Source organism: Scardinius erythrophthalmus (assembly GCF_964197995.2).
Source record: "Scardinius erythrophthalmus genome assembly, chromosome: 21".
Classification (NCBI taxonomy): domain Eukaryota; kingdom Metazoa; phylum Chordata; class Actinopteri; order Cypriniformes; family Leuciscidae; genus Scardinius; species Scardinius erythrophthalmus.
The window spans coordinates 11,812,382-12,100,739 of record NC_138241.1 but is presented as its reverse complement, the minus strand read 5'-3'; the positions used below and the strand labels follow the sequence as shown (position 1 = coordinate 12,100,739).

The 288,358-nt window shown below is 38.3% G+C and overlaps 8 protein-coding genes across 11 annotated transcripts in view; 4 read left to right on the top strand and 4 right to left on the bottom strand.

The window, feature by feature from the left end:
* The window catches only part of ttc7a (tetratricopeptide repeat domain 7A), a gene marked incomplete at its 5' end in the record, with an annotated part of 62,559 nt that extends 32,880 nt beyond the window's left edge, over positions 1-29,679 (top strand). The window contains 5 exons of the mRNA XM_081351592.1: positions 4,269-4,385; positions 6,296-6,399; positions 6,469-6,603; positions 10,949-11,151; positions 29,428-29,679. Of these exons, the coding sequence (XP_081207718.1) occupies positions 4,269-4,385; positions 6,296-6,399; positions 6,469-6,603; positions 10,949-11,151; positions 29,428-29,646 (778 nt within the window). The 3' untranslated portion in view covers positions 29,647-29,679. The remainder of the gene's footprint in view (positions 1-4,268; positions 4,386-6,295; positions 6,400-6,468; positions 6,604-10,948; positions 11,152-29,427) is intronic.
* Positions 29,680-43,173: 13,494 nt separating this feature from the next.
* Positions 43,174-56,531, bottom strand: stpg4 (sperm-tail PG-rich repeat containing 4). The gene is made up of 6 exons (XM_081350767.1): positions 55,663-56,531; positions 54,853-55,110; positions 52,927-52,991; positions 47,434-47,479; positions 43,784-43,888; positions 43,174-43,581 (listed from the first exon to the last, which is right to left on the bottom strand). The coding sequence occupies exons 1-6, from the start codon at positions 55,702-55,704 to the stop codon at positions 43,471-43,473; spliced, it is 627 nt and encodes a 208-aa protein (XP_081206893.1). The 5' UTR covers positions 55,705-56,531; the 3' UTR covers positions 43,174-43,470.
* A 916-nt stretch (positions 56,532-57,447) lies between these two features.
* Positions 57,448-61,903, bottom strand: calm2a (calmodulin 2a (phosphorylase kinase, delta)). The gene is made up of 6 exons (XM_081351867.1): positions 61,787-61,903; positions 60,807-60,837; positions 58,873-59,016; positions 58,685-58,791; positions 58,473-58,608; positions 57,448-58,239 (listed from the first exon to the last, which is right to left on the bottom strand). The coding sequence occupies exons 1-6, from the start codon at positions 61,787-61,789 to the stop codon at positions 58,211-58,213; spliced, it is 450 nt and encodes a 149-aa protein (XP_081207993.1). The 5' UTR covers positions 61,790-61,903; the 3' UTR covers positions 57,448-58,210.
* A 9,545-nt stretch (positions 61,904-71,448) lies between these two features.
* LOC308682102 (mucin-like protein) lies at positions 71,449-93,322 on the bottom strand (the record flags this gene model as incomplete). The annotated part of the gene is made up of 17 exons (XM_081351591.1): positions 71,449-71,593; positions 72,689-72,860; positions 74,987-75,179; positions 75,274-75,338; positions 77,872-77,991; positions 78,071-78,190; positions 78,342-78,534; positions 79,339-79,517; positions 80,042-80,194; positions 81,375-81,611; positions 82,499-82,786; positions 84,917-84,992; positions 85,086-85,300; positions 86,881-87,481; positions 88,792-88,971; positions 90,334-90,501; positions 93,023-93,322. 17 exons carry the CDS (start codon positions 93,320-93,322, stop codon positions 71,449-71,451), a joined length of 3,405 nt encoding a protein of 1,134 aa, XP_081207717.1.
* Positions 93,323-123,218: 29,896 nt separating this feature from the next.
* epcam (epithelial cell adhesion molecule) lies at positions 123,219-125,825 on the top strand. Its single transcript, XM_081351645.1, has 10 exons — positions 123,219-123,406; positions 123,528-123,603; positions 123,885-123,986; positions 124,253-124,511; positions 124,654-124,722; positions 124,810-124,873; positions 124,951-125,049; positions 125,131-125,328; positions 125,406-125,450; positions 125,544-125,825. The coding sequence occupies exons 2-10, from the start codon at positions 123,537-123,539 to the stop codon at positions 125,568-125,570; spliced, it is 930 nt and encodes a 309-aa protein (XP_081207771.1). The 5' UTR covers positions 123,219-123,406; positions 123,528-123,536; the 3' UTR covers positions 125,571-125,825.
* Positions 125,826-130,628: 4,803 nt separating this feature from the next.
* Positions 130,629-174,809, bottom strand: plekhh2 (pleckstrin homology domain containing, family H (with MyTH4 domain) member 2). Of its 2 annotated transcripts, none has more exons than XM_081350547.1 (30): positions 174,649-174,809; positions 171,400-171,537; positions 155,508-155,570; positions 154,619-154,768; positions 154,448-154,531; positions 154,269-154,350; positions 152,086-152,289; positions 150,316-151,088; positions 150,154-150,229; positions 149,072-149,166; positions 148,722-148,890; positions 146,194-146,330; positions 145,996-146,109; positions 145,609-145,695; positions 145,345-145,503; positions 144,098-144,178; positions 143,862-144,014; positions 141,783-141,891; positions 140,671-140,783; positions 140,361-140,540; positions 140,130-140,227; positions 139,874-140,051; positions 137,674-137,829; positions 137,490-137,587; positions 136,065-136,206; positions 135,023-135,168; positions 134,808-134,937; positions 134,387-134,473; positions 134,132-134,281; positions 130,629-132,291 (listed from the first exon to the last, which is right to left on the bottom strand). In XM_081350547.1, exons 2-30 carry the CDS (start codon positions 171,517-171,519, stop codon positions 132,106-132,108), a joined length of 4,320 nt encoding a protein of 1,439 aa, XP_081206673.1. In that variant the 5' UTR covers positions 171,520-171,537; positions 174,649-174,809; the 3' UTR covers positions 130,629-132,105. The 2 variants fall into 2 exon arrangements, 1 of the variants encoding a protein (XP_081206673.1); XR_014029037.1 differs by having other exon boundaries at positions 132,152-132,291; positions 134,132-134,277.
* A 184-nt stretch (positions 174,810-174,993) lies between these two features.
* thada (THADA armadillo repeat containing) lies at positions 174,994-282,082 on the top strand. Of its 2 annotated transcripts, none has more exons than XM_081351949.1 (38): positions 174,994-175,098; positions 175,328-175,408; positions 175,493-175,599; positions 175,686-175,819; positions 175,929-176,077; positions 177,548-177,580; positions 177,673-177,721; positions 177,849-178,045; positions 178,179-178,273; positions 178,404-178,627; positions 179,622-180,325; positions 181,490-181,641; positions 181,766-181,921; positions 182,010-182,105; positions 183,009-183,132; positions 184,142-184,287; positions 184,367-184,598; positions 185,320-185,455; positions 185,554-185,690; positions 186,372-186,533; positions 186,834-187,000; positions 195,885-195,994; positions 205,025-205,157; positions 207,630-207,752; positions 207,848-207,970; positions 211,334-211,425; positions 220,237-220,326; positions 224,168-224,299; positions 240,499-240,667; positions 250,826-250,938; positions 253,551-253,633; positions 261,549-261,946; positions 265,635-265,759; positions 269,192-269,264; positions 270,134-270,293; positions 270,372-270,494; positions 278,050-278,219; positions 280,916-282,082. In XM_081351949.1, exons 2-38 carry the CDS (start codon positions 175,336-175,338, stop codon positions 281,213-281,215), a joined length of 5,790 nt encoding a protein of 1,929 aa, XP_081208075.1. In that variant the 5' UTR covers positions 174,994-175,098; positions 175,328-175,335; the 3' UTR covers positions 281,216-282,082. The 2 variants fall into 2 exon arrangements, with proteins under 2 accessions (XP_081208075.1, XP_081208076.1); XM_081351950.1 differs by having other exon boundaries at positions 175,015-175,098; positions 270,137-270,293.
* Positions 282,083-282,716: 634 nt separating this feature from the next.
* LOC308681602 (mRNA decay activator protein ZFP36L2-A-like) lies at positions 282,717-286,116 on the top strand. Of its 2 annotated transcripts, none has more exons than XM_081350651.1 (2): positions 282,717-283,070; positions 283,263-286,116. In XM_081350651.1, exons 1-2 carry the CDS (start codon positions 282,978-282,980, stop codon positions 284,421-284,423), a joined length of 1,254 nt encoding a protein of 417 aa, XP_081206777.1. In that variant the 5' UTR covers positions 282,717-282,977; the 3' UTR covers positions 284,424-286,116. The 2 variants fall into 2 exon arrangements, with proteins under 2 accessions (XP_081206777.1, XP_081206778.1); XM_081350652.1 differs by having other exon boundaries at positions 282,986-283,070; positions 283,266-286,116.
* The last annotated feature ends 2,242 nt before the right edge of the window (positions 286,117-288,358 follow it).

The window sequence follows — 288,358 nt, the reverse complement described above, 5'->3', positions numbered from 1 at the left end:
TTTTTTCTTTGTTTTCATATCTATAAATATTTTTGTTTTGCGATGTACACAAGCTCTTTTTAGCTGATTTCTGTATAGATCCTTTGAAACAAAATCCTTTGATACTTTGAAACGTTTCACCAGTTAGAATTTTAATTTTGAAAAAGTTAAAACTTCAGATGACACTGATTAATAATTTAACCATAACTAAAACAATTAAAATTCAGTTCTACTGTCAACAGAAGAAACTAAATAAATAAAGTTATAATTATACTTTTCAATAAATCATGCTTTAATCTTATGTTGTTTATCCTTTACATCACTGTGTTAAAAATAGAAATTTGCTAGCAAAAACAGTGCTTGTCCCCAAACACTGTTTACGTACAGACAACTGGCCTACTCACACTCACACTCACCCCACAAGACCATGCTGGTGAACCAGCTTCACCACTTCTGTTTTGCTTGAGAACAGCATGACTATTTCTTTGTCCACCAGTTAGACCAGCTCTATACCAGCATAAACCAGCCCAGATCAGCTTGGAAATCATGCTGGTTTATGATGGATTTTTCAGAAGGTCTGGTAAGAGAATACAGGCTTGACTCCCATTGCACGTTCATACAGATGCTACTGTAAGTTACTGTGTGAACGGGGCATTTCAAGTCTCCCACCTGTAAGTAAATGTGGTTGTCAATCCCAAAAACTGACAGTGTGAACGTAGCCTATGTTTACTTCATCACTACACTACTGCTGCTCCAGCACAACAGCACACCGCAGCATGAGCGTCTGCCAGTCAGAGCGTCTCGCTGCATCTCGTTCTCACTGGTGTGAATGCTCTGCTGCCCCTGTTTACACACGTATTCTTAATAGCACACATCCGCACACACACCTTCACATTCATCTCGCTTCACCCCTCCACCCTCCAGCTCACACAGACGTCCACCCACTCGCTGTACCTTGCTTAAAAGACAGACAGTTCAGGGGAAGAAGAATGTCCCCAGACAGGCTGCCAAATTGCTATTTTCTGTCCGAAGCAACTGAAGCATTGCCCACTGATGGAGAACTAGGGTTGATAGTGGTTGAACCAAGGAGGTCTGTAATACCCAGTGAAAATTATCTGTTACCATTCACACATCTCATTGGCAGTTGGTCTTCTGTGCATTCAGCTCTGGAAGGGACATCCAATTCCAGAAACATTTATTGACACTGTAAAAGTCTGACTGACGACTTTGGATCAGGAAAATTACGTCCTATGCTGATTGGCTGATGGAAGCATATTTACTTGTTCCAGACTATTACGTCAAAGGCAGTAGACTAAAGATGATTAGTTATCTCTGAACACAGCCACATACCCAATGATAAAAGTGTGTTCACAAATATGCAGTTAGTTATTCTGAGTTTTTCTTCTGAAATGTGTAACTTTGGTTTCAGTGGCATTGCATAAGTTGTAATTTTTACTTTAAACGTGCAAACGTTCTGATATGAATATCTTTCTTTTCTCTTTTTACATCACAAAAAACAGCTGTTTCTTCAGGGGTGTGTAGACTTTTTATATCCACTGTATACTTTATATTATTTAATCTTGAATAAAATTATAATATTTTGTTCCTCCTCTAAAACAAAAATTTTTCATGAACCAATCAATTCCTAGATTATTCCCTTGTTTTTCTAGGTCTAGAGTACATATGTGTTGACTTTAATTTTGTTATCTGCAAAAATCTTGTGAATATTTGATATATCACCCAGTCCTATGTTTAATATTTTTATGTTATACATTACAGTTCATAAATTTGGGGTTCATATGATTTTTTTTTATGCTTTTGAAAAAAATATGCTTACCAAGGTTGCATTTATTTGGTCCAAAATCCAGCAAAAACGTTGTGAAGTATAATTGAAATTCACTGTTTTCTATTTTAATATATTTTAAGATTTAACTTATTTCTGTGATGCAAAACGCTCCGGTTACTAACGTAACCTCAGTTCCCTGAGATACGGGAACGAGCATTGCGTCAGTTTCTCTGAATACTGAAGCCTGATTGGTTTATGTCTTGCACTTTTTCTTGACTGAACCGCAGTAACGTCGCTTATGCGCAGTAGCACGGCAGAATACACAGTGCTAGTTTCCATATCTCAGGGAACCAAGGTTAAGTTAGTAACCTCAGCATTCCCTTTTCAATACAGTTCACTTCGCATTGCTTCTGTCTCTGACGCGTTTGGGGAATGCACTGCAAAATGCTGTGCTACTACTGAGAACAGAAGCTCAGTTAGGAGGCAGGCTACTAAAGTCAAGGACTTAGAATGCCCAAAAATGGCAGGCTGGGGTACAGAACTGAACCGATTTAGGCAGACAGAACCCGCACCTGAAGGGCCGGGGCATCCAAGTTGTAGAACCTGATAAAGGTGGACGGCGAAGACCAGCCGGCCACCGCACAAATGTCAGCCATGGATATTCCCCTAGACCAGGGGTCTCCAACACGTCGCTCGCGAGCTACCAGTAGCTCGTGGCCTGATTGGAGGTAGCTCGCCAAGGGCCGTTCACATATCGCGTCTTTTGCACGCTCAAGGTCGTTATTTCAAATAATTGAAGCGACACGCTCATTTTTTCCAGGCGCAGCGAGTCAGCATGAAGGATGGGAGTGCACCCAAACACTACGGGTGTTTTTTTCTTCTCCGTAAATAAATCTAGTAGCAGAGCTACAACAAGCGTTTTTTGGTGGTGGAAATCCATTAGCTATTAAAACTTCTTTGTCGAATTGAGGTGAATTGATTTTATTGTGTAGTATTAGTACTTTTTGAACAGGATTCTGTGATAACCATGAACATTTTGGTCACTATAATCATGAAATTACATTTTCATACCATTTCATCTCTAGTTATGATGCACTATAAAATTAACAATAATTAATAATATTTTTTTTTATCTCTGACAATTAAGGGTGACACATATAGGCCTACAATAACTATTTTAGGTCAAAAATAGTTTGCATAGTTGTTAATATTAGAGTTATGAGACATTATTTAAGAGATTTAAGTATTGCATTACATGAGTAGCTCTCGGCCACTTTCATTTTTAAAAAGTAGCTCTCAAATGAAAAAAGGTTGGAGACCCCTGCCCTAGACCATGCCCAAGAGGAAGCCATCCCTCTGGTGGAGTGGGCCCTCACTCCAAAGGGGCACTGCAAGTCCAGGGACTTGTAGGCTAGTGCTGCTATTGTGTCCACTATCCAGTGGGGCAGTCTCTGCTTCATGACTGGCAGCCCTTTAGAGCGTCCTCCGAAGCACACAAACAGCTGCTCCGATTGCCTGAATTGGCTAGAGCGCTCAGTGTACACCCTAAGGGCCCGCACTGGGCGGATTGGGTGTGGTGTCCGTTCACCCTCAGCAGTGAGGAGAGCAGAAAGTGAGATAACCTGAGCCTTGAAGGGTGTGGAGAGCACCTTAGCCTGGAAGCCCGGAATGGCTTCTCAAGCCTGGCTTCAGGCGGCGAGGTTGGAGAGCCGCTGCTGAGGGCTGACCCTTCATGATTTGTGAAGGTGTTTGTTTTTAATTTGGCTCGCTTTAACAGCGGAAGGAGGTCTGGTCGGGCCTGACTGGTATGGCGGACACAGTACCAACAAACACAGCGCCTCCTTGCAGAACCGAATAGGCCAGAGGAAGAGACAGGGGAGTCAAGAAGGGCTGTCTTGTCAGCTTCCTTGATCTGCAAGTTTACAGTGCACAGACATGAACCAATCAGGCTTCAGTGTTCTGAGAAAATGCGGGAGACTGATGCAATGCGAAGTGAACCGTATTGAAAGGGAACTGAATTTTCAGCAACCTTTAGTGTCCGCTGGGTTCTTTAGTGTCACATGAGCTTTCAGAAATCATTTTAATATACTGATTTGGTGCTCAAGAAACATTTATTAATATTATCAATGTTGAAAACAATTGTGCCGCTTAATATTTTTGTGGAAAGCGTGATAAAAAAAAAAATTTCAGACTTTTTTGATGAATAGAAAGTTCAAAAGACTTTAAAATAGCAATCTTTTGTAACATTATACATATCGCTACTATCACTTTTGATCAATTTAATGCATCCTGGCTAATTAGAAGTATTCATATCTTAAAAAAGAAACTTACACCAAACTTTCGAAGTGTACATTTTTATAACGTATTGTTAGGTTTTGACTACAGTACTTAGCAGAAGCACTTCCTGCTTTTGTAGGAGCCAGAACATTCTTATTCTGTCTCTTTTTTGGTGCTCTTTGCAGCACTGTAGTTTATTAATTGTTCTTGTCTTTGCGTGTTTTAGTCTTCTCTTTACCAAAGTGAAGCTGGAGGAAGTTTTGTTCGGACCTGCTGCAGCTTTACAGACCTGTGCAGAAATGCTGCAGTTGTGGCAAAGTCGCTATGATTTTACCCGACTCAGGTAATGTGTGTGTATATGACACGTCTCTGTTCTAAAAAAAACTCTGATTTTAATATTCATTTTGCCCCGTTGTACCTCTCTTCTTGTTACTTGTGCTAATTTCCTGTTTCCTTGGTTTCTCTATGGGTGCTTCTCAAACAAAAGGCTGTGTCTTGGTAAGGCTGCATATCTCGGCTGCCACGTCATCAAGCGCCGCTGAAGGCATTCTCAATTTGTAGCCTTCATTTCGCGTCCTTCATTCAGCCCATTTTGAAGGATGCATCAAGTGTATCCTTCGCGCTCTTCAATCACCCACAATCCATTGCACACTTTCCAATTCATGAAAAAGAACTGACGGAAAATGAGTCGGCGCTGAGCTTGATTTCTGAGTTCATTATGAAATGTAAGACAAAAATAATGTTTTCAGAGATGTTATCTTTTGTTTTGGTGTAAATTAATCACTTAACACTAAACTGCCAATACTGTAAGCCAGTTAATTTTCCATTAGTCAGTTAAGATTTTTTTATTCAAAGTATTTTTTCAAAATTAACCAAATTTACTAAATTAGTTGTAATAGTATTTTTGTGCTGTGACCGTGGGGGTGGAAACACACGTGACGTGGCCATGTGCGCTTACTAGACCGTCTCCTTCTAGCGTTTAATACTGAGGTAGGGCTTTAACGTAGATAACAATGATAAGCTCTGGACATTTTTACTCAGTATGGATTAATTTAACAGCCTATCACACACCAGAAATAAAGCGTCAACAGTGCATGTCGCTAATAAGTGATTTCTGCGTGTCTGTGTGTGAATGAATCATCTGATGATACACAAACTCACACGCATGTGACGCTTACGGTGTTTTCATCATCTGCTTATTATTATTTCTAAGGGATATCATGCAACCAAGATATTTTTTCATTCATATTTTAAATGTATACAGTTCTGTTGTGCAGCATCTTATTTGAAATTTTTTTTTAATGTTTTGTTTTGTTTGATCATTTGATTAAATTATTAAAGTTTATATAAATTTGTATTAAAAAAAAAACAGAATTTAGAGAAAAACAAAAAGGATTTAATGGGGCCCCAAATTAAAGGGTAGCTACTCTGCTGAGTTTAATTTGGAACAAACAAGTTTATATGTTTACATTCATTCTCAAGGTCTAACAATGAGAATGAATGTAAATGGTAGGTACTGTAGATGTATATTGGGATGAATATCAATATCAAATGAAAAAATATACGCTAAGGAGGACTCCAGCCTACAAGCCTCCAAAGAACTAGACTAGGAAGGATACAGTCTCACTAGGATGCAGCCTTCCATTTGTGAAGCACCCTATGGCCGTGTGTCCACCAAAGTGTTTTAGCAAGCTAATAACGCCAGCGCTCTTCTGAAAACATCTTCCTGAGTTCGCTTCAGCGGCGCAGCATTGTTTTTCAGTTGAGACAGTATATGTGCTATATGATATGGAATATCCGCAGAATTGTTACTAATATCTGATTTCCCAGATAGTATGTTTCTGAATATGAAAAATGTTGATACAATGTAAAGTATTTGCTTTGGTTTTTGTTTTCAATGGTTTTGTTCCTTTGTTCTCATCTGTTGCCATTTTCCCAGCAGGACGTGGTCGCTGTGGTATTTGTCCCGCCCCTCCTCCACTGTGATTGGACGGCTGGGTAAAAAGTGACAGTTATGAGTGCTTCGTTTTACCAAATTAAAAAAAAAAAAAAAAAACGACGATCGCTCAGCTCCCATTGAAAACAATTGAAAAATTAAACTAGCCTCAGGAAAAAAATGTTTGGTGGACACACGGCCTACATGTCCTGATTTGTTTCTGTAGCTAGTTGCTTTGTTTATTTCCTCATTTAGTCTGTGAATTTATAGCCCAGTATTTCCATGTGATAGAGATGATGTGATTTCATGTGTTCCAGTGAGGAGGATGACACTAGTAGCATTCCCCCTGATCCAGGCCCACTGAGCAGGAAACCCAGCGGCCTCCATCTTACCCTCCCAGACTTCCAGGAGACAGAGACCGGTGTGTATTATGAGCATGTGTGATTGCATGTGTGTTTATGTTACTGAGATGTGTGTCATGTTGTGTCAGGGTCTCAGAGCGCTCCGTCTATCGCGGTGTCCCGTCTGGAACAGGCCATGTCGGAGGTGTCGGCCCTCAGCTCCACCCACAGACACGGCCCTGCCTACATTTGGACCACCCTGGAGCGCATCTGGCTGCAAGCAGGTATGTCGTAAGTGTAGAAATTACACTTCTTTTTTGAATATCATTATTTCTTATATCTCTACATTTTATTAACGTTAACCAGAATTAAATTACCGCTTTGATGTTTGCAGTAACAGGGTTTCTGCAGGTATCTTCCAATTAAATGTAATGCTTTTATATATATATATATATATATATATATATATATATATATTTGTGCGTTCAATCGATTAAAAAAAAATTAACTCAGTTAATCACAATTTTTTTCTGTGATTAATCGTGATTAATCACAATTAAAAAGACTTACATTTTTGTAGGTTTATATCTAGTTTATATATTTTATAATGTAATAATTTCACCATTAATTTCCAAATTAATGTAGAAACAACATAAAGACAGTATATTTCAAATATTTGTTTAATGGCATCTTTTTTATGAATGAAAGTCAGTCTCACTGGTACTTATACAGCTATTGATGTATGGTTAAAAATGATGTTCTGTTCTTTGAACTTTGATCAAAACTGTTATTTGATTAACTTTACTGTCAGACAGAATTAGTGTCTGCTGTCCCTTTAAGACCAGCCGCTGCTGACAGAGACGTGGATCTCACACGAGCCTCATTCTCTCACAACTCTTCACGTTCATTTAAGACTTTATTTAACTCAAGAATGCTCTTATGTTTTGAAGATACTCAACAAAACGGACATTTTGGCATAATTGTGTGTGTTACTGTTTGTTCAAGCCAAGTTCAGGTTCAAAGTATTTGCATGAATTAGAGCGGGATCATAAAGCTTGCCAAAGGATGACAAAAATGAACAGATGCTGCGTTAATTGCGTTAAATATCCACTTCTAATGGAATTTGCACTTTCCCATTTTTCTGGTCTAGTTTTATTCCTGTCCACCGCTGTACAAAATGCCTGCGTCACCTCCGCATCACGGCAATTTTGCTCCGGACGGAAGCAATTACCAAACCGGTTCCGCATGTTTATCGCACTAACATACATATTTTCCTAGATGACGTCATCTGAAAGTAAAGTGTTTCATATGCAGATCTTCTTACATTTTAATGAAATATCAAGTTTGTAATTGTTTTTTGAGGGTTTTTTTCTGTACTCATGTTGACTTTAATACATTTGGGAAGTCATTGACGTACTATGACATTATTTGGATGTTATTTTTGCGTTATTTATATGCTACTCTGCATGAAATGCGTTTCCCATGGATCTTATACTGGGTGTTTGTGCCCTCTTGTTCCCATTCCCAGCATTCCTCTGGCATGGGTTCATTTCCTGTCTAAAATGGGACGTATCCTAGTTCTGTACAAATGAGTAAATGTGAGAGCACAAGAGCGGCCCATTGAAAGAATGGGCGTGATGTCACACTCAGTTCAAAATAGTACTGAGCACAAGGGCCCACTGAACACAGTCCACCATGTAGCACATATTTTTTACATCAGCTGTCATTTGTAATCTGTCTGTGTTTTTATGTGCTTTGTTTCAGAATAACATAATAATATAATAAATAATTCAAATGTTTAAAATAAATGTATTTTTAACATTTAAATGTTTAATTTCATTGTTATGCCACTCAGCATGTGTTGTCTGTGAAGAAACAACATAGAACAAAACTGTGTTTGCAGTGCAAAGACAGCTATTGATGGTAATGGATGCAAGAAAGGCCTATCACAACTAAGTATGCAAATAATTACCAGAAAGAAGACCAGTTACTCTTCAGTATGCAAATATTACAACAACGCCAGCACTGTTACATTTTTAAATGTTGAGCATTTCAACAAAATCAGTGGGAGATCTTTTATTTTAAAACCAAAACATTCGCAAAATTTTGCTGTGGGAAAAAGGACCATTGTCTATAATCAATAGTGTAGCGATGTATGAAATGCAGCTCACGCAAAGGTCACTTTCAGACCAGTGTTATTTTATTATTAATGTATTTAATAATATTTTGAATTAGCTTTTATTTTTACATTTACTGTTTTTATATTAAAGGTGCAATAGGTGATTCTCTACAGAAACAATTTTTGTTATCCTGTTTGAAAGTCTCATCCTGATAGCAGTCACTATGTTAAACGGTCTAAATGCATTTTTATAAATATATATATCGTCTGTAGAAGGTGTAGGACCATAAAATGTTTGTTCAATTATTGCATTCGGTCCGAATGAAATGCTACTATGTGTTCCCTGTCAGTCGACGTGCGTTTTGTATACCACTGCACAGCCTGTTCACACAGACATCATACTGTACGTCATCAGCGTGTTTGGACGCCGATTTGCAGTGAGGGTGGGATCGTATGCTTTTAATTCTAGCAGGCTAAAGTTAGCATTTCCCAGATCAACTATTGCACCTTTAAGTTTTGGTAATTTTGTTGTGTTTTGACATTTTTATTAGTTTCTGGTTTATATATATATATATATATATATATATATATATATATATATATATACAGTACCAGTCAAAAGTTTGGAAACGTTACTATTTTTTATGTTTTTGAAAGAAGTCTCTTATGCTCATCAAGCCTGCAGTTAAAAAAAAAAAAAAACAGTAATATTATGAAATATTATTACAATTTAAAATAATGGTTCTCTTTTTTAATATATTTTAAAATGTAATTTATTTTTGTGATGCAAAGCTGAATTTTCATCAGCAAGTACTCCAGTCTTTGGTGTCTTATGATCCTTATGATGATTTGATACTCAGTTATTATCAATGATGGAAACAGTTGTGCTGTTTAATATATATTTTTTGGAATACTTTTTTTCAGGATTCATTGATGAGTAAAACGTTAACAGCATTTATTCATAAAAACAGCATTTATTCAAAATAAAAACATTTCTAACAATATAAATCGTTACCATCACCTTTTATCAATTTAACGCATCCTTGTTGAATTAAAGTACTAATTTCTTAAAAAAAAAAAAAGTTATTGTTCCCAAACTTTTGAACGGTAGTGTATATTATTACAAAAGATTTCTATTCTAAATAAATACAGTTCTTTTTTAACTTTTTATTCATCAAATAATCCTGATAAAAGTATCTCAGGTTATAAAAAAAATATTAAGCAGCACAACTGTTTCCAACATTGATCATAAATCAGCATATTAGAATGATTTCTGAAGGATCATAAGACACCAAAGACTGGAGTACTTGCTGATGAAAATTCAGCTTTGCATCACAAAAATAAATTACATTTTAAAGTATATTAAAAAAGAGAACCATTATTTTAAATTGTAATAATATTTCATAATATTACTGTTGTTGTTGTTGTTGTTGTTGTTGTTTTGCAGGCTGGATGAGCAAAAGAGACTTCTTTCAAAAATATAAAAAATAGTAATGTTTCCAAACTTTTGACTGGTACTGTATATATTTATATATATATATTTCTATTTAGCTTTAATTTACTTGTATTTCAGTGCTGAATCTGCGTAGGGAAATCTTTTGCCCTCTCTCAAACTTCCGATTGCTTGAATTCCTATTAACATGACTGGCCTGTAACAATTCAGGAACAGCAATAAATGTGACCACACCTTAAGGCTGCATTTATCTACAAAACATAGTTTGAATAAGCAGTTCAGTATGAATTAATTGCAGATAGGTGTGAATAAAAATGTAAATACACTGCTGCTATCTTGGAAGCACTATACATGTATGCAATTTTCAAAACTCCTTTTTTTGTGTGTTTGTGTGTAATAGCTGCCTAAATTCTCCTACCAGTGATTCTGTTTGAACAAATACACAACAGGCAGCAGTTGATAAGAACTGTTTATTTGCTGTGGTGACTCCTAAATGCTAGAGTAGAGCTGCAGATGCTTGTACAGCACTCAACACATGGCCTTATTTAGACATGAGCATGAATATCCCTCTATGAGCCTGAGTGTGAGATTTAAGGGTAGAAAGGGGAGAAGGTCATCATGCATTTGCGATTGCAAATATGTTGCCTAAGCTGCATTTTAAATCATCTAGACAGAACAAAATGCGGCATTCGTGCGATTCTCCTGGTTGAACCACAGCTTGTCTGAAATGAAGCATGTTGGTATTCACTCCTTTACTCTGAGAGAGTTGTAATGCTGTGGCAGCAGATCCGTCTTTGAGAGTGTTGATGTTCCAGATGGCTGTGTCACGGCCGTGAAGTCAGAGACGTTTCATAAAGATGAATCATCATGCACTCGATTAGAGATAATCTCACAATAAGAGAATCTCACGATATGACAAAGCTGTCACTGAAACAAGAGAGTTGTAACTGTAATAATATCATTTTAGTGTAATGTCACAAAAACAATTATGCCATCAGAATGGTTTATTATTTCTCTCATTGATCTCTTGTATGTTTTGTGATGCCGTGCCGACCAGGGGAGCTGTTCGCCGCTGACGGACGGATGAAGGAAGCTCAGTTCTGTGTGCAGGAGGCAGGAACTCTCTTCCCCACCTCACACTCAGTGCTGCTGCTCAAGGGCCGTGTGGCTGAGCTTAGGGGCAACGACACCGAGGCCAAGAGCCTGTACGATGAAGCTCTCGCCATCAACCCCAGAGGACACCATATACTGCTGCACCTGGTGAGTGACACACATCCACAGACACATGCTGTGCATCACACTCACTCACTTTAACATCTTTAACCTTAAAACGAATAGATATTAAGTTCCACTTTGATGCCCCTGAATCTGACCCAATACCATCTCGCCCCCCTCCCTTTATATATATATATACAGTGAGGAAAATAAGTATTTGAACACCCTGCTATTTTGCAAGTTCTCCCACTTAGAAATCATGGAGGGGTCTGAAATTGTCATCGTAGGTGCATGTCCACTGTGAGAGACATAATCTAAAAAAAAATCCAGAAATCACAATGTATGATTTTTTAACTATTTATTTGTATGATACAGTTGCAAATAAGTATTTGAACACCTGAGAAAATCAATGTTAATATTTGGTACAGTAGCCTTTGTTTGCAATTACAGAGGTCAAACGTTTCCTGTAGTTTTTCACCAGGTTTGCACACACTGCAGGAGGGATTTTGGCCCACTCCAGATCTTGTCCAGATCTTCTCTAGATCAGTCAGGTTTCTGGGCTGTCGCTGAGAAACACGGAGTTTGAGCTCCCTCCAAAGATTCTCTATTGGGTTTAGGTCTGGAGACTGGCTAGGCCACGCCAGAACCTTGATATGCTTCTTACAGAGCCACCCCTTGGTTATCCTGGCTGTGTGCTTCGGGTCATTGTCATGTTGGAAGACCCAGCCTCGACCCATCTTCAATCCTCTAACTGAGGGAAGGAGGTTGTTCCCCAAAATCTCGCAATACATGGCCCCGGTCATCCTCTCCTTAATACAGTGCAGTCGCCCTGTCCCATGTGCAGAAAAACACCCCCAAAGCATGATGCTACCACCCCCATGCTTCACAGTAGGGATGGTGTTCTTGGGATGGTACTCATCATTCTTCTTCCTCCAAACACGTTTAGTGGAATTATGACCAAAAAGTTCTATTTTGGTCTCATCTGACAACATGACTTTCTCCCATGACTCCTCTGGATCATCCAAATGGTCATTGGCAAACTTAAGATGGGCCTGACATGTGTTGGTTTAAGCAGGGGAACCTTCCGTGCCATGCATGATTTCAAACCATGACGTCTTAGTGTATTACCAACAGTAACCTTGGAAACGGTGGTCCCAGCTCTTTTCAGGTCATTGACCAGCTCCTCCCGTATAGTTCTGGGCTGATTTCTCACCTTTCTTAGGATCATTGAGACCCCACGAGGTGAGACCTTGCATGGAGCCCCAGTCCGAGGAAGATTGACAGTCATGTTTAGCTTCTTCCATTTTCTAATGATTGCTCCAACAGTGGACCTTTTTTCACCAAGCTGCTTGGCAATTTCCCCGTAGCCCTTTCCAGCCTTGTGGAGGTTTACAATTTTGTCTCTAGTGTCTTTGGACAGCTCTTTGGTCTTGGCCATGTTAGTAGTTGGATTCTTACTGATTGTATGGGGTGGACCGGTGTCTTTATGCAGCTAACGACCTCAAACAGGTGCATCTAATTTAGGATAATAAATGGAGTGGAGGTGGACATTTTAAAGGCAGACTAACAGGTCTGTATATATATAATTTTTGTATATATATATTTGTTCTTTTGCAATTTATGTACATATGTATGTGTGTGTGTGTGTGTGTGTGTGTGTGTGTGTGTGTATATATATATATATATATATATATATATAATTTTGTATATATATATATATATATATATATATATATTTGTTCTTTTGCAATTTATGTACATATGTATGTGTGTGTGTGTGTGTGTGTGTGTGTGTGTGTATATATATATATATATATATATATAAAATTTTTGTATATATATATATATTTGTTCTTTTGCAATTTATGTACATATGTGTGTGTGTGTGTGTGTGTGTGTGTGTGTATATATATATATAATTTTTGTATATATATATATATTTGTTCTTTTCCAATTTATGTACATATGTATGTATGTATATATATATATATATAATGTATATATATATATATATATATATATATATATATATATATATATATATAATGTATATATGTATATTCTTTTTTTATTCTTTTCACTTCACATAATTGCACGTACATGCTACTTTCTGTTGTATGTGCTTTGTATTGATGGTGTTGTCTAACTGTGTTTTGTTCTATGTTCTGCTTTAATAACAAAGAAAAAAATGTTACATTATTAGTATCACTTATCCTATTGTGTCTTGCCTTAAAAATCATTTTTAATTGAAGTACTAAATACTAAAAATAAATAAACAAAAAGCTAAATAAAAATGTAGAACAAAATCACATAACAAAATTACAAAAACTAAATATAAAATAACATAACTAAAATTAAAATAACATAAAATCTAAAAATAAAAGTTAATTTATAATATTAATAAATACTATAATTGTATATAAATAAACACTAAAAGAATACATACTAAAATAATCCGCTGGTATGAGACCACATTGAAAGTCTGCCATTTTAGTCATTTAATAATAATCATGTCACTCTTTATACAGACGGTCAGACGGTCAGACGTTCTTGCTTCCATAGAAGATCATGATGCTCTTCTGATCATTTTCAAATCATGTTAGAGAACAGGATCTTGTGAAACTTGTGGAGTGAAACTTCAGTGCTGCTTTTAAAAGCAAAAGAGAAAAAACAAATATTAAAAGAATATAAATTCATATTAATGCATTTTTCATAACATATAAAGCTCTGAAGGTGACTTGGGATATTTTGATTAAGTCGTTGCATATGCAACTTACTGTACATACAGTACAGTATGTGCATCTTTACAACCCACAGTGATGTGTGCTAACATTAGCTCTGCCTCCACTCTCTGCTCTCATTGTGACTGCATAATGTCAGGCCCTTCATTACTCATCTTCACTGGAGTAACCGAAGTGAAGCTAGGCCATTTTCTTCCTACTGTATATCTAGCCAATCAGAGTACGCGTCCCCACTATTTTTGGACAAAAGACGTAAAATATAAATTCCCTGAGCTGATGAGAACTAATTCTGTGCTTGCTGGTGATGCCCTGCATAGTTCACGCACACACACACACACACACACACACACACACACACACACACACACACACACACACACACACACACACACACACACACACATACATACATACATACATACATACATACAGACAGCCTGTCTTCATCAGAATGTCACACCACTGATTTCTCTGACTTGAGCTGCTATGATTGAACTGAAGTGGGGTTTTGAGGGAATTCTTCAAATGGATCTAATCGGGAGAAGTTAAACATTTCTGTTCATAACGACTAGAAAGATCAGCGCTCTCGTTACGCCCGCCAATCCTCTGAGAGACAATGTATTTCAGAGCCTATTTTTTCACCTACTTCTAAAAGTAGAATATTATGACACAATTTACTCACATGTTGTTCCAAAACCAGGTAAATCTAATGGAAATATTTCCAATTCACACAAGTCAATGTAACGGAAATAGCAACAGATTTTTTTCTTTTGAATTATGACATACATGTGAGTGAAAAAGATTATGGAAAAATATATAATTGTTGGGTGGGACTTAGTTGTCCATCGGTTGTTGATTGGATCGAGGTAGATCTGAATGTTGTCAATTATGTTTAGTATCATTGTGTTTTTGATCATGTATTTAGGTTTCTGGTATATTTTTTCAGTGAAGTGTTCTCCATACCCTTGATAGTTTCCTTGGTTACTCATTAGTTAATAATTATGTTCACATCTCTCCCATTTAGTTCCCTTGTTAACTCATATATACTCCCTGTTCTGTTTAGTTCCTTGTCAGCTCTCATCCTTGCGTTATGTGGTAATAATTATCTGTGTATTCTCCAAGTGTAAAACCTTTGTTTGTTAATTCCGCATCATGCATCTCCTTGAGACCACGATATACATTACAAATGTGAGCTTGCAATCTATTATAAGAAAGGGGTGAGGTTTAACTTTACTAAATGAAGAAGTCTGGAATACATCACCAGAATCATTTCATTGGAAGATCGAGTTATTACACCCCAACTCCACCCCAAAGATCCGTGCACTGGTATCTTTCATGCGGTGAAGCCACTGCAGGGCCGCGTGGTCTGAACAGAGAGTGAATTCCCATTCCATGAGATAATAGTGGAGGGTGAGAATGGCCCATCTAATCGCCAGACACTTTTTTTCAATGGTGCTGTACTACGTCTCTCGCTTAGAGAGCTTACGACTCCTCTCCCTCTATCTCCTGGGACAGGACCACTCCAAGCCTCCTGTCCGACGTGTCAGTCTGCATCAAAAAAGGGAGAGATAAGTCAGGAGAGTCTAATTGCAGCCCACCACACAGAGCAGCCTTTTCCTGGGAGAAAGCCTGCTGACACAGCTCCGTCCACTGGACCAGATCTGATGCTTTGTTTTTAGTTAGGTCAGTCAGCCGGCTGGTGAGGTCCGATTAATTTGGCACAAACCTTCTGTAATATCCCGGAGAATCTGAGAAAATTGGCCAGCGCCCCAAACAACCTGAAAGGAATCGTAACAAATTGGTGCAATCAAAACGTCATTGTGAAGGCTTTTTTTTCTTTGGAAATAGGCGATAAGGAGATATGCCAATACCTTTCAGTTAACTCCAGTGTTGAATAAAAACGAGCTGTACCAAGCCGATCAAGCAATTCGTCAACCTGCAGCATTGGATATGCGTAAAATTTCAACACAGCATTCGCCGTGCAATAATCCACACAGAATTGTACAGAGCCGTTGGTTTTAGGCATAGGTTTTAGTTATATTACTCCCGTTTCTAGCACCGCCTCCAATTCTGTCTGAACCTCCTTTTTTTGTGTTTAGGTAAATGATACGGCTGGCTGTGCACCACCACGCCCTGCTCGGTCTCAATATGGTGGTGAATGAGATTTGTTTGACGTCCCAATTTTTGCCATCTTCGTGAACAAACTTCCAAATCATTTAATCGTTCGACCAGGCCTGTTGTTTGTGGGTGATAGACGCTGGTGCGAATCAATTTAATGCCCAATAATCTGTAAAGTTTGTTTAATGTTCATGTTATAAATGCCATGCCCTGATCAGTGAGAATCTCTTTCGGGATTCCCACTCGGGAGATTAAATGAAACAGTGCGTCTGCTACACTTTTTGCGGAAATGCTGCAGAGCGCAACTGGTATTGTGTTGCATAGTCCACCAGCCCTAATGCAAAGCGATGCCCAGGTGAATGGTGGATTCACCAATTAACATTCACGTAAAAGCCGCGCACCATCTGTGCACATTGTCACAAATGCCTGGCCAATAGAATCGGGTCAAGAGACGATTTACTGTCGTTGCTTGTCCTAAATGTCCTGTCATAGGATTACAGTGAGCCGCCTGGAAAAGCATATCCTGCTTTTTGGTTCTAATAATTGGGTTATGTCTTGATTTGTCTGCGTGGGTCACTCAATACAACCTATCTTTTAAAATAGCTAAATATGAATAGGAGAGTGGTCGAGCTGGTTGAAGCTGACCGTCGACAGAACAGACATGTTCAAAAGCATGTTTTAATGTTTCATCCTGAGACTGTTTGAGGGGAAAGTCATCATGCTCTGTGAGGATTAGCCTCTCAATAGCGCTCTGTTCCCCTGGCTGCACGACCTCACCCCTTTCATGCTCTCTCTTACCACAAGAGACATCCGCACACAAATACCCAAATAATTGGCTAAAAGCTGGCCAATTTGTTCCTAATATTAGCGGATGTCAGAAGCGTGGGTTTACTGTGACCAATACACTATGCTAAATTGAATAACAGCAGGCATTACTGGATATTTCACCACATCCCCATGTACACACTCATGTACACACCTGAACCATGCAGCTCTTATCCAATGCCTCGGGCTGAATCAGGCTTTGATGAATCGAGGTTTGGTTACATCCTGAATCCACCAAAGCCTGATAAGCACCCCCCTTAAAACTCACAGGTATTTGTTACAAGCCAGCTTGATCTGGGACAGCCTGCAGTGCATCCGAAACCCAGATCAGTGTCCCCACCTCCATCACCGGACACCTGTCAACAAAGTGTCCCAGGTCCCTGCAATGTCAACAGGCCAGCCCAGACTTCCCCGCTGCCCTAGTGGCTGGAAGTGGGTCAAGGAATTGACGTGAAGAGAGCGGAGGAATGGGAGCTAACACTGCACCTGCACTCTGGACAGTCCTCTCTGGCCAGCTGGAGGTTCAGGAGCCGAACCACCCCTCCATCGGGGTTGGGTTCGAGGAGGGAGATTTACACGGGAACTAGGGAAGGGGACCTGTTTAGAGGAAGAGAGAGTGGGGGAAACCATTGGGGAGGGGAGAGAGAAAGCGACAGATGGCAGGGATTCACCGATCCCGGGGCACGCCACCATCTGGTCCTCCGCCAGTTGAATGGCCAGGTCCAGCGATATCGGGCGGTGGCACTGGACTCACTGCACGCTTCTCCCAGAAAACAGCCATCTGTGGCACGCATCCCAGAGCTGATGAGCCATTATGAAGGACTGGCCACTCTTGCCCAGGTCCAGTGATCAGAAGCGCTGGCGCTTTTACTCTTGGCTGAGGCCGACCCACTGTAGGATGGCTCGCTTCAGGTCTTCATAGAGCAGGAGGTTCTGGACCAGCAGCTGCTGGCCTGCCACTTGCGCCTCTCCCTAAAGCGGCTGGATGAGTCGCACCGGCCAGTGGGCTTGTGGCCACTCACATGTAGGGGTGGGGGAAAAAATAGATTCTTAGATGCATCGCGATGCGAACGTGAGCGATTCTGAATTGATTCACAAAGATCAAAAATCGATTTTCTAAAAAATACATATTTTCTAATAACGTAATATTGATGAAACTCTGAAGCGCGGAAGTGCAGTGCCTGGAAATCGCGCGAAATCCGAACGGCACCCTCTTTAAGCTAACGTATGGAAAATTGCCATAATTTCATTGTGACCCATTTTTATTTTTGTATGAGAGCTGCTTTCTTTTTTGTTTAGTTTTCACATCAGTATGCTGTAAAAATATCTCTTATACGTAGGTTTACTGTACTGGCCTTCACAGTCACAGTGTGTATCAGTGCAATGCCAGTCACAAAAAGTTACATTTTGACGGTGCTCTCTACAGTGCAACAGTTGTTGTTACGGTATTGTAGTATAACGTTTATCGACCAGTATTACGTTCAGTAAGTTATACTAGTGTCGCTGCTCACTAGTAAACATTGTGGATTTGTATGTGTCTTGTACAGATTCCGCCGACTCAAGCGGCTGTTTACTTACCAGTTTTCTATCGCTTGGGGATTCCCGTATCTGTTCATCACTGCCTGTTACCGTGAGGCTTTCACCCAAAGTCACTGCCTATGATCGCGAGGTATCCACCCAAAGTCACAGTTATTTACTTACTGTGTCTGTTGGCTTTCCTCTGTGCATCACAGGCATGGCTAACGGCTAACAGACCACTCTCCACGACTGGCATGATGCTGAACTATTCCGCCATTCAACTGAAGAAATTCAACAACTATACCACTCCATCGTGTATATCAGTCATTAAACAACTTGGACTCCTTCGCCGGCCCAGTTACATTCACCGAAGTTGCCATCGAAAGTTTGTTTTCTCCCGGTTTGATCACAACATCTCATCCATCTGGTCTGGCGTGCGCACCGTCGCATCTCGAACACGTCATCAGGGCGCCGTCACTCCTAGGACTAGTAATGCTGGAGTTTCCATGACAACACTACGTACTGACTGGGATGGAAACCGTAGAAAACGTGGAGTGGACCTCAGTCTACTTCGGCCAATACAGAGACTCACTTCTGCATCAAATATCAAGATTGAACTTTTTAATGCACAATCCATCACAAACAAATCTTGCCTCATACATGACCATATTCTAGAAAAGTGTTTGGATATGATGTGCCTTACAGAAGCCTGGCATCAACCAGATGTGTATTCTTTTTTAAATGAGACCTGTCCCTCTGGCTACTGCTACTTACAGAAAGCCCGCAGCACAGGGCGTGGTGGTGGTCTGGCTGTCATCCACCAAAGTGATCTGATCTTGTCCCCTATAACCCTGCCTGAGCTGTCTTCGTTTGAATGCCTTGCATTTAAATGTAAGCACCCTCTCTCCACGACGATACTTCTTATTTACCGGCCACCCAAACCAAACTCATCTTTCATCCCAGAGATGTCCAATCTTCTTTCAACTTTCTGTACAATGTCTGCCAATATCATCGCTCTTGGATATATGAATATTCATGTCAACTCTTCCACCAGCCGTTTCACAGCAGAATTCCTCCAATTACTCGACTGTTTTAATTTGACACAACTTGTCGATGCCCCCACTCATACCTGGGGCACACTCTGGACCTAGTCATTACAAACTCTGTTTATCTCAGCAATCTTCTGGTGCATGATCTGGGAGTTTCTGACCATAAGGCCATCTCCATGAAGATGTCTTCACCGTCCACCCTCATCAAGCCCAAATGCCAAATCTACTTCAGAAATCTGAAAAACATCAACCTAGAGACTATGGCATCCGACCTCGAGCATCTCCTTTCTGTAAACTGTCTACCACCCATGGACTCAGTGGACTATTATAATAACACCCTCAGAAGCATTCTGGATCTCCATGCCCTGGTCAAAACCAGAACGGTCACTTTCTCCCAATCAGCCCCCTGGTATAGGCTACCGGTGAGCTACGAAAAATGAAGGCAGCTGGGCGTGCCATTGAGAGGAGATTCAAAGCCACAGGTCTCACTGTGCACAAGCTCGCTTTTCGGGAACACCGAAAGGACTACTCAAAGTCACTTACAGAGGCACGGTCACATTTCTACTCAAATGTCATCAGAAATAGTCTCGGAAACTCCAAACAGCTGTTCTCCACCATAAATCATCTACTCAAACCACAAACCCCCTCACTTACAGAAACTACAGAAGAGCACTGTAATAATTTCCTGGCCTTTTTCAAAACAAAAATAGACTCAATTCATTCTACCTCTCCTGGATCCTCACCACGATCCACCCTGACTATCCACTCACAGCCTGCAATTTCCGAGCCCCTACACCGCTTCCCAGAAATCTCACAGCAAGAGGTTGAGAAGATAATCAAAAGGATGAAACCCACCACCTGTGCCCTCGACCCTTTTCCTACAGTTCTAGTGAAAGTAAACACCTCTGTCCTAAGTCCTCTGATTACCTTTGTAATAAACCACTCCCTCCAGTCCGGCAATGTTCCATCTGCCCTAAAAACTGCCATTATCAGACCACTTCTCAAAAAACCCACCCTTGATCCAGATGTATTTGCAAATTACAGGCCCATTTCCAATCTCCCATTCCTCTCCAAAGTACTGGAAAAAGTTGTCGCCTCCCACCTCCAGGATCATCTCAAACACAACAATCTTTTCGAAAGATTTCAGTCTGGTTTCCACTCTTCCCACAGCACGGAAACAGCCCTGGTTAGAGTCACAAACGACCTACGGATGACAGCTTATGCTGGTTCACCATCCCTCCTCATACTCCTCGATCTTTCTGCTGCTTTCGATACAGTGGATCATGGCATACTCCTTAACCGGCTACATCAAACCACTGGACTCACTGACACTTCTTGTAACTGGTTAAAATCGTACCTCACTAACAGAACAGAGTACATTTCACTTGGAAGTGCAAGGTCCCGGCAACACACAGTTACCTGCGGAGTCCCTCAGGGGTCAGTCCTTGGCCCCATTCTCTTCATCATTTACATCATCCCCCTCGGCCATGTCATTAGCCGCTATGGAGTCTCATTTCACTGCTATGTTGATGACACACAACTGTACATGAAATCGGAAACACACACCTCTGCAATTTCACCAACATCATCTCCGTCTTCAACACTCGCTGCCTGTCTGGAGGAGATAAAGGTGTGGATGAAACACAACTTCCTCCAGTTAAACAGCTCCAAAACTGAGGCAATTCTTGTTGTGACACCACATCAAACCCAGTCTTCCTCCATAACTGGTATAATTAATAATTTGCCAGCAGCCATATCACCCTGCAGCCCAAGACTGGTTGCCCACTGAAGCTAAGCAGGGCTGAGCCTGGTTAGTACCTGGATGGGAGACCTCCTGAGAAAACCAGGTTGCTGCTGGAAGAGGTGTTAGTGAGGCCAGCAGGGGGTGCTCACCCTGTGGTCTGTGTGGGTCCTAATGCCCCAGTATAGTGACGGGGAAACTATACTGCCAAAAGAGCACCGTCCTTCGGATGAGACGTTAAACCGAGGTCCTGACTCTCTGTGGTCATTAAAAATCCCAGGATGTCTTTCGAAAGAGTAGGGGTGTAACCCTGGCATCCTGGCCAAATTTGCCCAGTGGCCTCTGTCCATCATGGCCTCCTAATCCTCCCCATATACTGATTGGCTTCATCACTGTCTCCTCCCCACCAGTAAGCTGGTGTGTGGTGGGCGTTCTGGCGCAATATGGCTGCCGTCGCATCATCCAGGTGGATGCTGCACATTGGTGGTGGTTGAGGAGATTCCCCCCTTCTATGTAAAGCGCTTTGAGTGTCGAGAAAAGCGCTATATAAATGTAATGAATTATTATTATTATTATTATAAATATCTCTGGTCATGACATTCCCCTCTCCACAACTGTTACCAATCTTGGTGTAAGATTTGACCCACTACTCGGCTTCGAAGCCCATATCAAAAACCTCTGCAAGATTTCTTTCTACCATCTCAGAAAAATTGCAAAACTCCATCCCACACTCACCTTAGCAGATGCTGAAAAACTGGTCCACGCCTTTGTCTCCTCCAGACTGGATTACTGTAACGCACTTCTCATCGGGATCCCTAACAAAAGCGTGCAAAGACTGAAGTATGTTCAGAATAGTGCTGCAAGGATCCTAATGAGAGTGCGAAAATACGACCACATCACACCCATTCTCCATTCACTTCACTGGCTTCCTGTTTCCGCCAAGATTGAATATAAGGTCTCCCTTCTTACCCACCAGTGCACAATCTTTTTTTTTGTATAAGCTGTTTTTGATTGTGGTATACAGCAACAATTTCAAGTCATAAGTCTTAGACTCATTATTTATTGGGCAGCTTTGTATGTCACTAATTATTCAGAATATACATAACTCCAAAGTATTATTTTTGTATGAGAGCTGCTGGTTCATAATTCTGTATTTTTGTATGAAAGCTGTTTGTGATTTTATTCTTGTGATTCTATTAATTTATTTATTATACAAAGGTAACCTTACAGTTGACTTGCCAAATCACTTACATTTGTTTTATTAATAAAAGATATTGGAAGTAAATTCTTTATAGGTCATTATAAATACTTTGCCTTAAAAGTACCAAATAGTCACATACACACACACAAGGATGCATCGATAATCGTTTTAGCATCACATCGCAGCCCTCTGAATCATAATCGAATCGAATCGTGAGGTGCCTAGAGATTCCCACCCCTACTCACATGCCTCCACGGTTCTCTCAAAGAGATCAGTTAAAGCCTCCGGGTTGTCCTCACGTGCCCCATCTTTGTTAAGGGCATGTGAGTGGGCGGGGCATGGTCATGGCGGTGGCGGCTTTTCTTCCTTCCCGGGTTTCTGTACCAGTGTGATAATGTTCAGAGTAAGGAAGGAGGAAGACAGGGTCAGCTTACTGAGACTTGTGTGTTTATTTGACTCTTTCGATTAAACAAAAACAAACGCATCAACAGTATTTACTTTAGATTAAAGCAATCAGCATCTCCGTTTGCAACAGCAGTTAGTCTCCATACATTCGCACAAGTCTCCAGTCCAGTCTCTCTCTGCCAGATTCCCGTTTCCCGATGGCTTTATCCGGTCTCTCCACGCCAATTACTGCAACAAGACACAGGTGTTTGTCATTTTGCACTGGACCTACTTATGCACTGCTTGTGTCCTGTCTCTCTCTCCCGCTGCAGACCTCGCTGAACCATACCCCCCCTCGCCACAAATACTCATTTAGAAAATAAAGTGAATTTCCGAATTCAAAATCAAAAGAAATTGAAAATGAATTCATTTTAGGACCAAATTTCCATTGCTGTAATGCCTCTGGGTGTCCTACCTTTTTTGTAATTTCCATTTATTGTAATAAATGGAAAAAATATTTCTGTTTTAAATAAATGCTGTTTAACTTTCTATTCATCAAAGAATCATGAAAAATACACTTTTCGTGTCACTTGAAAGTGTGAATCACTATTTTTTACAGAAATATAAATCAGCACAACAATTTTCAACATTAATTATAATAAGAACTGTTTGAGCACAAAATCAGCACAATACAATGATATATCGCAACTCTGTCGCATCTCTCTGCTGCTCTGCCGCCCGCTCACACACACTGCCGCCCTTCCTTCCACTCACGTAACTTTTTTTAAATCCCCTACAGCGCGAAACATGAGTCCCGCAAACGCGGGGCCGAGGAGCTTGTATGTAAGCGGAGGACAAATGGCTCCTTAGTTTCGAAATGGTTTGGGTACAAGGTGATCGCGTTGAAAATAAAGGCGTTTGTCTAGCGTTAGAAGCTCATTTGAAACATTGCCGCGACTCATTTAAGAAAATGACAGCTCCGAAGAGACGCCGCTTTAGTTTTAGGTAGTGCTGCTAACAATAATAAAGAAAGATGATGATCATCATCACCTTACATCATAGATGATGTGCTACTACTGTATTTAAGCACTGTATCACACAAGTTGCAACTTACATCTGTGTCATTCTTTTTGGTGAAATGGTCCCACACACTACTTTTCTTTGCACGCTTCATCCTGTCGTCTGCCCTGGCTCTAACCTTGAGTGTTTTAGCCTGTAGCCTTTACTTTTCGCAAACCTTGTGAGCGCACGAACCCAATTAAACGATGTGACCTCGCGCCAAATGTTTTTATTGGTTTATTAAGTACAAACAGGCGAGTTATGATAAATTGAGTGTGAGGGATTTGTTCACTTCACACAAAAAGATCTTGGAATGAGATGGCTAACTGTAGTAGCGTTTAGTCCACTGTCTATAATAGCCTAATTTAGAGAGAACTTTTCTTTTTTTTTTACCGACTACCGGCAACTTTGATCGGTTAACGTTGATACGGTCAACCATCGGTCAAACGGTCATCGGTTAACATTCCTAATTTATATAGCGCTTTTTACAATACAATACAGCATATATTAATCTGTTTCTGTGGGGGACATATGAACGTGTATATGAGTCAGGGCATCTGGATGGGTATTTTTTCATTTAGGAATATCAGCTGATTTGAGTCAAATGTCTCTGAAGTCTCTGTTCTCGTGTTATATGAGTTTAAGCACACTGAGCGCTGTGACTCAGCACCTCATAATTTTCTCTTTCTGCCTATACATCTGCCTTCTTTGAATCTCTGGGTCCTTTCTCTGTGTCTATTGCTTTCTCCCTCCCTCTTTCTCTCTCTGTCTTCTTTCTGGCTCTCTACCATTGCCCTGTCAGTTGATTAGATAATGCAAATACATTATTTATAACACTTCACTCCTTCTCAGGCCTTTATGGGATGCCTAGCAACCAGGCAATTGTATCATACGGTGCAAGAGATCTGATAATGAGACATAGAACCCGTGTTAATGCTGTTTCACACGAGATGTGGCATGCATTATAATCAGTCGAGGCAGAGTGAGCTTTACGGTTTCACGAGCTGATGTTGCTTTGCTCATTAAGTACATTCAAGTCACCAATGTAACATGTTGAAATTGGCCTGCCTGGATGCTTTTTATTGTATTGTATATGTTGAGAACCACTTGGTAAAGCTTCTTATTCACTCACAAACTCAAGCCAGGGCTACAAAAAAATTCCAAGGCATTAGATATACCATGGAACACAGTCAACAACTGTAGAAAGTACAGGGCATCCCTTCATCCAAGCCTGGCTAAAGTTTGCAAAAACGTATATCTTTATATTTGGTTTTATTTGACTTTAAAATTACAGTAATAAAATGTATGTTTTAATTTCTTCATTTTCAAACATTCAATCATCTAGCTTTTATTTTGGCGAAAAACTGTAGAGAGCTCCTTCTTCGTTGACAACAGATTTATATATGTTTTCATTACAAATTTGATAATGGGCGGAGCATATTGCATTCCCAAATGCAAGTTATAAGCGACCCAAACTGGGAGCAATTGGGAGTTAGGTGCTTCGCTCAAGGGCATCCTCAGTCGTTCAATACTCTGCCGGTATTGAGAATCAAACCTGCGACCTTCTGGGTTACAAATCAGAGTCTCTAAGCATTAGGCCACAACCGCCACATCTACAAGATGGTACTCCAGTAAAAAAATGCATGCAATCTAATGGTCTAATAAAGTAGCACAACCTATTCACTGCTTAAAGAAATTTGTATTCAATTAATTATATTTAGTACACAGAATTGGTAGTGTGTTGTATCACTCGAGTTTTTTTTATAAAGAACATTATCCTCCAATATCACTGCAAATAGGCTTTACTTTGAACATAAACCAATGTACCATGTACATAATATGCTGCACAGTGGCTCAGTGGGTAGCACTGTTGCCTCACAGCAAGCAGGTCCCTGGTTCTTTTCTGGAGTCTTTTCTGTGTGGAGTTTGCATGTCCTCCCTTTGTCTGCCTGTGCTCCGGTTTCACTTTCCCCCAAAATCCTAAAACACACAGTATACTGAAGGTGAATTGGCTATACTCGAGTGACCATAGGTGTGAATGTGTGTGAGTCCCAATCCATGGAATGAAGAGGGTTGGGGACAGACCTGGCAACCTACCCCATTGCCAAGAAAATTCATGGTATGGCAAGAGATGGGCATAGAATCACCAAGAGTCAGATAATGGTCAGATAATGACTGAAACTGTTAATGAGAGAGATTAAATCAAATGAATATAACAATAATAAGTTATTGCTCTACCACATGTCCCACATTGTCCTGCAAAATCAAGTCTGCTGACCTGCAACAAAGCAATAATCAGGTCATCCTCAGAGCAGATGCAGAGATGAGTTTGTGTGGAGCAAACACTGGATCAAGAGCTGTGGAAACACAGTGCCTCGCTTCGCTCTGAAATGCGCGACTCATTTTTTTAATTATTTTTTTAGCATTAAAGTTTTGATAATTATGCTAAACCATATCACGATTTCAATTTTATTTTGATAAATTGATCAGCCTTACAAGAGGAACAGCAAGAAAGTCACTGCATGTGTAAACGTTCTGGCTTTGTGTTTTTCTGTAATTCTAGTTGTGTTTGTACATGAATCAATGGTTTGTCTATGTTAGGGTTGTCTGCTTGCAAACACATGCATTGTTTGTACACTGTGTGTGTATTGTCTGCCTAGTAGCTGACACTTGTAATCGTTGCTGGTCCCAGCTGGATCGGATCAGCATCCTGTTGGATTAGCAGAGTTCAGATGCAGGGCCGTGACCCTACAGCAGTTCTTCAAGTGCCACCTAAGCTACATCCATATGAAAATTAGGCAATTTATGCCCAAATGTGCTAGCCTCAAATCTGTTTATATTTTAAACCCCCTTCTTGTGCTCTGCTGTACAGTCCTCCAGCTATAAGACTAATAAACACCTGAATCGCCAGAACAGCCTCTTACTGAGCTATGATTGGTCCACAGGCTTGTCAGTCTGTGTATTCCTGCAGCTGTGTATTCCCACATGCCCTGCTGCCTGTGGCTGCTTCTTTCACTCGTGTCTGTGAGAGCCTCATTTCCTGCCTCGCTTTTCTCTCTCCCCAGCGGAGTCATTCTCTCTGATGTGCTTTTGAAGTGCCTGCATAATCAGCAGTCATGTGCCGCAACCCAGAAATACAACTGCATATGTGCTGAAAGAGGGGACGATGAAATGTAATTGCAATGGGTAAATCATGGTGTTATTGGCGGGATTGGGGAAAGTAACACTCTAGTCTAATTTAACTCTAGGCATAACCACCAATTCACTGTGCACATTCACTGTTGTTCTAAACCCACTTTTCATCTCATACCATTGATTTACAATGTATATTACATTGATATTTCAGATTTAAGAAGCTTTGTTGGCATGGCGAACTATCTTCACGGTGCCAAAGCATTAGTAAATATACAATACATACTGTACATACACATTTACAAAACAAGTCTTATTTATCATCAATATTTCTGGTTCATTTTCCAGGAAATGAAGACTGTGCATTATGTAAGGGTTAATGCCCGACGAGGTGTCCATTATCAGGTATTAATGGACGACGGCGAGGCGTGAACCGTCCGACGCGCAGCGGATCCTCCGCCGAAGTCCATTAATACCTGACAATGGTCACTTGCCACTTGCTTATACCATGGTCACTTGCCAAATAACACATTAGTGAACACATTTTTAAAACATTAGTTTATATTTTAATTAGTTTTACAATCAAAATCTAAAGTTACAAGTTACAAACAATAACTTGGTTTCCTTGGTTACGCCTGACGGTTTATTTAGGTGTACATTATCACTTTTTAACGGACACACTGCAGCCAATCAGAATCGAGTATTCACCCAGACCATGGTATAAAAATGTGTAATATGATGCTGCAAATTAGGTAATTGTAAGTAGGACTTGCCATTTACTTATGTATTTGGCAGACACTTTTAACCCCAAAATAAAAAGTTTCACAAATGTTTAGTTCATGCATTCACTGGGAATTGGACCCATGACCTTGCTTTACTGTTTGAACTGTAGTATTGTCCTGAAAATTCAGAAAAATATATTTTAACTTTTATGCATCAAAATAACATATGGTGTTACACAGCAATGCTTACCTATATATACACTGAAGTTTTTTATTTAATATTTACTTAAGACATTTTAATACCTGGCATGGGAAATCCATTTTTCAGTGATAACATAAATATTGTCATATTTCACCCATAATGCCCCCCTGGCCAAAAAAAAAAAAAAAAAAAGGTGTATATTTTTTAATTATCCAGTATTTATACTGTAGGTCTTGATATTAAATATATTGAGTACTGTAGAGTACAGATGATTGTTTTTTCAGTAATGAGAGTTTAATGAACATCATCAATGAGAATAGTGGGAATAACAAAATGGGATATTGGGAATTACACAAAATTAAAATACAGGCCCAGCTCCACAGGCGGGCTTTTCCCACCCTGCCCCCACTTCAAAAAACGACATATTGTCGTTTTAGGGCTCCTCACACCATCAGTGCTCGGGCCCTAATTGGGCTACATCAAAACGCCTGTTTTGGCAAGTATCCTCGTAAAGTGACAGTAGCTTAATATACATGCTGCTGTCTTGTGTCATTAATCTTAATTAAAGAACAAGATAAAAAAAAAACTGTTTAAATCTTCAACTTTTTTAACATCTATGTAATTTATTTATTTGTATCTTTTTTTTATTTCTTTTTTTATTATTATTGTTTTTTGGGTCTACATTATATGTTTGTATTTGATTTTTATTTTCTTGAAGTCTACCAGGGGTGGGATGGGGGGGGGTTCTAGATTTGTATAGTTGCTTTTTGCTTTGTATTTTTGTTTTTCTTGACTTTAAAAAAGAAAACTCAATAAAAAGTTGTTAACAAAAAAAACAAAAAAACAGTTCAAATCTGATCTTGACCAATCGGCAAGATCCAAGCTTCCTGTCTCTCTTTTGAAACCAACATGGAAGTGACTTAAACTGCAATTCATCGACTGGCCTCTAGAGACAGGCTGCAAAAGAGTGTCATTCCCATAGGGCGGCGACGGCAGGCTCCGCCCACTTTGGGCTTCAAAAATGCCCTTCAGAAACCGACGGGTGACGTCACGGACACTACGTCCATATTTTTTACAGTCTATGATCTTGACTGAATAACTTATTTAGCTTTAATAGGATTAATATATTTAATTTATATATTGTAGTCTCTCTCTCTCTCTCTCTCTCTCTCTCTCTCTCTCTCTCTCTCTCTCTCTCTCTCTCTCTCTCTCTCTCTCTCTCTCTGTTCTATTGTATTTATTTGTGCTATTGTTTGTAATTTGTAAAGTTACAAAATCTGTAATGGGGAAACAATTAAATAATGTATGAACTCCGGCTCACCAGGAATCTCAAAATTGGAGCCTGGCCTGTTTTTAAATCATTTGAGTCTACTCAACTATTTTGTACTGATTCCAAGTTGACCCTTTTCCACTTTACCCATACCCTTCCCTTAGAAATAAACTCTTTTATTTATAGAGCAATGTATAACAGCAGCACACCATCACAAACTCCCTACACTCATATTTTTCTTGCCCACAAGCATTTTAATTTTTAATCTAGAATATATAAAAAAATGAACAGTTCTGCAAAAATACATCACGCATCAGAACAAAAAAACAGTGTAACTCTCCCTCGCTTCCTGTCCACAGGGGAAGTTGTTGGTGCGCACAGGCCGCGTGGGTCTCGGGGAGAAGATGCTGAGGGACGCGATACAAGTGCATAACACGGCACACGAGGCCTGGGGTGCCCTAGGGGAGGCGCTACAGAGCAGGAGCTGCTCACAGGCTCCCGACTGCTTCCTCACCGCACTGGAGCTGGAGTCCAGCTGCCCTATCCGGCCCTTCACCATCATCCCACGAGAACTCTGACACATCTATGGCACTCATATATATGGAGGGAATGCTGGCTTTCAATCACTTTAATGACACATACTGTATAACAAAAACTTTGCACTTTTGGCTCTTGATTGAAAGGGAGCGTGATCGCATTAGTGAAATTTCACAAGCAAACAAGGTCCGTCGTGAATAGAGTAGCGACGCATGAAGCACCGCTCACCCAGCTTTCTGTTGATCAATGTGGCAAATGAAAATATATGACAAAATTCAATGTGGGACTTTTTTGTTGTGGGAGAATTCCCATTGAAGCGTCTGCGCTATTTCACAGAGCAACAGAAAATGTGACCTTAAAGGATTAGTTCACTTTTAAAAAAAACTTTTGCTGATAATTTACTCACCCCCATGTCATCCAAAATGTCCATGTCTTTCTTTCTTCAGTCGAAAAGAAATGAAGGTTTTTGATGAAAACATTCCAGGATTTTTCTCCATATAATGGACTTCAATGGGCCCCAAACTGTTTCATTGCAGCTTCAAAGGGCTTTAAACGATACCAGACGATGAATAAGGGTCTTATCTAGCGAAACGATCGTCATTTAAAAAATAAATAAAAAAGTTTAAGTTTTATAAGCACAAATGCTCGCCTTGCTCTGTTCTGTGATGCGCGTTCGTGACGTCACGGAATACGCAATTACGTTAAAAAGGTCGCGCTTGACGTAGGCGGAAGTACCGAGTCAGTGTTTACAAATGTGCGGAAGGAGGACCATATACACATATTCAAATGTCAGTTTATCGTTTAAAATGCCCATTTCGTGTGCGTATCCTGGGTGTTTTAATATTAAAAAGCATAAAAGAAAATTTTCGTCAGGACAGAAAAGCGTGACCTTTTCAACATAATTGCGTATTACGTCACGTCACGAACGCGCATCACAGAACAGAGCAAGGCGAGCATTTGTGCTTATAAAACTTCAACTTTTTTATTTATTTTTTAAATGACCGATCGTTTCGCTAGATAAGACCATTATTCATCGACTGGTATCGTTTAAAGCCCTTTGAAGCTGCACTGAAACTGTCATTTGGACCTTGAACCATTTGGGGCCCATTGCAGTCCATTATATGGAGAAATGTTTTCATCAAAAACCTTAATTTCTTTTCGACTGAAGAAAGAAAGACATGGACATCTTGGATGACATTGGGGTGAGTAAATTATCAGCAAAAGTTTTTTTTAAAAGTGAACTACTCCTTTAAAGGGATAGTTGAAAAATTTAAATTAGCCCATGATATACTCACCCTCAAGTCATCCGAGGTGTATATGACATTCTTCTTTCAGACGAATACAATCGGAGTTATATTACCCAATGTCCTGGCTCTTCCAAGCTTTATAATGGCAGTGAATGGCTGTTTCTGTTTTGAAGTCCATAAAACTGCATCCATCCATCATCAAAGTGCTCCGCACGGCTCCGGGGGTTAATAAAGGCCTTCTGGAGCGAATTGATGCATTTGTGTAAGAAAAATATTAATATTTAACACGTTACAAAGTAAAGTTCTAGCTTCCGGCCAAACGGCCATACGCTGTCTACTTGCACCTAAAGTGCAACTTACACAACTTGTGACGTCGGAAGTAGCGTAGCGTAAATATCAGCAGTACGTCGCATTACTCGCATAAGTTGCGTATGAAATCTGTATGTTCCATAAAATCGTCATGTTCGTTTGGCCGGAAGCTAGTTATTTTACTTCATAAAGTTTTAAATATGGATATTTTTCTTACACAAACGCATTTATTAACCCCCCAGAGCAGTGTGGAGTTTGTTTATGATGGATAGATGAACTTTTATGGACTTCAAAACAGAAACAGCCATTTACTGCCATTGTAAAGCTTGGAAGAGCCAGGACTTTTTTTATATAACTCTGATTGTATTCGTCTGAAAGAAGATTGTCATATACTCCTAGGATGACGTGAGGGTGAGTATATCATGGGCTAATTTTCATTTTTATTATAAGAGCACTCTACAATTTTTGTCGACTGCAACTTTAAATGCTTGGACTCTTTTTAGTCTTAGTCTTTTTAGTCACATATGCAGTCAACTGTCAATTTATCTTGACAGTTGTGGTGTGGACTTCCATATTCTCAAATAACTACAACATATCTGACAGAATGACTGAACACATGAAACATTTTCTTTCTATCTGCAATATTTTTTTGCACATGCTGCAACATGTTCAGATACTGAGTCTTGTTTTTCAGGGACAAAATTATTGAATTCTTTAGTTCATTTTAAATTCTTTTAGTATTTATATCCCTGGTAATCATCTGTACTGTATGTTGGTTAAAGATTGTTCTTCTTATAAAGAGTGATTTTTGCAGTCCCAGTGTCATTGTTTTCTGTTGTTTTCATTCCTTATCAGTTTCGGTCCTGTAGCTCCACAGCACTTAAATATCTTATGTAACGTTTCCAGTGCTGTTTGTGGAGAAACCCTTGGTCTTCTTTCTCTGGGGCGGCTGTGGTTGCCTAGCAGCCGAGCCTTGTTTGAGTTTCTGGGGAGGCTGTTGGATCTTCAGCACGTGGGTCTAAAGCCTCATGGAAAACAGCGCTGTGCTATTTTAGCCAGTTCTGTTTGATGACGGGATCAAGATGTTAATTAGGGAGAGCATTGAACAAATGCATAGACTATTGAGTTGGGTTATGTAAGTGTTATAAGTGGGATTCTTGTTTACTTGCACACATCTACAGTATACATGCCCACTGTTTCTCCTGGCACAGTTTAACAAGTGCTCTTGAAATTGCATCTCTATTATCCTCCCATTTCTATTGTTTGAAACCGGTCTTTCTGGCCTCTCTGCATGTTTTGGCATAGTATTGTTTTGAATCACTTCCACATAATATTTTATAGAGCTGTCTCTGTTTTAACTATTGCTGATGCATAATTCAAATGCTTGAATAAGAAGGTCTTACTAAATGGGGCAATGACATACTTTTTATGTTCTAAAATACATTAATATGTAATTCAAACCGATATAAATACACATTCACGTTGAATCTGCTTGCAAAAGTTTGTAAAAGTTTTTCATGGCATGGCTGGGTTATTGCGGGTTGTCAAATATAAACGTAATATTACTTAATATTATTTTAAAAATCTTAAATGTGTTCATGCTGCATGGTAATATTCAATTTAATATTTGACCGTTATAGCAGCTGTTTTTTTTATATATATAAAATAAGCATTTTCATACGGAAGGAAAAAAATTGTTAGAAAAAATCGAGTTTAAAAAAATATTTAACCTTCGAGATTAAAGTCAAAACATTAGGAGAATAATGCTCACAAGATTATGTTGTTTAATGGTAGTCATATGGTCATATTTCAACCATAGTGAAAAACAAATAACGATATATATACACTGCGTGCAGAATTATTAGGCACATTGATTTTCTGATCATATTTTTTTTCCATGCACATTTTACCAATTCCAAACCACATTAATCTTAATAACTACTATTCATTTGTATTTAATCATTTATAAGTGATATATAATTGTTCATGAAGGTTGGAAATGAAAAACGCCTTATATTCAGGTGTGCATAGTTATTAGGCACGTTTTCTTTTACAGATAAAATAAGCCCAAAAAGATACAACTCAGACTGAAAAGTCAAAATTATTAAATGCCCATGAGAAGGATGCAATACTTGAAATTGCAGTTAAGGCATGACCATTGGACAGTGAAATGCTCATTGGGTCAGCAGGGTCAGACAAAAACAGGTGGAGAAGAAAAGACACGTGTTAACTGCAAAAGAATTAAGAATTATGGTGAAGAATTAAGTGTGAAACCATCAGGAACCCTTTAGTCTTCAGCGCCACCATTTTCCAGAACTACAACCTACCTGGAGTCTCCAGAAGAGCAAGGTATCAGGATCTCAGAGACTTGGGTTAGGTAAAGAATCCTAAAAAATGACCCACACTTAATAAGAATCACAAGCTGAAGTGTAGTAAATACATGAAGACTGTTTTTTTTTATAGGCTTTATCGACAGACAGATTGAGAGTGACTCTTGAAGGACCAGCACTGTTTGAAGAATTCATCTTCCAGAATCTGGCAGTAAGTTTTGGGAGTTCATTTTTAGTCCATTTCCTACCCTGAAGTCTGTTTTGCAGAGATGGACTAAACATGAATAATTCTAATATGCTGATTTGATGCTCAAGAAACATTTCTCATTATTATCAATGTTGAAAACAGTTACTTGCATTTTTATTTCAGGCTTCTTTGATTAATAGAAAGTTCAAAAGAACAGCATTTATCTGAAATAGAAAGCTTTTATAACATTAAACACTACCGTTCAAAAGTTTGGGCTCAGTAAGAATTTTTATTTTATTCAAATCAATAAATCAATACTTTTATTCATCAAGGATGAATTAAATTGATCAAATGTTACAGTAAAGACATTTATGTTACAAAAGATTCTATTTCAAATAAATGCTGTTCTTTTGAACTTTCTATTCATCAAAGAATCCTGAAAAAAAATTGTACACAACTGTTTTCAAGATGGATAATAATAATGAATGTTTTTTGAGCAGCAAATCATAATATTAGAGTGATTTTTGAAGGATCATGTGACACTGAAGACTGGAGTAATGATGCTGAAAATTCAGCTTTGATCACAGGAATAAATTACATTTTAACATTAAAATAGAAAACAGTTATTTTAAATTATCACAATATTTAACAATATTACTGTTTTTTTTTTTTTTTTTTTTTTTTTTATGCAGCCTTGGTGAGCAGAAGAGACTTCTTTTAAAAACATAAAAAAAATTACAGATCCAAAACTTTTCACTGGTAGCGTCAAACTACTAAATTCTAGCAATTTCTCCTTCTCTCACTCCCCTCGCCAGTCTGGGAGGGGTGGGGGTACAGGACTTCTCATTTCTAACAATTGGAAATACTCAGCGCTCTCTTCTCTATGCAACAACAACTCGTTTGAATATCACGCTATTACACTTACAACTCCCAATAAGATCCATATTGTAGTCATCTATCGCCCCCCAGGTCAGCTGGGAAACTTTGCAGACGAGCTGGATGTGCTGCTGTCCTCTTTCCCTGAGGACGGCACCCCACTTGTAGTCTTTGGTGACTTCAACATTCATCTCGAAAAGCCATATGCAACAGACTTCGTCTCTCTACTAGCCTCTTTCGATCTCAAACGACTCATCACCACAGGTACTCACAAATCAGGCAACCAACTGGACCTGGTTTACACACACAACTGCATCACACACAACATTCTGGTGAGACCTTTCCATGTTTCATATCATTTCCTCATTAATTTCAGTCTACAACTTCCTACCCGTGCACCACCAATCCCCACCACCAGTCACTTTCAGACGAAACCTGCGTTCACTTTCTCCCTCCCATCTTTCCTCTGCCGTGTCATCTTCTCTTCCCTCACCCTCACAATTCTCATCTCTGGATGTGAATACCGCAACGGACACCTTATGCTCCACTCTATCTTCTTCTCTAGACAATATCTGCCCTCTCTCCTCCAGGCCTGCATGCGTGAAATGGCACAAATCAAAAGACACATCTGACCTGAGTTTGTATAAATCTCTCATCTCTTCCTTTTCTGTTGATGTTCATGCTGCAAAATCTTCATACTTCCACAACAGCTCCTCCAACACACGATCACTCTTCAAGACATTCAACTCTCTCCTTCTCTCAAAACAACATCTATCAGCAGTCAGTTCTCAGCTCCACACACACAGGAACCCAGACCGACCCCTTCCATAGCCAATAACCCTCTCTCCTCCTTCTCTCCGCTAACCGAGGAAGAAGTATCTAAACTTCTCCTCTCCAGTCATCCTACCACCTGCCCTCTAGACCCCATCCCCTCACACCTTCTACAAGCCATCTCTCCCACACTTCTACCAGAACTCACACACATCATCAACTCATCCCTCCATACTGGCATTTTCCCTACTGCATTCAAGCAGGCTCGGGTAACTCCACTGCTTAAAAAACAACACTAAACACATAATTTGCAGAGAATTACAGACCTATCTCTCTCCTACCATTCATTGCGAAAACACTTGAAAGAGCTGTTTTCAACCAAGTAACATCTTTCTTGTCTCTGAACAACCAGCTGGATGTCAACCAATCTGGCTTCAAGAAAGGGCATTCAACTGAGACTGCATTACTGTCGGTCACAGAAGCCCTGCTGATCGCAAAAGCTGCTTCCAAATCTTCAGTCCTCATTCTCCTGGATCTGTCTGCTGCCTTCGACACTGAGAATCATCAGATCCTTATGTCCAGCCTCTCAGCACTGGGCATCACAGGAACTTCCCTTCACTGGTTTGAGTCCTATCTCACAGGTAGGTCCTTCAGGGTCGCATGGAGAGGCGAGGTATCCAAAGCACATCAGCTGACCACAGGGGTTCCTCAGGGTTCAGTTCTTGGACCCTTGCTCTTCTCCATCTACACCACATCACTGGGACACATCATACAGACACATGGTTTCTCCTACCACTGCTATGCTGATGACACACAGCTCTTCCTCTCATTTCAACCAGATGATCCCACAGTAACTGCACGGATCTCAAGCTGTCTGGTGGACATCTCGACATGGATGAAGGAACATCACCTGCAGCTCCACCTGGCAAAGACTGAGCTTCTCGTCCTCCCTGCCAATCCATCTCTACAACACGACTTCACTATCCAGCTAGATTCATCATCAATCACCCCATCAAGGTCGGTCAGAAATCTTGGAGTGATATTGGATGACCAGCTGACCTTCACAGATCACATTTCAAAGACAGCTCGATCATGCAGGTTTGCACTGCACAACATCAGGAAGATCAGGCCTTTCCTAACAGCATTCAACACAACTTCTCGTCCAGGCCCTGGTCATCTCTAGGCTTGACTACTGCAATGTTCTTCTGGCTGGACTTCCATCATGTGCAACTAAACCTCTACAAATGATTCAGAATTCTGCAGCTCGTCTTGTCTTCAACGAGCCCAAAAGGGCCCATGTCACTCCTCTGTTCATCTCTCTGCACTGGCTACCACTCGCTGCTCGCATCAAGTTCAAGGCATTGACGCTTGCTTACAGATCTATCACAGGCTCAGCTCCCTCCTACTTTCACTCACTCCTACGAGTCTAAATCCCTATCAGAAGCCTACGATCGGTCAGCGAGCGACGTCTCGTGGTTCCATCACAGAGAGCCACAAAATCACTTTCCAGAACATTCTCATTCACAGTTCCATGCTGGTGGAATGCTCTCCCCACCCTCATGCGGAATGCAGAATCCCTGGCAACATTCAAAAGACAACTGAAAACCTTTCTCTTCTGTGAGCACTTAACCGCATAAATTATTATTTTTTTTTTTAAACTTCCCTTTTCCTTTATATCCTCGCTTACTGAGCTTATGCTACTCTGAACAATGCCTGAACTTCGTACTTTGAGCACTTCTTGCGTTGTTTTTTGCCTCTTCACAATGACTCGCCTAATTTAGTACTAATTTGTAAGTCGCTTTAGCGTCTGCTAAATGACTAAATGTAAATGTAAATAATATCAAGATAAATAATTACTGCATTATCATATATTTATATATATATGATAATGCAGTAATTATTTATCTTGATATTAATTATTTAGTAGTGTACAGTTAATGAGAATCACCATTGAGGATGATGGGAATAACAAAATGCGATATTGGAATTTAGACAAAATTTGTCAAAAACACAAAGTTACAATGATATATACAGTATATATATATATATATATATATATATATATATATATATATATATATATACTGTATATATCATTATATATATATATATATATATATATATATATACTGTATATATCATTGTAACTTTGTGTTTTTGACAAATTTTGTCTAAATTCCAATATCACATTTTGTTGTCCAATATTGCATACTGTATATATATATATATATATATATATATATATATATATATATATATATATATATATATATATATATGTGCCTAATTGTCACAAATATGTTCTGAGATTTATTCAAATAATGATTCCTTTTATTTTTTAAATATTTCATCAAGTATTGATTTTTTTCTGTCTCTCTGTTAGCGGTTGTCACGGTATAGGAGCAGTAGTGGTGATTTATGGGATTATTTGGAGAGGTTGTGACTGATAAAGAATGCTATTCATCACCTAGCATCAGCCTGAATGATTATCCTGAGCAGGGATGCATTTCCCAAAAGCATTGTTAGCCAACTATGGTCACAACGATAGAACTTACAACAAAAGTTACTTTTGGGAAATGCACCCCAGGCCAGCCGAGCCCAGTGTCCCAACATAAAGTTCCCGTATGGCACACACAGGAGAACTGGGCTCATTATGTTTCACAAATTTTGAAAGGAAAGGGAATGAATTGATGGAGGCCTTTGAAGTGGAAGCTTGTCCTTTGGGATTTTTTTAGTTAATCACTTAATGAAGCACAACAACAGGGTTCTGGAAGTAAACCTCTCCATAGAGAAATATATTACTATGCACAAACCTTTTAAGATGGAACTACTGTACCATGAGCTTTGATATTGTTAAAGGAATATTTGTCATAATAACAGGGCTTGGACACAATGACGATGGTAGAGTCAGATGAACAGTGAACAGGTACGTTTATTTATAGAAGCAGCAAGAACACAATTCAATGCAGGTAAGTAATGACGAGCAGGAATAGAAACAGCAATAGAGTCTATGAAAGATGATTACTGGTTTTGTCTTACAGGTTTCCAGACATACACTCACACAAATGGATGACTAGGTTTCAACATGGAACAGGAAAAACCAAGGTAAGTTTGCAGGCAATGAGTCTGTGTTCTTCAGACAAGGCCAGACAACTACTGGTGGTGTGTATGCGTGCTTTTTATAGTGCAGATAATGAGGGCTGATGAGTGACATGTGTGCGTGATCAGTACTCAGACTGTGAAGGCTGATGGGCCATTTACAGGACAAAAGTTTTTATGCGTTTTGGCCATTCATTTACACGAAAATGGCGGTTTTGGGGCCTGAAAAAGCAATTTTTAAAAACGATACCATAAGTGTCCCCATGTAAACTACAAAAACGCGAATTTGTGAAAACGGTGACATCATGCGTATGAGTATTACGTGTTTAGTCTATAGGCGCGTAGTTTTTCTTTACAACATGATGACATCACCAACTACTGGCCTGGCAGCATAATACAGCATTTTCGCGGATCCGTGTGAATGGGTATCGTTTTGACAATGTTGTCATCTGTACGTGAAAAATGCAAAGGAAAAACTTTTCCCTTTTTAGTAACTTGTTGTTGTGTAAGCTTGGCGTGATTGTGACAAGTTCACCCAAAAATAAAAAATTCTGTCATCATTTACTCATGTCATTCCAAACATCTTATTTTGTGTTCCCCTAAAAAAGAAAGCCATACCAGTTCGGAACTACATGAGGGTGATTAAATCATGACAGAAATCAAGCATAGATTTAGTTCTGGCAGGTCACGTCAGTCAAGCTTGCATAAGCTGACGCTTAGCTGATCCACATCTACCTATAGTAATACGACGTCTATTACAACATCCCTATATAAGGTCCATTCAGTATTATCGGCAGCTTTATCTTGTTGCTCAGGAGCTAGTTACCCTCCTCCATCCCCAGCTCCTCCTCTTGTCCAGTCAGGACTTGGCCTTCTGATATTCCTCTTCAAATCAGACAATTTTTTCTCGAATTGTGTTGTACATTTAATTCTTGAACATTAAATATATTTGCAATACATCTATGTTGGTTTTGTTCTGTTTACCCTGCTGCTTTCCCTGCTCTTATCCATGCTAGGCTTCATGGATGCACATGGAGTTCTTGCCCAGAACAGAACCTTACCGCCAATCCAAGCTGTATGCTAATTGCCAGTCATCTTTGACGATAGTGGTCCTGGCAGAATTTTAATTTTTGGGTCAATTTAGTAACAAAAAAGTATCTGTCAAATTTAGAGTTAAAAACTAAACTACCTGTAATCCTTAACAGAGATCCACCAATAAAAGAAAATGCTTTTACCAAATAAATTTTACATAGCTCAGCAGCAACCACCCCCTCCAATTTTTTTAACTAGATCTATTTTTTTTCTTTCTGTTTATAGTAGGTGAGGCAGAATTATGACGGACAAAGTTTTTAGGATCTAAATCAAATTCATTTCATGATTAACAAAATTGAAATCAAGATCAAAATCAGACTGATGTCTGAAATGTTGCCGCTCTGCATATCTTCCGGAAAGTTGTTTAGCAATGTCTAAAATCATATCAGTCTGACTCTGATCCATTGTGTAAAATTACTGGGTTATGAGAAGTCAGAACATGCAGGTCATCGCTAATGAGCATGTTTGTAATGTTCCTGCTCATTTGTTTATTCAAGTGGATTGATTATGTGCTAATGAAAAAAAGTGATCACCGTCCTGAGAAAACCTCTCTCGGGTTTCACTCTTCACTGTGTGCGTGTGTGTGTGTGTGAGAGAGAGAGAGAGAGAGAGAGAGAGAGAGAGAGAGAGAGAGAGAGAGAGAGAGAGAGAGAGAGAGAGAGAGAGAGAGAGAGAGAGAGAGAGAGAGAGAGAGAGAGAGAGTCCCTGGCTCTCTGGTTACTCACAGGTGGCTCACAGACTGAGTTACAGCCCTGACAGCTGGCTGCCCATAGATTGATGGGTTTCTTTTTTGATGAAGAAAGTATGAATGTATGATAATGCAAAATTACACTAAATGGGGCAGTTAAAAAACATTTTAATCCCAACACCATAGCCACAGATCATATTATAGCAGAGAAAAGGGAGAGGATGAAAAACGGCCATTAAAAACACTGGTTTGGTTGGGGGGAAAATCTTAAAAATTAATAACTAACTTTAAAAAAAAAATACAATGTGACCACTTTAAATGTATTATTAGCCACTGAATTAGCTTCAGCAACCACAACATGAGTTTTCAAGGTCGCCTTGCATTCACCCTCACATTAGGTGTGCTCAATCAGTTGATGTTCTCTGGAAGGAAAAGTTTGTACTGTTCATATTTCATAAACAATTGTAGCCTACATCAACCACTGTCCTGATCACGAACCCAAACCACTAATACCAGTCATATAATTGACCTGTGATGTAGTACCAGCACCTGTCCATTGCAATGTAAAATGATACTAGGCCTCCAGCCACTTTTGTCTAGCAAGATATTGACTCTGAACATGACCCTGTTAGAAAAGACTTGTGTGATTGCACAAAGCCCTATAGCGTCACCTGACTGCACACTAGTCTCACTCGTTCATAATCTATTTTGGGGAAAATGGAAATGGTCACCATTTTTTCATTACTCACTTATCTTGGGTGTGTGCACACTAATTTTGTACTGACTTTGTGCAGTTGTTGATTTGTCACCAATAGTTTCCCTTTTATAAAACGACAGCACCATCAATATAACATTTTTTAAATAAATCCAATAAAGAGTGTGACGCAGAATGAACGAGGAATACAGAGAAGAGCACCGAACAGAGAACTTAGAAAACTGAGGGCCTATGTACAGAGATGACAATCAACAGAACAAGAAACAGGTGTGAAACTAAACAGAAACTATAGTAACAAACAATGAAATGAGAACGCGGGCAAAACATTAGCCATGCTTACATGGACACAAAACTTTCCAGTTTCGGTTTTCAATCCGATCAAGTGTTTATGTCCTATCAAACGGATTAGAAAAGGTTTATCCCATGGGTTTATCCAAGGAAAATGAAACTAAACAGGACATGATCTTTAAAATTACAACATGTTCATTTAATCATTTTTATTTTCAAATTGCTATGCGAACAATATAATTCGTTATTAAAGGTAAATTCAGTAGTTCTTTAGCTAGCGTTTTTTGTTTATTTTAAAGTCATGAAATCAAAATTGAAAGTTCCTAATTTTAATGGAATTTTGCAGTATTTATTAAAGTGATTTATCTGTGCACAAGATTTTCTCTTTTTTTAAAATCTATGTGATTTTAAAATTTTGATTAATCTTTAATCAGAATAAATGACTGAGTCTTGCAACAGTGTGTTTACTAGTGTGAGGGCAGGACAACCTGTCACTCATATGAGATCGACCAATAGCCAACAACAACAGTCCAATAAATTCCTGATAGACAAAATCAAGTCCCACCCTAATTTTTTTCTTTTTTGAGAAGCCGTTTCACTCAGGTATACGTCACAATAGGGAAGAAAGGACTATCGCAACTTCCGACTTCAAGTACCAATACCACAAGGTGTTAGGCAGTGCTGACATCTATCGCTGTCAAGTCACATTTATTTATATGGTGCTTTTTACATTACAGATTGTTTCAAAGCAGCTTTAGAGAGATAACAGGAAAATAGTGCAAACCCCCCCCCCAGAAAATAGCATCACAGTCCAGCTTAAGTAAGTGCATTGATGTTTCATTTTTGTTTTAAAAAGTTATTTTATATATATATATATATATAGGTCAGAAGTCAGATTGGTTTGGAACAATCACAATATTATCCAGTTCCATCTGGTTGAAGATCGGAGTCACGCCGGTATGGAGATGAGTTCAGGATCAGTGCTGATGATGCTGTCGTGTTGATGAGGCCTTCGCAGGGGAGAGTCTAGTTGACACAATCTCTGCTGACACTTCACGGATGCGTTGTGGTCGTATCTATGAGCAGGTTCACCATCTGACCTGGATACAGCTGATTACAGTAAACCTCGGAATAAGACTGTTCCAGAGTTTAGGTTCTAAATAGGAGAAGGATCTACCGCCAGCAGTCGATTTTGATATTCTAGGTATTATCAACTGGCCAGAGTTTTGAGATTGCAATAGACGTGAAGGACTATAATGCGTTATATTATATTATTAATAAAGCAATCTGTAGTGGCAGAAGTGATAGTTCTAACATATTTGTAACACGGAGTCGGCTTTGCAGCCTTGGCTAAATGGAGTTTACACAAGACTAGATAATGATCTGAGATGTCATCGCTCTGCTGTAGAATTTCAATGCCATCAACATTGATTCCATGTGATAACATTAGATCTGACAATGAGTGGGTCCTGACACGTGTTGTCTAACTGCAATGGAGTTCAGAATGTCTCTAAATGCCAATCCCAATGTGTCTTTTTCATTATCTACATGTATATTAAAATCACCATCAATTAGGACTTTATCTGCAACCAGTACTAACTCTGATAGAAAATCTGCAAATTCTTTGATAAATTCAAAAAATAGGAAATAGATGCATTTTTTACTAAGACTTTGGGACCACACAGTAGCTACAGTATATACTGTAGATTAAATGTATTTATTAGATATAGACATAAATATAGGCCTACACAACCCACATGTACATTCTTGTTGTTTGATTGAATTATTCAGGACCTCAACAACAGGGTTAATCTAGCTATTGTGTGTGAGTGTTGTAAACAACAGTTTTATTGTGTGACACTGATCTCTTTGTTCTGGCTGAATGAGTTATGTGAATGTGAGAGTCATCCCAAAGATTTGTTCATTACATGAGCAGCCACACAGTCAGTCCATGACATAACAGAGATTGCAGAGATAGATTTTTTTTATTAAAATTGAATCAATGTTAATATTACAATGTTGTTTCAATGTCAAATCTTACAAATCTTGTTAAAATTTATACATATTTTCTTTACCTTTTCACAAAAATTCAGCATGAAACGTTGTTTTGAACATACTTCAATGTGAAAACAACAACTGACATTATTTCAACCACATTTCAGCAAGGTCAGTCGCATACCAGCTGGCAACACCCTACTTTCAAAAGAATGGGAAATATTACTAGAAGGAATGTGGGAAAGTCAGACAAAAGAGAGGGCAAAGTTCATGGTGTGTTGCGAAAAAGGAGGTCATAGGCCCAGTCCACTTTGCCCTTAGTCCTGAGCCTTTGACCTTTGTGCCATGTGGGCTCATGCACACCTGGGCCGGGAGTTCCCTGACAAAAAAAGGCAAAATAGCAAAGGTTTGAGACTTTTAGCCCCATTTTACTTAATAACATGCACATTCATCCCATTTATGATAATCAATACACAATTGTAGTGTTATAAATTGATGGCCCTGAGACTAGTTTTGCTGTTGTAAGACTTAATGTAGGGTTGTAGAGCTTGTTATCGAACAGGGATAGAAATGAAGCTCACCGAATGCACACTGTACAGCCGTGGTACTGTAGACCGAAAGCAGGAAGTGACTGCAATGCCCGTGCTCGGCGTTGGATTGTAATGTCCAGGCGCTGGTCCTTCCTTCTAAATCCATTAATGGAAGTCAGGTCAACAAAAGTAAAATTCAAGTTTAATTTAATTAACCAGTTGATGGAATAGTTCACCCCAAAATTGTCATGTGAACTATTTTCATGAATCTTTCATGGAGCTTTTTTGGACCTTATTCATTTAAATCGAAATCCTCTTCCATTATATGCTAAAAAAGCAGCAGGGACAATCTGATAAACTTGCCCTTTTGTGTTCCACAGCCTGAAATATTCCTTTAGATTGGAAGATCAAAAAATCTAATTAGTGTTCTCCAAAAAAAGCACTTCATCAACCTGTGCTTGACTCTATAATCACAGATATAGGTCTATTGATGTGCTTTCAAAAGCATAGCTGAGAAGAAGAGCTTTCACTGCTCAGCGCCTGTGCTACAGTAGCTGTCTGCTATCATTACGTGCCATTTGATTCCACCGGCAGCCTCACTTAATCCAGCTGGCCTGTGCAGTGGTGTGTGTGTGGCGGGTTGAACTGTGCCGGAGGTGTTAATTCTGGCTGCAGTGGAACTCACTTCCCTCTGCCTGCTTGCCCATGAGGTCAACTTCCGTTGGTTTTAAAGGCATCAGGCCGTTGCACCCTTCTTCCAAAGGACAGCCAGCCAGCTCGGCATTCCCCTGGACAAGAGCGGATAGCTGTGCCATACTACACATGTCTGAAGAGGCACTGAGCTATTATTTCATTAGGGGCCTCCTGTCCAGAAAAGCCATATTCAACACCTTCCAAAACAAGCCACTCACATCTCAATAAAGAAAATATCAATATCAAAAAAAGCTTTCTCTGTATTTTCAAATGCCTTAAGGTGAACCTGTGAAAACTACCCAGTAATGAAAGATCTCAAATGTCTCTTCTTGAGTTTCAGAGAAAAGATATCAAACTGTGCTCACTGCTCAGAATTGCCAAGATACCAGAGATATTAATATGACCCCAAAAATTTCTCATCAAATAATCTGAACTATGTGATCCACATTCATTTTATAGCTTTATATGCTTTACAGGTGAGTGAGTCATTGAATCATTAAATCAAGTGTTTGTTCAAAAACGCACATTTATCCACAAACAAAAGAGATATGGGCCACTTTATTAGATACACCTTACTAGTAACGGGTTGAACCCCTTTTTGCTTTAAGAACTGCTTTCATTCTTTATAGCATAGACTAAACAAGGTGCTGGAAATTATTTTGGTCAAATTGACATAATAGCATCACGCTGCAGATTTGTCGGCTGCACATCCATGATGTGAATCTCCCGTTCCACCACATCCCAAAGGTGCTCTATCTATTGAATTGAGATCTGGAGAATGAAGAGGCCATTTGATTATAGTACTAAGGGGCCCAAAGTGTGCCAAGAAAATATACTTCACACCATTACATCAGCACAGCCTGAACCATTGATACAAGGCAGGATGGATCCATGCTTTCATGTTGTTTATGCCAAATTCTGATCCTAACATCTGAATGTTGCAACAGGAATCGAGACTCATGAGACCAGGCAACATTTTTCCAATCTTCTATTGTCCAATTTTGGTGAACCTGTGTGAATTATAGCCTGTTCTTACCCGTACGAATGATAAGTATACTTCAAGTTCATTTTATTAAGTATACTTTATGTTGTAAAGTTTAAGTATACTAATATCAATGTACTAGAAGTTCTAGTACACTGATATTAATAGAAGTAAACTTGTAAGTGTAGCCTACTTCTTCAATACTACTTGGTACTAAACTGGCCAACTTTTTAGCATGTACAGTAAAACCCAGTGTGTTCTTCTGCTGCTGTAGCACATCTGCTTCAAGGTTTGATGAGTTGTGCTGTTCTGCGTACCTCTGTTGTAACGAGTGGTTGTGTGAGTTACTGTTGCCACTCTATCAGCTCGAACCAGTCTGGAAATTCTCCTCTGACCTCTGGCATCAACAAGGCATTTTCACCCACAGATCTGACGCTCACTGGGTATTTCCTCTTTTTTGGACCATCCTCTGTAAACCCTAGAGATGGTTGTGCGTAAAAATATCAGCAGTTTCTAAAATACTCTGAAAATGGCATGGTTGTTGGTGCCAGATGGGGTGGTCAAAGTTACTTGCTCAGTTTGAACTGCAGCAGATCGTCTTGACCATGCCTAAATGTATTGAGTTGCTGCCATTTGTTTAGCTGATTAGATATTTGCATTAAAGAGCAATTGAACAGGTGTACCTAATAAGTGGCTGGTGCGTCGGGTCAGAAGTCACTCTTCCACCAGAACTCGACTCGCGTACGGCTGTTGCCAGAAGCCAGTGATTAAAGTTTAAAAAGTTATAAATATGGATATTTTTCTTTACAAAAACGCATAGCTTCGCTTCAGAAGGCCTTTATTAACCCTCTGGAGCCGAATGGATTACTTTTATAATGGATGGATGCGCTTTTTGGAGCTTCAAAATCACAGGCTCTATTCACTCCCATTATAAAGCTTGGAAGAGCCAGGATTTTTTTTTTTATATTCCTCCGATTGTGTTTGGCTGAAAAAAGAAAGTCATATACACCTAGGATGGCTTGAAGGTGAGTAAATTATGGGATCATTTTAATTTTTGGGTGAACTAACCAAAAGTGTTAGTGTTAAGTGTCACCAATTACTCATTAATAACTAATTCTCTCTAACTATTGCATAAAAGAAATATCACACTTTATACAAGTGGAAATTGGAACCAGGCTGGCCCATTTGTCCTCATGGTTCCACCCACACAACATGTTGGATATTTACAATTTGAGATTGGTGTTCTTCCGAGCAGATTCAATGACTCTTAACACAGATAACACCACAGGAAAATCTGATAAGATAATCTGTAGATCCATCAAGATAGTCGGGACTTTATCTGGGATTGTCGGAAGGGGAGTATTGGGACCAAAATCGTCCTGATTATCTTGTAGTGTGTGGGTGCCTTTACCGTTCTTAGAGTCGTTCAGCCAGACGGTGAAAAAGCAGCTTTTGTTGTGTTCTGAACAACTTTAAAGTCTGGTAGTGTGTTATCCTCAGTCATTTAGCGTATGATGCCCAGTGTTTCTCTATAACCATTTAAGTTGACAAGTATGATGCCATAGTTTTCTAAAATCTGTTCAGTCTTTTTTTGTATTCCAGCCTTAAACTATGGAAGTTCAGCCTCTGAGTAATATAATTTGCCTGTTTGCTGTTGATCTGTCATCTTAAGAATAAGCTTGAGGTTTCTTTGCTACTTAACCTTTGACAAAACACTTGTCTGACATGAAACGACACCCTTCTACAACCACACAAAGCCCTAATGTTCACCCTAATGAGACCCAGAGGATGATTTAGCATCCTCACTTTTCCGTCAACACTAGACAGCTGCCAGCACAGCTCGAATAACCAGCCAACACTGCCACTGAAGCCACGGTGCATGAGGTGCAACACTGACGCGCATCAGTGAAACTCTCTCACAGGAATCTACATGATTTACAAACTATTCTGGGGGAAAACAGGCAAAGCATTTAATATACAAATAATAGGTTAGACTATATTATTCACAATGAAACTGGACACTTACCGGAAGAAAGCTGACCCTTTGTACAGCTGATCGGAACATCACGTGTCTGCAATAAGAGACGAGTGTCATGAGAGAAGACAATAAAATGGTTCAAACAGGGTGGAGGAGAGAAAAGAGTCAACAAACACAGGTGAAACACTACAGGCCTCAACAATAAGGATTCTTCTATTTGTTCAATCAGGTTGGTGCTTCAGATTTGTACTTGCTCTAGGCTACTAATACTTTCATTGGCCCCCACTACAAAAATATTGCATTTTGTTTTTCATTTGTGTTAGAAAGAATAATTCACAATCGTGTAACAAACTTTTCACAAACTTTCGCTCAGGTGTTTTGGCTGGATATGTTGATGTTCAATTGATTAATTGTACACAACAATTGAAATAATACTGTACTAACTAAAATGATTATAACGCAACTAAAACAATTATAACTAAATAATTAAAGGGGTCGTCATGACATTGATTTATGTTGATATTTGAATTTAACATGTTTCATGAGATTCACTTATAATGTTAATAATGGTTTTGCTAAAAAACAAAAACAAAAAAAAAACATTTTATATGTACTGTGTGTACAGTCATGGCCAAAAGTGTTGGCACCCGTGAAGTATTTCTCACACAAAAGTATTGCAATTACACATGTTTTGCTATAAACATGTTTATTTCCTTTGTGTGTATTGGGACAACACACAAAAAAACAGAGGAAAAAAAGCTAATTTTACATATTTTCACACAAAACTCCAAAAATGGGCCGGACAAAATTATTGGCACCCTTAACTTAATATTTGGTTGCACACCCTTTGGAAAAAATAACTGAAATCAATCGCTTCCTATAACCGTCAATAAGCTTCTTACACCTCTCACCCCGAATTTTTGACCTCTCTTCTTTTGCAAACTGCTCCAGGTCTTTCATATTGGAAGGGCGCCTTTTCCCAACAGCAGTTTTAAGATCTCTCCACAGGTATTCGATGGGATTTAGAACTTGGCTCATTGCTGGCCACTTCAGAACTCTCCAGCACTTTGTTGCCATCCATTTCTGGGTGCTTTTTGAAGTATGTTTGGGGGTCATTGTCCTGCTGGAAGACCCATGATCTCGGACGCAAACCCAGCTTTCTGACACTGGGCCCTACATTGTGACCCAAAATCCTTTGGTAATCCTCAGATTTCATGATGCCTTGCACACAGTCAAGGCACCCAGTGCCAGAGGCAGCAAAACAACCCCAAAACATCTTTGAACCTCCACCATATTTGACTGTAGGTACTGTGTTCTTTTCTCTGGCTTCTATCCGTTTTCAATAAACAGTACTGTAGAATGATGAATGCTTTACCAAAAAGCTCTATCTTGGTCTCATCCATCCACAAGACGTTTTCCCGGAAGGATTTTGGCTTACTCACGTACATTTTGGCAAACTGTAGTCTTGCTTTTTTTATGTCTCTGTGTCAGCAGTGGGGTCCTCCTGGGTCTCCTGCCATAGCGTTTCATTTCATTCAAATATCGACGTATAGTTCACGCTGACACTAATGCACCCTGAGCCTGCAGGACAGCTTGAATTTCTTTGGAACTTGTTTGGGGCTGCTTATCCACCATCCGGACTATCCTGCGTTGCAACCTTTCATACATTTTTTCTTCCGTCCACGTCCAGGGAGACTAGCTACAGTGCCATGGGTTGCAGACTTCTTGATCATGTTGCGCACTGTGGACAAAGGAACATCTAGATCTCTGGAGATGGACTTGTAATCTTGTTGATATTTTTCCACAATTTTGGTTCTCAAGTCCTCAGACAGTTCTCTTCTCCTCTTTCTGTTCTCCATGCTTAGTGTGGCACAGACAGAAACACAATGCAAAGTCAACTTCTCTCCTTTTTATCTGCTTTCAGGTGTGATTTTTATATTGCCCACACCTGTTACTTGCCCCAGGTGAGTTTAAAGGAGCATCACATGCTTGAAACAAAATTATTTATCCACAATTTTGAAAGAGTGCCAATAATTGTGTCCGGCCCATTTTTGGAGTTTTGTGTGATATTACCTTACCTTTAATTTTTTACTTTCCTCGTTTTTTTTTTTTTTTTTTTTTTTAATACACACAAAGGAAATAAACATGTGTATAGCAAAACATGTAATTTCAATACTTTTCTGTGAGAAATACTTCAGAGGTGCCAACACTTTTGGTCATGACTGTATGTATATGTATATGCCATTTGGCCACTGATTGGGTAAGATCATTGCAAACATGAATTGGGGCTCAGGTCAGGAAGCAGACAGACTGGCTATACCGACCGTCTGCTATCTGTCTCTCAGATAAATCCCATGACATGAGACTCTTTCACCTAGATATCATCTGTGACTGTGATATAGAGACCGTGTCTGTTCCCCGAATTAGGAAATACAAAAAACTCCCGAACCCATTTAAGGGTTAAAATTTTATTGATGTTCAACAAATAAAAAACAGATATAATACAGATGAACAAATGATAAAGCTCGGGTTGCTGGATATTCAATCCCTTACTTCAAAAGCACTTATTGTTAATGATATGATTATAGACTATAACCTAGATGTGCTTTTCATATACATGTAGATAATGAAAAAGAGTTATCTTGGAGGTATAACTTGGAGTTAGACAACACGACGTGTCAGGACCTACTCATTGTCATAATACTCTAGATTTTATATTATCACATGGAATCAATGTTGATGCCATTGAAATTCTACAGCAGAGCGATGACATCTCAGATCATTATCTTGTCTCATGTATACTCCATCTAGCCAAAGCTACAAAGCCGACTCCGTGTTACAAGATTGCTTTATTAATAATATTCCTGATCAGTTTCATCTGCTCACCATCCCAGATAGCTTAGAAGCACTCGATATTGCGACAGAAACTTTTGACTCTCTCTTTTCCAGCACTTTAGACACAGTTGCTCCTTTGCGCTTAAAGAAGATTAAAGGAAATAGTCCAACGCCGTGGTACAACGAGCACACTCAGGCCCTTAAGAGAGCAGCCAGAAAAAATGGAGCGCAACTGGAAGAAAACAAAACTAGAATTTTGTTGTACGATTGCATACAGAGAGGCCTTAAAAGCTCCTAGATCTGCTTATTTTTCAACCCTATTAGAAGAAAATAAACAAAACCCAAGGTATTTATTTGAAACAGTGGCTAAACTAACGAAAACTAAAGCTTCAAGCCCAGATGTTTCCAAGCAGCACAGCAGTAATGACTTTATGAATTTTTTTACTTACAAAATTGATGATATCAGGGAGAAAATTATGACTATGCAACCATCTACTACAGTATCACATCAGGAAGTGCATTGTAGTCTCCATGAGGAAAAATTCGATTCATTCATTGCTATAGGAGAGGAAGAATTTTCTAAACTCGTTAAATCATCTAAATCTACAACATGTATGTTAGACCCTATACCAACTAAGCTACTGAAAGAGATGCTTCTAGTGGTCATAGATCCTCTTCTTAATATCATTAATTCGTCTTTGTCATTAGGATACATACCAAAAACTTTTAAGCTGGCTATGATTAAACCGCTTGTTAAAAAAACGCAACTTGATCCTTCAGAATTAGTCAATTACAGGCCGATCTCGAATCTACCTTTTCTGTCAAAGATACTAGAAAAGGCGGTTTCCTCACAACTATGTTCCTTTTTAGAAAGAAATGATATCTGCAAGGATTTTCAGTCCGGATTTAGACCGTACCATAGTACCGAGACAGAGTCACAAATGATTTGCTCTTATCATCCAATCGTGGTTGTGTCTCTCTATTAGTGTTACTCGATCTTAGTGCTGCATTTGACACTATCGACCACAACATTCTTTTAAATAGACTCAAAAATTATGTTTGCATTAGTGGAATTGCATTAGCATGGTTTAAATCATACTTATCTGACCGTTATCAGTTTATAAGTAAATGAAGAGATGTCTTATAGATCAAAAGTTCAGTATGGCGTACCACAAGGCTCAGTACTAGGACTGTTGCTGTTCACTCTGTATGCTACCCTTGGGAGATATCATTAGGAAGCATGACATTAGTTTTCACTGTTATGCCGATGATATTTTCGCTCTATATTTCTTCACACCCTAACGAAACTTACCAATTCACAAAATTAACGGAATGCATAGCTGATATAAAAAACTGGATGGCTAGCAACTTCCTACTACTTAATTCTGAAAAAACAGAAATTCTAATTATTGGACAAAAAACTTCCTCACATAATAACCTAGAATACTGTCTAACACTTGATGGCTGCTCTGTCGAGTCTTCATCGTCGGTTAGGAACCTGGGTGTGCTCTTTGATACCAATCTTTCATTTGAAAGTCACGTGTCTAGTATCTGTAAAACCGCATTTTTTCATCTAAAAATATATATCTAAATTATGTCATTATGCTCTCAATGAAAAATGCAGAACAATTAGTTCATGCGTTCATGACATCAAGGCTAGATTATTATAATGTTCTTATGGGTGGTTGCCCTGCACGCTTAATAAACAAACTACAGCTGGTCCAAAACGCAGCAGCTCGAGTTTTTACCAGAACCAGGAAGTATGACCATATTAGCCCGGTTCTGTCAACAATGCATTGGCTCCCTATTAAAAATTGTATACATTTTTAAATATTGCTGATCACTTACAAAGTACTAAATGGTTTAGCTCCCCAGTACTTGAGCGAGCTCTTAACGCATTATAGTCCTTCACGTCTATTGCGATCTCAAAATTCCGGCCATTTGGCCATAAAACTGAAGAATATGTATGCTTGAATAAATTTGTCACGAAGACAAGTGTTTATGAAAACTACCTTATGTTAACATTTCAGTTTTTATTTGCGTGTAATTATTATATCTGAAAATAAATAAGAGTTGAATATAATAGTTCTGTTGTTCATTTAACCTCTTATATTTTAGTAATGTACCAAATGAGAGGGTTCCCTGTATAGTTTGCAGCATTATTTGGGAGAGATTTATTTTTTATTTTTCTTAAGAAAATCAAACTATCCGCAGCGGCAGATATCATTCTGAATAATGGGCTATCGGTACCGGCTAAACTTTTACTGGAGGACAATGACCCCTTCTAATTGATGCTTCAATCTCTACATTCATTGTCACAAGTTCAAAAAAACTCATCTATATCAACCATCCAGATAAATTCACATTGATTAGGTTTTAAATCAGCAGAATTTGCAAGAACAGTGTTCAGTTAAGTACAGTGCATCACAGAAAGACAAATGTTAAGTCTGTTTTAAAACACATGTATTTGAGCAACAAGTACCCAGTAAAGGCAAGGGAAAGTCACAAACTCTCTGACACTGACCCTGGTCTTTGGACCATCCTTATTGTTGAGACAGTATTAAAGCATCTGAGAGCTGTTCTGTGAACTGCAGAACAGGTAAAGGAAGAATCTGAGAATGAGATCGTGAGCATCACTGAGCTGCAGTGTGTGACGTTCTCTGACTTGCAGTGTGTGAAAGCGTGCTGAGCATGAGGCCTACTCACTTGCAGGGTGATTTAGGGACAGGCTTCTCCGTAACATCATAATGACCGGGAGAGAGGTTAATATCCTGCGTTAAACACACACACACACACACACACACACACACAAAAACTCATCAAACAATTGTTTTGACATACACATTCATATACTCAAAGGTGAAAGCTTAACTCCAGCCACTGATATCAGATAAATTGTTTGCTTTTGTTTTTAGTATCAGTCACAAAAAAAAAAAAAACTCATCGTGTGGCATGCTACATTAAACTGATTTGTAGGTGTGAACGTGGCACAACCTAATGTAGGGCTAGTTGTAACACATTGGGCTCTATTTTAACGATCTGAAACGCAAGTATCAAGCGCAAAGCGCAAGTAACTTTGTGGGCGGGTCTTGGCGCTGTTGCTATTTTCCCGGCGGGATAAATGACTCTTGCGCCCGACGCAAATCTAAAATGGGTTGGTCTGAAGTAGCTTCATTATTCATAGGTGTGGTTTGGGCGTAACGTGAAATAAACCAATCAGAGCGTCATCTCACATTCCCTTTAAAAGCAGACGCGCTTTTTCCATGGCGGATTGCTATTGTAACGGCGGATTTGCCAGGCGCGTGTCAGGAGCGGTTCACAGCCGAGGAGAGCAACGCTTTCGTCAGGGACGTAAAAGAGAGAAGTTACATTGAAATGGAGAAACACACCCAAATTATCTTTGGTTAAACAGGCGTATGATCATTTGGGTAAATGTGTAAGCTAGATGTATGCTTTTATAATAAACTGTCGGTCTATCTATCTATCTATCTATCTATCTATCTATCTATCTATCTATCTATCTATCTATCTATCTATCTATCTATCTATCTATCTATCTATCTATCTATCTATCTATCTATCTATCTATCTATCTATCTATCTATCTATCTATCTATCTATCTATTGTAATAATGTATGATTTGCAAAAATGAAAACTGCTGCTTCTGTGTAGATGAGAGAATTAAAGTGTATGCGCGTTCTGCACACGCCACATTGATTATGGCCAAGAATGCGCCCTTAAAATAGCATATGAATAACATGCGCAACGCTCCACTGACTTTAAACTATTTTGTTCCTGGTCAGTGGCGCAATTGTTTTCTAAACCTGCAAAATAGCATGAAGGAAGCGCCAGAACACGCCTCCTCTTTGCGCTGAACCGCCCAGGGAGCGCAAGTGTATTTCCTAACTTACCGACGTGCGTCTGTGGAGGGAAAAGCGCGCTTTGCGCGGGTGCAAAATAGGAATGATACATGCGTCGGTGTACAAAGTCAATTGCGCTGGGTGCAAGATAGGGCCCATGATGTTTTATTAACAAAGTTCGGGATGAGCACGTTAAGATAATTAAACCTAATTAAACACATGTGGAGCACATTCAGACAATCAAACCTAATTAGACACGAGTGGACCACACTCTGTTAATCAACCCAATCAATGAGGTAAGAGGTGTATATATATACTGCAAACTTACCTCCGTTCGTTGACAGCATAACACAACATAAAATAACTGACAAGGAATAAGACAGAACATAAATAGACAGAACTAAAGAGGCAAATTAACAAGACACACCTGAACTGAACTAACCAATCAATAAGTAACTATAGAAACAAACAGGCAGGGGCGGAGGAAGACTAAACTGAACTAATAGACAGAACACAGACAAAGACAGAAATCAAAACAGACTGACATTGTAACAACACTGTATTAATTAAACAAAACCGCATAATTGTACTAGACGTGGGAAATTAATGTGGGAAAAAAATCAATTCTCTGAACCCTAAGTGGATTTACACAAACTGAGAAAGTCAAAAAGTGTAAGGTTGTGCCCCGCTCTCCCCTACATCATCAGAATGTTGAACTGACCTCAAGGCACCATGCATTTGTATGCCTATATATCATTGTGATGAACTGACCTTATCCCTGAGGCCTAAAGTGAGGTTGTCAGGTCTGGGGCAGTTTTTGAAAGAGTAAGTTGCCTGGCGCCGCAGAGCCTCATTGGTTGAGTCAGTAAAGTTATACGCCCCGGGCAATAGCAGATCCCCGCCTCGACGCACAGTCCACGTGAGGGTGTTTCGCGCGGGGCCTTTGAAGCTGTACGTTCTCGGCACCGGGTTGAGTCCTGTCTCCTCTATGAAGTCTCGGATGTGGTAACTGCCTGGAATGGGATAGTTCTGATGGTAGAAAGAAGAGACCTCTTTTACGCCTGTTTCACATCTTACATAATTTCTGGCTTACTACACTGAGGATGTCCTTTAGTAACAGCCAAAGTATAAAATGGTTACTGAGTGAAGTCATTGTTTATTACAACACACTTAAACATTGTGAAATCATCCAAATGGCTATTAATCATTATAAAACGGAGCCCAAAGTGTAATAAACTGCTTATATCATCTGGACTAAAAGCATAATGACGAATAGGTTTAAAGTGCATTTTCATAATGCATATTTTTTCATTACAAAAATAGGTTGTAGTTGAAGCTGTGGTTACACATTGCTGCTTATGCAGGCAGTGTGAAAGCACTAACCTGGTAATATGAGCATCAAAATAAATACAAGCTGCTTTTGTGTGCGGTGTGAAACAGGCCTTGTTTTTTAAGACAGAAGCTATTTGTACAGCAAAAGTACACTTCATAGTGTATTTGTCATGACATGCATTTGTTTCAGAACAACTATTTGTGTTACTTTTCCTTCTATGCCTGGATCTTTTGTAAAATATCACCTGCCTTAATAGTGTTTCTCCACCAACCACTTCTGTCAGTGTACATTTCTTCTTTCTGTTTCTGAAAAGAAGAATAAAAGACCACTGATCACCATTTGGGGTTGGTAAGATTCCGTTGTGTTCACCCAAGGCTGGATTTATTTGATCAAAAATAAAGTAAAAAAACAGTAATATTGTAAAATATTATAACAATTTCAAATATATATATTTATATATATATTTTTAATGTAATTTATTGCGGTGATGGCGAAGCTGCATTTTCATCATCATTACTCCAGTCCTCAGTGTCACATGATCCTTCAGAAATCATTCTAATATGCTGATTTGGTGCTCAAGAAACATTTACCAGTATCATCAATGTTAAAAACAGGATCTTTGATAACTAGAAAGATTAAAAAACTGCATTTATTTGGAAAAATCTTTACTTCTTACTGGCCCTCAAACCTTTGAATGTTTGTGTCAGAAATAGGTGCAGAAGTTCCCTGCACTATAAAGAAACTGTTCTTGTGTAATTCTTATGCTCCAGCCTTCCACCACAACAAATGTAAAAACTTACCCCATCTATACATTTTCCTTTGGCCAATGTTTTCTCTCTTCCCGTGGCCATAGTTCTGTCGTTCGTTTTGTTTTCTGTAACAGACACCTCAACAACAAGAGGCGTCGCTTAGATACTAAAACTATTTAACTATTAATCGAGAGTACTGGATACATGAGTTTCTGCTATTTGTTTGCTTTTGTATTTGTTATTTACATTTACTGATTTTGATACATATTGAGAAAAAAAAATGTCTCGAGTTTGTTCATCAAATTCTCTGATCAAAAATATAAATGTACAATGTGAACTCAAGACACTTCTTACATTTTTCTTACAAGCCCAAGTTATCTGAGCTGCTATCCACAATTATTGTTGTTTTAATTTCTGTATTAAATTAAACCATTTAAAGTTCTAAAATAAATTTCCCAAGCTTTAAAAGGGATTGCGACACAATATAAAGTGAGTTTTATTTTTCATATATTAATTTGTTGTATGTAAGAGACATATGGCACATCCATTCGTAAGTGTTTGACACAGATGAATAGCACAGCAGAAGCACTGGGAGTTCATGGCAGAATGTTCTGCTCTGTTTCCAGGTGACCAGGAACACATGCTTCTAACAAGCAACTGAAGGGCCCAGCATTCACTGTTTGTCAGAGCCGTCTCCTGTACCAGTGCACTTCAACACTGACATACCATGAATAACCAAGCCATGCTTCAGTGTACTGCTGTCATTGTAATAAAATTATAATAATCTAATTAAAAAAAATTGTAATTATATGAGTAAAAAACGTGGAGAGGTGCATGAATGATACTTAGCTGTGTATTAACTATAACTAATCTTTGTATAGCATAAACACTCCAAACATGCATCAAAAACCAAATAGTCTTCAATAAACATAGCCAAACTTCTGAACAGAACAGATGTATTCTCACAAGGAAAAGGATGACTTTTACAACAATTGCCATTCAAGATTACTTTAATGAGCTTTTTTTTTTTTTTTTTTTGACAGAGGCCTCGCCCCAATCCAATCCTGTGAACACATAGCACTTTGTCCAGCTGACTCACATCGTATAATGATGTACAAATGAATAATCTGAACTATTACAATAAATAGAGTAAACGACTCGGTTAGGTAAAATAGTAAGCGATTTCGAACTTATAAAAAAACAGCTCTGGGATGCATAATGATAAACAGAAGGGCTTTTAATCAGAGGGCTAAATGATGCTTCGCAAACAAAGAAACTTTTCAATATGGGTAAATAGTCAAATTTTATTGGAAAACAAATATACAACTTGGAATGGACTATCTGAGGCATGACAATGCCATTAAGCGGCTTAAAAAAAAAAGAAAGAAAAAAAGTAAAGAAAGAAAAAAATGATGTGAATAAGTGATTAAAACATTAAAAAGCACTGTAAGATTCAAACAAGTTCTTAGTGTAGAACAGCAGATACAAAAAGAGTTTATGTACGAGTATCTTGTAGATACACCCGTGTCTTTTTTTTTTTTGCAGTAGTGCAATGCTGAGAAATTTCATATATATATATATATATATATATATATATATATATATATATATATATATATATATATATATATATATATATATATATATATGTATGTATATATATATATTATATACTTTGTCCATAGTCCATGCAGAGTTACTCCTCTACATTGTTGCCGTGCCAGCGTCGCTGCCAGAAGACAACCAGCTGGCAGGTCTCCACTCTTGCTACGCATGAGGGGGGCAGACAGACGTGACGTGTACGTTTTTGCACGTCACAGCCCCCTCTTCGTGGCAACAAGCACCTGACCGTGTAACCGCACCGCCACTCCAAAAACACGATGACAGCAAAAGAAAGGGACATGAGGACTGAAGATCCTATGCAGTTTACATGCAGTTCCTTTGGACAGCCGGGAGGAGGAAGGGGAGGGGACTTAACATTTTACAGATAAATTAAACAGAAAAAAGGCAAATTATTTATAGAAGAGAGAGGATCTGTACAAGGCCTTCATTTCGCCGTCATCATCTGTACAAATTCTGTGGAGACATAGAACGGGTTAGTCCGTTTCTGAACGACGACAAGATTTCTTACATCAACTCAAGATGCACCCTGACACCATATCCAAACCAGCCAAGACTGCGGCGAGTGACGTTTTGTTGGTCGCTCGGTTTCTGTGATGTGCTGGAATCTTAGTGATCCAAAAATCCCACTCCACATAACAGTATATTAAACGAACCATGTTCCGATAACAACTTTTCAGTCAACTCACCTTCGTAGTTCACCTGTCCGTCTCCGTCAATGTCTGCTTCTCGGATCATCTCATCAACCTCCTCGTCGGTCAACTTCTCTCCGAGGTTTGTCATGACGTGACGCAATTCAGCCGCGCTGATGTAACCGTTGCCATCCTGAAGCACAAGATATCCAGGTCAGCGACTGCACGTGACTTTGTGCGCCACTATTCTGGAACTAGACGGGCTTTACCTTATCAAAGACACGGAATGCTTCTCTGATCTCCTCCTCGCTGTCTGTGTCCTTCATCTTCCTCGCCATCATGGTTAGGAACTCGGGGAAGTCTATCGTCCCATTTCCTATGCAGAAAGCGAAAGAATTCAGACGAAGCCCAACTTTTACCATTCACTTGGGTTGAGGATGCACGTGGTTGTCCTTACCATCGGCGTCCACTTCATTGATCATGTCTTGCAGCTCGGCCTCTGTCGGGTTCTGTCCGAGCGAGCGCATGACAGTGCCCAGCTCTTTGGTTGTGATGGTGCCATCACCGTCCTTGTCAAAGAGTGAGAAAGCCTCTTTGAATTCTGTGAAGGGTGACAAATAAATGGAATAGGATCTTGTATTAACAGAGTCTCCCAAAGATAAACAAACACAAAAGACACACAGAGGAACCAGTGGGGCCAGTTCCAAAGAAGGGAAGCCCAAATACACTCTACATACTCACTTTCAAAACAAGCTCTTTCCGACATTAACGCAAAAGAAGCTTGAGCTCAGCCGTAGAGCTTTTTTTACCATTGACCCTATTTACTTTAACACGACGTGTTAATGAACAAATAATCGGTGACTTATAATCTTTTATTAAAATGCAATAGCTATGAAGCTACTCTGCTTTTTGGCTGCCGTAATGAATCCTCTCTTTTTCAACCACCGGGCTTCATTCCGAAAAGTGACACCTACTTTTACAGTCCAACCAATTGCTAATTAGCAACATGTCCTGGCGTATACATTTCCTCTCGCTGCAGCCCTCAGAAGTCTGATTATGGAAATAAAACAGGTTGCAAATGAAGTCTCATGTTGGCTTTAAAATTCAGGGCCCGAGACCACAAGAGCACGACAGTTAGGCAGTCTTTAAAAGCAGTTTGTCCTTACTCATAATGAACACTGCAAAGAGTCACTGCAGTGGGAAAAAAAAAAATCTGCAGTCTGTAATTACCAGTTTATTACGCAAGGCACACCGGAAAAACAAGTGACACCCAAACTAGAACAGGCTTGAACAACTACAATGGAAAAAGTCCTAGATATCAAAAAAGAAAAAGAAATGTGACATCTGTTTATGTAAAAACGCCACTGGCTGCTACAAATGCCTGTCCTCACCCTGCTTCTATGCAAACTATCAACTCCGAGGCACCGTTTCTATGGAGATCCAGCACTGTGACCTCACTCTGTTCCTATGGAGACCCACTGAACCATATGGAGATCCAGTGCTGTGACCCCATTGAGCGGATATGGGATCTAGATTTCAGAGCAGTATGGAAACACTGCTGTGACCTCACACAATCTCCAGGGAAACACACTTTGGAGACTATGTCTCCATGGATAAACCACCATGACCTCACCGTCGCTATGGAGACAGACCACAATGACCTAAACGGTATCAGAGCATTTCTGTTTGAGGTTCTTTACTGTAATAGCACAACCACGATCAGAAACATTAGTCAAAAAAAACAGTTGATCCTGAAAGTGTCAGGTTTTCATATTACTTTTCTTCCAAAGTATTCAAAATAGCATTAATCTTGCAGGGTGGTCTTTGCACACGATACCAGAAATATGGATCTCAGATCACCTAAAATGAAACAAATATATAAGTGCACCCCTATAAACACTACATAATTATCCAAAACACCAAGGAAACATATTATAAAGACATCAAGAACATCACGTCCCAATAAAGTAATGCATACAAGTCCATCTTGAGCTAGAATCTGCAATATCAGGTCAGAAATCACTCAAGGCGAACCAGCTGCCAATGAAACTGTAACTTCATGTCAAAGCCACTGATACTGAGCAGGGGACACACCCTTGTTCCTCAGTGCCTGCAGTTACTAACTCTCTCCAACAACAGAGAAGGGTGTGTTCATCGAAAACTACATCTAGCCCCAGGAAATTACTCAGTCACTTAGTTTTAAAGCCTGGCGTTACACGCTTCCCACCACAACAAACCTGTCCTTTAATTTGAGGAATGTATCCCGACCAAGTCTCAGGGCTTGCCATAAAAGGAAATAATATAAATCCACTGGGGGAGGGGGGTAGGGGAAACCACGGGAATCCACACCACTGACCATGTGCCAATAGAACGGAGGTGGGAATGTCTTACCGGCAATCTGTTCTTCTGTCAATTGGTCGGCCTGCAGAGAAAAAGAGAAGACGTACATTGAGAACAATGATGCATATGAAGCACTGATGGAAACAAATCGAATCATTTAGGAACCAACCATTAAACTCATATTGGTCAACCATTAAATTAAATATTGGTGGTGACATGTCTAGGGGTTTAAAACCTAGGCTAAGCATCATAAAGAATCCGATTCACTTCTGTTTAAAGAAACAAATCACCCTAAAATTTCATGTTGGACAGAATGACAGCCTCAGTCTCCATTCACTTTCATTATGGGAGGAAACAGATGGAACTAAAGTAAACGTCGACTGGGACTGACAGTGCCTAACATCTCCCTTTGTGTCTTAAAGAAAGTCAACCAGTTGTATGGGTTTGTAACAACATGAAAGTGAATAAATGACCATTTTCATTTTGGGGTGAACTTTCCCTTTAATGCTAACTGCAGAAGGTGGCGCAGTCCCTTCTCCACCGCTCATCAAAGTCTTTGTACTGCTTTATTCATGGGGAGAACATTGAATTAAAGAACAACAGACGTCCAATGCTTTCCATACGCGTGTCTGATAACGAGCACATATTCAAACATAAGCGTGTGCAAGAGAAATGCGCCATAGTTGCAGCTGACGTGCCCCTTAAACTGTATTGGCTATCAATGAAGCTTTTCCAAGCTGTTACTTTAAATTATTTCATGTTACAGCAAGAATGGAATATTTAACTGATATTCCCCTATGGAATTAAATGAATACGCATATATATGACACAAGAAGAAGACTAACTTACGAGTCATTAAACCATAACACTCCCATCCATTCAATGAAAAATAATATTACGTTGTGTATAACTATTCAATACCAACGAACTGTATACTGACTGTAACGCGCATTATTTTATATATCTAGTCTATAATAATACATTTTGCACCAAATAAACAGTCACGTTAACACATAACAGTTTTTACTCACCATCGCGCTGTTTTAACAGATGTATTTCCACACAGAACAACAGTCCGCAGCTGGCAAATAAACAGGATGCAATCATACAGTGCTTGACGCGCCTTTAATGGTCGCTTATAAACCCCTCCCCCTGCTTGATCTCCATCCGCCAACACACTTCCTTCCCTATCAGAAACGATCGTCAAAAATGTCACAATTGTGATGCGTAAGCGTACTGTAAAGAGTACCGTGGATTTTATACGATAGCGACGTCTTCAAATCGCGAAGATGTATGCTCTGCAGCGAGGGGGGGTTGTTTTGAGTGGAACTAGCTAACCGGCGGAGTCATACATTCTGCTAAAGTGTGATGCGTCAATCGCAGTACTGGACGTTATGGCCAGGAGAGGCGGCTTCTGATTGGTCCATTTGTACCCGCAATGCGTCACTCGCTAAGATCCGAGGAGAGCTGCATTCCCGACTACTAGACTCAATCACTACACATCAGGGTCAGATATTAACCAGGGCTCAAGGCGGGAATGCCAGGGAAAGTGACAAATGAATGCAACTATTTAAAATATTTGGGTAAAAAATGTCCCTGAAGTACATTGTTCATTTGTTTATGTGTTATGTGACATTTGATATGGTCTCTAGGCCTATAAATATTTTTGTATATGTTAAAGTAGCCTACTGGACATAATTGACAGGATGCTATGAAAACTGCTCTTGAAAGTCAATGCCCAAATAGGCTAATGTCCATTATTAAATAATAAATTCATCACAATTAAATTATTAATAAATTACTTACTAAAAATTCTGACACTGCATCATATGATGCACCTTAAGCAAGTGGGATTCATGTAGACAGTGAAGCATTTAAGCATCAAGTGATCTAAGAAGTGTTTTGAGTTTTTTTTTTTTATGATGCCACCAAAGCAATAATAAAAATAATAAAAAAAGTTGGTAAAATTTGAGCAAATTATTCATTACAATCATTATGCAAGAATGTCACCATATATGCAGGATTGGCAGGACCAAATGTTATAAATTATTATAAATAAACCAGCAAAAATAATATAGGTTAACCACTAATATATTGTGGGGTGCATGTCACTCTCAATAGTTGTTACAGCACCATGCAGAAAAATGAACTTAATGGATATGTTTAGACTGAGAATTACGTGTAATATTATGCCTTCAATGCAATCAATGAAATAAAACAAATGGTTGACCCGCTCTCGTTCCGTTAAAAGGATTTGCACATTAGTTATGGAGTGCAATCCACTTAATTTCTTCATCAGATTGATTTGGCAAGGCTGGCCTGCTGCAAGCTTTACAGACTGTCTGCCTCCAATGTCTTATATACGACAAGAAGAATAAAGCATTTAGAAGCCCCCGCAATGATTCAGATCCCATTAATAATGTACATGAATCACCTGAAGTAGAAGACAATTTGGCTTGATTGCAATTAAACGGAACGATGATTTTGACGACATTTCATACACTGTATTAGATCGTCATAACAGGTTGTGCACTGACAGTGACTGTTTGTATGCTTTTGGCGTGTTGTGTGCGTGCAATGGAGTGTAACATCAGCTAAGACTGGCTCGTCTAGCGATATGTCAGATGTGGCATAAGGAGCAGCAGGTTTGTGGGCACACGTGCAGTATGCCAGGCCTGTATGTACTCACTGAATGCATATCTGATGGCCTGCTTCTCTATGCTTGGCTGCCTGGCTCTCTCTCCCACTGGCCACCTGTCTCTGGACCAAACCCAGTGAAGTTGCAGGTGGGAGAGCGTGGAAACTCTGGGGTCAGTTTAAGAATAACACAACAGGCTCCAGTCCTCGCAGCAAAATTTTTGGCCCATGCAATACAAGTCAGTGGGGTCCAGTATTGTTTTGGACACCATTGACTTTCACTAAATAGTCCAAATATTTGTCCTGTGTTGTGAGAGTGATTAAATCATGAGAATTTCAGTTTTGGGTGAACTATCCCTTTAGACTGACCGCAGTGTGTTCCCAGATTGCACAATTAACATGAAATCGTTGATTCGTAAATGGAGGCAAACATTCACGCACAAACAGGAAGCATACCATCCGCACCCAGCCATACAAACACACACACAAGCGCACCATTTAGAGATCCTTATAAGTAACTGCTTCAGTGTCCACTTGGCACTTGCCACCGTCTCTGCTGCCTAATCCTCAACACAGTGGCGTCTATTCATTCAAATCTGCTTTTCTACACTGGGATTGCAACTCATAGAGAAGATTATGCGACAAAGAAAGGAGAAACATCATAAAACGGGCCTTGCTATTCATCACAAGGGGGAGATAAGCTGGATTCAGACTGAGCATGAATGCAAGGTCTTTAAGAAGAAGAAACAAACATGTTTGTGACAATGGCTGCAAGTTAGTGTGTAGAAAGGCTTTCTGTGTACATTTTCTCTTGTTAAATATTAAGATGTAATCATCTTTTCCATTGCTGGCGGATCTTCTAAAAAACAGCAGCTGCCTCCTTAGGTCTCTCAGCAAAACCATGTTTTAGGTCAGACAGAGACATAAATTAGAGTTTATTTAAGTAATGGATGTATATAATCAGTCCTTGAAATCAGCATCTTTATACCAAAGGACTAGATATTCCTGAACAGCATTATTAAACCGGCCCTGCCTTGTGATTTGTCAATACAGCATTTTAACCTTGCTAAAATCCATGATAAGACTTCATATTACCAAGATGGATCACTCATATAACTATGAATGGGAGAAACCATTCATAGTTATTAAACCATTCATGCAACATGGTGGCTATAGAGCCAATTGGTAAAATCATTTCGTTGCTGCATCATCTGTTAGAAATATAAGCTTTTGAACTCTATTTGGCCATAAGAAACAATCCGAGACAATTAAAGTCAATCATTTTTTATATGTTGTTGTACAGAGTCTTGCATTTTACAGTTTTTTTTTAGAGGGGAGTTATCGTATTGCAACGAATGAATAATGAGTTATATTAATTTGTGTAATAATTAACTTGTTCATTTTAAGTAAACTGTTGCCAACGTACCTATTCATTATTATTTTATTTTATTTTTTTGTTAAATTGTGGACACTATTTAACTAAAACAAGGGAACAACTGAGCACAATGTGGCCATGATTGAACTAAAACGATTAAACAAATAATGTGCAGGGCTCCATGGTATTTAAAAAAACAAGAAAACGGCTGCCTGAGTTTGGAGTTCTTGCTCCTTTCCTAGGGAAATTTGTCTTTAATAATTTCGTATGTAGTAGCCTAACAATTTTATAAAAGCAATAAGGCACTCTGTCATGCGTACTGTATGTACAGTTAGTTTCAGTTTTCATGGACTTTTAGTTTGTTTTCATTAATCACGTGTTTATTTGTCTTAGTTTCCTGCCAGTCATCTGTCATGGACAATCATTTAATCATTCATTATCATCTCATTATCACTGTGTATTTAAGTTGCTCTGGTTGATCTTTCAGTTTTCAGGTTGTTGTTTGTGTTGGACACACTGTTACGCCTGATTACCTGCTTAATTATTGAACCTCATTTATATTTTTTCATTCAGTCTTCATCATCGTGACACACTCAAAGTTGTGCTGAATTGTGAATATAGTGAATTTGCTGCAAACAAGACTTTTCTTCTTTATAACAGATGTTATTTTCTTATTTATCAAACAGATTATCGAAAAAGAAGAAAATGTAGGCAGGGACTTGGTCCTATCAATTGGTTGTTAATTGGATGAAGGCTGAATGCCAGCTTGCAGTTAGAAAGGGGCGGGTTTAAGCAAACAAGAGTTAAAGGGGTGTATGTGACTTTGGGGTATGTGATAAGGGGTGTAAGTAAGGCTCGAGGTCCTGATTTTACTCCGAACCATCCCTTTAAGTTATTAAAAAAAAAAATCAGGTCAACAAAATGTTTAAAAAAATAAACATGCATGGATTATTTACTTTAAGATTATTAGAAAATACATTGTGAATTTTCGTTTCACGCTGACTTTAATAGGGCTATAAAAATATAGTCATGACTGAAAGAGCTGCAGGCACCCTGTCGCTGCGCAACAACACCCTTATCAGTGACTCTATTCATTACTGTCTGAAGATAAAATAATGATAAATAAAAATCTAAAAATATCTGTCAAAGTTATGCTTTTGAGAGCAATATTGTCATGAAGGAGCCAATTGTGGGTGTTAAGAATTCCAATCTCGTGCTATTTCAAGTTAATGTAGTGAGCAGTGAGCATGTTTGAACGTAAACCTGCGTGACGTGTTTGCCCTACAATCGTTTTGGGTAGTGCATGAGTGATGGTACCATACGTGGGCAGGAGTGTGAAGGCAAGGCGTTTATGTATATACTTCTCTAAATGTGTTGTTCTCCTGAAATGACTCACTCTTCCCAGTTTTTCAAGCATATTTTTTCACCCAGCGCTCAAATCTTCAAGCATGTAAAACCGTGGCACTTTAATGAAAGGAGGCTTTATCTGCCTTAGAACATTCCAGATCTTTCCAGATCCAGAGCTCAAAAGACAACCCTCATACCTTAAGCATTAATAGGCAAGTCAAGGCAAGTCTATACAGGGCAAGGCATTCAAAAGACATTGCAGAACTCATCTTTACAGGAAATATTCTCCTCTTAAGGGCAAATGCTGAGAACTGTAAGGTGCACTCGGTTCTGTTCACTGCTGGAGTCTTCAACAAAGGGCTGTGGGTGTGGATACTGAGGCCAGAGCAGGTGTCTGGGTGTAGATGTCTGCTCGTGTAACTGGAGGTTGCGTCGTCTTTAATTTATGAAGCCTGTCCATGCTGGAGGGGATAGAGTTGGTTTTCAGGGCCGTATGAGAATGTTTAGCTTTTACAGGAACATACAGTGTTCTGATGGGATAACATGGCACTCTTGTACCTGTTTGTACCATGGTATCAAATTATACCATTATATATTCCTGTAACATTTTAGTCCAAAGATGATGAAGATAGACAATGGGGTTCAAAATAGAAGCATATTTTAGCTATTAAACAAAGTAACTCAGTTAATCCAATCCAAGTAAACTCAACGAGACACAAACAATGTGCAGAAAGAAATCAAGAACTTAAATACACAATGATAATGAACTCAAGGACTAACAGGTGTGATCGTGAAAGGAATATCCATGGCAACTAATGACTTGGGGGAACAAAGGAACACAGGAAACAGGTAAACTAGAGAAACAAACTAAAGTCCATGAAAATGAACATTAACATATAGGTAGAACATGGCAACTCCAAGAATACCTTGGTTCAATGTCTCAAAAATATGGAGCCAAATATGGATGACATTGCAGGCGACAAGTTTAGGTACATGTTGCACTAAGCTGTTAGCTTGTTTGGTTAAATCATGGCCATGACTTGCAATAACTAAATTAAAACGAGGGAACAAATTAAGTGGCAACTTATTTAGCTCATTTGAAGCCACGTTTTAGTTAAAGTTTCCCATTATGCTTTTTTGAATATTACATTTCATGTATTGTGTAATTTAGCTGTTTGTGAATGTAAAAGGACTGCAAAGTTTCGAAGATTAAAGTGCACAAAAAATAATAATAATTCCAGTTCAACGTGACAATGTAACACATTTGCATAATGCCACCGTAATGACACAACGTCTATTTTGACCCACCCTCAAACACATTAGAGGCCTGGAAGAGTTTCATGGAAAGGAGGGATTTGGAGATTTTGAACGAACCGTTTTCAGACTCTTTGAGAAATGAGGTGATGCTGCAATGTATATTATGAGAAAATTAAAGTGTTTTTTGACCACAAGTAAACCTGTTGTAGGTGACCTCCAAAACTAAATTAGGAACCTTTAAAATAGCGTAATGGGGCAATTTAAATCATGGCCAAGACTTACAGTAACCATATTAAAATGAGACCTAAAATAAAGAAACAAATTACTACAATGTGGTCATGTTGTAACTTAAACGAAGGAAATAATTACTACAAAATGGCCACGATTTACCTAAAATTAGGAACGAAATACTACAATGTTGCCACATTGTAACTAAAAGCGGTTGTGGGAATTAATTCTTAATTTGTGGCCTTGATATCTACAAAACTCTTTACAAAAACACATACTTTTTGTCATTGATATGCCTGCTCACAATTCAAGAGTTGTGAGAGTGTTTTATTGCCATTAAACTCTAGTGCGTCAAATAAGAATGTGGGTCGTTTAAAACAGCATAAGTACTTTCACCCTTGAGTTTGGTAAAGATTTACAGCCAGATGTTGTTGGATTCATGCAGTTTCTTAACTGCACTGTTACACTTAGATTGAAAAGCTGTACTCAGCATTACTCGGAGCCCAACTCTGGATTAAATTGTTGGCAAAAAGCAAGTCGAGGGCTTGCAGAAATGACGTAAAGGGGAGATAAGGCCAGAGCATGAAAGAGCTTAGTTCACATCCTAAACTTTATAGTTTTATGACTGGGAGATAAACGCTTGCAAAGTGCAGAGTCCAAAGCCAGGACCTTAAGGGCAGCTGATAGCTCTTTTCTTTAAGAGTTTACTGCTTCTGTATGGCAAATGCTCCAGATTCAGAAAGGCGTCGCTCCCAGGTGATAGAATGTCATGCTATTAACATGTCACTTAAAAAAAAAAAAAGAGAGAGAGAATGGGTGTCACCAAGACAAAATATTCTGTCTTACTGAATGGAAAAAAGGGTTGTGTATAGAAGCCAGTTGTTTAGGTAACCTGAAAAGCTGGAACACAGAATGACAGTCTTCCGCCCCGGTTACACCTCTTATGTTATGCAATACAATGATAAATTTGCATGTAAAAGCCTCTCTCCTCTCAGAAAAGTTAGAAGCTCATGTTCTCTTTTGGGTCTCAGAGACTCCAAGGCTGTTTTGATGGCTCAAATATCATACTTGAGTTTGAAGTATTAGGTTGAAACTTCAAGGCTTTACCTAATCTTGATAACACACGTCAAAAAACCTCCATGAAAACATTGAGCCCTATTTTAACAATTTTAACGATCTTAGCGCATGGTCTAAAGCGCAGGACGCAAGTGCACTTAGGGCGTGTCCGAATCTACTTTTGCTAGTTTAACGACAGGAAAAATGGTCGGCGCGCTTAACGCATGGTCTAAAAGGATTGTCCCTATTCTCTTAATGAGTAATGGGTGTGTTTTGGGTGTAATGTGAAATAAACCAAGCAGAGTCACATCTCCCATTCCCTTTAAAAGCCAGTTGCGCTCGCGCCATGGCGGATTCGCTATTTACATGGCGGAATTTGCAAGCGGAAAGACTGAACACTTCTCTAGCGAGGAAACGGATCGGCTCGTGCGCGAGGTTAAAGCGCAAGCAGACCATCTACGGGTCAAGCCGGATTCCACCATATCTTTATGTACACTCTATTAATCTTTTACATTGTAATCCTTTTATTTTTTATATTTGACATGTTTGTGTGCTGCTGTGCGTCCCTGTGTGTGTAATAAGCAGAGTGTACGCGTGTTGTGCACCCGCATATAGGCTCATATTACTAATGTGCCCTTAAAATAACCAAAAATAAAATAAAATACTGCGCCATTGACTTCAGAACAGGTTTTTGTTGGTCAATGGCGCAGTCTATTCCAGTTGCCTCAAAATAGCAACGCGCCAACAAATGCGCCTGAACACACCTCGTTTTCAGACCAGCACACCCATGGGCGCAAATGCATTTGCTATTTAAACAACGTGGCGTAGGACGTGAAAGTTGGACTGAAACTAGCAAAAACACTTGCGTCGCGCCTGGCACCGCATTGCGCCAGATGTATGATAGGGCCCATTATATTACTTTTGCTTGGCGTCTTAAAGACTAAATCTAAAAGATGAATAAATGCAAATATTTGAATTTAAATTAACTAATTATACTGAAAACATTTTTGAAAAGTGCATGTCTGCTAGTGCTTTATGATACAACTGATGGGTTAAACTGTTAATAGTGTCTGACTACTCTATTCAGAAGACCGAATTAATAGAATCTGGAGGTAAAATAAAATGAATCTCAAAATATATTTTTTACATGCTAATATTGTATTTATATATAAAGTCAGTCACAACAATACAGAAGCCCTGAGAGTCCACAACAGAACATGAGGGTTACATATTTAAGTTTAGTTTGCTGATGCTTTGCATTAAAACCTATGATTAAAACCCATACTCCATTTCTAAAGCCAGAATGAGGGTGTTACCTAAAGAAATAAGCTACAGAGTAAAAAAAAAAAACAGGATTTGCAAGGCTAATAGAGGAAAATGAAAGTCAAGAGAAGGTAGTAGGTGAGGGGCTGATCTGCTGATGGGGAGAAAGACAATTGAAAGGTTTATGACAACAATTACTGTAGAAGAGGATGGGAAGGGCGAGCGATAAGGACGGTTGAGAGAGGAGGTGGGGTATAAAGGGAGGGAGAAAGGAAAGTGCACATGCGGCTGCTGCCCTGCTCTTGACCCCCTCTCCCTGTGTGGGCCTTCATCTGCAGTGCAGGGCTGCAAACAACTCTGATGATCTCATCTTGCAGGGCCAACTACACACACACACACACACACACACACACACACTGCATAGGGAGAAGTGCAGGTGTCTGCCTGGTGCCTCTTGTGATTGACTGTCTGCCCTAAAAGGACAGAAACGCACTGCTGCCACCCAGGGGTGAAATGTACATACTACACTTTCACAACACTAATACATCATCACTTATTCAGTAACACATGCTAATTTACAGTGGGGACAAAAAATTCTGAGACCATGTTAAAAATTCATACACACACATATTTACTAGTAATATAATTAGTAATAAAAAATAGTAATATAATTAGTATTGAATTAGGAATGAATGAAAAATAGAAGTATTCACAAGTGGTCTCAGGCTTTTAGAGCCCACTGTATTAAAAAATCATGTATCCTTATACCAGCTTAAAATCAGAACTCTGTTAAAAAGGTTATTTTTGTTCATTTTATTTAAGGAAAAGTACTAGTAAGTGTACAAATATCATAACCGATACAAAGTATTTGACAATATTTGAGTGGATTTGATGATGCCATATGTTTGGCCATGCATACAGAGAGCTTTGCTTTCAACAGACTAATTTTGACCAGAAATATATATGACCTTTGACTTATGTGCAATATATAATTAACCATTATTTCACATTCTGTAAAAGAATCACATTAAAATGTCATATTTCATCCCCAAAACAAAGGGAAACAAACAATTATTAGACATTTAACATTATTTAATGGCATTTAAACACATTTTAGAACAATTCATATTACTATAATGCATCCAGACCTTTTAAAACATTTTAATGGTCCTGCCACTGCTGTTCAGATGTTTCTCCTCTGATTTGAATATCTTTAAACCGCAGCTTCTTTTTTTAATGTCAGTGCCACTAATGTGTGTCAGTTGATCATTTTGGTAAGAACATTGCATATGTTTTTCTTCACGTGAATTAGTATATTCAATTGCTGTTCAACTGAGCTTGTTGCTCACAGATCGCTCCATGTTTCTTCTGCATGTGTTTGGCACTTTTTCACTCTCACATGGGACTTTAAAAGTCAGCAGTCTCTTTTTAGTATAAATATGACTTTATTGGGATTTCCTTTAAACACAAAAGTACTGCATCTGCATTGATGCTGGATGAGCCAGACAATACAAGCGCACTGGGCCTGTGTTATCGATACCGACGCTTCTGTTGTGGTGTGAGGTTGTCAAGGATACGTGGGCTGCAATGGGTGTTATATTGCAGGGAGGGATCTTCAAAGTTGAACGGGGGGTTGAACTGCTCCTGAATGTACTCGGGCAGCAAGTGAGGAATACTTGATGGAGAGAGAGAGAGAGAAAGAGAGAAAGTTCAGATCCAGCATTCACAGTGAATGCACTTCAGGGAGACAGACTGGTTGGTTTATATGCTTAATCATACGAAGCAGCAAGTAGGCTACTAAACATCTGTATTATGAATTTTTAAGGATGTTAAGTAATTTTTAAGTGATTTGTTTAGGTCAATTTATAAAGAAAGACTACATGCCTGCCCACATATATTTTCAAACACGCATATCTATAGGCTAAACACGTAATACGCATATGCACGCCATCAGCGTTCTCACAGATTCGCGCTTTTTAAAGTCCACATGAAATCAAAATTGATCATACTTACTTTGTTTGCCTAAATTGATCATTTTGTGGTGAACAATTCATCCATGCAAGACAATCCACACAAAAAAAATTTTTGGCTTCGTAATCTTTAATCAAAATCTGAAAATGCCCCTCCCCTCTGCATTGGAGGACCTTCCCTGATGATGTAGGTTTGACGGCTTGGTTTGGGAAACGCTTAACCACTCCCCTCAAACCGTTAGTCTGCTATGCGCAGAGATGGAGAGGAGGAGCGCTAGAGTAAAACCCTGCCCTCTGTTCAATATTCCTTTTCACTGGGAAAAACGTCACAACACTGGAGAAAAGTCGTTTGCAACTTACGGTTCACGCGGACTTTAAAGTTTACACAGAGATGATAACGTTTTTCACAATTTTTCAACTCTTTCAACTTGGAACCTATTTCAAAATGTGCGTTCTCGAGCCGCCTGGCACTGTTGTTGTACGGATGAGCGGCCGGAGTGCGTTAAGGGTTTTCTGTTACAACGGTGTCGTGTTAGCGGCCCCTAAGTTAATAACTAATGATCTTTGCAACGGAAGTGAATCAATCAAAACTAACTTTAGCTGGACAATAACTTTATTCTAGAGCTGCTGTAAAGCTAAAACAATCTCTGTTACTTTAATTTCCTATTATCACTATAAAGCTGCTTTGAAACCATTTATATTGTTAAAAGCGCTATATAAATGAAGGTGACTTGACTTGAATTAAAATTGCTTTAAAAAATCCTCCACAATGTCATTGAATGTGTGATCAGGACACTCACTCCCCAGTGATGGTTTTCTTTCGTGAGCAGCAGCAGAAGCAGGCGAGGGCCGCCAACAACAGCAGCAGCAGGAGGGGGATACCGATGCCCAGGACCAGACCCAAAATTAGTGCCTTCTTATCCTGCATAGTCTTATCACCGGACAGGTCTGTGCTGTTAACACTATTCCGGTCTGAGAAGGAGGAGGGGAAAAAAAAATCACAACATTTTTATGAAAATCTAATGAGCAGATTCAGGGCCTGAACACTTTTTTCTGGTGATGCTCTTACCAATTATGCATGACTGTGACTCCTTCTTTAGGTCAGTGCCATTGCACACACACCTGTAGCCCCCATAGGTGTTTACACACTGGGATGTTTTTGAACATGGAGCCTCATTTGTCTTGCATTCATCAAGGTCTAAATAAAACAAGGAATACAAAGTCTAAAGACAAGGAGTAGAACTTAAGCAGTCATAAGCACAGTGGAATTAGAGGTTCACGTCTTATATCTAATACAATACCACAGTTAATTCGGTCGCCAAATATGATTGGTTAAACAATGTTTCAAGAGAATTCAGTTCAACAGCACCGTGGCCTGTTTGTAATGTTTGTTGTCTGTGTTCCAGAGAGTTAGTGGTGGGGATTTTTCAGTAAATCTTACTGCAGGTTATATTTTTTACGCCAGAAGGTGGGGAAAAATTCATGTGTTAATGAGCGAGTCATTTAATCATTCACTCAAGCGGTTCATTCAAAAACACAATGGTTGCATCCACTGAAAAAGCATGTTCTATAAAGCATGAATGTGTGTAGTTGGAATGTAATACAGACGTACTACATTTATATTCGCCATGTTGTCATTATCATGTGATCATAACATAACAGTGTCAGTTGCGTCACTTCACTGCCATTGACAAATCCTTTCCCGTGGTCTCATGGGATAATAGGTGTCCATCGTATGTGCACTTCAAAATCTCGCCGGAAGTATTGGCTCACCCGGGTACTTTTTGCCTAATCTTTAATTTAAACCTACTGTGAATTTAGACATACTACTCTTTCATTCAGAAATTAAACAAGTCTTCATAAAAGAGTAATTAAAGTCCAACTGAAATCAAAATTGACCCTATTTACTTTGTTAGCGCATATGACTAGTCTTGTGGTGAAAAATGAATCCATGCAAGTTAATTCACAGAAAAAAATTGTTTGCCGTCGTAATCTTTAATCAAAGTCTGAACAGTTACTTCCAGTCTGGAATGGCGTTCCTTCGCTGATGACATAGGTTTGACGGCTTGGGTTGGGAAACGCTTAACCACTCCCCTCAAACCGTTAGTCTGTTATGAGCAGAGATGGAGAGGAGGAGCGCTAGAGTAAAACCCTGCCCTCTGTTCAATATGCCGTTTCACTGGGAAATACATCACAACACTGGAGAAAAGTCGTTTGCAACTTCCGGTTCATGCGGACTTTAAATCATTCACTCAAACGATTTGTTCAAAAACACAGATTCATTCAGGAACAAAAAATATTTTCTTAATGAGGGAGTCATTGAGTCATTCACTCAACCGATTTGTTCAAAAATAACGATTCGTTCAGGAACAAAAGTTATGTTCTCAAACCATTCAACAATATGGATTCATTCAGAAACAACTCTACTCTCAGTTGCTCTGAGTCACACTGCAGTTAATCCTACTCTGGCTTTTTTTTTCATTGGCGAAGTAAAAATAGACAAAGTACTTGGCAATACTGTGTCTAAGGCCTAGTCCACACGGACACGGGTATTTTTATAACAGGAGTTTTGCCTCCTGCGTTTTAAAAAAAATCCCGTCCACACATGGTCAGTTTAAAAGAAATCTCCGCCTACATGAAAATGCAAAAACACGCTATCAAGCGCTGTCAAGAGCATGCCACACCAGCAGGCGGCGATATAACCCTAATCGTAAAGCCACGTTGGCCAATCAGAAGCCTGAATCAGAAGCAAAAACCCCGGTTTTACTGTCTACACGACAACACTGCAACCGGCGTTTCTGAAAATCCTTTAAACCGCAGACTGAAAAACGGTTAAAAGTTACAAACAAAAAGTTACAAAAAAAGTCACGGTTATAAAAAATGCCCGTGTCCGTGTGGACAAGGCCTAAAATATAAAGCTATTCATTGTTAACTTCAATATTCACAACAAAAACTTGTTTATTGAATTCATGTATTTCAAATATCACACTCACAATAAGGCTGAATGTCAGGTCTGATTAAATATATAATGCTGTGATTGACCATCATGTTCCACAGAGCTGTGTAATAAGTGAAAATAACATATTACATTTTCTTACCCTCCACATGGGCTGACCGGATGCCGTAGTACTGTCGGACTCTGGAAAGGTAGTCCATGACATACCAGTGCGGCGTGTCGCTGGACACATTGATCCTGTACTCGCTCAGCCCGCCTGCTAATGCTGAATCAGGAGCTATAGCACTGGCGTTGTAGAACTTGTTCTGGAAACCCAGTGACAGGATCTTCTCCAGCTGCAGAGAATGCAGAAACGATGAAGTTCATCTGAGCTGCAGAGTTTATGACATTATCTGACATTTATCTGATTTCTCAGATCCACGCACTGACCTGACTCAGTCCCTGTCCAGACTCCTTATTATCCCAGTTCATGGACACATTAAAAACATTCCATCCTGGAGAAAAAAGACATTGATGATGGTCTCTCCTAAAATATGAAACCCAGGGTGCGATTTGTCGGTGGGAAGGATTTCCCTGCCTCTGCTTTTGATACAGTGGCGATGTAAGTTTTCCTACAACTTATAATAAAACAAGCACTATCCAGCTTTTTCCTAGGCCCCATGACGCTTTGCGTGAATTACGGGAGTAACTTTTGTTAAACTGTTAACAATCAGCGAAAGGTTCACACTAAGAATGCAATAATAATCAATTTCAAAAACTGGAAACAATGAGATGACATTATTCTATTCACCCTTCAACCATCGAACATTAAAAGGAATTTAAAAGTGTAAAAGCAATAACAAATTACTACAACAGATAATGAATAACCCCAAAAACTTGATTCTTTCCACAGCATTATTACGGACGTGTTAATTATCATTGTAGTAATATATGTAAAATACGTTGCCTTGATCAAAAATGTTCATTAACTGGAACATTAAGTAATATTTCAAAGCTATTTCCGACCTGACCTGCTTTAGAAACATTCCAGTAAACACAGGTATTAGGGATTAGAAGTGAAAAGGGGAGACAATTACATTTTAAAGACAAACCTGAAAAGAGACGTAAGGATTTGGGGAGAAAAACCGAGAGATTCTTGCATTCGAGTGAATTATTCATGGGATATATCCTTAATTAAGCGCATTATGTGCTTTTTTTCATACTGTGGTCTTTTTTTTTTTAAAGAAAAGAATCAGGGGGAAAAGAAATGCAGTGACTGAACAGAGCTCTTGCCATAGATATTCTTGTTATGTCATGTCACATTCAAATGCCAAGCGCTACATTATTCTCCTGACATCTGAAAATAGAACTAATTAGGTATAATTAGGTAAAAATTAGGTATGTATTTTAATGTGTATAAATGACATGCTGTGGCAGTTTTATTCTATGATTAGTAGTTTTTTTATTTTTTAGAAAAGACGCAAATTAGCTTATGCTATACTCTCGATGTGCAATACATATTTTCCAGTTTTCGACTGGAATCATGTTTTTTTGTACTGTCCCTACATAAATAAACTTATAAATAAGCATTTTTTTCAGCTCATTCAGTGAAACTGACGGATAAGGATTATTTGTAGGGCAACATTATGATTTGAAATGATTTGCTTCAGTCTTTTTGAGTGGAACTTTCCACAAACTGGAAGTGCCTCCCATAATCTAAAATGCAGTAGGTGTGTTAGGAAAAAGGTGGATAGCTGGGATGTCTAATCCTGCTTCTGGGGGGCTACAGTCCTGCTGAGTTTGGCTCCAAACACACCTAAATCAAGGTCTTCAGGACCTCTACTCTTTTAGGCAGGTGTGTTGGAGCAGGTCACAGCTAAACTCTGCAGGACGTTGGCCTGGCAGGAGCAGGATTGGACACCCTATTCTACAAACTCTTTCCAAGTGGAATGGTAAATAATTGGATTAATATTATGTTATTATTTTAGGTTTAATTTATTTAAATGGCAGGTTAACAGTTTTACTAGCCATTGCCGTCCTCAACAGGAGACAAGATTTTCTATAGTCAGCACCACACTGTCACTGCCACCACTCTTTCAAGAGACCAAAACAGATTTTCATTTTATCTTGTGTTTTTTACAGCTTATAAAGTGTGATACTATGACTAATCCTAGATTAAGACAGAATGATAAGACAGGAAGATAATGCAAATGTATTGGGATAGAGGGCTGAAATGTGTTAAAATGTTGGACAGCTTATCTTAATACCTCTTGGGGCCTGTACTGTTTATAAATAAATGTATAGCTGTTAAGTTAATTGTAAAAAAAAGAAAAAGTAACTTAGTTTATTAAATAACAGTTATAGAAACCACAAAAATTACACTGTATTTCTACATTGTCTAAATTCCTACATTACAATTTCAATGATGGTGTTCTAGCTCAAATGTCCACCCCTCAATTTTTTTAACAAATAGGAACCTGATGAAACCTATAATATAATATAATATAATATAATATAATATAATATAATATAATATAATATAATATAATATAATATAATATAATATAATATAATATAATATTAAAAGTGAATCAATATACACAGTCTTACCTGTAGGATTAGCAGATTCACCTAAAAAAAAGTAAACAGGTTTTGCATATGATTTACATACATGCTATATATAACTTATGAATATTATTTTTGAGTATACAAATAAAATACAAATGATTCTATTAATATTTGACACCAACAATATAAAAACAAATATAATTTGCTTATATATGAAATGTATTACATTGTGCATATGCCCTTTATTAAAATATTATTATTAAATTGCAATAACCTCTAAAGCATTAACACATGTTGAGCAGCAGATGTCCTCAAGGTGCAGTGTTTTGTCTATCATGATACGAAAAAATTGTTTAAACTGATGTGAAGATTCAAAATGTTTGTTTCTTTGATCACTTACAGCACCTGGGTATGGTAAATGTAAAGTTCAAGTTGTGTTGATGACTCAAGAAATTTTGATTTTTAAGATTTTTAACTTACCACAGCCATCAGTATCAGTGGTGTTCTGATAACGGCATAAGCACCGCACTGATCCTGGCATGTTCACGCATTCAAACTTAGCATTGGGACAGGCTGAGGGGTTCAGACACTCATCAATATCTGTGGGTAGAATAAAACATACTTGAGTGCAAGTGTGTCTTAAAGAATGCCTGTGAGCCTGTGGATTTACGTGGCATACCTGAGCACTCTTTTCCATTGCCAGCATAGCCACGCTTACATTTACATGTATAGTTGTAGCCAGTGCTGGTGCAGTCCGCCATCTCATGGCAGGGGAAGGGGAACGGAGGGAGGCAGAAGTCTTTGGGACAGAGATAGATTAACTTTGTTTAAAAAAAATGTTTTGGAGCCGTTCTGTTTCTTAAATCTCACTGGATGCGCTGCATTTGAAACTGTTGCAATGAAAAATAGCTAAATAAAATAATAAGTGGGCCTTTTAAGTTACTACTGACCATTTTCAAAGCATTTGTATCCTTGTTTGTCCTTGTATACAGTCGGAGGAGGGCACTGTCCACATGTGAAGAGTTCTGCTTCTTTTTCTCTGATGCATTCCACACCAGGAAAACAGGGTTTACCTTTACACACATCTGTTCTGTTATCACAGTACTTGCCACTGAAACCCGGTGGACAAAGACATCCCACAACCTAGATGAATACATACAGAAAAACACATTTGTCTATGTTTAGGAAGCATTACATGTCTGTGTGTACAAATTACCCTCAACACCACTGTACACAACTGAATTGACTCTACATGAAGCTGTAGCTAAATTTAATTATGTAATGCATATTTTTTTCGCAAATATGTTGCACTATAGTTTGTTGAAATTGCATAAATAAGACATTTATAATGTGTCAAAAGATGTCTATTTCAAATAAATGCTGTCCTTTTTTTTAGCCATTCTATTCTTCGAAAATTCCTGATGTATAACCATTTCCACATAAAAGATAGTAAGCAGCACAACTGTTTTAAACACTGATAATAATAATAATAATAATAATAATAATAATAATAATAATAATAATAAAAAGTTTCCTGAGCAGCAAATCAGCAAATTAGAATAATTTCTGAAGGATCATGTGACAGACATTGAGGACTGGATTAATGATCCTGAAAATTCAGCCTTGCCATCATATGAATAAATTACATTTTAAAATCTATTCAAATAGAAAACTGTAAGTTATTGTATTTTTGACCATATATGCTTCCAACTGGTGGTATCATCACACAAAGCTAAAGTTTCTCAGCAAACAAGTACAGGGGGAGGAGTTGGATCCAGATCCAACTCCTCCCACTTTACATATACCTAAACCTACCCATCTCCACCCCCAATCCCTAAACCCACCCCTAAACCTACCAATCTCCACCCCTTAGATCTGGATCCAACTCCGCCCCCTGGATCTCGTGTACTGCAGTGAGGTGCTACTGGGGTTAAAGACGCTGTGTACCTGAAACTTTCCCAGCAGAAGGTTCTCAGCCACGCTGTTGAATTGGCAGCTTCCTCCATTCATACAGTTACAGAGCTGCAGAACAGGGGTGATCAAGGAGCTGGATGTTTGATCACTCGCTTGAACTGTCAGATTCACTGGCTGAATACTGGAAGGAGACCACACGAGGATACCATCACCTTCAAGACACACATGCAAAAAAAAGAATCGTATTGTCATATATCAAATGCACCAAAATGTAGAGCACAATGTCTTATAAGTATTAGAGTTAAAGGGATGCTCCACTTTAAAATGAAAATTCTGTCATCATATACTCACCCTCATGTTGTTTCAATCCTTTATTAATTTCTTTCTTCTGCTGAAGAGAAAGGAAGATATTTAGAAGAATTTCAGTTTCTGGTCCCATTGACTTCCATAGTATTTTTTTTTCTACTATGGTAGTCAATGGGACCAGAAACTGTCTGGTTACTGACATTCTTCTAAATATCTTCCTTTCTGTTCAGCAGAAGAAAGAAATTCATACAGGTTTGAAACAACATGAGGGTGAGTATATGATAACAGAATTTTCATTTTAAAGTGGAGTATCCCTTTAACTGAGGATAAAGCTCTAGAAAGAGATCTAACAGATGATCTTGCAGACATTTGCATATTACACTGTAAGCAGGCTAAGTTTGTAAATAGAAAGCTTTGCAGTAAATCTTACTGCTGCCGATGGTGATCCGTGGAGAGCGTGGTAAGGCTAGGGAGAAGGTGATTTGGTCTCTGTTTGGATCCTGGGCTTTAAACTGAACTCTAACTGTACTATTGACCTTACACATGATAACAGTCGGCTCTGTCACAATGGGCGGCAGGTTACCTGTTGAAAACAAGCAGAGGGAGGATTATTATACACAAATGTGAAGAATTTAATAAGAGTTCATCTTGAGATATCTTTGGTGATCTTGTCAAATCTGAGGACAGTTTGTAACATTGTTAAAGTGACTTGAGTCCCCCTGTGGTGAAAATCAAACTTTTAATGTTGTTTAAATGTCTATGTGGTGTTTTTAATATGCTTTCAGACAAATCATGTGCAAATTCATAAGTCAAAACCATTGCTGAGTATTTTCTCCTTAAAACTGCAGTGAATCAAAGACAGCCTCAAAAACAAGGTTTGAAAAAATGCTTGTGTTTCTGATGTCACAAACTACCTTGTAACCAATCACGTCAATGTGTGAAACAAGTGGATCTCTGTGCTGGTGTGAGTGAGTGGAGGTGGGGCTATTGCATATTCATAGATATGCATGTACTAAATGTGTCAAGGGTGTAGAGATACATTCAAGCTATATTAAGGCATGAAGACATTTTTTTCCAAGGAAAAAACTTTTAAATATGTAATTTTGGTGATCAAAGATGAGTTTTACGACATAAAACGATTGACTACAGGGGGACTTTAAGCAAAGTCTCAATTTACTCTCCATTTAATCTCATTAAATATATTTTTCTCTTTTCAAAGTGATAAGCATAAAATACAGCACCGTTCAAAAGTTTGAGGTTAAAGAGATTGATTCTTACTGAGTATGCATTTGATTTATCAATAATGTAAAGGGATTTATAACTTTACAAAAAAAATCAAATACATGCTGTTCTTTTGAACTACATTTTAATCTACAAAATATTCAGCAGCACAGCTGTTTACAACATTAATAGTAATATGTTTCTTGAGCAGCAAATCAGTATATTAGACTGATTTCTGAAGGATCATGTGACACTGAAGACTGGAGTAATGATGTTGAAAATTCAGCTTTGCAACACAGGAATAAATTACATTATATTCAAACTTAAATTGTAACAATAGGCTATTTCACACTATTACTGTTTTTACTGTATTTGTGATCAAAATAAATCCAGCTTTGATGAGCATAAGAGACTTCTTAAAAAAAACGCTTACCAACCCCAAACTTTAGAACAGAAGTGTATGTTTTTTGCTCTAGGCAAGTTTTTAGTTTGGTTAAGATATTTTTGTGTGTTAGGTCAGTAAATGTGGATGAGCATCTAACTGTAGATTTGCGTTCGGTTCTGAAGTTGTTGCTGGTCTTTCATAACATCCAGGCCGAGGTTTGTGTTTCCTGTGGCTAGGATGTCATGCACACACTGCATGCTGCCCTGGCAGGTCTGATTGTGTTTGGCCAGCACATCTGGGCTCACTGAGGACATCAGTTGCTCTGTCGTGATGGGGTTGAATGGAGAACTAGGAGGCTCTGAGAATAGAAGACTTTCTGGAGCAGGAACAGCCCCTGTGGAAAAAAAGTCAAGAAATCTTAAATTAATATATTCAGAATTCATTTTCTTATCACCCCTCCTAGAATTCAGAGGCAAATCTGAAGGGTCCTAAAGTGAAACAAAAGTTTGTGTGTTTGTGTGATGCTGCACATACCTGTGTATGTAATAAGCAGAGTGTACGCGTGTTGTGCACCCTCCTATAGGCGCATATTACTAATGTGCCCTTTAAATAACAAAAAAGTACTGCGCCATTGACTTTAGACCAGGTTTTTGTCGGTCAATGGCGCAGTCTATTTCAGTTGCCTCAAAATAGCAACGCGCCAACAGTGCGCCTGAACACAACTCGTTTTCAGACCAGCACACCCATGGGCGCACAAATGGGCACAAATGCATTTGCTATTTAAACAACGTGGTGCAGGACGTGAAAATGATAACTGCGTTAGGCTGAAACTAGCAAAAAAACACTTGCTTGTGTATGATAGGGCCCCTACTTTCCAATTCCTCAAACACTCTTAAAAGTAAAGATTCTTAATTGGCATCTGGTATCATGAAGAAACCCCCTTTTGGAACCTGTATTTTTAAAAGTGAAGGATAAAATGCCCCTGATCGCAAAGACATTTGCCAAGGATTTGAAATTCATATAACACCCTTTATGAAATTGTCCAGCAGCAAGTTCTGTAAGTTCCTGTTTATTCAGTAGGAACTAATTTCATTCTAACAGGAATTGGAATTATTCAAATTATGATTCTAACAAGACAGTGGTACACCCTAGTTAAAAAGGATAAATGCCAGTTCAGTACTGGTAAATACACATTAGTCGTTAATTTTTTATCAAGTTGTAGTTTCTACAATATTTCATATTTTCTCACAAATACTGAACCCAGCTGAAGAGTACACGCACATGACTGTCCAAAGGGAAGCAGACTCTGTTCAGAGGGGATGTTGTTATTTAGAGAAGGCACCAGACGACCATTGGAAAGCAGGAATTCATCTGTCCTGTTGGAGCTCCAGTGACCCAGCAAACCCAGTGTACGGTTGTAGAACCTCTGAGGAACCTCCACCAGAGCGGTCAGCCTCCCAGCATTGCCTCTCCACACCACCACGTACAGGCCCTCGGCATACACCACTGCGCAGCGACTCGTAGAGGTACAGCGCACTGCAAAAACTTGCTCCTCTACATGTATCACTCCTGTCAGAACAGCAGAGGGTGCTAGGTTAAAATTAAAACAAGGACTGCATCTGAAATCACATACTTTCTTACAAAATAGTAGGTGAAAAACAGTATGTGAAAAAGAGTAGTATGTCCAAACATTCACAGTATTCATAGAACAGTAGGCAATATATGACCTGCTACTTCGGGCAAGATTCTGAAGTGTGCATAATGACACTTTACTATCCCATGAGGCCGAGGATTTGTGAACGGCATTGAGGTAATGCATCTAACATTGGTAGTGCGCATGACAATGACACCATTGTGAATGTAGTTCGTCCGGATTACATTCATATTACATGCATTAATGCTATATAGAACATACTTTTTTAATGGTCACAAAGTAATTACTTATTCAAAAGAAGTATACTTAGAGAGCATGCAATCTCGGACGTAGTCAAGATGTTCAGACACCTTTCCATTTAGTCTTATCTGTTATCAGGTTTTATACACAGTACACACAACCAATCACACTCACACACTACCAGTCACACTCACACGAAAGTGGCTGAAAAATCATAAAAACAGTAATTAAAAATATGATTTAATATGATTATCACTTTCGACCAATAGGTGGCGCAGTTACAAAACTGATGTGATGTGGTCAGAGTGAAGTAACAATGACACATACAAAGTTTGGTGTCAATATGTCAAGGCATTGCAGAGATAAAGCCTGAATAATGCTTTTGGCATCATGCCTCAACTTTGCTGCTGCGGTATACGAAAACGGTTTTGTCTATCAACACGAAATCCATAACTTTTAGTCAGCACAGTCTGGAGATGATACGATTCGATTTTGGTGGAAATCAGACAAACGGTGTAGGAGGAGTTTGAAAAAGTATGCATTGAATGAAAATCAAGATGGCGGACAGGAAGTTAGGCCATATAAGGAAAACTTGGTATCTATATTATCGGCTTGACCCAAGAAATCTATTAAGAACAGTGTCATTACGATAGGCAGATTTATTCAAAAGTTATTAGCAGTTTTGGGAATTTTGTTATAACTTCTGATCACAAGGTGGCGCTGGCCTGAAACTTATCATGCTCCTTCAGGGCATCGTGCTGATGACCCATAACAAGTTTCGTAACAATCCGTTCATGTGTTCTTAAAATACAGCATTTTAGCACAAAATTCAAAATGGCCGACAGCCAAAATGGCTGATATGGTAAAATTGTTTCCCTGAATCTAATCTATGTTTCCCTGAATCTAAGGAGACCAATTTTATGATTTTTGGACAAACTGTTCAGAAGTTATAAGCAAAAATAGCCATTTTTCATATCTCCGGACCAGTAGGTGGCGCTGCGCTGAAACGCAGCATGTAGCCTCAGGTCATGCTTGTGATGACATGTACCAAGTTTGGTCTGAATACGATAAAGTTATATCGTACAGAGATATAGCCTTATGTCTGTTTTCGCAAGCGCTACGTAAAATTCATTTGCGCTGTATTCGAGAACGGTTTGATCAATTTTCATGAATTCCATAACTTTTTGTCGGCATGGTCTGTAGATGGTCTGGTTAAATTTTCGTGAAAATCTGAGCATCGGCCTAGGAGGACTTCGAAAAAGTAGGTTTTTCAGATAATTCAAAATGGCGGACAAATTTCCATGACGAAAAATGACGTCATAGGGTGCTATCGAATCGGCTTGAGCCAAGGAATCAGGGGGGAAAACAATTTTTTTTCTAGCCATTACAGTTCAAAATTTATTAGCATAAACATGAGTGAAACTTTGGACAGTTGGTGGCGCTAGAGGGATTGAGTTGGAGACTCCAAATTTGCTATGGTGACTTTTCAGACGGTCCTCTATCAGTGTGCCAAATTTCATAACTTTCCCGCAATCGGTTCTATGGGCTGCCATAGACTCCCAGTCGGAAGAAAAAGAAGAATAAGAACGGGAACAGATTCAATAGGTGCCTCCGCACCTTCGGTGCTTGGCCCCTAAATATATATTCTATTTGTGTTATTTTAGAGGCATGATGACTTATTCTAAAAAATGAAAAACAGCAATAATAAAGGAGATTTTTCAACTTTTTGACTAGTATTGTAAATAGAAGGACAGCGGTGTTATTTCTTTGCCTGAGCATTTGAAAACCTTTAAATTCGTTCTTACCAACAGACACAGGAATGACCACATCATTGACCAAGACCTTAAGACCATTTCCAGATTCAGCACATCGCCACTCCACCTTTCAAGAAATCAATTTACAATCTCTAAATTGTGGCACATTCATTTATGCATGTATTTTATCTACATTTTATGTTTCAAATGTCAAACTCACCTTTCCAGCACCCTGAAAGTAGGCGGCTAATCGTACCAGAGCAGGCACAAGTGTGGGCTGTCCGTTGACCACTAGAGCAGCTGTTTGTCCCTGCAGGGTGAAGACGTTTGATCCCGTGCTGGTGGAGAGGCGAACTATGACGTACTCACCCAAGGCTTTGAAGGAATACTCACTTCCGTCGAAGGTGATAAAGTGAAGACTTCCGTATACCATGCCTGGATGAAAGCAGAGAGTGGAACCGACAAGCAACTTCCTTGTCAACATCAGCTTCAAATTAATAATTTTTTATATTAAATAAATCAATCAGTAGTCATTGGGAGAGTAAAAATTAACAAATGGGACAAAGCGATTATGGAATTTATGATAATTATTGCTGCATAAAATATAGGTACAATATTGGTTAAGCATGCTCATTTGCCCTTTTACATTTAGATTAACTTTGCTATAATCTAACAAAATGTTAACATTATAAGTTTAATAACACTTTTAAATTTAATCTATAGCAAATCTCAAAATGAATATCCATTTTTCATACTGTATAATGGTGTGATGCCTAAATTAATTTGTAGAATTTAAAATAATTGATTTTAGCTTTTACTTAGTGTTTGATTTTTTTGTTTTTTTAGACAGCAGTATATAATTATTATACATAATAAGAATTAATAATAATTCGTTACATTTATATAGCGCTTTTCTGGGTACTCAAAGCGCTTCACATATGGAAGGGGGGGATCTCCTCAACCACCACCGATGTGCAGCATCCACCTGGATGATACGACGGCAGCCATATTGCGCCAGAACGCCCACCACACACCAGCTTATTGGTGGAGAGGAGACAGAGTTATGAAGCCAATCAGTATATAGGGATGATTAGGAGGCCATGATGGATAGAGGCCAATGGGCAAATTTGGCCAGGATGCCGGGGTTAAACCCCTACTCTTTTTTTTTTTCAGAAGAACATCCTGGGATTTTGAATGACCATGAGAGTCAGGATCTCGGTTTAACATCTCATCTGAAGGACGGTGCTCTTTGACAGTATAGTGTCCCCATCACGATACTGGGGTGTTAGGACCCACACAAGACCACAGGGTGAGCACCCCCTGCTGGCCTTACTAATACCTCGTAACCTCACACAATAATCATTTACTGCTCATAACATGACAATAATTATTGGCTTATAGATACCGGTCAAAATGTAATATTTTGCATCCCAAATAATGATCCATCGTAATGTATTGCATGTTGATTTGTTTTCCAGAGTATACTTCCTGAACTATTTTCAGTTGTTTAAGTCTGTCAAACTCAGATCCCCAGTCTAGTTTCAGTGTTGTGCCTCTACAATTTGAAAATAATTTTAAATTGCCCCATAATAATTCAAACTGATGTCACCAAATTGTAATTAAATATCAGATTTCTTGATGCTTTACATAATTTTGTAAAGATCCCTAATCAAATCAAATATACCGCTGGTAGTCATGCATAAGGGAGCTAGCGAGGCCTAAAGCCCTTACCAATGCCTGGTGCTCCCCTGTTCCCAGGTATACTGCTGTCAGAGCTGTTCCAGCTATACCCTTGGCACCGATCTAGTGGTCTCTTTGCCAAGTAAATATTACACAGAGGGGATTGAACACAGCACCACTGGAAGGGTAATAGGTCCTTGTCTAGAAACAAAGATAGCATGAAACAAATCAAATCAATAGAAAGAAATCAGGTAAGAAGACCATATTTTGACATGTTCAACTTACAATGCCTTTGCAAACTTCATAAAAGAAAAATATATCTGGAATGGCTTTACCTATATGTAGTTGTGTCTTGTCCTCAGTAAAGAACCGTTCACTGTATCCAGCCAGCAGGGGGCCCTCTGGATCATACACACATCTCTTTCCTGCCTTTTGTTTGTTAAACAGGATGGACTGAAAGACACGGCTCCTGCTGCCACCCCACCTAAGAGATCTCAGATCCCTCACATGTGCCATCTGTTCTGATGGAAGAGTCTCAGGGCCAAAGGCCAAATCCTCCTGTGCCTGAACACGGGTGCAGGGACATGGTGCCAGTCCTAATGCCCATTCTTTAGGATCTGGCTCGTTGAAGGCCCATATCTGGCATTGCCTCTGAGGATCTGAACTGATTTCATTAGATCCTGCCAGGTCATACACCAGCTGCCCCAGTTTGCCTGTGTTACCAGTGACAGTCTGGGGACGATAGCGCCCTCCTGGGCCGAACGGGTTGTTCGGTTGCTTTGGAATCTCATTATGGAAGTTATTCTTGCCATCAGTATAGCCAATAAGAGCGTTATGATCCGTCCTCTGTCCTGGACCCCAGTTCATGTCACTGTAGCGGAGCAGAGCAAATGAACGTAGTCCATCTGTGGTCAGAATGCTCTGGAAGGTGTTGGTCTGCGAATGACATTAGGATGATTATTAGTAAGATGAGCTTATAAGAGCAGTTTACATACGATCTTTGCACTGTTTTTTCGGTTTAACGTATGTCAACTTTAGAAAATGTGTCTCTGTTCCATTCTGTACGCGACCTGTGTGAATGGCCTCTTAGGCCCTGTTTACACCTGTATTAAGATGCGTTTGGTCGATCGGATCACAAATGGATGATGCTAAATACAGGTGTAAAAATGTTTTGAGCTTGTCCACTTTCGATCACTGTCAGAGGTAGTCAAAAACGCATTAGACCGGATTGCTTTCTTAGTGTAAATGCTCATGTGGTCGAATGTGTTCGAACAGCCGCAAAAGTCCGCCTATTCTCCCCCTACTGAATTAATGCGTACATAATGGTGAGTAGCGTGCAAGCCAGATGGGATTTAGACTTTGTCGGCTGAAGACCCAAATTTGAAAAACGTACCAAGCATAATGTTCTCTCACCATACCTGATTTCTAACATGCACTCACCACATTCGGCTTGGTTTTGCGGATGTTAGAACAGAAATGAAAGCTGCTACTCTCCGTATATTTTTCCGTCGTCTCCGGTCGCGTTCATGTGTAAATTGCACAAGCTTTTTTGTCCATTAGATAGAAAGATCTGAAAAAGCCCATACATTTACCTGCCCATAGACCCTCACTCAAAGAAATCAGGACAAAAGTGGTGAAAGTGGACAAAAGAAACAGATTAAAGCACCAGGTGTAAACGGGTAAGTCTCCCTGTTCTACTTGTGATCTGATCGACCAAAACACATTTTTCAAATTTGGGTCTTCTTAATACCAGGTGTAAACAGAGCCTTAGTCATTGCAAAAACTCTTGATTTGGCTAACAATACAAACTAGGGCAGAGAGTGGGGGTTAGGGTGGAGACAACGGCAGTGCATTACACCAAGCACATCTTTTTATTACCCATATCAGGAACTTTCTGTAAAATGAGACTATAACCCACAAGTTTTTTTTTTCTATTGCCTGAAATAACTTTGCATGTTAATGTTCTGCACTATGCTTTTCTATTTCCTCATTTGCCTTACGATGTAATTTTGAATTCATATGTGGTTGGTTGCCAGAATGTTGACAAGTGTGGTTGTGTTCTGGCTCCTATGTGTTTATTTTTCTTTTTAAAGTCAAAAGAGTCTGCTTCCAAGTCTCTATGATATTCTGCCATCTAGATATGATTTAGCTTTAAATTCATGTTTAGGTTTATGGAATTTTTCACCAATTATATCATCTTCCAGGCAAAAATAATACAACCGATTGCTTTGAAAAATAATAATCACCTCAGACAAGTTGAGCTTTTGGTAGGACACAGGCAAAACGTGATCCCATGTGATTTTTACTATCCAGGATGGAGTAAAGGGGGGGTTGCCCCTTTGAGTCTCAAATCTGTTAACATCTTGTGCTGTTCGGTTGAATACTGTCTCAGCGTAGATGTCAGATATACTGAGCAGATTGTATTCCTGTTGAACAGAAAAGGAGAATGTTCAAGATTTCCTTCATGGTACCCTGCTGAAAAATCCAGCATTGCTAGTCAACAGCATAACCAGCATTGGGGAGTAACTGGTTACATGTAATGGAGTTACATAATTTAGAATTACAAAATAAATGTAACTGTAATCTGTTACAGAGATTTTTTTTTTTTTAAATAAAGTCTACAGTTAATTATGAAAATGTTAACGATTACAAAGGGGATTACATCTGAATATTTTCTGTAAAAAGCTAGGATATGTTCATACAGTATATGTGCACGATGCCTCCTGTCATTTAAAGGCTGTTTAGTTAAGTGATGCTATTTTGATGCTTTTGGTTGGTTCTCTTGTTTGAATATGCAGCACACCACGTCAATCCACATTGCCGCTGAAAGATTTAGGCTACAACCTCTATGAGAGGTGCCACCAAGTGATAAAAATGCGTTCCATTGCTGCAATTTAAAAATAATTTCATTCAGATATCTGTATTTAACCTCAGAACGATCTCAAAGCAAAGAGGTGGTCAAGTCTGATTTTGTGGTTAATTGAAGAGATGAAGTCTGACAATAATTAGTGTTGAGTACTAACTGTACAGTTAACCCTGTCTGATTTAAATGTTTGAAAATGATTAACAGTTGAAAACATTGGTAAGAAATTTAGATAAGTAATCAAATGTAATCAGTTACTTTAATAAAGTAATTGAAATAGTTACACTACTTATTACATTTTAAATAGAGTTACTTGTAATCTGTAACCTATTACATTTCCAAAGTAACCTTCCCAACACTGATCATAAGGTATGTTTTGTATCCTGGGACCAGCATAGGATGCTGGTTGCTGGTCCCCAGGTTTGCTAGTGGGCCACCAGCTAGACCAGCACTATACCAGCTTTAAGCAGCGTAAACCAGCCTGAACCTAAATGGATTTCATGTTGAGTTTATGATGGATTTGTCAACAGGATAATTACCGCAAGAAGATGTGGTTGTACTTCTACAAAATAGGGAAATGTTCACTTAAGTAAAACTTAAAGATTTTTTATGTTAATCTCAATTTAACATGCATAGAAAACAATATCCACACCATGTGCATAGTGAGTCTCCTGAAAAGTATAAACACAGTGGCTCTTTTCACCTTTTAACCTGTGTTTAGGGTGAGACTATCTGTACAACCACTGGCAGACAGGTGAAATGTTTGTGAAACCTGTTTGAAAAAGTAATTATTTTCCTGGAGCACCTTTAAAACCAGGTCATTCAACTGAATTTCAATACATTCAATACATTTTTAATTAAAAAATCATTAAAAAATATATCATTACAAGACCACAAAATTTTGCATTATTATTGCAATAATAACCTGGTATAGCAGTCTTCCATCTCCAAGGGTAAGGTCTGCATCATCCCAAAACACTGCCAACATGGGAAGACCCTCATTACCATGGAAACCCCCTGGGATTGGAGCAGGGATCAACAGTTTCTCATTCTCACTGACTGATTGGAACTGCACCAAGCCGTTATCTGAAAACTGAAAAAGTTCATATATCAAGACTCTATTAACTTTTAAAATGTGAACAGAGGTAAGGCTAACTGTAAATAGCTAACTGTAAATGTTTCCTGAGATATTTATGGTTTATTAATTTTGACATTTCAGATTAACCTGCTCACCATTAAATTGCTATTAAAATGTGAACAGTTAAATGTGCTTACAAACAGCCGCTCATATAGTTTGCCCATGAATGGAAAGCCTGCAGGAGGAGTGATGTATGGTGAATTTCCATCTGCCACTGTAATTGGTAACTCAGCATCACCTACTTCCTCTCCAAATGGATACAGGTAACTTTCTGTAAAAATATATACAAAATGCACCCAGAGGGGACAAGGTTTGGCTGGTTAGCATGAGCAGTTAGCCACTACAGCTAGATGTCATAAAAACACCTTCTGGTCACCAAAAAAATAATAATAATAATCTGTGCATTTAGGTTGACCAGAGCAAAAAAAAAAAAAAAAAAAAAAAAAAAAAAAACTGGAGTTCTCTGGTTTGATGGTCATATGATATCAAAATAGCAGTCACCAAAAGAGAGTAACTCCCAACATAAATGAGCAACATTAAGAGGGAGTCCTGATATGACTGGAGTCTTCATGTAAAGTGAGTGAGAATTTAGTGCATCAATAGTATTATTTTCAGTATTTCTTTAATTACTCAATTTTTCCTGTGATTTGTGAATACTACATATTAAAAAGTAAAAACACAAAGAGAGAGAGAGAGAGAGAGAGAGAGAGAGAGAGAGAGAGAGAGAGAGAGAGAGAGAGAGAGAGAGAGAGAAAGAGAGAGAGAGAGAGAGAGAGAGAGAGAGAATAAGAAATAAAGTTTAGGTGTAAAAAAAAAAAGATGTATAATTTTACAAATATTATTTTTCATGACTGTAATAAAGTACCCCACCCATTTGTGGCAGCTGTGGGCAGTCAGTATTTCCAGTAGAGCAGGCACAGCTGTAAGATCCTATTAAATTGGTGCATGTTCTGTTGCTATAACATACGTCAGGTGAAAGACATTCATTCCGGTCTATGCATCCACCCAATCCTTGCCCATTTCTGACTGAGGCATCCCATCCATTGCCACACTTGCACTGAAACCCACCTACAGAGTTGTAGCATGTGGCAGCAGGATGGCATCCACCCCTACTAGACTGACATTCATCTAGATCCACACAAAAATACCCTAATCGAATAAGACCTGGTGCACATACACATACATAAGACCCAGGGGTATTGATGCATTGGCTTGACTTGTGGCAACGTAAGGACGATGTGGAACACTCATCAATGTCTTTACAGTATGTCCCATTCCCAGCGTAACCTAAGCGACACTGGCATGTGAAAGACCCCACTGTATTCCAGCATCTTGCCAAGGGGTGGCAGGTAGTGTTATTTGCACATTCATTGTTGTCTATGCAGGTATCATTTTCCTCATGATGTCCCAGTGGACAGGAGCACCGGTATGATCCAGGTTTATTGATGCACACCTGATCGGGGCGACAAGTTCTGTTTGAAAGGCATTCATTGATATCTGTACACTTTGGGCCTTGGGCCTCAAAACCAGATGTGCATGGACACTGGAAAGACCCTGGTGAGTTCACACATACAGCGTTGGCAGTGCAGGGACTTTCGTCTGCCAGACATTCATCAATGTCTTGACACTCTGTTCTGTTTAGAAGGAAACCCAATTTGCAGTTACATTTGTAAGACCCAGGGATGTTGACACATGTAGAGTGAGGTTGACATATGGATTCATTCTTTGATCCTGAACACTCATCTATGTCAAGACATCTAGTGTCATTGCTCCAGAATCCCATGTCACAAACACAGTGGAATGAGCCAACTGTGTTAATACAAGTCCCATAAGTGCAGAGTGGCCCAAACTCTGGGTGTGAGCACTCATCTATGTCCTCACACTGGGTACTACTGGTACCATTAGAGGAGAATCCATCATCACAAAGGCACAGAAACGAACCTTCAGTATTGACACACACACTGTTGTCTGAACATACAGAATTGTTCAGGCATTCATCGACATCCTCACAGACTGTCTGATTACCTGTATACCCATCCCAGCATTCACAAAAATACCATCCCACTGTATTTTGGCAGTTAGAAGCATTTGGGCACTGTGCTTTCCCTGTGGCACATTCATCAACATCCAAACATAGAGAGTTGTTAAGGTAGAGGAAGCCATTGTTACATGAACAGTTATACCCTCCCTCTTTATTGTAGCATGTGCTGTTGTCTGGGCAAATAAAGTTTCCTACACTGCACTCATTTATGTCTTCGCAGTGTGTCCCATTGTACTGGTAACCTTCCCAACAGTCACAATAAAAGGACCCTTCTGTGTTGAGACAGTTGGACAACTTTGGGCAAGCTCCTGTTTGTGAACATTCATCTATATCCCGGCAATCTCTGCCATTTCCAAGGAACCCTTTAATGCACGAGCAATAGTTTGACCCACGGATGTGTTTGCACTCAGCATGGGTGTTGCACGCATTCGTTACATTCTTACAGTCCTTTTCATTTACGCAGGTACCCAGATCATAGACCAGACCAACGGTGCATGTGCAGGTATATGTTCCAGGAAAGTTTTGGCAGGTCATGTTGTTCGTGCAGATTGAAGGTAGCAAGCACTCATCCATATCCTCACAAGTAAACCCATCTCCCCGATATCCGTCCATGCACTTGCAGATGTAGGAGCCCTCAGTGTTGTTGCACATGGCTAGAAGGCTGCAGTTATGAGGCAAAGTTGTGTTTTCATTACACTCGTTCACATCTTGGCAATCAAACCCAGACCCGGTCATGCCAAAGGGACAGGTACACTTGTAGGAACCAGGGGAGTTAGTGCATCTGGCAGCTGGATGGCATCCTCCATGTTGGGATTGGCACTCATTAATGTCTATAAGTCATCCAAAATGGGACAGGGTCAGGAAAAAAATCCCTAAAAGACTGAGAAGAGAGTCCTCAAGCAAGCAAAGGTATGCACAAATTAATTTTGAAAATGGAGAAAAACTTACCAGAGCAGTTTTTTCCATCCCCAGTGAAGCCATTGCGACAGAAGCACAGGTGACTCCCAATGGTGTTGACACACTGTGCAAGCTTGCTGCAGCTATTGGCTCCAGATTCACATTCATCCACATCTGTAAGATAGGAACAAGAATAACATGAAAAGAGAAGATTGAAAGATTACATTTAGTCATCTGGTAGACACTTTTATCCAAAATGACTTAAAGTGCATTCAAGGTAAATATTGTATTAGTTTGTACATTTCCTGGAAAACTGAATCCATGACCTTGGCTTGTGAAAATATAAATTATTTTTAAAATTACATGTGAATTGCACATACCTATGCATTCTGTTCCATTAAGAGTGTAACCCACTTTGCACACGCAGTCAAATGATCCAGGTTTATTGACACACTGTGTCTCTTTCTTTGGGCACACATTTTCTTTACATTCATCAATGTCTGAGCACATGAGTCCATCCCCTTTGAATCCCACATCACACACACACTGATACCCTGAAGGGTAAGGATGACAAAGTCCATGTGTATGGCAGGCAGGATCGCATTCACGACTAGGGAGGACACAGCTGTTGTTGTATGCTACTGTGCCATTCAGACAAGAACAGATATATGCTCCAGGGGAATTCACACATACAGAGATATCTGGGCAAGTATAATTGGAAAGGACACATTCATTTACGTCTGTACAGGTGAAACCATCTCCCGTAAATCCCCGGTGGCATGTACACAAAAATTCTCCAGGATAATTGTAGCAATTGGCATGTAGATGGCACAGATCCTTGATTTCACATTCATTTATATCCTCACATATTACACCATTTCCTGAGAAGCCATTTTTGCAGGTACATGAGAAGGAGCCTGCTAAATTCAAGCATGTGGCATTCTGGTGACAAGATTTCAGATTTTCACATTCATCAATATCAGAGCAGTCTAAACCATCACTGATCCGACTGAAGCCTGCTTTACATTGGCATGCATATGACCCTTCCATGTTTGAGCACTGTTCATTGGTGCCGCAAAACTTTTCAGGTTGCTGGCATTCATCTATATCCTGGCAGGTGGTACGATTGACTAGCTGAAAGCCTAAAGGGCAAAGGCAAGAAAAAGACCCCTTACTGTTGACACATGTTGCTCTGTTTCTGCAGCCACCATTATCAACAAGGCACTCGTTCACATCTATGCATTGCAACACACCATCTCCTGTATATCCCGGCATACAGCTGCAGTTGAATTTTCCCGGTACATTAATACAGAGTGCATCAACATGGCACCGCTTTTCTTTGGTACACTCATCCACATCATTGCATACTAATCCATCACCTTCGAAACCAGCAAGACATGAGCAGATGAATGAACCAGGTAAGTTTTCACAAGAGGCGTAAGGACTGCAATGCTTTATGGCACATTCATCCACATCCAGACACTGGTTTTGACTAAAGTTGTAGCCTTGACCACAGTCACAGAAGAATGAACCTGCTGTGTTGACACATCTAGCATTGTCTGGGCAAATGTTACTAGAGGTACATTCGTTAATGTCAGTACACTTTGTACCCGTGCCCAAGAAGCCAAAGCGGCAGGAACATTCGTAGCTTCCTAGCAAATTGGAACATATTGCGTTGGGGTCACAGTTGTTCTTTCTATCACACTCATTAATGTCCACGCATGCCAAGCCATTTCCTGCAAATCCTTCAGGACAGGTACAACGAAAAGATCCTGGCAAGTTTGTACAATTAGCAAATGAGCTGCAAATGTTGATTTCACATTCATTGATGTCCACACATGTCTGTCCATTGCTTTGGTAGCCACTGTTGCAAAGGCAGGTGTAGGTTCCTGGGAGGTTCTTGCAACCTTTGTACCCAAAGAAAGCAGAGCATACATTAGGAGTTTCTGAACACTCATCAATGTCTAGGCAGAGATAATTTCCATTGCCTTTGTAGCCAGTATTGCATGTGCACACGTAGGATCCAGGGTTGTTTGTGCAAGTGGCATTCCAGTGGCAGATTCCTGGTCTTGCACACTCATTTTCATCAGTGCACTGAAATCCATTTCCACTGAAACCAGACTTACAACTGCAGTCCCTTCCTCCATCTCTGTTGGTGCAAAGCGCATTGACATGGCAGCCACCATTATTATTTTGACACTCATTAATATCTTGGCATTGGAAACCATCACCAAAATAACCATTTTGACATGAACAGGTGTAACTGCCCAGAGTGTTACTACAGATTGCTTTTCCATGGCAGCTGTGTAGACCAGTAGTACATTCATCAATGTCCAGACACTGCTCTCCATTGCCCCGGTACCCAATTTGGCACATGCAGACAAACTTCTCATCACGTGTTTTGTAGCAATCTGCACTGGTGTGGCATATGGTGCCTGCAGCTGCACAGTCACTGAGATCTGCAACTGTGTAGACAGAATTGATAAGAGATCGGTTAGTCTGGCAATAAGAGACTCTGTTCTGTGCTGTGAGTTGATTAATCATAGACTCTGAACTGTTACTCACCTGCAGTTGTGTACCTGAACACAGTACACAGGCACAGAAGGTCCAGCAGAAGATTCCTGCAAAAGAAGGTCAACAAATATGAATATACAGTGAACACAGATGCATTTCCTAGCAAAGGAGTTTTAGCAGCCCCAGTGACTCAACTAACTGCTAAGTTAATAATTCCATGAGCTTTTGTGACCGGGCAGTGACCATTATGTGTCATTGTTTCACTCGCATTTGATTCAAACATTTTCCTCAGAAAACACAAAAGCTACATATTGTGAATTTCAATTGTGTCCATGATTATTGATTAATCTAGCACCTCAGCTCAAAGATACACACAAAATGAAACTCAAAAACCATAAATTATTTTGTAAAATATATATTTTTTTATCCCTGACTATGACTCACAACTTCCTGGTGCGAGTAATTAGGTGAATTCCTACCGGTTACCTATATGTGTATATCTTTACATCTATAGAGTTACATCTATCAAGTCAAACAAGTGTACCCATAACAAATACTGAGGTAATGTGGTTACATTGTCCTAAGCCTCATTTCATGAGACCAAAAAGGGATGGATATGCTCAAAGGACCTAATTATTCCAAATCAAAATAACTTTATTAGACTCAAAGAAACCTAAGTCATCCTACTGTTTCAGAAGCAGTAATTGATTCCACTATTTTGTCATCTCTGATAACCAGTCAACATCTCTGCTTTTTCTTTAAGAAAATTTCAGATTATAGTATTTCTGATTATAGCATAGTTCCTAAAAATTGTGTCAATTTATTGCTTTGATTATGTTTGGAGAGTTCTATATTAAATAATGGCTGGTATCATTGAGAAAATAGACAGTGGGAGATAAAGAATTTCTCAAGTTTGGTAACTGAAGTCAACATGAATTGTGCCCTGAATAAGAAAAATTATGATGATAATCCTTGATCTCTGACTATATTGCATGCTGAATATTTTACCTCCCTGTGTGTCAGATTCAGCCATTGTCTGGTTGATGGTATCTCTAGAAATGTGTGTGTGTGTGTCAGAATCAAATTACGTCAAGACCTGTAGCATACAAAGAATTTACTGGAAAGAACATCCTTTTTAACATCACATCAATGCTGAACATCACAGTCCAAAAAGCACATTTACCGCTACAGATTGGAATTATGTTTCAACTAAAATTAACCATTAAAACAATTTTGAGACCATTTCTTATGTAACAGAATATAAAAATATTTTTTTTAAATCTTCCTAGACTGTCCGTATAAATATATCAAATTGAATTTTATCAGCATTCAGAACATTCATATTGAGAAATAGTTTGTGTATCAGAATGTAAATCTAGAACTCATATGACAGTATAAGTAGATTAAATTGCTCAATTCCATATTTTTCTGGAAATAAATCATGAGTGATAACTTCACTTCACTTCACTTCACTGATAACACATACAGTATTTAGCGCTTAACGCTTAGTACTTGTACAGAAACAAGCTAACAATTTCCACTGGTACTGTAAAAGAAAAAAGAAAAAATGAAAAATGAAAAAAAGTACTTACAGCATATCTGACAGATGGCTGGTTGTCTTATAAGGCTGACATTGGGGATACAGAGCAAGTGGGTCCCTTTCAGGCTTCGGGAGGTGTGTGACTTCCCTTCTCTATGGACTATTCTACCCAAGTTACAACACTTTTTTCATCCTGGTACAAAGCATAATGACCCATCTCAGCACCAGAGACATCCTAAACCAACATAATAGGGAACACCCATATATTGCTATGATTATATTTCTCTCTCCTATTTAGTGTACTACTCCCATTGGGCTTCAACTTGCCCCCGGGTGTAAAATAAAGGACGAGACAACAAAGAACATACAATAGTTGGTGTTTTGTGTCGAGGGTACCTTTACCTCATGCACAAAATAATATATTGTTATTACCAGGGACGGACTGGGACAAAAAAATCAGCCCTGGATTCATGTAGCTTCACAGCCATCACAACCCCTAGTATGAGCATCACACAAATACTGTATAATCCAAAGTAGTTGGTGCAATGTACTATCATGTAGTGTAGTATTGTCACGGTTCATGAATCGGCTGTCTCATGCTGATGTGTCTGCGTGAGTGTAATTGTGTGGGTGTGGTTACTCGTTGTGTTAATTAGTGTCACCAGCTGTCATTAATTCCAGTTTCCTTTATATGCCCAGTAATTTCCCTCTCATGTTGTCAGATCCTTGTGGTTGTTCCTCGGTGTGTGTCCTGTTCTCATGCCTCGTCTGCAAAGTTCTTCGTCTGGATTTCGTCAGTTCTTTGTGTCGTCTGGATGTTCCACGGTTCCTGGGTTTTACTCGAGCACACTGACCACCGCACCACCACCGGATCGCCATCTCATCCCTGCTTCGTTTGCCACCTGAGTGTTTGTCCCTGACCTGTGTCTTTACATCTGACCATATATATAATAAACTAAGTTTTACTTGCATCTTGCATCCTCCTGTTATTTCCTCACAGAACGATCTGACCAGACCATGGATGCAGCAAGCACGTCCCAGCTCAATGACTTCATCGCTCACAGCATCTCACGTATGGACCAACAAGAGGAGAGAATCTCGGGCACAGGTCGTGCGGTGCAAACACTCGTGAAGCAGGTGTCCGAGCTCACCCAACAGGTACAACTTCTACTGACCCCCACTGCACCCCCCACGCCGCCCGTTCCCCCACCACCAGCGCCTGCAGCAGCAGAGAGACCGGAGCCACGCCTCCCCACACCAGAGAGATATTCCGGTGAGCCTGAATTTTGCAGAGCGTTCCTCACAAGATGTTCCATGCATTTCGCCTTACAGCCAAGCACTTTCCAGAGCGAACAGGCAAAGGTGGCATTTGTATTAACCCTGCTGTCAGGGAGAGCAGCGCTTTGGGGAACGGTGGTGTGGGAGAACGGAGACAACTGCTGCACCTCGTTCCAGGCACTCTCCGAAGAAATGAAGAGAGTTTTCGATCGTGCAGTGGCGGGTAAGGAGGCGGCCAGATTACTCGCCGAACTGCGACAGGGAGAAGGCTCGGTGGCGGACTTTTCCATTCGGTTCCGCACCCTGGCCGCAGAGTGCCGTTGTAACGAGGAGGCGCAGTGGGATATGTTCCTACATGGGCTGGCTGACCGCGTTCAAAAGGAGATTTACGCGATGGACTTACCGGAGACACTGAACGGACTGGTGGAACTTGCTCTGAGAGTAGACACTCGACTGAATCGTGTGACCAGATTGACGTGCCCCAACCGTCCACAGCCCAGCACGGAGGACCACCAGCCCGGTGGTGCGAGCGCGGTCAGCCCCGCATTCGACCACGAGCCCATGCAGTTGGGGAGAGCTCGGCTTTCCCGGGAGGAGAGGGAGAGGCGGAGATCCCAAGGACTCTGTCTATACTGTGGCCTGGCGGGCCACTTCATCCACTCCTGCCCGGTAAAAGAGCTGGCTCGGTAGTAAGTATGAGGCTACTATCGGGTGGGATCTCCGCTGAGAAGACCTCATCACCATCATCGACCCTCCTCCCGGTAAGACTGAGATGGCGAACGTCGACACACTGCACCAACGCACTACTGGATTCGGGAGCAGAGGGTAATTTCATGGACTTCAAACTTGCACTTAAGCTTCAGATCCCCGTCACTCCTCTCTCGCACCAGATTACCATCAACGCACTCAATGGTCAAGAACTTCCCCGGATTACATATTCTACTGAAAATATCACCCTCATCACTTCTGGCAATCACACAGAACTCATCTCATTCTTACTCATGGACTCACCACTTGCACCAGTGGTTCATCCAGCCTTCCTCTTCTCCTGCGGCGGCGGGGTTCTTTTTCGTTGGGAAGAAGGATGGTTCTCTGCGACCTTGCATTGACTACCGAGAGCTGAACAACATCACGGTAAAGAATTCTTATCCTTTGCCGTTGATGTCTTCAGCTTTCGAGAGGTTTCAGGGAGCATCCATTTTCACGACACTGGACTTGCGCAATGCATATCAATTGGTTCGCATCAGGAAGGGGGATGAATGGAAAACCGCTTTTAATACCCCTAGGGGGCACTTTGAATATTTGGTTATGCCTTTCGGGCTTTACAACAGCCCAGCGGTTTTCCAGGCACTCGTGAATGATGTGTTGAGAGACATGGTAGATCAATTCATACATGTTTACCTGGATGATATATTGATTTTTTTCTTCGTCTCTCCAGGAACACGTTCAACACGTCAGACGATTGCTCTAGAGACTGTTAGAGAATGGGCTTTTTGTCAAGGCGGAGAAATGCGCGTTTCATGCACAGTCTGTTCCCTTCCTAGGGTACACCATCTCCTCTGAGGGAGTGCGCATGGATCCTGACAAGGTTAAGGCTGTGGTAGATTGGCCAAGTCCAGATTCCCGTAAGGCCCTACAGCGGTTTCTGGGGTTCGCCAATTTTTACCGGCGTTTCATTCGCAATTTCAGCCAACTAGTCGCACCTCTGACTGCCTTGACCTCCCCCCGAAGGACGTTCAGGTGGTCGAACACTACCGAGGCAGTGTTCACCAACCTCAAAAGTCGCTTCGTTTCGGCTCCCATTCTTGTCACCCCTGATCCCACACGTCAGTTCGTGGTGGAGGTCGATGCGTCAGAGGTGGGAGTAGGAGCAGTGCTTTCACAACGCGCTTCCTCAGACGACAAGATGCATCCCTGCGCGTTTTTTTCTCATCGACTATCGCCTGCCGAACGTAATTATGACATTGGTAACAGAGAGTTGTTGGCAGTTAAGTTAGCGTTGGAGGAGTGGCATCATTGGTTAGAGGGTTCGGGGGTACCCTTTATCGTTTGGACCGATCATAAGAATCTTGAATACATCAGATCAGCTAAAAGACTCAACTCCAGGCAGGCTTGGTGGGCTCTTTTTTTCGGACGTTTTGATTTTGTTCTCTCGTACCGCCCGGGGTCCAAACACATCCCGACTCTTTGTCTCGTATTTTTGATCCATCCGAACGCCCGGTGACTCCCAAGTGTATTTTACCTGAGAGAGTTGTCATCTACACTCTGGTATGGGAGGTCGAATCGAAGGTCAAGACAGCCTTAGAAGGGGTAACGCCTCCGCCTGGTTGCCCACCAAGTCGTTTGTTTGTTACGGAGGGGTTACGGTCCGGCATTATTCGATGGGGTCATTGCTCCAACGTGGCTTGTCATCCAGGAGTGACTCGCACTAGTTTTCTAGTTAAGCAACGATTCTGGTGGCCATTAATGGCTCACGACATTCACGATTTTGTTTTGGCTTGCTCAGTCTGTGCCACTGGTAAGACATCTAACCAACCCCCAGACGGGTTACTTCGACTGCTGCCTGTCCCTTCGAGACCCTGGTCCCATATCGCTCCAGATTTTGTCAAAATCTAGGCCGCCCTCCCGCCCTCCAATGGCATGACGGTTGTTTTAACCGTAGTGGACCGGTTCTCGAAGGCGGCACATTTCATCCCCTTGCCCAAATTACCTTCAGCCAAGGAGACAGCGGTCACAGTCATAGATCACGTCTTTCGGTTACATGGCCTCCCGATGGACGTGGTCTCTGACAGGGGTTCTTGTCAGGGGTACTGTCACGGTTCATGAATCGGCTGTCTCATGCTGATGTGTCTGCGTGAGTGTAATTGTGTGGGTGTGGTTACTCGTTGTGTTGATTAGTGTCACCAGCTGTCATTAATTCCAGTTTCCTTTATATGCCCAGTAATTTCCCTCTCATGTTGTCAGATCCTTGTGGTTGTTCCTCGGGGTGTGTCCTGTTCTCGTGCCTCGTCTGCAAAGTTCTTCGTCTGGATTTCGTCGGTTCTTCGTGTCGTCTGGATGTTCCACGGTTCCTGGGTTTTACTTGAGCACGCTGACCACCGCACCACCACCGGATCGCCATCTCGTCCCTGCTTCGTTTGCCACCTGAGTGTTTGTCCCAGACCTGTGGCCAGCAGCCATATCACCCTGTAGCCCAAGACTGGTTGCCCACTGAAGCTAAGCAGGGTTGAGCCTGGTTAGTACCTGGATGGGAGACCTCCTGAGAAAAACCAGGTTGCTGCTGGAGGAGGTGTTAGTGAGGCCAGCAGGGGGTGCTCACCCTGTGGTCTGTGTGGGTCCTAATGCCCCAGTGTAGTGACGGGGACACTATACTGTCAAAGAGCACCATCCTTCGGATGAGACGAAAACCCGAGGTCCTGACTCTCTGTGGTCATTAAAAATCCCATGGCATTTCTCGTAAAGAGTAGGGGTGTAACCCCGGTGTCCTGGCCACATTCCACACATTGGCCCTTACCAATCATGGGCTCCTAATAATCCCCTTACATTGAATTGGCTCTATCACTCTCTCTCCTCTCTCCACCTATAGCTGGTGTGTGGTGAGCGCACTGGCGCCGTTGTACTGTGGCTGCCGTCGCATCATCCAAGTGGATGTTGCACACTGGTGGTGGTTGAGGAGAGACCCCTGATATGATTGTAAAGCGCTTTGGGTGTACAGTAGTACATATGAAAGCGCTATATAAATGCCTCATTCTATTCTATTCTATTCTGTGTCTTTACATCTGACCATATATATAATAAACTGAGTTTTACTTGCATCTTGCATCCTCCTGTTATTTCCTCACAAGTATTCTATAGCCCTGTGTTAAGTGCTTTATAATTTAGCTGAAATATAATTAGGATATTTTTACTTTAGTTCCATTTCTTATTGCCTATTATTGCCTAAAAACAAACAAACAAACAAACAAAAAAACAGTTGTTGTTGTTGTTGTTGTTGTTGTTGTTGTTTTTAAGTTGCCAGCCAGCACCATCATTTTTGATCATTGCATAAAATGTATCAAAGTACAGAGCCTTTGCTTTAAAAACAATAAATAAATAATAATAATTCTAGCTTCATGCATTCTTTTTTTTTTTACTGTAGTTTACATGTGCATAAGCAATGCTTCTATCGCTTGTTTCTGCTGCTTCTTTGCATGTTTTTGGATCCGGAGATTCTGTACTCTTTCAGAAGATGCGTAATAGCACCATCTACCGTATAACAGTGAACATGGATTGCTGGAAAATTCAGTCAATGGCGGGGAAGCACTGTGTCAGTACTGGCGTAAAATTCCGTCAAAGGCGGGGAAAGAGTTAAATTCACAATGCAATCAAAATTGACAATTCTTATTTTTTATGGAATGTTGCAGTGTTTATTATAAATATTTCCATGCCCTCATAATCTTTATCCAAAATCATCATCATCCCCTCACAAAGACTCTTCTGTGATGACATGTACATCAACACAATGGTAATAAGGTTGTCAAATGGCCAGATGAGTTTTAATCCCTCATCTCCTGCAACCTGTCACTTACATGTACAGTAGCTAAAGCTTTTCTTTTGTGTTTTTTGAGTACAGGTGTCAACGTTTTTAAAATGAACCCCGTTCACACGGATCTGGGAAAAGGACTAAAACTGCTGCATTATGCTGCCAGGCCAGTAGTTGGTGATGTCACTTTATAAAGAAACACTACGTGCCTATAGACTGAACACGTAATACGCATGCGCATCACGTCACCGTTTTCACAAATTCAAGTTTTTGCAGTGTACACTGAGACAATAATGATATCATTTTCAAAAACTTGCACTTTGTGACAATTTACACTACAATGTTTTCAACTAAAAACGTTTTGGCCATCCATATTTCTTCTTCTTTTGTTTAATGGTGATGTACTTTCTCGGTGCATATCACCATTTACCACATATGGGGCAATTGTCCAATAATGTTTTTTATCTTATCTTTTAATCTTTAATCATTTTTTTTTTTATTACTGTGAACAAGAACAGGGGTGGAGCCACATATTTTCGCAGGGGTGGCCAGGCAGGGGGCAGAAACCAGTCGGGTGGCACAGAATTTTTTCAACATAAAACATAGTTTGACTAGAAATTACTGGATTGTTTTAGTACCCACAACACAACTGAATACAATTAATAGAGGCTTTTGCAACAGAGTTCCTAGAACTTAAGGCAGAAGTGCCCGCGTATTCGACTGCAGGAACTTGGAACAATTTTAGGAACGCCTTTTAGGGGAACTAAATTAGCTCCTACTTCAGAGTAGGGTCTAACCCAGCACAATAGGTACTACCAGTGATGTAAGCGTACACTGATTGGCTGAACGCATGTGAAACACCAGCTCTCGCTTTTTAAAAAAAGCTGTGTACACACACAGATTATAGCCTATATATTTACTCCTCGAACTAACTCTACGAACATGGAAACCCGTGATAGATAGACCTCTCAACCTTTACGGTGAGGTGAAAATCCAAAGCGACTTTGAGGGGACCAAGCGAAACATGATTATGTATTTCTGCTCAGCTAGCTACATTGGGTATCAACCACACGTCAAATGCTAATACTTTTTCACATACTGTCTACTTTGTATAACAGTTGTATCTAATAACGTATTAGACAGAACCGTTAAGCAGATCAGAAGCCTTCATTGAATTTTATATAATCAATGAATTCTTCAACAATTTTCAGTTCGACTGTAAGATCTGTTTCAAAAACCTGCAAATGAAAAAAAAATCATTGAATATTTAACATTATATATTAGTTGACTAAATAAATGAAGTGGAAGCAGGCAGCACATAATTGCCAGAAAGAAGAATTAGTTATTTTTAGTTATGCGTTTCCCAAAAGCATCATTAGGCAACTCTGGTCGCATGTGCTGTCGCTATCAGCATAGTTCCAAACAGCATCGCAAATTTGTGTGGTTGGAAATTACCTGTGGCCAGCTCTCGACCTGTGGTTAGAAGCATGGTTTCTTGTTTGTATGACACTTGCAAAATAAGCAAGCTGATGTTCAATACACTCTATATATTTCATTTAGAATATAAATTTCATTTATGTATTTTAGTTTGTCAAGAGATTTTAAGTGCAGTTTTTGAAGAGTGTGCATGTGTGTACATGATCTAGTATGCAAGAAGGAGCCTATGAATGAATCTGGAAATAGAGCAAAATAACTGGGAAAATGAGAATTGGTCCGGACTCATTAAAAGAAGTTATTACTCCACCATCATGACATCAAACAGAATGGTTGAACGACAAATTTGCGACTATACTGTTATGGGAAAAAGTCTTGACTAGTTAGTTGATTTCTTCAACAATGCATCATGGTAGTTAAGCAGCGAGTTACAGTACGTTGTTGTATAGGAAACGCACCCCTGTTTAGTTTCTTTCTCTATGAAGCCACTCCTTCCGAAAAGTGCAGTGTGCTCTCTTTGGTCGGCTGGATGAATGTGTCGTGATGAACCGCTTCGACCGTGTTTCGGAAATGTCATGGACCTTTCCATGACCATGAGTTTGCACATGCTACTAACGCAACTCAACCAGGCCTTGTCCCTTTTTTTGCACATGCCTTGTGCATCCATTATTTAAATTAAGAATATTGTGACCAGTACCATACCTAAGAAAAATTCAAGACTACAATCAAAGCATTTCAGAGAGCTCAGAAACAGTGCTTACTGATATAGACAATAATTTACTTTGGAGTGACTTTGTGCTTTGTAACTTTGCAAACTTTTTTCACTCTCAAACAGCTACATTACACTAAAAGTAAGTTGAAAATGTAATAACCCATACAATTTGCCTGATTGATTTGCATCAATCACAAAACCATATTCACCAGCAGCCATATTGCATTGCATGCTCACAAACATAGATTTTGAAATAAGAGTCAGAATACAAGAAACCTCTGCCTGTAGAATGGACCTAAAAGAGGTTTCTCTAGGGGCGGGAGGGTGGGTGATTTGGGTGCATGTGTTTGTTCATGTTAAAAACCACAAGATTGTGTTGCATTGTGGGACAGGAAACTAGAGAAAAACATTTCACTATAACTAGTAGTGCACTAGTGGTGCAATCTGCATTAGTGTAATCACACGTATGTAATATGTATGTGTCAAATGAAGAACCTTGCACCTTGAGATGACACCTTTAACTGTGTTATGCTGTCTCTGAGCTACCCAAGAAGGTGTTAGAAGCACATTCTGTTCTTTTCAAAATTTCTAACCATAACCAGTTGCACGAGAATCAGAAAGTAAATATTTATATTGACTCATTGTATGCCTCCAGAGTTTTACAGGATTTTGGCTAAATATGACATTGTCATGTACTAGAATGATTCAATTCAATTCATATTTATTTTCACAATATATATAGTTTCTAAGCAGATTTACAGAAAATGCATGTGTCTACATTACAATTTAGAGTGATCTGTTATCAGAGGTGACTGTGTCCAAGTAATGGATTTCAGAAATGTACATATACAAATCATGCAGTTAGTTAATTTATGGCAGAAACAAGCTCATTGTGTACAGTAAATATTATAAGTTGTGAACAATGATTACAATATATGATAAACTTAGCACAGGTGCAATGATGGTCTGTATCTTTAAGATGTGAGGGTGCCATGCATGATGGAACCAGAGGTTTATGTGGTTGGAAATGTGTTAAAGTGAAAAAGTAAGAAAAACGATCAAAGCGTGTGACTGATTAACCGCAGAGTGAATGAGAGATATCTGATCACATTAGATATCGGACACTGAAGTAATGGCTGCTGAAAATTAAATAAATTAATTTAAATCAGACTTTTTAGTTTGTTTGTTCCTTTTTTTCTTATCAGTTGGCTGCTCCACTTTGTGTCTAGGTTGTACTGGCAATTTGGTGTAAACCTCTTAGTCTGTCTAATTTCTGTGGCCAGTAACTCGCCAATTGTTGACCTCCTTTATGGTTTGAACTTTTTCTACTGTAATTTGTTGATAAATGTGTGTCTGTTGGCTAATTGCGAAATATATTGCTTTTTTGTTGTTGTTTCTTTCAGGAGCTGAAGGCCCCCGGTGTAGGGAAGCTAGCTGTCCTTGCCATTTTGTGGTGGTGTTTCCGTCACAGAGTGTTTTGCTGTTGGCACCTGTGTTTCCCTCACTTAGCGTGCAGGAGTGTGAGTGTGTTTGTGTGGAGTATAATTGGGTGAATGGTGCGGTCTTGATACTCACTGCTCAGCTAGCCACCCTACTGGTAAGCCTCAGCCTGAAAGTTCCTTTTTTTTGAGTGTTTTTTTTTTCTTCATTTTTGGTCTGGTGCACACTGAAGTTGTGTAAACTCCTGCCATGAGTCAACAGTTTTTATACATTTTGTATAGTTATTGTTGTGAAAATAAAAGTGTTTTGTATTCATATCCACGTTTTGTATTCATATCCACGTGTCCAGTTCTCCGTGGTAGAGAACCTGTGTGCCTAATGAAATGTCCCCGTTCACGGAAACTGCTCTTTATCGCTCCATTTTGTACATTAGTGTAATTTTTGCCCTTCGAATATTCTCCACAATGGCATGATGGAACCGGATGTTTATGTGGTTGGAAATGTGTTAAAGTCAAAAGGTAAAGAGGCCGTTTAGAAAACCTATCAAGCGTGTGACTGTCTGATTTACCTCAGCAGAATGTATGAGTGATATCTGATCACATAAGATATCTGGCACTGAACACTGTAATGACTGCTGAAAATTAAATAAATTACATTTTAAAATGTATTCAAATAGAAAACAGCTTTTTTAACAGTTAATATTATATTGTAATAATATTTCACAACTTTACTGTTTTACCATATTTCTGATCAAACAATTGCATCCTTGGCGAGCATGAGAGACGTATTGAAAACCAGTATGTCCATTTTTATTTCTTCTAATTTTCTTAAGTGTTATGTACAGCATGAAATGTGCTAGAATAAACTTAATTTGCCTTGCTCTGCCTAAAAATATATTTGAGTACAATAAGAGATCGTTTAGAAGGATTTGGAAACCTATACTGAGAGAAACTGTGTGAATTTGATATTGTATTGAATATTTTTTTCAAGATGCTCATATTTACTCAGATCTGCTTTTGTCATGACAATGTGAACAGCACAAACCACATGGAATCTGATCTTTTCAATTCTGATTTGGACCACTTCCATAGGCTATGGCTACATTCACACTGTGAGCCTTAGTGCTCAATTCCGATTTATTGCTCAGATCCTTTTTTTTCTGCAACAAAAAGACAAACATGGAGAGTAAACATGGAGAACATTAAAGTAAGTAGAGTTTTTAAAGATGTATGATATGAGTCTTCATGTTTTTCTTGTACAGTTGTAATGAAAATTATTCAACCCCATTGCAAATTAGGTTTATTGGCACAGAATGTACAGACTTTCAGCTGTTTGCAATAAAAAAAAAATTGAAATAGCTCAACACAACAAATGTTTCAAGTGGTTTCCCCAAATTCAACTGAAAATGCAACTTTTAATGACTTCTGCAGCCTCAAAATTATTCAAACCCCTGAAGAGAATCCCTCACAACAGCACAAATCTGCAAAACAGGTGTTGTCTCAAACACACCTGATGCAACTAATCAAGGGCATCATTAGTTGCACCAGGTGTGCTTGAGCTAGAACACATGAAATATCTGAACTGGCTAGGTTTGTGGAGTTTCACGTTTGACTGCATGTTAAAAATATCAAAATCAAAAGAATGGTCCAAAAAGGGAGAAGATATCATAGATCAGTGGTTCCCAACCTTTTTCATTGGGGCCCCCCCTATGTACATATTTAACAATCCGTGGACCCCCCCCCCCTCCTATATATATATATATATATATATATATATATATATATATATATATATTAGGGGTGTAACGGTTCACAAAATTCACGGTTCGGTTCAATTTGATACACTTGTGTCACGGTTCAGTTCGTTTTTGATACAGCAAAAAGAAGAAATGCCAGAGAAATTTCCTTCAATACATTTTTTTATTCTTTTTTATATTAAAACTAACATCATAAAGTATGATTTTTTTTTTACTTTGAGCAATTCTAGAGCTATTCACTCTTCTTATGAGCATATAAAACAAAACAGCTCCTTGGAAAAAAATTTAATGTAATATTGTAGTAGTTATAAACAAATGTTTATTTTATTTCAGATTAACATTTGAGGGCAGCAATTGTATTCATAATGTCAAAATAAAACCGACGTAATGTTACTTTCCTGCCAAACTTCCATAGTTGCAGTTACTATAGTAAATCCATGGTGAATGTTGCTGATGACACTGGATAGTTCAATCATGGCACAATGTTTCTTCCAGGTTTCCACGTCAGCGCTGTTTGATCCGTTAATAACGGAGAAATGTGAATGTTTCTCACTAGATTTCGCAGCGATGTTATTACTTCTGTGGCGAATTCAAATGCTTTCTTTACTGGATCTTTTATTAGCGCTGTGTAGTAACAGTGTCGCATGATCACGATCGCTCGCGCTGCACTGGTCCAAACTGATAAACGGTCCTTCAACCACACAATAACGAGCAGTTTCGTTCCGCTTGCACTATTTCTGCCATTTGATGTTGGGCAATGTTGTGGTCGCGCCGGCGTCTATGAGCGCGCTTGCCACGCGCAACGCGCCTACATTTGAAATAACGAAATTGTAATTGAAATCGGCATTGTAAGCATATGATTTTTTAAAAACTTTGAAAAAATATTTTTATATAAAATTATTAGTGGAACATTTTATGCATCTTTATTCACCTCAAAACATATCCGCTCCCGCGCCCCCCCTGTGAACTCTGGCGCCCCCCTAAGGGGGGCGCGGACCCCAGGTTGGGAACCAATGTCATAGATGATATCTTAAGAGAAGACATCATCGCCCTTTACAAAAAGTGAAGGCACTAAATGATCCTAGAGACACCGTTGGAAGCATAGTTCGCAAGTTAAAAGTTAAAGGGGCATGGGGCAGAAAAAGGAAGCTACAAAATGTAAACTGCAACCAGATTTCTGAGAAGGCATGTTCAGAAAAACACTTGAGTGACTGTAAAAGACCTGCAGTAAGACTTGGTGGCAACAGGCACTATGTCTGAAGGAAGAATGAAGAATTCATGAAGAATGAATGAAGCATATGCTGAAAAGAACACTCTGTCTGCAGTTAAGCATGGTGGGGCTCGGTGATGCTCTGCGGCTGCTTTACATCCTCTGGCACTGGAAACCTGCAGCGTGTGGAAGGCCAGATGGATTCATTTTTGTATATCAGGAAATCGTGATTACAACTGTATATAGTCACGTCAGGTCACTATAAACTGTATAAACGTCACTGTGTATTACTGTATAAACTTTATTTATACAGCACTTTTACAATACAGATTGTTTCAAAGCAGCTTTACAGTGATAACAGGGAAATAACGCAACAAAGTTTGTTTCTGCTGTACAGCAGATCTAGAAGAAAATAGTGTCATAGTCCAGCTTAAGTAAGTGGTTCATTTTTGTTGTAAAACAGTTATTAATTTAGTTCATATATTTATATATATCCGCTCTGGAGAAAACAGTGATGTCATCGTCCAGCTCAGTTCTCATATAATGGTGCCAATGCAGGCACTTATAAGGTCCTTCTAATCACCACCACATCTTCAGAGAAATAAGTTCCTTGACAATCATTAATGATAGCTTCAGGATATAGGGTGACAGACCAAATGAGCCTCTGTGCATCATGTAACAGCGTTTGTAATGTTAGGGCCCTATCTTACACCCGGCGCAATGCAAGTGTTTTTTTTGTTTTTTTTTTGCTAGTTTCAGCCTAACGCAGTCAGTTATCATTTTCACGTCCTGCGCCACGTTGTTTAAATAGCAAATGCATTTGCGCCTAATTTGGCATGCTGGTCTGAAAATGAGGTGTTTTCTGGCGCACTGTTGGCACGTTGCTATTTTGAGGCAACAGAAATAGACTGCGCCATTGACCAACTGAAACCTGGTCTAAAGTCAATGGTGCAATATACATTTTTTTGCATTTTACATTCCAATGTAAAAGATTATTATTGTGTACATAAAGATATGGTGAAATCCGGCTTGTCCTGTAGATGGTCTGCTTGCGCACTTTTACCTCACGCACGAGCAGTTCCGTTTGCACTCTGGAGATGCGTTCAGTCTTCCCACTATCAAATTCTGTCATGTAAATAGCGAATCTGCCATGGGAATGGGATATGAGACTCTATTGGTTTAACGTACGTAAATCCCAAAACACACCCATTACTTATTTAGGGACCGTTTGGTATTTATGGAATGGACCACCGGAGGAAAATAGGGGAGGGTCATGTCTTTTTATTCTTTGTTGAGGGGAGGGTCATCCAACTTTTTTTAGTCTAGGCCTAGGGGGAGGGTCACCCAACTTTTGTATTCATGAAAACAGCTAAATTTCAAAGTGGCTTGTTTTGTGCATATTTTTCCATCGCTAGCAGACGGGTCTGACCCAACAAAAATCCAGTTTGGCGCTGTTTGACAGTGCGCGCTTCACACATAGCCTACTCCGTGTGCAGTATGCGGTGCAGGAGCAGCACGCTATAGTGCTTTCACATATGCTGCGTTTGCAGTGTGTAAGCAGGCGCGCAGATGGCACTGGGGACGGGGGGGACATGACCCCCCCAGATTCATAGTGACCCGATCCGTCCCCCGCCCTCACTATCCCTACGAAACGCGACAAAAATCGGTAAAACAGGGGATTAATCAGTGTTTTCGCTATACATTATGTGTATACACTATAGCCTACATAAACGTGTTTTTGCCAAACGGATTTAAATCCGATCTTCAATTCCCGCGCTTGGTCCCGCGTCTGTGACTTACTTTCACTTTGATTTGCGATAGTTTGCTTGATGAATATGTTCAGCTTCTCGTCTGCGGCGATGCTGTTCCAGTAGCGTCGCCATATCCGGCTATAACATTACATATAGCCTATAACACGCTCTCACACGTTAATTTTTTAGCATTTTTGGAAGGAGTAAAATTTACATATATGGTTTCAACAACCAGATGCATTTACACTTGTTCAGTTTCGTCTGGGATGCGGACCAGACCTCCTCCTGAAGTGGTTTGAGCGATCGGATTCAAATCTGTCTCGAATGCGTTTCGGAGGGCATTTACACCTGGTCTTTTCACGATCGGATAGCTATCCCATCACAGAAAGCGCATGAAGTGGCCAGGTGTAAACAGCCCCTATTTCTGAGCTGAGCCGGTGATTTTCTGAACTGAAAAAAATTGACTGTATAAATGTCATATAAAGGCGATGAAGAGACAAAAAAAAATCACCTCGTTTTTTCAAAAACCAAACAATTAGTATTATTATTATTTGCACATAGGTTCTTTGCTTTTTTGTTCATAATGATAGACTTTGTATGCTGAGATAAGCAAATGTTAAAAAAAAAACATACTTTGCTAAAGACATGAAGTTTTGGTGGGTGATTGGCAAACTACTCAAATAACAGTCTGATCATGCATTGCTAGTGGTGATCAGGTAGGCTTTTGTTTACCTTTGGTCATTGTTGTTTATCCATGATTTCAAATAACAATCCCCCAATGGCTTTTTAATGCAAATCATTAGCCCAAATTATGCAAAGTTACTACTTGAGCACTAGTTAAAGCCCAAATTACGAAAATAACGAATTGAGTTTAAATCATTTGCTGACAGCTTGGTCCCCCCCAGTTAAAAAATTCTATCTGCGCCCCTGTGTGTAAGTGATCCACGGCTGTACCACAAACACATACTCACTATTTTTATTTCAAATCCAGAAGTTATCGGCAACTTTTATTTAAAAAAAAGTTTTGTCAGCATTGCAATTCTCTCTATACACATACACTCTTTAATAGACGCATTCACGTTTAAACACAATTTAAACAACATATTATTCAATGCATTACTTCTATATAGATTTATATATTAAGTTGCTCAAGCAAGTGGTAAAATATTTAACCATGTACTTATATAAAAATTTTAAATTAAAACTTAAAATTGACAAAAACAGCCGACTCTCATGCCTTTTCTTTTGCATTTAAATTTTAATACAATAAACATTGTACCTCACAAAGAGCTTGTTTTTCCACCTCCATGAATGAGACAAGTGTTGTTCATTATGTCGCCTTGTTGACGTAAATTGTAGTTTCCCTTGCTTTACCCCGGTCTTAAAGTAAAAAGATGACTGTGAAAAATAGTAGTATTTAATTAAATACATTTATGGACTTCCTCAGAGTCCACACTTTGGTGACGTCATGTAGTGCAGACCTATAGGGCCCTTGGCGCGAGTCCACAAGGGCGCATTGAGAGGTATTTTTGGAACAGACTCGATCATCACGCCGGAAATAACGGCCTGGTTGTTGTTGGACAGGAGAAATCACATTTTTGCGCTCCGACGTCTTATCTCCATGTCAACTACACAGCCTAATTTTACAGTTCTATATTTTGATATTGTGCATGCCACCTGGGTATTAGACAATAGATAAATCATGCTTATTTAAATGATGTATACTCAGTAAAGCCCTGACATTCAGTTCTATTTATTTAATGCGATCGTATTATTCAACGCGCTATTATTATGTTTGAGACATCAACCACTGGTCAATGACCATAATGTTTGCATAAACTTTAGGTAACAACTGGTAAAATGTACATCTAGGTCATAAAAACCATAATATTTTTTTCTCAGTCATGTCAACAATTGTTGTCCGTTATCCGTTGTCTGATTGGCCTTTCGCAAGGATTCCTGTGTAGTTAAAGTGTGTGGAGCCTGCATCTATGCGGGCTTCGCGGAAGACCGCTTCAAGGGTACAAAGGGGGCGCTGCTGAGCAGACTTCAGAACGTTAAAATGCTGAATGGCACGGCCTACGGACTCGAGCACGAGCAATTTAAGTCCACGAGACCAAAGTCCACATGAAGTGCGCCATTTCTGACAGGGCCGGAGTATGTGTGAAACGGGCGTAAGTCGTTTGTCATGGTTGTAAAAAAACAATGGCTATCTGACATCTTTGCCAAGCGCAAACCAGTACAGAAGTAATCAATAAATTATCTGGGAGGGTCATGCCTTTTTTCACAATCATTTTTGAGGGTCATAGAAAAATGTATTGCTGGCGAAGAGAAGGTCAAGTCTATTTTGACTATAGATCTAAAAACTCCTCCGGTAGCCCCTTAAATAAAAAACGAACAGTCCCTAAGAGAATAAGGACAACCCTTTAAGACCATGCACCGACCATTTTTCCCGTTGTTAAACTAGCAAAAGTGGAAGGATGCCCTTTGATCCCAATGATTTTTGGAGGGTGTTACACTACAAGGTAGCCATTAATTTCAGTTGTGTTATTTACAAAACAACATTTTTCAACTGAGTGAATCTGCATATGAGAGGTCTTCAGAAGCCTGACTTTCTGGGTTAATGGGTCTCCTGAGAATATTTAATTAAGTTTAAAAACCAAAGATTAAGCCAAATCCCTACCTGGCATGTCCACATCAGACTCTGATGTCCTGCGGTAAAAAAATAAAAAATAATAATTATATATACATACATACTGTAGTGTACAATATGTATTAAATGTATGCTTTTTTGTTTTAAAAAGGAAAAAAAGTTTAGACTGATTATTGTTTTAATATTTGTGTTAATTTTTAAGGGGACACACGTTAAACAGATCTATATGATTTTACTTTTCTTATTTCTACAAAGTTTTAATTTAAATTTTAAACGTTTCATGTGGATGGACAAAAGTGCTGATTTAATCTTTTTGTATAAATCTAATATGACTAAGCACAGCTTTTGCTTAAAATTTTTTAACAATCTTAAGATTTTGAACAGAAGCTGTTTAATAAAAAGTATACTTTAGGCTAAATTTTAAGCAAAATTATTATTTTTTTACCATCGGGGATCAGATGGATACAGTTATCTTAGGAAGATAAATAGAAGATAAGATGTTTATAAAACTTTAAAGATTTAATTAATTAATTTGAATAAGATCTAATATAAACTTTTAAGATTATATTTGAAATTAATTTAGTACAAACAAACAAATCACCCTGGAAAGGCATTACCAGACTAAATTAACATAAAGTGTGAATTGATGCACAGAGGCTCATCTGGTCTGTAACTCCTCCCGTCTCTGTGAGGGTCTCAAGCATTCATTTCTGAAGGTCCCTGGACAGAGCATCCGCCGCTTGATTGTCTGATACCGGGAGATGAACTGCCCTAAATAAGTACGTGGGGTAAAACCCATCCCTCTGACTGAGGGGAAGAACTTTTTCTATGGCTCCTTTCAGCAACCGTGAATTCATTTGTAAAGAAAGGGCCATTGAACTGGTTACATTTTTGACAACTGTCAGAAGGATTCCTGAAAACTTCGGAAGGTCGGAATTGCAGAGTGTATCCCCTGCTCAAAGTCACCAGAACCCAGGGGTCGGACATTGAATTTTTCCAGTAATCTAGATGTTGCACAGCGAAACGACCGACCGCCGGCCCCAGAGCTTCAGGGTTTTTGGCTTCTGCCTTTAGGACCTGTGGTGGGATTTTGTTGACCAGCTAATGTGGTCCCCATTGATGGTGACGGTGAAATGGACGGCACCCCTGGGCCTCTTCAGCCCCTCTATGTCGCCTGTGGTGCCTGAAACTGAGAAGCATTCTGTTGATGCACTCGTTGCTCTGAAGCCCGGGTAGAGAGGGTGAGCTGGAGCCAATGGCATCCTAAAAGATGGTGCCTGTAGGACCTGAGTTAGTTGTCGTGTAGCTTCTGTCAACTTAATTCTCTTCTCCAATACCTCAGAAACATTGGGGCCAAAAAGATGTCCCGGTACAATTGGCAGTTCTCTCAATGTCTTCTTACAATCTTCAGGTAACCTTGCCAGAGCAAGCCATACCTGGTTACGGGCTGTTAGAAGGCTCGCTGAAAGTGTCCCAAGTTCACAGTCAACAGAGCCGTCTGTAAGAACTAAGATATAGAAGCGTCAATGTTCACTGACTCTAATGTGTTATTACAAGCAAGAAGCAGCTGGCAGATAGTATTCTCTGCTCAAGTTATATATGCTACCGACTCGTATGCCTTCTTCAAGAAAGTGTCACTCGGACAACATACATTGCCTCTTAAAGCCTCATGGTGCATGGTGATATCACTAATGCTGCTACCGGATGTTCAATTTCAGGCGCCCGTCCTAACCCATGGAGTCAGTCTCGGCCATGGAGGCGAGAGTGCGGGCTGTCTTTGACCTCCTTCTAGGCACATTGGGACTTGTAAGTGCACTGGAGAATTCTGTCACAAAATCCTTACATGGTGGCATTGCAAACACATTACTGTCTGAAGAACAGAATGGTTTGAATGGGCTGGACAGGCGATTTGTCATGACCCAAATGAGCCGCAGACATCTGCATAACAGATAAAACATCATCTGGAGAAGATGGGCCTGCGCCCGATGAATGTACAGACCCACAGATACACCGTAGGCACTCAAAACTGTGATAACACCCACTCAGAAAGATCGATTAGAACCAAAAGGTTTATAACATGAAAACACAATCGCATGTGAATTCAAGTCAAATCTGCCTTCGGATAGAACCACGTGGCATACAATAACTAGCACGACAGTGTGTATGCGATAAATCTAGGATATAATATGTATAATATATATGAAGCAGATATATAGGTTTGTGGTGAAACTCTACCAAGGCACGGTCGAAACCAGTCACCAGTTGAAGCACAGGGTATCGCAAATTTAATAGTATGCACTCATGTAGTGAAGAAAGGGAATTCGAGATATCCGTCCTGATGATAGTGTAGAGCAATAGTGTGCTGTCACAGCTTGGGAGGGCGAATCCTCGCAACTAAGGTAAGCTGCAAAGGTGAGACAGCGCGAAACGAATACCTACAGTAATCATAAGCAAGAAAGTGAAAGAGACTGGGCACCGAGCTGCTGCGGTTTATATCCACACATCTCAGTCTGCGTCATGATGTGATTTTGTCATTATAATCTTCTCTGAATTTGGATACAGCCCCCTATGTGCTAGAGAAACAAGCCATCTTTAGAATTTTGTCTTTGAACTTCCGTTTTTAACTCTGTTTATTTCTATAGCATCGCTGTCGAAGAGTAATTAAAACTGCCTTAAAACTGCTGTTGTCAAACCCCTCCTGAAAAAGAGCAATCTGGATAAGACTATATTAAGCAACTATAGACCGATCTCAAATCTTCCTTTCACAGGCAAAATCATTGAAAAAGTTGTCTTCAACCAGCTGAACAAATTCTTAAACTCAAATGGACACTTTGATAATTTTCAATCTGGCTTCCGATCGCATCACAGCACAGAGACGGCGCTCATTAAGATAATAAACGATATTCGCTTAAATACGGATTCAGGCAAATTATCAGTGCTGGTACTACTCGACCTCAGTGCTGCATTTGACACTGTCGATCACAAAATACTTCTTGACAGGCTGGAAAACTGGGTGGGGTTTTCTGGGACAGTTCTAAAATGGTTCAGGTCATACTTAGATGGGAGAGGTTATTATGTGAGTATAGGTGACCATAAGTCTGAGTGGACGCCCATGACATGCGGAGTCCCTCAAGGCTCAATTCTTGCGCCACTCCTGTTCAACCTGTATATGCTCCCAATGAGCCAAATAATGAGAAAGAACCAAATCTCTTACCACAGCTATGCAGACGACACACAGATCTACTTAGCCCTATCACCTAACGATTACAGCCCCATTGACTCTCTGCTTCAATGCATTGATGAAGTCAACAGCTGGATGTGCCAAAACTTTCTACAGTTAAACAAAGACAAAACTGAAGTCATTGTGTTTGGAAACAAAGATGAAGTTCTCAAGGTGAACGCATACCTTCACTCTAAAGGTCAAACAACTAAAAATCAGGTCAAGAATCTTGGTGTGTCTTTAGAGTCAGACCTTAGTTTCAATAGTCATGTCAAAGCAATAACTAAATCAGCATACTATCATCTGAAAAATATTGCAAGAATTAGATGCTTTGTTTCCAGTCAAGACTTAGAAAAACTAGTGCATGCTTTCATCACCAGCAGGGTGGATTATTGTAATGGACTCCTCACTGGCCTTCCCAAAAAGACCATAAGACATTTGCAGCTCATACAGAACGCTGCAGCCAGGATTCTTAGCAGAACCAGAAAATATGATCATATCACACCAGTACTCAGGTCATTACACTGGCTGCCAGTTACTTATAGGATTGATTTTAAAGCATTATTACTAGTATATAAATCATTCAATGGCCTAGGACCTCAATACATTGCAGATATGCTCACGGAATACAAACCCAACAGATTACTCAGATCATTAGGATCACATCAGCTAGAAGTTCCAAGAGTTCACTCTAAGCAAGGAGAGTCCGCTTTTAGCTATTATGCCAGCCGCAGCTGGAACCAGCTTCCAGAGGAGATCAGATGTGCTCCTACATTAGTCACATTCAAATCCAGACTCAAAACACATCTGTTTAACTTTGCATTTAATGAATGAGCACTGTGTCACTGTTTGTCCGACTGTTTATACTGTGTCTTATTTTAGTCTTTATTCTAAACTGTTTTAATTATTTTTAGTTCTTTCTCGTTTCTTTATTTTAAACTGTTCTTTATTCTAAACTGTTTTAATTATTTTTAGTTCTTTCTCGTTTCTTTATTTTAAACTGTTCTTTATTCTAAACTGTTTTAATTATTTTTAGTTCTTTCTCGTTTCTTTATTTTAAACTGTTTTGTATATTCTTATTTCTTCTGATTATTTTTAATAGTATGTAAAGCACTTTGAATTACCATTGTGTATGAAATGTGCTATATAAATAAACTTGCCTTGCCTTGCCTTGCCTAATTAGCTGTTGAAGTGATTATTGTAGAGTTAACGAAAGACATCATGGGCATTGTATTGTTTGAAGCAGATGCCATTACAAATGTCAGTAAAGCGGGAAGATTTCAAAACGAGCGGTTCATCATTCATAAATACATAGGTTCTTATCTTCAAGCTGTGGAAATACAAACCGGAAGACAGAACACAACGAGCGCACCGCTGAAAAGGGGCGGGGCTATAAGGTCTAAACTCTAAAGCATTTTTTACACTCATGTAAACTAACGCGATCATCAAACATAAATCGGATATAAATCAAAACTGCCAAAAGTTTCCAAATGAAATGTCAACCCAAGAAGAGTTACAGGACTAAACAAGGTTTGGGGGAGTTGATGGAAACGTTCTACTCGACCTGTTTAAATCCATAGATTGCTGAATCTGATGTTGATGTTGACAAAAATTCAAAAAAAAAAAAAAAAAATAGCATTTTGTTCAAAATGTTGCTTAAAAAAATATAATAAAAAAAAAATAACTTAACCACATTCAAGTGCAAATACCAAGCTAGTTAACTGAGAGTGTATACTAAAGTGTACTTTCATAAGGTGAAAAATATGCTAGAAGTATTTAACTAGTAAAACATCAGTACACCTATAAGTTCACTTGTATAGGGCCTCCAAATTGCAAAGGCTTGGGAGTTTTTCTGGTGGAATATGTTGTACTTTATACTTTTACTTGGTTCATTTTGGTTAATTTCTCACACGAAGGGTAATGTAAACTAGCCTAACCCTTGTATCATGCTTCTATTTAGTTAATTATTTGAAAAAATCTTGATGTGGCACTTTTAAACCACTCCTTGCCTCTGTGGTTACAACAGCTACAGGAAGTTGCAGCCAACATCTGTGTTCATTTAAATAAAAAAGTTTTGGAGACAGAGTTGATTCTATCCTAATTACTAGGTATTTGTGAAGTTCAGGTGAGTAGATTGTCATTTATTTGCGTTTTGTTTGTTAAATAAGCCTAAAATTTCTTCAGAAAAAGATTGTAAAAAAAAAAATATATATAGATGTTTTTAGTGCATTAGTATTGTTTCCATGACCTGTTTACAAATATTAACTTAAAAAAACTGCTGCGAAATTGTACCTTTTTGTATCATTATGTAAGTTATTACACACACACACACACACACACACACAATTATTTAATTATTGAGATGATATAGCTTTATTTACTAACACTCACTTTTCATTTTAATTAAGATGGTTGTATTCTCGTGGATGACACCTTTTATAAGGCTTGCTGTTTTTAGGTGTAGAGAAATAAAAATATTGATGTAAAATGGGCAAAATAAAATTGCTTACAACTAAAAACAATACAAAAAATATGACATGTAGTGTCTGTCATTAATAGTTTCTACAGAATCCAGTCATACATTTGGAACTGCAATTCTGGACATTTGAAAATGTAGATCAGGGTGTATCATTGTAGAAAAAGAAAGATCGCCATCAAGTGGCGATGTGGAAAAATAACAAAGAGGAACAACTTTTAAATGCATTCAGTTGTCAGTTATTACATATTTTCATTCAACACAAGCAGTGCAGACCAATATGTCTGCCATCTTGAGATCTTTTTTTTTCAATATATAAACAAAGAGTGTGATAAATAGGCTAACTGTAACTTTAAATTGGACTCACAAATAATTGTCCTTGTTGTTTAGTTTAGACTAAGACTACATTAAGAAAAGGTTTTACTACCATATAGCTGTATAAATAAGGTTTCAGATCCACATGACCACAACTATATAAAACACGTATAAATATAGGCTACATTTTAGAACACAAATCCAGATGTCTGTCTATGATTTGAAATTGTCTATGAGATGTTGTTTAAGATACCACTACATACAGAGAGTATGACGTCAGTTTCGATGTTGTTGTGGGTATCAGTCTGGAAGGGTGTGTCCATTTGACTAATTTCTAAGCTTTGACAGAGCTGTGCTTCTCATGAGGTCGTGATACCCGTAGGCTACAACTACAAGACAAAGTAGAATTTTCGACACAATCCAAAATTTGGTGTCCACAGAATCGCTTTAAGGAGTCTAAGCAATAGTTTACAGAACATATCCTGATTGTGAAATGTTCTGAAAGTAGTGGTTGGGGGTTGGGCCACTTCTGTCTAAACTTGTTCACCTGGTTTTCGCTGCATTCTCTTGAGAAACAGAGAGAGCCTGAGTGTTGATGCCAAGTTGAATGGCTTTACCTGTAACACTGATGTCCCAACACTGACCATTAACAGGAGAGTCTCTGTCATATCCTCCTGGGGCTGAGACCCAAGAATAGACTTAGTGAATTTCTCTGACATCATACATGTCACATGACACAACCTGGGTGTCCTGTAAAGAGCACATGCAGGGCTTTTCAGAGATACCAAATGTTTGGAGGTTTCACCATGAAAACACCTACTCCTTGGCCTTTAAAAATGTCTGACATTAATTTAGTGATCAAATGTAGCATTCTTATGGAAATATGATAATATATTGTAATTATAATTAAAATCGGAATATTTTTCAAATTGTACTTCATAAACCAACATCTCAGGAAAACGTTGGGGTTTCAAATCAAAAAACGACTTTCTGTTATAGAACAGGGCATTGATCTCTGTAGAGGACATCAGGGCTTAAACCATGTTTATCAGGCATTTTGGGAGACACAACAAGTGAATATGGAAATAAGTTATACATCAATATTCCGATGAAATATTAGATATTATTATTAAAATGTTGCTAATTATTACTCCATTTATTACACTTCTTTTTTCATTAAATGTTGCTCCAATAACACATTAATGTGCACATACGGTGTATAGATACATTGCATTGAATGGGAATATTAATTTATGGCTAAAGTAAAATGTTGTATCAATTCATTCTGTTATATCTTTCATAACATAGTCGAGAATCATCTTTATACAAATGTTAGTTCAAATAAATCCTGAAACCCCAAAATGTATTGGTGATAAAAAAAAAATAAAAAAAAAATAAAAAAAACATTGTTTTTGCCTATACATATAATTTCATGTCATTTTATTTTTTAAACAACTGAGTCCTGGTGTCCACTACAGAGGCATAACATTTGAATAAAAATATATATATATTTTTTAACATGAGCAACATGACATGGAAAAAAAAAAACTAAATAAAAAAAATAAAATAATTCTGTCTCAGGAGGATATTGTTGTGATTGTCATACCTGCCTTTTACATATTCTAATTGGCATGACAAGTGTTTACATTAATCAAAAAATGGGTGTTTTAAATGCTGCGTGTAAACTTATTGTGCCAATTCAAAGTAGGTGTACCTTTTTTTAAAGAATTATTATGCCATTCCATATCACCAACATCCTACCTCATGTAATTTTAAACATTTTAATTAAAATGATACAACATATGGTAAACATTATCATTCAAAAAGCCCCCCCCCCCCCAAAAAAAAAAAAAAATAAATAAAAAAAAAAATATATATATATATATATATATATATATATATATATATATATATATATATATATATATATATATATATATATATATATATATATATATATAAACATCCTAACAATTCTAAAAACATAACAGACAGTGTGTGAGAGCATGTTAGCACTTTGACAGTTATGTCAAAAATGTCTATGTCCCATTTGTTTTTGTTTTTTTGGTGTGTTTTTGTGGGTTACAGCCCTTCTTGCCTGGTTAGGCATGATATTATTAGCTTTTTAACATGTATGAAAAACTTGTATTATACATTATATCACATTAGACTAGAGAATATGATTCTTTATATAGGCTGCCAGTACTGTCTTTCCAAATGTATAATCACAAATCATTAGAATTAAAATTACTTTCTTACCCAAAAATAATTTGTTTTCTTGAAAATCCTCTAATGGTCATGTTTGATAATGATTTCACCCAGAAAGCTTAAGTAATTTGTAACTTATTTAATTAAATTCGAATTAATTAAACTGATTGTGTTATACTTCCCACTTTATCCTGTGCTCATGTTCATTAAAGTTATTCTTAATACTTGTTGACGGTAGGCCTACTTTTTAATCATTTTAATAAAAAAATGTTTTAAAGCATTATTTTATGGACTTAAATGATTTTAAAACTGAATATTACTACATGTTTGTATTTATTTCTCTCCCTCTTTATTATGCACTTGGAATCACAATTGTGTATGAAATATAAATAGTTGCCCATTTTAAATTAGCCTATATAAATAAACTTGCCTTGCCTTAAATCTGTAAGTGCAAGTGTGTTAGACACCTTGTGCTTGTTTCACGTTGTCATAGGCTACAACTTGCAGCTGTATATTGCAGTTTCACTTGATAGGTATCAGCGTTTGCGTGTGTCAGTTTCAACCGAAAATCTTTGTTGATGCTTTACATTTCTAAAATGGAGAGATGATGTTTTGCGTTCATTCTCGATGCGTCAAGTTGCCAAATATGGTCATGGGCGGAAAAAATGTGAGCGTTAGTCCCGCCCACTTCCACCTGACGTCTTCACTCAAACAGGTATGTATAATTAGTCACCTGTTGCGCGTTAACATCAGTCGTTTGGCGGGGGAGAGAGAGAGAGGATAACTGCTGGATCTATTCTTTATAAAGCTCAAGAGTCTACAGTTTATCATACGGAATAAATCACTTTGGTTGGATTTTGTTCTCTTTTTCAAGACTAGCCGAGCTTTTTTGGGTAAGAAGACTTCAGCGTTTTATTAAGAAAGAATAGTTAGATTGCGCATTTGGACATTAACATGGAAGTTCCTCGAACGGAGTGATTTATAATACCGGTACTGTTGGTCTTTGTTTTTCAGTTCTCACTCATGATGAAGGTTATAATCGCCTTGTTTGTTGTGGTATTTGTGGATGTGGTCGCCTCACAGTCAACATGTAAGTAATTTTGTTTTATATTACAAGTTTTAAATGTACATTTCAAAGTGAATTCAAATCGGGTTAATTGTTCCAAATTGTTTAATCCTTGTCGTCTAACTTGGTAGTTAGACGGGAAACAAAACAAAGAGATCCTGGGTGTGGTTCAGTATGGGGGGAGGGGGGCAAACTCTACTTGCCTGGGGTTATATACATTTTTTTTTTTTTTTTAATCCTGTTTACCAACAAGTTTGCTATGTTTAAACAAACGCTATACACTTATATTTATTTTAATCCAACAGGTTCTTGTAACAATATGAAATGGGCGGTATGTGATGGAGAACCATGCAAGTGCACCCTTCAGTTTGCTGATGATGACAAGCGACCGATTAATTGTACAAACTGTGAGTTTTCCTCTAGATTTGCTCTTGAGTTATTTAATAAACTACCCTTAAAATTAGTTCTTAACATCCGTACTTTAGGGTCTAACATGGGCTATATTAAAAGTGTATAACAGCCTAGTTTGCTGGTTTTAGAGGGGTTTTGGAAACTCCACCTAAATTAGCTGTGCACCAACTTTCCTAGCTGAGACAAACCAGAAAGGTTTAATCGTCTTTTCTCATTAAGTGTAGTGAGTGGTTTTTCAATTTCTCTCTCTCTCTCCCCTCAGTGATTCCCAAGTGTTTCCTCATGAAAGCGGAGATGTATCGTGCCAGAAAAAACATGAGCACAAGATCAATTGATGGGAAGCCAGTAGAGACCGCCATTGTGGACAATGATGGCATCTATGACCCAGAGTGTGAGAACGATGGGAAGTTCAAGGCTGTCCAGTGTAACAAAACTGAGGTGTGCTGGTGTGTGAACAGTGCTGGTGTACGTAGAAGTGACAAAGGAGACAAGAGCATCGAGTGTGAGCCTGTGGAGACATAGTGAGTGCGCTTAAGCATGTAACAGGACACTCTTCTGACTGACACACCCAGTTTGAGGTGTGGTCTGTATTGTACTACTGGTTTTGAAAGGAAGCAAAACTTGATGGTCTGACAATGCCTTTATTTTATTTTTTTTCTGTAGTTGGGTTCGTCTGGAGTTGAAGCATAAAGAGGTAGCAGGTGTAGGTCTTGATGCCACCAAACTGAAGACGTATGTTACAATGGATTTCTAAGGCTTTGCTAGATCATGGAATGTTAAGACCTGCTATTGAGGAGTTTTTTGCTTTGTTTTTTGCAGTGGGATTGAGAATGCTTTGCTGGAGCGTTACAAGTTGGAAAAAAAATTTGTGTCTGAGGTTAAGGTAAGACATTGCCATTGTGTTGTAATGTCCCTCTACTCTGCTTGCGGTACAGATCCTAACCCTTTTTTCCCCCTCAGTATGACAAAGATGGCCGTCTCATTGTTGTGGACGTCAAAAAGCCGAAGGGACAATCGCTTCCAGACCTGTCCCTCATGACTTATTACATGGAGAAGGATGTAAGACTCCTTGACTTTTCTTGTAATTTTAATGCCTGGTTTTATATTTTGTAACTTGTGTAAAATTCATGTTTTCCATAGGTCAAGGTTCTGCCCCTGTTTGCCAAAATTGACCCATTCGAGGTCAGTGTTGAGGGATCAAAGGTCTCCATGGAGAAGATCCTGGTGTACTACGTAGACGAAAAGGCACCTACCATCACCATGCAGAAGTTGACCGGTGGCATCATTGCTGTCATTGTGGTGGTCAGCTTGATTGTGCTTGCAGGACTTCTTGTTCTGGTAAGTGTGTATGTAGATTCGCTTTTAAATGAAGTATGTGTGTGTACTTGTGGTCTAACTTTTCCTCTTTATTTTAGTACTTTCTTGCACGGCGGCAGAAGGCCCAGTACAGTAAAGCGCAGGTTAGTTCTCATTTACTTCATTATCCAAACTGTGGTACTTTTTCCCAGAAGGGAGCAAGCTTGTTTTTAACACGTTTCCTTCTGTTCTTGCAGCCCAGAGAGATGGAGACCATGTCTTAAAGCTATTAATGATGTCCCATGTACTTGAATCTGACACTGGGACGTGCCCCTGCTGAAGCATTGACCTGTTGTTTGCATTGCATGTGACACTTCATATTGGGAAAATTGTGTCTGTTACATGCTGGCAACAGTTGTTTTTAAGCAATGTTGCTGTTACGTTTTGCTATTTAATGAGGGCTCATTTTCATTGGATCACCATTTTAACATTGTACAGTTTGTGACTTGTAAGTTTTTAATAAAATTTGTTAAATGTCATGCTTTTTTGTCTTGTTTTAAATCTACTGTATTCCTAGTTTATCTGCCATATGCTAATTTAAATAAATCAATCCTTTTAACTAAAGATGTATTGGCTTTAATGAAAAGGACAGTCCTACAGCAAAACAAATCTTGGCTTTTGTGACCAAAGGATTTGATTGTCCTTTTTAGTCCAGGGCTGAAGCTGCATCTGTTTGGCACATGAGATTCAGCACAGAAGTAAACCTTATTCAAAGTACAGCCAACTTGTTAAAAGGCTAGTTTTGGCTAGAGAAGACTTTACACTGTTTGGTAAAGGAATCCACTTCTGAGACTGAGACTCCCTAGGCTATAGGTAAATAACAAAGTGCAGAAAATGGTAAAACAATTTATGCCACAAACCAATGTTTTTAGAATTACAATAAGTGTAACACAAAAAACGGTTTGCAATATCAATCAGCATAATGAGCTTTTGACAAATTAAAGTAGCTAGAAACCAGATACATTCAGTTTACAAGTGGCAGTGCTTGCTCTTAAAGTAAAAAATGCAAGTGTTTTTAATGACCCATTGCCTGAAATGTCTACTACTTAAAGCTGTGCATTTGTACGAGGGTTATTTTCTTTCTTTCAGAACTGAGAACAAAGGGGCTGTTTATTAACTCAAAGCTGATGACCATTCACTCGCAGTGATGGACTAATAATTAAACCCACGAGAGACTTGTATGTTGAGCTTTTTGGAAAAACTGGTCGGACCTGTTGCTCAGGTTTCAGGCCACAAAGTTCCTATATCACTGTGCTATGACTAATGCAAATTTCTGACTCAACCTCTCACGAACAAGGAAGCAGGGTTTACTGAAATTCTGTTTTTGGTAGGTCAGGTTTTAACAGGGACATTAATGAATGACCGATGTATTAATGAAAAACGTTCCCACACTTGCTTAGTAGAAATCACACGTTACAAATTTGTACAAGGATAGCAAACACCTCGCCAAAGAGGTTGCTGCATGACGAGTGGCAAAAGGAAAAATCGGACTTGTTTTTTTAAGAGATGTCTTCTCAGAAAAGCTTGGCTGGCACTCCCTTGCTTTCAGTTCTAGTCCCCCAGTATTCTTCCCAGAAGAGCTTCGAGCATTTGTTTCTCAGACTAGTTTAGACAGGTTTAGGTGGATCACATGTTGCCCTCCCCCAACCGTGCTCACACCTGAGTTAAGAGTCAGTCTGCGTTTCCATGGCAGAAAAGGAGGGATTAAATAACAAAGCTTGTCAGATGAGTGTGGGTCAGAGTGGGAGGGACATTTTCATGAGGATGGTTCGTTCCTCACCTGTGTTTCGGTTCACATTATCAACGATACTTAAAAGACACGTGATTCGGTTATGAAATGTAGTAAAGCAATGTAATTTTGTTACATCCTTGGCTTTAGATCGCCATATTAAATAGTTTTTAAGAATCAGGTGTTTATCTAGATCATTTGACATGCATTCCTGCTTTAAGAATAATAATGACTTGTTTGAATTGAAGGGTAAATGGTTCCAAGTAACATACCAAAGTAATAATAAAAAAAATAAAGATATTTGATTCAGTGTAATGAAGGGAGGGAGTCTGCCAGTAGAACAAAGAAATACTGTAACAACACAAAGAAAAACAGCTCCAAGTGGAAAGATGTGACATGGGGGAAAAACCTGTATGTTTGTTTTTAATTCCACTGGTTTGGGAAATAGCAGGAAGTGTAGCAACCAACCAACTGTGGCAGAAAGTCAGAACAAACCTTTCGTATTACGCAAAACTAGTTTTCATTATCAGAATACTGATTAGAAACCAAACAATCATTCATGTCCTGCAATTTTTTTTAGATCAATCTCTCATTGATATGTCGATTAAAAGAGATTGTATCATACACATAATCATTAGGTGAAGTGTAGCTGTCTTGTATTCCTGAAAAGTGTGCATTATAGATACACAACATTCACCTTAGTGTCGGTAAGATTTTTTTATTAAAGAATTGAATATTCTTATCCAGAAAGAACAAATTAAACTGATCAAAAGTGACAGTAAAGACACAAAAGATTCACACAAGTCTCAAAATATTTCTATTTCAAATAAAAGCTGTTCTTTTGAACGTTCTATTCATTAAAGAATCCTGAAAAAAAATATATGAAGCAGCACAACTTTTTTCAAGATTGAAAATATTAAGTAATGTTTCAGTCAACATATTAGAATGATTTATGAAGGATCATGTGACACTGAAGACTGGAGTAATGATTTGCATCACATAAATAAATTACATTTTAAATACATTTTATAAAATAAATCAAATAATTATTTTAAATTGTAATAAAATTTCACAATATTACCGTTTACTGTGTTTACTTTGATCAAATAAATGCGGCCAAGGTGAATATAGAGATTTTTCACAAAATACTAATGACCACAAACTTTTGAATGGTAGTCTATCAATATAACTTATGATGAATTTCTATTTTAAAAACAGAATCAATTTTCGTTTTTTTGAGTAATGACATTTATTTAAAATTGCATAGTATTTAGAGAAAACACACAGGAAAAATACATACAATTTACTATGACATTATCTGTCATAGTGTCCCTTGTTGAACGAGGAAATATAATGCTTTGGCTTTAGACAAATCTTCTCCATTGAATCTCATTATGAATGTCACATCCCCAGTTCAGTACACCGGTACATACTCTTTAAAATACTCTTTAACCACCCTATGACTCCATGCTGGCTTCTTCGCCAAAAACCAAACATCCTCTGTCTTAATTCATTTCCTGGTGTATTGCTATCCTTACATTCTTTCGCTGCAAGCTTAAACATGCAAAGACGAAGTAAGATTCAGAGTGGAGGGATTTAGTATTTCTCATTCTGCAATCACGATTTACTTCCAGTTTCGTTTGAGTAAACTCCAGCAAGCCACCACATGTCTGAACAATGTATAGCCTACATATCTTTTGAGTTTAAGAAAACCTGTTTACCTTAGTGTTTCGAGTTCAAATATTTCTTTGAAATTAGATTGTTGCTAGAGCCTGAAAACCACAAAAGGTTCTTATATAAGTATTAGAACACCATGGCATGACAAAAGTGTACTTAAGAATCTCATGAAACTTGTCAAAGAACAGTTCTGGCCATATTTCATCCCCAAATCAAAAAAAAAAAAAAAAAAAAAAGATTATTTGCTTCTTTGACATTATTTTCATGAAAATTATGCACATTTCCACGCAAAGTTGCATTGATGCAAAATCGGAAAGGATAAAAAAAAGCAACAATACTGTACAAAAAGTTTAAACTACGCTGTTTTAAATAGCATATATAGTCTACATATGTGTACACACAACCACACACACACACACACTTATACAGTTGTGGTAAGAATTATTGGTACCCCTGGTAAATATGATCAAAGATGGCTGTAAAAATAAATCTGCATTGTTTATCCTTTTAATCTACGATTCAATTTTTTTGCAAAACTTAATTGAAAGTGTGTGGAAAATCACATTATGAAATAAATGTTTTTCTCCAAAACACGTTGGCCATAATTATTGGCACCCTTTTATTAATTTTTGCAACCTTCTTTTTCCAAGATAACAGCTCTGAGTCTTCTCCTATAATGCCTAACAAGTTTGGAGGACACCCGATAAGAGATCAGAGACCATCCCTTAACACATTTTTGTGTTGATTTTGTTTTGGATTGTTGTCCTGATGGAAGATCAGATCAAGATCCAGCCACGGCCCATTATAAGATTTCTAGCCATCGGGTTTGAATTTTTTATCTGTTGGTATTTGCTAGAATCCATGATGGTGGAAATGGGGATTTTCAATGCTTTAGCTATTTTCTTAGTAACTTTCTATTTTGTGAAGCTCAACAATCTTTTGCTGCACATCAGAATTATATTCTTTGGTTTTATTCATTGTGATGGATGATTAAGGGAATTTGTGTTTCCTCATATTTAAACTCCTGTGAAACAAGAAGTCATATACTGTATAAGAATTGGTCATTGCTAAGTGCAGATGTTTTGATAATTCCACTTCCACATAAATTCATTATTAATCTGATTTTATTATCGTTTCTGTGAACAGTATTATATAGGGTATTAGGTAATACCTAAATGTTTATACTGCTGTATTCTTTGTTGTATTTATTGATGATGTTGGTTTTGTCTGTGGTTTGTTATCTGTTTAATCCTGCTATCTGACCCTGTCTTGACTAGGTCTCACTTGTAAAAGAGGGTCTAACCTCAATGTGACTTTCCTAGTTAAATAAAGGTTAAAAAAAATAAAATAAATATAGACAATTTCATGTTTAAATATTCATGAAAATATACTTCAGAGATATTTTACTCATAAAAAATTCTAAGGGTGCCAATAATTGTGGCCAATGTGTTTTGGAGAAAAACATTTGTTTCATAATGTGATTATCCCCCCACTTTCAATTCTTTTACTTCAATGAAAGGTTAGAGTTTTGTAATTTCTTTTAATGAAAGATCAAAAGGTTAAACAATGCAGATTTATTTTATTACAGGCATCTTTGATCATATTTACCAGGGGTGCCAATAATTCTGACCACAACTGTATATAGTGAGATTACTACTGATAATAATGTGAATTACAAAAAAAAAAAAAAAAAAAATTGTTAATGACAATCTGACAATCGCAAAAAATAATATTACAATACAACAAAAGGCTTCATTTTCATTTCCAATATATATATATATATATATATATATATATATATATATATATATATATATATATATATATATATATATATATATATATATATATATATATAATTTTAATTTTTTTTTTTATATTGGAGCGGAACATGATGTGGACATGAAATCTCACTCATTTTTATGTTGAGGACTACTGTCAACCAGGTCACCCTCAGGAAGTCACATCATATTTAAGATGATTTAACCCTAAAAGTGTCGACGTATCCTAGGAGAAACAAACATTTGAGAAGCTGTGGGGAGAGGCAGGGAAAGTGTAGGTCTGATTTCTTGGTTTCATGTTGAAAAGGTGTTTTGTTGTGAATATTTAGATCTGGTGACTTTGTTCATACATTCTTTGTTTAGCTCATGGGCTGCATTTAAAAACAACATGGCCACCTGTAGAGGGAAATCTACTCACCTTCTGATAAAAGTTGATATATTTCACATATTTGCAATATTCGGAGGGGACTTACATGTTTAAAAAGTTGTTGTGCTATCTTATTATGTTTATATTGAAATGTAACTAATTCTTTTTATTTTTATAACCTGCCTGTAAATGTTTGTATCCCCCAGAATACGTCACCCCCAGGGGGTATAAATGAACTAAAAAAGAATGCTTGTTTTGGCAATGCGTGTTACAACATTTTTAGCAAATTTTTAAAAACATTTACTCTCTGTAAAATTCTGTTGAACAATAAGTATAATGCCTATTTATGTATATATTAGCTTACTTTATCATGTTTAATACGCAAATTTCTAGGGCCTATAAATTATGGGTATAACCAAAACTTTGCTGAAAAACCTCTTGTACACATTATAGTTGAATTGATAGCTCATACTTTTTTTATCAAGTAAAGTCCTTTTTGCTCAGAAATCATTAATGATTTTTATAAAGTAAATGCAAGATAAACATTTACTGGAATGAAGCAACTTTCAGTTAACTTGATTATTCATGCTTTGTTTTTTTAATGTTAAAAATGATTATGTTAACAAATGTCAAATATGACACCACAGGCTTTTGGGGAATATTTTCCATCTCTTAATTATCATTGATTTGCAATGAATTGCATATATGAGCCATGAAAAGCCTGATGTATAAGTACGAGTGTGTGTGTGTGTGTGTATATGCAATCAATGATAATTAAGAGATGGAAAATGTTCCACAAAAGCCTGTTGTGTCATATTTGACATTTACAATAACATGAAAACATTTCAAAAGATTTTTTTTAAACATTTTTAACATTAAAAAATGGTGTATGAATAATCAAGTAAACACAAGTTGCTTCAGTATACAGGATAAAAACATTCAGATCAAAAATTAAAGTCATGTTTTAAAAAACAAAATCATTAAATTGTATTATTTATGTCTTATAATATATCAATAAATAATATGGTCTCTTTATGGTCTTGCCCTTTTATAGATATGTCTCTCATTTCATTTCCAGATTCCCTTTGATGTAAATCACTATATTGTAAAGATGGTTTTGGGCACAAGCTTATAGTAATGAATTAGAGAGTGTAGTGAGAGCCAGCCTGAGTGAACACCAGCACACATGGTCCAGCAGGGATGTATTAAAGAAGGGTGGGTGTTTTGCTGGGTCTGCTGGAAGCAGGAGGAGACTTGCTCCTTGATTCCTTGTTCTTCATCTCTCCAGACAGGGCCAGAAGCAGGGCTGGGGCCGACAGGTGGTGCACCGCTGCTTTTTGTTGCTGTGTGCAGTTAATGTAGCTGGCTATGAGCAGCGTCAGGTCTCGAACCTGAAAAACACAAAGGAAACAGAGAAATGCTGTGGGATACGCTTTGTAAAATGGGCATGTATGTTTGCTGTTGCAGCATTTCAGTTCTCAAGCGGCATATGAAATGGTAATGAACTAAATGTAATGTTCATGAACGGCAAACAGAAGTATTCATCAGGCAGTGTTTCTGTGTACTTTGGTGTGTGTGTGTGTTCTCTTTGTTTCTTCAACTACAGGTTACTTTTCAAATGCCTTTTATGTATGAATTATTATGTTTAAAACTATGACGGTCTAAACCAAAAGTTACGTAATCTACACTACCGTTCAAGTTTGCGGTCAGTAAGATGTTAATGCTTTTGAAAGACATGTCTTATGCTCACCAAGGCTGAAATTATTTGATCAAAAATACATTAAAAACATTAATATTGTGAAATATTATTACAATTTAAAGTTTCTAATTTCATAAATTTAAAAATGTAATTTATCCCTGTAATGGCAAAGAATTTTCCGCATCATTACTCCAGTCTTAAGTCTCACATTATCCTTCAGAAATTATTCTGATATGCTGATTTGCTGCTCAAAAAACATTTATAGTCTTAAAAAAGTGTTACTATTTTTGTAGAAAATTTGATTTTTTTCAGGATTCTTGAATAAATAGAGAATTCAACAGCATTTGGTTATACTTTATTTTAAGGTGACAGTTACATTGTACTTAAAGGGATAGTTCACTTTGAAAATAAATTTTGGTATGTTTTAGCTTACCTCAAGGGCATCCAAGATGTAGGTGTCTTTTTTCCGCAGTAGTTTCAATTTTGATATTTTTAGGTCAAACCGTTCTTGTCTGTCAGTCATATAATGCAGGTCTATGGTCACTGTCTCAAAACACAAGCACAGAGTAAGCAACATATATGTAAGCAACGAACAGTATTTATATCGTTGTTATCTCTTGAAAACAGCACATGTCTAAATGATCTGACGGCGCGGGCGGGTATAGATGTATACATAACAATGATATAAATACTGTTCGTTTTCTCACACAAACCGCTCGTTTCGTGTCTTAGGCCATCAATGTGTACTTACGATGGGGAATTGTTTCATTTGGACGATGGGGAATTGTTTTAATTTGGACTCTGTGCTTGTGTTTTGATACAGTGACCATAGACCTGCATTATATGACTGACAGACAAGAACGGTTTGACCTAAAAATATCAAAATTGAAACTACTGCGGAAACAAAGACACCTACATCTTGGATGCCCTTGAGGTAAGCTAAAACATACCAAAAAGTGAACTATCCCTTTAAAATTAAAAAATGATAAATTAATAAATAAAAATAAAAATATAAATGAACTAAATTAACTCAGAGTGTTAGTAGAGTATTAGTAGACTGGTAGGGTTAGGGTTACTAGAATAAGTTGACATGTAGTTGCAAAGTTACTTATAGTCAACAGAATGTTCAAAAGGGACCATCAAAATAAGGTGTTACCGTAGTTACTTGTAACTATGCATAATTTACTGTTATTACTGTATATGTAGTAACGTGTAACTATGTCACCTTAAAAGAGTTTTTTTTAAGTAGAAATCTTTTGTAGCATTATACGTTTTATTACTGTCACTTTTGATCAGTGTAATGCATCTTTATCCTGAATAAAAGAGTTAATTTCTTAAAAAAAAATAAAAAAAAATCTTACTGACCCCAAACATTTGAATGTAGCCTAGTGTAAAACATCTCAATATTTATCATGTGAAAATTAAGGATTTTTTTTTACACATATAACAGCTGTCCCACAATTGTCATTTCCACAACAACCTTTTTCTTTTTAACAAAAAAAAAAAACCTAATTTAAGAGCACAATACTTACCTTTGATGGGGTCATAGCAAACAGATGCTTCTCTGTAGACTTATCTTTGGATGTGTTGGTGCCAGAACTTAGAGCTACTACCAGCATAAAGTCCTGACCACATGCTCCAAACGTCACAATGCTTTTATGAGGGTAAGATCCAAGGACTTTCTAGAAGACACAAGGCGATGACTCATCTTAGCCCTTCACTAATATGAATTGTTTTGAAACAACATGAAAAATTGCTGCAGCTCTGAAAAGAACATGTTCACTTACTATAGAGTTAAACTCCAATATGCTGACTCCATCTTCATGTACGGCCAGCCAAACACGCACATTCTTCTGTGGAGATGAAGTTACGGGCTACAGGGAGAAAGAAAGTATGACTAAGACACAATGCCACAGCATTTACACTTTTTTGAGTATTTAAATATTGAAAGGATTGTACGCATCGCTCACACCAAGGCCCGTTCACACCAAGAACGAAAACTATAAAGATAACTATATCAGAGCACAATTTTGGCTGGCTGTCAATGTTTTTATTGTTTATCAGCTGGAAAAAAATCGTGTTTCTCTGTGCTGTTATTGTTATAGTTGAAGTGTGAACTCTTCTATTCTTTTATATTAAGAACGATTTTTAGAACTTTATCGTTATCTTTATATTTATCGTTCTTGGTGTGAAGGGGCCTTAACTCACCTCAGCCTCAAATAGTTTGGCTCCAAAAAATGACCACTTCCGGGCCACTGTCAGGTAGATTCGTATGCACTCTGATGAACTCCGCCCCCTCAGAGATGCCCAGCGGGTAGAGAGTTTCTGCAGCAACTGCCTAAGAAAGCATGCATTTCAGTTGGTAAAGCCAAACAAATTCTTTGTGTTCATATATGAATTTGTTTCACTAGAGGCATAAATACCTCATTTGTTCCTCGGTGGAGGTGTGTCTGTAATGCTTCGGGTAGAAACGCTCTATAACCTGTTTGAGTGTCTGGTTAGACTTAGTCTGTGCAGCTCCTGAACCACTTGGACTAGAAAATGGGCGCTCAAAGTCCCCAAACTCCACCTGCATGACACAAAACCCATTAGGTTTACGTACAGTACTTAAAGGAAATGAAGCCTATTTTAGGAACATTAAGATGGTTTGGATTATGGCATTATTTCATTGAAAATTAAGGACATTTTTTCCCCAAATTCTCATTACCGCAATGTATTCAGACATGTTTTTAGTAACTGCCATTATTCTCCATAAACACATTACTATAATATAATATTTACTTAAATGAGCATGAATTTAAAGCAGTAAAACAAATACTTTTGTGTATGTTACACTAATGATGCTGAATTATGGAAATGAAAATTGGTTTTGATTAATTGACGTAAAAATACACACAAAAATGTATGGTACCTAAAATAGAGCTCATTTTCTTTAGAAGTCCTGTGATATTTTGGACAGAAGTTTCACCATGCCATCGTGATTTGTTTTGGCTGCTTTTCAAATGTATTTTATGCATAGATTGCATTGTTTCACTTTGGTTCATACTATGACAAACTATGACAGTCTAAACAAAAAGATAATAATTCATTCATTCATTATGTATCACGTTAAAAAGATTTATAGAATTTTTACACAAATTACAATTCATTTTTTTTAATTGGTTTTGATTAACTGTCATGAAAATGTTACAATATAAAAAATGTAATTAATGGTAGCCAAAACAGAGCTAATTTTCTTTAGAGGTGCTTTAAGTGATCAGATCCACTGGGAGTCATTTTGTGCATTTGAATTTGCTGACATCGGTTTGACCGGTGTGCATTTTGGAGCGAGGGTATGGGGTCGAAGAAATGTAGTGGGCTGTTTAATTCATTGACAAAGTGGGGTGAAATACAGTATAACCTGAACATGTTCTTGACAGGTTTGTAAGATTTCTCCAGTAATATAACAGAAGCAGCGCAGTGTACCTGAGCAAGCAGGGCGGCCATCTCTAAAGCAAGCTCTTTGTTGACAGGGAAGTGACCAGCTGTAATCTCCTCATTTGTTTGGTATGCCAGAAGCAACCGCTCTCTCTCGGTCTCTCCTCTCATCTGCTGGGAGAAGTACAACCTACAGGGAACAAACACAAATTGCAGCCTGTTGGGTGTAGTCTTGTTGATGATGTTCTGTTTAAGAATCTGGGGTGGGATTCACAAAACAATCTTAAGAATAAAATTCTTCTGCTATTTTCTTCTTATTTTCTAACTTAAAAAAAAAGATAAGAATATTTTGTATTCCCAAAACCTTTCCCAAAAAGGTTCTTATCTTTTTTTTTCAAGATTGCTCTTAAGACAACATTTAAGAAGCATTCATATTCCTGAAAAGATTGGGCCTCATTCACCAATATCTTCCTAAGAATTTTCTTAACTTTGTGCTTAATAAACTTCCTAAGAAAAGTTTACGTCGGATTCATGACATGTACTTAAACAACAGAACTGCTCAGCTAAGAACAAATCCAAGATAAGAAAACATTAGTGAATGTCAGAATCTTCGTAAAAAGTGCGCAAGTGGGGTTTAAGAACACATTTCTTCGTAAGAATGGTCGGTGAATGAGGCCCATTGTTCTTAAAATCAACGTAAATAACTTCTTAAAGTTAGGATGACCTCCAACCTGTCTTAAATCTCCAAAGACAAGATGTTTAATGAATTAATTGAGTTGAATAGTTAACAAACAAGTATTCATTCATTCAGTGAGCTCATTGTTTCTGCCTTAAATTACTACATTGTTTAAATAAATCATTTTTGAGCTAATTGATATTTATATATGTACATTTCTAAAATTCATAACTACTGTAAGAGAGTTACCTCTGATAACAGATTGACTAAATTGTAATGTGGACTCAAAGCAGCTTTACAGTAAATGCATGTGTATTGTGAACACATATACAAATAAATGTGCATTAAATTGAATTAATTTGATTGTTTAAAGATTAAGCATCACAACGTAACACTAGCTACATATAATACATATAACTAGCATCAGGAATGTGGGCAAGTGTCACAGATCAATCATTAAACAGTCATCGCTGGAGTGAACGCGTATACATAATGCATTCACTCTAGCTAGATACCAGACACATTCACTCTATGGTACATTAAAATCACAGAGCTAAGTGATTAACTTCCATCAAGCCATTCACGACGAAAATAGTCGCTTATTATGATAACTACGGAATATGCAGGTAGCACAAAAAGATGCCTTTCATTTTCTTCTCAAGAAAAAAAAAAAAAATTCTTAAGAAAATATTTGAGAACTTCTTAAGAATTTTTCAAGAATTGCACTAAGGAACATTCTTACGACCTTCTCCGAATGTATCTTAAGAATTTGCTTGAATACGACCCCTGTACTCTACCTGTTCTTATAAGTGAGTTTCACCGTCCTGGCATTCTCGGATTTGCCTGTGTGCTGCTCCTTCGAGGCCTGCTCCCATTTTGCAATAATGTCACAGATCTGAGGACACGGAACATTGGTTTTACGATAAAGATGGTTACAAAGTACAATAAGTCACTGTCCAGTAGAGTGTGTGTGTGTCTGACCTTCAGGTTACCCTGAAGACAGTGCTCAAGGTCTTTGTCAGTGGGGTCATCAGAATAAAGGCCGAAACCGGACTGACCAGTTTTCCTCATGCCTGTGTCCTGGTTCAGCCGACTCTGAAATTCCTCCACTGTGGATGAAGCATCAAAACCAACAACCTGCCATACAAAGACAGACTGTTAGCTTAGACAAGTAGATGGTGAATTACCAAAAGTTCGTAATGTCATTTTTAAAGAAACAGTTCTTCCAAAAATAAAAATTTCCACATTATTTATTCACCTTCATGATGTTCTAAACTGTTATTTTTGTTCCGTGGAATATAAAAAGAGAACGTCTGAACACACTGAGTTTCCAGACTTTTTGAAAATTAATTTCCATGACTTTTTCTTAGATTTTCAGGGTTATTTTTATTTAATAATTAGGTGGTGTGGATCAGTAAGGTTTTAAAAACTTAATAAAACTAAGCGAGGATGTAATAAATTAAGCAAAAAATGAAAGTAAAATCATTTATAACCTTATAAAAGGTTTACTTTTCAAATAAATGCTATTATTTGAAATTTCTATTCATCAAAAGCATCCTGAAACAAATGTATCAGTTACCACAAAAAAGCAGCACAACTGTTTTCAACATTGACTATAATACGAAATGTTTCTTGAGCACCAAATCATCATATTAGAATGATTTCTGAAGGATCATGTGACACTAAAGACTGGAAAATTCAGCTTTGCCATCACAGGAATAAATTACATTTTAATAGTTTAATATATTGGAGTAATATTTTACAATATTACATTTTTTATGTATTTTTTATTAAATAAATGCAGCCTTGGGGAGCATAAGATATTATTTCAAAAACCTTTTTTTTTGTATTACCCCAAAATTTTGAACAGTAGTCTATCAGTAATTTTGAAGGAATTATCTCCAATAAGTCTCTTAACAGACAGTTTTCCTCCACACAAGAACAAGAAAAAAAAATGCTTTGGAGCAGAGCAAAACTAGAAAAATAATAATAATAGTTGTTTTCAATAATAATAGTAACAGCTGTTTTCTATACAGTCATGCACTTGGTATATACTGAAAAGCAACTTGCATGTTTTGCATTCTTTGGATATCAAACCCAAGATGTTGTTTTAAAGAGTTTTAAATCATCCATATGTCTCTTGCTCTCTATTCCAAGTATTCTGAAGGAAATTCTCAGATGGCTTAGGATATAACGCACACATAAAATGCTAAAACAACTTTTATAATACTTTTATGAGTTTTTTGTCATTTCTGGTGACTCATTTCATGAAATGAGCAGCATGAAGATTTAAAAGAACATCCGGATGAGTAAATAATGACAGATCAATGTTAAAGGGTTAGTTCACCCAAAAATGAAAATTCTGTCAGTAATTACTCACCCTCATGTTGTTCCAACCCCGTAAGACTTTCGTTCATCTTCGGAACACAAATTAAGATATTTTTGATTAAATCTGAGAGCTGGATCACTCCTCCTGCAGGCTTATGGACACCTTAACTTGCTGGCCCAGAAAATGTATTAAAGACATTGTTAATATAGTCCAAGTGACTCCAGTGGCTCAATCTTAAGTTTATAAAGCGACGAGAATACTTTTTGTGCGCAAAACAAACAAAAATAACGACTTTATTTCACTTTTCATTTCCTTCTATCTGGACCTCGAGTCTTTTTACGTAGTGTTTAAGCGTAGCGCGTCTGTGTTGCACGTCACCACGTAGGCTCACTATTGGGCGACTCTGGTCATGTGTGATACGTGGTGACGTGAAACACAGACGCGCTACGCTTAAACACTACGTAAAAAGACTCGAGGCCCAGAGAGAAGGAAATGAAAAGTGAAATAAAGTCGTTATTTTTGTTTGTTTTTGCGCACAAAAAGTATTTTCGTCGCTTTATAAACTTAAGATTGAGCCACTGGAGTCACTTGGACTATATTAACAATGTCTTTAATACATTTTCTGGGCCAGCAAGTTAAGGTGTCCATAAGCCTGCAGGAGGAGTGATCCAGCTCTCAGATTTAATCAAAAATATCTTAATTTGTGTTCCGAAGATGAACGAAGGTCTTACGGGGTTGGAACAACATGAGGGTGAGTAATTACTGACAGAATTTTCATTTTTGGGTGAACTAACCCTTTAATTTCCTGATGAACTGTTCCTTTATCATTAAGTGTTTTGGAAATGTGTGGACCTGGTAGGTATTGTTAAGGAAGTGTACAGGTACGCTGAAGGGCAAAGAGTGGTGGTAAGGGTTCCTGAGTAAGATTGATAAGATCTCCATCCGTGAAGATCGGGCTTGCCGATCCCCTTTCTGCTGCGTCCGCTCCAGTGACCGTTGGCAATAAATTGCATACTTTCCCACCTCCGTCCTGGGGAGATTGAGCAAATGTCAGATTAAGTGAGTGGAATGTGCTTCATGGAGGAGTATGATAATTTATATGATTTACCTTGAATCTCCATATCTTTTGAGATGAACTTGCAAATACCAAAGAGTGGGGTGTGTGGGCAGGAAAAGACCGACACACAGAGCCAGAAACTGCCACCCCTGTGTTAGAGAAAATGTAAACAAGTCATGAACATCCTCATAAATCACTCCCAAGTTGGTGAGAAACACAAAACAAAGCCAAGCACCCCCTCTAGTGGTGTGTGTTCACATCACAAGCATGTGATTTTCTTACCTGCAGGGTTCCAGGCGCTCCGTGTGGTTGCCTCTTCTGTGTCTGTTTGATAAGCTGGCAGTAGATCTCATTTTGCAGCTCTGGGTGGGTGAGACACACTTGTAGAGCACATTGGGCAAGAGTCACGTGATAATCTATGGCTGGAGTGTCAATGGCCACATTAATGAAGAGCTGACATGTCTGTAAAGAAGAGAGAAAATAGTGTTTTTGCCTGTGTTTTGCGGCTATGCTCCTCAAATGTGGAATGAATGAACACACACACACACACACACACACACACACACACACACACACACACACACACACACACCTTAAATAGCTTGATGGCTTCAGTCTGTAGAGCCTGTGAAGGCAGGGTGGTGAGAGGAGAAGACAGTCCTTCCTTAGTGAAACACAGCATTGGGTGTTTCCAGAGAGGAGACCCTGAGAAGGAATCAGACAAATATGGACATTAAACTATTTTTATACAGCGACAGTTTAAAAGGTCAGCATGAGGTCAAAATGAACAACTTGAGAATAAAGTAAATTTATGATATAATGTTTGCCATGGCTACATTTTAATAACATATATCAAATCAGTCTCAGCTTCAAGCACTACACCCACATGCCACAGTCCTTTCATTTAGTGATGTTAACCACCACATAAATGCTTGGGGCCCATGAGATCTGGGGGCCCCTGCTGGCCATAAGCCACTGAATAAATCACTTAGTCACTGCATCTTTTATTTAATACAGATAATAAATTCAATCTGACTATATAATAATAACTATTTTCATTATTAGGGTTAGGACAACAGTAAAATTACAATATTGATATGTGTGGCTGTCTTAATTTCTTTGCTTTCAAGTGCAAAAAAAGAGGTTTTATTTTGGCAGAAAACAGCTGGGAGACCTTAAACCTATTCATTTGTTGATAACAGATTTAAAAGAGCTTATCATTGCAAGTTTAGGAAGATGATTGATGTGTGTTGCATTTTAAAATGCAGGTTATACGCGACCCAAATTCACTTGCAGAGTTTGCATGAAGCATTTACTGTGAACCAAGTTACTCCAAAACAGTGAAAATACTGGATCATGAGCAGTAAGCCTTATAAATATGGACTTTCAAATACAAACTTTGCTGATGATCACAGTGGTTGGTCATTTACAGTAAATGTCTCTTCCTGTTTAAGTTGGTGGTTCTTGGCCAGAATAAGCTATATGGTGGACAAGACTTTTATACCAGTTTTAAACATCCGGCCCTGCAAGATGGATCTAATATGCTGGGATTTGTTTCCCATAGCTTATTTTTCAAGAGGCTGATTTTCCAAGGAGGCATGTCTTCTCCTTCTACTGCATGTCTCTGATGTAGGACACCCCACCACAATGAAATATATGAAATTAATAACACGATCATCCAGAATTCAGGTGTTAGTTTCTTACCTGGATCTCCTTGCATGTTGAGAAGTTTACCAACCAGCTGCTCAAACTCAGTTCCCACCTGCCCCACTGAAGTGCCTGCTGCCAAAGACAGATGGTAAAACCAGGCTGTCTACAGGAGAGGAACACATACAAGCAACAATGACGTTTTCTCTCATCATAAACTACCCAAACATTTAGGATTATCTTTGAATTTATACCTTTTCTGTGCCGTAATGATATTAGATCCCTTGTGAAAAAGAAGTACACTTACTAAAGCATACTTTTAGCACTTATTATGGAAATAACATACTTTAAAACATACACATGTTAAACTGCAAGCATAAGGTTAGAAGGCAACACATATAGAAAAAATATATATATATAAAAAAGAAAAGGGCCTTGAGATAAAGGCTTTAGATAAATAAGGTTGTCAGGTTTATGTTCTGTTCTGTTTTGGTTTAGTTTTATGCGTTCCCAGTTCTTGTCTATTTCCTGTCTTCCTAAGTTGACCAAGGCTGTGACCGAAATAACCCCTTATACCCTTAAATAAGGCACTATTTTTAACCGATGTACACTCAATGACTAAAAAATACCCATAATGCACTGTTAGGGCTGTGCCGAATGAATTCCCACTTCTGACCAGAAGATGGTGCCCGCAGCTGAATCATCCATCCATTTTCCAAACCGCTGGTCCAGTGTGGGTACAGTAATAAAATGAATGTATAAATAATTGATTTTGAAATAGTTTAATTAAGGTTTATACATGCTAGTTTCCATGACAGAGTTAAAGATAAATCTTTTCTTTACTACTGTAACTGCCAGTTTGATAAGTTTCAAATGATTATTAAACAGCAAGCACAAACTATGCAAAAGTGGCAGCCCTCAGTTTCCGAATTTGCACACTCATTTTCAGTTACTCCTTCAAGTGGACTATATTAGTGGAGTAATGTAGGGAATAGTGAATGGAAGTATATGGAGCAATTTCGAACACAGCTCTGCTTTCCTAGAGTGTGCCTGTTAGTTACTGCTACAACTAGATCCTGCTCAAACTCATCTTTGCTGCAACCAACATGACAGAAATACATTAAAAATGGATCTGGCAGCAGTTTTTCTCAGACCAGAAACCAGAATCTGTGTTCTATTTTCCAGAATGGCATGGAGATTGAAGCATATGTGGAGGAACTCCTGGAACACTGCAACCTGACATCATTGGAAGATTGTTCTACGATGGTCTGTTTATGGAGTGGGCTTGGCGAGAACATCGGTCGTTGGATGTCAGCGAGAGGTTCCAGCTTGACCCTGGCAAAGGATCTGGACACTGTGATGTGGCCGTGTGGCTCATCATTTTCCATCGGTGAGGTGGAGGACAACATCGCCACACAGCTACAGCCATCCTAGTCAACTCCCACCATCCTGATATCGCCAATCATCTACCTAGAGTCATAGCCATTACCAACCAAAGAGCCAGAACCAGAGCCGACTGCAGACGCTGAGCCAGAGCCTATTCCCGCCAGTCTGACCAGGTGTGTGAGCCGGTCCCATGTCTGTCCCAGAGGGAGTTTGGTGGAATTGGACAGCCTGGAGTGGCTGATTGACTTGAGCGACACAGAGCCAGCTCCCGTCCTTGTTTCTGCCCTTGAGCAACCTTCTTCCTTGCCAATTACCTCACGCTGTTTAGATATTCCAGAACTTTGTGATGTCCTTCCCGCTCCGCTGGTTTTTCAAAGCACCAAGCCAGTTTTGTCGCCAAGCACCAATCCTATGTCATTGATTATGCTCCCACTATCCATCTTAGTTTTCTGACCTTTGTACAGGAACAAGGTGAACTCGCGTGTGATGACATTCAAAGCTCCAACATCCCTTTTCCCAGGTAAATGGAACGCAGCATTACTTCTATTGTGTAGTTTAGAAAATACTCTCTTTAAGTACACTTACTGTACATTTTTATTTCATTAATATTAGATTATGTGCATGTAAATATTTCTTAAATATACAAGTGCACATCCAATAAAATTAAGTGCACTTCCCTTTCTCAAGGGATGTGCAAAATGTATTTGCGGTTGTATTTAAGTATAATTCAGTATGGCTTTCCCACTGTACCTTCTCATGAGGTGAGTCGATGAGCAGGTATGTCAGGCCCTGGCTGATTGACTGAATGGACAGGGTATACTGAGCAGAGACTTCAGCTAAGTCACATGACTTATGCACTTCCTCCACACAAGCCTCCCACAGTTTGATCTGACCTAGGGGAAACTTGGTAGGGAAATACAACATTAGTGCATGCACACATACAAATGTCTTGTGCAAGATGACTCTGATTTAAGGAGACAAAAGACCTTGTCATCTTGACTTCTGAAGTAATAGAGAATCTTCCCAAAAAGCACACACCACACATGCTTCGAGTAGCCATGTTTCACCTTAAAGAGTCAGAGACAACATATAACACACAGCAAACAAGTTATAAACGGCTACAACTTTTAAACAAAAAAAAATACTTTTATTCAGGAAGGATTCATTAAATTGATCAATAGTGACAGTATATACATTTGCTATGTTACAAAATATTACTATTTCATATAAATTCTGTTCTTTTGAACTCAGTAATCAAAGATTCCTGAAAAAATGTTTCACAGTTTCCACAAAAACATGAAGCAGAAAATAATGACCATTCAACATAATAGGAAATGTTTCTTGAGCACCAAATCAGCATATTAGAATGATTTCTGAAGGAACATGACACTGAAGACTGGAGTAATGGAAACTACTGAAAATGTAGCTTTCTTTAAAAACATGTGAGTCACTGTCGGTGGCTGAATTAAGTGCACGACGGAGATACTCAAAATAAATCTTTAATCTAAGATTCAAAACAATAACCAGGAGAATAAGTAAGGGTATGTTTACACGACAACAATAAGCTTAAAACAGAGACGTTTTTCCTTTGAGTTTTCCACGTACAGACGACATCATTGTCAAAACGATCCCCATTCACATAGATCTGCGAAAACGACTAAAACCCCTGTATTCTGCTTCCAGGCCGTTAGATGGCGATGAAACACTATAGACTGAACACTTAATACGCATGTGCATGATGTCATTGTCTTCAGAGATTTGCGTTTTTGTTGCTTACATGGAGACCGTTTTCAAAAACTTGCACTTTGAAACCCGTTTTTAAAACTTTGCATTTTCAGGCACCCAAAATGCCGTTGTCGTGTAAACAAATGGCCGAAACGCATAGACAGTTTTTAGTTGAAAATGGTGTCATATAAACAGCCCCTACCAAACAACTATGAACACACTGACATCCAACAATGCACAACAAGGAACTAACACAAAGTGTGTTAGTTCTTAAGTACAAGGGCAAACAAAGGAGCTAACGAGAAAATTAACGAAACACACCCGAACTGAGGACTCAAATCAATCTGTAACCATAGAAACAAACAGGCAGGGAATGGAGGGAAACTGAACCAATTAACAAACTAACTGCTAGCTCACTAACACAGTGAACACAATGAAAACTGAATCAAAAACAGAACATACATGTGACAGTGTATAATACAAATGATTTTTCTTTCCTACAGAATACCTTCGTCAGGTGTCCTTTCATAATGGGCCGTACGTCTGGGTGTGTGAAGAGCGGACTAGCAGCTTTGATCCTCAGGACGCTCTGCAGAACCCTCAGCCACTCCTCCAGGAGGTTCGGGGAATCTGCTTTCAGATTACACACACTTTTACCTGTCACCACCTGAGGGGACACAACATCAACATGGACAGTCATGTGAAATAACATGCTCCTATATCTGAGATGTATGAACAAACTCTCTCTCTCTCTCTGACACACACACTTTACCTGAAGCATCTGTTTCCCATCACCACGTGCTATAGTGCTACATGCGTTCAGATCTATCTGGCCTTGGGGCTTATGGATGACGTCACTCTATGAAACAAAATCAAAGAATCTCAGGAAACAAAGTATGTTTGTAGCTTGACCACCATATTGTGGTTATTGGGTCAGTCAGTTAACCTAATATATAGTTAGCATATAGTTATATTTTAAGCTAATTATATAGCATCAACTAAAAAGTGTTTAGATAATTGAACGTACAATAAAAACGTTAAAAAAAACGTACAATAATTGTGAAAGAAATAAAGAAACAGTAAAAGCAAACCAAGATAATAAAGTAGGACAACAAACAAATTTAAAGAAGTAAGAGATACACAAGCCATTTAAACTGACTGGTGATTTGTAGTAGAGAAGCTCCCCATCCTTCAGAACAAACCAGTGCCTCTTCCATGCTTTCTTCCATGTCTTTACCATCTTGAGAAGGTACCCAGACTTCTCCATAGACTCCTGAGATACAACACATTCTCATTTGGTCTCTCAGGCGTGACTCACTGAAAAGCACAAATGTGTGCATGTGTACATGTGTCTTACACTCTTGCCGTTGTCACTGTTGGAGGAGCAGGTCTTTGGTAGTTTGTTTTCAGGTTCAGAGCAATCCGTATCAGTGGAGTAAGCATCAGGAGGTATGGCATAGTCGCACTCAGATGTCATAGAAGATAATGACACAGCTAAGCAAAACACAACACATTCATTAAAGGTGCAGTATGTAAGAATAACACGGGTTGCCAGTTTGAGCACTCGCAACAGGAACGAGAGCAATGGACAATGAAAACTGGCAACGTGCAGTCTCAGACCAAAACAATAACAAACATTCCAGCCTGGAAACGCACAAGTGTTTTTCAGAGAAACGAGTATGTGAACTTCGCATGTTTCCTCATATATGCAAACATATTATGGTATTTTTTATGCTTTAGTAGAGTGAAAAAGTTACATACAGCACCTTTAAGGTGTGTTTGTCTGTTAAGCACTATAAAATCTTTTTTAATGGGCCAATTTTTAAAGCAAAAAGCAAGTAAAATCAATTTAATTCATAAACCTTTAAAATATATATTTTTTTTAAATGTAATTAAATAAAAATATAACAATTCCTTTAAAAAAATATATATATAAAAAATTGTCAAATAAATTGCTGCACAACAAAGGGTGTTTTATAATGTTTTATCATAAATGGTATGAATTAGTAATAATACTAATTTTATAATAAAAAGTAATTTTATATAATAATAATAATAACAACAACAATAATAATAATGTAATAATAATAATGTAATAATTATTATATAAATAAAGTATTAATATAATTATATGTAAATAATAAAATTATAAAAAAACAACAACAAAAAAACAACAACTAATGGACACTATAGCTGCATCCCAATTCATAGGCCACACCTTCGAAGGCCATGAAGGTCATAACAAGCATTGTCAAATGGGACGGTCTAGCCTACAGAGGATTGTTCTTGTCGCCTAGCAACTGTGACAGCTACCGTTGATGAGTGGCAGTTACGTTTGTATTGGACTTTTTTGAAAGTTATATTAAACTGTCTGAAAACAAAACGGGGTTCAAAAACTAAATATGCTAATCATCTAAAATATGTTCTAAATATGTTCACCATGGTCCATTTCTGTATATAATAATGTCTTATTTTGATATTCTGTTGTGAATTCAATTAATTGTGGGGTAGGCAAGGTTGCGAAGGATCCATCTGTCTTCATTGCACGGCAGTGATGCATAAGCTTTTGAATGCGGCCTTCGAAGGATGCAGCCTCTGAATTGGAATGCAGCTTAAATGGACAAAAGAATTGGGATACATTCTTTTAATTAGTGAGTTCAGGTGTAGAAGGGGGTAGAAGGGGGTTATTTTTGCAGCTGACCTTGAGTTTCCCTTTCAGACGCAAAATTTATGGAAGGAGAGTATTTAAATGAACCATGCAAGGTGATTTACTAAGATTTGCGGTTTGTGCTAGTTCATTGACTGGTATTTGCGCCATTATTTGACACCCAAGAAAGCATGTCTTAAACTAGACGCTAATTTGCTCTGCTATGGGTAAATTCATTATGAAAGTCATTTTGAAAATGATCTGGCTGTGTCTGAGTTCTTTAATTTGTGCGTTGTCAGTAGATCACGCGCAGAAGTCTCCACTCCCATCTGCGCTATTTTGGAATTGCGCTCTCATACTGATTTGCCCTGTTTAGTAAATCTGGCCCTATGTAATTAGAATGCGATGCCGTTAAAGTCCCTGTTGGTGTAATGGTCAGGTGTCCCAATACTTTTGTCCATATAATGTAAATACTGTACTTAGTAAATTGGCCAAGTCATTTATTTCTGTAAAATTTCTTCAAATTAAAATGTTGGCAGTTTGTAGTTGAAGACCTTTGAGTTTCTGTTGTATTTGACGATCAAATGAAATGGTGAAATGAAGTGAACTCTCAGAGCAGATCTGGAGTTCATGTGGAGTGTCCTCATATAGTAAGACAACAGACGCTGAAGACACCATGAGCATCAGACGTCCTTGAGTATGCGTAGTCTTATTTACTCTGAGACACGTGCAACATGCAGACTTCATAATGAAACAGCAGTCTTTTTCTGGTTTAATATTCAGACACTAGTCTATATCACAATTACAATTTGGTTATTTTTTAGAGCCCTACTTTTGATTCATTAATCAAAACATTTAATATTATGCAGTAAATTCCAAATTCCATGACTGGATTCTATAATTCTGTCTGTTTTCAAAGAAATCATAGGAATAATTTAGAAATTTGTTGTGACCAAAGAATTTAATAGATTTTCCCATGAATGCTCCAGTCCTTCATAATCATCAGATGAGGATTTTTAAACATAATTTTGTAGAGACTGCACTCATAAAGAATACATATTTTAGAGCAATGTTCCAGTGTATTTATTACGAGGACAGACCCACTGGGTAGCTGTGATTGAAGGTCTTGCTCAAAGGTACAATGGGGATAACTCATGGATTGATACTTGCAAGGTTCAAACCTGCAGGTGCTTGGTTACCAACCCTGATCTTTAAGAACTGCTGCATAATGCGTGTACCTCTCTTAAGTGATCGAGGGCTTCCTCGGCTGCTGCTCTTGTGTGACTCTGATCCAGAGGTCTGACAGTTTTCCTCCTCTCCAGAGTTAGACTGACACTCCTCCGAACTGTCCTCCTCAGAACTACACGACTCCTCAGATAACTGAATGTTGCATAACAAAGTCGCCTTCTATGAGAGTAAAAACAAATGTGGCATTCAACATAATTAAAAGATTTGCTTCTATTACTGATAGAAATGCAGACTCCTTTGCAAAAACAATTTCTACAAGGAACACTGCTGAGCATCACAGTCTTACAGTGAGACAGCCACACACTCCAACAGACAGATAAAGACACACACAGGTCCCTACCCCTTTCACTGAGGTGAAGACGGGTGTATTTGTGTTCCTGTAGATGAGGGATGTGTACAGCATGTATGCGGGGCATGAGGATGAGTGGGAGGAGTCTGGAAGAGGAGGATAGGACATCACTAGCTGTCAGTAAATGCACAATATGATTTAGGCAAGTAAGAAATGTTCCTTGATTACTTTGCTGGCCTTGGACTAATATTTACATTTCTATGCAACAATCATTGGCCAAACATCATTCTATGACCATAACTTAAAACTACAGATTTTAAAATCAAAGGGTTTATACAAGTAAATAAGAATATTGTTTCAACATGGGAATTTGGGTGAATCTCTGGGAAATTTGTCAAGAACATTTCTATTTGAACTATTTTTAAGATTTTTTTAAATGTAACATTTTTTTAAATTATTAATTTAATATTTAAATTCCTTTCAATTTCAATTGTAAGCCCATAATGAAAAAATAAAAATAAATTATAATGTGATGCAACAATGTTTTTCTTTAAATAGTAACAAATTTGTCAAGTGAATTTAATTTATGCTAATTTTTAAATTAATAAAAAAATATATTATTTGCATTTTGGTAAAAGGAATCTTGGAGGAAATGTACTTAATTGCGATAAAAATACAGTCACAATGAAAAAAAAAAAAAAAGAATAAACTGTCTTAAAATAGCTTTGCTATTCTTTATTGTAAAGTATAATTTTTCTAATACAATAGCTAAGGGAATGATGGCAAATTAAACATCTTTCTCTCTTCTGACCAACATAATCAATCTCTCAATATTTGTTTCCTCTTTTGTAAAGTTATACAAGCATTATCATGTATTTTTTTCTTTTGCTGTTAGAGCAAATGGCAATGCAAAAATTTGTTGTAGTTTACGTTCGCCAATATAGAAGTTTACCCAACAATGTAACTTTGAAGTTGAACCCTGGAAATAGGAAACATGTCCATGGACAGAAAATAACATGAACGAAATGCACGTGAATGATAATGAAGATATAAAATAAAGAGAGATGAATGAAGGGCAGCTGGATGGAAGAGGAAAAAAACGCAAATACAAAAAAAAACAATCTAAAACACACCTTTATTAGCTTCATCTGTACATGACGTCTCTGACAGACGAATTCCTGATTTTGCCACAGCGTATATTCTGCTCTCCTGCAGATACATGAAAACACAGGTTTAGCACATAAACTAAAACAACAGCAATTCATATTAGTTCAAGTATTAGTTCCAGGACTCACCCAAGAGGGCAGCCTGTGCAGTGGAGGGGTCGGGGGTTTACTCCCGGGAACAGCTGCAGAGGCGTCGGGTGTTTCGGGTTCCTTAGGTGGCATTTCAGCTGAAGGCACATCAGTATGTTCTCTTTCACCAGTCTCCATCTTTGGATCTTGGTCCATGTCAGTTTCTTGAGGCCGCAGGGGACGTAGCATGCTGATAGCATTTCGAGTCCGCCCGTGGGCGGCTTCACTGTACAATGGAGGCTGACTCATATGCTTCTTAGCCAATGCCAAACTAACATTAAATGCATTTGGATTGCGCAATCGGGGCTGTTTGGGGGAAGCTGGGGTGTCTTGGGTGTCCTGAGACGGGGTGGGCCGCTTTGGTGTGAGAGCTGGAGTTAGGACTGGACTGGAGGTGTTTGTGTCACTGGAGGAGGACGAAGAATCCAGACATTGCGACTGGAAGCGCTTATTTAACTCATCTGAGGATCCATCTTCAGCATCTTTCTTTGAAGCGTTCTTGGTGCCGGGGAGACAAAGTCTGGTGCAGTCCACACGCTGCATGTCATCATCAAACAGCGAGCTGCTGTCGTCAGAGGCGGTGTGGTATGTCTCACTTGTGGGTCGGCTGAATTGCAAACCTCCAAACAGACTCCTCTCTACCTCAGAGGCAGCGCTGGACAGGATAGAGGAGACTCCTCCGAGACTGTCCCGCTCACCCTCGTCTTCAGATCCCCCCTTAGAGCAACGGCCAACACACTCTGTTTCTGGGCGGTTTTGTTTTATTCCAGAATCTGGATTGGACCAAACACACAGACTTGGTAAATACATGAATACAAATAGTAAATATTTTGCAAACTATTGTCAAGCCATCCATTTCACTGAATCAGACTCATTACCAAACATGACTCATTTGAGCAGTTATTTTAGTGAATCAAAATGCAGTCATCGCAACCAGTGCAGTATGATTCCTGAGCAAATGACTCTTATGAGCTGGTTCTTCTGAATCAAAAACATGAATCACAATGTTACTGCGATTACTGTGAATCACACTGTTATGCTGTCATGCTGCTTAGTTTAAACATTTTTGAATTTCCAGATTAGGAAATACGTTTTGAGAAACTGTCCTTTTCTAGATGTTTTGTAGGGACAATTAAAACTGGGTGATCAAAATGAGATTTTTCCATTTGATTTTTTTATTTTTATTAAATGTTATATACTGTTCAAATGTTGTTTTATGGAGTCTCTTATACTCACCAATAATGCATTTTTTGAATAAAAAATACATTAAAAACAGAAATATTGTGAAATAAAATAATTGTAATTTATTTTAAAATGTCATCCATTACTCGAATATCCAGTGTCACATGATGCTTCAGAAGTCATTCTAATATCATTCTATAACATCAGATTAATTATTAACACCAGTTTTGCTCTAGCGGTTAATAAACAGAACTACATGCACCTTGCGGAAGAACATTGTAACACTGAACATTGTGTTTAAGTCTATGATGAGTCACGCAGGTACTGGGCTACTTCATAGTGGCACGACCCGTACCAGTCTAAAATAGCCAGCATATAAACACTTACTATAGGTGTACGTCAGGGCTGTGTTTGAACGGCTATTAGATGTCTTTTAAACGCAAAATTGATTGCTGGGAAATATCTTTAATGCCACTTTTGATCAATTTTATTTTGTAATAATTTCTTCCCAGCCCTGTTACATCTCTATCAAACTCATAGATAGAGTCAAAAGTCAAACAACTGAAGATATCATATCAGTCTTCTGACCATTAGGGGGTCTCCTGCAATCCATGTGTGTGTGGTCACGATCCGGCAGGGTGTCGATGCTCTTCTGGGACGGTTCTGGGCCTGTAAGTACCTGTGGGATCTTCCCTCTGTTTTGGAAACAGCCAAAAGTCAGACTGCTGAGACGCTGGGCCTCACCCACACTGGGCTGGACTGGGCCACCAGAGCCCAAAGTCTGCTCCATGACTAAAACAACACAAAACCATGACACTTAACAGTTTAAAAAATATTTTTTTCTGAATATATATATATATATATATTGTGGCGTACCACAAGGCTCAGTACTAGGACTGTTGCTGTTCACTCTGTACATGCTACCATTAGGAGATATCATTAGGAAACATGGAATTGGCTTTCACTGTTATGCTGACGATACTCAGCTGTATATTTCTTCAAAACCTAACGAAACTTACCAATTCACAAAATTAACAGAATGCGCTGATTTAAAAAATTGGACGACTCGTAATTTCCTACTACTAAATTCTGAAAAAACAGAGATTCTAATTATTGGACAAAAAACTCCCACTCGTAATAACCTAGAATACTGTCTAACACTTGATGGCTGCTTTGTTAAGTCTTCGTCGTCGGTTAGGAACCTGGGTGTGCTCTTTGATACCAATCTTTTATTTGAAAGTCACGTGTCTAGTATCTGTAAAACCGCATTTTTCCATCTTAAAAATATATCTAAATTACGCCATATGCTCTCTTTGACAAATGCGGAACAATTAGTTCATGCGTTCATGACCTCAAGGCTAGATTATTGTAATGCTCTACTGGGTGGTTGCCCTGCACGCTTAATAAACAAACTACAGCTGGTCCAAAACGCAGCAGCTCGAGTTCTTACCAGAACCAGGAAGTATGACCATATTAGCCCGGTTCTGTCAACACTGCACTGGCTCCCTATAAAACATCGTATACATTTTAAAATATTGCTGATCACTTACAAAGCACTAAATGGTTTAGCTCCACAGTACTTAAGCGAGCTCTTAACGCATTATAGTCCTTCACGTCTATTGCGATCTCAAAATTCTGGCCAGTTAATAATACCTAGACTATCAAAATCGACTGCTGGCGGTAGATCCTTCTCCTATTTAGCACCAAAACTTTGGAACAGTCTTCCTAACATTGTCCGTGAAGCAGACACACTCTGTCAGTTCAAAGCTAGACTAAAAACACATCTCTTTGACCTAGCTTTCACATAATACATTATAGACTTCTATAATTCAATGTTAGGCTGCATAGATTAGGTCAGCTGGAACCGGGAACACTTCCCATAAATCCTGATGTACTCGTTACATCATGAGAAGAATGGCATCTACGCTAATTTTAGTGTCTTTGTTCATCCCGAGGTTTTCCCGCAGCCTGCCGGATCCAGGCCGTATCCAGATCTGATGAAGGACCTTCGCCTGGACCCGATGACAACGCAGTGCTGAAGTGCCAACTAGTCTCTCCCTATGGAGGATCCCTTTACCACTCTACAGATAAAGCGTTGTCGGGAAAATTAGTTTTGCATACCTACCAAGAAGTGACAAAATAAAATAAAATTCTGTAACAAAATTTATAAGGAAAGACCAGTACTTTGTTTAGGCTTGGTTTGTAGGTAATTACAAACCTGTGCACATATATTCAAACGCACATAACTATAGAACCAATTCTTAATGCGCATGTGAATGCCTTCAGCGTTTATCACAGGTTCGCGTTAAAGTCTGTGTAGAGAGAATGGTGTCATCTTAGCGGCCGAAAAGAACCGCTATAAAGCCAAAACAATCTCTGTTATCTTAAATTATACGTTTCTCTCTGTAAAGCTGCTTTGAAACAATCTACATTGTTAAAAGCGCTATATAAATGAAGATGACATATATATATATATATATATATATATATATATATATATATATATTAAAAAATAAAGGATTCCATGAAGTGTCCTCTACTCAATACTACACAATTTGCATGCTACATACTTTTATAGTTTGTTTGTGTTAGTCAGAGTTGATAAAAATGTGGATAAATGTTCTCTCAGTTTAATCTTCAATATCATTGACAAAAAAAAAAAAACCTTGTCAACACTGTACATACTGCAGAACTAGCAGGATTATTATGGTAGAATGTTATTTTGAACATAGCCATGATTTAACCTACTATTTGATCACATGCATGATTACCTTGCAGTTGTCTTCTTAGGTCTTGTATCTCATTTTCCTGTTGTTGGTTGATCTCTCTCAGAGAGGCATTCTCTATTTCAAACTACAAGAATGATGACTGTGATCCCAAACATTCACACAATCCCCCACATATTTGTATATTTCTAAAACACAAATATATACAAAGAGCATGAACATACTTCATTCAACTTCCGCATGACCCATTCTTTGATCTTAGCTGCTTTTTCTTCCACTGTCTTGGCATCTTGGATGCGGTTCTGTTTCTGAAGGTGTAAAACGTAATGGATCACATTTTTCTTTTTAATGGATTTAAATAGGAGTTTTTGTATCCTGATGCAGGTATGACTGACCTGTTCCTCCAGCTGCTGCTCTAGGGTGTCAATAAGCTCATCTTTCTCCTTCAGTTCCGCTTGAAGATTTTGACAGCGCCTGAAAAGCTGCAGCTCTGAATCACTCGACTGGATATCTGAAGTCTTTAAACGCTCTTCCATCCACTGCACCTGCAAAAAACACACGCACATATACACAGTGCTAATAAAGGTTATATGATTATATACCAAAACTATATATATATATATATATATATATATATATATATATATATATATATATATATATATATATATATATATATATATATATATATATATATACACACTCACAGGCCACACCGGTTCAACTGCTCGTTAACGCAAATATCTAATCAGCCATTCACATGGCAGCAACTCAATGCATTTAGCCATGTAGACATGGTTCAAACTGAGCATCAGAATGGGGAAGAAAGGTGATTTAAGTGACTTTGAGCGTGGCATGGTTGATCTTGCAGGACAGGGCAGTCTGAGTATTTCAGAAACTGCTGATCTACTGGGATTTTCACTCACAACCATCTCTAGGGTTTACAGAGAATGGTCCGAAAAAGAGAAAATGTTCAATGAGCATCAGTTCTGTGGGTGAAAATGCCTTGTTGATGCCAGAGGTCAGAGGAGAATGCCCAGAGAATGCCCAGAGGAGAATGCCCAGAGAATGCCCAGAATAAGGTAGCACTTATTATAAACATAATAAGTGCTACCATTGTTTTCAAAGAAGTGTGATCTTTACAGTAAATAACCTGTGTTTAAAAATGTGTTTTAGTGTTTGAATGTCCCTTTAAGAACAGAATCATAATTCAGCTGAATCAAATACGAACAGTACATCCCTAGTATTTGATGAAATGTCCACAAGAGTGTTACTAGTATTTACCTGCTGGTTGCCTTCATATGCCCGACGCTCTGCTTCCAACACTTGCTTCTCCAACTGCTGCATCTGAGAGAGCAAGAACTATGAATGAATGAGCAAAGGAGCTGTGTTTGTGCATACTATGCATTCATATGAAAGTCTGCTTTCATTTTTCCTCTATGCCATGGGCGTAGAATAAGCTCTTCATAAAACATAGATTTGTCCCTGCACTTTTTTCGGCCAAGTGTGTTCATGTAAACGTTTTCATGGACCAATATGAAAAAAAAAAAAATAAAAAAAAAAAAATCAAATTTAAATTAAAAGATACAAGATAGTCTATGCATGACCTGACACTTTATTGTAATCCAAAATGAGGCAATGTCAGCATTATGGAGTGCTAAAGTCTGTTTCTTTCACACTAGAAGCCAGAGGGTGCCCTCATGCAAAAAGTATTCAAGTGAGGAGAGGATGTAATTTAAGTGTAATGGGTGAAGACAGAAGAACCCATAACTCTATCCCTCCACACATTAGATCCACAGAGGTGGAGCTGGACTAGGTCAAGCTCAACCCAGGCAAGCACGACTTACAAGTGAGACTCATAGAAGTAATTACACTTATGACATTCCTGGAAATCCGTTATGTGGAAAAAGGCATCTAGCACTGAAGCTGAATAAAAAGCAGAAACGTTTTGACTGATGAAACATGAACACAATAAATACACGATTGCAACAATATATGGGTTATGTGTGTTTTTCAAGCCATCTCGGGTTATTTACATAACAATAAAGTAGAATAATGCAGTGCTAATTGACATCGCCTTTATATCAGTAGAAATTATAAAATTTTCGGCCTTATTCTGCAATAAAAAAGTTTCATTAAGTGTTAAGGCCCGTTCACACCAAGAACATTAAACTATAAAGATAACTATAAAATAACTATATTAGTGTACACACCAGCAGACGGTATCATTCAGTTTATTTTAAGCGTTTGTTTGTCTGTCACTTTAAATGCTTAAACTCTTTAAAGCAGGATTGATTCTGATTGGCTGTCAATGTTTTTATCACCCATCAGCTGGTTAAAATCGTTCGTTTCTCTGTGCCGTTATCGGTATAGCTGTGGTGTAAACTCTGCCATTCTTTAATATTGAGAAAGATTTTTAGAACAGCATATTTTGTTAGTATTGTTCGTATAATATTGTTATATTTATAGTTATCACCCTTGGTGGGAACGGTCCTTTAGAGTGGCTTTAAAAAAACACATGCTATTCCTTTTTTTAACACTGTATAAAATCCATGATGACTTAATGCACAAGTGTTTGTAGTAGGCCTACATAAACAAATTATAAAATTGTCATTCGGAAAATATGGGCTAGTAAAAATATTTTAGAACATTAAAATTATTGGTTATTGTTCAGCAGTGTATTTCAATTCTTAGCTCATTAAAAGCAAGAGATAAGAAAAATAAAACCTGTCAATTAGACAAAGGTCAGAATAAACTAGTATTACACATACTATTATGCTCTATGCATAACATATTCCATGCATTACTAAGGAAAAAAGCCAGCTGATTTTGTAAACAAATATCCTCTAAGCTAGGATTTCATCTTTTTATACATATTACTCTAATAGCGTAGCATTGTCAGGAATGCAGCATGTCCATTTTCAAATAATTTTTACCAAAGCAGGAATGCCATGCTATATTACCATAACATTCCATCAAGTCTTTTATTTATCTTTTCTTGGATGAGAAGACCATAAAAAATTCCTGTAGAAAGTTAGGGAATGCAAAAACTACTGTCCAAGCAAGCCCTGAAGCTGTGTTGTATTGAAATGAGTTTTGTGGTAAACCAGTGGTAATGATTCAGTAGCTGGTCATTTTGGTGACTTTACTGTCATCATTTATTAACATAAGTTTCTGGGAATTTTGACCACTTTATTCTCAATCCTCATACTTTCTAGTTGAGCTCTGATATCAATTCCATCTTCCTCTTGCATGTCTTTTACAAGCACTTCACACATTCAGGGTTTTAGTTGTGCCCATCTGATTGGAGTTTGCTGAATGGCTCTTGGAAATCTAATGTGGACCCTGTGTGAAAATGCTTATATTGTGCATATAATTATATTGTGCATATTATTCTTACATTTTTATTTAATTGAGTAAACAATTTTTAAATACAAATGAAATTATCAGTGTAAATAATGTAAATGAAAAACATTTATAATGTAGTTATTTGATTAGTGACCTAGAAATCTAGGAGCACAATCTCATTTATCTCTTATTCATTTTATGGTATACATTAAGTTGAGAGGCCAACAGGGTTCAAAAGTAACTCTGCTTGAAACAAAATATTTATTTTTAGATAAAAAATGACATATATACATATAGGTAAAAAGTGAAAAAAATTTGCTTACACCATTTTTTGGAGTATACTTTATAATTAAATATAAGTATTTAGAATGTCATTTTTTTTTGGCTTTTTAAGCATTTTTTGGGGGTATTTTCTTAATTATATCTTTTTGATTTTGGAGTTAAATTCACGAGATTCATGTGTGGGTGTTATTCGCTGGAACAATTTGCTTGTTTCTACTTTGGCATGAGCTCCATCAGCAACCTGTTTCTTTTCACAGAGTTCCCAAAGGAAAACAGACAAATATGACCTAACACACTACTAATAGGCTAGTTACTGCTGCTGCACTCATATTTTCCTATGAACACCACACAACAGTGTTCTATGCAGTTGTGTGTATGTGACTGAATGATGTTCTGATCTTTCTAACAGCCTCTCTTGTTTACAAGCCTCCGTCATTAAAGATGTTTAATAAGGCTCAATGCACAGCGGACTACTGACAAAACTGTCATTATGATGACTCTGATGGAACGATCTTGTTCATGTAAACCTTTTCTGCTCTACTTCTCTTGGACTTAAGTTAAAGCACATTTTGTTGGATTTGTTAATGGTGCATTAGTCAGAGCTTGATGAATGACATCAATCTCTTATTCACTGATGGAAGTTAAAAAGATTTATGAAGACTCTGGTTAGTTTTCCATCATTAAAGTCTATTGCTATTCAGTGTTTAGTGAGCCAATTCCTAGACTAAACCAAAGGGTGTGTCCCCAAAACACACTGATGGTCAGAAATACATCACACACTCTACACACACTCATTATCTATATCATCCTCACACAAAGCCACTATCCCCACAGACTATTCATACACACATGTGTAACTAACTACAGATATGCTCATACCACAACAACCACACATACACACATAGTGTATACACCCATCCTCATCTGTGGTCAAGCTGGTCCACCACTGCCCAATGAAGCAGATATAGAAAATAAAAAATAGCAGAGTAATTACAGACTGTTCTGAGAACAGCTGCACAAACCAGTCAGATTCTGGCCAGTTGAGCCACAGGTTAATGGTACATATTAACATGTGCTTTTTTCTAAAGCTCATCTTTAAATCCGTTGGATGCTGTGGTGAGAAGCATAGTTTCTTGTTAAAATGACATGTGGACTTAAATACATCATGCTCCTGGGCACAATATTCAGTGAATTCTAAATCTTTCATGTTATTTAAATAGATATACATTTTAATTTATATTTAGCATGTCAACAGTCAGCACCATTTTTGAGGAATGCGCATGTGCATAAATGTGTAAAGGAACCCTGGCGTATGACATATGAGGGAACCAGCGACAAATTAAATATCAAATAAAGCAAAATTACATAGAACAAAAACAGTGAAGTAGTCATCAGTTCATTACAGCAGAATGTCAGAAAAATTATGTTACGTGGATAAAGCTGCTGACTGAATGAAAGTGTAAAACTGTACGCCAAATACTGCATGTTAACGTGATTAAAACATTTACGACTTTCTGTTGTTTATGTAAATTAACTTAAAGGAATAGTTCACTTCAAAATGGCAATTCTGTCAACACAAAAGAAGATATTTTTAAGAATGTCTGTAACCAGACAGTTGATGTACTCCATTAAGCGTACCCAAAGTATTTTTTTCCTACAATGGAAGTCAATGGGGTCCATCAATTGTCTGGTTACAGATATTCTTCAAAATATCTTCTTTTGTGTTCAGCAGAAGAAAGAAATTCATACATGTTTGAAACAACTTGAGGGTGAGTGAATGATTTTAAAGTGAATTAGGGTTGGGGTTAGGTTAACCGTATAGTACATTTACGTGTGGTCACGTGTGGTCCGGATAACCGTATAGTACCAAGAAATCTTACAGACCCTGAACTTTTGAACACTAGTGTAATCTAGTCTAGCTGGAGTCCACCTGGAAACAATGTTGTGTTTAAGAGATATCAAAAGATTTCAGAAACCTTTGTAACAAAGTAAAATTGCTTATTCCACTATGGTTTGCCTGTGATTGATCTGCAGTGCCGGTCCTATTTGGTATTCTAAGGCACTCCAAACAATCCAGTACTAAAGTGAGCAGTCTGAAATCCCAAATTGATTCAGATCATCTTGCCATGTTTGACCATTTCAGTGAAAATAAGCATCACAAAAGTATGGAGCATTGCATATGACATGAGAAAAGAACAAAAAAGATATTGTTGCTACAAATTAAGAATTGCACGAAACATAACAATTCAGTTTCTTAGTTTCAATTAAATTGTGGCCAACAATGTACTAATTATTTCGCTTGTGGCTTTAATTTAACTAAAATGATTAAACAAATTAATAAGACTGTGGCCATGATTTTAACTAAAACGAAGGAACAAATGAATAAAACTTGAATAAAACACGAAATAAGGAAGGAATTCTTTGCAACAGTATATTTTTCTTCCTCATGTCCTGTGCAGGGCACCGTACAAAAGGGTACTATAAGTTCTGATTATTTTCTGACAAAAATGTGATTTGATTGTTGAATAAAAAAATAAAAAAATACTAATGGTATTGACATGATGGGCGACTGATAATGGGAGTGCATTATACCAAAACAAACTAAAAACCTCCATGGATGCTTTCATCAGTTTGCACCTGTAAACTCCACATTTCGAAAAATAGTTTTCTTGAATCTACTACGATCCCACCCCATATGGTCCTGGCTACAGTCAGTCTTCCATTCCATGAATTCCATCCATGGCCTTCTGTGGCCGGCCCGCCCTGCACCCCTCATCCAGCCTCCCTCTACAGGCCAGCTCACAAAGCCTGTCTGTATGACACCCCTCACAGCACAACAGCTCCAAATTCCCGAGCGTCACCCGGCCTCTGCTCCACACTCCACTCATCTGTGTCCTACACACTCAGGGGGAACAGCAGCATACTGTATACTGGATACACTTTGGAATGTGCTAGAAGCTAACATGATGAAATCTGATGAAATCAGCTGAAATAAATATTATGATGAATAATATATTTCCTTCTCCCAAAGAAAAATGATTTTAATTATAAATTGTATAATAATTATATTAAAGGGGTACTTCACTGCTGGCAAAATGGGCTTTTCTATAAAACTTGTCTGTCTATGTAGTTGAAAAGCATAGAATTCAAAGAGTAAATGTTTAGCGGGAGTGAGTTATTTTCAGTTTCCAGTGAAAGGTTAGAGGTAGAGAGTTATTGCAAAGAATCATAAATATGGAGAGAACACTGCAATGGAAAATCTGATAAAGCTTTGTGTTTGTAATCTCCATTTAAAACTGGACAATAAACACAGACTTTAATACCACGTTCAAAACGAGGTTGGAATTGGGAATATTCAATTTGGTGTTCCAGTCAATCACACATCACCTTCACTTGTTGAACACATGATGTCGCAATGACACAAGAGAGCATGTTTGTTTCAATTATATGGCGAAAAAGAAAAAAACTACAAAATGTGTTCGCATTGAAAATAGCCGACGAAAAGCAAAATTTAAAGGTATCATTATATAAATAAATAAATATATAAACTTATTACATGGCTTGGTTGAATTCTAATGTAGAATGCGGTCTGTATATTTCTTGATAACAGGCCGCTGCTAAGTATAACACACCATTGCCATGAAAAACAGAGCGTTGCTATGGACGCAGGATTCTAACCGTATAGACGGAACAGACTATTTTCTTTAGCGGAAGCAATACAATCGTTTTTAAGTCAATAAACTCCTTTTTAAAACAATATTTTGTGCCAAATTATTGATTTATTTGGTAGGTAGCCAGGTAATAAGCGGGATAATGTAGAGCGAGGCGGTTGTTATAGCGAATACAACCCCTTCAGGGTGATTCAAGACCCCTCCGCTTCACGTCCTGATCAGCCTGTTGGGGTTGTATTCGCTATAACAACCGCCTCGCTCTACATTATCCCTTACATAATGTTTATTGTTACAGTTTGACATAGGGTAGCTCCACGCAATGCTTGTTGGAAGCCGCCATCTTGGAAGTGACGTTAAATGACGTGTCTCACTGAGGTCTGGGTTGATCAGTTTGTCCCGAGTTCACAGGTCAAGATGTCCGACATCAAACAGCATTCCAGGTGTTATTTACAATTAGGACGTGGGAAAAATCTGAATCCTGAGTTGTTTGGAACGGAGCATTGGGGCAAAAAAAAAATAAAGTTAGCTAATGCCTTAACTAATGTTAATGAATGGGGCTTTATCATAAAGTGTTACCAATTATACATATCATTCACAAGTTCACACTTACATATAATCAGATATAGTATAAAATATGCACATTTGGCGTGATGTCCGAGGAGAGGGCTCTGAGCTTGGAATTTGGCCTGAACTCAGAGCACTAGGGAACAAGTCAGAAACATGTCAATAACAACAATGTCTGTACTCTCTGGCCACTGCTGCACAACTAAACGTGGAATCAATCTGAAGGTGTTGGGCATGAGGAGAAGTGGAGCGTTAACCTACAACAGATTCAGACTTCGCAGTGTGCTTTCTGTGTGAGTACAGTATGCATATTTAACTGGACTTGAAAGCTGCCCTTATTTTTACCATAACGGTTTAAAAGAAAGGTTTGCATGAGTTCAGAAGCAGGATATGGTTTAGCCACTGAAGTTTTCTTCATGTGATCCTTCGTGACATTCTTTGAGGATGGCTCACTGCGAATGTTTGTTACTGTTTTGAGTTTTCTGTGCATGATGAGCAGTTGCTGTCCATGTTTGGTTGATTCATTTCAAACTTTACAAAACAGGATGCAAAGCAGGGGAGAAAATGACCTACATTTCTCCCAACAAACCACACTTGCATCACCATATACAAGTTTGTTTGTGTATGTATTTAGGATGCTAACTTCCTGTATAGCACGAAACCAGGCATTTCCTCCCATGGGAGTCTCAGTGATTAAAGGATAGTTTGTTTTGCCACTGTTCGCATGTCTCTCTCCTCCCATTTTACTCCCTTTCTTTCCCTTTCACTCTTATACCTCTTCATTATCCTACAAGGCATGTGCAAAACTATAAAAGAAATTCAACAAATTCATAATAATTTGAGACAACCCACTAACTAGGGATAACTAAGAAGGATAGTCCCTTTGAATTGGAATCTCACTAGAAACACACAATACTATGTGAAGTCCACTTCGCAGAACACTTATGGTTGAATGGAACACAACTATATAAGTCACTGAATCATTCACTTAAAGGGTTACTTCAGGATTTAGCATTAAGCTTTGTATTAGTAGAAAACCTGTAGTATTTTCGAATTACCATGCTTTCCCCCCTCATATCCCCCTGAGAGGAGAGATTTATGTATTTTTTGTCTGGAAAAAATCCTCAGATGACGCAAAAATCGTCATTTTGCGTCATCGGAGGATTTTCTGGCCAGAGGCTAAAGACTACAGCCAATAGATGGCGTTGTTCCGCATGTTTTCAACCCGCCCATACAGGGTGGGATCTCACTCACAGAATGTATACAGTATCAGCCGTCTTTCTTTGGAAGCTAAGCTAGCATGCTCTTGTTCTGTGGAGAAAGCTGAATAATAGGAGAAATCTGAGTAAGTAGGGGTTACCATCTTCCTTTTCCCGGACTTGTCCGGCGGGCGAGACTGTTAAAAATGTCCGGGATTCGGCTTTTGTGTTCTGCGGTCGCCATTCATTGTTTACATGCACACCTCTCGTTTCAATCTAACTGAATTAATTCCGATCGGTGAATCTGACTGTAGTGTTTACATGAACGCTAAACAAGTGATCGGTTGATGTGCGTTTTAACATTGCTAAGAAAATTCCCACTCCTCCGTGAGACATGCGAGACCCGGCGCGTCTCAATAATGAAGCCACCGGCCTTGCGCCGTTCTCCCGCGGCCGTCAGCCTCGTCCTGCTCGCCACAGTAAACATGATGAATGGCGACTGTAGAACGCAAAAGCCGAATCCCGGACATTTTGGGTCTCTAAATCCCTGGCAAACTCATCACTTACTTAGGCTAGCCTTGTTGTTTTCAACTGTGCTCACTGCTCTCTAACCGGTAGGCGTGGCCTCCTAAGGCAGCGAAGCAAGTGCATTCTGGGAGTTGTTGTCTTTCATCCACATAAGCCAAAAATACATTTTCTAGCTTTTCTCAGTCTAGAAATCTCCAAATTCAAAAATTTCTCCACATTTCTTCTACTTAAATGACCTATTTTAAATACACATTCATCTTCCCAGAGGTGAAGTATCCCTTTAAAGGTGCATTGCGCATTGACTTAAAGTCTCTGAGTTTTTGCAGAACTAGGGTAAACGTACCTATTAAGCTCAAGTACCCATTAAGCACACTACCATCTTGGAGCTCAGATTATAAAAAGAAACAGCAATGTATTATCCTATTTGATGTATTAACCAATTGATGTGTTTGTTACTATTTACCTCCTGTAATTTTAAACCAATCAGACCATTGCACACTGAGATATGTGTGTCCATGTGTTCACACTGTCTGGCGGCTATTTTCAAAGCTGTCTGAAAACTTTCACCAGAAGAGGAGCCCCTCAGATGTGCATTTTTTATATGTTTAAACATTTATTTTGAAGAAGTACATCTTCTTATTGCAAAATTAAGAGATTAATGTTTAGACTTTTGAATATTATAACCTGGAACCTGGATGTGGGAAATAATTACAGTTAGATCTAAAAGGTAGTTTTAGCAACATAGCCCAGATGCTACAAACATAGCTAGCTTACTAGCTGTATAAGATTGTGTGCTACATTAATATATTACTTCACAGGAATTAATGGCTTGTACTTTTAAATCCATAATATTATAATTTTACATTTTATTGATAGTCTGTGGTTTTAAACTGCTGTAATTTTTAAAGAATTCATATTATTGTTAGGTGAGCTTAAAGGGTGCACTACTATGACAATCACACAGCTTCAGTGTGACATCAATTAGAAAAAGCATAATTTCATAGATATTGTCTATAATAGTTGTTCATATTAAAATTGGTATAAACTTAATACATTACCTAGATTATTAATTTAGCTAAATATTTTCCTTTAAATTTTAATTTAATATTTATTAATTAAAAAATGTTTTTGCTCCAATTAAGCACAGTGTGTGCTCCCTTTAAGCTCACCCACATTAAACGTCTATGTAAATACTTAATAATCAGAATTTAAATATTAACTGATGGTTGTCACTATGTTAATCTTCAAAAAAATGATTAATAAACTTATTTTCACAGTCTTAAGATGACAAAAGCTAGACGAAACTATAGTGTATGCCCAAAGATGAAAGAGGCATGTCATACAAAGAAGGAGCCATCAGAAACCTGTCGTATCTGTCCAAGAAGTTTGGAGTAGACAGGAAAGCTCTGACCCAGAGAGTTAAAGGGATACTCCACTTTTTTTGGAAATAGGCTCATTTTACAACTCCCCCAGAGTTAAACAGTTGAGTTTTACCGTTTTCGAATCCATTCAGCCGATCTCCGGGTCTGGCGGTACCACTTTTAGCATAGCTTAGCATAATGAATTGAACCGGACAAGACCATTAGCATCTCTCTCAAAAAAATGACCAAAGAGTTTCGATATTTTTCCTATTTAAAACTCGACTCTTCTGTAGTTACATCGTGTACTAAGACGGACGGAAAATGAAAAGGTGCGATTTTGAGAGTATAGTTCCTAGCCATATCAGCCTAGAAAATTGAAACTTTACATTTTCCGTCGGTCTTATTACACGATGTAACTACAGAAGAGTCGAGTTTTAAATAGGAAAAATATCGAAACTCTTTGGTCATTTTTTTGAGAGAGATGCTAATGGTCTTGTCCGGTTCAATTCATTATGCTAAGCTATGCTAAAAGTGGTACCGGCAGACCCGGAGATCGGCTGAATGGATTCGAAAACGGTAAAACTCAACTGTTTAACTCTGGGGGAGTTGTAAAATGAGCCTATTTCCAAAAAAAGTGGAGTATCCCTTTAAGGAGCTCATTGGTTTGTTTTGTTATTTGATTTTTCAATATGGGTTACATAGCTGAACGTGGACTAGTCTAGATGTTGCAATGAGTTTGAATGACACGTCACTATGAATAGGGTAGGCTACCTGATCAAATTGAATGCCTTGTTGCTTGATTTTAGTGTACTGTTTTTTTGTGATTGACTCTGTACCTTCAAATAAAACTTTTTTCAATTATTCCTTAAAAAGGTTGTTTAAAATAAACAAGAATTTTTAATAAAACTTGTTGTGAGCTTATTGGGAACAGGGGTGTGCTTAAAGGGTACAAAACGTACCCATTAAGCACAGCCAGACTTTTTATATTTAATGATGTACATCTTAATTGAAATACTTTTGTCATTTAAAATAAAATGAAATATTATAGTGTGAGAGATTAATATTTTATTTTAAAATAACTTCTTGTACTAAAAGCAATATCTTGTGCACTAAAAATGTCTCAATGTAGATTTTGGTGAGCTTAATAGGTACGTTTACCCTATGCCCCCTCTGGCGACAGGCGAAACTGCAACACTACAACTGAACGCGCATGACGTCACGCCCAGTCTCAAATTCCGACCCGAATCCCTCTTATTTATTTTACTGTACAGGATTATAGAGGCAATCGCAGTGATCAGAGAAGGGCTCATTCAGCCAATCAGGCAATTGTTTAAGCATGTATGGGTTAGAAAAAAGGGTATTTTTAACATGAAATGTTGCACAATGCACCTTTAACCGATTGTTCAAAACCACTGATCCATTTAGGAATAAAAAAACTCTACTGTGTGTTGCTCGGAGACGTGTAACTGTTCTGCAGTTGATTCATTAGAAATATTTTAGTAGGTGGAGCAAAAATAGACAAAGGGCCCTATCTTGCACCCAGCGCAATTGAGTTTGTCCACCAACGCATGTATCATCATTCCTATTTTGCTTTCAGGACTTTTCCCTCCACAGACGCACGTCGGTAAACTAAGAAATGCATTTGCGCTCCCAGGGGGCGGTTCAGCACAAAGATGAGGCGTGTTCTGGCGCAAACGTTCCCTGATGCAATTTTGCAGGTTTAGAAAACAATTCCGCCACTGACCAGGAAAAATCTAGTCTAAAGTCAGTGGCGCGTTGCGCTTGTTATTCATATGCTATTTAAGGGCGCATGCTTGGCCATAATCAATGTAGCGTGTGCACTTTGCTTATCTCATCTTCACACAGACGCAGTTCTCATTTTTAGAAAACCATACATTATTACAAGGAAAAATATTAGATGAGGGAAATCATTGTTGTGTCCATGAAGATGTGAAAAAAATAGGCATAAATCTAGCTTACACATTTACCCAAATTTGTATACGCCTGTTTAACCGAAGCTGATTTGGGTGAGTTTCTCCCATCCCCATACAATATCACTTTTCTGTCTTTTACGGCCCTGACGAGAACGTCGGTCTCCTCGGCTGTGAACCGCTCCTGACACGCGCCTGGCAAATCCGCCGTTATAATAGCAATCCGCTATGGAACAAGCGCGCCTGCTCTTAAAGGGAATGTGAGATGTCGCTCTGATTGGTTTATTTCACGTTACGCCCAAAACACACCTATGAATAATGTAGCTACTTCAGACCAACCCATTTTAGATTTGCGTCGGGCGCAAGAGTCATTTATCCTGCCGGTATAATAGCAACAGCGCCCAAGACCCGTCCACAAAGTTACTTGCATTTCGCACTTGATACTTGCATTTCAGATCGTTAAAATAGAGCCCAAAGTGAGATATTGTGTCTAAAACGTAAGTTACTCAATATTAAAGGGATACTTCCTAGATTAGCATTAAAGGGTAAGTTCGGTATTTTACACTTAAAGCCCTGTTTACAGATCGTTTCTGATGAAATAGAACGGTTAAAGGGGGGGGTGAAATGCTCATTTTCACTCAATCTCCTGTTAATCTTGAGTACCTATAGAGTAGTATTGCATCCTTCATATCTCCAAAAAGTCTTTTAGTTTTATTATATTTATAAAAGAAAATAGGCTGTACCGAGTCTTTCCGGAAAAAAACGAGCGTCTGGAGGCGGGCCGTGTGGGCGAAGCCAGAGCCATAGAGAGAATCCATCGATCTGGGCTTTGTTTATATTCATCGTCGAAATGCAGGGAACAAACAGTCTACACAACTCGTTTCTGCATCCACTGTTCCTAACGCTGGGTTCTTTGGTAAGCTTTCCCTCACCAAAAACACTTTGGAGACACTATGCAGCGCTGCCGATGATTTCCTGTTGAAGCGCGTTGAGGTGCGCGGTCGCGCTTTTCCGGGAGAAATGCTCATATTTTGCAGCGATTTTTGTATGAGCATATCAGTGAACACCCCTGACCACTCGGTGAGTTTCATCTCTTTGTAAACGAAAGTTTAATGCGTTTTAGGAAGGATATGTTCGAGTGCACCTATACACCCATTCTGGAGGTGGGGGGGGGGGGGGCGAAAGAAACCTAAAATTCTCGGGACAGCAGTATGTGTCAAAATTTTAATCTTAACCGTTCTATTTCATCAGAAACGATCTGTAAACAGGGCTTTAAGTGTACAATACCGAACTTACCCTTTAAGCTTTGTATCAGTAGAAACCCGGTAGCATTTTCAAATGACAGTGCTTCCCTCTCTCATGTCCCCCTGAGATGAGAGATTTCTGTATTGTGTGTCTGGAAAAAAACTCTGATGTCGCAAAAATCGTCATTTTGCATAATCGGAGGCTTTTTTGGCCAGAGGCTAGAGACTACAGCCAGTAGTAGGAGCTAGTTCTGCATGTTTTCAACCCGCCCATAGGGGGTGGGATCTCACGATAAAACAGCGTTTTTTCAGTTTCGAGTCAACTAGTTCCAGCAGTGAAATATCACTTTAACTTTGTTTAATTGTTGTATGCATTTGCATAAAACTGTCAGTCATTTTTCACAAAAGTGCTGTGCTTTAAAAAGAAGCTATGGCCTGTTCGCACCAAGAACTATATCTAAAAAGTTTAATTACAGCAACAGAGTCTGCTTACTGAACAAATAGCTCAAACTAAATAGTCCGTTTGTGTCAGCAATAATATAGTCACCATTATAGTTCTCTTTATAGATATCCTCCTTGGTATGAATAGGCCTTTCATTTAAAGACACAACTTCTTGTAGTAGGTTTAAATAGTTATGTTTCCATTCAAAGTTGCAAATTGAACTTGCACACTTGAAAACTGGAATATTCGTTTCCATCAAATGTGTTCAAGAGAACAAAATCGCCACTACCTGGAAAATTGGCGCTAAATATCTGTAATAAAAATGGAAGTTGATGCAATTGGGGAAGTGAGTGGCTCTTTTTTAATGATCATAAATGACTTGCATCTCAGATCACATAGAAGAAACACAATAAACACTGTCACGTTCTCTTGCGTTCGGATGCCTAGTGTTTGGGAACGCAATCACGTGAGAAACTTCTGAGAGGTCATTATACACGATTGGTCTGCTGATTAGTCTAATTACCAAATCACATCCACCGTTGAGGCAAAGTCATGTGAGCTTGTGTTGCACACCGAGGGATTTATTCGGTAAATGTGTTTCTATCGTATGTCCATGTGTTCTTGTCGGATCAAAAGTTGATCCGCCCCACTTGAGCAGAAAAAAACTTTTTTAGAATGTATGCGCATTTTAGAGTTTCCATCCAGCATTAAAATAATGTGGATGGAAACACAGCTAGTGTGAGAATTAATTAGCACAATGACAGCATGCGAAAATACTCTCCACAAAGTTGCACCTCTTAATCCAGCCCATGTTAAGCACCACTACTTAAAATATAGTATAAATAAATAAATAAATAAACAAGTCACCTTTTTATTTGATCGGTTTTTGGCCGATTATCCCACACTTTCCTACTTCCCTACTTTCCTTATCCTATGACCTATTCCTTCCCCTTCATCCTCTTCCTTTGTCTAGTTCTACAGGATTAATCTCTGACATTTCCTCAAACTGATCTTACCAGCTATCTGTATATTACAGCACAGCTGATCCAGGATCTGCAGTGAAAGGACATTTTAGGAAAGAGGCCCTATGTAAACATCTAATGGCAGCTTTTAATTACAGCAGTAAGCGAATGCATCCACATGCTATGCAAGGGAGGAATAATAGATGGCAAACTTAAGCGGGCCCAGACGGTACCCAGCTGATAACAACAACACGTCTATAGATGAAGGAATGAGAAACCATTACAATGAGACAGAATATGCTAATCAATGACTAGAAGATAACTACATATTAGCTACATAAATACATCAACTAACCATTCAGAAATGTTGTCTACATGTTGTCACTTCTTCTTGAGTCTCTCCATCTTTCTGACTTCAGTTTGAACATAAAAGGCAAAAAGTCTTTGACATTTTCAGTGCATGTGTGTGTGAGGTAAAAGGACACAAGCTGTTGAAGCTCCGTCCTCTGTGCCGGGAGCAGCAGCTCATTTGCATTTAAAGGAACAGACACAAAAAAGGTGCGTTTTTTGCTCACCCTCAAAAAAGTGACAACTTTAACACGCTATATAAAAATATCTGTGGGGCATTTTGAGCTTATACTTCACATACAAACTCTGGGGACATCAAAGACTTATTTTACATCTTGTGAAAAGGGCATTATACCACCCCTTTAACTCAGATTGTTTTGTGATGCTGGTTTCAAGAGGCCATTACTGAAAGATGGTGCAGTTAAAACTTTATAAACTTTGGGAGCCAAAACTTTAAAAATGAGCAAGACTGAAGAGCTGACTATGAATCAATTCACTGAAACAGACAGTTTGAACTGGTCCATGGAAATGAAGTAACCAAAATGTGTCTAATGACATGATCGACTTACTTTAGGAAACTTAAGGGCCAAAACAAAACCAGATTTCATGTGACTGACCTTCAATGTTGAAATGTAATGTAAAACATACAATATAAATATATATTTTGTAAAAGAAAAATCCTAAACTTGACCTCTCCCCAAAGGCAAGACATTTAAAGCACCCAAATACATCTCGAGTCTGTAATTCAAAGACGATTCTGCTATCCCAGAATGCAGCAGTCTGGAGCCCTGTGGTCAGGCGTCTGTTTATATTAACCTCTAATCTGCTCTCCCTCGAGATAGGCCAAAGAAATATGCCATGGCACAAATACACACACACACACACACACACACACACACACACACACACACACACACACACACACACACACACACACACACACACACACACACACACACACACACACACACACACACACACACATGGAAATAAAAACCAAACATGGAAATGAGCAAATAGTTAGGTGGCTTTTTTTGCTTTTCCTAGAATTCACACTACTGAGTATCTCTCCTATATTAATACAGACAGGAATTAGTGGGGCGGTGACAGTTGCAGACAAATCTTATGCGTCGTCTGTTATTATTTTAATAAAAGATGGCTAGGGGTAAAGTAGGTTTTACTTGCTCAGCAGCATGCAGTCTGATATAATGATTTTTAAAGATCCGAGAGCACCAGTGTAAAACAGCAGTCCAAGTGAAAGGACTCAGGGACCGAGACATAGTGCGTTTGACTGACCTTTTCTGCCGTGAGCTCTCGGATGACTCTCATCTGCCCACGGAACTTGAAGAGCAGGGCCTCGAGGGCCATGTACTTGTCTTTCCATTCCCTGCCTGCACATTCATCACCCTCCGCCATGCCGTCACCCCTCAGGCCCTGCAATATTATATACACAGCATGAGACTGAAGCAGACGGACAAACAGAACATGCAGTAGAAAACCACTCAAGAACTTAAGCTAATGAACATAGGTCCAAATATAAATCATGTGCAGGGCTGGGTGATGTATAGCTAAACAAATATGTACATATTTTCTCTAAGGAGCACAGAGGAACCATCATTTTGAACAACCAGCAACATTTCAACATTGAAATGTGGTTAAAATAACATAAAAAAAACCACTTAAATAACGCTTAATGCTCAATGTAAAAAGGTTAACAAAATACCAGATCAACAACATTCATTCGCTCATGTTGAAAAGATGTTGAAACAATGTTGCGATATCAACAGTGATTCCATATGCAAAATCGAAACTAATATAAGCAGTGATTTAACCTTGATCCATGATGTTGATTTGCTTCAAAATGTTTAAATGCAAGAAAGAAAAGTAAAAATCCAGTTTAACTTAGGCATGTTTCCACATAATTATCTACATGCATTATCTACATGAAAAATGTCAGGAGGGACTTCTGTAAAAAAAGAAATGTGACTAATGACATGGACTTTAGATAACTTAATGACCCAACAAAACCAGACGGCATGTGACTGACCTTCAACGTAAAAAAAAAAAAAAAAAAAAAAAGTTAAAAAATTGTAGGCTATGTTGTTGTTTCAATATTAAAAAACAACATTGGAGCAATGTTTGATGGTTGTAAATAGGTCATCAAAATAGTTGTAAATTAATGTTGAGATTCATTCACCCATGATTGATAAGGAAAATCTCGTTAATTTGCAGTTTTAACTTTGTTCAACTCATACCAGCTAAATTATTCCGTGGTGGAAAAGGAGGCTCTAGCTTTGATTTGGGCATTACAGCATTTTGACATCTATGTTGGCTCAAGTCAACCTGTTGTCATTTACACAGACCACAACCCATTGACGTTTTTAAACTCTCTTCACTGTCCGAACCAAAGGCTGATACGTTGGTCTTTGTTTCTTCAGGCTTACTGCCTTGATATTAAGCACATTAGGGGGTCTGAAAACGTTGTGGCAGACGCACTGTCACGTTCCCCTATGAATGATGTTTAAATGGGTGTTAAAAAAAAAAAAAAAAGGGGATGCATTTTTTTCTCTGTATAGGGTTTGTTTTTGTTCTAATTGTTTTTTGTTTGTTTGCAGGGATTCTTAGATAGATCCCTGTTCTAAGGGGAGGAGTGTGACGACCTGGGTCTTCATTGGGTTTTTTCCCAGTAGCAGACGGATGGCTCCGCCCCCGTAACCAGGTTGCATCCGTGACACCTGTGCCTAATTTCCCTTGCCTCTTTAAGAGAAGCAAGCTCGATGGCAGAGGGCGCGGACGGCCAACTTGATTGCTTTAGTTATTGTTGGATTATCTTTCTTTTTGCATGCATCACGACACTACAGCACATTACATTCTCACCCATACACCCATCACGACACTGCTGACTTTCTGACTACTACAGTACATAGTTTTTGTATATTTATTTAATCTAAATAAAAACGTTTCTTTACGGATTGGCTTTCTTATGTCCCCTTTTTTTTGTTGCGTCCCCTTTTTTGAGTCACGGGGCGTAACACCCACCATGTTGATTCACCTGTGAATAAATGCTGAAATGCAAATGGAAAATGGAAATGGAAAGCACATTAAAATCATCATCATGAGTTGCAAAATTTGTTTTATTAACATTTAGACAAAATAATCTGTCTCCACCTCGCTTCAAAACGTGATTGACTTTTCACAACTTCCTATGTGTCATAGAACTCATAACTATGTTTGTTTGGGCATTCACAATGAAAATGTAAATAAACAGTGAATATACTGAAGAGGGTGTTTATTTGCCACAACATTCTGATTAATACAGGTATATGCCAGCTGTCTTTTATGGATTTAAAAAACTGGAATCGTATTAATAATCTTATTAATACCCAATCAAAACATTTATATGGTGCATGCACAACCAGAATATGACCCAATTCCAATATTAACTGGAATAGAGACAAACTTTCAATTCAATAATAGTTGGAAATAAACAGCAAAGACAGTCTGTATTGGTTGTGTGAAAACGTCAGAAGTGTTCGAGGGCCAGGCAGAGCCCTGGGCAAACTGACCACCACTATAAAAACAAACCAAACCAGCCAGCACTGATACACCATCACACTTTTCCATCGTAAAAGTTTAATTATGAAAAACATGTGTTAACTGATGTAAATCAGGTGTTGTAAAGCACAACAGAAAAGTGTGAGTGAACACATTACACTACAACTTCTCTAGTTATAATAAGCTGTCATTACAGCATTGGCATGAGCACAAAGGGAGTGCAAACATGTGTTGAGCTCAATTAAGCTGTGGTAAATAAGACTGAGGGTTTGAATCTCAACCAATGTGAATAAAAACAACATGTAACTGTGGAACAACCTCCTTGAGAGACACATTTAGGGAAAGTGAGCCAAAGTGGATAACAAAGTCATTAAATGTAGATCTAGAAATGTATACAAGGATCTGGGAATTGTGGTAGGAATTTGCATCTCAGGAGTAGATGGACAGTGGTCCTTTGGCTCCATTAAAGGTTCTCTACAGTTCAATACAGTTAATACAGAGCAAATTTGATTCCTCATAACTGTAATTACATGTTAAACTCAGCTGATTGGACAGCTGACCTCATTTCAGGCACTATGTGGAATATTTGTACTTTTAAAGATTAGTGGGCCATTGAAAATGAATGAATTAAGGCAAAATATATATATTTTCAAATGACGAATATGGTATAGAAACCAGTATATAGAGTATAATGTATATTTTCATACAAATTTTAAACTAAAATCGTGATATAAAAAAGGTATATCATGTACATTTACCAGTTAACTGCAGCTGAAAGAATAACGATGCAATACAATTAGAGTTGTGTTCATGAAAATGAACAGAATAGAACAGAACATAATTTATCAATATTAACTACATTTACATCATATAAAATCAACAAATAGTGTATTTCAAACAACATAAACTTCATATTTAAGCAATTATTCCCTCCCTTTAACAAAAACAAACTAATACTTTTTTTTTAATAGTTAAAGATTATATCCTTACCCGACACTCAGTGTTACAGTGCTGTAGATGGCACTGGTTTCACACCATAATAAAAATATTATTCCGTGTTGTCCCAGTTGTTATTGCACTAATGACCTAATTATGATATAAAGAGCGAGCGTTTTCTAGCTCAAAGTTTTCACTCCAGCATCGTCCTGTGGAAGTGGGCGGGCTCAGGGGCGTGCTTTTTACGAGCACGCACAATCAAACCATTGTAGGTGTGGTTAGGACGTTTTTTTGGAGAACGGTGACGTCATGAATGATTGACTTTCCTGAGGACCAATCACACATCTGTAGTGTTGAGTCTGGACCAATCATATGTTTGATTGGGCGGTCTTTCATAGCGACTCCGGAATTGACGCGTCACACGTGTATGTTATGTTCCTGTGGAATTACTGATTTCTACACGCAGTATTGAACTTTTTCACCGGTACCTGTTTTATTCCAAAGGTATGACAATATAGGTTCATGCCTTAAAGTGTTCTGAATGTGCAGTAAAATAGGGTGTTACGGTGTGGGAGAACGTCGGTTTAATAATTGTCTGCAGGAAACAATAAAGTGACTAGGTTGCACTAAGCGCTGTAGTTTAAAGTTGATCTTCTTCAGTTGTTGTATTAGCTTTTTAAATAATTAAATGATAAATGTATGATGCTATTCTGCATTTGTTTTTATGTCCCAGAACTAGTCATGGTTGTGAAGAAAAAAACACCTAAAGTGGAGGCTGTAGTTTTGGATGATGTCAAGCTGAAGAGCCTGACAGGTGAGTGACAGATATCAACCTTTAGTGGTTGCAAATGCTTATAGTTTCCTGTAATATTTCTTTATATCTCATGTTTTCTCCCAGATTCCTTATCTGTGGAGGGGGACAGTAGATCAATAGAGCTTGCTCAGGTGCTGAAGGACAGTTTATCTTCACCTGACCCGGTTGAGCAGATCCAGCTCATCTCTAAGGTCGGTCTGCATCACATTCATCATATAAGTATACTGAATGTAACCGCTTAACACTTTTAATTCATTGCTTTGCATGTTGACTGCAGGCAGGCTTCATGTTGGAGCAGTTGAGAGAGGATGAATCCTCTACAGGTCCTTTACTTCATGCCTGCCTGAGCACACTAGCGTTCCTTTATACCACACTGCCGGCTAAGAACCCACTTAAGAGAGCTGTAGCAAGGTTAAAAGTACCCACATTTCACTGTCATTCATGTGACTTGAAATCAGCAACTCTTTTTAATGACTTAGTTTATTTAACATAATGGCATTTTCTTTTTCTTTTCCACCAGTGCACTACGTAGTGGCCCAGATTGGCTGGAGGAGAAAACGGTTGGATGCCTGTCTGAGTGCCTGTCTTCCTCTCTCTCCTCTATGAACGCAGATCACTTCTCACACCTAACAGATAGCATCACTTCTTGTCTGGATGGCTTTAAAATTGGTAAGTCAGTGTTACTCAAGAGCCTCCTGCGGCTCCCCAAGCTTTAATATGTGGCTTGGATGGCGGTAAATAATACGGTGGTATGATCAAGCAGTCAATACAGATATTTCTTAAAAACAAGTAGGGCAATAACATAACCCATTAAAAAACACATAGTGTCAGCTCCATTGCAAATAATTTTGATCGGATTGAAAGGGGTGGTTTATTACTTTTCTAATCCGATCGAGAGAACATGTAAACTCTTGATTGGATTGAAAACCGAAACTGAAAGGACGACGTATGACGCGCTGAACAAGCTTTTCTTCCTGTTGAATAAAGTGTCATGTAAATGAGTGTTCCGTCATTCTGAAATTCTCCTTTCACTCAGCATCTATGAAGTGAATCAGGACAACGTCCCACCAGTCTTTGTTTTCGGATTCTCATCCACAGATGGTGACCGCATTTTTACTGCGTGATAAATAGAAGCAGCACGGCAGGTTCATATGCTCATTCATTGTGTCCAAATTATTATGTCTACTGTTTAAAACAAATAAAGAACTTATGTAAGAGAATGGTTGTAAGCACAAACACCGGGAAACTTTGTATATTTGTGCAGTGTGTGCATGTCAAAAAATGAATTCCAATTTGAAGCTTGTGACATATAAACATGCACATCAGCCCGATCACATGTTAGCGTTCATGTGTTAACTACATTCAGATTCATCAATTCATCAATGCCAGTTTTGGTGGTCTTTCTAGCTCTTATTGCCGAATGTGCTCATGGATGGTGCGTATCTATAGCACGAATTTGATTTCTCGTGCCATTTATACGCCAAAAATGATTTTTGCGTGCATATGATATGCACTGTAAACCCCTTGGCTAGGAATAAGGGTGTGCGTGCGTATTACACGCCATAAAGTGCGTATCAAATGCACGCAAAAACTATTTTTGCTGTATAAATGGCACAAGAAATAAAATTTGTGCTATAGACATGCACTTTCATGAAATCGGACTGTTAGATACACTATAGGCTAATGTAGGAAAAAGAAATAACTTAAGGTTGTTAAATATATTCTGGGATGAATATATTCTGGAAATCCAGTTTTTTTTGTCATTAAAGGAAATTATCTTGACTTAGTTACAAATTTGACTGGTAAATCATAAATAATTATTTCCCCCCACTTTTGTATTTATTGTATTGCATATTGTATGTTCAGGGATGACAGATTGGTAAGAAGACATGGTATTTATGACACTGAAGACTGGAGTAATGCTGAAAAGTCAGATTTGCGATTACAGCAATAAATTACTTTTTATAAAAATAGAAAAATTATTTTAATTTGTAATAACGTCACACAATATTACCGTTTTGCTGTAAGTAAATGCAACTTTAAATTTATTTTTTTTTTAAATCTATGAGACCTCAAGCTTTTCAGAGGTAGTGTAAATGGCTGTAATATCATTTTTAAATAGTTCTTTTTGATTTACAGGTGAGAAATGTGTTCATCGCTTGCTAACAGAAGGTTAGAAAACAAGTTAATAATTTAATGGCATACCTTTGGCTTTCTCAGCTCTGTTTTGCAAATACAGCCACTGATTTTTTTCTCTCTCATAGTCCTCCAGTTCTTCCAAAGGACTTTGAATTATTATGTGGAGCAGAACAGGTAAACTGTTCACTTGTGTATTGAATAATGTGCTGTATACATGGATGAAAATGTTGACATCTTGTTCCTATTATCCAGAATCCTTGAAAATTGTCTGTGACATGGTTTATTGTTGTATGTTTTTCAGGGGTCTGGCGGGTCGTCATGTGGCCCAGGCTCAGCTGATGCAGTCCTGTCTGGCAGTGGTGAAGGCCTCTATGCTGGTGGTTCAGAGATCTCAGGAACCCATTAGTTCTGCAATGCTTTCAGCTTCAAGTGACCAATCTGATCTGCATCAAGTTCTCTGTGGACTACTCAACTGCTATACATGTATCTTAACTGATGGTATTGTTAAGACCAGTGTATTCTTCATATGCAATTGACAATGAGGTTTTGTTTGTATTTAAAAAAAAAATGTTGCATATTGTATTTATTTTTGTATTATATTTAAGTTCTTGCCTTTTTTTGCCCCATCCAGAGGAGTTTCTTCAGACGGTCCAGAGCACTGCTGGGATGGCTGTTGTTTTGTTCATTAGATCTATTATGGGGAATGGAGACGATGTACCAGTTATAGTAAGTGAGCATTCCTTCTTCCTTCTTGCATTGTATTTTGTACTATCTATCATTATTCAGTTTGAATAAATGATCTCAACTTGAGCTGCATTTGAACCCATTCCTGGCTGTGTGTGAAATGTGTTTGTAGGTTGCTGGTCTCCTGCAGTGTTCAGTGGATGCAGGCGACACCGTCCCCCAGTGGTTGAGGCTGAGCTGTGCAGGTCTGTATGACAGCAGCAGGCCTGCAGCTGTGGCTCTGTATCTGAGTCATGGAGCTCTGGCTATGCTCAGCTGGAGAGGAAAGACTCACGGTCCACAGACAGAGAAACTGCTGCTGCTCATACCTGAAGTGCTCCTGTCTCTAGATACAAGGTATTGAAGATGCCAAACACATTCATACAAGGATATGGTTAAAAAACAGATTTTAACAATTGACTGGTCAGTGGTTTATCTGAACCAGGGATTTTTTTGTTTATGTATAAACTGGAAGATAAGACTTTTTTTCTTTGCATTCAATTTTGTGGACATTACTATTCGAAAGGTTGGAATCTGTTAGATAAAAAAAAAAAAAAAAAAATTTGTAAGAACTCTTTTATGCTCACCATTTATGCTCACCGCTTTTATACTATAACAATTTTAAAAAATTGTTTTCTATTTTAATATATTGAAAATTTATTTCAGTGATGGAAAAGTTGAATTTTTAGCATCATTACTCCAGTCTTCAGTCACATGATCCTTCAGAAATCATTATGATGTGCTGATTTACTGCTCAAGAAACATTTATTCTTATTATTATCATCAATTTTGAAAACAGTATTTGCTGCTTAATATTTTTGTGGTAATCCATTTAATTTTTTTCCAAAGATTTTTCTTAGATAAATAGAAAGTACAGAAGAACAGCATCTATTTGAAATATATATTTTTTGTTTAACATGATATGTCTTTCTTACTGTCACTTTTGATCAATTTAATTCATCAAACTTTTAAATAGTAGTGTATATTCATCATTCATTTAAAAAAAAGTCTTTATAAAGATGCAACACAATATAAACCAAAAACTAAAAAAAAACTATTTTCTTAAATAAAAATAAATTAGAAATACATTCTTTTTTCACATTTCTTATTGGTAAAATGGGTTATCAATAAAAAAATTATAAAAGAACACAATTAATTACAGCATTTCAGTTGACAGAAAGCAAAATGTACGAGTAATAATATAATTGTTTCTCTCAGAGAAGTTGCATCTCTGAATTCACCTTATTTCACATCGTAAAACTGTTCTTAGTTAATTTGGTTAAAGTAGCTAGTTAAAGTTGATCAGCCTTGATTTCCATGTAATCTGCTCTCTAACATAAATCTCTCTCAGAGTGAAGGAGTCCAGTACAGTGATGGTAGTGGCTCGGGTTTTGACTCTCTGGAGCGGAGCAGCGGTTGACTGCGTTCAGGTCGACACGTGTCCCCCTCTCCTTCGCTCGTCTCTGGTTGGAGGCTCTCCTCTAATCGCACGCCTTCACCACCACATCTATGCCCACTGGGAGCACCCGCTGGATGGGGTCCGCCACCAGACACGCACCCTGTTCCAGAACCTTCTCAAGATCCACCAGCATTGCAGTGATCACAAGCCCGATCCCACCAGCGACCCTTACATCAGCCAGCTCACCCGGGACCTTCTAGCACTGGAGTGGCATATGAAAGGGAAGTACGGCACACTGGCCTGCCTGGTGGAGCACTTGGGTGCGGAGTATCTACTCAAGCTTGATGGTGGACTTCCATCCAGGCTGCTGGGTCTGATGGGCGATCAGACGCTGGCACCGTACGCCAGCGACCTTCTGGAGAAGTTGTTTGTCAGTCATAAGGCCCAGCTATGTGCGCGATTTAGGGATGGGCATGCGTGGATAGATGGATGGCACGAGGTTTGGGTGACACCTCTGCTGCAGGTACTGTGCACAGCCCGATTGGATCAAACCACTTATATACTAGACTACTTCCTGCCCAAACTGCTACGCTGCAACCCCTCCAGCCTAAGCCACATGGTACAGGCCCTACAGGAGATGCCGTCTTGCACTGAGGGTAAGAGACCTGCAATGTAATATATACAGATATGTGTATATAAATTATATGTACACCTGGGGATACTACCATAAGATTAGACTTTTTTTTTTAAGATATTCATTCTTTTATTCAGCAGTGATGCATCAAATTGACAAAAAGCAAAAAGTGATCGTAAGAACATTTATAATGTTACAGAAGATTTCAGTTTCAAATAAATGCTGCTAATCATCTTCTGTTCATCAACAATCCTGAAAAAATGCTAAATCAGAAAGAAAGAAAAATCAGCATATTTGAAAAAAAGTAGTAATTTTCATTGCAATATTCACATAATTGCCTATATGTGTATAAAATTAGGGTATTTGAAATGATAATTAGAAAATGGTGATACTGAATTATAGAAAGGCATATTGTATAGGACTGTGTATGTGTATATATATATATATATATTTAAAGGCACACTATGTAATATTTTTGGATCAAAATATCCAAAAACCACTAGAACAACGTTATATATTTTGTTGATTTGTGTACTTACATTATCCCAAATGTTTCTAAGAATAATCCAGAGAAATAAGCAGTTTTAACCAGGACACAGATCGTATCCGTGCGTCGCCTATCAATGACATCATACCCGCGTTACCCTCGATATCCGGTTTTATTTTGTAGAAACCATGGAAACAACAAAGACGTTTTAATATATTAAGTGTTTTATGAGACAGCTGAGCAACTGTTTGGATACATTAATCGACAGAAAACTAATCATTGTTATACAGCTCAACACATTTAGCCTTTTTGTTTAAATCTCGTTTTCTTGATTTACCGCGAGTACCGTATTTACCATGCCTAATATTGATCTACCTCACTGCAGTGTGCACCATATGTCTCATATAGTAGCCGCCGAGCGAATGCACAGAGTGTGACGTGCTTGTCTCTCTTTAGCAATCGCTCCAATGGCTTTCGTAACGTTAATAAATCTTTAATACATTACCGGTCATCCATGAATATGATTTCTGCCCGAGTCCCATCGTATTCTCCACCGGTTGTAGAGGTGAAGACAACAACTCCCATGATTCCACGAAATCAAGGTGTCATCAAGCTACGCCTTTGTTTTGAATAAACAGCCTCTAGTGGCGAAATAATTATATAGTGTGCCTTTAAGTGTCAAGTATGCTTGTTCCTCAGGGGCTGGTAGCAGAGGTGCGTTGGGTGCTCTAATGACGTGTCTGCGTGCTGCCCGATCTCAGGGGGTTCTCAAGTCTGGTGAGGAAGAACTGTGGGGTGGCTTGGTGTCTCTCCCACTAATGCGACAGGCTCTGGTGCACAAACATGATCAGGTTAACTGGAACCACGTTACATTTTACTGAACATTTAATAATTCATGTCTGACATGTTAAAGTGTGTCATTTCTGTGGCACTAGAACACCAAAAGGGAAATTGTGGCTGTTTATGTCATTTCAGGTGCGAATGGATGCGCTGGGTTTGCTATGTGAGAGCCATCGTAGCACGGAAAAACTGTCCAGACAAGAAATGGAGCTGATCCGCCACTTCTTGCCTTTTAATCTGAACAGTCAGTCACCAGGTGTCAGACAGCAGACTGTCAGTCTGTTAAAGAAGGTAGAAACCAATGTCAGTTCAAGCTTTGATTGGTCAGAGGACCTTGTAGATGTGTTCTAGTTGGCTCATGTCTGTTTTGTGTTGTCAGCTCTTGTGTAGGGTGAAGGAGAGTGCTCAGCTTCTGCAAAAGAGACAGGAACACCATGAGAACGACAAAGATCAGCAAGTCCTCAACATGTATCAGGTAGAACTGTCTGTGATACAATTATGATAAACTCCACAGACAGTACTTTCATTGGTCTTGAATCCTTGTCTTTGCAAATAATTTTACTCAATAGGCATTTTTGCATTTGAAACTTGATTAGATGGTGCATAACTAATACAAAAAAATAGCTTGGAAAATATAGCTAAAGGAGTGCATTTAGAAATGCTTATCTAAACAGCAAGAAGTGCCAAAGAACATTAGGAACAGAGAGATAAGTCATCTGATTACATGACCATTGAGTAATGTGTTGAATACAGGAGACGCACATGAAGCAATAAACATTAAGATAACAGAAGAAAAATGTTCTGTTCTCATTAGCTGGAGTTATGTTAGTTAAGATGAGTCATAGAGATGAAATCTAACTACTGAACATGATTATAAGGCTGCACAGAGAATGTGCTTTTTGCATATGTGTGGTTGTGTGGTTTCAGTTGTTCCTACATCTTTTCGTAAATTTAGAAAAAAAAATAGTAGGAAAGTTTTTGGTGAATCATGATTTGTCCGTAAAAATTTCTCACACAAATTTGTGCGTACGAATGCTTGGTGAATAAGACCCATTGTTTTAAGACTTCAAAATTGTTGATTATCAGTTGATTATCTTGAACAAAATGAGTTAGAATCATACATTTTTACTGGCCACAGAGCTTATTTTCTGCAGTAATCCAAAAGCCATTTAAACATTAAATTGGCTTTTTGTCGAGGGAACCAGGGTGATGCTAACTTCCAGGTTGGCCTACAAAAAAACAACATCACTGCAACACTATATATATATATTATTTTTTTTTTTATATATATATATATATATATATATATATATATATATATATATATATATATATATATATATATATATATATATATATTTATTTATTTTATCATCAGGAGTTCCTGCGCTGGTTCTGTGAGACTCTATTCCAGGTGTTTCAACCAGGAGCCTCGTTTTCCAGGTGTCTGATGGCTCTGCACCTGCTGCTGCTGATCGCTGAACATTTTACCTTTAACACAGGTATTACCCAATCTTACCTTGTAAAACCTGCTAAAGACTAGCCTGATGATGAGTTTTCATATATTTTTTCAAATTAACTCAGAAGGATGTCACCTCTAGTGGTTGACCGACACAGCCAAGGGTAATAATGATGAACGATATTCGTAATTGTTTCACTTACTGGAATCAGGCGATACGCATTTTCTTTTATTTTGTGCAACCGGCACAAAGAGGAAGCACCCTTTCTCCAACTTCATTGGTTTTTAACAGTTCTGTCTAAAAATAGTTTATTCAGCAAATACGTATTATATGAAAATTTTTGAACATCTAATAAACATTTAATGCCACAAACCTTGCAAAATTCTGCAAATCCAGCTGTTAGATCTTCTAGTGTGCATAGCCTGCTTAAAAAAAATGTGTACTCTGTTCATGACGGTCCTTCCGTTTGATTTGAATGGTTATGCAATAGTGAAAAACATATTAAACTTAATTTCAAACATATGCTGCGCTATATCTAGTTTGCCACTGTCATTTTCACTGTGCACTATGTGTAATTTATTACCTGGTCTTTTTTTTTTTAGCAAATATGATTCCCAGTGCGCTCAGACCAGATTACCGAGTACACTATTGAAGTGTTTATTTATGTTTTTTTTAAATCTTATTTATTTGTGAAAAATAGTATAATTGGGTTACAGAATCAAGAAATTCCTATCTAAATTATAAATGATTTTTTTTATTATTATTTTTATTAACAGATTTTAAGGTGATTTTTTTTTTTTCAAATCGATTTATTTTCAAATAGTTTATATTATGATAAATATTATGTCAAATATAATTTTAATAGCTGAACTTGTGCATGTGTTATTTACCACCTTTAAATTAATTAGTATTATATCATATAGACAGCTTTATATAAGCCATTGGCCACACTGCTCTTCAAGATATTGGTATCGGCCATTAAGAAATCCACAATTGATCAACCACTAGTCACCTCTATTATACTTCTCATCTGTTTAACTCTTTCTTTCAGGCTCTGTTGGCTTTGCTCTTGGAGAGTCAGTAAGTGTAGCTCATGCCCAAGCTGTGCTGTACTGCATTGCAAACAACTTTCTTGAAGTCAAACAGCTCGCCTGCAACCTCTTACAAAAACTGCCCCCTGCAGCAGTGCGACTTCAGGTCAGTGTGAAAATAAGAGTCTGAGACCAGTATTAAGTAATGCTCAAATGAATATGAATGCTTTTCCTCATATGTGTAGGAGCCGGAGAGGCTGCAGTCTTTGCTTCAGGTCGCTCTGAACCTCAGCACCAGCACCAAACCCTTCGACAGCGTCACTGCTGCTCATCTTCTCAATTTGCTCCTGCACCAGCCGGGTCTACAGGACGCGTTACTCTGCTGTATTCAAGAGCAGAACATCCCTCTTCGGCCACCAGCACTGAACCAGTCCCAGCTGTCTGAGGCTTCCACTCTGGAGCAGAACACCTTGGCAGGTATACTAGACAGGGACGTATTAATGCACGGGCCTACCAGGCTCATGCCCAAGGCACTAGAAAATGGATAGCAACACCACAACCCCCCCACCCCTGCCGAACATGAAATCTGAGAGCCAAAACCCCCACCCCACCCTGGCTAAACAAAAAAAATTGGCATGCATGGGGATGTTTAGACAAGTCCGACTCCGTGCAATATTGTAGATGTAAGCAGGATGTTGGTTTTCAAGAATCTCCAGACTTTCCATAATTTAATTGTGAATGTAAACGCACGTTCAACACTTCAAAAACCACGTGTCTTTTCTTAAAAGTTCACCCCAAAAATAAAAGTTCTGTCATCGGTTAGCCTCCCCCCATATTTTAGGCTCTTTCCAGTGCAAATACAAGAGCATACCAAATGGTCTACATGGTAAACAGAAGCTCAAATATATTTGCCTGATAAACCAATGAGGTTTGTTTTCTTGTCAGTAAAGCGCATCTGAGCTTCTGCAAGAATAAATGAGTTTTGTTCTCGTATGTCAAGTACTGTTGAGCTTCCTCTTTTTTCATATTTGATGTGCTAATTGCATGTGTTGATCAATGGTTATTTGTAAAAAAAAAAAGCAAAGCAAAGATGGCCTCTTTCAAATACAAAATGAGTCAACTTTTTACCTCTGTATATTGGTATCTAAATTCGAGAATGTGTTATATTTGTGATATGTGTTATATTGTGATATTTCAGTGGTGCAGTGGCTGATGATTTGTCTGAAAGAAGAGATTTTGAAGGCAGAGTCGTCTCTTCTGCAGGCTTCTGCTTGCTGTCCTTTATATGGCAGAGCTCACTGCATCACTGCAGTACTCCAACAGCTCAACACTGGGTACTTCCACACACACTTAACCTTTAATCATCTACTTACAGAGGTCTTGGCATTTATTTTGACTGGTGTTCATGTGGTTGATGTATGTCTGTGTTTAGATCACTTGCACTGCTGTCTCAATGGAGGGCTGTTGTGTCAGAGCTCATAGGCCTGTGCTACAGGATGTCTGATGTTGTGTCACCTGTGGTTCAGAGCTCTTCTCCCGAGGGCCTCATTCCTATGGATACAGAGTCTGGTAAATGCATCTAACACTGTCCTAACTGAGTCCTACCCAGCTGTTCCCATGCCAAGTATTGCATAAGTAGTTGGCCCCTTGATTTGCGCGAGGAAGCCCCTCATCTGTCCTAAGTGGGTGATATGTATCGTGTGAAAGTACAAATGCATCATCCGATTGCTATGCTGTTTATATTGTGTTGGATATATTTCTGTGCCTGTTAATGGGCAGAACTGTTTTATATTACTTACACATGTAAAAACATGGAATAATATGAAAATGTAGAGCAGGATGTGCCAAGGCGAGGAAGAACAGCATCATCTCTTTTCTCACAATGTTTAAAACGGTTTGATAAAGGATTCAGTCTCTATAAACTCTATAAATTCAGTCCCTTTTTTCACGGGCAGCCAATGACGATCGTAGCCTGGCGTCATGCAGTTTTGTTACAAACCTACATAGGTTTGTGCAGGACGTAAGACTGAAATTGCTGACGACTTGTTTCAGGCAGTTTAGAATCGGTTCTTTCTTTAGGGAGACAATAACGACACTTTGATTTTTGAAAGTTTGCAGACCTTTTACCTTCACAAACAGCTGTATGACATACTGCATGACATGTAATAAGTGAAAAAGAATAATGGGGGACTTTAAATTCTTCACTAATAACATACATGTTATTAAATTACATATTTTCTCTCTCCACAGAGACCTCTGCTGACCTACAGAAAATCCTGCAGGAGATTCAACCTCGTGACTCAAATGACTTTTTCACAAGTGCCAGAGAGCTGGACCCCAGTGAGACCAGCCATAGCAGTGAGCAGAAAGAGCCAGAGAACGACGTTCATAAACAACAAATCTGTAACACTGGTACAAACACATTTGCCCATCACTAGATACAGTTCCTCCACCCTATTGCCCTTTACCATAGTATCTGTATCGAAAAAGCACATTTTTAACTCAAATTTCATAGATTTAGGCATGTCATGAATCCATTAGTATGATGTAGTGGTAATCGTACTGATATGTTAAACATCATACTTTTAGCCATAATTCGTTTTAAATGATGAGATGGTGTTGCTGTAATACATATCCTGTCCATGAGAGGCCGACATTTGATCAGTGTTTTCCGAGTGCTTATTTGTGTGTATGTTTATGTATGTTGTCTAGGTGGCAGTGATGGAGAGGCCTATCGAGTCACCGCTCAGATGGTGCTGGTGTGTTGCTGGAGGACCATGAAAGAGGTGTCCATGTTACTGGGTCATCTGTGTCAGAGCATGACTCTGTACTGTCCTCTCACACACCCTGACAGCAGAGGAGTCATCACGGAGGACCAGGTCAGGCACTTGTCAGGTGTCACCTGATCTACTATTCACTGTCTGACATGCATACACACACTCCTCACTGAGACTGTTATAATAGAAACCGCTGGGCTCTCCCTGAAGCCAAGATCTTGGTTACATAAGCTAGTGAGATATAATGGAGAACTGTACCTCATACTGTAGTGTGGAGACTTTTACCAGTAAGCTGATCTTTTTGAGCTCAGGGCTGAGAGATGAGACATCATGGTAATAGCTAATACAGACTTAAGTATGGTTTAGGAAACAGCCCCTGAAGAGGCATCAGGAAATGTGATCATGGTGAATACAACTTCATTTGCCATAAGGCTGAGCCTGGCGCCCATTGAAAAGAAAATGTCAAACGTATTTCCAGTACAGACTTAAAGACTCTGTTCTAATCCCTAGGAAGCTGCCTCAATGTCTACTCTCTTCATAGTAGGCTTCCTTCTAAGGTGGAATCCTATCCCGTATGTAGCTTCTTAGCTTGAATGTTAGGAAACAATCATTTATTATTATAAAAAAATGTGGAAATAAAAAAATGTAAATATGTGCTGTGTACTTCCCTTTCAATAACAAAATAAGCACACAACTAAAATGACAGCAGTAAAAAATCATCAGTTATAAGAAAGCATCTGATTGTATTGATGTGGATATTTTTGCTCTAGCTCTGAAATTCACTGCTATCACGTCGACAGATGAGTTCATTAAAATTACACTGTTATGATAGTTTGATTATAAAGTATATTTGATAATATATGGCTATGTGAGACTATAGTTTGAATTAATCCCTCTTCTTTGCATGACACATTGACATTAAAGTACAGGAGAGCTCTTTCGGCATTATCCTGAACATTGCATAAGCATTCGTTTCATGCGTCTTTGAACGGCAGAAAGGCTCTCGTAAGTGTGCGTAAAGGTCACATCCTTTTGATTTTCCTGGCAAAAACGTCCCAAGTCGTTCATTTAAAAATCAATCTACATGCTTTCATAGAAAATTTAGGAAGTTGGGGAAGGGCTAATTTTTTTTTAAGTATCGTTACAAGCTGTTCACACATTGGCAAAAAAAAAGCAAGATGAAAGATGAAAATTCTTACATATGGCCCCTTTAAATTTGCATTAAAAAAAAAAAATAAATAAAATACCTAGAAAGAAACAGTCATTTCAATGTTTTATCCAATGTGAAGTGTCACACTGGGAATTCAATATCAATTAGAATTTTTCACTGTAATATATAGATGTTTGTTTTCACTTCCCTAAATTCAAAATTTAACAGTATTTTACTGTCCTGTAGATTAGACTGTACTGTATATAGTAAGGGGACGTACCGTTAACCATTTTTACATTCCTTTACCGTTAATACGGTTTATACACTGACTTCTTTTAAACAGTATTGAAAGTTTTTTTGTTTTTGTTTTTTATATATAGTTGTCAAATTGCATATTTGCTGTACATTTAAATCTCAATGATTTGTTTGATTACTGAATTAGAGTAATTGTAATCTGAGAATCTCCAATTACAATAATCGGAATATACAACATTTCATATAATTGCCATGAAAATACTGCCTGAAAAAGGGTTTGTTCACCCAAAAATGAAAGTTCTGTCGTCATTTACTCATTTATGTCGTTCCAAACCCGTAAGATTTTAGTTCATCTTTTTAACACAAATGAAGATATTTTAATGTAATCTGAGAGATTACAATTGACATTCCATGCAACTACCATTTTGACGCTTCAAAAGCGGTTAGCCAAAGTCAAACTATTTTTAAACAGGGATAGCTTTGAAACAGTTATTCACGCTTTTATTTCAACACGACTCGGCTACTGTAACTCATACGTCGGTTACCCCTCTCTTCCATCTCTTATCTCCAAATGGTCCACACGAGATCACATCACCCCAATCCTACGTTCTCTGCATTGGTTACCAGTCCGATACAGAATTGATTTTAAAATTGACATGGGCGTAGAATAAATGGGGAACGAGTTGGGATGTGTCCAAAGACATAAATTAGTCCCCCGCACTTTTTTCGGCCAAGTGTAATTACGTAGGGGGTTTCATGGGCCAATGTGAATGAATCTAGATTTAATTTCAAACAGACAAGATACAGTATTCTATGCATGACCTGAAGCCTGAAGCCTGAAGCGACGTGAGCATTATGGAGCGCTAAACACTCCCATGTAAAGTCTGTTTTATTCATGCAGGAAGCCGGAGGGCACCCTCGTGTAGAAAATTCTGTGATATTTGGATTTGGACTGTGGATTTTTACCTTGTATAAAATCCATGATGACTTGATGCACAGGTGTGTGTGGTACATAAACCAATCATCATATTGTCATAAGGAAAATATAGGGAAAAATATTATAGAATACAAATTTCCAAATTAGTGGTTATTATTCAGCAGTGTATTTGATTGCTTAGCCAGTTAAATGCAAGAGATAAGAAAAATAAAACCTGTCAATTAGACAAAGGTCAGAACAAAAACTGGTATTGCTCTTGACGTTTCTTTTCCGCTCACTTCTGAGGTGGCTATGCCCCTGTCTGAAGAGACACAATCTCTTTATATGATGAACAGGTTTAATTTAGGCTTTTATTCAGATATAACCCTTTACTAGTTCTTACCTTTAAGTGAGCGGTTTCATATTGGATCATTTGTTTCACTTGTCGTAGTGCATTCTGGGATTGCCTTATTTGTGAAGGATATATGCGATACTGCTCTCGTATGTGGCTAAAATTAGGTAAATTAGAAGGAAGCATAATTTTGCTCCCTATGCTTCAGGACAGAAGTGCACTTATGATGTTTCTAGATGGTGGCTAGGTATGCAGCTCACTAGGGTTTGGAGCAGTGCTCTAAAGCAGTGCTCATGTTGGACTCTAATTCAACATGAACCGTGCCAGCTGCCTGTGTTTAGCAGGGCAGTTATTTTCCGTCGGCAGTTGTTTAAACCATGTGAATGTATATGTTGTCTCCTGCTGTGCCCAGCTTCAATTAGCATGTGCCCTCTTAGCATAGTGCTTTCATTTCAGACCAGCCTGCTGTTTAATAGGCCGACTGCCTTTCCTATCCTGCATTCTTTTCAAATAGCTTCCTTTTTCCCTGAAGAGCTGAACCACTTCACACAGAACTCATTCACCAGGTTTTTACACCTGAGACTCTTGCAGCGGTTGTTCTGGCAGCATCTCGGTCCTATGTGCCAATACGATATATAAACATGAATGTTTCCTACATCCTGATATATATTCAAAACCTCCCTGACTTAAAGCCGTGACCACTTTGAGTACAATATGAACATTTGTTTGTAACAGTGTTTGTGTACATTCACTCTACATTGAACCATGCAAAAAATAGCTTGTGGCGTAAAGTGAAAATTCCCTTTCTCAAATGGGCCTTGTCCTTAAACCTACTGGCCTAGCGAATAGATTGCCCAACACTTACTCAACTTGTTTATACAAACCTATATGGCTGACTTTTTTCTGTGTAAAGCAAGAGATATTAGTAAAAAAACTAAACAAAAACATAAAAGGGTAATATAATATTTTATATTTTTTAGATTTTAATTTGTATTTTCTCTATATAATTGTATTGTTTTGTAGATTTTATAAAAAAAAAATCCTGACAAATGTCTTGAAATGCAACATCTGAACAATGTCTTGAGGTTTGGTAGCCGTAGTATTAGTGGAACAATTGAATACTTCTGTTGAATTATTAGAAAATAATGCACACTCGTTTCATGTCGTGGCAGCATTACCACCTTAGGTGTGCATTATTTTCTTATAATTCAACGGCCCGTCTTCAGTTATTCCTTGCATACTACATGAAGATGAGTCACACAGGTTTGATTTCAGTGAATTAACATACAGCGCTTAATACAATTACTGGACCATTTTTTATGTTTCTGAAATGGTTAATCCACCAGTATGTGTAGCTCTTTAGTCACAGTTTGCCAAGTCAAAGTCCGGACTTGCGTCCTATTGAACAAATTAGGAATTTAGTGGATTCAAAGATGGATCGCACAAAAGTTTAACCAAAAGCATGTCTTTGGGAACAACTAGAAACTATTTGGAAGTCATTAACAACAAAGACTTTGGAAAAGTACTGCTTATAAAAACAAGCTGTTATCAAGGCCAAAGGACGGCATAAAAATATTGAATTTTTTGGTTATGTGTGAATAATGTTTCAGTTTGTTATTTGCCTAATAAATGACAATACAATTTTTAGTTTTACATTTTTTTTTTTTACAGATTCCTAAAATATTTTGTGTTTTCTCTTTATTATGACAGGTGGTCTAATAAATTAGTTAAGCACTGTATCGTCTAACTAATGAAGTGAAAATGCAGAATTGAAAAAGAGATTTAGAGGTAGAGTGGAGGCTAAGATTATCAATCTGTTCCTCACACAAAACTATTGTATGCCTTCAGAAGAAAATATTAAGGTTTCAAGTTTAGGTTCATTTAAGTTTATTTTGTAACATCCTGTGGAGAGCAGATTTTGCATAGCAGTTGAGGGGCCGGAGGTTTAAACTCTTAAATTTGTTTTTGATGTCTTAAGCTAAGAGCGTAACTTCGGCCAAGGCCAGACAGCTTGGTCAAATGTTCCCACTTTGTTTTCTTGATAGATCGCTGTAGTTTCCAAATCCAGAATTTAGCAAGGGAGGGAGCAGACCTTGCAACATCTTTTGCACTGAAGTAATGAAGTAATATATCATTAGAGCTGTTACTTGATATCTGTGCGAAGGTTTCAGATTGGGAATTCGTGTTGATCAGCCAGCGGCCTCGGTGAATGCGTTAATGTGTCAGTATGATTGTTATTTTCACTGCTCTGTCCTGCTAAAATGACTTCAGTGCTTTAACAGATGGAGTGAAGTTATTCAGTGATGTCACTGGTGTGGTTACCATGGCATATTCGCCTGTTATGTAAAGGATGATCTAACGATGCTGCCGGGGTCCACATGGCTTGTGTTTGCGGTTTGTGTTTATGCCTCATACAACATCTTTTTCCAGACCGCATTTCATCAGAGGGTTCGGACCGAGCGTGTGTTTATGATAGTGAAGGTTCTGTTTCCCAAATGTGTGTGTCCTGCATCCTGTTATGTCCTCCGTCGCTGTGGAAACACGGCACATGTTTTCAGACTGTGGAGGCGCCATGGCAACTGCAAGCAGTTAGTCACATCTTGATGGTGTATAATTCCTTTAGTTAAGAGTGAACCGCTTCTCAGTAGGGGATGTTTTTCACCATCATTGTGGTACCCAAAGTCGTCGTGCTCTGGTCATTTGACCATCAAATGCTCTTTACAGTCAAATCTGCCAGTTTCTGTTGAGTATATCGTTGCTGTGAAATTAAGGGCCTACACATTTGTCTCAAGATCTTGCATGTTTAGTTTGGATAAAACACCAATTTGCCTCCGATTTCAGGCATTTGTCAGCGATTTCGCAAAACCTGTCGGCGAGTGAAAATAGAGCCTAACATCGTGCAGTGTGAACTCCGCATAAGCTGAGAGAGTTGTGATTATATGTTTTAAGTACTGTACTCCGTTTGCTAGTTAGCTGCATTAGCTTGAAACGTTTCTAGAGCTGATATTTAACTGTACATTTTTACATATACTGTTGTTTGGCAAATTTTCGTCAGCAAAATCCGGGAAATTCAATAGGTATCCATGCTATCTGGAATTTCTCCTGCGGGTGAAAGATTTCCCCATGCAGATTTCACAGCGGGTTCATCATGTTGACCAACAAAATGCTGCTTGGTTTGAAACATTGTTAGGTTTAAAGTGTAACGTTGCAGATTTTCAACCCGCTTTGTATTGTTACAATGTCGGTAGTCTATGTGCTACCTGAACAAAAAATCTGCAAAATACTTTTGACAGCTCCAGGGCTTTCGTGAATACTACAGATTATACTTCCGCATTTTTGTATCCCCACACACGGACTGTCAGATCAACAGAGGGTTATTAACAGAACAGTTATTGTAAGGGTAGGTTTATCACTGAAAATTGTATCGTACTTTGTCTGCTTTTTAAACAGCGTTAAGGTAAAAATGGAGCACTATTTCAACAGCTTTCTTACCTGTACGTAACAACGTTTTACACCATTGTAACTAAAAGTTTGCTAAGTATCATTTCCTACTAAAGCAAGGCGGTATTTGACTCTGGTCAGGCATATTCATAGCAGACTGGTGGGAGTGACCTTCGACTGCAACATGCCCGGTGCATTATGGGTGTTGCAATTTTCCAAACTATTTGCCAAAAGGGAAAACAGCCTTTTTTTTCCTTTTCTCTAGTCGTGTAGCAACGATTTAGGACGTTTTGCGCCACTAAAGTCGCAGAAACTACATACTTCAACTTTAAAAAAACGTAGAACATTTGAAATGTTGCTTTGGCAACTAACTGAAAAAATAATTACTGAAATTAAAACTGAAAAAAAAAAAATCTTAAATAGAAATATATTTCAAAAACTAATAAAAATGACAAAGCACAACAAAAGAATAACAAAAATACTAAAACAAAAAATGAAAACGAAATGTAAATATAAAAGCTATTTTATTAGTATATCAATAATACTAAAATGTTTGACTACTGTCTGAGCATTGCTTCATACAGTACATTGGTGCACAACTGACATTAGACAATGGACATTTTTTTTGCCAGCAAAATTTTGCTAATGCGACCACACTATTATCCTTTATATAATATGTATTTAAAGGGTTAGTTCACCCAAAAATGAAAATTATGTCAGTAATTACTCACCCTCATGTTGTTCCAGCCCCGTAAGACTTTCGTTGATCTTCGGAACAAAAATGAAGATATTTCTGATGAAATCTGAGAGCTGGATCACTCCTTCATAGGCTGCTTGGTAATTGCATCTGCTGGCCCAGGAAGTTAGTAAAGACATCGTTAAAATAGTCCAAGTGACTACCGTGGCTCAACCTTAAGTTTATCAAGCGACTAGAATACTTTTTGTGTGCAAAAAAACAACAAAAATAACGACTTTATTCAACTAATCATTTTCTTCCGTGTGGGCCTCTGAGTTCACGAGAGCACCACGACGCATGCGTGAGAACTGAGATGATGACACAGATATTTGACGCAGATAACTATGTATTCTGGTTCGAATAAGTACGGTTGGTTAAACAAATTCAAGTCTTCATCTACGTCGAAATCTGTGGACATATTTACGAAGACAGTTTTATGTACAGCGCACGTCTTCCTCTGCTTGCAAACAGACAGTGCATCGCTTCCGGCTATGTCAAGGCGTCATCTTCTCAGTTCTCGCGTTGTGAACTCACGTTTGATTGCACTCTCTGTGGTATTTCATTGTATTTCGTTTCTTTCTCAATAGTTATTTAACCAGAATTTGAGTTATTGGAATCAAGACCAACAACATTAGACCTCGTTAACCCCTCTTAGTGTTAGACATGCAGGAAAAGCTGCTATTTAGGTCACTGACCCTGACAGTAATTAGCTGGTCCTGTTGGGAAATTTCTCGGTGCACGTGGAGCGTAAGCAAAGTTTGGTGGTGGTGGTTTTGGGGTTGGGTGGGGGAGGGGGATTTGCGGGTGAAGTTGCAAATAGGAAGTGTTTGGCTAAATAAAGTCGTTTAGAGTTAACAGTAGCTCCTTAACTACTGTTTTGTTGAGCTATTTTGTTGATTTGGGAGCAGAGGCTGACATGTACAGTACAGTTTCTATTTTACCAAGCTTATTTGTTAGCAGGAATGTTAAAATAAAATAAGGGGGCTATTTAAATTCAGATTGAATTTCTGAATTTGGATTGTGGTAAAAAAAATACAACTGAGAATTTATTGCATGCAACTTTGTTGCAATCCTGGTGTGTTTGGGATCGTTATCATTGTGGATAATAATGTCCCCAATCGTCCCCAATAACATTATGTTTCCCCTGCCGTGCTTAACGATTGCACCACGATTGCATTTGGCATTAAATCACTCCAGTTTTTCCTATGAACACACCTGACACCATCCAATGCTAGGTTGTTTTGACTTGTTGGACTGCAGAACATTGCTCCAATCTTAAACACTTCAGTCCATATGTTCTTTGGCAAATGCAAGGTGTTTTTTTGTAGTAGATACAACTAACAAATGGTTTCTTTACTGGTACACAACCTCTCAATCCAGCCTCTTGTAGCTGTTGGATAGAGTTCAAAATGAAATGGGAGGTTCCTCAAAATCTCATCCAGGTCTATAGAAGCTGTTTTGAGGTGGTCCCACATTCAGTTTATTTTCATCCTCCTGTCAAAACTCCTTGGTCTTCCCTGACCAGCCACAGCACTTTACATTCTGCATGGTAGTGGTGTCACTGTGCTTTGTGGACATTGTGACCATCCACATCTTGCATGTGAGCAATATCCAAAAACGATCAATCATATTTAGCCATTTCAACAATATGGTTGCAGGATCAGCTCCTTCCAAAATAACATCTAATATTATAGCTAATACTGGCCACATAGTGATTTATTGAATTAAAGACTTGGAATAATGACTGCAAGCTTGGTGCATCATGTCAAATGAAACACATACATTAGTTTTATACTCCAAGCACAGCTTCACATCATGCTTACAAAATAGGAAAACATTTTTTTATAAGTTTGAAGTGAAAAGAAGGGAATTTTCTTAGGTCGGGCATCACTTTTGGCCACTAATGTATATGTAATGTCATTGCATTCTAAATAAATAGACATTAATATGGAGTTAAGTGACTGCCTGAGTGAAGTTTTTTGAACCCATAAGAATATAAGTTGGACCAGTCCATCTAGATTTTATTTTTGATGTCTACTATATTTTATTTTGGTGGTATGCACACAATGCAGACTTTTTAATTTGAGTGTCTTCAATTATCCATTTTGTCAATCTGTCTGTCTGTGTTTCTCTCAGGTGGAAGGTGTGGGGAAGTACTTTCGGGAGCAGCTGCTGCAGTCTCGTCACAGGGGGGCGTTTGAACTGGCCTATGTGGGATTTGTTCGGCTCACTGAGATGCTCTGCAGGTGAGAGATCAAACTCTATCATATTGCTTGACTGACCCCAACAATTATATAATAATGATGAAAACGCACATACTGACTTGTCAACTTGCCGTCCAGTAAAATAGCTCCCTTGTCATTACACAAATTCAAGATGTTTTCAGCCCAAAGGCCTCAGACAGCTAAGTGTGCATCTTTAGATGAGGGAGTCATGAGGACTGCTACACCAGAGCCCCTAATGTTGTGCTTGGCAACCACGTTTCATACCTGAATGAGTCCAGCCCCCTCCACCCCTGCTACCTCTCAGCTGCTGGGTGGAAAACAAGCTTCAAATAATCAGGAAGTTTGAAAACTTTTAACATCTGGAAATGTGAGATTTAATGAGCTTTGGAATGTGTCCAGTGCGCAGAAGTTAAGGAAATTGACTCGCTCGCTTTTACAACAGTGACATGAATAGGACATTAGATCGGTTCTACTGTTGTGGAGTTGCTGAGGGAGCCTCTTGTAAATTTAATTAACCTCTGCAGTTCTCTTTTTTTGTTTCCATGAAATAAAAACAGTCATAGTGTTGCTGTCGTTAATTAAAACAAAAACTATTAAAAATACGTTGAAATAGCTCAAATAAATTAGAAATGTTACATTTATATTTTTGGTTTAGTTTGTTGCAGTATTACATAGTTCTGCCATGAAACTCTGAATGGTGTAGGCTAATAGGTCTTTAACTTATTGGTAGCAGTCATGTAGTTATCTTCATAACACAGCTGATTGATTGCTGTTGCAGCAGCTGCCAAAGAGCTTACTGCTCAAACATTCAAATACTTGGCACTGTTTGCTGTTTCAGTCTGCAGTGCGCTTTCAGAACCCTCCCCCTTCCCCAACTCCACCTGTATAGATGTGCTACAGGGTTAAATCATGTCTGTTACATGTGCAGCAGCAGCATGTCTTACATGCTCACAGCATATCTGTGAAGGTATTCGCAGTAGCAAGTCTCGGTACTTGCTCTGAAGTAGCATCAGTGTAGCAGATGTATTTCGCCAAGACCAAATACATTGACATTGTATTAATTCATTGTATGCATAAATACATACATGAATGGCAACTCGTTCTCCACCATCACATAAGAGGATCACATTTGAATTGCAAGATGATTTATTTATGCAGAAAATTATCTATTTCTAAATGAATGATTATTAAAAGATGTAATGATATATAATACCATGTCTAGGGATTTAAACAATAAAGAGAAAATAATAATCAGATGGGTTGATGAATGTTGATAAATAATGAACAAACTTAAAGAAAAAGAGTTGAAGCAAAAGACTTCTCTGGAGAACTATGTTCCACCAGAGGAAGAAGTACTGGTGAGCAGATTTCTACAAACTTGTATACTCTCCACCCATAAATTGACGTCTCTTGCCAATCACATTCTGATGAAAAGTGGAAGATAGGGCTGTAACAAATAGCAAGTAATAACAGTAAAAAGTAAATAATACTAAAATAAAACTCGTAGCTGTTGTCTGGTCTATTAGAAGTGATAAAGTTATTCATATTGGATTTAAGCGCTGCATTTCGATACAATTGATCATAGTATTCTGCAGTGATGGGAATTGATAAGATTTTATCAATATCAATGACACTGACGATTCTGCTTATCGATACGATTCTTTTATCGATTCCTTTTTCCAATGTGTGGAAAAAAGTAGTAATATGCTTTTTCGGCAAAAAAACAAGTGGGTTTATTTGTTTTAAGGAATAATAAATAAGATTTACAAAATAAATAAAAAATCTTCTGTAAACACAAGCATACAGGTCAGAAACTCTTCTTTCTAATATAGAATTAAAATTGTTCTCTATAAAAACAGGGATGGAATAGTTATACATAATACAGTGTTTTCGTAGAATATTCCTGTTATTTGTAAGATGCCAGTGATATTTAACATTACATTACCCTGTTCAACAGAGGTTACGGTGCTGCTAGCTTGGGCAGTTGTACGCAGCGGATCAATTCCTGCAAAGCATTCCTGCCCTGCAATTTAGTACCATTTAGTACCATATATGTTTATGTTGCTTGTATTTGCACCCTTACACGAAATAACCAGCCCGTTCTCATCCTAGGGCGTCATATATTGACGCTTTTGACATTCCGTCTACATCGAACGCACATGGCACCCTTTAGCGTCAATATGAGACGCAGATAGAAATGGGCCAGAAGGCGCCTCCTAGCGGTCTAACCCGAAACCTACCCCAGACCTAAACCTACCCATAACCGAACAAAGCTCTGTGTGTCTCATATTGACGCTAAAGGGTGCCATGTGCGTTCGATGTCGACGAAATGTCAAAAGCGTCAGTATATGACGCCCAAGGATGAGAATGCGTTGAAATAACAGCCTTGCAGTTATTGCCAACGGCATCATTTTTGTCTCATTTAGTAAAATAAAGCCAAGCTTTAGATCGTCTCTTCAACTCCATGATACCCTCCTTTGCTAAAATCGCTTTGACGTCATGACGCACAGATGCGTAGGACGCCGCGCTATGGTACCTGATAAAGGACAAAAAGGACAGTTGTGAGTTCACGGTCTGTATATATGGCTGGGACTCGGAGCAGGAGCGTCGATAAGAGGACTTGTTAATGTCATGGGCATACAATATCGATGGTTCATAAAATTTAGAACCGGTTCTCGAGTGGAACCGGTTTTCAATTCCCATCCCTAGTATTCTGTTACATCGGTTGGAAAAGGTGGTGGGTATTCAGGGTGTTGCCCTGCAGTTCAAAGACAAAGAGACTCACCTCAACGACAGAACCTTCTCAGTGAGCATTGGGAAGTTTTCTTCTTCGTCGGTTCCCCTATTATACGTGTGCTCCAAGGGTCCATTTTAGGCCCTTTTCTCTTTTCACTTTACATGCTCCCCTTGGGTGTCATTTTTAAAGGGGGGGTGAAATGCTCATTTTCACTCAATCTCCTGTTAATCTTGAGTACCTATAGAGTAGTATTGCATCCTTCATATCTCCAAAAAGTCTTTAGTTTTATTATATTTATAAAAGAAAGATAGGCTGTACCGAGTCTTTCCGGAAAAAAAACGAGCGGCTGGAGGCGGGCCGTGTGGGCGAAGCTAAAGCTGTGCTTACGCGCCGAGCTAACAACACACAGAGACATTTGAAGCAGTTTTACTCACCGCCCGGTTCCAACGCACGACCGCGAACCTTTATCATTGTGACTGCTCGATCCTTAAGCATTAGACGATCTGCAAATCCGTCGATCTGGGCTTTGTTTATAAAACAATCATCGTCGAAATGCAGGGAACAAACAGTCTTGCACAACCTCCGTTGATGCTCTGGAAAAACAAACTCCATCCACTGGTCCCTTAACGCCGGGTTCTTTGGGAATCTGTGCAGGGTTGTCTTGCCCTGGCAACCAAAAACCCACTTCTTTGGTGACATTGACTTCCCAAAAGCCAAGCAGAGCGCTTTGATGGGCGTACTGCTTTCGCTCTCTCTTGCTCTGATCTACGAGTGCGCGCGCGCCCGCGTCCGCGTCCTTCCGGAGAAGTGCCCTTAGGACCCATATAAGGAAATTCCGCCCCATCTGACGTCACACATGCCCATACTCGAAAAAAACTTTCCGAAACTTGTTACAAACCGGAAGGACAATTTTTGGCACAGAAATACTCCTTCAAACGTACAATTTAATTTTTGAAACTTTGTCCATGTTAAGCATGGGAATCCAACTCTTTAACAGTGTAAAAAACTCAGTATAAATGAAATAGCATTTCACCCCCCCTTTAAGAAATATAAGATCTCCTACCACTGCTATGCTGACGATACACAATTTTATCTACCAGCTAAAACTGACAGTAGTGATTCTTTGGACACTTTGCTTTGCAACTGTTTTGAGGAGGTCAAATGTTGGATCGGCTAATAATAATAATTTTTTGCTATTAAATTAAATTCTGATTTTAGGCCCCTCCAGGTCTCAATCTGTTTTTAATTTAGATTCTCTTTCTGCCAGTGTTCAACCTTTTGTAAGGAATCTTGGGGTTACAATTGATTTGTCACTAAATTGAGAAACAAATCAGTACAGTGGTAAAGGGCAGTTTCTTTCATCTGAGATCGGTTGCGAAATTAAAACCGTTTCTACCCCCGAAAGATTTGGAGACTGTAATCCACGCTCTCATAACATCACACCTGGACTACTGTAATTCCCTGTGCTGTGGTCTGCCTCAAACTGTGACTTCTTACCGGAACAAAAAAGAGGGATCACATTTCTCCCAATTTAGCGACTTTACATTTGGCTTTCTATAAAGTGTAGAATTGATTTTAAAATTTAAGTTTTTGTGTTCAAGGCTTTATCTGGTGTCGCACCAAAATACATTAGTGACCTTCTGATTCCTTACTCTCGCCAAAGAACACTTAGGTCTAGTAATCAGCTTCTCTTAACTGTCCCACATTTTCGCTGTAAAACTGAGGGTGGTCGGGCCTTCTCTTCTGCAGCACCTAAACTTTGGATCAGTTTGCCCATAAATGAGGTTTGCTCCTTCACTAGCCAGTTTTAAATCGGCTCGTAAAGCTTATTTGTACTCTCTGGCTTTTGATTAGGAGTAGTTTAAGAGTTTTATGTTGAAGTTTTCTAATTGTATTTTATTTAGGGTAAACGTACCTATTAAGCTCAAGTACCCATTAAGCACACTACCATCTTGGAGCTCAGATTATAAAAAGAAACAGCAATGTATTATCCTATTTGATGTATTAACCAATTGATGTGTTTGTTACTATATACCTCCTGTAATTTTAAACCAATCAGACCATTGCACACTGAGATATGTGTGTCCATGTGTTCACACTGTCTGGCGGCTATTTTCAAAGCTGTCTGAAAACTTTCACCAGAAGAGGAGCCCCTCAGATGTGCATTTTTTATATGTTTAAGCCTTTATTTTGAAGAAGTACATCTTCTTATTGCAAAATTAAGAGATTAATGTTTAGACTTTTGAATATTATAACCTGGAACCTGGATGTGGGAAATAATTACAGTTAGATCTAAAAGATAGTTTTAGCAACATAGCCCAGATGCTACGAACATAGCTAGCTTACTAGCTGTATAAGATTGTGTGCTACATTAATATATTACTTCACAGGAATTAATGGCTTGTACTTTTAAATCCATAATATTATAATTTTACATTTTATTGATAGTCTGTGGTTTTAAACTTCTGTAATTTTTAAAGAATTCATATTATTGTTAGGTGAGCTTAAAGGGTGCACTACTATGACAATCACACAGCTTCAGTGTGACATCAATTAGAAAAAGCATAATTTCATAGATATTGTCTATAATAGTTGTTCATATTAAAATTGGTATAAACTTAATACATTACCTAGATTATTAATTTAGCTAAATATTTTCCTTTAAATTTTAATTTAATATTTATTAATTAAAAAATGTTTTTGCTCCAATTAAGCACAGTGTGTGCTCCCTTTAAGCTCACCCACATTAAACGTCTATGTAAATACTTAATAATCAGAATTTAAATATTAACTGATGGTTGTCACTATGTTAATCTTCAAAAAAATGATTAATAAACTTATTTTCACAGTCTTAAGATGACAAAAGCTAGACGAAACTATAGTGTATGCCCAAAGATGAAAGAGGCATGTCATACAAAGAAGGAGCCATCAGAAACCTGTCGTATCTGTCCAAGAAGTTTGGAGTAGACAGGAAAGCTCTGACCCAGAGAGTTAAAGGGATACTCCACTTTTTTTGGAAATAAGCTCATTTTACAACTCCCCCAGAGATAAACAGTTGAGTTTTACCGTTTTCGAATCCATTCAGCCGATCTCCGGGTCTGGCGGTACCACTTTTAGCATAGCTTAGCATAGATCATTGAATCAGACAGGACCATTAGCATCTCTCTCAAAAAAATTACCAAAGAGTTTCGATATTTTTCCTATTTAAAACTTGACTCTTCTGTAGTTACATCGTGTACTAAGACGGACGGAAAATGAAAAGGTGCGATTTTGAGAGTATAGTTCCTAGCCATATCAGCCTAGAAAATTTAAACTTTACATTTTCCGTCGGTCTTAGTACACGATGTAACTACAGAAGAGTCGAGTTTTAAATAGGAAAAATATCGAAACTCTTTGGTCATTTTTTTGAGAGAGATGCTAATGGTCTTGTCCGGTTCAATTCATTATGCTAAGCTATGCTAAAAGTGGTACCGCCAGACCCGGAGATCGGCTGAATGGATTCGAAAACAGTAAAACTCAACTGTTTAACTCTGGGGGAGTTGTAAAATGAGCCTATTTCCAAAAAAGTGGAGTATCCCTTTAAGGAGCACATTGGTTTGTTTTGTTATTTGATTTTTCAATATGGGTTACATAGCTGAACGTGGACTAGTCTAGATGTTGCAATGAGTTTGAATGACACGTCACTATGAATAGGATAGGCTACCTGATCAAATTGAATGCCTTGTTGCTTGATTTTAGTGTTCTTATTTTTTGTGATTGACTCTGTACCTTCAAATAAAACTTTTTTCAATTATTCCTTAAAAAGGTTGTTTAAAATAAACAAGAATTTTTAATAAAACTTGTTGTGAGCTTATTGGGAACAGGGGTGTGCTTAAAGGGTACAAAACGTACCCATTAAGCACAGCCAGACTTTTTATATTTAATGATGTACATCTTAATTGAAATACTTTTGTCATTTAAAATAAAATGAAATATTATAGTGTGAGAGATTAATATTTTATTTTAAAATAACTTCTTGTACTAAAACCAATATCTTGTGCACTAAAAATGTCTCAATGTAGATTTTGGTGAGCTTAATAGGTACGTTTACCCTAATGTGTTTATATTTTGTACACAGCATGTTTTCCTCTGATTTCCTTTTATATGCTTGACGTTTTGTTGTACAGCACTTAGGCGCAACTCTGTTGCTTTTAAATGTGCTATAGAAATTTGACTTAATTTTGACTTGATAAAAATATATATGGTAAATATACTCTGTTGACAGTAACATAAGTGACTCCCTTACATTATCAAGATGTACAACTTAAATTTGAAAGCAAGTTCGGTTATTGTGTGCTATATAAATCTAGCTATATAAAAAAACTATTTTTTTGCTCTTCACAAGTTTGTCTTTGCTGTTAATTGCTATGTTAAAAGTGTTCTCAATCTCTCCAGGTTATGAGAAATGGTGGAACGTAGGTGTATTGTGGGCTTTTAAGTGGGCAGAGGAGAAAGTAAAAATCTGAACTGGATTAAACTGGAGAGTTTTTGGGCTGGATATCTAAGAATGTAAGAAGCACAAACTAGAATAGAAGTTGAATCCATGTTGTTCACAATTCATTGTATTTTTTATTGTGACTTATTTCAAAGTGAAACAGGATAATGAGTAAAAATGGATGAAACTTATTCATAAGGAATTGATTGATTGGAAAGTGGGTATTACATACCATAATTAAGCCAGACCCATTTAGTAAATATGTTTATGCATAGCCATTGAGACGTTGTGCTCAAGTGGGTGATTTGGGTTTAAGCCTAGTTTGTCTCTTTTCCCTATTATTTCCTGTCATTTTTCTGGCATCCCTATCAATAAGGTGCAAAACACCCAAAAACGTGCGTGCAAACATGTGATTAGTCCTGAGATGCCAACTTTTCTTGAAATCCCTGAGGAAGCAATAGTGTGTGTGTGTTTGTGGTGGACCGGCCTGTATTAACAGTTGTGTCTGTATTGAGTCTCAGAGGTGCTTCTAGAGAAAAAGCATTGCTGTGTGATTACACGCCTCCACCGGCAACCGCTATGCCCATTACGAGGTGTTGATTGTAGGGCGTTCATCGGCTGCCTTTGAAGGTATCGCCTTGTGTTTGGGGTAGTGTATTACTGAGTGAGGTGTGTGTGCGTGCGTGGGCGCTTGCTGTGTGGTTTGGATTGTTTGATCTGGCCTGCTCGGTCCAGCGCGTCTGGTATAACGGTACTTTTCATAACGAGAGCCTCACATTTTTCTCCGCTCTCAAAGTGGGCGTTCTGCACACGCTTGGGCAGCTCCTGCTATGTGTTTGTGTGTGTGTATTCATCCGAGGTTTGCAGTGTAATTACAGTGCTTGCTTAGGCAAGCATCTCTATTATTATTGCTCATACTTTGGAATAGGGATTTGAATAAACTCTTAACCTGAAGTATTGAACTTTGTTGTGTATCTCGTCCCATTCTGTTTGTGCTACAGACATGAATGATTCCTCAAATCACGCAGCTTTTTGAGATTTATTTTCTTAATCACAGCCTTGTGAGTAAGAAATCGGCTGAAAAATCATTTTACTGTAGCATTTGCTTTAGTCACTTTCAAAAGTTTGAAGTTAGTAATATTTTTTTAAATGTTTTTTTTTTATGTCATGTCATCTTTCAGAAATCATTTTAATATTCTGATTTGGTGCTTAAGGAACATTTCTTCTTATTATCAATATTATGTTGTGCTGCTTTGTTTTTGTGTAAACTGTGATGCAATTTTTCAGGATTCTTTGAATAGAACGGTCATAAGAACAGAATTTATTTGAAATAGAAATGTTTTGTAAGATTTTATATATCTTTACTGTCACTTTTGATCAATTGTATGCATCCATAAATAAACTTTTGAACGGTAGTGTATATCCCAGGGCTAATAGGACCTAAAAGTGATGTGTAATTCTCATACTGTTGTATCTGAAAGTGTCATATGGTCCTACACTGGATCTTGACAACAACAGAGTCCACAAAGAATCAATGTTTATCTTCACAACTTTTCTGCTCTAATGTAACTTGGCTCTAGCTTGACGTTTTCCTCAAATGACTGTTCAAATTCTCTTTTATAGTCTCTGCTTTATCACATTTGGATGTGATTTGATTTTCAGATTGATTTGAAAACCATGGATAATTTCACATCTGAGAATAAGTAAACAAAAATGTCTTAGAGAAACTGGGAACCACATAAACTAGGAGGACCACAGTCATGGGAGCCAATGTCTTGTTCATAATTCCACAACAAGCTATTATGTGGGTTTGTCTGTAATCTGTGTGTGTGTGTGTCAGTAGTGGGAGTGCTACACTCCAGCAGCTGCCAGCACATTGGCTGAAGGAGGTTCTTGAGGAAGTAAAATCCAGTGACCCCTCCTCTAAACTGTGTGCGACCCGCCGCAGTGCAGGAATACCGTTCTATATCCAGGTTAGTACTCTATGTACAGCAATGACCAATTTCTTCCCCCAAAATGAACACTTACATTCCCAATAAATAAATAGGTTTTTTTTTTGTATAAAAAATTAGATAAAATTTTTTTTTTTTATAAATTTTTACCCTAGTTATTTACTAAATGGATGTTATTGATTTTGTGAACAATTTATCCATGCATACTCTAAACAATTATTTGTATATAAATAACTTGTATCCTGTCCTATGCAAAGCATGCTAGGAAGTACAAATCAACTACCCAATTTACAAAGTTTTCAAGACAACTAAATTTTAAAAAAAAAATGATATTAACTCAGAAATTTTAGTTTAAATTATAAACAATATTAAGTTAATGTAATGAATATTATAATGTCAACTAAACTAAAAAATAAAATAAAAAATGTTTTGAGTTGTGATTACAGGTCCCCCCTGAATTGCTTTTTAGGTTTTATGTTTAGTTTCACCATCCACTTTATTAGGTGCACCTATTCAACTGCTCGTTAACACAATCAACCAATTACATAGCAGCAACTTGTTGCATTTAGCCATGTAGACATGGTGAAGACGATCTGCTGAAGTTAAGACTGAGCATCATAATAAGAAAGTAAGGTGATTTAAGTAACTTTGAACGTGCCATGGTTGTTGGTGACAACCAGGCTGTCAGTATTTCAGAAACTGCTGATCTACTGGGATTTTCACAATCAACCATCTCTGTGGTTTACAGAGAATGGTTAGAAAAAGAGGAACTATCCAGTGAGCGTCAGTTCTGTGGGCAAAAATGCCTTGTTGATGCCAGAGGTCAGAGGAGAATTTCCAGACTGGTTCGAGCTGATAGAAAGGCAAAAGTAACTCAAATAACCACTAGTTTCAACCAAGGTCTGCAGAAGAGCATCTCTGAGCTCACAACACGTCAAACCTTGAAGCAAATGGACAACAACGGGTGCCACTCCTGACAGCCAAGAACAGGAAGTTGAGGCTACACCAAGGGCTCACCAAATTTGGACAATAGAAGATTGGAAAAACGTTGCCTGGTCTCATGAGTCTCGATTCCCGCTGCAATATTCAGATGTTAGGATCAGAATTTGGCTTAAACAACATGAAAGCATGGATCCATCCTGCCTTGTATCAACGGTTCAGGCTGTGCTGGTGGTGTAATGATGTGGAGAATATTTTCTTGGCACACTTTGGTAAGCATTGTTTGAAATGCCACGGCCTACCTGAGTATTGTTGCTGACCATGTCCATCCCTTTATGACCACAGTGTCCCCATCCTCTGATGGATACTTCCAGCAGGATAACACACCATGTCACAAAGATCAAATCATCTCAAACGAGTTTCTTGAATATGACTGTGAGTTAACTATAATCAAATGGCCTCCACAGTCTCCAGATCTCAATCCATTAGAGCACCTTTGGGATGTGGTGGAACTGGAGATTTGCATCATGAATGTGCAGCCAACAAATGCGCAGCAACTGCGTGATATGATTTGCAATAGGGACAAAAATCTCTGAGGAATGTTTCCAGAACCTTGCTGAATCTATGCCACAAAAAATTTTGGCAGTTTTGAAAGCGCCCAACATGGTACTAGCAAGGTGTACCTAATAAAGTGCTGAGTGCTGACGTAAAAGTTGCATGCATTCTTATAACCAGACTGGTTATACTGAGGGTGCATTGCAAAACATCAGACCTGTATCTGATTAAGAACCACATATGGAAGTGGCCCAAATTGGATTTGAAAAGATCAGATTCCATATGGTTCACACTTGTTATGAACAAAACGGATCTGAGTCTTTTATGTGAAAAATATTTGATTTGGGCCACTATTGCCTGCAGTCTGAGCATAGCCTAACATTTACCACTAATGTGTGTAAAGTTCTGATGTATAGCACCCTCAAAACATTTGTTCTTTTACAAATATGCAATAATTTGACAATCTCTGAAGATTTCACAGTTTCATTAGTTTTATCTGAACATCTGTGAATCGGTAATTGATTCCTTACAGTTTTTATGATGGAGATCTTCCCCAGTGGACAGTCCTCTGAAAGGTCAAAATAGCTGAATACTGAAGTCAAGGAAAAATGGGTTTTGGATCTGAAACGCAAGACAATGAGAGGGTTTTAGGGAAGAATAAGACAGAGAGAGGATGGATAAACTCAACACCTTGGTATGAGCACACATTCCTGTGGTATGTCCCGGAAAAGGTGGTCTTCACACCCTTTGGCACAGGGACAAAAGAACTCCGGAGACTGTATTCGGTTACATACCGTGAGTCATTTTTCCACTGTCATGCTGTCATTCACTGTCCCAGTCTCATAGGAATTTGCTGTCTTAAATACAGCTTAAAGGATAGTTTATCCAAAAATGAAAATTCTGGCATTATTTACTGGCCCTCCAAACCATGTCAAAGGTGTGGGAACTTGCCTGTTAATCTTCCATTGTATGCGATAAGTGTAATAAATCTCTGTGCAGGCCCTGCTGTCTTCTGAGCCTAAATCATCCAGCTGTGGACTCCTGAAGATGACCATGAGATCTCTGACGGCATTGGCAATGCCGCCTAATGATGGAGCTACTGAAAGCAGCACTGTGCCACAGGTGGACACACACACACACAAACTAGCTTTACTCTGAGAAAAATATGACATGTTTAATGGGTCTTTTTTTAATTGACTGTTCTTACGCACATACAGGTCCATGCTCTGAACATCCTGAGGGCTTTGTATCGAGATACGCGTCTGGGGGAGAACATTGTGCCGTTTGTGTCAGAGGGCATGCAAGCTGCTATCCTAGGTTTCACTTCTCCTGTGTGGGCCGTAAGTGTAGTATAATAATAATAATCCCTTTTCTGATTTCCTGTCTATGTGACTTCATTCACCAACAAAAAAGAAGTTCCATGTTTTGTTTGGATATTTTTGGTTAAAGGGGTCATGAATTGCATTATTTTATTATTTTATAATGTTTCCTGGGGTGCACTTATATTGTTAATATAATATTTTGCATAAAAAAATGGTCATAATTTAGAAATAAAAGGCATTTTTCTGATATTAGCCTCTGATTTGAACGTTCTGTTTGAAGGGGTGTTTCTGCTGTGAGATTTCAGTGCTGTGATTGGCTAACATCTTTGCATATGCAATAGCTAGTATTACATGTGGAATTCTCTCAAAAACTTTTAGCATGTTTTTACAGTTCTCAAAGTTTACTAATCGTGAAAAGTGTTGATTATAGCATTATATTTAGATCTATAGCATCATATTTAGATTGTGGCACGAAAGGTTGCAGTGGATGGGTATTGTAGCCGATCACAGACATGTTGAGCGCATTAATGCAACTCGATTTCTGCACACTAACAAATGCTTTCATCAAAATGAACAGTGAAAACACAAAATAAATAAGAGATTCATTGATTCACACTGGAGTTTTGGCGAGAGTCCAGAACACTGGTGCTTTTTGATTGACAGTTCCAGCGATTGTAAAGTGTGCGTTCTTTGATGGCTTTCTATGTATAATTTAATCAAAGTTTAAATAACATATTATTTTCGACCTACTAAAAGAAACAATGTGAAGTTACTGACAATAAACGATTTTGAGACATGGCCTACATGAATCATTACATACCAGAAATCACTGGTCACTGGTGATTTTGGTTAGACGTGCACACATAATCTGTACATATTAAATGGTCTGTAATAAAGCAATAGTGACACAGTAAAAACGTTTTTACTTACATAAATGTGCCGTTCCTGTCGGATGTAATGTAGTAGGCACAGCATCGTTTAAAAATTTCAGGCTCTCTGCAAATCTAATGCAGCTACTGTATTTTTCCACAACCTGGCACTGCACAACATTTTGCAGTCTTCAAAGGCATGTTTATTACTTCGTTGCTCGATCCAATGTTAGCGTCATGTCTGTTACCTACTACTACTTGTCGTGCTTGAATCAGTGGGCGGGGATACTGAACTTTAGGGTTTGTGATGTCACCAACCCGGTAAAAGCTCATTGTTGTTCCTACCAGCCGTTTTTTGTAGTCCTTAAAAAGCAATTTCTGTAAAAGAAAATATCTCTCTTTGCATTGAACTTTGAGCGTCGTAACTTTACAGATGTTATTTATGCTCAAACAGCAACAATACACACTAACTAAAGTTAAAAAAGTAAAATCATAATCAAGGACCCCTTTAATACAATGCTACTTTTTGAAGTGTCATGTAAATAACATGGTTTATGCATATGGTAATAATTCAATACCACAACATATATATTATAACCTTATCTGTTTCTATGATGATAACTAAACAAAATGTAGCATACTCCCTCTGAAGCAGTTGGATCGTTGCCATTTGGTTTGATTTTATCTAATATAGTGACATTTGTTTAACTTTAACCATCCAGATGTACATACAGTACATACGCATGCATTGCACGCACTAAATATATTTCACTTTTTTTATGAGAAGGGGGGCTTAAGATATATTCTTTATAAAGAGAATATTGTGTATGTAGTTATACACTAGGTACTGTATATAGAGTCGCTTATCTCCTTTGCCTTTCTCACACTCATTTGTTCACTGTTTCTCACATACACCACCCTGTCAGACCATAGAAGTTGCTGAGACACTGACAGGTTAATAATTAAAGTGAAAGAGAACACAAGGGACAGGGGCAGTACGTGCGGTCACACACACACACACACACAGCTGTGCGGTGGTCCTGGCCGGTTGCCCTGGATTGCTTGCTTTGATCACCTCCACATGGGCGACTCGGCTCCTACAGGTCATGGTGGCGACAACTCTAGGTCACATTCCTGTGCTCTCCTCCCTCATACCTGTCTATCTGCCTTTACGTCTACATCTCTCCTCACTTCATTTTCTTATCAGTTCATTCCTTTCGAGTCCTTTTTTCTCCTCCCATTTATTCCATATACTCTCAGGATGTCAAAAGATCTGCTTCTGTTGCCGTTTTCTCTCTTAATGGCAGAGCTCAAGCCAGCAGGCTTTACTTTGGAGAGTACAGTAAGCCTAATCCTTCCCACAATGCAGCAGTCAGACACAGAGAACACACAGTTTTCTTGTAGTCTGTGAGTAATGTTTCTTAAGCTGACATAAAAATGTGATCAAAGTTATGAGCTGGTAACACTGAGGTTTGAAGTTTGGTGTGTACAGCATTACTTTGGCCACATAAGATTGTGATTTGAAGGCCTTTTAGTGTTCTTAGAAATCAAGATGTCATCAGACCCTGCAAATCTGGCTTCTTATGTTAAGTTATAACTCCTATGACTGCGTGCCGTTGGCTTTGTTTTTCTTGTACACCCTTGAGCTGCAAGACCAATGTTTGCACTGTAATCGTCTCGAGGGCCATCATCATGTGTTCTGACTCACTACTTTCTCATGTCAAATACATGTCATGTATTAATCCCCCCTGAGGTCCATTTAAATGGATAGATCACTCAAAAATGAAAATTCTGTCATCATTTGCTCACCCTCATGTTGTTCCAAAACTGTTCATTTCTCTCTTCTGCGGAATACAGACGAAAATTTAAGAACTTTGGAAGCCAAACAACATTGAAGCTCATTGACTTCCATTGTATGAACACAAAAATCACTGAGCCATTTCAGAATAATTTAATTTAAAAAATAAAAATTCTTAACAGATTTTGAACAACATAAGGGTGTGTAAATGACATCAGAATTTCATATTTTTGGGCAAACTAACCATTTTCTTCAAAAGTGTTTTTGCATCAAAAACTGTCTAAATGTATTTTTTCCACTTTTTCCATTACTTTTACTTTTTTTTTTTTTTAATCAAACAATTTCCTGAACAGTGATAAATGTGACCGCACCTTAAAAATTATACGTCACTTTAAATTATGAGAGTTTTCATTTTTGGTATCGGTTTAAGCCTCTTATGTAAGAAACAACTTCACAAGTAAAATAGGAAACAATAAGAAATAAAGTATGTGCAGTATTAACCATTATTTTTGCTTAAAAAAAAGGCCTCCATTTAAAGATGATCAAAGACATTAGACTATATAATTGTGACAGACTAATAAATCATTGCATAGACCTTAGGACCTTAGACATTTTTAAGATTTCAAGCACCAATTTGTCAAAGGTCAAATGATAAATCTACATGGAAGGAAGGTTTGATCTGACATCAGTTTCTCCATCCTGTCCTCTTTCTAGGTGAGGAACTCCTCGACTCTCTTGTTCAGCACTCTGATTACACGGATATTCGGGGTGAAGAAGGGAAAAGATGAGCACTCCAAAAAGAACAGGTGGGACTTCAGTTGTTTTATGTACTGTACCATTCACAATTACACACACAAAAAATTCTGAAACTTTTTAGCAACCAGTTCAGGTCTTTTTTAAGTTTACACAACTTATGGAAAATTTGGTCTGTATTTCAGTAAACATAATAAATAATTTCCATGATTCATAATTTATGCTTGTGGATCAAAGTTCAGTAAGTTATCATTTTGAATTTAAAATTATTATTATTCAAAATGAGGAGTAATATTGTACATTATTAATGTGAAATATTCTTATTTTTGGCAGACCTTTCCACGGAACAATTCAAGTTTGCTCAACTTGTGTATCAGTTAGTTGCACAAACTCTGATGGTCATAGTTCCCTCTCTGCACCAAAACAATTGTGTAGGACTTAATATAGGGAACACTAATCATCCTAATGGTGACGGAACAAAACACACATATTAATTTGAATTAAAAATAATTAATTTTGAATAATACAAATTTGCATGTGCTCATAAGTCCGCATACTTTGACCAAAAACATAAATGATTCTAGTTTAAGGGATTATGGTGTATCAGTGATCAAACTGAACATGCTCAGCAGCCTGTTAGTTTGACCCTCTTTACCAAACTTGACATCGCCAAAGTCAGTTGTCAATTGTCAAGTTCTTGCTGTTTAAAATTTTAAGTTGCTCATACTGAATGGCCTAAAAGTTAACTCAGTTTAATATGTTTTTGTATTCACAACTTTTTCCACATGAAATAGTTCAGTCAACCTTCAAAATAGAGTTTGTCTGACAAAATATAAGATGAAATTTTTTACAGTGTATCTGACCTGTCATCCGTGACTTAATACCTTCACTGTCCCTACAAAAAAGCTTGTACTTATTTTCAAAGGAGAAACAATGTAAAGTCAGGACTTCATTTTATCCTTTCAAAGTGGCTGTAACATTGCAGAAAGGAGCCAGGTTGTTGTAGAGGAAAGGTTGAAAAGAGAGATTTGTGACATCAACTGAAAAGAAAAGGCGTTTCAGATGAAAAAGCCAGTTATTACATTATAATCAAATATTTTTTAAGACTTTTGATGCAAGGCGCCCATTGGGATACATTGTTTCGATTTAAGGCTTGTCACAGCGTTCACTTGGCGTGAATAGATCTTGTTGATGAGCAACAGTTCTGAGTGACCCTGCTCTGTCAGGGGTTATTCACTAGGGGTCACTGAAGCTCTATGCTTTTTCACCTTCAAATCTTTCATTCCACCCATTAATCTTTTCCGTATGTTGGCCTACGGTGCATGGATATCTTCCAGGCCCTTAAATGTTCTGGATGTTCCTCCTAACTCCCTTTTGGCCTTTGTTTGTTTGTGTTCCACTTCTTTCCTCATCCCACGTTTGTCCACCCTTGCAAAGACTTACTCTTTTGCTCACAGTTTCAACTCTTCCCTTTTGCTGATAACCTCAAACTCTGGAACGGCATTTTAGTTGACGCACAGGGGTTAACACACTTCAGCGCGTGTTTATCTTTTCCTTGGTAGAGGGAATGCTAACAACATCTTGCCTCAACACGCACAAACGTTGACACACTTCTGGCACTCATTCACACCCTCTAGATTTCTGCCAGGTTGACCGTGACCTCTGACCCCTGGCCACCACAGAACGGGGCGGGTGGGCCGTGATGGGACCTCCTGCTGCAGAGACTGCTCTGCGTCAGCTCCCTAATCTCATCCAAACCAGTGGAGCGTGAGTTGTTGCAAGAATGTCCTGATGCATTCTGGGGTTGAACGCAGAGAGGTCACGGATGGAGTGAGGAATGACTAAACAGGAGTGGCACTGACCTCGTTGAAGAACAATAATGGCTCACTCATGAGATCATGGTTTGTTATGATTAATCGGCGTGCTGATTGGACTTAATTGGAAAATAGAGCAGACCATAATGACACAACCCGGTGCATTGAAATACCTCACACTTCAAAGAGCCCATGTGGTCCCAGGTCAGCTGACCGTGGCATTTCACTCCAAGATTACCAACGGATTTTCTAAAGAGACGCTGAATCTTAAGAGATCACTGAAACTCAGCAGAGCTTTGTCATTGTCGTAATGAAATAACGCTGATTCTTCGATCTGGCTCCTGCTCTCTGAACATCCATAGTCAGGATTGTTTACTTTCAGGATAACAGCTCAATGTGTTTGTCTTTAGATTTATGTGTTTATGGCAGACATCTTGATCCTGCGGGTCACTCAACTGTTGCTTAATGTTATTTTGTTTATTGCCTCTTCCTGTGTGCAAGTGTTTTTTGTGAGTCTAGGGATTTGTGTGCTGACATACACTTATTAAACATTTTGACAGGCTGTTCTCTGTTATGACTTTTCGGGGACTTTTTGATTTACAATCTGTGTGTGTGTACTTTATAGGCTGTGTTCACAATAGCATACTATCATACTAATGATATTTCTGCAGTGTAGAACATGTATACTGGGCACAGTATGCAAATTATCTTTGCGTGTTACCCCAGAAAACTGCATGTATTTTTTCCAAAATGCAAGGTGTGTCCCATCTCGCATACTTCTGTACTATTTTGTAGTATTATTAGTGCATTTAAAATGTGGCTTCTTTAAAGAAAAATGGCCAATACTTGAAAAAAAGTCAATTGTTCTATTTAAAAGGAAATACTTTTCTAAATGTCATATACTAGATGGAGAGCATTGTTATGTGTAAGTGCACAGTGTAAACTACATACACTACCATTCAAAAGTTTGACCAAAAATTAAAAAAAAAAAAAATACATATATGACAGACACCAAACATTTGAACAGTAGTGTGATTTGGAACACAACTACTTTATACATCAGAATACAATCTGTGCAACACTGCATCTCATAGTGCAATGCCTTCGACTTGACTTTTCATGTAATATCAGACGTACATTTTTAACATCTGCTTTGACTCACCTTTGGCATTTTGATCAAATAATAACCGAACAGAAACATGCATAATGTTTTTACATAACATATTAAGCAACACATCATAATGAGGTCATGCTATATTGTATTCACTGCTGTTTGAGATGTTTAGCATTGCATAAACTTTTCAGGTTCATTTCTTAAAAATTAGTAGGCAGTGAACTGCACAGTAAGTAAAAACTCATTCCATTTTGAAAATAGACATAGGGAGGTAAAAAATTACTGTGACCTTTTAAACTTAATCATGTACAAATAAACTTATACATGAAATCAGACTCCTAAATGCTCAAATCATAAGTCACAAATACTTGTACAGTTTATAATTCATCAAATCAGAATTTTAGTAGCATGCATTAATATAAGTTGTGTTTGCGTATTTTTCTTGGATTGATGTGCTGTTTAAACATGTTTTATATTAGCTTTTATGTTTCGCCTAACTTAAAAAAAATCTTTAATTGTTCCACTTCTTATCATTATAACAATGATTTTGGTCAAAACAAAGCACGCAGAGTAATGTTTCCGTTGGTCTATTTGGACTAGATCAAAGGAGTCAATTCACAGTTTTAAAATTGAATGATACACATCTTAGTTAAACATTGAAATGAAACAAAATGAAAGTCTTCAAACCATTATTTAAAAAAAACTATTTTGAAAAGTAATGACTTCAGTTGTGTGCAAGCTTGTAAACTAGACCAACAAAGTTGCTAGCCTCTGATATCATCACCATCTCGCCTACGTAATTTTGTTTCGACTCTTTAAACATTTACATGTTTTAGTAACTTGTTTCAGTACTTTGACAAAACCAAAAAAAAAACCCATCAGATTATGATCAGAGATGTTTGCTTGTTCTCAGTCAGTCAGCTAGTACACAATAGGAAAAAAAAAGGTTTGTTTCCTGTTTTCATGATGTTCTGAACGTACATTACATGCAGTAAACAAATGACCTTTTAAGAAATACTGTATTGTATGACCCTATGCAACACACTCAAGTGCATTACACATAATCTGCTGACTTATCAGTTTACATACATTTGTGAATTTAACTAATGACGAACTAAAAGCGGTTAAAGATGGTTTAAGCTTGACAGGCTGCATTTATAGACATCTTGGAACTGTTTTGTCAGGAAGATACTAATCCATACTGAAAAAAAAATGCAAGGTTGTGTTGAGCTTAACTGTAACCACATTTGCCCACATCAGAGCTCATTAGTGTGTGTGTGTCGCTAGCATGCAGCATGTGGCCTTGTGACCGACGTAGATGACCCACCTTGTTACCATGACAGCGCCCTGGCCTAAGTTCAGACCAGACTATGTGCATTAGTGGTTGAAACAGGATGTGGTGTGTTTGTGTGTGTGGATTTGACATAGCCGAAGTCACAACTGTGTTTGAAAAATTGGCTCTTGAGCTAAAGTTAGCCCTGTATGGGACTGTTTCAGTTACATGAATAAGAAGTAAAAAAAAAAAAAAAAACTTTTTATTGGAAGGCCTATCCTAAACACTGAGGCTTAGCTAAATAAAGAAACGTTTATGTGTGTCACACACGCATACACTTTCGCTGTCTGTCTTGCCCTCTCTTAACACATATGCATTTGTCTCGATGAGATTCCTTGCCACTGCGCTTTCTAAGGAATAAACAAACAGGGACTGTGAGCCGTGTGTCCCTGCAGTGCTCCATCAGAGGCAGAGCTAATGAGAGCTTTATAGAGCTGTAAAGAGCTCAGACTTTAGGAAGTGGTTTGCAAACCAGAGCTTTAAAGGTTGCAGTCTCTCTCTCCTCTCCATGTCACTTAGGCTCTTTCCAAAATCTAGATTGCTGCCTACGTAGGCAGCACACTCCTGACACCAAGGGTGTTCCAAAAGGAAATACCCAAAATTTATCCCGTAATGCACTATGAAGATGTCATGATTTTCTTCTACACACCCCATAACATGCATATGTAAATGGAGGCGTGTTCTTAACCTCTCATGTCTGCCTGTCAATCACAAGACTCAGAGTGATATAAATGTTGAGTTAGACCGTTCAACATTGTTTTGTCCTTATATGTGGACAAACTACATATCCAAAAAATTCCAAAAGATCAAGCTATTAGAAATGCATGGCTGAAGTGTATTTTTAATTATGTGCCTGAGCGGTTAAACAAGAACATTTTCATTTGTTCGTCTCATATGGGTTTTCTAAATCTCTTGTGTTGAAAGTATTTTGTTGACAGAGGCAATCGTTGTGTTTGCATTGGTTAATTTTAATCAGACTCAAACATATATACTGCTCTATTACAGCATTAAAACATCACATGCTGTGGGTTTTTACTTGCATTTCTGAAGGAGGTAAAGGCCCTTGAGTAGGGGTGCTCCGATTGATCGGCTACCAATCGTTATTGGCCGATAATCGCTTTAAAAAGTTTGATCGGCGGTCTCTATAAAGGCCGATCTCATAAACCGATCTCATGCTGATGACGCATAAGATGGTCGCCTTCCGTGAGATCTATGACATGCAGCGCCGTCTCAGTCTCTGCCCGGCGCGGGTAATAATAATAATAATGCTGAAGGTGAGGTACAATTCATATTTCTTTGTTAAATAACTTGCATGTAATTTGAAAACTTTCTGTGAGATGTAATTCACAAACAGCATGAGTGAATGAATCACTGTGTGCTCCCTGTTTCCCTCTTAAAATGCGCAAATGGCTTCCCATCACCACATCGCGTCTGCACTATAAGCGTGCTGCATGCTGCACAGTTGACACAGGAATTGTCACTTGCACAATCGAGGCAGTGTCGCATCGTCACCAAAGTTTAGAATTTGCATTGCAATTTGCAAGTCTTTCCAGTGTTTAAACCACTCAGCTCTCGCGCGCTCTAGGAGTGTTTATGCACACACATAAGGCCACCTCACAGACAGCTCGCGAACACCGAGTTACCCTTAAATGGTCAAGTACACACAAATGTATGTACAAAATTACCGTCTTGACTAGTATACACATAAACGGTCGGTTTTGTCTTAAGTGAATAGTTGAGAAAGTTGTGTAACGATTTCATTTTTTCAGGGAACACCATTCGTATTATCAGTGATCAGCTCCAAAAATCCTAACCGGAGCACCCTTACCCTTGAAATTAAGTGTTTGTGTAAATGGGGATGGAGAATAATTTTTTCATGTATTTGAACTTTTTTGATGCAAAAACTTTGCAAACTTTGTAAGCTAACCTCCAGAAACATAATATAAAAATCTGAAAATACTTTTCATGGTCCCTTTTAAACATTTAGTTCAGTCTTTTTAACCCAATATATGGGTGTGCTGTGTTTTTCTATTATTAATAGAGTATTAGGGTATGATTATTAATCTCTGTGGGCACTAAACACTGGGACACAGTGGGACACTGTCAGCGTGACGTAATTTTTGTCATCTCGAGGGTCTGCGCAGTGCTTTACATTAGTCAGATCCTGTTCCGAAAAATGTTGGATTTTGTAGGATTCCAGCATTGTTTTTAATCGATCCGGCTTAAGCAAGTGCATTACACTGTGACTGTGCGACGCGAGCAAGCATTTTCAGTTCATCCAGAAGTTGATCTTCTTGCTCGTGCGTGAGGGTGAGGCTTAACTTCCATAGGAATTAATTGAAAACGTAGCGCCAGTGTGAATATAGCCAGACCTTCAGACTGACGACTCTATTGCAGTTTTCATTGGCCAAGGACCGCCCAAGAGGATGTTTGACTGACATGTAACGCAACCAATCACAGTTCGTTTTGTTTCCGCATCATGTTTTGGGGCGTGAAAATATAAAGTCCCTACAATAACAGGCCGGTGTGCATCTAATAAATTATTCATTCAAGAACGTTGTGCAAGTTTACTGCAACAATGGAGCCACAAACTTCACATACTTTTGAAAATCCAGCGTTTAGTTGATCCTGGTAAGTGCTCTTTGTCACAGTTGTAAACACAACGGCTTTCTTCTTCCATGAGGGGGTTTGGCGTCACAGCGGTTTGTTTCCAGGCGGACCGTTAAAGAAAATGACACGCACTTCTCCCGGACATCCTGTAGGATTCAACCAATCAGATGACGACTTTGAAACGAAAATCCTGAAGTGTTTCCAGTTAAGTGTGCCATATGAATCAGACGTTCTGCCAGCGGTCCGTGAGCATGACGTCTGAGGCTGAGACTTGGGCCGTGCAGAAACTTGTGAATGATGCTCTTACAGTTGTGTCGTACTTAATTTGTATGGTTAATGTTGGTCACAGCACATTTTAATTGCTGTTTTTGATCCAGCAATTATTTACAAATTAAAGGGATAGTTCACTTTGAAATAAAATTTTGGTATGTTTTAGCTTACCTCAAGGGCATCCAAGATGTAGGCGTCTTTTTTTCCGCAGTAGTTTCAATTTTGATATTTTTAGGTCAAACCGTTCTTTGACCTAAAAAGCACCGACCAAGCACTGGATCTGCGGACGTCAACGGACCCTCCCGATGACAAATTAATTGCAGCCCAATTTTTATGACCACATGGATGGTGTGCGTACAACAGCGCATGTGGAAGTTGGATGCGGAAGGTTAATGTTGAGACAGAAGAGTACACTAGGTGGCAGTAGTCAAAGAAGAGTGTGTAAAGAGCGATATAATACCTGCATAATCTTCATCATTTTTGTTTTAGTTCTTGTTCTAAACTTTGCATGCCAACTCATTTTCAAGTGAAGTTGCTAGAGGCAGGTTGATTTGTTGCTAAATTAGGTTTTGGTGTCATTGCGTGATGACCTCATTACATAATGACGTAAAACCGCATCATTACGTAGAATACACAATCGCTGCGTCCAAAACTATATAGTATGCAAAAAACAATAGGCAAAAGAACACGGATGACCTACTCCTTCTGGTGAGATTATGAAGTGTGTATTCGATGGACACTTTACTACCCCATATTTTAGCATTTGAGTTAGCAACTATTCATGAGTTGATAAAATAAAAAATAGCTAAATTTGTTGCTAAGTGCTTTTTGAAAGAAAAAGTTGCTAAATCTAGTAACAAAATTGCCAAGTTGGCATCACTGGATCCGCTACTTTTCTTCTTCTATCCTTCCAAGTGAATGTCTTGTAAATGACACGACTCAGTGCTGCCCTCTGACATCTGGTAGAGTATAAAAAAGCAATTGTACTGCACATGTGTCAAACACATCCATCCGTGCTCATCCACCGTTGTGCATACTGTAAAGCTGTGCGGTCACGACTGTGTGTGCAAGACGGAGTGGAACGTGGGAATTGAAGAATACCCGGGCCTAATGCTGCCTTCACATTAGAGAAATTTAAGGCAAAAAGGTCCAATGTCTATTGTCAATAGCGTGACGATGTATGAAGCACAGCTCACACAGAAGTCACTTTCAAATCCACGTAACCAGCTTGAATCCATTGCGAAATCTGTGTGGGGAAATCTTTCACCCACATGTGAAATTCTCAATCGCATGGATTCCTGTGGAAAAGACTGGATTTTGTCATTTTAGATTTTCATAAATTTGACCAAGGACTTAAAGTTGATTGCTCACACGTCTCAATTGAGAGCTAAACTCCTCGCATTTATGCAAGCTATGGACACAAGATCTAACAGCTCAAAGTTTGTGCCATTAAATGCTTATGAGATATTCGGAGACTTGTTTAAAATGTGTATTTGTTGAATGCCGATAGTATGTGAAGAAAGTGTCATAGCATTTGCCTTTTAATTATTCGACAGAACTGTTGAACACAGTAAACTAATGAAGACTGAGAAAGGGGGCTCCTGTGCATCTGCACTGTCAAATTAAAAGTCTCACTTGCAATACAGTCAATTGTCATTTCTCATCTGATTGTGTAATACTACACATACTGTCACTTTAATCTCTCTCTCTCTTCTCTTAACAGGATGACCGGCCGAGAGTTTTTCACTCGTTTTCCTGCCCTCTATCCTTTCCTTCTTAGTCAGCTACAGGAAGCTGCAGCCTCTGTGAACAGGTGAGAATGTCCCAACAAAAGACCCTGCAATGTGTGTGCGATTTGTGTCGGATGTTGTTAAAGAGTTGAATGATCCCAGCGTTCGCTAAATGGGTGCAGTTCTTCTCACCCTTCTTTAATTTCTCTGAGGCCCTTATTTAAGAACGTTTAAGTGCCTCATCAAGCCTCTTTAGACCTATTAAGCATTCTTGACCACACTGATGGACAGATTCCTAGCTGAGATGCCTCAGATAAGTAAACCGCATGTGGGAGTATCAGCCATGTTGGATCCAGGCTGCACTCTACACTGTGAGAACATGTTAGTCTCTTATCTCCCTCATTTAATTTCTCCACAGACTGATGAGCTACTCTTCCAAATAGCACTCACATTGTGCAAGAGGCCCTTGAGCCAATATTATCTTAATATGTATCAAATTATTTTAATGCGTTTTCAGTCTGGAGTTCTCTCCTTTTAGCTAAGAGTGGTCTGACTCTTTCCCACGGCCTAGTCTTCGCATCCCGCTTGCCAAGCCAGTCGGACTCCGCAATGCTCGTATTTTATACCACCAATAAATCATTTCTCATATAAATAAAGGTAGAGAGAAGTGCGAAAGAGGTTTAAAAATCATCAGCATCCCTGCGCCACCCACCTTTACCAAATACGAAGGGAGCATCATGGGATATCTAGGGGGGAGTATGTCATTTAATGTGATTGAGAAGTTTTTCCTATTGAAGTTCAATCCAGAACGTTTCTTTTATCTGGAAAGCAGGCTGTGGGATTTCTGGAATACGGGTCATCGACCTCCTTGCAATTTGTAATCCGGTTTGCGATATAAAGATTTCATGAGCACGGACGAAATCGTGATGAATGATTTGTCTCAGCTTGAGAGGTTTATAACAATTTTAAACGTTTAACATGGGAAATGAGTGTCGAGAGGGTTGGATTGGACATGCACCAGATATGAAATGAGATGAAAAGACTGGGGCAAATGAAGCCAAGACTGAACTCCAACTAACTCTCTTTGCTAATTTCACATTTTCTTCCAGTCTTATCACCTCTTCACCCTGGCTGCACTTTTTCGCTCATTTTAGCGTCTTTTTCCATTCCTCTGATTTATTGTATTCCATTGGTTCTTTCTCGCACTCCCCTTTCAGCTTTTTTTCATGAATGTGGATGAAGTTTAACACTTCAATCTCTCTGGGCTTAGGGATGATCTCAAGTTCTTGACTCTCCCACATTGTGTTTGACTGAAATCAGACTCTAAATGCATTACCCAGGCCCTGATTAGCAAAATAGCATTTCCTGCACTCTGGCCCAGGGTTTACGGGCTCCTGGGACCCCTTGGTGGTGAGTTTGGCCATGTTTGATGTAGTAATGACAAGCATATCCACAGCTGGCAGCTGTGCCGTGGAAAGCTCACGGCCTATAGAGAACAGAACAGATTTTGGCCCTTTCAGGGTAATAGAAAGATATGAGTAATTTATATTTGCGTGTTTTTCTGTCTGTTTTTTCGTGTTTACTCTGGCAAAAGTCTTGAGTTTCCACTGGGCTGACAGAAAAGCACATTTCACGTGTAGAAATGTAGTAAAAGAGAAAGGAAATGGAGGTTTTGTAATAGTGGCCATGTGTACATGTGTTCATCTTGTCATGTTTAACTGTGTGTTTGTAGCTGAATGTGTGTGGTGGCTGGTCACCCCTCAGCTGATATTACCTCTGTCATAGCCCTGTCGACATTAGTAAGTTCAGTTAGTCAAGTCAAGTTCAGTTATAACACACAGGCAAGTTATTTAGGTTAGTTGAGTTAGTTATTATGTTGCGAAAATTATGTTAGTCAAGTCAAGTCACATTTATTTATGTAGCACTATTTACAATACAGATTGTTTCAAAGCAGCTTTACAGAGAACAGGAAAATAATGCAAAAAAGTTTGTTTCCAGAAGAAAATAGCGTCACAATCCAGCTCAAGTAAGTTCAGTGATGTTTCATTTTTGTTTTTAAAAAGGTTATTAATTTAATTAATTTATATATAGCCGCTTTTGATTAAACCGTGGTCATCGTCCAGCTCAGTTCAGTTCTTGTATAATAGTGTCAATGCAGGCAGATCAATGTTATTGTTGAATATTAAATTAAATGTTAAATTTCATGTCCCCAACTAAACAAGCCAAGCCAATGGCAACAAAGGTGGAAAAAGTTAAAGTTAGTATCAAATGTTCCATGATCTTTTGACATATAAGAGCTAAGGGTTTAACGATACATCATTATATCAAGATATCGCAATATAAAAAGGCAACGATATGTATAGTTGATGAAAATGATATGATTCGATATATATATAGTTAGTTTTATCCAAGGCTCTGCTTACTGTATGTATAAGGAATAATTCAAAAATGCAAAAAAGGTCTGCACTCTAAAAATACTTTATTACAAACAGGAGATAAAGATTATACAAACGCTTTGGCTCTTTGCCTTCGTCAGTGTGACAATTTCACTTATTCTTAATAATAGAAAGCACAATAATAAAAATATGATCGTGATCATAGTTAAACAATCAAATAATTACTCCATAGACTCCAGTTTAAGTTCATATGGAACAGTAAATAATGATTAAATACAATGTTGGGAACAATTACACACCAGGAAAAAATGCCAATTTTTACATATGAAACCAAGCTTATACAGTCAAATAAACAGTTCATGGACTCCAGTTTAACTCCATCCAAGACAACAAATAAATAATGGGAACAATAACACAGTTTTTATGTATGGCATTGTTTCCGGATGTGTAATTGAAGAATGACAGTGTGACAAACAATGGTACATTCAATCATAATTCTGTTTACACAAAAACACATAAGTCATCCTTTGTCAATTAAAACTGTGGTAATTACTTGAAGTACTTAAACTTTATTTGCCACAACTAAGACTTATAAAGCATATGTAATATGCATAAATGTTTCATATTGTTGGCAAATGTTTCAAATATGTAACAAGATATTTTTCAACATTGGGAGGTTTTAAAACAACCCCACACATGAAATGGAGGTGACTTTGAAAATTATTTTAATATACTAAACTGTTACCCAATCATAGCAGTGGGCGTTTACTTGCAAGTCTTGAATGCGACATTCCTATGAAAATGGAGTGTTCGAAAGAGGGTCAAAACAGGATCAAAAATGGCTTTCTAATTACTTCTACGAATGTTTTTGATGAAAAAATCTTTATAACATTATAAGTGGTCCTCAGATAAAATTATATTTTGAAAAATGCAGTTCATGAACCCTTTAAGCAAGTTATTCTAGTTAAATAAGTTGGGAAAAGAAGTTATGAAGTCAAGTAAGTCAGGTAGGTTCGTTCATTAAGTTATAGGCCTATGTTAGAAAGTGACTTGCTTATTTAGACGAAGCACTGCTACTTCTGCGGAGTGATTTACTCCAACTCTGAGTGAACTCTCTGCTCCTCACCACGGGGCTTCTCAGGTGCTGCGGGCAAATCACTTATCTAACAGGACTTATCTATAGGACTTATCTAACTCTGGGGGATACGGTGAATAAGCTAAAGTCCCAAAAAGTCGGCGTGTTCCTTTAATGTAATGCTAAATAAGTTAGAAAACTTATGAAGTTTCATACAGGTTAGTAAGGATAGTTCGGTTAGTTATATGTTTGCAAGTGAATGCCTTTGTTGGTTGCGTTTGTATAGTTGGAAGTTAACTTGTCAGTTAAGGTAGTCAGAAACATTTACATTTACACATTATTTACGCATGACTTTAGACTTGTAAATAAGTAAGTAAGTAACAAGTTACACTAGTCAAGTATTTTAGGAAAGTAAGTGAATGTAATGCATTTTTTTTTTTTTTTTTTTTTCAGTGATTCAGGGCAGGTGAAACTGCACCCCAGTCTTTTCTTGTTGTTGTTGGTTTTGGGTCGTCTCTACCCGTCTCCAATGGATGGTTCATCATCTCCTCTGGGTTTAGCTCCCTTTATGCCCTTAATCATCAGGTAAGTGTAGACATTTCGATCACTTTTTTAAATGCAATGCTGGACAAGAGATGAAAATAAAATATTGGTTTGATTCAGCTGACTATTTCTAAACCCTCTGGTGTCACATGCTGCTTCCTTTGAATATCATCCCATCCTTCAACTCAGTCCATCCTTTCCTGTAATAGATTTTTTCCTCTGACTCCACATTTTTTTCTTCTCTTATCATTTGTAATGATACAAACTGCCATTGCTGTGTCCGTTCACACATTTTTTTCATTATTTAGACAAAGTCGGAAAAATATTATTGGAACATATTCTGCAAGTACCTGTAGTGGAATCCAAACAGACACACACACACGCACACACGCACACGCACACGCACACACACACACACACACACACACACACACACACACACACACACGCACACACACACAGAGTGAGGGATATGTCTTAGTCATGATCCCAGAGCCAGGAGTAATCATTCCCACTCCCATTTGTGTGTCACAGAACATTGTGTTCCTCCAGCTGGGGAGCAATATATCTATTCGGATGAAAGAAACAATAGCAGGATGGTGTTTGTTTTGGCTCAAAATAAGGGTGGAGAAGTCTTGCTCCCACTGCTGCTTTTGATAACATAGCTCCTGACTCTGTGTGTTACACACATGACCGACACCATTTGAAATCTCATTTAGAACTCGTTGATTTGCATTTTGCAGTTTCCTCTGCTTTTTCAGGTGAAACGATACAATTACATATAGGATCTGTTCCAAACCCTAGTGAGCTGCCTTCATTGGTGCTAACCCCACTTCTAAATTACAAGTGTGAAACGCTCCTTTACCCGAGGATAAAAGCGGGGTTTAGAACAATGATAATCCAGGGTTAAGCACAGTGTGGAAAGCACTTTTATCTAGCACACATTTTCTGCCTATGTAGAGTTTTCAAGTTTGGATGCTGCCTTATAAATCACCTGCCTATATAGACCGTAGACTGTAAGCTCTCTATGTTTGGAATATATCCATAATGCATCAGGATTTTACTTTTTTATAAATAATAGGGTAACCTACTATGTAGACATATAGACAAACTCCATCCTCAGTCTATTTATACAAATTATGCTACATTCATATGCTACATTTATTATAATACCATGAGCACATTAAAGGCCCCCTAAAATCAGAATTATTTGATTTAAAAAAAAAAATGTAAAAGTTTTTTAGCTTTTAGAATGAATATGTTAGCCTCAAGGTTATGAATGAGCTGGTGTGTTCCAAATCAACAAAATTCGCATTTAGGAGATATAAGCAATCAAAACTTACAGTCTCTCACTTTCGCTAAAATGGATCACAGATTTTTATGACATCATCGCAGACTTCAGCTTCTCATCACATCTTCTGTCCAATCAAATGCTTTCTAGAATCTAAAGCTCCGCCCCCTATGCTATAAATACCACCTGGCCAAAGCGACCGTTGACACGTCACGGAGCAATGTGGGTTGGAGATGTGTGTTCGGTTGCTCAAACACTTGAGTTTTATTACATTTTCCAACTGTACGTTGGTAAGGAATGAAATGGCTAGAATTTATTCACACCTCTACTTTAATTTTTATTCATATTGAATCCAATGTATCATCAGCGCTCGGCTTCGCTTCCATGAGGATGCTGTCAAGTACGAATTGTAGTCTGTGAGGTAAACTAAATGCTTTTGGCTATTTGAAAAGGGGGAGGAGTCACTCAATATGTCCCGCCTTAGCTTCCTTTTTCATTGGAAATTACGTCAACGCATCATACAATGCTGCACGTTCCAAGGCACTTCAGTGTGCCTTTAACTTGTGGTTTCTGATACTTACAAATCAACACCAGTTTCATATTCAACAACATTTTGAAGTTTGTTGTTACTCTAATTCTAATGCAAAGAGTTTACCGTATTAGTCAGAGAATTTGTTCAGTACTACCAAAAATGTTGTGAGATTTTTTGTTTGTGATATACAGTTAGTCAATTAAAATGTCTGTGGTGTTAAATACAACACTGTCACATGGGAAACTCATTCACTAAATCACTATCAGGTGCGGCAAAGGGACACTTGGCACCATTTCTCAGTAAGGCTGGAATTGTGACATTTTCATTTGTAAATGAAGAGAAAATAATGCAATAAATTGCTAATAGTAATATAGAATTGTAATATTTAAATTTGACTAATTATTTATCATATAAATAATGCTTAAAGGGATCATTTACTCACTATACAGTAATACAGTGTGCTTACATTTGAACTAAAATAAAGGATGGAATTAATAAAAAGTGCTCTTAAAAATGATTTCTCAATTCATGGACAGATATATAAACCTTTGTTTTTTTTTTGTTTTCTGCATGTTATGTGCATTAATAGTAGTCCTGTTAAAAAAAGGACAGACAATAAATATAGTACATGCGTGATCTGTTGAAATGCATGGTGTTTTATTAGCAAAATATTAAATGTGAATTTAAAAAATTTGTGAAAAATAAAAAAGGCTACTATTTTAATGTTCACATGCAAAGTAAACCACCTTTTTTATTTTATAGCAACAATATAACATAACATAGTATTCAGTTATATAAATAATACTGCAGACCTGTTAAATGTGTAAAAACCCCAGTGTGTAGCCTACAGTTTTATATAGCATAGTCTCACAGTCTTGACATTTACTGTTCTGCTTAAATTCATTTTAAATAACAAATGCATAGTCTACACATAAGTTCAAGAGTGCTAAATTTGCCCACATTCTCCTGTGAAGTGTTTTTTCTTGGATTTTCTGCCGACTGCAACAGTCAAATCTAACCCATTGGCAAGGCATTTGTCTGATAAATTGGAGAAGTCTGTGGTTAGCGCCACTTTAGCGGTCAAAAGCTGCAAATGCATTTGCTGCAGAAATGGTGCCGACAAAATACTTATTCTCCTTGAGTACAAATATCTTGATATTAACTGATATGATGAAGATCCAGTGGAAGAGAACTTCATTTGAAACTGATGAGCTCAGCACATTAGGTAATAGTCACATGATGTACAGGTGTGTGAATGTGCACAACTGTTGCTGGCTGCTTTTCGTTTGGTGAACAAAAGCCTTGGACTCTCACCAGTTTCCCCCTCTGTGACATTATTCTCACCAGTGTTTATGCCAGGAATATTCTGTCCGCCACTCTCATACTCCTATGTGATTAGGGTTTTGCCGCCTTTTTCTTTTAGCACAGAGTTGTATCTCTATTTTTAATTCTCTGTGTTTTTGTGGGTATTTAAACTAGTGAGAAAGTGTTTGTTTTAGTTGAAACTTGTTTAATTTACATGTGAAGTGAGCTGTTGTGGCCTGTTTTCTAAATGGAATCTAAATGGAACGTATAAGAGCTGTTATCAAATGTTTAGTTTAATGATTATTAATATTAAATGAATATTGATAATATACGTTTTGTTCCTTGTTAAGGAATCAAAATAATATGTGCAATTAATTGACATGGATATACATCATACACTAGGAAGTGTATATAAGACACTGGTAAGAAGTGCATATCTTTTCCCAACACTTAATGGACTTAATCTTACATGTGAGACTTTACAAATATTTGTTGGGTTACTGATATTTAAGTGTTTCAGTAAAAAAAATGGAAAATCTTAAAAAATCTACTTTGAAATGCGTGTTCTTGTGTTACTATAAATGTACTTTTTATATTCACATTGGTTTCTTTTGATTAAAGAAAAATAAAATGCAATATGGTGAAACCAAGTAGAAAAGTAATAACTTATTTTCCTCCTTTCACATTGAATACACTATATATAATTATATAATAATTATAATTTTATTTTGCATTGCAACTGTAAAATGACAGTGCTAATATTTAATTTCTTAATTTTCTTTATTTTGATTTAAAGCCGCCGGGATTTATTTTGAACTGAGCCACTCGGAGACCCTGCAAACACCGGCAGATAATGAGCTGCTCATGTGTAAGAAAAGAGTTTTGTACTTTAATCTGAAACATGCAGCGCATATATATAATTAAATCATAGCCTTTATGATTTGCTAATCGCACTAAGCCATAACATGGTTTCAGTTTTATTGTGATTAATCGTGCAGGCCTAGAACACGCATTATCTTTTTTGTCTTTTTTTTTTTTTTTTTTTTTTTTTGTAGATAAATATCAGTGTTACATGTGTCCTGATATCATAGTGACTTTATTGCTTTAACAGTGTTAAACATTTATTTAATTGAATTTTGGAAGCTCTAGAACATTGTTTGTGTGTAAGTGCCTGTATGGTATCATAAGTGTGTCATGAGCCCTTGTGTGTGCAACAGACATCTGGAGCAGAGCAAAGGTGTGGAGGGGCTAGAGCAGGGGTCGGCAAGTAACTTTGGCCGCGGGCCAATATTTTTTTTAGCCAGTAGATGGCGGGCCAGCTACACAGAGTAGGCCTATGGATACAAATTAAATACTCTTATATAGGCCTATAATTGCGGAATATGATGGGTCCGTCACCGTCCGTGGATCATTCATTCAATCGTTTTTTTTTTTTTTTTCAAATTAAAACCAAAAATAAAAAGATGAAAAACGACTTGTTTTTCCATTATTTATTTCCTAAACTGAAATGAAAAAAAAAAATAAGGACGGGTTTTCTGATTTTCTGATTGTGCTCAGATCAAAAATAGAAAAAATGAATTACTGGATTAGACAAATTTAAATTTTGATTTTTAAGTTTTAATTTAACACCTTATGCATATATCAAGGAAACCATTTTAAACAGATCAAGTAGGCTACTATTGTGGTAACATATTACAGCCATTTTAATAAAGGTGTGAATAGCAATCATGCCTCATTCCGTACAGTCCGACTTTTGAACTTTATTCCTTTTTTATTATTATTATTTATTCGGGGACACACACATACACACCTAAGGTTTAAGGAGGTCTGCGTGGGACTGTTTTTTTTTCGTCCCGCTCCCACAAGGTTCTATTCAGCAACCGCTTAAAATACACTCGGTGTTCACCCGCTTTATTTCCCGACCTGACGGGTCCACAAAATTTAGATCTCGTTTCCATAATCTCACATTCAAATGTCTCTAATGGAAAGAAGGAGATTGGAGTAGCCTATAATAATTATAAATGCTATACAAAAATTGTGTTCGTGTCAGTATAAATATTAGGCTATTTTAACATTGTACTGTCAGCAGAGAAAAAAAATGTCACAGAAAAAAAATATGAAATATAAATAACATGAATTAAATAGGACAAAGCCTATCACTCAAGTTTCTAAGCAACATAAACGAAAATCATATTGCCCTACTGACGAAATGAAGTAGGCTATTTTCTGTCGAACTATTTCAAACATCCTTGCAAAAAAAGAATGTTGTTGACTGACAATGGTTTCAGTACCAAACAGCTCCTCAGAGATAGGTGTACAGGCGGTCAGAATTAAGTGCGGATACGCTGTCAAAAGATGTCGGGAGTTGGCTATTGTCAGTCAGACCGCACGCTCCGTCCAAAGTACACCAGAGTTCTGACCGCTACCGTCTTTTGACGCGCGAATGGACACAAAGTGGTCAAGCGTATAACTAGACGCGGCAGGCGCGAATTTGACGCGCTATTCGCGTCCGTTGTGAACGCACAGTTATACTTTAAAATGTAATCCTGCACCGCATGATTCCCTATGGGCGTTTCACACAGTATGCGGCGGTGAAATCGCCGCGCGACTACGGCTTTTCTCAAGTAGTGGAAGAGTTTTGTACAGCATTTAGGACTGCCAAAATAATCCGGCGGGCCAGAAAATATTGCTGACGGGCCAGTTTTGGCCCGCGGGCCGCCAGTTGCCGTTTCCTGGGCTAGAGAAAGGACTAGTTCAAGGCCTTGGGGCTGGAACACAGATAGCACAGATCAAGCTCACGACTCTCATGCACTCTGAGTGATGAACGCCACAGCTAGTGCCCAGCCACCACAAATAACAGACTCACGCAAGACCACCCCCTCTTTTATTAAACCTTGTCATATCAAGATATTATGATGGATTTTCCTAACAGTCAAGGAATGACAGGAGGGTCAGACCTCATGGATAGATGAACAGATTAATAGAAGGATCCTAGTCAACAGTTCAGCCTTTCTCGATGCAGTCACGCAAGGGTTAAGGGACCAGAGGATTGGGGTCCGCCTGGTTCTTGTCAGTGGAAGTATGCAGGCGCATTCACTCAAATGAAGCCCACATGTAGAAGATGTTAAATATAGCTCTGTTCTGGCTGCCTCGGCCCCCTCCTCTCCCCTAGGCGTGTATTTGTGTGTGTCTGGGTGTCCGGTGTTGATCAGGCCTCTTTACAATAACACAAGGGTTCTCGGCAAAACACTCGAGGAATCTGTGCAGTTAATTATCGTGCTGGTTGACATACGAGGCAACCCATTATTAGTTACCTGAGTAGACTGTGATTCTGTTACACAATCAGTGCTGAATTCTTCTTTCAGGGTTGTTTTCAGTAGACCCACAGTGTTGTCAGCGTAGTTATAAATCATAGAGATCTGATATATTTGTTGGGCGCACTGAATTTGTGTTGTGTGCACTGAACCTTGTCTTTGTGACGGGGTAGATATGTTATTACCACAACTATTTTTACCACAACAAGCTACATTCCAAGAAAGTAAATTATATAAGTAATATTTATCTTTATTGCAATCATTCCATTTTATGGAAATGAGTTCTACACAAAAACTTAGAGCAATAAAAACTATAGATTTTAGGTGTACGTCAGGCAGCCTTATCAGTGGCTCGAGATGCGATGATGTTGTATGGTAGTTGCGTTTAATGTTTTTGTTAGTCTATCCAGTTGAACCTACTAGATGTGCTGCTGCATTGTTCATCCTCAGGAGACAAGCCAAAAGTGTTTTTTCCCTTAACTGAAATTACGCATTTTAAATTAGAATATAATTTGAATATTAGTAATTAAGTAAAACATTCTAATTTAGTTTTTTAGCCATTTTGACAGCCCTATTCTCTATCAGTGTGCGGCCTCACAGAACCGATCATCAGAGCTGCCCACTTCAGCTAATTTAACTGGGATGACCCGAGATTTTGGACGAGAATCTGAATAGAAATCGTTACTTTAAAAGTTTAAAATTTGGTATAGATAAAGCTGTGTTTACATATCTGAAATGATTCAGGTTTCATTTAATTTAATTTAAACCCTGTCTAACAATGTCTAGTCGGATAATTATTAAAATTCTTAGAATGCGCATTATATTTTCAATCCACCGGTTACCATTTACAACATAGCGTGTATGCTGCGTAAAAACATGGGTTGATTTTCGATCGACAGCAACGGGCTGAATAATTCACTCTCTGACAGTAGATGGCGCTTATGGAACAACAGAAGTAGAACCGTTTCCTCGGTAACCTTTGTACACAAAGCAGTTTCATTTTATTTAGTTCACTTAATTTAGTTTCATATTATTGTAGATCATAGAAGTTTTTATTTTCAAATATATCTGAAATATACCCTTCCCAGATTAGAGTTTCCCTACTTTGAAAATCCATTGGTAAACATAGTCACACGCTAAGCAAACATGGGTTTGGACAATCTCCATGAGAGAGGTGACAGGAAACCCTGATGCTAAAACTAGGTCAGTATACATTTAGGCTGGGCTGTACGTCAACTTTTTTTTTTTTAAACATAACACTGGTGCTACAGAGGTTGAAAGATTTGTAGCATGTCTCTGAAAACAACCACAAGTAAAAAAAAATAAAAATACATATATAATAATAATAATATTCTTCTTGTTCTTCTTCTTGTTCTTCTTCTTGTTCTTGTTCTTCTTCTTATTATTATTATTATTATTATTATTGTTTTTATTCTTATTATTATTATTATATGCAACCACTGAGAGAAAAAATCTACTGCGGTCATGGATAAATAAAAATGAGCATGAATCAAAAATGTAAAAATGCATTTAAAAATAATACGTGCACAAAACTGAAACAAACGCAAAATTATCAGAATAGCAAACAACACGGTCACAGATCAAAAAATAAGTGTGAATAAAAAATGTAAAAATGCATCTAAAAAAAAGCACAAATCAAATTGTTTTGCACAAAACTGAAACATGGAGTTATTCAAATTGCATGCAAAATCATGTTTTCTGCTCATATTTGAAATTTTTGTACACTTATGCTGTTTTTCCCTTCACTCTTGTTTCCACGTTCCACGCTTGCATTTAAAATAAAGATACATCCATTTTGAAAAGAAGACACGTGTGAATAGCTTGCATGGTGGTGAAGGAAATAGCATGCTGAAGCTGGCATGTCTGGTCTTGGGGAAATGCCAAAACAAGGGTTGAGGACTTGCTTAAGTGTGCCAAATAACCTTGACCGAAAGTCTGTCAGCCACAGGCATGTCCAGAACATATGTAAGTGGTTGGCTGGAAATTGCTTACATCTAAATTGCCAGGCACATATGGATGAGGAGTGCATCAGATCCACAATGTCACACCACTGGTCTTCCAAGATGGAAATTCCTGAAACGTGTTCCCAAGAAGGATGTGGTGGGGTCTGCAATTAAGGATCTAATTAGGTTATGAAGAACTGAAATTTTTTTTTTTTTTTTTTTTTTTTTTTTTTTATGCTGTATGCGTGACTGTTAGACAGATAGTGCTGAAAAAGATTAGTACCCCTTTCTAGTATAGATCAAGACCATTAATTTTGGTGGGGCCATTGACAGACCAAATGCAGGATCAAAACTGGATGGAGAGAAAAGAGTGGGTGAATGAAAATCAAACAAACTAAGCAATGTTTTAATTGCGTAACAGAGCCACAGTGTTTACAGTTTATGGTGGAATCAACCTACAAATAACATAATAGCTGTCTTGCATATGATTCACAGGAAAAATGAGGCTGCCCTGAATTCCTGTTTGTAAAGCCAACATTTTCCACACTAGAATAATATACTAATGATTGTGTTGGTAATGATGAAGCTGGCAATGGCCATCAGCCTCTTCCCAGTTGGATAAACTTAAGCCGCGAAAGCCTCTGTTAAGAAGAGTGTTTTTTTTGTTTTTTGTTTTTTTTTAAAGAGCTGACTTAAAGTTATGACCAGTCTTTTAAAGGCTAAAAAAAAAAATAGATGACTAAATTGCAAGTCAGAGAAGACTCTCACAGGACTTAAAAAAGGTTGTAAGAAGAAGACTGATGGACTGTTAGTTCCAGCAGACTGATAATTCGGATGTTATTGTGCCAGGTATAAGACACGAGGTCAGTGTATTTAGCTAACAGCTTAGCATTTCTGTCATTCAAAAAAGCACAGTGCAAGCATGCGTTTATCTAGTACATTGGCTTCGGGTTCCTAGAAGCATTCTTTTGGATGTGGTCTCTGCTAGTGTCATCTCCACTGTTAGCTTTGGTTCTCTGCTGCTACTTTTAGTTCCTTGTTTAGGTGATGCTCGCAATTTGTCCACTTTGGTCCAAAAATAAAAACATATAATGGGCTTTAAAAGGTTTAATAATAAAAAAAGCGTCTATGTTATGTGTTTACTCAATAAAGACGTATTTTTCATGCTTTCTTTTTTCAAATTTATATTAATATTTAATTATTATTATTTTTAATTATCTACATATATATTTTTTTTAAAGTTAATTGCCAAGGAAACATTTCGTTTTCATTTGTTATTCATATATTTATATTTTATTACAGTTTTAATCACCGAAAACTTTTAAATCATTTTCACATTTTTAATTTCTTTAGTTTCTCTGAACATTTAGTCCAGTTAAACCTTCCCTTTTCAGATCGGCCTTAATCCAATCAACAACCGATAGATAAAACAAAGTTTCCATTTCATTAAGATGTGCGTTACAAGAAGGAAGATCTGTCACTACTTCCATCTCATCGCAACTTTTTTCAAAGAAAAGATTTTTAATTCATGTCGACTTTAAACTCGTTTTAGGTGGATCAACATGCAGCTCAGAAAAAATCAAGTGCGTTTATACCCTGATGTGCTTCCTGGAGCGTGTGATGGAACTGCATGTACACTCTCTCATTTCATTTCTCCAATGCGCCTCAAGAACCAGACGAACTCGAATAAACAAGTTGTGTTATGGCGCTCTCGCCAGGTGCTGCCCAACGCCGTCTCTGCCTGTTGATTTTGAGCCAGACTTAGATTAGGTTTGTTTGGTGCTTGCAGACTGCCGAGTCATACTCAGGGAAACTGTACCACCGTGCCTAATAAGAGCCAGATGGCCTTTGAGCCGTAATGGCGGGTCGAGACTGAGAAAGCCCCCTGGAGATGACTCGCCTCAGACTGCTGTGTTTCTAAAATTACACCCTTCCAAACTGTCATTTCCTCTCCAAAGACTTTTAATGGGACAAATTAACACTGATAGTTAACATATGAGGCCAGAAAGGGGGAACAATACAGACTTTTGCAGTCATTAGATCGAAATATGTTTCTGAGATGCTTATGCTGTATGTTTAAGTTTGTTTTTACAGTTCTTTATTTAGATTAATGAAATAGTTCACCAAATCTGTATGACCTCCTTTCATCTGTGGCACAGAAAAGACAACATTTTAATAATGCAATGTTCACAGGGTCCCCTCAGGTCCTTAAAAGTCTTAAATTCAGGTTGATCAATTTTAAACGTTAAGAGGTCTGGAAAACAATAATCCGAGAAATGGCCTAATGTCATTATTAACTTTCAAAATGCGATGATTTAAATAATGTTAGTGCTGCGCATTCAACGTCAAAATGCGTGGCTGTTGCTCGTGATTTCAGAGCAATTTGCGATCAGTAAATACTGTGAATTTAGGCCAAGCGATTCCTTATGATCCACTTTTGATGAATTATGATAATATTTACTTTATTTATTTTTATATTTACTTTATTTATTTTTATATTGTAATATGTTGTAAATGAATGTAACAGTGTGTATATTTAATCTGGCTTGTCTGAATGAGTAGCTGGAAGTAGTAAAGCAAAGACATTTCAAAATAAGAGTACTGATGTGTTTTGGGCTTGTGTAAAGCATTATACAAATTTATATGGGGGGCACCCATATAATTTTGGGTGAATAGAAGTCCAAATTATGCATACATATTTTTTTTTTCTGGATATCATTGGCATTTTGGTGCTTATACTAAAATAAAATAAAATAAAATAAATAAAATAATTAATAAACAGTTTAATAAAATAAACTGTAGCTGGCAGTTAAACTCTTGTATTTTCTTGTGCCCCATCATAGGAAGGAAAACTAAGAACATTATTTAACTAGATTTAACCAGTATCAACACAACACTTGTATTGTTATTATTTCCTTTATTTAAAGCTGCAGTCCGTAGCTTTTTTGGGTTAAAAATTATCCAAAATAAATTTGAGCAAGTACATAACCAGCCAGTGTTCAAAACTCTCCGCTTCCCGTGGCTCGATTCAAAACGGTAAACTTGTAATAATGTTTTTAATTCCAGTGGTACTGGTGGATTTCCGTAGGAAATTTGAGCATGTCTTTGCGTCATTACGTCACATCCGTACACATAAAGAAGGAGTCTCGGCTAGTAGGCCATGTTGCGTGTGAGGATGTTGGAGGTGGAGATTATATAGCCTTTTCTCACAGCACTTGATATAATTAAACTTATTAATTTGATGGCGGATCCAGAAAGGTTCAAACGACAATCACCAGTGACAACTGGAGATTCACCCGCTGTAAAATGCAAAAGACTTCAGAGAAAAAAAGATACTATAATCGGCCCATGCGAAAAGGATAATATCGGAAGGGCACTAAATGTATTCAATCAATGCTGGTGTTGTTAACATTAACAATTTGAGAACAAAGCATTATTTGCACGGTGACGTGATATGATTTACTGCAATGCTTTTTTCCCCTTAGTTGGTCAGAACAAAAGTGGATGTTACTTACTTGTTCAGACGACATTTTCCGGTGAAAATTCTTATGTTGGTCATACTTCCAAAAAGTAGAATCTGTCATTGTGAATGACTGTATCCACACCGGCGCGGTGACTGACAGCAGCACATTCTACTTTTTTTCGCTGCTAGTGGTCGCTAACCTCTTACAATAACAAAGGCATAGGTTGATGACGCAGTGATAAGCGGAATCATGGAACTTGCTGTCATGCTGATGGATCTAATAATCTTTATAGATGAGTGAAAACATTCATGTTTTTTAACATGACTGTGGTATGAAGCAGGGTGCGATTGCTAATGAGAGACAGATATCAGCGTCATACGCGAGTCCCGCGGATATAAAGGAATGAGGACATTTCATTCTACCGAACTACCCGCAAGTGCTGAATTACAACTCGCACAGGTCAGTTTATTTGATGGATTAAACTTGTGAGGTAACGCAACGCTGTTTCACTTGGTCTAACGTTACACTATCATATTAAACTGCATTTGAGTGAGTTGAAAGTAAGTTATAATGTTATTCTATGTGTTAGTATGTTGGCTGTATGAGACTAGCAGTAAGCTAGATCAACATTAGAATAACATACTGACCATATTCTAACATTTCATCATGTTGAGCTATAAAACATTGATTTGTTTTATGTACATTTGCTCACTTGTCTAATAAAGTGCAAGAGCGGTGTCTCTCGTCAAGTCGTGAACCTCTGTCAAGTCGTGAAGCTCTCGGCATCTCTAAAACGCCACGCCGATATTGATCCTCATTTTAGTTATCCCTTTGTCCCAAAGTCTGCTTGCCATGGTCCATAATGTTTGAACTAAACAACAACAGCGTGCCGCTAAACATTACACAGTTGTCCACATCTGTCGCCATGGTAACTATGGCAGTTAAAGCGGAAACCAGGGCTAATGTGGATATTACATCATTGACAAGTGACAAGGGACGGGCACTATTTAAAATTGTGAATTTCTCTGAATTTACAAATTCTTGGAAACATTTAGGATAATGTAAATACACAATTGAAAGAAATGTATAACATTGTGCATGTGGTTTTTGGCTATTTTGATGCAAAATTCTTACATATTGTACCTTTTAATGCATAAAAGAAAAGGTGAATGCAACAAGTTAGGTTGTTTTTGTGTGTCTCGCATATTTACAGCCATAAATAGGTCTCTCTCCTTGCATCATATGACCAGCTGTGTCTGTGGACTGTTGTCATGCTGTGAATGCTGAAGGCAACATGTATGTCATGGGGGTTAATGGGGATGTCTGTATGTTGGTGCAATTTAAACCCAGCAGGTGAAGGTTCACATGTCTGGCTGTCTGTTGCTGGCGTCTCCTGCTTGCTTTCTGTCCCATTTAGAGTGTGTGTACAGCACATATACCTGTGGTCATCAGACAGTTATTTATGGCATGCCCCACCATCTCTTCTTATATTATCATGTGTCGTGTATGTAACCTGTTAAGTGCACTGCCTAAAATTAATGCGATGAATGACCTACACGTTAGCAAGAGTTCCAAGACTTACTTCTGTGGAGCATAAAAAGATATTTTGATAAATGTCTCTGTTTTTTTCATTAAAAAGGGAAAAAAAAAGGATACTTTTAAATGTGAAACTAAAACTGCCAGTACGTGGCAGCAAATCATTGCCTTAACAAGTGAGTCATTGAGTCATTCATTCAACGTGAATTCATTCAGTTACAAAAAAATCAAGTGTTTCTCTGAGATGCGCAATGGCTCTACTGTGGATTTGTTTGGAACTATTTTCGTTGGTAAAAAAAAAAGCAAAAATAGACAATGTTCTGAGTCTAAAATGTAAGTCACCTGATATTAACTTCTAGTTTATTGAACTGTTGTATAAAATCAATATTTTATTTGCAATCGTGCTGATATTCGAGAAAACAGCACACGCTTGCTTGTGTGGTATTGGTCAACTATGTCCTGTTACAAATATTAAAAACAAGAACACACACAGAGACATTTTTTGCCCCATATCTTGAGTTTTGGGGGCATTTTTATTCATTTTGTTAGCATTTTTGCCATTTTTGCTTGCATTAGTTTTGATTTCTCCACGAGAATCTGCCTCACACACAGACAGGCTGCACAAGCCTCAACTGGCGCGACTTTATTAAGTCAATACATTATCCATTTTGCATTTTTTAATCTCTGTCCTTGGTGTGTAATGGCAGGGCAGGGCTCTTTTTCAAGCTCAAGCTGGCCTGTTGTGAGGCCCGTTTCAAGTGAAACGGATGAAATATAGCAAAGGCCTCTACTGCCCAGATCTGAAAAAATGTCAAAGCTCAGTGCCTTTAACGCAGACAAAATTGAATACTGCTTCAGAGCGGTATTTGAGGCTAACCGCATCCCATCATTCATCATTTTCTGGAACTCACATACGCTGAAATCGTGAGACAATGTTCTAGTATAAGTTGAATTAACGATTGCATATAATTTGATAGTAAAATGTTGCACTTTTATCGGTACAAAGATGAGTACGTGTATTTTGTAAAATGTTTGCAACTGCTTTTTTAGCACTTAATTAGAAGCTACACAATTATTCAATTTTGTCGTCTATTACATAGGAACTAATAGAGGTTAGTGCAAAAGTTTTGAAAATCAAAATGTGTAAAAGCTCTGTAAAACTTTACTTGCATTTTTATAAGTGTGTCCCATTGGGTAATTAAAATGTTCTACACACACTTGCGGTTTTCACACCCACTTGGACCAAAAAATACCGGACATACGTCATGTAACTAGACAAGACAGCAAGTGTGGGTATAGGGACTATGTTACTATGGTTACAGGTGCTCTTCATGACTATTTCAAGAATCAAAGAGGTGCTTGACAATTCAAGCTCTGACAATATGAATGTCGTCAATGTGATACCCATGTGTTTAAACAGGTTACGCAAGTGCACAATATCTTGTAGTCAAGTGTTTTACCTCGTCTCTTTCCTGTGAACAGTAGTTATATGTAATTTAAAGTTTCATTTATGACATGGGTTTCATTAGCCTCCCCAGACGTTATCGTACAGATTAATGTGTCCCTTTCAGAATCCATATGTCATTTATGGTTTGAGGTCAGAAATGTCAGTGAGCTGTGCTCTCTAGCTACAGTTAGGTCTTGGAGAGAATGCAAATGTTAACACAAACTCATACCTCCATGCTCGCTCTCATCTTCTGTCAGCAGATCCCAATCACAGCTTCCCAAATCTAGCTAAAGTTTATTTGTTGTTTCTATCTGTTCATCTGTTTAACGTCCATTGATTTATCTACAGGCATGATCGCTGCTACATTTTTCTTTTTCCTTTTTCCCCCCTCTGTTTGATGGATGGATATTTTCTATTCCGTGTCTCTGGAGTTTCTGGGGGGAGTTTCCAGAACTTTTTAGATTTAGTGCTTGTAAAGCAGTCATCTCAGTCATCAGGGGGCTGCTCTGGAAATGAATTGAGCAAGTCTCCGACCCCCCACTCTACTACCAGTCTAAAAGATTTCAGTACAACTTCCAGGAATCTATAAAATGACTTTTTTACATACAGATATAGTAGCATCAAAGTTTGAACACACTTGAATGAATTTGTGTTTCTCATGACTTCTGATATTAGACTTTAAAGAATTTTAATAGACTTTAAAGCTTTTGCTCATGTTGAAATTTTTTATGTTAGTTAAATAAGCAGCTATACATTTTGCCTGTGCTATTTGCAAAATAAGAACTTTCAGTACAGTTCAAACATTTGCGGTAGGTCGGTAGGATTTTATCCTTTTTTTTTTTAAAGAAATTAATACTTTTGGACTTTCTATTTATCAAAGAATCCTGGAAAAAGGTTTCATAGTTTCAAAAAAAAAATGTACGCAGCACAAAACATAACTTTTCAATGTTAATAATAGTGTGTAATGTTTCTTGAACACCAAATAAGCAGAATATAATAGAATAGAAGTATCATGTGACACTGAAGATTGGAGTAATGATGCTGAAATTGTTGCTTTGCCCTCACAAAAAGTTCAATTTTACAATGTATTAAAATATTTTACAACATTACAGTTTTTTACTGTTTACAGTACATGTGAACTCTTTCAATGCTGTTTTAAAGCATCCCAGGTTGCACCTCATGAAGTTGAAGGAATGAGTGTGCACAATTATAATCTTGAATGGCGACTCTCAAGAAGATTAATTTCTAAAATACTTCTCACTCTTTCACCAGAACCTCCTCAAAATCTGTCTTACCATGCCATGCAGTTACTCAGAGTTGAAGAGTTCATGAAGCAGCTGAAATATAATTGTGAACCTGTTGTCCATTGTACTGTGGTTTTCTTGTAGGTGTGGTCGTTCAGCAGTGTACCGCACACGTGAAATGGCTGCGAGAGCCCTGGTTCCTTTCGTTCTGGTGACTCAAGTTCCCTCCACTATCCAAACTCTACTGGAGGAGCTGCCTGTTGCACCTGGACCAGGAATTCAACAAAACCACATACATGGAACATTGCTTCAGGTGTGTGAATCCTCCCTAGTCACATGCACTGTACAGCAATCCATTAAGTTGTGTAACATTACATAAGCAGCATCTACAAGAGTATAAAGTATTGGAGAAAAAAACTTATTTTTAAATCCATTTTAAATGATTCGTTATAAATTAGCTTTAAACTGTCCAATATGCTATTTTCTGAAAGATGCTGATACCTGAATTATTCTACTTTGAAACATATTTGTACATGTTTGTGTTAACTTCATTGCAAGTGTTTTGTTGTTGTTTTTGCAGAAATGTTTAATAATAGAAAAACTTTTATTGTTGGTAAAACCAGCAATCGATGGGGGCAAGCAATGGAAACAGCATTTAGGAATGTTGCGTGCTCGACTCAAACTTGCTTCACCCACATTAACGCCACAGCTCAATGTGTGTCAGCATTTTCGCTAACCACTAAGCCATGCCTCTGACATAATATATATTATTTGATAGAATTGATAGACATGGATAATTGAACCCCAAAGGGAAATTAAGTGATAAAACAGCATCACCATAAAACCTAGAAGCTTAAGAGATAATTGTGGATAGAGACAGTAAGATGTTGTAGTTTTGACACTAAAGCTGGTTTCTGTGCATGAAACTGGAATTGTCTGCGAGCATATGTGTGTGGAGAGTGAGCCATCCATCCATCCATCCATCCATCCATCCAAAAATCTATCTATCGACTCATTTTACACAATTTTGTGACCACTTTGTGTGTGCTGTTGCTCTCATTGGTTTTGATTTCTTCACGAGAATCTGCCTCACACACAGACTTTGGCACAAGCCTCAACTGGCGCAACCTTATTACATCAATACATTATCCATATCAATTACCATTTACGCTGAATGTAATAAGATCAGAATCATTCTCACCCTAAATATTTTTTGTAGGTAAAGTTTCGGTGCTTCCTTAGTTATTTTTTGTAATTGATGTTTTAATCATGCTACTCGTCTCATCGGGGAAGTAAAAATAATTTCAAGGATGCAAGATATATCGGCCACCATATTGGTATCGACCGATGTATGTTCGTTTTTGATGTTATCATTATCGGCCCGATAAGAAAATTTGGGCTATATATTAAAGCTGATAAATAATGGATTATTTCCTTCAGCTGAGACACTTGCTCAGATGCACACTGTTCGCCATGATGGTTTTGAATTGCTTGAAATATGATTGGAATCACTTAAAAAAAAAAAAGAAAATGCAGTTAAAGCTGCAGTCCGTAACTTTTTTGGGTTAAAAATTATCCAAAAGAATTTTTTGAGCAAGTACATAACCAGCCAGTGTTCAAAACTATCTGCTTGCCTTAGCTCGATTCAAAACGGTAAGCTTGTAATGATGTTTTTAATTCCAGTGGTACTGGTGGATTTCCACGGGAAATTCGAGCATGTATTTGCGTCATTACGTCACATCTGTACGCAAAAAATATCATGAGAAGATTATGTGTGCTTGGGACATGGCTTTTAATGGTAAGACTTTTGTTTTTGTTATCAGGCTCTCAAAAATTATATAATTAGAATTTTTATCGGCTAATATATCAGTTATCGGCTTTCAAATATAAAGAATTATCAGTATCGGACAACATTTTCATATCGGTGCATCCCTATTTTTTTTCCAGGACAAGCAGACAAACGTCAGTGTTAAAGGAGAACTCGGCAACTCTAGCGAACTCTAGTCACTTCTTCGCTGATTTTCCCTTTTGTTGTCGCATGTTTTCCCCACGAGCTCCCCCTACAGCTGTGGTGGGGCGTATATTTCACAACACAGTCGTAAAAAACTCACTTGCGGCAGCCTCCTCCCCCTCTCTACTGCTGCTCATGTGCGTTTGTTTTGATCGGAGCAAGCCAACTGTATCGCGTGGAGCTATGTCTACTGAGGTGGGTAATCTGGTAATACATCATAAATGCGTGTGTGTTTATGTCGAATTGCCGTAAAGCAATTTGTGTTTCGCGCTCGTTCTCGTTCTCGCTTTCGCTTCTCACGAGACTTCCAATTTCTATCTTGCCGGGACGGTAGTGAACAAGTTGCAAGGTTGGTTTTCCGCCTGGGAACGCTGGGGGGAGCGGGGAAAGTCACCAATATCACCAGAACAGGTTGTTTAACCATCCAAATGATTTCTAGACAGTTTTATTAAGTTAAAAAAGCTACCAAGTTCTCCTTTAAGCACTAAGAGACTTTTCAAGAACATTAAAAAAAAATTTTTAGGGGTACTGACCCCAACATTTTGAACGGTAGTGATATTTTTATATATATAGTGCTGGTCAGAATTGTTTTCCCCCTGTAAAATAAAAATAAATCTGCATTGTTAATCCTTTTGATATTTTATTGCAAAAAAAAAAAGAAAAAAAAATGTAATAATCTAACCTTTTATTGCTTCTTCTCTTCAGTTCAGCCCACTCATCATCTATAGGGTTCAGGTCAGGGACTGGGATGGCCATTGCAGATGCTTGGTTTTGTGCTCAGTGACCCATTTTTTTTTTTTGATTTTGATGTTTTGTTTTTGGATCACTGTCCTGTTGGAAGATCCAAACATGGCCCACTATACGATTTCTAGCAGTCTGTCAGGTTTTGATTTTTTATCTGTTGGTATTTGATCGAATCCATGATGGCATGTATCTGAACAAGATATCTAGAACTTCTGGCAGAAAATTAGGCCTACAGCATTAAAGATACAGCAGAGTATTTCATTTTACACATGGGGTACTTTTTTAGCCCTTTGTGCACCAAACCCATATTAAGTGTTTGCTGCCAAAAAAGCAACTTTTTTTTGTTTCATCTGACCATAGAGTCCGTCCCGTTTGAAGTTCCAGTAGTGTCAGTTATGTGCCCCAATGTGTAAAATGAAATACTCTGCTGTATCTTTAATGCTATGGGCCTAATTTTTTGCCCAAAACCACACCACACCACAGCACAGCACAAAACCAAGCATCTGCAATGGCCATCCCAGTCCCTGACCTGAACCCTATAGAAAATGAGTGGGATGAACTGAAGAGGAGAAGCGCCAACATTGATCTGGGAATCTGAAGGATCTGGAGTGATTCTGTATGGAGGAATGGTCTCTGATCTCTTGTCAGGTGTTCTCCAAACTCATCAGGCATTATAGGAGAAGACTCAGAGCTGTTATCTTGGAAAAAGGAGGTTGCAAAAAGTATTTAATAAAAGGGGGCAAATAATTGTTCCCAACGTGTTTTAATAATTGTTCCCAACGTGTTTCCCCCCCCCCACACACACACACTTTCAATTCTTTTACTTCAATAAAAGGTTTTATTTTTGCAATTTTTTTTAATTAATGCAGATTTATTTTTCACAGCCATCTTTGATCATATTTACTAAAGGGGCAAATAAGTCTGACCAGCACTGTACACTACTTTGTATTTGTATTATTTATTTATTTATTTATAAAATGTATTGGTAACACTTTGTTTCGATAATACACTTTAGACATCCTACTAAGTAGCGGCCTCGTTTACACTGCAGGTCTTGATGCCCAATTCTGATTTGTTGCCTATATCCGATTTTTTTTAACCATCCGTTTACACGTCCTTTCAATTGTGACCCATATCCGATTCATGTGTTTACACTTGCCATACTATCTGAAACATTGCGCATGCTTAAAGGGTTAAATTATCTTGCACAGATGGACGAACGCGAAAAATGCTTGATGCTAGCTTTGCGATGCGAAGTTCGCAAAACATCACCATGATTTTGAGGCGGAGGAGGAGTAAAAGGGCCATCATTGCAGCCTGTGCTCATGCTTCAGTTATTGAGTGCGAGAGAGATCTCAAGACTCATTGCATATTGTGATTTAAAATAATGGCTTTAACGAGGAGCGGTCGGTCCAAAATTTTAGGATGAGCAAGCCAACCTTTAATATGTTGTCAACGTTTGTCCAAATTCCTCTCCTATGACGACACAAAGTTTCGTCCCTTTGCAGATGCGAGTCGGGGTTGCTCTCGTCATTAAACCGCGGAGATGTAGATAATGCCATCCAGATCTGCCTGTTTACATGACAGTCGCAATGGCACATATCTGATTTATATCTGATTTATTTCCACATATGAACGAGGCCTGAAACCGATCTCGAAATATCCGAATGCATGCGTTTTTTTTCTTGTTTACACGGTCATACGACACATCCGATCTGTGTCACATATGAGCAAAAAATCGGAATTGGGTTACATTTTACTGACAGTGTAAACGAGGCCTACATGTCACCTTATTCTACTAACCTGAACCCTAACACCTAACACTCTACTACTAGTCTACTACTCTGCTAATAACTGAGAGTTAGTTGACATGGAGTTGCAAAGTTTTTTTTTTTTTTTTAATGCAGTTCTATTCTGATTTGATCCTGTTCGCACTGTAAAAGACCAATAAACAAGCATGTATCTAAAATAAATAAAAATAGAATTGCATGAACTATGAAAGAGACAAGTCAAGTCATCCTCATTTATTTAGCGCTTTTAACCATGTAGATTGTTTCAAAGCAGCTTTACAGAGATAAATGTATAATTTAAGGTAACAGAGATTGTTTTGGCTTTATAGCAGTTCTTTAATAAAGTTATTTTCCAGCTAAAGTTAGTTTTGATTGATTCGCTTCCGTCGCAACGATCATTCTTTATTAAATTAGGGGCCGCTAAGACGACACCATTCTCTCTAGACAGAGATTAAATGCGAACCTGTGATATAAACCCTGATGGCATTCACATGCGCATTAAGAATTGGTATTGGTAAAATTTGGTATTGGTAAATTGGTAAATTCGCGAAACGAATTTTCCTGACAATGCTTTATCTGTAGAGTGGTAGTGGGATCCTCCATAGGGAGAGACTAGTTGGCACTTCAGCACTGCGTTGTCATCGGGTCCAGGCGAAGGTCCTTCGTCAGATCTGGATACGGCCTGGATCCGGCAGGCTGCGGGAAAACCTCGGGATAAACAAAGACACTAAAATTAACGTAGATGCCATTCTTCTTATGATGTAACGAGTACATCAGGATTTATGGAAAGTGTTCCCGGTTCCGGCTGACCTAATCTATGCAGCCTAACATTGAATTATAGAAGTCTATAATGTGTTATGTGTATGTTAGGCCAAAGAGATGTGTTTTTAGTCTAGATTTGAACTGACAGAGTGTGTCTGCTTCCCGGACAATGGTAGGAAGACTGTTCCAAAGTATTGGTGCTAAATAGGAAAAGGATCTACAGCCAGCAGTCGATTTTGATATTCTAGGTATTATCAACTGGCCGGAATTTTGAGATCGCAATAGACGTGAAGGACTATAATGCGTTAAGAGCTCGCTCAAGTACTGCGGAGCGAAACCATTTAGTGCTTTGTATGTAATCAGCAATATTTTTGCATAAAAAAAAAATGTATGCGATGTTTAATAGGGAGCCAATGCAGTGTTGACAGAACAGGGCTAATATAGTCATACTTCCTGGTTCTGGTAAGAACTGCTGTAATTTGTTTATTAAGCGTGCAGGGCAACCACCCAGTAGAGCATTACAATAATCTAGCCTTGAGGTCATGAACGCATGAACTAATTGTTCCGCATTTGTCAATGAGAGGGTGTAATTTAGACAATTTTACAACAAAAGAAAGGGAAATGGATAGTGAAAGGGCTCTTTATTTTCCTGTATTCATGTTGTCGATTTCGATTCACTGAGTCACAGTGACTCTCTCGTGACTCTTTGAATATGGAAATTCTGGATGTTTGTGTGTACGACCAGATTAGGAACAGATAACAGACGCTGCACATCTTGTTCATGTGTGTGACGGGGGACTGTGGAGTGGGGGTGGACTATGGTGTGAAGTATGTTCAGATCAGCTAGTGATAATGTACAAATTTTTTGGAGAACTGCCCTCATGCTGCTATCTGATGCGAATACCTGAAATGCATGCAGGAGTGGTGTACGTGTGCATCGTAGCATCAGCTAAGATATGTTTTTGTTTCTGTGTTCGTTATCAAATCCTTAAAGGCATAGTTCACCCAAAACATTTTTTTTATTTTGTCATCATTTGCTCACTCTCATGTCGTTCAAAACCCATAAGATATAACATATTTTCAAAATTTTCATGTTTTTGTGATCTCTTTAAACTGGAGTGCGTCTTTTATGTGTTGTGAGAGTGGCAAAAAAATAACTACAATATTCTAGACTTTGCTTTTTTCCTTTAGAAAATGTGAATGGGACTTGCAAAACTTACCACCATGTTACTAATGTAGGTTGGTTGCTAGGGTATTGCTTTTCAGTTGCTAAGGTGTTCTGAGGTGCTATTTCTAGGATGTTCTCAGTGGTTTTAGGCCATTGTTAGGTGGTTGGTACGGTGTTTAGGATGTTTGCTGGGCGGTTTCATCATGGCAAACATGGCTGGTTGCCTAAACTGCTTAGACTAGTCTTAATTAAACAACTACTACTCTAATTAAATATTCGCTCAGTTATCTCCAAAGATCTCTCTATTTTGCTGTAGATCATTAAACCCTGCAGCCTCAGAAGTCTATCCGAAATCCGTTTCGTCAATTCCTAATAAGGCAGCAAGGCAACAAATCAGATGCCTAAGTTTTGGGATGCAGCCTATGACACACTATATGAGATAAAATGACAGATTCTTGCATGCCATTGTGGTTAATGAATCACCATGACAGCCTACGTCAAACGGATTGTGCCAAAATCTTACTGATATTGTATAGTCTGACCCAGTCATAAGAACATGATGAAGATTATTCTAATTTGAGCCAAAGACCCCTTTCCCTAAATTTCTATTGATATTCTAGCTTCTAGATATCACCCACCAAACAAGTCATCAAAATTTTGAGGTGTTAACCATCTCTGTAGTACAAATGATTCATTAACTTTCCTTTGGATATTACTGACCATAAGCAAATGTTACAGTGTGTTTATGTTTAAACAGAAAACAGAAATGGCAAGAGAAAGTGAGATAAAAAAAAAAAAAGGTGTGAGTGGGAGGAATAGATGTTGTCTCGATCCTGAATTAAAGACTTTTTGTTTTTGTTGAAACGGATATGTGTAAGCCTACATAAAAATAGCTTCACTGTATGTACACCTTCCTTAACACAACACACCCACAATCGTTGATTTGCATTGCACAGTGTTGATCCCAGGATGAAATGAAGAAGTGTGTCAGCACAGTGTTTCAAAGTGCCATTTTGATTACAAAACCAGCTCTGCTGAGTAAAACGCTTGAACCCAGCAGAGTTCACTTAAAAACCTCTGTTGACACAACTGACTGGTTCCCTTTAGATGCCGGCTAACGAGGGAAACAGATTGAGCAGCACTAACCTAACCTGACACCTCAGAAACAGCTTTTTTTCTTCTTTTTTTCTCTTTTTTTTCAAAAAAGCCCTTGGTAAAATCCAGGTTCCACGGGGAAATTAATCCACTGTGTGTTTTGAAAACATTAAATCGGATCAGCAGACATACTGCAGTCAATGTGGGTCTTCCACATGTACACACATACTCTCGAGGTGGTGTACTGATTCAGCCTCCTAACCATTGTCTTAAACTTGTGTGCATGTCTTTTCTTGTTACTGTTTTTAACTGAGAGCAGTCCAATATGTATTTGCATTTTTTAAATTGTATTTTATTTCATTTTTATGTTTATTTTTTTTGGTAGCAGTCCCAGTCTGGTTATTTTTGTTTTTTGTTTCATTTTGTAAATGGATAACAGCCCGTTTATTTATTTATCTTTGGTGACAAAGAAAATGTAGGTTAACACTTCCTTGTTACATGTAAATTATGCATAGTTACAATGCACTAACCCTCAACCAAATCATAATCCTTGCCTAACCCTATAGTAAGTACATGTTATTGCTTAATATTACTCAGTACTTAAATGTATAATTACACTGTAACAATGACACCTTAAAATAAAGTGTAACCAAATTTACTTACAAATTAGAAATGAGATTAAGAAGGTCAACTAATAATATAAGTGCATATCAAATTAATGTGCAATTAATATAAAGACACCAGACAGAGGTGTATTTGTGTAATGGTTCTTCTCTTTTACTTCTCTCTCTCTCTCTCTCTCTCAAAAAACCTCTGACTATTTCTCAAATTGCATCAGAGTGGAAGGGAAGTATGTGTTTATTCATATATTACATACTTTTCCTCACATATTTTTGTGCTGGTAGCTCCACCCACAGTGAATATAGTGAAAATACCACTCTGCATAACTATATATGAAACATTTTTGTTATGTCTTGATTTGCTATGAGAGTATAATTTTGCATGAATTTTGTTTTCAGTATCAACAAGCAATTTTTTTTTTTTTTTTTCACAGTAAAATCTCATCCCACCTGGTTAGGACATGTTGTTGTCCTGTGTCTGTGTGTTCCTCTTTTGTGCATTGCTGCCAAAGGTCTGGATGTAGTGATCGCTTCAATCAGCCTTGAAACACCCACTCACACAAGCTTTATTTCTTCTTTAAGGAAAAGCCTATAAAACAAAAAAATCTAACTGATGAGACAAATTAGCTTAATTAGATTCAGATTGCATCCAGACTTTCCAAATCTTTTCATAAATGTATCCGCCCACAGCTGAACACAGCAAAACATTTCCTTGCAGTCGTGTTTGACAGTCGACCCAACGGCCTTTCTGTGTCAAAGGTCAGCATCTAGCACTGCATTCAGGCGGTTTGCTGGTGTTTGTTTGTGCATGTTTCTTTTCTAAATGTGTGCAAGACTCTCTGTGTGCTGAATTATGGACCTCTATGGGGTGTTTATTTTTGCCCTTAGCCGCTGCCATCGGTTTGTGGTCGGTCTCAAGTTGTGTAGTTCGTCAGTATAAATACACACAATTTCCTCCGAGGCCGGCCATCATGGGCCTTCCCACCCGACGGGGCAAGCAGGCCTGGGCTAGATGTGTGGGATACAGGGTGTGGGCCGCTAGTGTCGGGGGTGTCCGCAGCTTGAAGGCCAGGCCTGGTATTTCATGGTCAGACTTGTTTTGGCCTGTGCCTCTCCCTCCCAGGGCATAATGAGTGGCTTCCACTTTGCGGCTGTAAACCAGTAAAGAGACTATTTCAGCCTTCTGTACACTCTCTTTAACCGGGCATGCATAGAGCCATCTACTCTCCTTAATTTTATTTCTCTCCCTATAGACTGTTTTGCAAGGATGTTAATTGAACTAATAAATAAGAAAGAAGACCTAAAGAAGAAACAGTTTTTTCTCTGATTTCTGTCAGAAAGATTAACTAATGAATAATCTGATCCGTCTTTCTAATTTGTCTAATCACGTAATATGATTAGTGATGCACGGATACGAAAGTTTTGGCCGATAACCAATAATTCCTTATATTTGAAAGCCGATTACCCATATATTGGCCGATTAATCTTAATTCAAATATGTAATTTGAAGAGCCTGACCACAAAAGCAAGTCTCACCATTAAAATCCATGTCCCAAGCACACAATTATAATGTTCTCATGATAGTTTTCTGTAGCCTTTATGAAAGACTTCCGCTTCACATGTTGCACTTAACCGTGATTCTAATCATATTTCAAGCAATTCAAAACCATCATGGTGAATAGTGCGCATATGAAGTGTCTCAGCTGAAGGAAATAATACATTAGTTATCAGCTTTAATTTATCAGCCAAATTTTCCAATATGGTTGCGGATATATCATGCATCCCTAAATATGATCAATTATTCCTTTATGTACACCTCTCTTTGATTGTCAGATGTCTCCTGTCTGATCTCTCTCTTAATTATCCATCTGAATTCTCTCTTTGATCTCTTTCTAAACTCTTACTGATTCCCTGTCTGATCCCTCTTATTTATTTTTCTGATCCCTGAAATGTATCTGATATCTGTCTTTAATATACGTCTTCTATCTTTCTGTCTAAACTCTTTGGTTGCTCTCTATGGTCTCTTTCTCTGTTTTCTCTGTCTGAGCTCTCTGATTTAAATATGATCTCTCCATCTCTAATTTATGATCACAAATTGGGAAAAAGTAAATGAGATCATAAAATACTGCAATGGGTGCAATGGCGACTCTGATTACTCTGTCTGATCTCTCGGTTTCTGATCTGATTATTTCACTATAGTCTGATGGCACTGATCCCTGTATATTTAATCTCTTTCTCTCCAACTTATTCTCATATTAAAGGTGTTCCATCTTCTTTACAGGTGCTGTCGTTGTTACATTCCTACCTGACGGACACACACAGACCCCAGTCAGAAAATACACAGGACTGTGACCTTTCCAGTGCCATTTTTCCACGGCTGTGGCTCGCCACAAGGTGGGTGCTGTCAGGGTTATACACTGGTCACTACTTTCATTATTTGCATCAGCAAAAACAGTGTGCGTACAAGCAATTTTTGGTTTGGCTTTTGCTAATAACATTCTTTTACAAAATAACATTGCAACTAATTGGTGTATTAATTGAGCTCGTGTTTCAAAGGCTGCTCTCTGCTCACTGACCCAGCGCTGCAGGAAGAGTCACACGGCCACGTGCTCTTTGACCACTCTCACTCATCCATACTGATGCTTTATAACAAACTCCTTAAAGGGTAACTCTCGCCAAAATGCAACCTAGGGTCTTTTTGTTAATCTACCCGAGGCAAACTTTCATTTAAAAGCATAATTAGAATGGAAACGCCACTTTTAAGTTTGACCGTATTTTCGTTTTCGAGAGTTACCCTTTAATGAGCCAGAGACATTTTGGGATAGCTGAGTTTAAAATCGCTGGTGTTTCTGACGTCACAAACTAACGTGTAACCAATCGCGTCAACGTGTGGGCGGGCTTAGCACATCATCATTACTAGTCTCAAGAGAAGCTGTGTATATTTTTCTGTTGAAATGAAAAAAATCAGGCACTTTTATCAATATAGCTGGTGAGTTAAGTATGTGATGTATATTACAATGTTATTATGAACTCATGCATTTCTCCACTGACGTTCTGATTTGTTCAAAGCATTCCTAAGAATACTGATTTTTAGAAGGCAGACTGAGATGTTAACGGGAACATGGTTTGTGTAACATTAGCACCACATTATTAGCTGTTTGATAACATACCATTGATAAATGTATACCATTGTACAGCGTTTACTACAGTAACTTGAGTAAACTTGAGCAAGTGGAACTCTGAGCTTGTGTAAGTGAGTGGAGATGGGGATAATTAGCATATTCATGGGTCTGCATACTCTGCTTCATACTAAATGAAGCAAGGGTATAGAGTTACAGTCAAGCTATATTAAGGCATGAATATTCTTTTTTTTTCACATGTAAAACGATTTAAATTTGTCATTTTGGTAATAAAAGATGAGTTTTAAAAGATAAAATGATCGACTACAGGGGGACTTTTAACTTTGTCTAAAATAACTTAAACTAAACTGAAATAAAAAATGTGTAAGAACTATATAGACATTAAAACCAACATGGTTGGTCTGTTATTTATTATTATTATTATTATTATTATTATTATTATATATTTTAAACCCAGTTTTCTGTAAAATGATTAACCTTTTAGAAGTTAAATCAAATAGTCAAGAAGGAGATGAATGTAGTTTCTGATTCATTCCCAATACTGGAAAGGGAGTGTGCAGTTGAGTGCATTTTGGGATACTGGCATGAATTGTGCTCTTTTATATTGCACAATTTGGCAAAATGTAGTAGGTTATCCAATTGCTCCATGCAGAAAATGTTCCCAGTGTGTACATACTGCATACTGCATTTCTAATAAGGCTAGTATGATAGTATACCTTTCCAAACATATGAGGTGAAGAGATTAAGGAAACATTTAGAAAGATGGGACAAAAATGCCAGAAGTATGAAAGAGAAACTGGAATTGGAGGCATAAAGGTTTAATGACATAGATCCCAAACGTCTGACCATATATCCCTATAATCCTTAGCTTGGTAATTTGTTGAATTCTGAGTAATTATTTCTGTTTAAAGAGCAACAGAGGGACACAAAAAGATGAATCCAGGCATTCAAAGAGAGGGAGAGTTTGTGTTATTAATATCTCAGTGATGAAATACTGACGTCAGCCCTAAACACTGGCCCTCTTGTTCTCACCCATGCCCATGAGCGTTTGCTGTGCACACGCACACACACACACACACACACACACACACACACAACTGATTTACTCTTCCATATACTCCCCACAGTTTCTATCCACAAACACATACACCCTCTCCCACAAACGTTACCCTGCAGTTGGTCTGAGATACAGGGCCCTAAATTCACTTTGTGCCCATGGGCAGCACATGTGATGCTTTATCCTCAGAATCAGTGTGAACTTAATTGTACTGCTTGCTGTTGCAGTCATGATGTATTATCAGTCACTCTGACTATAATATAGTGACTCAAAAGTGTTTTGACACATATGCCCATTTCCTTGCCTTTTGTTTGGATATATCTGCACTTCTGGTCAGACGGGATGCATTTCCCATTTTTGACAGTAGATGGTGATTCAGTTTTCCTACAGGCATAAAACAGGCATTAGAGATCCTTCTGAGACAAACCGTAATTGGGTTAATATTGTTTGGCTGAAATATGTTCAAAATATACAGTAGCTTATCTACCTTGGTGCCTGTAAATTGTATAAATAAATTCATAGTTAAGTTAATTGTTATAATTAGTTAAATGCTAACAAAGAAATCTGTATTTTTACTGTTCATTTTATGTGAATTATACTATTTCTGTATTTGCCTAAATTTCTACTTTAAAATTTAATTGATGACATTCTCCTTCAAATATCCCCTCTCTGTTTTTGTTTAGTTTTTAATCGCACCATGTGTATATAACACTTGAAAAATAAAGTGTTGTTTCTGTACAAATGCAATGAAATGCTATGAAGTATGAAATAATCATCAAACTTAATCTCTCTCACACACAAATTGACAGGCGGAACCTGTGTCTGGTAACACGTGGTGCGTTTCTAGACCTGCTGGGCTGTCTTTGTGGACGTATTCCAGTTCCTGTGTCAGGTAAGAGCTCAAAACACCATAGCAAAGTACGTGTAATGTGCTTGTTTCCAAATGTACAACTTCCAGTCTAGTTTATATACCAAGGAAATTTGGTGTCTGCTTGAGTGTGTTATTTTTAGTGTGCTGGAGGCCTGCGAGTCTTGAATAAGAAAAACGCTAAACGGTCTCTGACAGATGGTACAATTGTGCCCGTGTGACCCAGTTAAAAGGGGCGGCCCCTGCATGTTTGCGGACCCCATGTGTTGCACACATGTGGGCATGGTGGTGGTGTTTATCATTTTAAAACAAGCATACTCTTACAATCCCACCCGCCGACCATCACTTACATAACAAACGATGGCCTCACTCGCTCACACACACACACACACACACACACTCACGCCTTGTGTAAAAAAATTATTTTTACACTCTGCCCTGTACTCTCAGTCTTAACACCCTTTTAATCTCTGTCTACCTTTCCTTTCATTTCTCTTAACATGAGTTGTATTCCATCTATCTCTATATTTTACACTCTGTCTGGTGTTTTCCTCTTTCAGTTTAAGGAATCACCTATAAATAAAAACTGTCAACAGACTTTGTCAAAGCCATATTTCTTACTTTCTACTGGATAACACAAAAACAGATGGCTGAATGTTCACACTGTTCTTTGCCGTACTGTGAAAGCAGATGACAAAAAGGAGCTGGCACATTAAAAAAAAATAAAAAAAATAACAACAACTATTAAAGTAGTCTCTATATTCCATGTTTTCTGAGGTCATTTGACAGCTTTGTGTTAGAAACACCAAAATACTGATTGTTATACACTGAAAATCTTCACCTATACCATAGCTCTTAAATTTAATTTGTGCTTGCTCATGTTCAAACTTACCATGTCGCGTTTAGTAGAGAGACATGTAAGAAACAATACAAATCAAACCAAATGTAGGACTTCAGAAGACTTGGAATAAACTGTTGCACACATTGTATATGGGCAAATTTGTGGTGCTTTTTTTGTCCTTTTGCAACTTGAGTGACCCTTGTCACTGTTTGCTTGCAATGTATGGGAAAATCTTCCTGCAAAACATCTTCTTCTTTTTTTTTTTTTTACACAGAAGAAAGTAATGTGCCATTGGAGCAACCATGAAGATAAGAACATTATGATTGTTTTGCATGTCATTTTAATGACTGTAATGCAAAGAAAACTTAAAATTTTAATTTAAAAACTGATTCAAAGAAGCAATATATATCACAGCATATTTACTGTAATGCATTAACCCCAATGTATTATAGTTATGAGAATTGCCATTAAAGATAATGAGTTACACTAAACATAACTTTTACCAAACATAAATAAAACATATGGACGCATTATGGTAATGAGACATTGTGTGGAGGAAGACATTTTGACTAATTGTTATTAAAATAAGTGAATTAAATATTAAATCATTAAAGTAATAAAAACATATATTAATGGTCCCTAAAAAATTGCCCTCATTTTAGTAAGTAAGTTTTTTTTTTTTTTACAGTACCCTTGTATATTACAAATACATGCTATAGTAATAACAGTAAATTATGCATAATTATAAGCAACTAACCCTAAGACAAACCCTAATTCCATAGTAAGTACATAAAGTTAATATTACGGAGTATTTGTGTAATTACACAGTAACAAGGACAGCTTAAAATATAGTGTAGATTCACCCTCCCACACTTTTTTTTCTTTTCTCTCTCTCTCTCTCTCTCTCTCTCTCTCTCTCTCTCTCTCTCTCTCTCTCTCTCTCTCTCTCTCTCTCTCTCTCTCTCTCTCTCTCTCTCTCCTTCCTAAAATGCACTGATCACGGGTGTTGGGAACCTCAGTGAAGAAATGAGCATTTTAATTTGTCACTAACACTTCAAACTGGACAGAATGACCTTAACAATCTGCTTTTTCATTCGTCTTGGAACTAAGTAGGAGCGGAAAGTTTCTGGGCAGTTCTTGCGTGTATTCCCATCCTAATGCACTCCTCACTGAAACTGTGTGTGTGCGTGTGTGTGTGTGTGTGTGTGTGTGTGTGTGTGTGTGTGTGTGTGTGTGTGTGTGTGTGTGTCTATGTGTGAGAGATGGGGGTGTTTGGTGGATATGAGGCCAAGTGTTCTTAGTAGTTTGGCTCTGAGACTCTAAGCAGAGATTGTGATGGTGTTTTTACTGGCGATGCTTTAGCTGGGCATGAGAGGAACGGTTTTACAAGTCTGTGTGGATCAAACACTACCGCATGAGAAATGCTCCCTCAACATACACCAACACACATTCTCTCTCTCTCTCTCTCTGATGGCCATTAAAACCATAATTGGCCATAGATGGCCATAATTCTGGCACAAATTGTACTGTATTCCCCATATTTCTATCTCCCTGGTGAATACGTTGTGGCTAACGTGCACACACTCGTCAGTAGGTGGTTGGCAGCATAGGGGTCGTTCACTGTGGGAAAGCATGCTCACATCTGCTCTGCACGTTCCTCAGTCGTCTGGGTTTTGTTTTTCACAGTTTGGGTAATGATGGCAGAGCATGATGTAAAATCCATGTGTTCGAGCACGTTGCCGCTTGTGTGTATCGGAGTGTGTTTACTACTGTAGTGAGTACAGACGGCCCACTGTTTTCCTGCACCATAAAATCTAGCTGAACACTTAAAAACAAAAAGATCGCACATGTACTTTAACAACTTTTGCATCGTAAAGGTGCTCGGGCTCTAGTACTGTAATTCACAGAATTATTATAAGTGTTCCATCTTATATAAAGTGATGAAGTGTTATGAATAACTTAAGGGATTGAAAATTATGTCATCATTTACTAGGGCAGGGTTGACAATATCAATAAATGTATTTTAATCGATACTCACTTTTATGAACCGGTTCGGATTCTTAAATCCCAAGATTGATCTCTATCGATCTCTCTGTGCTGTTTTCTGTTGATGTGTGAACAAATCTTCACTAAACAAATGTTTTAAATGTTTGTGTATAATTCCGTTTTTTTTTTTTTTATCTAAAAATAAATAGCAAAATAAATGTAATAGTCTGTTAATTTTAACTTTTAATTTTGTAGTATTGTACCAACTTGATATGGTTTCCTGTATAGTTCACAGCTTTAATTTAGAGAGACTTTTTTCCTTAAGAAAAATTGACTTGCAGTACTGTACCTCATTATTTATATATGTATATATATATACACTTTGATGAATCAATATTGAATGGAACTGAAATCATAATTGAATTGAATCAAAAGCTTGTGAACCAAAATCGAATCATGAAAATGTTATTACCCAGCCCTATTTATACTCACCCTCATTTTGTTCCAAACTTGTATGACTTTAAAAAGGAGATGTTTTGAAGAATGTTCACACTTCCTATACAGTAAAAGTATATAGTTAACAGAGGCTGTCAAACTTCAAATAGGACAAAAAGCACCATAAAAGTATTGTAAAAGTGGTCCAGATGACTCTATATGGTGTATTTGAAGCCTTCTGATGCCATACAATAGCTTTGTGGGATTAATAGGCCAGAATTTATGTGAACATTCAACCTTCAAAACAAATCTTTTGTGCTAAAGAGAAGACGTTATATGGGTTCAGAACAACATAATGGTAATTGAATCATTCCTTGATGAGAGATATCCCTTTAAATGTGTCTCTTTTCAGGTTTTTTTTTTTTTTTTTTTTTTTTTTTTTTTATAGCTGAGAGGTTCAAACAAGAACGGCCTCTCCAGGTTGTGTGAGTGTTTTGCCAGTGTTTGATTTTACTGCAATGGGCTTTATTTTCTATTACCAGTGACTGTAATATTGCTATTTTTATGAGAGAGCAAAATCTGGTCACTGAGACTTGGTGGTCGTGGCATTGATGAAACCACAGCTTTCTCTGAGTCATGCTGGGGTGGCGGGTGTGTTTGTATGTAATGCCTTGGATGTCTAACTGGGCTGTAGGTTTTCATAAAGATTCCAGCACATCCCCAGAACTACTGTCTCCAAACTCACACACATATTCTCTGCCACAGTCTGTCTTTCTGAGAAATGCCTTTCATTTCCGAGAGTAATCATTACCGTGGTCCTCCATCTCTCCAGAGGGCCAACAATATTAATAAATGCCATAGCAAAAGCGTCCTTTCTCTCCACCCTCCCTCTTCGCTCTCATTTCCTCTTTCTTCCCCGTTCTGTGTTTCTGCCTCTGTGTGTTGGAGGAAAACAGACATAGTGTAAAAGAGAAATAAATCAGCATTGTTAACCAAAGTCTGTCTCATGACTGACTAGTTCTCGTCTCCCTCCCTCTGTTAATGATGTTTTTCTCCTAGTGTGTTGTTTTGTGGTAATGAGTACTTGGCCTGAGTTTAAAGGCTTGAGAATGGTTACCATCACTCCTCTCATGACCTCCTCTTATGACTACAGTTTTGTTTTTACTTCATTTCACTTTTCTCTCACTCTGAATAGCTGTGGCATTCTTGGTTTATGTATTGGAACCTGTGGGAGAGTTGTTATATAAAAATAGTGCCTTTTAGATTGTGGAAAAGTGTTTGTTAAAGTACATTTCCGGTATGATTTTAAACATCTGTCAGACAAAGAATGTCTTTAGGTGCTAATAAATTGCACCATGCCATTTCAAGGGGAAGCTATTTGGGGATAAAAACTGATGAGGATCGATAAATGGTCCTGTTTTCGTATCAGTTAATTTATTTACATAATATAAGTAGTTATTCTAATGTTCTAATTTATTTCTTTATTTTTGTTTAAATATAATTTATTTGACTTTTTCTTTCATTTAAAGTGGTCTTATTATGCTTTTCCACTTTTTCAACTGTAGTTAGTGTGTAATGTTACTGTTTTTGAGCATAAAAAAATAGATCTGCAAGGTTGAACTACAACATGTTTTTTTCTGGGCTTTATGAAGTCACAATGTTACTCATTTAAATAATCCCCGCCCACAGAATACGCAAAAAAAAAGGAAGAGGCCTGTTTGAGCTGCTGCTATGTTTAAGAAATGCTGTTTTTTCCACCCCTTTTCTAAAACTCATTTGTTTGACCTTCCTAAGGCTGACTCAGAGTGGTTAAAATGTATTCTAAACACTGTTCCTTAGCATTGTAACTCCAATGTTTATCTGTGAATCATTTTACGGAGAAGAGCTTCCAGAAAGTATAAGAGAGTACAATGCAGGCTACGCACAAAAGCTTCTCCTGAAATGGAGCAGCCAGTTCCAACTTTGTTAGGACAATCTGTTGTTTATGGATCACAACTTGTAAGTATGTCTTATTATTTGTAGTTGCATTTTCTATTAAAAGTTCCAATTATAAGTTTTATACCTGCTATGATGTAAACAAAAGGCAAAGTTGATTGCCTCCGCTAGCCTGCTAACAGTGTCGATGTAGTGTTTAACGTTACTGTAGTGTTGGTAAGCTCTCGCTTTTGGACGGCTGTTCACTGCCCCTTAGGAAAATGAACCATGGTTTTTTGATCGATTACTTTATGTATTACCATAGTTTTTTTTTTTTTTTTTTTTTGACAAATATCATGATTAAATGGTGTATAACATCGTATCTAAAATGTATAAGAAAATTACAGAAAAAAAAAATACCACTATGAAACGTTGTGAAATCCGTGCTTGCAAAGTCCTTGCCTGAAATCCGTTCTGGACGATCCTCTTGTTTGTTAACATTCTTTAGTCTTAATCAGGCTTGAATTGGTTAGAAATTGACGCCATCCTTAATATTTACATCTGAGCAGATGAAACTCGCGGTTATGGTAAGGGGTGTGACATTTCCCGAACATGTGCCAATCACAATACACTGGGCCAGCTAACCAATCACAGCACATTTCGTATTTCGGAAGGAGGGGCTTCATCGAAACCGGAACTAAACGGCGTGGTGCAGTTATATTGTAATGTGTTTTTTGAACAATCAAGCATGAAAGCATATTCTAGTACATGCCAAAAACTAAATCAAGTCTTTGTAAAAAGACATAATAGGACCCATTTAAATATGAAAATAAAATTTTAAAAGCAGGGTAGGTGATTTGTTCCAGAAATGTGTTTTGTTATGCTGGTTGAAAGTCTCTTCCCATCCTGATAGCCAACACTAAGTTAAGTGGTCTAAATGTGTGTATATATATGGAAGGTGCAGGACCATAAAATCCTACCTGCATGTCAACCTATGTATTTTCATATCTCCGTGCACCCTGCTCTCGCAGGCATTTCACGTCTTTAGTGCGTTTCATGCTATGGTTCCTCCTGAACCAAAACAACGAGCTTATGTTGCGTTCACGCCATAACTACTGTAATTTGGAAGAGATAGAAACCTGTGACGTTATATCCGGAGCGGTTCGTGACTCGAATTTATGCGTTTCAATGGCAATTTATCTGCAGCAGTCAGGTGGTACTGCAAAGTGCTCTTTAAGTTGTTATTGTTTTGTGCTCTGAGACATGAGGTAGTTTAACGCCGTCTCTTGTCTCGTGACGCATTTGTTTGCTCCTTGCTGTACACATTCACATGTTTTGTAGGAAGCGTGGCTTTGGAAATGCTCTGAAGGGAGGGTGGAATCTTATGCTTTCAAAGCTAGCCTCTTTGAAAATAGCCAAACCTTTGTAATCAATTTTGTATGAATACATTTAAGTTTGCGAAACGATCAAATGCTAGAATGCTAGTATCACGACTGTTTTTAACACTGATAATAAGAAATCTTTCTTGAGCAGCAAATCAGCATGTTACAATTTCTAAATGATTTCATGTGGCACTGAAGACTGGAGTAATGATGCTGAAAATTTAGCTTTGCCATCACAGTAATAAATAAATGTTTTAAACAAAAGGCAGTTTAAATTGTACTTATATTTTATAATATTTAATATTACTATTTTTACTGTAATTTTGGTCAAATAAATGCAGCCTTGGTGAGCATTAGACACAAATTGTAATAGTAGTAGTGTATCGAATGTGTACATGGTCCACTTTTAATACTGACTGACTTCGGACGATTTTGAAGGAACATATTGTCTACAGATGTTTGTGCTTGTGACTGAGTGAAGCAAGAAAACATGAGCAAAAGCATGTGTAAATTTGATAAAAATGATAAATGACTGACTCTTTAAATAACTTGCTGTCTGTTTCTTGGGTTGACGTTATGTTGCCGATGTCTGTGTCAGGGTTCTGGTGATGAGGTATTTTCCACATTAGATTAGATATTCCTCTTCTCATCACTACAAACGTTTGTCAACATCTCCACCCACATGCCTTCCCATCACCCCCTTCTTATAATAATGGTCCGGGTCTGTGTGAACATGTCAACAATTAACATCGTTGAAACAGGTGTTGAGCAATGTCCATGCCCTAAAGAGACAGGCAAGTATACACACATACAAAATCCCCTCTCACACTCTGCTAAATTAGAGTGCACCACACACTCAATGCTTTAGGTCAATCTGAGCATGCTCCGAGAAGCGTACGAGGGCTCTTTTCATGCTGTGGTGTCACGGTAACCGGGCCCGTCTCTTGGGGAATGCAGTATGGCCCTTCCCTCTGGTCCACTCCTTCTTGAATCATGTGCAGTGCCGGATTGGGTTGCATTGTGGGAGTTGGAATGGGTCTTTGGAACTTCTTGGATGGAGAAGTGGGCTTTATTTAGCCTTCAGAAGAATATTGTGTTCATAATAATTTAATAAGGAAAATAGTATGTTTGAGGCTCTGAAGCATTTGTATTTCCCAGGGTGCCTTTCAGCAGAGCATATAGTGATGTCATAGTGAAGCTGAATCAATATTTAGTAGTGCAGGTTCAAAGGTTGATCATCTTTCACTAATAAACACCAGTCAAAGTAGTTCTCTTATTGCATTGTACACTTTGATATGTCACCTAAGATAAATTCTGCTTTAATTTTAGAATATATCTTCTCTCACATCTAATGGAGTACATTCATTGTCTACGTTCATAGAGTCTCCGCTGAAGAAACTACGTGAGGAAACTCTGCACATTCTTATGGCCTCAGAACTTGTGGCCCCTCAGGGGCCCGACGACATAGACCTCTCAGTCCCTGGAGCCACACAGTATCTGCAGAGTCTGGCTCACATAGCCATCAGTGTCTGTGTGGAATCACCTCACCTCTGGGAATGTCCTGAGACTGCCGGATTTCAGAGAGACCTCCTGGAACGGCTTCTACAGTGCCCACACTACGAGGTTCGTCTGTTTGCCCTGGAACAGTTCCTCAAGAGACTTCAGAGGACAGAGGACAAGTCTCAGCATTGTGGTCAGGGACCCTTGCCCTTTGAACTCAGTGTGTCCAGCCTAACCTCTTTGGCCCTTCATGAGACATACCCGGGGTGTCAAGCCAAGGTGAGGAAACCACCCTTTTGTGTTGTCATACTCTACACCAGTGGTTCCCAACAGGGGGGTCGCGGCCCACAAGGGGGTCTCGGCGAGCTCTCTGGGGGGTCGCGTCATATTTTGAAAAGTTTTGAATAATGAGCATTCAAGTCGTCCGTAGTTTTTTCTATGTTAAAAATGTACAAAATGTATATAATGAGCGAGTTCATCATGAATCCATCTTCCAAACCGTGTTTTTGTCTTATTCTGAATCACTATGGTACACCTAAAATAAGTGTTTATATTGGGACTATTTAACACTGGTTCGGATCGCCGCCGCTGCGGAGTAGTGGTACTTGACCTGCGTGACTCGTCATAGCCAAACACAGAGAAGTAATTCCGGCTCCAAAAGACGCATTATTCAAACGCATGTTTATTAACTATCGCTATAGCGCAAAAAAAAAAAAAAAAAAAAAAAAAAAGGGAATGCATGCTTTAAGGAGAATGATCATATTACATTAGCTAATTTTATCCATTCCCTAGCCTGGCTGACCAAAAATGGGATTTTAACCATGACAGCCTTAAAAACCAAATACATATGGGCCAGACTGACCCTTGAGGATGATAAAGATGTCTTACCCTATTAAAGATCTCTTCACCATTGACCAAATTACTCACGACCAGCAGATCCTCACACTTATTGATAAAGCCTCACAAATAACATGCAAGTATTGGGGTCCCAGACAGCAGTAATTTTGTAATAGCCTATATAGGCTATTCATTCTTTTTTTTTTTTACCTACACACCAGTGTGAATACTGATATTTTTTTATTGCGATTCAAATAGGCCCAATTTATAGGCTACTCTTAGGCTTACGTTTTTAAATTACAAATGGCCCACTGATGTTTTTGTTATTGTATTTTCAATATTAGGCTATTATTTGCGCATAAACATATCTGGTTATAGTAATAAACATAGCCTACCGTTTGCTTGAAAACAACATATTTTGTCATCCTTGCTGCTAGCCAACAAGAGCGATAATATCATTAAATGTGAAGGCGGGGCCCTAAAATATTTTCTTGGGAAAAAGGGGGTCTCAGACAATAAAAGGTTGGGAACCACTGCTCTACACAACTTATAAAACACACTGCAAAAACATAAAGAAAAATAACATAAAGAAACTACCACACAATATAAAAAAACTTGCAAAAACCTGCAACTTTACAAAACAAAAACGACACAATTTGTGTTACATCTTGAAACAGTCTTGCTTTATAATTTTAATTGTGAAATTCACTAGCAATTTCTGAGTGGAAATTGTTTCTAGATCAATTTTATCAGCGTACAGAAATAAAATACTTCAAAAGAATATAGTTAAGTGAATGAGTATGAATATAGTCACTGAGTGTAATGCTTTTGGAAACTTAATTGCATGTTTATTGCAATTAAATGAAAATGTATTGTTTTAAATTCAATTAGCCGAATCTCTATACTGTATGTAATTTCACAATTACTTCTATTGTCTTAGAAATAAGATTCAAGTGTACTGCCCAATGTACTGACAAGCATGTATGGTTAACTAAAATATACTATAATGTCCTTTCTGTTGAAACTTGTATGTCATGTTTTAAATCTATTTGTTATTATGCATCTATATTGATGAAATTTACTACAATTAAAATTATATAACTTTATATGTAATCGAATAACACACTACATTTAGCTAGTGTTACTCAACACATCAAAATAAGTGTATTTCTTACACAACCAAAAATTATTACACCATTAAAATGTACTAGTTTAACTTTTATATTATATTTGATATTATTACAATTATTTACAAGAAACGTTACAAATCATTTGGAAACCTAACCAAACTTGTTACACACTCCCCAAAACCTTACAACAAACACTTTACAAAATATAACAAGAAAATTTGTCAAAATATTTTTTTGAAAGTTTTACAAAAACAAAAATGTAAACTGTAATATTACTAGAAAAATAATCAAGTTTGATTTGCGGATGTCAACATTTTTGTGAATCAAACTTGATGCAGGTTAGCAGCCGAAACTTTTGTATTGTTCTTTCCACCATGTTGAAATTCATAAAAACACTGATCACAGAACTCTGTGGCCCTGAGATTTGTGAATTCAGCTGTAGAAATGACATTCCTTTGTACAGGGATTCTCTGATTAGCTGAATAAACGTCTACACTGTAAAAACCTGCTGGACAAGAGCTACTAACAACTGTATCTGAATGAAACCGGCTGAATGTCATTTAATTTCCATTCACTCCATACACACACATTTCTTTGGCCCTGCAAAGTGAAATGGCAGGCAGTTTCCTGTTTAGAAAAAGGGCTCATGTTTCAATTCCTCATAAACACTCAACCAACCATCAATTACCCTCCTGTTTTGCAGTTTCTATCATTAAGAAATGTGCAAACTGACGGGAATTGGCTTTTCTGGCGTTTGTGTCTGGGATGCATGTTTTTCTATGTGTGTGTGCGTGTGCGTGTGTGTTCTTAAAAGCTGTTTTATTGGCCAACTGTTAATGTTTAAAGTCCTGCTGTTAGGCTCTAGACTTTCGATATGGCCTCGTTTCCAAGGTAAGTCGTCTGTTCCACCAAAGCATTCTGGGAAGTGACTAGGAAAGTTAGGCTAATTTCCTCTATGGGCTCAAGTGGCTACACTAATAACAAAATATGCATTGAACTGCGACTCTGAACTAAAGCCTAGTGCTTAAATCTGTTCTGAAAATATTCATTTTACAGGTTTCGTCTTAGGACTAAATCCACACTGGTTTCGTCATGTACTTCAATATAATTTAATGCAGTGTTTCCTAACCCCAGTCCTGGAGTACCCCCAACACTGCACATTTTGGATATTTCTCTTATCTAACACACCCATCTGAGGTCTTGGAATCTTTACTGATCAGTTGAATCAACTGTGTTTGATTATGGAGACATCTAAACTGTGCAGTGCTGGGGGTATTCCAGGACCAAGGTTGGGAACCACTGTATATCCAAAATATAAAAGACTATAATATAATCAAGTAAGGATGCCATAGAAAACCATTAAAAATATACTTATTTAAGGCTTTGTGCACTCCAAGAAATAATAATCAACCAAATAAGTCTAAATAATTTCAACAAACCCCTATGAGCTACCAGGCCTGTCACGTTAAATGAAAGGAAAGACGGTGGGGGTCTGAGGAGAAGAAAAACAAGTCTTCCGTTAACTCCCTCGCTCTTCTGAGGCGAGCGTTTGGGGGGAAACCCGAGGGCCAGAGCTGAACCAGATGTGTTTTATGTGCAGGGGGATGGAGGGATAGATGGATGGACGGGGAGGGAGGAATGTTACTGACAGACGGGAGGGTGGAATAAGGGAATGTTCATATGGATGAAAGGAATATGGGTTGAAAAGTGTGGTTGGCAAATGAAAATATTCACAAAACATTCTAGACAGACTTCAGCACATTTTATGTCTCCTGCTCTTTGTATATGATTAGTCAGGTTAGATGCCATATTTATTTTGACATGAAACAGAAAATGAGGCTGTGCATGATCGATATGCAGTCTTTTCAGTGGGTTGTACTGTTGGAAACTCTTTTATCGTTGAAACAATGAAACTTAGAAAATATGGCTTGTTTTGTGAAAAGCAGTATAATAGGGTGTCTACCCTGACTAAAGTCTCCATTTCTCTTGGTGTTTCACAGGTTTTGCAAGTTCTTGCTGTCCTCCCACTTTCTTCCCTGCTGCCCTGGAGAGATGGGATGATGTCTTTGAGCTGTCAGGAGGTTCTAGAGCATCTCCTCACACTGCTTGAGACCTCTACACACAGGTGAACCATATAGATCAAACTGTATTATATATATTTTTTTCCATTGACTTAAATGATTGCAGAAAATAAGCTCTGTGACAAACAAAAGCTAATGATTCTTACACGTTTTGTTCATCATGATAGTCTTCATAAATTAACAAACATTTTATGAATTTTGAAGCATAATTAAAATGGGCAGAAGTAAAAAAATAAAATTAAAAAAAGAGCTAAAGTTAGACTATAAATTACATGTAGAAAATTAAAAAAGGGGTGGTTACTGGTATATTTTTTCATAGAACAAAATTAAAATATCTTGAGCTTGAGTTAACCATAGACCTTATTTAAGGCATTACACCTATTTAAAAAAACCATTGACTTCGAGACAATGAAACCATTTGTGGATGAACTACTATAATTTATGCTAGGTTGGTCCTGTTTCAATGATAGTCATGGAAGTCTAAACAAGCCCAAATCTCCAGTAATATTTAGCTATTAGGGTTTCAGCCTATCACATTATATCCATTATTGGTATATCTAATTTGCTGTTATTAAATTGTATTATGTAGCCTATATCACAGCATTGTATTGACCGTCGGACTCTGTTCATATCAGCAACAACATAGGACATCAGTTGACCACTAATGCAAACAATGGCAGATGTGGTTTACATTAGCAAAATTTCACATGCAAAAAAGATCTAATGTACACTATATTGCCTTGAAGGTGTGAAGGACACACCTTCAAATCATTGAATTCAGGTGTTCCAATAACTTCCATGGCCACAGTTGTATAAAATCAAGCACCTAGGCATGCAGACTGCTTCTCAGTGAATTCAAGCGTGGTATCGTGATAGGTTGCCATCTGTGCATTAAGTCCATTTGTGAAATTTCCTCACTACTAAATATGCCACGGTAAACTTTTAGTGGTTAGTGGTATTATAACACGCTTGAATTCACAGCAACTCAGCCACGAAGTGGTAAGCCATCTAAAATCACAGAGCGGGGTCAGCGCATGACCGCACAGTGTGAAGAAGTCACCAACTTTCTGTAGAGTCAATAGCTACAGACCTCCAAACCTCATGTGGCCTTCAGATTAGCTCAAGAACAGTGTGTAGAGAGCTTCAAGGAATGGGTTTCCATAGCCGAGCAGCTGCATTCAAGCCTTACATCACCAAGTGCAATGCAAAGTGTCGGATGCAGTGATGTAAAGCACGACGCCACTGGATTCTAGAGCAGTGGAGACGTGTTCTCTGGAGTGAAGAATCACGCTTCTTAGTCTAAAAATGCGATGGACGAGTCTGGGTTTGGTGGTTGCCAGGAAAACGGTACTTGCCTCACTGCATTGTGCCGATTGTAAAGTTTGGTGGACGGGGGATCATGGTGTGGGGTTGTTTTTCAGGGGTTGGGCTTGGTCCCTTTGTTCCAGTGAAAGGAACTCTTAATGCTTCAGCATATCAAGACATTTTGGACAAGTTCATGCTCCCAACTTTGTGGGAACAGTTTGGGGATGGCCCCTTCCTGTTCCAGCATGACTGTGCTCCAGTGCACAAAGCAAGGTCCATAAAGACATGGATGAGTGAGTTTGGTGTGGAGGAACTTGACTGGCCTGCACAGAATCCTGACCTCAACTCGATAGAACACCTTTGGGATGAATTAGAGCGGAGACTGCGAGCCTGGCCTTTTCGTCCAACATCAGTGCCTGACCTCACTAATGTGCTTCTAGAAGAATGGTCAATGATTCCCAGAAGAGTTTAAACTGTTATAGCTGCAAAGGGTGGGTAGCTGCAACTCCATATTAAACTCTACGGATTAAGAATGGGATGTCAATAAAGTTAATGTCCATGTATACTTTACTTGTATATTGTAAGTAGTGTAGCATGTATGAGGCACAGCTCACACAGAAGTCAATTTCAAAATAAGCAGCTTTCTGTTGGTCAAAGTGGCGAATTTACATGACCAACTTGAACACGAGCGAAATCTGCATGGGGAAATCTGTAACCCTCACATTCCTGATGGAACTGAACTGAAATCACTAGATTTCGCCTATGAAAATTCACCAAACAATGGTAAATGTGTGAACGCACCTTTAGGGATTTAGGCATAAACATATTTTTTTTTCATTTGCATCCAGTTGTGCAGAAAGATCCACACCAAATTTAAACTATTAATGTTGCATAAAACATTGCACCGACACCCTAAAAACACAGCATGTTCTCAGCAGCTGTGGACTCCAACAAACCTCCTCATTGTTGAAGCAGTGGTTTGGGGTGGTGTATATCCCTCTGGGGAGACGAGAGGTACTCTGTTGAGTGGCTAGCGCTGTTAGCGGGAAGCGTAATGGCTTCAGATGTGGGCTCCGACTACAAAAGAAACCACACATACCTGTGGTCGCCAGCCGCCCCGTGTACATCAATCATCCTTTCATACCTACGGCAGAGCGGGAAAGAGATTGATTTACACATTAAAGGGCCGCAGCTACCTGTGCTTTCAATTGAGAGAGTGTGTTCATATACCTTTACATAGGGTTATTCCCTATAATTTGTGGGTATGTACATGCTTGGAGGTTGTGTGCATGTCTTAATATGTGTTTATGTAGCAGCAGGTGCAGTTTGTCTGTTGTTTTTGACTTCTAGTTGCCTGTAGGGTTCTCAGAATAACAGACACCTTCACATCCCAGTGAACAGTGGACAGGTCGTCGGTATTACATTACAAAGACTCCTGCTCCCTGCAACGCTCATACGCTTTCAATCTCTCCTCTTAAGTTCAGTGTTGGGAAACGCTTCACGCCGTATTGTTATTTGTAGTGTGACATGATATGTGTCTTTTGTAGCAGTCGTCCTGTGATTTAAGCAACACCATGATACTTGCTGTGTCTTTGCAATTGTGTAATGCAGTGGGACACTTGCAGTGTTGTGTAATGGCACATTTGCTCAGTGTATTTTGGGAGCCGTGTTCTGTTGGACAACACATGCTGGATTACACCTGTTCTGAGATCAAGTTAGAAAAACAGCCCCTCTAGACTCGGGCTGGCGGTCGTTTTCAATTGTATGTTTTCAGTTCATGATCAGACAGCATTTCTGATCAAGGTCCGGATGGTCATGGAAGAATCAGGAAAATTAAAAATGGTTATTTCAGTCCTGGAAAGTTCATGAAAATGAGAAAACGTTCTGATCTTTTTGAGTGCTTGTGTAGAGAAACATTTGTACAATAATAGTACAATTGTTTAAATTTTTTTCATTCAAAACATTAGTATCTCACATATAAATAGAAGAAATAGAAATTTGCTTGGTCATCTCTGTAAAATGATTTCTAATTCAAGGAAATTCATTGGTCTAAAAGTGTGGGAACCTTATCATTCTAGACTTGATCAGTATGCATATTTAGTTGCATCACCCAGCCCTTCTTGTTTTTGGTTATGGATTGAAGTATGCACATGTTCTTCTGTGTGTTTCAGTGTGGAGCTCTACTGTGCCACTCTCTCCCTAACATCTCGACTGGTAGTGCACCTGGCTGAATCAACGCTGCAGGTAAGGAAGAAGAAAACAAACAAGAGTTAAGAAAGGAATGAGAGAAGCATTGTATAGGAAGTTTTCAGACTGACTCAAGCATGTTTAACTGGACACTCTGTCTAGACCTGAGCAGATTACAGATACTTAACCTTATAGCGGCTTAACATTCCGCCACATCTCACTACAAACAAGGCATTCCCTGAGAAAAAAAAGAGCATATGTGCTTTAGCTTTACCACAGGCTCTGGAAAGTTTTTAAGAGCTGTTAACGTTGTTTGTTGGTCGCTGAAATGTTTGTGACTGTTCGTTGGACGATTAGCCCCTAACTGTGATGAGGGAGAGGGGGGGGGGGTGACTGAGGTTTATGGCCTCCAAGGTCATTTTTCTTAGTTGACAGTGTCATTTCAATGGCATAAAGACATAAAAGCAGTTACACTACCGTTCAAATTCTTTTATTCTGCACAGAAGCATTAAATTGATCTAGAGTGAAGATATTTATAATGTTATAAAAGATTTTTACTTTCAATTCATGAAAATAATCCTTAAGAAATGTTTTTCACAAAAAAAACTGTAAAAGTAAAAAAAAACACAAAAACTGATAAAGTAGTTTGTTGAAAACTACAAGTAAATGGATTCATAAATGAATGATAAGTTTGGCATCAGTGCAAAAATAAACTCAAAATAGTAAAAACCGATTTTGATCAGATGAATCACCTTGAAGTATCTTGTGTATCTTTGTCAATGCAGTAATATGATATACATCAAAGTACCAAGGCATTACCATCTGATATGTCACTGTACTGTGGTATCACCACAGTAGCAACTTAGTTGCCACTCTTAGTTGCGTCATGGCTGATCTTCCTTCAGTAATGTGGTTGTGTTAAAAAGCAGGAGCTCAGTGAGGCTGCAGTGGTCTGTCTGAGCAGATGGGGGGCGCTGGTCCTGCAGAGCTGTGGTGAAGAACAACCTGCAGAAGTCAAACTCATGTCAGCTGAGGTGCTGGTGAAGGCCGTCCCCACCTTACTGGCGGCGCCAGCTTTGCCTCTGGGTGAGTGTACATCTGTGGACAAGAACAAGAATGCAGGAATCTAAACTGAAGCTTACAGTGTGTGTTTGTTTTTTCTAGGTATCACACACACTGTGGCGCTATGGAAGTGTCTGTTTACATTACTACAGGACGAAGATCAGGACGTCAGGGACGGGGCGGCTGACTTCACCTGCTACATACCAACCCATTTGCACAACACAGGTACACACAGACATACACTCATATTAAAGGGATGTTCTGGGTTCAGTGCAAGTTAAGCTCTATCAGCAGCACTGATTGGTTTCCTAGCTGTTTTGTCAGCCAAACCCCTTTGACTTCAAATATTTACTTCAAGAACCTCCCAAATTTTTAAGTGAAAGTGCCCATATTATGCTATTTTACAAGTTCATAATTTTATTTTCGGGGGCTGCTAGAATACATTTATATGATTTTAAAGTTTTTCTCACACTGTACACACTCTTTAAACCTATTTTCTCTGCCTGGAACACTCTGTTTTAGTTGTTTAGTTCATGTCTCTTTAAAATAAAATAAAAACAGTAAAAAACATAATAGTTACCATTAAATATATCAATCATTTAACACATTCACATATTCTCTGGTGTTGGTTAATGGTCATATGACATGCAGATAAACAAACACAGTATTTAATTTCATTTTAGAGTTTTATTTTGATTGGATTTGTTGATTTATTTAGTAACACTTTATTTTGCAGTGCCCTTGTTACATGTTACATAGTAGTTATAACAGTAAATTATGCATAATAACTTGTAACTAACCCTAAACCAAACCCTAATCCTAACCCTATAGTAAGTACAGTATATGCGGTTACTTAATATTACTCAGTACTTAAATGTAAAGACACCTTAAAATAAAGAGTTACACTTTATTTTAAGGTGTCATTGTTACAGTGTAATTATATATTTAAGTACTGAGTAATATTAAGCAACTACATATGCTTACTATAGGTTTAGGGTAGGATTAGGATTTGGTTGAGGGTTAGTTGCATATAATTATGCAAAATTTGCTGTTATTACTATGGTAAGTACATGTAACATATGTAACAAGCCCTGCCTCTAACTATATAGTAAGTACATGTTAATTAACATAACTCTGTACTTAAATATATAATTACACTGTAATAAGGACTCTGCGAAATAAAGTGTAACCAATTATTTATTTATTTAAATTTTACATTTTTGAACCCCGGTTTGGAAAACCCTGCTACAGACAATCTTTTAAAAAAAAAAAATATGGTTACAGTAACTCCTTCACAATAGAAGTACACCAAAATAGGCAATAAACATTAAAATACACTCTGTTTCAGAAGTATAATATCCACAAGACTTAAACATGTGTTAGCTTGAAACTACTATGATAAAATATCTTGCTAACCTTAAAGTAATGCTCAATGTTTCAGTGTAATGGCCATGTAAAATCATTAAACCTAGTAACTTTCACATGCATAAATATTAGAAAGGGACTGTTTGCATAAGACAAACTCACTCGTTTACAGGATTTACGTCTGTAACACATAACCAGAAGTCCCTCAAAGTAGTTTCACCATTTAAAGAATGATTTAGACCATTGTAAGTACATTACTGTACATATGATTTTTGCTGCTTCTTTTTTTAAATCAGGCTGTAAATTATGTGCTTAACTTGTATTGAACCCAGACCATTGATTCAAATCAATGGAAACATGGCCTCACAGGACTAATATAACAACACTCACTCAATGGGATCAGATGAAGATTGCTGGAAAGGGAGTGATTTGGAGGGACGGGGGGAGGTCAGTGTTGTTTAAGACAGAGCGACAGAGGAGAGGTGTGGAGGAGAGGCGGTGAACGGCAGCCCTGCGCCTTTGAAATGGAGGTGTGTGGGTCAGCGATGCAGAGAGGAACAGCACCTTCGTCTCATAAATCAGTCACATCAAAACCACATCATTACCACATTCCCTGACGCGCTGATATCCTGCTTCACATGGGCAAGAAAAATGAGCATGTTGGGGGAAGAGTCTGAGAAAGCCATTTCCAACAATCCTTTGTGTCTTCTCTTGTTGCCAACCCACAATATGTTACTCGTTTTGGGGTAGTTGACATGAACTTTCAAACCGTGACAGCTGCTGCAATTGATCTAAATAAGATCTAAAACTGTTATGCATGCAGTTTTTTATGACCTCATATTACACGGCTCTCTGGAACACTTGATTCTGATTGGTCGATCACAGAATTCTGAAAATGTTTTTAAGGACTTTTAAACTGTATACTTAAGTTACATAATGATCGTCTCATCAGTAGTCAGCCAGTCATTATCACAAAATATTAGGGTTTATTTTGCATTTTGATGACTGTTTGACTACATTATCCCTGACATATTCACAAAAAACAAGTGAACTGCAAAATGTGGTTTAATTTCTTTTTGAAAAATACATACTTTTACTATACGGTAAATATTATATCATGTTACTTTCTATTAAATGTAAATGAAAAGTTTGGGGTAAGATTTTTTTATTGATATTTTTTAAGCAAATTGCATGCATTAAATTGATCAAAAGTGACAGGAAAGACATTTATAATGTTACAAAAGATTTCTATTGTCCAATGAATGCTGTTTTTTTGAGCTCTCTATTAATCAAATAATCCAGAAAAAAATGTTCGTTGTTAAAAAGCAATGTTTCATGTGTTAGCATCATATCTGAATGATTTCTGAAGGATCAAGTGAAGATTCTTCAGAACACTGAAGTAATGACTGAAACTGAAGACTAATGTCTGCTAAAAAGTCAGCTGTTGCCATCATGGAAATAAATTACTTTTTAAAATGTATTAAAATAGAAAACAGTTATTTTGAATTGTGATAATATTTTTAGCGCAATTTTCCAACGGACAAAATTGTGATTGTTAACTCATGATTTCTGTTCTGTCTGTGCGCACCAATCTTGCACTTCTATCGCCTCCTCAACCAGACCACCTAGAGACTTCGGGTTTTCGGCATTATGTTAAGGAAGGTCTAATCTCGGGAACGCACAAAAAAAAAAAAAAACTTAAAAAGATTTACTATCTCTTAGTGTTGTGATCCCATGACGTCAGAAAATTGCGCTAAAACACTATTGCGCTAATTGCGCTTATATATATATATATATATATATGTGTGAAGTAACTTGAACATGATCTCTCATTGTAATCACATTTCTTGCTTTGTACTTGGCCCTTTTTATCCTCGCCGTCACAGTGAAGTCTTTGTGCAGTACACAAAACCAAATTAAACACTTTTATTCCTCTGGTATCTCAATACAAATTAGGTTGGAAATCAGAACCCCTGGCATCACTTGACAAGGCTTTTAGGAGGGTGAGAGGTACATCTGATAACAGCATTAAGAAGGAATAGGAGCATATTCTCACGGGGAGGAACTCGGGAGTGTTCAAGAATTTTAAATGCAATTACTGTTCCCGAAATGCTCATGGCGTTTCTCTCGTTTGCCAGCTTTTTTTAGGGACCGGTTTGCTTTCACCTCAGTTACAGAGATGTAGCCTTGAACAAGTGTAAATGTTTTTGCCACCGACAGTGCTAGGGTTTTGTGTTTGGTTGCCAGCTTGTTGATGTGCGGTTTCTAAGGTGACTGGGTGGTTGTTAGGGTGTTGCTTACTGGCCCAAGTCAAAAAAGCTACAGTGCAAGTAAGGGACTTTGTACCAATTTTTTCATCTTCCAGATAAAAATTACATTTTGACCACACGCGTGGAAGTAATAATACACCCTTACTCAACAAGCCCCTGGATTTGAGGCATCATTTATGTCTGAAGTTCAAACTGTGCTGCACAGCAAAGTTAAATGCTTAGCGTTAAGGGTTTGTTTGAATCCTTAAACCGAACCATTAATTATGTTGCCTTGATGTATTGTCATCATAATGTGAATGCTATTTTTTTTACACTAGCGAATCATTTTACCTTGCCATATTTAAATATGAAGCGCTATTACTATTATATTACATTTAAATTGCAACGATCCCCCCCCCCCATGTAATATCCAAGTACTGTACAACATCATTTCAAATCTTTTGAAAAGCCTTGAACATTTGTTGCTCGCATTACTCCAGTTGGTATTGTTCTTGGCCATCTGGTCCATCATCTCCAGCGTTGTCCGTGTAATGTCTTTAGCAGTAGATGCCCCTTAGCCATTCATGCAATGGATTACAAGAACTGATCCGTGGATCATTCATCAATTAAACCAGTAGTGTCCAAATGTAGCGCAAGGGTGCTCAATCATTAAAGCAGAGGTATGTGGCAGTAATAGTTTAGGCATATTGGCCCTTGCTTAGTAGATAGAACTCAACCAACATGTTCTGGAAGTAAAATCCACGGATGGATAGATGGATGGATTACTAAATCTTTCTTGAAGAATTGTACTAATCCTATAAAAAGATTGGACAATACTTGCTGAGCCAAGGCCACTAAAAATGGTCAATCACAGTCTGTTGACACAGGATGAATTCTAAGCATTGTGAGGTACCACATATTAGTGAGTCTTTTTCCATCAGTCTTAGGGTCTATGTGACTCTGCCAGGCCTTTTAACCAGCAGACACCTGGGTGATACTGTAACACTACTGTTAGACAGGTTAGGCTGATGTAAAGGACACTAAAGAACTCTAGCAGGCATCTCAGTTTTGGCATAAATGTGTCAGATGATATCTGTCTCCAGAGCTACACCTGATATTGATGGCCTGCTGATTATCCAGACAGAGCCATAATCATGAAAGTAAGCTGCAGTGCACTATTATTGTTATTATTAGCATTGTTATTTTATTAATACCATTATATTTATGCAAAGTAGTTCGTGATTTAAATAATTACATTATTAAAGAACCCTTATGTTTAGAAATATACTTGGTCAAGATGATTATCAGTCTTGTCTGTCTTTAGTTTGTACGTATGAGATTTTTTGCATGTGTTTGTTTGGGTAAGAGCCTCCTCTAATTCTTTGGTTCTCATAGATGTCTGAAGGAAGTTAGAGCTGTAAACGTGTGTGTGTTTTTGCACCTTGACACCACTCTCGCCCACACCGATGCTTCCTGCCCACAGACTTCTTGCACCTTGTTCTGGGTGTGTGTCCAAATATGCTCGTATGTGTGTGAGAGAGCATGCACGGATGCACGCGGTCATTCCCACATGCACTGAAATCTCTACCTGCTTTCAAGCTCTTTTTCATCAATGTAACACTTGATTTACATTGATGAGATATGTATATAGATTCTAAATTGTGTCTTTCCAACCCTGTATGGCTTTATTCTGTAAAACAGAAAAGATTACCAAATGGCTTCTTATGACTCATTGTCAAGTGGATACTTTTATGGTACTTAAATTATGTTTTTTTTTGACAGCTCCCATCCTGATTCACTTTCTTTATATGGAAAAGAGTGGTCAGAATTTTCTTCAGAAAGTAATATTGTAATACAAAGTAATAGTGTTCCACTGAAGAAAGAAAGTCATATAGTTTCGGATAAACAGAGGAGTGAGTAAATTATGACACAATTTTCATTTTGGGATCTCAGTTTAGGAATTTGGTTTTGAAAAGCATTTATTAGGAGAGTGGGATAAAGCTGTGTCAACCCCACTATGAGACCCCAGTTGCATTATGGGTAGGCTAGAACCAGATGTAAATAAGGAGTTAGAGAGGTTGTGGTGTTATTCATCCAAGCCATCTTCCCGCTCGCTCGCCCGCCACCCCTCCTTCCCTCACGCCCGATACCCGACACTCGCCCAGCTGCGCTTACTCACATCCCAGATTTGCCACACACTAAAGCTCTTCTTGCTCTCATTATTCAGAAAGTTTTTTAATTAGTTCCAGTTCCACGACTCCCACAGATCGATTACGGGAATGAAACTACCCTCCTCTTCCTTGTGGAATCTCAGCACAACTGTGTGCGCCTAGACACAAACCGGCTGGGCGAACTGCCCCGAAACACCTCACAAACATTTCTGCTGTTACATCTACAGCCAAGATCTAGAAGCTTCTTCGCGTTAAGTAAAAGGGATTGTTCGGAGAAATAGAAAATTCTGTCATTTTCTCACCCTATCACTTATTGTTCTTCTGTGGAACACAAACGAAGATATTTTGAAAAATGTCTCAAGTCTTTTTATGTCCATAGAATGGAAGTTAATGCTCACCAAAACAGTTTGGTTACCAACATTCTTCAAAATGTCCACAGAAAATACAGGTGTGAAACGACATAAGGGTGAGTAAATGATCACAACATTTTCATTTTTGGGTGAACTTACACCATTAAGTGCAGCAAGGCCTTAAACATATTGCTGCATACACTGTCAGAAAAAAAAAAAAAAAAAAAGATATAAACCTTTAGCATTAGAGGTACAACAGCTTAAAGGACAACTTTGCACCTAATCTGCCCCTAAAACATGCATATTAGTGCACTATGGTAATATAATAGATAAATATGAACCTTTTAAGGATAAATGGACAAAGATATCCAATTGAGAAGCTATTGTACATCTAAAGGTACAATTTGTTTTGACAATTTTGAATTTAAAGGAACTGTGTCTTATACAAATTGTTCTCAAAATGCAAATAAACACATCAGATGTGATCCTAAAGAAAAACAACACCCGCTTTCGCAGATACGAATAGAACATCCTGTTGAGTAAGCACTGAAGAGATTGAGAAATCATGTTTTTGAAGTGCTAAACCACAGAAAAAAGGAATGGAAAGAGCTTGAGTTTCCTATTGTTTCTTAATGTCTGGGTGTCGGTTTGTTCGGCCCTGGAAGGCATCCAGCACCAAAGCCTATATGCATGAAAAGCACCTCTGACATCAGACTCCGGTAAAGCAAGAGATGGGGCGTCCCAACACATCACTTAGAGAAAGGACCATGTCATCCTCTGAGTCTACACAAACAACATTTTTCCCATGTTCTCGTAATGTCGGCTCATGGCACTCTACTTAAGGTTGCATTGGAAAGCCGTATCCATTCGCTCTTGTGCAGACGGTGTTTCCTAGAGTTATGTTGGGGGGTGGGTGGGCAGCCTTAAGAGTGGTTCCTTTGCTCTTTCTTTTGGTTTTGACTGACAATTCCTGGTGACTTTTGAAGTCACCCAAGTAATTTGCATGTCATCTTCTTGTCTGGAAGGGGGGCATCAGAGGGAAACTGGAGTTTTCTGTATTAGATTTCTCACGTTACTTCTTTGAAGCATGAACAACTGGGGCCGTTAAAGCCAAAGGGAGGTCGACTGCAGTCCTGGATAGGCGTCAGTATTGTTGTTTTCTCACTTCCCTTATCTTACGTCTAAATCTATTCTTAGATTCAACTTCCCAGATCTTTGAGTCAGAAAGGACCTTGAATGCCTGTGCACATATGGCACGTTGTGGTTTCCAATCTGCACATTTTGCTTGTGAGTTATAGTTTTGTTTCTCTCAAATGGGTTCCATGCCAGAGGAAGATGGAAACGTGCTGTCTAGAGAACAAAAAGAGAGCGAGGCATCAATCTCAGGCTGTTGCTTTACATCCAACGCTCTGGCAAATCTCAGATTGGGAGCAGATTTCATTGTGGCAAGGCACCACCTCCACTGCATAAACCCAGTAATGCTTTGGAGACTAAAGAAACCAGACTAAGATTGACGTTGCTCATTAAGTTGATCCATTTCAATTTTCCATGCATGTGTTCCAGAATCATTAATTTAGCTAAATCCTGTGTTGCGTCAGGGAAAATCTGTCAGACTTTTGACTTCTATGTTCTGCCACATTTCTAGGTGTTGCCATGGGTGCCGTCTCTCCTCCAGTTGCCCTGGAGATGGGGGTGGGTCTTTTGTGCCAGCTCTTCCAGATGTGGGACCATGTTGCTGATGGTGTGGTGAACTTGATAGAATGGCTCCTGGGAGATGAACAATTGGATACAAATTGTGCCGAATCACCAGATTTGGTAAGGAGCACTTTTCCTGTTTTTGTGTAATTCTTTTAAAGGAACACTCCACCGTTTTTTGAAATAGGGCTTATTCACATTCTTTCATACATTTAGATAGGTGGGTAAATGCATTTTTGTCTCAGTGCATGCATTGTTTTAGTTTGACGGGGTCGGCGCTAGCTTAGCTTAGCACAATGAATGGAATCCTTTGTTGCCAGCTAGCATGTCCTGAGTAAAAGTGATCAAAAAAAAAAAACACGTAATTACTTCTTGTGGCCTGCGTATTCACAACGAGTACAAATAGCGATGCAGATTAACACTAGTTGATTTCCTAGGCAGATATTGACTTGGGACTATATTAGGGGGAAGCACAGCTACTTGGGCGCAGAGATATCACGCAACACATGAAATCCCACGCCGAATGGACCAAATGGACCACAGAGTAAGTGATTATTTTAAACATGACACATGTATATTAAACTGCTTGTAGCCTTCTCCTCTCTAGTAACGTTAGTTATACTAAAACTCCTGAGCTAAAAGAACCAGGCTAACTCGGTGAGAGAAATATAGCTAACTTAGCCCTCAGTCATTTCATTTTACAGGTAACGATAACAGCGATTTTTATTTTAGTTTGGTTGTTCATGCTAAACAGGTTGAATTCAACAAGAGGTTATAATAGAGGAGGCTAACGTTATTTGAACCGTAGTCTATATACAGCTTCTCAGCATCTATCTTACAACCGAAAAAAGACACAGATTAACATAAGGAAGAGTAATAAAAGACAACTTACATGTGCACTTTGTTCTGCCTGTGCTTTGAAAATAGATGGGATGGGATGGCCGTATATTTCAGACGTAGTAACGCTACCGTCTTTCTGGACCCATATTCCATTTTTTCAAAGTAACTAGTCCTCCGGTGCAAAATGCTCTTCGCAAACACGATACTGTTTGATTTTGTAGAGAGGCGTTGACGTACAGATTTCCAGAGCAGCTAAATTAGCCATTTATTACTCAGTTCCACATTCGATGGAATTCTGAGTGTGAAACATTACATTCGTGTATGTCCTTTGCTTGTTCTCACAACCTTTTGCTACGCAGGTAATTACCATGTTTGCTGTAACTTCTCAAAATAAACAATCCAAAAGCGAAGACACTCGGTGCAGGTCACGCTTGTTGTTGTTGTTCTTCTTCTGTGTTTTGACTCGTTGCAGGCTGGTATGTTGACGGAAGTCGTGGAATTTCATGTGTTGCGTCATATCTCTGCGCCCAAGTAGCATTGCTTCGCCTAAGTAGCTGTGCTTCCCCCTAATATAGTCCCAAGTCAATATCTGCCTAGGAAATCACCTAGTGTTAATCTGCATCGCTATTTGTACTCGTTGTGAATACGCAGGCCACAAGAAGTAATAACGTGTTTTTTTTCTTTTTTGATCACTTTTACTCAGGACATGCTAGCTGGCAACAAAGGATTCCATTCATTGTGCTAAGCTAAGCTAGCGCCGACCCCGTCAAACTAAAACAATGCATGCACTGAGACAAAAATGCATTTACCCACCTATCTAAATGTATGAAAGAATGTGAATAAGCCCTATTTCAAAAAACGGTGGAGTGTTCCTTTAACGCATCACTATATTGCTCAAGTTTAGCTTCTTTTTAAACTTCGGCACATGACCCCCATTCGTGACAAAATTATGCAATACATCATTGACAAGAATGGAACCTAACAAATGAAAAAACACAGAAAATACTATAGGCTTAAATTGATGGGCCTATCCGCCTTATTTTCTGGTGGGTTCTCCCAAGGTTTTTTTCTCCATTCTGTCTCCTGATGGAGTTTTGGTTCCTTGCCACTGTTGCCTTTTGGCTTGCTTAGTTGGGGCCATTTAATATTCAACAATATTATTGATCTGCCTTACTTAAGGTGGACGATGATGCAATTTTCTTCTAGAAACAATCTTTGTTGTATTATTTTTCATGTCATCACTGTGAAGCTGCTTTGATACAATCTGTATTATAAAAAACGCAATATAAAGATGACTTGACTCGACAACATCGTTTGGGTGCCTGAAAACACAAACTTTTGAAAAAGGTCTCTGTGTAAGCAACAAAGACGTGAATCTCTGAAGACGATGGCATCATGCACATGCGTATTATGTGTTCAATCTATAGTGTTTAATTGCCATCTAATGACCTGGCTGCAGAATACAGGGTTTTTAGTCGTTTGCGCGGATCTGTGTAAATGGGGATCGTTTTGACAATGATGTCGTCTGTACGTGAAAAACTCTAGGGAAAAACTTATCCATTTTAAGCATATATTTGTCGTGTAAACGCACCCTAAGTAAAAATGTATTTGAAAAATGGGACAGAAAGACCAATGTACAAGACAGTACTTAAAAGCTGTAATGAGGGAAAGAACTACAATCCCATGAAGCATTGTGAATGACAATTGAATTAAAGACAATTCATTTATGAGCAGGCATGTAGCTTTTCACCAGGAGTTCGCGCCTCTAAGCTTTCATTTATTGACACCCTAGATATTACCCAGAACACCATACTGTATATCAAAGAACTAAAAACCACAGAGAACACCTTGGCAACTGCATAGCAAGCCCTGGCTTTTTGGTGCCAACTGGTGCACATGCAAACACTGCTCACATTGTCTTGAGAACATCTAGTTTAAAAATGTAGGTTGTTCTTCTAATTCTCTTCTTTATCCAGGATGAAGAGTTCCTCTTTGAGAAGGGAGATCTTAACCTGTGGGCAGAGCCTTTGTTGTGGGCACGGATGTTGCACGGACACCTCTCTGCGCTCTTAAGAGTGGCATATTCACCTGGCGTAAGAGCCACCGAGCTGGACCGACTGTCAGCTATTGCAAACAGCAATTTCCTCACTGCTCAGCGTTCAATGAAAGCCCTCCCTGCGCTGTTCCAGTTTTCAGCCACCATTGTGTATGGCAAGACAACACTGCTGAAAGAGAGAACATCACTCGCTCAGAGTCTTCTAGAAACACTTGGATGACTCTGAAATATACATAACACAGGGGTTGTGTATTAGGAATCTATTTTAATCTCACAGTGGTTTTCCGGTTTGCATGCAGGAATGACCACTATTTATTTAATTTTTTTAATGTAAATAGTTTATTATGCTTATTTGAATGTGGTTTTAATTTTTGTACAATGTGTTTGTGATACTGAGAATCTGAGAGGTTTTACTTTCCTCAGCTGTCTTTTCAATGTCACATTTTCACACAATGTGGTATTTGAGCAAACTGTTGAATTTAATGCACAGCTTCACTTTTTTTTCTAGTAAAATGAATTGTGCATGTTATGCAACTAGATAACTGTGCATGTGATGCAATAGAACACAACAGGCTGGTGTCCGTTTGGTAAGTAGACAGCTGGGCTGCCTTCAGGGACCTGCAGTTGCAATGTTCCCTTTTTTACTGTAAAATGATGTAATATTTTGGAATGTCAGCAGCCTTTCCTCCCACACATGGGGTGGGTAAAATCACGTATACCATTCCCCACACCAGAATCAGGAGGGTTTTTCATAGATGTGCTTTGCTGAAACCGTGACAATGGAATTTAAATGCTATAATAGTACTAGATATGCAATGGGAACTGGAGGAGGAAAAGCACATCATGCACTGTGAAGTGAATTATATTTTTTACTGTTATATTTTTGCCTGTAGGTGGCGCCCAAACCTTTCTTAACGACGCATTAAGCATTGAGCCCGTTAGGGGGCAGTATTGTATAGTTTTTATTAACTTGTTTCTTGGAGGGATTTGATTTTCAATGTTACGAAGCAGCTTGGTAAAAGGTTCTTATTGTGTGCATTTTCTTTTTAAATAAACGACACAACGCAGAAGTAATGCATAAATAAGCAAATGTGAGTATATTTGTTTATACAGAGGAAAGAAACGAGCAGGGGAAAACTTTGTCACGTGCAGATAACCGTCATGGTTTCTCACTCCATGCATCAGATCTGGCACAACTTCAAAGTTTGGCCTCTCGGCCTAGATTATGCAATCGTACTAAACATTTCCTGATATCAGAGCGACCAGTCTGCAGGCGCGCGCGTGATCTCGTGTAAAGTCAACAACATTGTGCGTGTGACTGTATATCCTTCTAAGACACTTTCATTCATGTTTCCCACGGTTACAAATGACATGCAATACTTTTTTTGCACAAAAAACAAAAACTATTAATAAAAACAAATTAATGAGCAAACTATTAACACAGAACATATCATTTTAAACTGTGTTTCTGTGCTTTAATAAATACAATATATGATAACTTTTATTACAAACTTACATTTTCTATGATAGTGTGTATATATTCGAATATTTATTTTCTGATTTTAAAATACACTGCACTTGATCTTAAAATCATGTATAAAAACAACCTTGTAGGTTGTGCTGTAAAAGAGTGTGTGCACTGCACGAGGGGTGCAGAGAGCGACCAATGAGATCTGAGTCCCGGCGACACTTGAAAAGCAGGGCGTAACTTTGACAACTTTCACAGTAAGTTTGAGAGCTCCTCCTCTTTACGCGCTGACCACGAGCTTATATGTGCGGGATAGTGAAGCAGACTCTACTGTTCTGGCTCGGCAATGCACGGCGGGAGAAGACATTAACAACAAAAACACGCAACTAGGAACTCTGAGTTTCAGACAACTTCTGAGACTAGCATTTTCTATTCCGTATCTCTTGCACAAACCCCGGAGCCAGTGGCAAACTAAAACCTTTGCGTCCTCCTAAGGATCCAGGTCGGTCCGCAAATGAGAGATCATCTGAGACTATCTTCTTCCGAAGAAACAGAAATGTCTGCAACCATCCTATCCGCTTTCTACGACATCGACATGCTGTACAAGGTAACGTTACTTTGCTAATTTAATCCACAACTAACTTACGTGTATCCTATCTCTGCTGGGACTTTATTAAGGCGTTTCGAGAAGTTTTAGCTGTATAAAGAACTTAATGCATGGCTGAAACGAGTACATAAATAGTTTTGCAACAATTATGCATTGATTTTTAACTGTTTCTCTCTCTACCTATCTGCACAGCAGGAGAAGAGCCTCAACATGAACGCCATTCACATTAACAGCATGCTGGATAAGAAAGCCGTCGGGGCTCCGGTAACAACCTCCAGCAGTTGCGCCAACAACTGCAACTCGTACGCGTCAGGATTCTTCCGTCGAAACTCCACCAGCAACATGGAGTCCGTGACGAACGGCAACAAGTACCCCGCCAGCTCTTACAGCAACATGAAGGAGAACGCCATTATGAATAAGGAGAACAAGTTTCGCGACCGCGCCTACAGCAGCGAGAGCTGTGAGCGCGGCCAGCAGCAGCTGCAAATCCTGCAGCAGAAACCGGGCTCGCAGATCAACTCCACCCGCTACAAGACGGAGCTCTGCAGGCCGTTCGAGGAAAACGGCGCGTGCAAATATGGCGAAAAGTGCCAGTTCGCGCACGGCTACCACGAGCTAAGAAGCCTGTCTCGCCACCCAAAGTACAAAACCGAGCCTTGTCGCACTTTCCACACCATCGGCTTCTGTCCGTACGGCCCGCGCTGCCACTTCATCCACAATGCCGACGAACGCAGACCAGCACCGACCAACGCCAACAGTACGCAGGGAGAGTCCACCAAGCCCGCCAGGGGGGAGCCGGTGTGCGGCTACGGGCAGCAGCAGCACCAGCAGGCGGCGGGATCCTTCAGGGACCGACCGAAACTCCACCACAGCCTTAGCTTCTCGGGTTTCTCCAGCCGCCACCACCCCCACGAACTCGACTCGCCCCTTCTCGAAAGCCCCACGTCCCGCACTCCCCCACCACCATCTTCCAATGTTTCCTCTTGCACCACTAACTTCTACGAAGACGTTCTCTCGTCAAATCGTTGCCTTGGCAACAGTGCCTTCTCTTTCCCCGACCAAGACCTCAAAACCCTGTTTGCGCCGCTGGCTGTGCACACGCACAACGGTTACTATGGGAACCTTCAGGTCATCATGGGCGACGGCCACGGCCACTTGCAGTCCCTCCACCGCCTGTCGGAGTCGCCGGTGTTCGACTCGCCCCCCAGCCCGCCGGACAGCATCTCGGACCGGGAGAGCTACGCTAGCGGCTCAATCAGCTCCTCCGGAAGTCTCAGCGGCTCCGAGTCTCCCAGTCTGGACGGCGGGAAACGTTTGCCAATCTTCAGCAGGCTGTCGATTTCCGATGATTAATCCGCTTTTTTAGTGAAGTTTGGATTCGTTTTCTCTCGCGATCCTCCCGTTAGATATGCAATTCAGCAATAGACTTTAATATCGAGGGAGGTGGATTTGTTTGTCAGACTCTTAACATGGCATTAGTCTGTTTGAACGGCTTGATGGCATTCCACCGGTGCAGTTTTTTTGCATTCTCTGGGTCTTTTTGGACCAACTACTTTCCAGATTTTGTACAAAACAAGACTTGTTTTTTGAACTTGAAAGACAGAGTGGTTTCAGATTTTCCTTCTATCTTGCCAAGAATATGCCTTGACAAAAAGTATACTAGTTTTCAAAGTATGTACTTCCATTCCAAATGGTTTATCCAGTTTCGCGGCGCCACCCAGTGGTTTGGTTGGTTCGTGCAGTTTGAAACTCGTTCGGTTTGTTGGGAAATCACTGCTGATGGTTGAATATATCTATTTTTTTTTTTAGCTGATTTGTGTGATTACATAGCAGTGCATAACTGGCTATAAACTATTTAACTTATTTATTTTATCTTGTGAAAAGTATAGGCTACATTGTTAATTGTGTCCATACTGTATTTATCGAGTATGATGAAGCAATAGATATATATTCTTCTATGTTTAAATTGTTTAAATTAAGATCGCCATTATTAATCTACATAAAGTGGAGTGTATGTTCTTTTCACAGTAATATATATTTTTGTTTGGTCTCTTTTTTTTTTTTTTGTAACTTCACTTTATTTTATTGTAAATGAGTAAAAAAAAAAAAAAACTTAATTTAAGAGATTGTATGTGATATTTATTTCATTCATTTTGTTTCTTTGTTTACGTTCATTAAAAAAAGTTTGTGTGATTTTTGCTGTTTGTTGGGATGTTACTTTTTAAGTAGGGTTTTTTTATCGCTTTGGAGAATTTAGACGTGTCCCTTTTAGATATGTCTGTAGAATGTATAAACCGTATTTGGCAGAAGACCGTCCGGACGTGTACTAGCCTTAGATTTTCATAGAAATCAGATTTCAAAGATCCCAAGTACATCGTTTAACCAAAAAGTATTTTCTCTTTCTTTTTATATATACACGTATATGTAAAACGCACGGAAGCCACGTGCATGAGAATGTAGCAGTCAAGTGCCCCAGTATTACTGCCTAGTGCCTGTGGGGATTCACCATCTTACATTGCCTTATGATTAACCAAATAAAGTATTTTCATATATGTTATTGTTTTGCAACAAGAGGAAATGAATGTAGTTTGTAATTTAAATTTCTTGGAAGGTTGTTACCACTTATTGACGGAGAGGAATAGAGGCTTAGAGCAACAATCTGAGTTGTATTTTCTTTTCTATTACTCCCTGTTCCTTGCATTGTTTTGCCTTTTTGTTTGTTCCTATGATATGGTAATGGTCTGAATCTTCCCAACTTGCTGGACGGGGAAGAGTTTGAACACATTTAGTTTGTACATAGGTACAGGGGATTCGCACTATGTACCTTGTTTTTTTGTTTTTTTGACTACTTTATCAGAAGTAAAGCTTTTTGAATGTAATGGGGGAAAAAAAGACAAAAAGAACAGGATTTGTAATGTTTGTTTTTGGGGAGTCAGTTCACTACAAATTGCGTGTGAGACTGTTAACTTTGTACTGTACATTTTTTTTTTTTTTTTTTTAGTTTTCCCAATAAAATGATTTTGAAAAAAAAAAATGAACGTTGGAATGTAGTCCATGTGCTTTTCATTGAAAAATTGGAGCTGTTTTGCAAGTCATACTTGTGTATTAGCTCTTAAAGTCACACACAAGCCACTTCTGTTCTTGTTTTTCCCTGAAAACAATCTCTCTCCTGACTCGCATGAACCCTGACAGCTTCTGCACGCTGTGGTTGAGTCTGACCGCAGTGGTCTGCATTCTGTCTGCATGCTTCGCTGCCTGTGAGAGGAGTTATAGGGGTTGCCCCAACCTAGTAGTTTTGTTCTCCGTGGCTGACTAAGACTGAACTCATCTGTATGCACTGTCAAAGCTTGCTCAATGCATATGTCAAGCAATACATGAATCATGACATGTTTGCTTGCTTTGGTTATTTGATAGCATTTGCATAACACAGTGTTTCCTTAAATAAAAGACAAGAAAATGACTGTTACTTCATAAAAAAGGCTGAGAACTTTTAGTTCGGTGACATTCACACATTGCTCACCATTCATAAATGACCATGACACACACACTCATGCAGTCTTAGACGTGGCTCAGGTTGGTTTCTACACAACAGGCATTCATGCAACCTTGATTTGGTTTAGTCATTCATTGCTTTGTTTTTGCCAGTGTTTTGAAGCCCTGCAGTGACTGGAATCTGATAACAACTATCACCTCCACTGAAGTCATATATAAATGAAGTAAGAAAGATAACAGTGGGCAAATATTTATCAAGTCTCACTGCGATTTATGATCAAATATTTATCAAAACCCACAGCGAGTCGATTAGTGCCAAATGGGCCGTGATCTCTTTCTCCATTCGTCCATCAGGAATGTGTGTCGTGAAAGTGCCTCACCTCAGAGTTGTAAATCTGTACGCTTTGTCTTATATGTGTGAATGCAGATGGTTGAGTGTGTATGTTTGTGTGTCAGTATGGTAAATGCGCTGGAGCTCCAACAATGACAGGAAATGCTCTGACTTCTGATTATGGCAGGAAAGACCCGGTTCCTCCCGCCTCCCGTTTCCAGCCTCTCTCCTGCTGGTTTTGTCATCTTTATTGGTTTAGTCAGCCAGGCATTCTGAAAGTTTCTATTTGTGCCTCAGTGTGTTTAACAGGAAAAGTTGGAGAAGGAGGGAGTGCCGGATTCATAAAAACACTGTTCTCATGCAAACAAAATGGCGTATTGCTATTATATTAAAACATTTTATTATTATTATGAGACTACATCTATCTATCTATCTATCTAGGCCTATCTGTCTATCTATCTATCTATCTATCTATCTATCTATCTATCCATCTATCTATCTATCTATCTATCTATCTATCTATCTATCTATCTATCTATCTATCTATCTATCTATCTATCTATCTATCTATCTATCTATCTATCTATCTATCTATCTATCATCTATCTATCTATCTATCTATCTATCTATCTATCTATCTATCTATCTATCTAGGCCTATCTGTCTGTCTGTCTGTCTGTATCTATCTATCTATCTATCTATCTATCTATCTATCTATCTATCTATCTATCTATCTATCTAGGCCTATCTGTCTGGCTGTCTGTCTGTCTGTCTGTCTGTCTGTATGTATGTACATGTCTACCCATCTATCTATCTATCTATCTATCTATCTATCTATCTATCTATCTATCTATCTATCTATCTATCTATCTGTCTGTCTGTCTGTCTGTCTGTCTGTCTGTCTGTCTGTCTGTCTGTATGTATGTACATGTCTACCCATCTATCTATCTATCTATCTATCTATCTATCTATCTATCTATCTATCTATCTATCTGTCTGTCTGTCTGTCTGTCTGTCTGTCTGTCTGTCTGTCTGTCTGTCTGTCTGTCTGTCTGTCTGTCTGTCTGTCTGTCTAATTGTCTGTCTGTCTATCTATCAGGTGCATGGCCTTAAAACTTTAGAACTTCTTTAAACTGAAAACCTTAAAATTGTTCTGATCTTACAATGTACTGTTCTCAATTTGATCTCCCATTTCCAGTGTGATGAATGAAAAAGAAGTGAGCTTATTGTTTTAAAAACATATCAAATTACATATATAAATTTTTTGTTTTAAGTTCCAAAACGATGACTGGACACCAATTACTGAACATGCAATGCGATGAGGTCAGTATATGCTGCTCAGAATTTATTGCTACACTAATATTTCATTCCAAAAAGCCATTCGTTTTCCAAATATTTGCTTCGCAAAGTAACAATTAATTGAAATTAAAAATCCCCATAAGAAAAAAAAAAGACTTCAAAGAAA

Bases quoted from the DNA above. Each gene is read 5' to 3' on its own strand.
- epcam (XM_081351645.1), top strand. From the start codon at position 123,537: ATGATGAAGGTTATAATCGCCTTGTTTGTTGTGGTATTTGTGGATGTG. The intron at 123,987-124,252 runs GTGAGTTTTCCT...CTCTCCCCTCAG, and splicing joins ACCGATTAATTGTACAAACT to TGATTCCCAAGTGTTTCCTC. The intron at 124,512-124,653 runs GTGAGTGCGCTT...TTTTTTCTGTAG, and splicing joins TGTGAGCCTGTGGAGACATA to TTGGGTTCGTCTGGAGTTGA.
- calm2a (XM_081351867.1), bottom strand. The intron at 58,792-58,872 runs GTAAGGACAACC...CTTTCTGCATAG, and splicing joins CAATGAAGTGGACGCCGATG to GAAATGGGACGATAGACTTC. The intron at 58,240-58,472 runs GTGAGTTGACTG...ATGTCTCCACAG, and splicing joins CGGACAGGTGAACTACGAAG to AATTTGTACAGATGATGACG.
- stpg4 (XM_081350767.1), bottom strand. From the start codon at position 55,704: ATGTACACTGACAGAAGTGGTTGGTGGAGAAACACTATTAAG. The intron at 43,889-47,433 runs GTAAGTGTCCAG...TAATGGATTTAG, and splicing joins AAAGGGTCAGCTTTCTTCCG to AAGGAAGGACCAGCGCCTGG. The intron at 43,582-43,783 runs GTGAGCTTCATT...TTTTTTTGTCAG, and splicing joins GGCTGTACAGTGTGCATTCG to GGAACTCCCGGCCCAGGTGT.
- LOC308681602 (XM_081350651.1), top strand. From the start codon at position 282,978: ATGAGAGATCATCTGAGACTATCTTCTTCCGAAGAAACAGAAATGTCT. The intron at 283,071-283,262 runs GTAACGTTACTT...CTATCTGCACAG, and splicing joins ACATCGACATGCTGTACAAG to CAGGAGAAGAGCCTCAACAT.
- thada (XM_081351949.1), top strand. From the start codon at position 175,336: ATGGTTGTGAAGAAAAAAACACCTAAAGTGGAGGCTGTAGTTTTGGAT. The intron at 185,456-185,553 runs GTACTTCCACAC...GTCTGTGTTTAG, and splicing joins CTCCAACAGCTCAACACTGG to ATCACTTGCACTGCTGTCTC. The intron at 205,158-207,629 runs GTTAGTACTCTA...ATCTCTGTGCAG, and splicing joins GAATACCGTTCTATATCCAG to GCCCTGCTGTCTTCTGAGCC.
- plekhh2 (XM_081350547.1), bottom strand. From the start codon at position 171,519: ATGGCGGAGGGTGATGAATGTGCAGGCAGGGAATGGAAAGACAAGTAC. The intron at 155,571-171,399 runs GTCAGTCAAACG...TTGCTCTCTCAG, and splicing joins GAGAGCTCACGGCAGAAAAG to ATGCAGCAGTTGGAGAAGCA. The intron at 134,282-134,386 runs GTAAGTGAACAT...TGTGTCTTCTAG, and splicing joins TATTGGAGTTTAACTCTATA to AAAGTCCTTGGATCTTACCC.